The following is a 243,793-nucleotide window of genomic DNA, read 5'->3' as shown; positions in this document are numbered from 1 at the left end:
GCAGCTCTCCTCCTCCCTGCACCATGCTCCGCTCCAGGCAGCGCCTGCCCGCTGCTCCCTGACGGGAGAGAGCCCGCCGCCGCCCCGCGCCCAGTTAAGCGGGCGACTGGCACCCGGCTGCCCCCCGGTTACCCGAGTTAGCTCCGTCCCGGGGACTTCGGGCTGCCGCCCCTTCGCAGCGCCTCCCCCCGCTCCCGCTGTGGCAGCCCTTGGGCAGCGGGGGAGTGAGCCAGGAGCAGCCGGAGGGACTGCAGCCGCCGCCGGGGGAGAGAAGCTCCAGCCCCCGCCTCTGGAGCTCTTCATGGCGTCTCACCAGCAGACCAGGATCCAAGCCTACCTGGAGAAGAATAAGATCGGTCCCCTCTTCGAGGTAAGGTGCGCTCTTGCCGGCCGGCTCCTCCGCGGTGGGGGCGGGGGTTGCCCCCACGATGGCCGCGGCTCCCCGCGCAGCACAGGTGAGCGCAGGGGCGAGGACGAGTTTGAGGCGCCGCTTCGGCGCCTGCCCGGCCGGAGAGGAGAGGAGAGGGCAGCGCCGGCACCTCCTGCCCTGCCGTACCGCACCACACGTGCGCCCTCCTGTCCCTCCTCCGAGTGCCGGAGCTCCGCGCAGCCCTCCCTTCCCGGCCATCCCGCGGATGTGCCCCGCTCCTTCGCCACGCCACGGACGCGCCGCCCTCTGCTTCGCCCGCGCGGGCCGTGAGACAGGTGCCCCTTCGCCGTCCCACCCGCGGCCCCAGACCCTGGAGGCGCCCCCGCGGAGCTGCCCGCGTTGCCTCGGCGGCCGCGGAGCCGCGCGGTGGTGGGACGGCGGCCCGGCCCCGGCCGTCCGGCCGCGGGTCCCGCGTAGCGGCTCACCTTCCGTGCGCCGTGAGGGGGAGGTGGGGCTCCCAGGCCCCCTTCGTCTCTAGGGCGGCAGCGCGGAGCAGCGAGCCGCGGGCGGTGGGCGCCGCACGGCCCGCGGGCGAGACCCCAGGCGCTGGGGCAGGCACCTCCGTGACCGGCCAGCGAAGAGGGAGAGGTGGATGCCTCCCCACCGGGAAACCCGCCCTCTCGACCGGGCACTCGGATGAAATCTGTCCTGCAAAAAGTCCGTGTCGATGGTGTTTTCTGAAATTTTTATCTGCAGTCATACACTTGGGAACCGTATTTTTGCTGTAGATTTTCCTTGGTCTTAGAAAGATGCACTTGCTTGGATTTGTAGATGCACAGATGTGCATATTTTACTATTTCTGTGTATAAGCTATGAATACTGAGAATTTAAGAGAGTACTAGAGCAATCGCGATTATTAGCATTTTAACATCTTGTTTCTCGTACGGTTTTTACATCTAAATGCACATATATTATACTTCAGCTGTATTATCCCAAGACGCAAGTTTCCCTTTTTCAGTATTTAACTTGTTCTCAATCAAGCTTACTACGTATGAGATCTCTTTTATTCTGATGTAGTGCATGTTTTGGGTAGCATTTGCCAACCCTCAAAAGTAAGGTTCAAATTTTGTTACAAAACTGTTCACTAAGGGTCAGTTTTTATTTTTTTCCATGGGCTGAGACTGTTGTGACAGATTACGTTGGCTCAGTGTCAGAGGTGTTATGTTCATTTTGCAATAAATAAAACCCCATTTGATGGAACTGTAACTGGGTACTAGGGAACAGCAGGTGATTTTTCTAGTTCTAGAATTCATAGAAACGGAAGCATTTGTGCAGTTCAATTTCTGAATAAAGGACTGTTCAGTCAACACAGTTGCTAGGGCTATATACGTAACTGACTCCTGTATATTTCAATGGAAATTAAGGGTTGTTGAGGAGTTAGGCCCTTGACAGCTGTCATTTTCTTCTAAATTTTCTTAACCCATTGCTTCATGCATTAAAATTCAAACGAACTACTTGACATCACTGTTGTGAGTCACTGTGTTTTAACCTAGTTTCTCAGTAGTGTAAGATGCTCATCTTTATTGCTTAAATAGCAGGATGCTTTAGTTATCAATAGTAGAGGAGAAAATGAAGAAGTTGTATTTGTTACAGCATTTCATATATCACTAAATATTTCACTGATCACTGTAATGTAGGAATTTCATCGTGGTAGAGTCTGTGGAAGGCTCTTTGCATAACCTTGCAGGCTGTCTACAGGTTGTTAGTGCACTCCTGTATACCAGGAAGAGATTTTTGTGTGAAATCCACTTAGACATGAATACTAGGGGGTGGATTTAAGATATAGGGCTGTAGCATTCATGTAGCTGTTTAAAGTCATTTTAATCCATAACACTGGGAGGAGGAGGATTGTAATTCTTATCTCCTCCACTTCCTGATTAGCCATTTAAAATCTACTTATGTATTTCATTTCGGTGATGTATTTTTTGTTCTCAACAGTTTTTTGAAGAACTACAACCTGTGCTTGATCTTATAGTCTTTAATAAGGGGAAGACATGTATTTGAAGTTGATGGGAATTGATCAAAGAATATGCATAGGGTGAAGCTTACGCTCTGTACTAGTATTCCTATTATATATGCATTGTGGTGTATCAAGAATACCATGTGTTCACAGTCAGCTATATTCACTAACACATCAGTTTTTCATGTCTCTAGAAGTTCCGACACATTGAGAAGAGAGACCTGTGCTTCGTCTTTCATTCAGGAACAGCTAGCATTTTCTTACACCACTTTTGTTTTTAATGCTAATTAATCACTTGTCATGGATGACAGCCATCTTTTTTTGCAGCGAGTACTAATTTTCTAATACCAAGTCAGAACAGAGTCGATTTGGATTCAATTTTCTGCGGTGTTATTTGCTGAGCAGGTTGTGAGTATAATTGCTCAATATATGCTTCAAGCCAACGTTTTGGAGAGTGCATAAAATAATATTGGATAATTGAGGGCAGTCGCAGGAAAGAAGAAAGTGGAGAGAGGACATGAAGGCAGTGATGGTGATGCATAAGCAGATCATATTGCATACTTGCATAATGAATGATCAGTGATCAGGAGGACTTTACACCATAGATCTTAGACAATTACGCAGGCACAGTTAGCTGATGGCTGGAACACTCGGTGGTTTCCTGATGATGAAGTGTGATTCCCCTGCATTACAGTCAAGAGCAGTAGATGCTATTAGTTGCTAGCTGGTCATTCTGTTTCAGTTGCTTGCAGTTATTCTGGTAGTGTCTCTTTTCTCTGTTCTGTCCTGTATTTGTGGCCTTCTGTTACCGTGGTTAGGGCTTTTTGTACTTCATTAACCAGCAGTATCTACCTAAGAACATCTGTTCTTTTGGACTTCATCTTTTTTTTTTTTTACCTTCAGCGCATGCTGCATATGCAGACCAGTTCAGTTTTATTTTGCTGAAGTTTTGTATGGTGTGACACTTGAATTATCTTTCTAATTGGTGTAAAAGAGAAGTGTTCAAGAGAAGTGCTGACATGTGAGATGCAGGAAGACTGTAGGCCCTCCCTTGGTTAAAAAGTTATTTCTATCTCTATAAAGAAAGGTAGGAGTAACCTTCTGGAGAAAGAAATAATGAGCTTAGGCTGACTCAGCAGGCATCAGCCTCCTACTGACTACCAGTACCTGTTAACGGATAGTAGGAAGTCCTATCCGCTCAACTATGAATGGTAATACACAGATTCACTTGATTCCAAACATTTTTACGAGTTAAATTCTTATTTATGGCTTAAAGGTGTGAAGGAAGGTGGGTGGGAATTAGTGTGTACATCTGAGCCTGTGTCAATTTTGAGACTTAAGACAGATTGCAAAACGACTTTGATGCTTCAGCCTCATTTCCCCTGTTGAACGTAGGTCCAAAAATCATGATTTTTTCAAAATTGTTACTTTGCTGCCATTTCATCTTACAGTTGCCTAAGGTTTTTGCAGGTAAAATTCCTGTGAACCTATAGGTCAACTTCTAAATGCTCCAGGCCATGCAGGTGTTTGTTAGTGCTGACAGTAAGGTCTTAAGTTAACCCCTTAAATTCTGTCAGGTTTCATGAGCTGGTTTATCCTGTTCTGTGTTGGTTTTGTGGTTTTGGATTTTTTTCCCTTTCACTTTTGAAAGCTTAGGTATCTTCCTGTAAGAGATTATTGGCATCTGAGAATACTGTGGTAAGACACCGAGTTAAGATTTGAGGAATGCCCTTTAGAAACGCCTCTCTTCTGGGATTTTTGTGGTAACGTGTAGCATAGCACTACCTGATATTTTTTTTAGGTTTGGGTGGTTTTTTTTACATCTAACTTGGAATGTAACAAGAATTCTAAATATGAATTATTTCTGCGAAGAAGCTTCACTGTTGTTTTTTTCCATCTTTCTAAAATGTGAACAGGAGGTGTGTGCCTAAAATTGGCTGGGACAGAGTATTCAGAATCAGCACCCACTCATTTCTGTCTGAGTGAAGTATTGACCCACTTTGCATTTTAAGCACCCAATCCAACAAATTCTTTTTGTGTGCTAATAATCTCAATGAATAATCCTGCTGCCTCTGAGCATCCATACATCTAGACTTCTGTATGACTCTATCTCTTCAGCATCCAGTTGTGTTCTCATCTGGGCAACCTGACAGTTTCTGTGAATTTGAAAGCTAGATCAGCACTCTTAAGAACAGACTGCAATAAATCCTCAAGAGCTCTGAGATAAATCTAGTGTTTTGGAATTTTCTTATTTATAGAACTGCAGCTAAAAAGCATCAGGCAGGTACATTGTTGTTATGCAAACCAGAAGACTGTAATTTCTTTGAGTTATAAAAAGCCAGAATAACTCTTCTCAAAAGAAACATACCAAATCCCTGGTTACCTAAGAATTTTTCTCGAAGTAATGTGGGTTTAGAACTATGATTTTTATTTTGAACAACATAAAAGCTGTGTCCATATTACCACACTTACCTTTTTTTCCTTTAGCAGACAAAATTCCTGAAGCAAATATCATAGCAAACTTCTTTTTTTCAATTTATAGTGGGTTTTTTTTCCTAAACGAGATGGCATCATCGGTGTATATTATGAACTGGCTTCCATTATTTAATTTAAATAAAATAACTATGCTTCTGACTTAAATGTTAACACATTCTAATGCACCTGTTTGGTGACTAACAGTATTTATAGTGCACCTTGTGACTGAGTTAGTCAAAGTTTGGGAATGAATTTTGGAGTTGGGACCGTCTTCTGAAGCAACGTTTGCCCTCAATTCTTAAATACACAATGTAGACACAGTCAGCTTGAGTGTCTCATTTACCAGTTTAAGATTCCTCACACTGTCAAATTATGTTTTAAGCTGCAATATCTGCAATATGAATGATAGGGATGCTCTCAAAGAATTGTCTTCTTTTGAGCTTGCTCAAATCATCTTTTATTTTGGTATTACACTTAATTGGTTAGATTCTGTTGTTAGCATGAAAGGGTCTGTATTCTGGATGGTGTGAATTTACACAGAGAAGCATTTAATTTCAGGTAGCTAGATGGAGCCTTTAGAAGACCAAGTTTTTCAGTACTTGGACATTGTAAGCATCATTTTAGGTACTAACCGATTACCCAGTGAGATTATTTCAGCCTGGCAGTCCCTTTTTCAGAGGAGCCAATATTAGCTGTTTTTCAAAGGATATATGGAAATCAGCAGTGATCTGGAAATGCCACAGTGTTACACAGAGGGGGGTAGGGAATCATATATAAGTTCTAATTTTTTTTGTTGCCTGCTACAGTAGGACTTTGTGGTAGCCTTTATGTGCACTGAAGTAAAAGACCTACTTACGGGGAATGAAAGCCAAATGGAAAAAAATGGTGCAGAGATGTCCTTTGCTTTTCGGAGAATTCACTGTGCGTTCTGATAGTTGCCTTGGTAAAGTTGTCTTTAAGGGAAAACAAGTGAAAAACCCCAATTAAAACTGTAGACAGACCCTTTTCCATTAACAAACAGTTCCATGAGCAATGGCTTTATGCTTTATGCTTAGGTGTTGTGGTGACCAAAAAGATGCAAAAGTTGTCTGAAATTTCCCTGTAAATGAGGCATTCATAATTCTCTCTTGTGGAATCTGGATTTAAGACAAGAAGTTGTTCCTGAATGAGGAAAATCACACGTTTTGGTCTCATTACCTGACTAGTTAATCTCTCAACATTTGAAAGAACTTGCATTTTTATGATATCTGCTCCTCTGGGAATTTGTCTGAAAGTAGTCAAAGGTTTAAAAAAACATTGGAAAGAGACAGTGAAAGAGATCACAGATACAGGTATGCATTTGTGTGGTCACAAACACAAATGGCAATTGCATGAACCTTGTTTCCACAGTGACTAAAACATTACTTTCCTGAAATGGAAATGTGGGCTTACTTAATTGCTTTAAAAAAAAAAAAATCCTTCTGGGCACAAGACACACAAATAAATAAAAATCAAAGTTATATTCTTTGTCTGATAGTAATAATTAAATTTGAAGAATTGTATCTAAAGTACGGAATGATTAATGTTACATTAACTTTTAATGTTTTTAAACTCTCAAAATGACAATTACTTTGTTTCTTGAGAGGGGGTCAGAAGGCATAACTAGCTTGCCATAAAAAAATAGCTGGGAAAATGAGAGGTAGTTCTCAATTGAGTTGCTGTCACCATCATGTACCAACAGAGCCTGGCTGCTCAGTGCTAACTAAGGTCTAGAGCTAGCAGATGTTCCTGTATAAAATAAAATGCCATGAGTCTAATGTCTTTGCTCTAGGACATGGGACAATGATGATTTTGAATTTCTGTCTGGCAACCCCTGTAGTAATAAATCAGTCTGGATCAAAATAAGCCCATCACTACTGCTCTTTTTTCTTTGTGTTTTTTCACATTATGAAGTCTCTTCCAAGTTTTGGATGATATTTGATGCATGGTGTTAATTAAACCTGAAGTAAGCACTTCAACTGTTTTGTTTCTTTTGATTAATCCAATCTTTTGGTACAAAGGACAAATGTAAATGTCAAATATTAAATAAAAAACTTTTAATGGCTTTAACTCAGTCTTTAATTTTCTCTGATGTGTTCTTTGCTGTTACTGATATATGCTTTTCCGAGTGGGCTAGATGCTGTCTGTACCCCAGAGTCAGCACAGTCTCAGCCTTCTGGTTGTTTTGGAGCTTCTGGGAGGGAAGGGGGCAGCTAGTACCTTAACCGGCATTTCTGCCACGTGTGATGCACTTCTTTACTCTTCTGGAGCAAGTGGGTTTCTTGGTTAGCTTCTTTAATCTTGGCATTGACTAAAAAGACACACCTGGAAAGACACCTGTTATTAGTGCTTGCTTCTTTTAAAAGTGTTACTTTGTAAATGGAAGTGTTAAAAAATTGAGTTAGAAACATAATATTTAAGAGCATTTTAACATCATATTCTTCTACAGTTTGCCTTTAATTTTGAAGGTCTAATCAATACTCTTTCTCTGTTTTCAATGTCTTTTCTTCCCACTTGTTACTTCTCTTGTTTATGTAACTGAAGAGGTGGGGACCGATAATTTCTCATTTTCATTTGTCTAGTGATTATTTGTTTTTTTTCTGTATGGTGATCTTTTTGTTTTTTTTTTTTCTTGTGTTTTTTTTTTGGGGGGAAGCATATGTGCTTTTGTATAAGTAAGTGGTAATGGAGATACTTTGTTACCTCTGGACTTGATAGGTGGCTTCAGGCATTTTTATGTTCACCAACTTTTGGAACAAAGACTACCCAAACCCCTTAATGTCTGTAATATGCAGATAAAAATGAGGTCTTATTGACTGTATTCTGTATTATCCTCCTTGCAGAGATGGACACTTTCTTATTCTCCTAGCTGTGAAGTATGAGAGGGATATCTTCTGTGTTAGGAGAAGATGCTTCTCTACCTGAAACCGTAAGAAACACTTAAAACCCAGCTGAAAGCAAAATAATTTTCAAATAGAATTGTTAGGAAACTGTTGGCCTCCTGACTAAGGCAGTGTGCTGTTTCAGACATTATTGAAGCTGATGAAAAGCAGCACTCATTTGATAGGAGGAACAAGAATTCATGAGTTTAATTCTAGGATGTAGGAAAAGAGCATGATCACTTGAAATGCACACCTATGTCTTTGCCAAGACAACCCAACATCCATATCTGCTCTTATTATAGAGAGTAATATCCTTTTAAAAAGCTTGCCACAGTCACAGTTTCGATGGCCTTAACTTTTATGTCAGGTACCATATGCTATGCTATGTTAATTTCTCCTTTGGCTACTCAGTTTCATTGAATACCTATTTTTAGTTTCATACAAAAGTGTTCAGACAGTGTCTTTAGGCTGAAGTCTTGATGCCCCTCTGGTTTTGCTCTTCTGTTGTTTTGCGCAGTTTTCTTTCCCTATTCAGATAAAATTCAAGTATTATCTTTGCATTAACCATGGAGTTTCCAGTGAAACCCCTCAGTTTTGAATGTAGCTTTACATAGCACTGTGAGGAAATGTGTTACAATTATGGGAATTGCCCATATAAAATGAAGAATGTGTGTGAACTTGCTTACCCACGTGTGATAAGTAGAAGGCTATTTTACATTAGCCACCTCTTACAAAATTTCTGTCCATATGGAGAGTGGAAATTGTTACCTTCATGTCTATTTACATGAAGCATTCTTTCTCTGTCCTCATGTTGCCAGCTCCCTGCAATATTCAATAAGTAAAATCACTCTATTCACGCACCAGATTTCTCTATAGTAGCTGGAACAATATGCTTATCAAGCTCTTTTGTTGGCTCCTGGAAGAGCTGTTTTCTGGGGCAGGAATCATGAGAGTTTGGGTCTTTCAGCTGTGTTGGAGCCTTTTTAATTGAATCATTCCTCTTCTCATAGCTTGTTTTACTCCAGACACTCTGATGGTTTAGTACTCAGAACTGCAGGTTGTGAGGCTGATCTAATAGCCAGTTGCTGTAGGTCCTATTCGTCTTCATTGCTGGCTGCCTATTCCTGATGTTCTTGTTCCAGAACTGGCGGTTGTCTCATACTACAGTTACCTAGTTTGGGAAGATGAAACAGAAGAAAAGGAAGTGTGCAAAGCAGTGGGAAATGTTCAGCTGGTTTAGCTCAGTGGGTCACCATGTGGTCTGATGAGGAGCGTGGCGTTGACTCAGGAGAGAAAACATAGGTGGCCAGAGGGCGAGGGGAAGGAGAGGAGCACAGCTGCCTTTTTCTTCAGTAGCAAACTGCTAGATGGGCATAAGTAATCTCCAAATCACTCCATGAGTTCTAACTAACTGCTCAGCCCTGTATATGAGGAGCTTGTGTGCTTAAGCTAGCTTCATATGGATCTTGCCTTTTAAAGGTGCAGTTCCCCACAGGTCAGGAGAATGTCACTGAGCCCAGCCCAGTCCCTTCTGTGAAGGAGCAGAAGAGGGAATTGAATAATTAGGGAGGATGGCCTAACGAATTAGGAGGAAATGGACCATATGAATACACTGAGCGTGAAAGTGAGAATGGATAGGAAATGGAAGGGGATGGGATGACAAAGATTAATGCTACATTGCCAGTGCATTCTTTTTTCCTTCTATTTTTTTTTTTCTTATAATCTCAGTCCCTACAGTCAAATGGTTACCTGGGATCTTTCTTTCTTTAAAGAAAGGTTCTAGTGCTTGTGGTTGCTGAGAGTATGACTGAAGGGTAAGAAACACAAAGCAAATAGAAGAAAATATAACTTCTTATCATCTAAACATTAAACTTATGTACCTTAAACTTATGAGTAAGGAAAATAACGACCCAGGGTGATGCCAGGGTCCACACTGCAAATGTGAGAGGAATTTTTGAGTGGGTACAGGTTGTCCCTGGGTGACCCGCTTACTTCGCGGGATGCCAAAAAAAAAAAAGAAAAAAAAAAAAAGAAAAAATCCACCCAAGGGTACTGAGGGAGCTGGTGGAGGAGCTTGCCAAGCCACTCTCCATCATTTGTCAACAGTCCTGGTTAACAGGGGAGGTCCTGGACGACTGAAGGCTTGCCAATATGACGCCCATCTACAAGAACGGCCGGAAGGAGGATCCAAGGATCTACAGGCCTGTCAGCCTGACCTCGGTGCCCGGGGAGATTATGGAGAGGTTCATCCTGAGAGCGCTCACAGGGCACGTGCAGGACAACCAAGGGATCAGGCCCAGCCAGCACGGGTTCATGAAAGGCAGGTCCTGCTTGACCAACCTGATCTCCTTCTATGACCAGGTGACCCGCCTAGCGGATGAGGGAAAGGCTGTGGATGTTGTCTACCTGGACTTTAGTAAAGCCTTCGACACTGTCTCCCACAGTATCCTCCTGGAGAAGCTGGCGAATCATGGCTTAGAGAGGTGCACTCTTCGCTGGGGAAAAAACTGGCTGGACGGCCAAGCCCAGAGAGTCATGGTGAATGGAGTGAAATCCAGTTGGCAGCCGGTCACAAGTGGAGTCCCCCAGGGCTCAGTTTTGGGACCAGACTTGTTTAGTATCTTTATCGATGATCTGGATGAGGGGATTGAGTGCTCCCTCAGCAAGTTTGCAGATGACACCACGTTGGGTGGGAGTGTTGATCTGCTTGAGGGTAGGAAGGCTCTACAGAGGGATCTGGACAGGCTGGATCGATGGGCCCAGGCCAGTTGTATGAGGTTCAACAAGGCCAAGTGCCGGGTCCTGCACTTGGGTCACAACAACTCCATGCAACGCTACAGGCTTGGGGACAAGTGGCTGGAAAGCTCCCCCGCAGAAAAGGACCTGGGGGTGTTGATTGACAGCCGGCTGAATATGAGCCAGCAGTGTGCCCAGGTGGCCAAGAAGGCCAACGGCATCCTGGCCTGTATCAGAAACAGTGTGGCCAGCAGGAGCAGGGAGGTGACCGTGCCCCTGTACTCAGCACTGGTGAGACTGCACCTCAACTACTTTGTTCAGTTTTGGGTCCCTTGCTACAAGAAGGACATTGAGGTGCTGGAGCGTGTCCAGAGAAGGGCAACGAAGCTGGTGAGGGGTCTGGAGCACAAGTCTTATGAGGAGCAGCTGAGGGAACTGGGGTTGTTCAGCCTGGAGAAGAGGAGGCTGAGGGGAGACCTTCTCGCTCTCTACAATTACCTGAAAGGGGGTTGCAGAGAGGTGGGTTCTGGTCTCTTCTCCCAAGTGACTAGTGACAGGACAGAGGAAATGGCCTCAAGTTGTGCCAGGGGAGGTTCAGGCTTGATGTTAGGAAAAATTTCTTTACTGAGAGAGTGGTGAAACACTGGAATAAGCTGCCCAGGGAAGTGGTGGAGTCACCATCACTGGAGGCGTTCAAGGAACGTGTGGATGTGGCATTGTGGGACATGGTTTAATGGGCATGGTGGTGTTGGGTTGATGGTTGGACTTGATGATCTTACAGGTCTTTTCCAACCTTAGTGATTCTGTGTGATTCTGTAAAGAAATGTGCATGTTTTGCACTGTCTCAGTTATACTTCTAGTACTTGATCTTGGCAATAGTGCTTGGATATAGGTTTGCCAGAGTGTTAAACGTGTCTTTAGCACTACTATTAACACTGGCTGCTCTGCCACGAACTCCTTCATCAAGATTGCATTACACTCCAATTTGATAGGCATAGAGTCTCTGCTGACATTTGTATAAGTGGAGAGGTAAACTGATGATTGTGAAGGATTCCTCTGGTCAGGTATCCATCTCAAAGAAAGGAATTCTGAATGATAAGTTCCGTGTTTCTTTTAGTGCACTGAAGCAGAAAAGCTGTTCTGTATTGTTGATAGCAGAATTTGTCCTAGAAGCCTAAATAAGTGGAAGCTGTCTCTTCTGGAGACTTGGCAGATGGTTCATAGAACTGAAAAGGAAGGGTAGTTTCACCTGTAGATGACTTTAGGAGAGAACCTATGGATAGGGCAGTTAGGAAAAAAAATTATGGGCAGATTCTGTGATAGTTTTGTAGAGATGGAATTGAGGGGCACGAGTATGAGTAAGGCTATAGTTTCATTTGAAGAAGAAAAGAGAGAGACAGGATAAGATTACTGGATTTCTGTGACTGGCTTTACTGGGATTTCTCAGGCTGAAGTGTGTGTGCATGTGCACATTCTATGCAATGCATATAGATGCTCTGAAGCATTGGGACACACCTGAGAATCCCATGTGCACTGGGCAAAGATCCTGCATAAATGTGGTAGGTGCTGTATGTTCCTGTTCAGACACATTGTATTAACTCCATGTGTCCAGGCTAGTTGGGCATGGCACGCTCAATACACCCAATGTGACCTGGGTATTCATCTTCGTAAGCATTCTGAAGAATCTTGTCCTTCCTGCCTAATCAGGACAAAGCAGAGATGTCCAGGAAACACAAGCTGAGGACAAAACCAAGGTTTACAGATGCAGAAATTCCTCTGGGTGTGCCATCATGAAACATCACCCCCAATTTTGCTGAGAACAAACTCTGCACAGGATTAACCTTGGAGAGATGGCAGGCTGCAGCTCACTCACTGAGTATCTAAGACCCATCCTTTTGTATGATATAGAGGTCTCAGAAAAAACAAAAGGTGTTTCAGAGCTCCTCCTAAGTGTTCCCTGGTTCAGAATAATGCCAGTAGATAATAATGCCTGTAGTCTAATACAAAGTGTAAGATAGTGAAGCTATTTGGGGACTAGGGCTGAATGGAGACTTACCAATATGGAGCAAAGAAGGGATACACAAAGAGAAGACTAAACTGCTAGAGTAACAGATTTAATCTTGATTTCTTATCCTGTGAAGGAGGAATACCTGAAAGAAAAAGATAGCAGGGGAGAAAAAGGAACAAAGGTAAATAAGAAATGCAAGAGAATTTATTTTATTCTGTGTTTCCCTATGATAATAGAAAAAAGATTACAAGAAATAAGTTGGCCAAAATGAAGATCCACTTAACATTTAGTTGAACACTGAAGAAAAAGTTAAGAAGTCAGGAGAGGAAATAAAATATACAGTAGTTAGGGTACTGAAGTGGTAGCCATTTATCTGGCTGCTGTTCCTACTTCTGCTACTGCTGTCCCGCTGCCTTATTATGTATTGTTCTGTGCTTGTGTTTCCCCTTCCTTTGTCTGTCTTGTTTATCTGCACAGAGACTGCAAGCCCCTCTGGCTCTTACAGTCTTCACATGGTTTAGGAGTTTTCACAGCAAGGCCTTGAGCTTGTTAGGGCCCTTCTGCTGCTTCTTCTTTCTTTGTGCTGCCTCAGTGTCTGGTAGTGCTATTAATCCCATTAATTGGTGCCACACATTCAAAAAAATTGATTTCTCCTCCCTTCTCCCCTACTTAGTGTGGCAGTTCAGAGCACTGACAAGTCTCGAGGCTGCAGTGCAGTCCATGTGAGCACGTTGTGTTCCCACAGGGAGCCCTGCTGCAGCTGGTGAGGCCCCAATTTACAAGAGGAAGGCCTTCACTTGTAACCAGGCAGATTTAGTCTAACATGAAATTAATAGCAATCAGATCATCAGGAAGGTTTAATTGGGCAATCACTGTCAGGGTTGGGAAGTTACTTTGCTGTGTCAGAAACAAACAAAAACATACACCAGTGATTTGCAGGCATTGTTTTCTAAATAAAAAGCTTAGAAAATAAGCTTAATAGTGCTTTGGCTGTTATTAAAAATAGCTCTACAACCCAAAACCCAATCACATCTTCTAAAATTGCCCAGATCTCAGCTTCTAGAAATGAAGTGATTCTTAGTTGCCTAAGCCATTTGCAGTCTTAATGTTAGAAGTGTCTGATGAGAAATGATGGACCTAACTACAGTTCTAGCTGTAATTCAATTATCTGTCCTTAAAAACTACCATTACGACCCATTTAAGTTCTCAATCATTAGTGAAGTAGTACTTACTTGTTTAAATATCCACCTAAGGCTCTAGCTTTCTTGTAAAATATACCTCTTTAGTCCTTTGTTTGAAAACCTAAGCCAGAGGACAGCCTTTGGATGTAGCAGGTCGTGTCCTGGGTAGGTTAGTGAGGGCATGGTGACTAGATCCGTGGTGACAGTTTACATGGAGGAGATAGTCAAAGCACAAATGACAGTTTTTAGAAATATACCAGTTTTGTGTATGTGTTGAAGTTATCTTGTTTGGGCTAGAGAAGTGATTTTAATAAATTGACCCATGTGATGTAATTATTAGAACTCATGTTTTTTGATGACTGCTTTTAAAGCTGTTTTTCCTGCCGTTTTTTCTCTTGGAAAAAATACTTATTCATTAGCTTACATTTTTGTTACACAGAGACCAATATTAATATTTTTTTCTTACTTCATACTTATGCTTTGCATAACGTAAAAATGATGGTAATATTGCAATCATATATGTAACTTAGCTAATCTATCATTTATAGAGTGAAAAGTGTATCCTACTTATGTAAGCTGATATTTATTTAGCTGTCCCCATTATCTCAGACCTACTTTATTTGTGGGCATGATATGATAAGTGTCAGCCTTAAGCCTTGTGTAACCAATGCACTTGTCCTCCCAGAGGCCAAACAGAAGTGTACAACATCCTCTCATTTCAAAGACTTTTTTTCAGCTTGGTATTGACATAGTTCTCAGTTTTGAACTGCTTTTTAAAGCTAGTGTGAGGGAGGTTTTTCACATTGCTTACTTAGGTGAGGAGTCCATAAGGACTTGGGGATGCAAGTAACTTTGTAATGGAACAAATAATGAGTAATCCATGTGACAAATCATTAAGGTAAAACTATATGCATGCTTCAGCTTTTTTACAGTAGCATTACATACGTATCTGCATTCGAATGTATCTTGTTTTCACCCATAACTGCTGGTGTTATACTGAGAGGTACAAAAGAAGAAGATCAAAAAATATGATTAACAGTAGTTGGGTCACTTATACTTTAGCTTAAGTCTCCATCTATCATATTTTGTGTGTGTTCTTAGGATGCAAGGTATGCTACCTTAAATTCCTCCATAATGACACATTGATGAGCAGATACGAGTAGGTCTGAGAATGTAAAATTTATAGATATCATTTTTGGGACACAGGGATTGACAGCAATGTACAACTTAGGGCTGGGTAGAAATATTTTATTCTTTTTTATTCTTGTTGAAAACCACATCTTCTTTAAACTTTTAAGTTCAATAAATTGAAATGTTTTGTTAAAGCAACCTGTAGTCTTTTTGTGATGAGTTGACTTTCAACTGAACGTCTTCATTTGGCTGAATTGCTTGATGGAAATTATAGTTTGGATATCTCTTAAGCTCCTACAAGCTCTATCTCTGTGGCTTGACTATGCTGAGAACAAACTGATAAATCCTGTGTGGAAAACATCTGCCTTAAATATCAATGACATTAATTCTGTCCTCCCTCTTCATGGTTCTCTTTCACATTGACCAATAGTGATCACAAATATAGGCCATCTATATAAAATAAAATCACTACAGAGGGATGCAAGAGTAGGATATGTAGGGGGTGGTTTTTTTTTTTCCAGAAGTAATGTCAAAAAAGTCCATTGCTCATGGATAAAAAAGCGAGCATTAGTATTTGGGTAAAGCTAGATTATTGCTTTAGATTTGAAAAAGAAGCCCATGAGAACAGACTGTTACGCCTGTGGTGGTGTTTCTTTCCAGAGATGGACTATTAAGTCAAATGGCTATTCTCAGAACATTCACAAGAGTGTTTGGCCAAATTTTTGGACTGGGAATAGATGGACGTTTATTCACTGGAAAAATATTCCTGTATCTTATTTATGTCACATTACCATTTGTGTTCAGCTGTAATTAAACTATGGGTATTCTGAGACTTTTTCCAATTCTAAAAAAAATAAAATAATTGGAAGCATTTGAATGTTGTGAATAATAGCTGTTCTCCTGCAAAAGTGCTTGAATGTTTTTTTCTGTGACTACTTATACAGTGTTTTTGTCTAATTTTTGAGCATATGAAAATTTACCATAGTATTACACAAAATGGGATCTCACCATTCTCATAAGTCCTTATAATAATAGGTACCATTACAGTAATCAAGAAGTCCTTGTCATGGCATCTTTTTGCCCTACATTCAGTGGAATGTTGAGTTTATTTTTTCTAGTTTTCTATGATATCAAAAGATTTTGTGATCCTTATAGGTATTGATAATATAATATAGATGTATAGATATTTGTGGGGAAATGAATGCTTTATATGCCTCCCACCAGCTGGATGTTTTTTGCATTTGATGCAGTACTTGAGCATTATTTCTATATTTTTTACAAAAACTGTTCAAATACTGACATTCAAGTTCAAAGTCAAGCTGTATGAGTGTTACGAATGTGTTTTTGAAGGTTTGTGTGATTACTGTGATATATATGTGAACCACAGTAAATTTGCATAAGCAACTATAAACATAACTTTCAAGCATTTGTGGTTTGTTTTTTTGTGTTTTTTTTTTTCTTTGCAGCATACTTTTGTTTCAATGTAGGAAATGAGATTTCAAAAGCAAACACAAAATTTATCCAAAGCAAAAATTGAGAGGAGAAAACCCGGTTACGGGCTGTTATAGTCCAGGGACAGTTACAGCCCCAGCCTGAAGCAGAGTCTGCAGCATTGGTGCAGTTGTATAGTGCTAAGTGTTTAGAAATACGCATTTGGCATTGGACCATCTCTTCTGTTAAACGCGTGCCTGGCTGTAATCCATTGTATCTAGTATCAGTTGTATATTGTCAACAAAGCTTGGTATTTTCCTTTGTAGAGTATGAGAAACACACTGTTCTCTCACTTCTGCTAATCAGTTGTCTTTTGTTCAAGAGTAATTTTCTGGGGCACCCTTTTTTCATAGGGCATCCAGCCTCTGAGGAGGGAGCGTCTTGTCTGAGGTGAGTCTTCCAGTGACTCTTTCTCTGCAGAAGTTGTATGGAGATCTGTTCTTCCTCTTGGTGCTCCAGAGGAAGGAACAAGCTTTACAATACACCGAGTCTGGAAGGGATGGGGGTAGGGTGAGAGGCTTTGTTTCTTCAGATGGTGATCAGATCTCTCTCTGATTTGTAATATCACTTGTGTAAATGCAGTTGTGCATTGGTTAAAGGTATATTTTGTCTTTGATATTCCAGTAGCCAAACCTGGGTGAAAAAAATCATTCAAGTTACAGTTCCACACAAGATGATGCAGCTGTATTTTGGCACAGGGAATTGATGTATGGATGTGGAAATAACTTGATTAGTGCAGGACTGTCCTGATACAAGTGTTTAGATTGAATCTTTGACATTACATCCTCCAGGATTACAAGAAAATACAGTATTTCTTAAATGAACAAAGCTAAATGTTACTTAGATATCAGTGCTGTTCTTAATACAACTACTGAATTATGCCTGCCATTTTCTGCCTTTCCATGCCTTTCAGGGAATATGGTGGTGTCTTTTTTTCTGGGTATATTTCAAGATGTGCAAAAGGAATGTAATAGGTTATCTTCCTATATGTAGTTAAATCAACTATCTGCTGAAAAACTCCACTATCTTTATACAGTATTTTCATTTATCGGCTGCAACAAGGAAAAGGTACCGTATTGTGCTAGAAATTGTCCTGACATATCGTAAACGAAAACTTCTGCCCAGCGAGTTTTGAGTCTTATTTCAAGGCAGCACAAAGCCAGTAGATGAGGTAAGCAAGTAAATGTGTGGAGGGGATCTTGGAGGAACGATAGTATGAGCATGCATTTTTGAAAGGTAAGCTTGGTGCCTGCTTTGCAAGTATAGATTTTGCTTTGTAGGAGCAGTCAGTTGGGCAGCTTGTTGTTCATCTTCAGTAGTCTCTGTATTCTGCTGGGTTCAGTCCTCAGGCTGGCTAGGTCTGTGTGTATTCAAACCTCGATGCTGAAGGGCCTGCTTTTCAGGAGAATCCCTGATGGCAGCTTGGGGATTGTTCCACAAGCCTGGGCCATTTTTAGATGGAGACAGAGGCAGTGACTGTATCTTCTCGGGGCTCAGGCAGACCAATGAACCTGGTAGTGCCAGCAGGAAGCAGTTTTGGAACCCCGGAAGGTGGCTAGAGACATGTAGACCATGGGTAGCTCTGCACTCAGTGTTAACATTTCCTTCCCTTAGCAATTTTGCTACTGCGTCTCTCATACCTCATTCTTCATGGTTCATGTTGCACTCTAAACCTGAGTACTTCAAGCCTGCACTATTTAGGTCAAAATGGACACCTGCGTGTCTTTTTCCCTATGTGTGCCTAACCTTCAGTTTGTTTTTCAGTTTGACTACGATGGGATAGTCATTCTCAGAAGTATCTCTGCTTTGAGCAGCAGAAGTATCTATTTTAATTTGACTTGAAATAAAGAGATTATCCATGAAGGCAGAGCATATTAGAATCTGTCAGAACTTTGAAAATAATATTAAGAAAAAAAAGATACCATTAAAGCAGTTTCTCTGTCATCTTGCTCACTGATGGGCAAAATCATACAAGTAATTTCAGCTTAAATTCTGGATGATAAAAATGCATATGGAAGCAATCACAGGTGGATTTTACTTCCAACTGAACTGGAATTATTAATGTGTCTTCCCAGTTGGGGCTGAAGATAAATTCAGGTACACTGATATCCAACAGAAATATAATGGTTGCCAGTATCACATGGTAGCATGTAATAGATGGTAGTACACAAAATGCTGGAAGATTCCCTAGAGTATGGGGGAAAAAATGGTCAATATTGTTTTTTATTAGTTAACATAGTTATTTAGCTACTTATTATAATATTATGAATTCATGTATTTATAATAAAATTTTATTGTTATATCCATGGGATGATGGCTTCTGCATGGCGAAAGATTCCTGTATTCTTGCATTTAAAATGACCAATTCTTTTCATTCTGATTTCATTGTGGGTTTTGCCTTTTTTTTTTTAATGGCAAAGCTCAAGTGTGTATATAATTAAGCAAAAACATCATCTACCCCTAAAGGAACGCAGGTTAAAATGACTGTTAATATGAAAGTGTAACTTATAAAAATCTCCTTGTTTACTATTATAATTTCCACTTGCAGTTAGAAAAGCACAGAGTAAGCTGTGTAGAACCTAACTGAACGTGACTGTGTGATCTCAAAGGCATTTGAGAGCTATCAGGTATCTGCTTGCAGATAGTCTGCAGTGGCTTTGGTGATTATTCTGACAAGATACTGTGCATCTTGTATTACCTGTAAAAGGCAAATCAGTGTGACCTTTCCGGGGCGGGGGGGAAGGACACAAGTAGCTTTAAAACAATCAAGTATCTACTAATACGTGAAATAACTTTTTGTCTTCTTAAAATGCTGTATAAAAACTACTTGTTAGTCTTATTTGCAGTATATAAATTCTGCACATGCAAAAGAACCCTTTGTATTTTGCTGTGGTGAAAATGAATTTCCAGATTTTTCTATGGCAACAAATTCTGACCTTTCCAGTTCAGAAATCTTTGTTGTATTGGTGCATATTAAACATTTAATTCTATTTAAAAAGTTGATTACAGCATTGGTATGAAGTCTTACGAGACCAAGTCAATCTCTCACAGGTAAATAATAGGAAATTAAGATGCATATCTGAATAGATATTCATCTATTCAAAGTCTATGAATATAACTTGCAATTAGACTATTACCGACAATTGTTTAGCTGCTGTACTAAAGGAACATCTCCGAATGACATGATTTAAGTAAATTCTAACAATCAGGGAGCATCTATTAACTTCATTGGAATTTGTTTAGTGATCATTACTTGAGCAAATTTCGGGTTAATTTTTGTGGGCAGCTAAAGTCAAGATAATTAAATCTGTGTTAGAACTTCCCTACCCTGGACTGTGGTAACTTGCATACTACATTTCATGTCACTGGAATTGCTGGTTATTATTTGAACTTTCATGTGAATAGTTTAAAAATTCTTGGTCAAGATAAGAAGATTTTGAAAACAAGTTTTTTATGATTATTTTAATGCATAGAATTTATACAGAATATTTAATAACTTTGGCTACACACACTGGACTGCAGAACTTTTTAAAACATCATCTCCTATTTATCCTTCTGTACAACTTGAGTAAATGTAATGTTGTAGTAATGCAATGTTACTTGTATCCTTTTTTCACAGGAGAAGTAATATTGATTTGCCTTTTACAGATAATGCAAGAGCTACAGTGCCTTGTTCCAAAAGCTGTCAGAGCAGAGTGTCTGCTAATGGACACCTGATAGCTCTGAGTTTTAATTTTCCTGCCAACATGGGCTTGACTGTCTGCAGCTTCATCATATCTATTATCCTGTGGTTTGTATGTTACATGTTAGTTGCATGCGCTGGTGAAACCCATGGAAGACATCTGAGTGGTGGTTTCCAGAGGCAAACTTCATATTGTGGAATGAGCATCAGGCCAAGTTTCCATTGAAAATAAAGTTTTAATGTCTGAATGGGATTTTGTTACGTAAAAGTGATACTAATTTAAAGAGGTACTCTAATGCTCATACTTCTGTAATTGCCGTTCTGTGATTTCTTAAGAACTTCTTTTTTAAAGGCAGCAAACAAAGCAAAAATCATTGAGGGTGTGATCCAAGGAATGATGTGCATTTAATTACAAGCCAAATTGCTGAAATTTCAGTGAAGTCCAGGATTTGTTAGTTGCATTGTTAGGTCTGAACACTGCATGGCTAGTGGTATGTGTCTCAGAATGGTGATCCAAAACCCCCACATACTGAGCAAAAACTCACCTATAGTACTAAATGCCAAAGCACAAAGAAATGTCTGAAATATTAGCCAGCTCTAGAGTGTGAAGCTGGAGTTGAAAGCAGGTGTGCTGTACATATAGACACAATGATCTGAATACTTCCCTGAGGGATGATGCTAGCAGTGCTTCAGAGAGAAAATATGTGAAGCAGCTCCCCACAGTGTCCAAGGGCTGTGTCTATATTTTATCTAAATGCTGTGTAATACTAGCCACTGGATTGTCAAATTGTGGTCCCTCTTATGTCACTGCCTGAATTATCTGTCTGTCTATCTATCTATAGCTTACTGTGCAGTAGCACAGGTTTAGCAGGCAGCTTAGAAAGTTTCTTTCCACTAATACAGCATAACCTTGAGTTTAAGACAGTACCCTGTGTGGCGAGGGATGTGGGTTTGAATTTCCTCAGGCTGATGGTAGCCTTACATTGTATCTAGGTTCCAGTATCCTGAATGAGAACCAGAGCTCATATGCAGCTGGCAAATATTGGCTTTACTATGTTTGTGAGGGGTCTAATATTGGGCACAGTTAAGCACGGTCAGAGAACACCAACTCCATCAGACCTCTCGGGAATCTTAGGTGCCAGTCTGTCTAGTCTTTATCAGGTTTTGCAGGATCTGAAGGTCTTGTTGCTGGGAAAGTTCTGTGATTTCCTTAGAAATCCCTTGTAGATCCTGTTAACTTCTCTAGCACCTGAGTTACTAATCTCCACAACTGTTTACATCCAAAGACTCTATTACATGGACAGATGATCCCATAGTGGCCTTATAAAACCCATATTCATTAAATCTTTAATTTTCAATGTGAGATTTAAACATGGTAAATGTGTTTTTTAAGTCTTTAGAAATTACGATCTTTTATACTTAACAGATCTCTAACTTTGAGAAGCTCAAACTAATCTATATGAATTCAATCCTATTCAGAAACCTGAAATCTAATATCATTATCACACCTTTTCCTATAACCGAGGCTGCTTGCCACAACTTTGTATGCAACAGAGGTGTGGACTTTGTTCATGTTAACCTATTGTTCATAGGTACTTCCCATTTGCAATCTCATGCAATCCAACATTGCCTAGTCACAGTTGTTACTTTCATTATACTTCATAGCATTTTGCCCCAGGTATTGCATTATATTTGCATGTGAAAGCACCACTCAAAGCCTTAACTAAGAAGGCAAAAACCTATTTACTCAGGGTTTTTTTGGGTTTTTTAGAGCATTCAGGCCACTCTAGAAGATCGGGATCTGTTGTCTATTTAAAAAGCACTGATCAAAGCTTGCTTTTTGAATTTAAAATGTGGTCAGAAGAGATGGTCACAGAATCCCTTTTCTAGTCACTTGCTCAGGGACTGTGCCATCCTGTATTCAGCGTCCTGTTCAGCCTACTGGGATTAGACTCACACCTCCCACCTCCTTGCAGGCATGTCAGCAGGCTGTAGCATAGTTATTCAGGCAGTTACGTTGGAAAAGTAATTTTGCATGCTGGTCACTTCCCTGTGGTTCACTTTGTTTGATCCTGAAGTGTTTGGATAAAATAGGCTTATTCCTGAGGTATATTGGATCACAAATGTTCACTTACCGTTTATGTACCTGGAGTATTTTCAAATCAAGCTGATGGTATCAATACTACACAGCTTGTCAAGATGCAGTTTCAGTTTTGGGTAACTAAATTTTCCAAAACTCTCAGTTTAGATACTGAAATCTTTTATTGACCTATAGTGTTCCTAGTACAATCATACATAACCCCACAGTCCTTGAAATAATTATTTGAACTCTGGCAGTAAAAACTTTAAAGTTAATTTTAAATGATCGAACTGAAAATTAAACAGATTCACTATCTCTCTTTTGTAATAAACCATACTTAAAAATAAATCCATTAGATTAAAATTGTCCATTAGATTGTGCTCATACTTCAGAAGTAAATTTATTATAAGGGACTTCATTAAAGAAAGTGGATGATGTGTAAGTGAACAAAACCATTATTTCTAATTCTAAATTTATGGCCAGTGTATGATTGTAGTATCTTAGTTCAAAGGATGATTTCAAAACTGTTTGTATAGTAAAGCCACTACCTAAGTAGCACTGTGCAAGTGGTACGATTTGAACTTCAGTCCAAAGCCTGAACTGGGTGACCGCCTCAAAATGGCCCAGAAGGTCTGAAGTGGTATGCTGAAATTTGTACTGTGGACATTCCAATAAAACTAGAATTTCTTTTTCTAGAACTGCAGATTACTTAAATTTCTGTACATAGATATATACACCCCCCCCCCCCCCCCAAGAGATTTCTGGTAAGATTCAAGAATTTAAAGCCTTAGGTCTGTGACCCTGGAGCTCAGTTTTTTTACTTGCACTTCCAAATATTTGTCTTTATGCTAGGTACGTTATTACTGATTTGGTTTTCTCTTGTTTTGTTGTCTCCTTCATTCATGTGAGATCAGCCTCAGAAGACTTCCTTAATGCCTGCTGGTAAATTATCCTTTGGATAAATGAGCATTTGGTGACTGATAGCATACCCACTATGCTGAAACTAATGAGTAGACAAAGCTGCGTGACTGAGTTGAGTGAAGGATCAAGGATTCAGAAATGCATGTCCACAGCTCACTCAAGAGTCCTGAGTGTGCTCTTTTGCTGTGTGGTTGACTGCCAAACGGTTCCCAGTGGGAAACGTCTGTAGTGGTATGCACTGTTAAATGACTTACAGTGTCTTCTTCAGGAAGTCACTGTTTGGGAGAGTTCTGCTCCTGCTGGTGTTCTGCCTCAGGTGCCACGGTCTGGCATACAGTTAGTAGCTTTTAAAATAGAAATGTGAAAAAATAAAAGAACTTGTAGGAAAACTGATTTTAAACAAATTTTTTAAATGTTAACTGTTGACATGTAAATGTCATATTGTAATTTTTTCTTCACTTCAGTACTGCTATCCAGAGGGGAAGTTATCTAAGTAAAATATCAGGCCTTCTAATGTGACTGCTCACCACCAGTTTTTGTTATATAGCTAGCAAAGTTGTGACAGGCTTTTAAAAGGATGAAATATGAAGTAGAGAAAATTTAGACTGTTCATTTTGAATGTCAGTATTTCATGGGTATGGAGAGCCATTTTGTTACATGTAAATGATATAAACTTGACTGACTTACTGGGAAAATTCATGGACTACATGCATTTCTAAATTCTAAGATAAATCACAGCCTGTGATATCAAGATTTATGTTAATGTAATTTTACAGCAAATAAATGTCTTTTTAAAAGAGAAGGAATTAATGCTTTTATGTTTTACGTAGAGTTTGGACTGTATATTATGAATACATTAATGAGTATATGAATTATCATTTACCTCAGTTGTCCAGTCACTACAATGATAATGAATGTATTCTCTTGAATATATGCAAAATACTGGAAAATCTTTTTCACTCTTTTGCATTGATACCCATAAGAATAATAAAAAATACTGAATATATTCAGTATTTCCAGCTATGCACATTTTGCCCCCATGTGTATGTATTTTTTCTGCATGAGAACAGAAATCCTATTCCTATAAGGAATTTAAATTACTGTATTTAAGCTCTGTTTTTAAGTTATCTGATTCGGATTGCTTTGAAATGTTTCACAGACCATTTTCTGAGTTAGCCTGATACTTTCAGTATTGGTAGAATTCAATACTGTGAAATTCAGCGGTGATGAAACTCTTGTGTTAGAAAATAGTCTTTACTTAGGCTATGAATTTATTTGGGGTGTGGCTGAGCCCTAAGCTTTTTGGAAGTTGACTTTTCTCTTCCAATTGCTTGTGCTCTCAGCAGCGCTTTGGCACCTGACCTAAACTAGAAGTTCATGGGAGCAATCAAAGGCAGTGACTCTCTGGCACAAGCATGTTAGATTCATGCTGCCGCTAGGTTATCTACAAAAACGTAATCTTATTAGTCACTTGTATATGCTTTATGTGTAGAATAGACAGAACAATAGTAGCAAGCCATATGAAATGGGGGAGAGAGGAGCACAGCACCGGCTATCAAACTTGTGGCTCTGAAGAGTTTGATGAAAAAACGGATTTGACAGTGCTTTCTTTGAGGCCATGCCACTGTTGGTAGACGAAACCCCAGTGCTCACCTTGTAGCTACCAGTGTGGTGAAGCAAGCAGGGGAATTAGGGGATGTTGCTTCCGCCCTATAGCCAGGACTGTTCTTCGGTGGTTGTAACATTGTTCCAGGCAACGGGTGGGATGAGTATACACCTTGCCTGTGAGTTTAGGTAGGCTTAGGACTTTCACCAGCCTTACACTAAATCATCACTTGTTGCCCAGCTCCAGACTTAGGTCCTTCTGTCTTCTGACAGAAAAATTAAGAGTAACTGTGTTGAATTCTGGGATTTTAAGTAGTAAAACTTTGGGACTCTTAATTCCTAGACCAGATTTATCAATGTCATACTTCTGGTATTGTGCTTTTAGATACTATCGTGTGACTGTAATTGGAAGAAAAAAAAAAGTATGAAATCGTGTCTTGCATAGTAATTTTCTTTAAGCATTGACAAATCAATCAGTTTAATTCCCCTAAACTGTGACTAGGAACTAGAAAAAAGCATGAGAATTGATGAATATGCAACATGTATTTTTGATAAGTTTTTCTTCTGGTAATGTATCAGTACTGTATCTAATGAGCAATATAATCAGGAAACATGTATTTACATTTTTTAGGTTTACTGGGATAAGTGATCCAGGGTGGGGAAAAATGAAATAAAAGCACCTGACAGGTGTGATTGGTTGCTGCACACATTTGGAAAATGTGCATTGTCCAAGTTTCCATGGGATGCAATTGAAAGGATTTCCATCAATCTTCAAAATATATTTGCATAGTTAGATTCTAAAAAAGTCCTAATTTTTCTTGGGTAGGCTCCTGGAAGAATGGAAGTGCTTGCAATTCTTCAGTCACAGAGCAGTGATCTAATTCATCAAGGCATTTTAAGCATGCACCTGACTTTATAATAATTTACTTCTCATGCATAAAGAATACCTAAGCTTAAGTCCTTTGCTGAGTTAATCCCTTAATACACCAATTGTTTTCTTCATGTACAGCCTTCTTTTTCTGATCACCAATCATAAACACTTAATAACCATTACTATAGTGGTGCTGTACTGGATCTGGGTGGAATGGAGTTGGTTTTCTTCATAGCAGCCCATATGGTGCTGTGTTTCAGATTTGTGACTCAAACAGTGTTGATAACACACCAGTCTTTCAGCTATTGCTGAGCAGTGCTTGCACAGGGTCAAGGTCGCCTCTGTTCCTCACTCTGCTCACCAGTGAGCAGGCTGGGGGTGGGCAAGAGGCTGCGAGGGGGCACAGCTGGGACAGCTGACCCCACTGTGCAAAGAGATATTCCTTGCCATATAATGTCATGCTCAGCAATAAAAGCTGATGGGTAAATTTTCTGAAGTAGGCATTGCTCAGGGACTGGCTGGGCAGTGGGAGGTGGTCAGTGATTGCCTTGGTATCACTTGTTTTTTTTTTTTCTCTTCCCTTTGCTTATTAAACTGTCTTTATCTTGACCCATGAGTTTTTCTTGGTTTTTCTCTTCCCATTCTTCCCCTATCCTGCTGGGGGTGGGAGTGAATGTGCGGCTGGTGGGTGCTTAGCTGCTGGCTGGGGTCAACCCACCAGAGATAGCCACAAAAATACCTACTGCTTTAGTTCTTAGCATCACCCTCCCTCAGAAAAAAAGTTTGTTCCAGGTAGGTAGTAGCTAAGTCAGTGAAGTTTAAAGTGGAAATATGATGCCATTTTTTAACAGTTACAGTAATGAATCATTGAACACAGAAGCACAAGTGGCTTCACCTTAAACCTTGAAATTGGAGTAAGATTACTTCAGCTGATCAGAGAAAGATCAGCTCTAGCCTGTTGAGTTAGGTTTTAGGAAAGGCAAGGATGTGCAGTCAGTGTTGTTTTATGGCTATAATTTAAGGAAATCAGTCCGGATTGTAATATCTTTCTTAGCCTTTATCTAGGAGTATTCCTTTCAACGAAAATCCTACAGACCTTTCAGAAAACCAGTAGTTTTCATTTTCTCTTGGTTGAACTGTGAAGTGCCTCGCCTTCAGGGTAGAATTTCCACTGGTTGATAGAGTGGGTGGAAACTGAGGAAGATTTCTGAATTATGCTTTAGGGAAACCTTACAGTGTTTCTGCCATAACACGAACTGCCCTCGTTTGATAAATTCTTGCTGAGTTCAGATAATGATGTGGCAGGCATAATTCCACAAGCGCGAGATTGTTATGCAGAGATACAGGACTGCTGAAAGAAGTGTAAGGTATCATAGAAAATCTTTGTGATTTGAAAACCATGGGAGAAAATGTGATAACTGTTGACGTGCTTGGCATATCTGAGAGCATGTCTTTAACCTTTTGTTCTTTTACTGAGAAGTAGTTAATGTTTTAGAGTAACCTAGTACCAGTGACCTCCCCTTTGACAGCATTCTTATCTGAAATGATTGAATGGGAGAAAGGAAATCTTTCAATAATAAAGCCAAAGAGCAAAGGTGTTTGAAGCTATTTTGTGAACTCAGAAGTGGTATAATACATTTGGGACAAAGATATTTGAAATATCAAGAATAAGATAAGAGGAAAAAAACCCTCAAAGGATACATAAGTGAAAAAATGCAGCAAGAAGTTCAGGGAGTTATTGCACGTTACAATGTGCATGGTGGAGTTTGATAAACTGTCATGAGCTTACTCAGTGAAACTTCAGAATTGTCCTCCAGACCTCATCTATGCAAAAGTTTTTTGTTTCTGGATCACTAGGTAAATCAATGATGCATATTTTTGCAACTATTACATACATGAGTTAGATTTATATCAGGGAGGGCTAGTTCATCCAACTCAGGGAACTGACTATATGATTTGCAAAGGGTTTATAGTGGAAAGAATGTGTTGTTTCCATTCCACTCTCCAGAGTCTCCCTAAACATATGGTTAGAACATAGCTCCAAAAATTGGTCTTCTGTTATTGAATTGGTACAGATATTTAGTAGATGAACATTTAAGGAGGACTGTTAGCTATTCAGTGATGTTTGTTTTCAGACTCCCTTTTATTATTTTCATTGTATGATCCAAAAGTGCACCGATTTTGTATATCAGAGAGTTATCAACCTGATCTAAGATGCAAAAAAAAAAAAGGAGTTTGAGACTTAGCATGGTAGTAGTCTGAGTCTGAAAATGTTACCCACGCGACTAGTCCCATATTGTAGATTTCCCTACTGGTGCCACCTTTAGCGGAATTTTGTTTACACCATAATATCAGGGCCACCATATCAGCTTTATACTTTCTCTTTAGTTATACATCCAAAGTAATTTCTTTGTGGGGTGTGTGCCAAGCTGTCTGTGTCAAGCTGTCTGTGTACTGCAGTTTTGTGGTACTAAATTTGACTGCATGGCTAGCTGAAACGGCAGGAATTTGTAGTGTTGAGGCTTTGAACAAAGAGAGAGTTGGTTGAAAATTTTTTAGTCAATTCCAGGTAAAAGTCTGAATATTTTTGCAAACAAGCTGAATAGGACTATTAATGCTATAGAGGTTTGCTCTCAATGTTTTTCTACCTTGGTTAGTTTGAAACAACTAGTATGGCGCAGGCTTGTGAATTGTGTTTATGTGGAGATTTGCTTTGTGTTGAATAATTTATTTCATAGGGAGATGTGGTCATAATTTCATGAACGCTTAAAATATGTTGAAGTCCATTTTGATTATAGTCTATAATGTGATTTTCTTTTAATTCTGAATTGCTCAAGAAGATTTAAAGCCTAGCTATTTTCTGAAAGAAGGATGCTGGTATTTTTCATTAATTTTCATAGAAAATAATATTTTGTGGTAGAAGCAGTTATGTTTACCTTTCTGCTGTCATTTAAGAATTGCAGACTTTTATTTTGGCTAGTAATAATAATATTGAAATATACTTTTTAGATTTTTTTTTTTTATTTCCTTGCTTTATTACTGCAGAAATCAGAAAGGAATTCTAAAGAAAAAATGTGTCAATCACTAAAAGTTTATTAAACTTACTTCCCTTTCACAGGTTTTCACTCAATTTTATATCTTCTTTGTTCACTTACAGCCTATATGAAGTGATTAGAAAATGTAAATTTAGATGTCTGCCTGCCTTCTAAGTGTCTAAGCTCCATTGTAGTCAATGGGTATATAGCCAGTACAGTTAGTAGAGCCTGGAGAGCAGTTCTTATCCTAAGTGGACATACACTGGCTAGTCAACTGGGAGCTCTCTAGGCTCTGTTGACTTCTTCATTGACAAAATCACCATTGATGTCGGTATGAAGGCTGCTGTATTTAATTGTCTTAATTTGGAACTGAATCCCATCAAAACCTTGTCATTTAAAGCTAAGCCACCTCATCTCTTGGTTTGGTCAGGAGAGAGAGACAGACATCTTCTGAGGGCAATTCACTCAACCTACTTTAAACATCTAATTTAAACCACGAAACGAGAGCATAATACAGCCAAAATCTGTGCACGCTCTGCAATAGTCTGTAGAAGTCTATATAGTTAAAAACAAAACCTGTGATTGTTGTGTAGTTACTGTTATCAATTACAGGGCAAGATAGAATGTCTCTTAATTAACTTAATAACCTGATAGGTACGTTTAGACATAGCTAATTAGACCTTTCTTGTAATTTGGCCTATGATTAATAGACTGTGAAGACTGTTTCATTTGTATTAAATGCACGGACAGTCACAAGGAAATTAAAATTTGAGCCTGCGTTGAATAACTAATGGATGACCTCAGGATAGCACAATAGTGAGAGACTATTCTCTTTATAAGGAATTAATACATTAAGTTGCTAGTTTAAACCTGTTTTTTTTCAAGATCTTTTGTAGCCTTATCAATATGTACATGAATCTTTCTCTTGGAAATACCCACAGATCAACTTTTGCAAATTGCTTTTAAAACAGTCTGTCTTACATAGTTTAATAAAACTAGTGAATATAAAAACATATGAAGATACCATTATAGAAGAAAGTAAAAAGAACTGGTTTCATTTTTGGTTTGCACAGTCCAAGGTAAAATCCTTGGAGAAGTTAACTGCCAGTTTTTCTGGAGCTTGTATCACCTTTCTGCCCATTCTTTCTCATTCTGGTCAGGGCAGAACTTAATTTGGGGCAATGCAGTGGGGAAGCAGCAGGAATGAATGTATTCACCCTAGTGCTCCAGTCTGTAGTAATCATGGAAGTTCCCTTTCAACCCTTTGCTGTGCTGCAGTGTCTCTCATGGGTGCATAGGGAATTAATAGCTACTGACATCTGAACAGGCTTCTTCACTTGTTACGCAGCTGGAAGGGAGAGACTGAAGTGAGTTCCACTGATAGAAAAGACAAAAGTACATAGAGTAAAAGGAAGACGTAGCAGTGGAAAGAAGATAGGAGGAGAGAGATTATGAGTGAACAGCTCATCTGGCAGCATGGAGACCGAATCTGCCATGACTTTTTATGTGTTGTTATAAGGCATTCTGTGCATGGGAAAATGTGTTATAAAGGTAGACAAAACTTTTTATTTTTCTTATTTGAATTAGGTGAAATTTGGAACAAGTAGAAAACTTAGAAATTTGGGCTAGAAAGGCAAAAAGTATAGTTAATATTTTTAAGAGACATATGACTGTCTTACATTTCTGTTTTCACACATAGTTGAAACTTCTCTGTTGAATTTTTCATCAGGAAATGAATTTCAGTTTCAGTGATCTTATGCCATTTTTATTCTGCTGTTAATGCAGAGGCGGCTTCATTGAGACTAGTTGGTCTTTTTTTCTTTTTTCTTGTGAAACCTTGCCTACTTAGCACATTGTGAGTCAGATCAGACTGCTGCTAACCAAAAAGGAATTTTATTTTTGTAACTTGTTGTACACTTTAGTTTTTCTTATTTAATACCTTCACTTCTGTCATCTTTTTTTGAAACATTTCAAAATTGTAAGAGTATAATTGTAAGAGTATATTTAGAGTACCATGTAGTATGTTATTCCTGCCGTCTATTAAGATGTCATCTGAGCAACAGATGAGAGCATCAAATAAACTTCGAATAATTTCATCAGAAGTTTAATATAGTTTGTCTTTTACCAGGGAATGGTGCTAAGATGAGACTGCCTCTAATAGGCTTTCCTAATCTCTAATGTCTTTTCACCTTCAGTGAAGTATATGCTTTTACTTAAAAAACAAGGTTTTTTCTTTTTTTCTTGGGTGTGCGGGTTTTTTTTTGTTTCTGTTGCCCCTCCCACCCCTCCACCCCATGGCATAGCCAAGCAACCGAACACAGGCAGATAACATATTTCCTTGTAATTGCCAATGTGCTGGGGGTGACAAGAGTTTCCAAGGAAGCGTGAGCTTGAGGAGCATGGGATGGGGGCTGAGCGGATGGATTTAGGTCCCTTGTTGGACTGGGTGGCAGAATTTGGTAGGAGGGCAAAGGCAGTGGGGATCATGGAGTTGTGATCCTACTTCTGGGATCTCTGAGAGTGTGTGTGGCAGGAGAATATGGAAGGAGATAACACCTCCTGCGTGTGAATGTGGATTTACACAGAGCATGTCTGAAGCTATTATCACTGCTATTGTTGTTGCTGGTTGGGGTGGAGGTTTTCTTTGCAAATTCTGCAGAGTTCAGGAACCCAGCTGTGGTAAGTTGGAGACCACTTTCACACCTTGCTTGGAGCAGCTTCAGAAGCAAATCCCTAAAAGCTTCTTCACTCGCCTTTTGCAATGGAATACTCATAGTAAAAAGCTATGTCTTCCTTAAATGGCAGGCTTCATAATCTGAGTCACCTTAGTCTTGACTTGAAGTTGTACTTATTTTTAATGATATCTCTGAAAGTGCTTGAGGCAAATCAGTTTGAGGCTTATTACACAAATAGGTAGGTTTTTTTTGAACTGCGTACTATTTTCAGTTTATGAGGATTCCAACAATGTTATTTCTTTTTTGCTTTAGTTGTACAGGATTGGTACAACTCATTTGTTACTCCAGATAGATAGAAGTAACCTGTATCTATAGTTCTTTTTAGTTTTCTAATTGCTGTCACAGAATAGAACTGGTTATGCTCTGGGACAGCACAGATCTCTGTATCACTCAGGCCTAATTATCAATATGTTAACAGTAGATAAAAAAGTTGTCCTTTTGCATAGGAGCTAACTTCACATCACATCATCGGAATAGCACTTATTTTTTTCTACTTTGTGCAGTACGTTCTTTAGTTTTATTGCTATGTCTCAGAATAAGGTACAGAATCATATAATCAGTTTTAATTTATTACATCTGTTTCTGTTAATTAAAGACCATTTCTTCCTGTGATAAGCAAGTCAGTGATGGCAACAATCAACTAGTATTTGTCTTACATTGACACATAGACATTTTAAAATTTTTCATGTCTGTATTATCTTTTTAAATGCTACATTAATTTTGTAATGTATTATTAATAGATTGTCACCCATGCATGTCTTACATGTGTTGACACTATTAATTTTTTTATCTCAGTTCTCATCATCTTGTTTTTGTTAATCTAAGACAGAAAAATAATTTTCAAACCATGATTCAGAGAAATTATTTAAATTACAAGTCAGCTGTTACAGATTGACACTTGTCCTTTGGTAATAGAATCCTCTGCACTGGAATTCTGACTGCTGTTGTCGTCCATTACAAGCACAAGATTACCTCTTTCCACTTGTCACTAACTCTGCATTTTAGCAGGGAAAAAAAGAAAGGTTTGCTGTTAGAGTGTTGCCAAGCAACCAAAATATGAATTACTCCAATTTCTGGATTTTTCTTGTATGATATATATCAGAGGGTTTCTCTTACCTTGGTGAGAGACAGTTTAGATAAAGTTACACTCCATAGCTTTACCATTTCTAAAATTAGCAAGTAGCTTTATTTCTCCCTGTGGAGTTCCATTTCAAAACAAAAGACACCTTTTTTTTTTGATTCCCTGGAGATAATTATCAAAAATCACATCACAGATGATCATGTCTTCACAAGACATGAGACTGGGCATGTTTTCTCCTTTTTGTTTCTGAAACTAAATTTCTCTTTCTGAGATGAAGACCTTGTTTCTGTCTCATTTTCACTTGTACCTCATTGTTTATACCACTACTTGAATAAAAAGAATGGAAAGTCTTGGAGTGGACAAAGATAACTTGCTGCATCTTAAAAATCCTGCATGCTGTTGCTCATGTTTACTCATGTTATTTGGTATCCTCCCTCTTAAGTATCTTCTTCCAATACGACTGATGGTACTACCAAGTAACTACTGGTATTTAAAAAAATATTCATTAAATGAATGTGTGTGGAAAAGATGAAGCAGAGATAGACTTAAGTGTGTAGAAGTTATGGTGAGATGTATGCTTGGGGGTAAATGAAGAGAGAGTACATGCTCTTAACTTAGCCAGTTTTTTGTCCTAATTTTGTTGTACATTCCTGTAATTTTTTACTTTCATGGAGCTTCTTTTTTTGCAGTGGAAGCCACAGATTTCCTGTGGAACCATGTGGATTTGAGGGTCACCTCGCCCATTAGTCATTGATTTCCTCTCAGGGCACATGCCCAGCACAGAGCCACAGCTTCTTTCTGGATTCCTAATCTGTGTTTTATGTGTAGAGAGCTAGGAAGAACCTCAGCAGCAGTATGGAGAGTGCTTCTCTTTCTGCAGCCCTACAAGGCCAGGGTGTATAACAGCAATTAGGTAGTATCAATGCGTGGCATAGGACATGGTTTCCTGTTGACATTGGGTTTGTATCCATGTCTGCAACAATGTAATAAAGTATTTGCTCATGCCTGTACAATAGTATTTTGGAGGACTTGCTTTAAAAAATCTCTGCCCGTTTGATCAGACCTTGGAGATCCCAGATATGACTGCATATTCTAACCAGATCATTGTTCCATGTCTGGGTGAGATCAAAAATACACCAACCTTCCTGATACACAAATTTCCAATGAGAAGAAACTTGGATGTATGGGTCAGAGAAGAGCTACTCACTGCTCTGAATGGTTAAATGAACAGTATGCAGATTGTTTTGGGTAAATTTGAGCAGGGAGCAGGGGTTGGGTTGTTTAACGTAAATTCCAGTGAATGAGTGACTGTATAGGCTAAGAGCACTTCAGATGTGAACACTTCATAGGGTGAAGCTGGCAGTAGTTTGAGGACATGGGTGTTTCCAGCTGTTTTCTTCAAAGTTGAAAACAGGCTTTTCCTTTACTCCTTTACTTTTGGTAAATACAAGATTAGTTTAGGTGCAATATCCCACTAATTTTTTGTTTTGTTTTAATTTTCTAAAGGAGTTGATGACCAAGCTGATAACAGAGACACCTGACCAGCCAATCCCATTTCTAATTGATCATCTTCAGTCCAAACAGGGGAACTGCAGTCAGCTTCAGAGAACGTTGTCTGGCTCTGCTGCCCTTTGGGCAGAGAGTGAAACATCAGGTATGTTCTGTATGCTGGAAAGGGCCAGTCTCCAGTATAATCTTCTCACACTTTCGTCCATGATTTCCTGGATGCACGTGTACCTCCTGAACAGGTACTACTCTGTGGCTTTGAGCATGCACAATAAATCCTGTTTGTCCAGTAGATACTGAGTTTAATATATATTGTTGGCTATTAGCTCAGCCTATGTACCTACCATGTGAGTATGGGTCAGAGTTACAGGGTGGAAACAATCCCAGTCCCAATGAGAAAGAAGGTTCATATAAAGGTCCCTTGATTCTCCTGCTGTCCTCTTTGCTTTCCCTTTCTCTTCACTTCGTTTTCCTTTTCCCTCCCGTGGTGTATTTGTGCCTGAGATTAGCCTCTATTGAGGTATTTTCTTTAATAATACACATTTTTAACAACCCATCATTCGAACACTTAATGAGAAGATGCTTTTACTACTTTATGAACTCCAGTGTGAATAATTTATGATTGTAGATCTTCAGAAGCATAAAAAATTTTCTGAAATAATACCTGCTCTGATTCTAAAGTAGAAATTTTAGCTTTGATATTTTGGTACAAGCTACTATTGGTACAGAAAGCTACAAGAATGTTGGTCTTGTATTTAAAAATTGACTGATGATCTGTTTCAGACTATAATAGATCTCAAATAGTTGCTGATAGTCAAAATGTCAGTTGCCTGACAAATCAGCTTTTTATTTATATCAAATGTAAAGTTTTAAGCATAGGCAGTCAAACATGTAAGAGAATAGATGGAGGTTAAGGACTTTTTCATAACAAAAAATAAGATGTTTTTAATGAAAAACATGTTAATGAATTTCTAAATTTTGATGTTTAGGAAACAGAAGAAATATATGAAATTTAGCATAAATCAGAAATAGGAGAACAAAAAGAGCTGACTTTGGTTGGGACTGATAGGTCTTGTTTTTTCTGGATTAATTGTTCATTAAGTCTTTGAAAAATGACCCTACAAATGTTGTAATTGCCTGATTCAATTCTTTTAACAGAAAATAAAGGAACAAGGAGAGATTTTAGAAGTTATGATAAACCTTGGCAGGTAAATGCAAAAAAGCCTAAAAAGTCAAAGAGCGACCTTGCCGTGTCCAACATTTCTCCACCGTCACCGGAGTCCAAGTCATGTAAGAAGGCTTCACTACATTATTCATTCGTGCATACTTCCAAACCCATAGTATGTTTTTCTGTTGAATTAGGATTAAAATGGAAAGCAAACTATGAGCAGTTGAAATGGCTAGATATATATGTCAGAAGAGTTTGATTCTTGCTTGACTTTCACTTGAATTATGAATATTTAATAAAACCCTATGTTGTCTTCTGTAGATAGATAAAAACCCAGAAGAATATCTGGGTGTCATGCAGAATTTTATGTTCAGATATCTATTATGATTTGACGTTTTAATTTGCATTGCCATTTTGCATGTGTAAAATCTGTTCTGTTTATATTGGTCCTAATAACAGATTTTTTTTCAGTGGGTCAGCCAATGCAAAACTATGAATTATGAACAGATACTGTTCAAGATATGGGGGCAGTGTCAGCAGAACAGGTGTACTGCTCTCAGAGTTGCTGAAGGAATCTAAATGTACACTGAAACAAATGGCAGAATAGAAGTAGAGTGACTGGAGAGAATATTGTCAATGGCCTGTAAAATAGAAGTAGTAAAAATAGAGGCAGCAAGCCTTAATGAAATATAGTGCTTCCTGCATACCGGCTAGTCAAGAAATTTAATTTTTAAGCTTGATTTTAATGGTTTTTTTACACAAATAAATATATCTACAATATACATACATATATATATATAGGTACACACACACAAAAGTGCGTATACAAGATTTGTTCGCCAAAATAAATTGCTAAATTATATTTTCTTCTGTTGACTATTGTAGCTTTTTGAAATTTTTATAATAGCCAAATCTTGTTAATAACTCGGAATGTGATTAGGTGGACCAGATGAGAACAGAATTACATAGTATGCTGCAGTAGAAGGCTTGCTGTCTTTCCTCTAAAAGCAAGATGGGGAAGTCTAGACTTCAGTGGAGTCGAAGAAAAATCTCCCAGTGGACTCAGTAAGTCAAAATATAGCACAGCAATGGGTAAAGTAAATCATGATAGATTTATGCAATAGAGACACTGTGCTTTTGGGTAATTAACAGTCTTGTATGGTTATGGAACATTTTTGATTGAGAATAGATAACTGTAACAAGTAAAAAATAGCTGTACAGGTAGCTGTGCCCTGTAGCACAGCTTTTCTCAGGACTGTATTGTCCTAGCAAGATTTATGGATTATTTTTTCTGGAAACGGAGCATGTGTCTCTGTTTCTTCTTCATGAAGCACATTCCCTGCTTCAAAAAGACTCAAATTTGATCATCAGTTCCACTGTACCTTTCTATGGGCACATGAATTTTTAAGTTAGTCCAAAAGTAGCATGTGGATTTTAATTCACTTTCAAGAGTAAATAGAGGTATTCAGAGAAGTGGTCATAGTCACTCATAATCTGAGGCTAATCTAACAGTCTTTGCTGGATAACAGCAATTTATGGAGATATGCTGTTAGAAATAGTGGCCAAGGGTGTTGTGAGCTGTTCCTGTCATCACACTGTGTTCTTCTCCTCCCTCCCAGTGCTTGCACTTCAGATACGCATCAAATAACTTCCATGCCATCTCCTAAAGATCTCAAGTTCTCAGTCTTTATCCCAGATAGGGGTGTGACATCATGTCACTCCCTTTATTTGTGTGCCTACTACAAGTTTCATGCTTGTTGGTCCTTAGGTTGTCCCAGGAGAGGGATGAAGAGGAGGCTGCGCACTCTAAACTACCAGGTCACACGTCAAGCAAGGAAATAATTTATACATCCGTAATAAGACTGGACTCAAAGATCTGTCCTTGTGGACTGAAGGGCATCTAGTAACGCTCTTCAGTTGGTAATGCTTGCTCTCAAACTATTGAAGTCCCTAAGTCTAGCAGCAGAGTTTGTGGGAGTGCAGCTTTACCCACAACAGAGGAAGACAGAATTAGGGTGCACTTAAGGCAATTGGACATACATAAATACATGTCACTATATGGGATTCATTCTGAGCATGCTGAGAGAGGAGACTAATGTCATTGCAAGGCCATTCTATCATCACTGAAAGGTCGTGATGATGGTGGGAGGTTCCTGGTGACTAGAAAAAGGCAAACATCACATTGATTTTGAGGAAGGGCAAGAAGGAGACTTTGGGGACTACAGGCTGATCAGCTTAACCTCACTCTCTGGGAAGGTTATTGAGCAAATTTTCTTGGAAGGTGTTCCCAGCCACAAGAAGGAAGAAAATGTGATTGGGAACAGCAAGCATGGATTTATGAGATCATACATGCCTGATCAGATCAACCTGATTGCCCCCTTAGATGAAATAACTGGCCCTGTAATCAAAGAAAGAGCAGTGGATGTTTAATACCATGACTTTGGCAAAACTTTTTTCAGTGTCCCATCATATCCTTATAATTCAGTTGGTGAGATATGGACTGGATAAGTGGACAACAAGATGTGTGGAAAGTTGGCTCAACTGTTGGGTTCTAGGGCTTGTGACTGGCAATGCAAAGTCCAGTTGGAAAGCCTATCACTAGTGTCATGCTTAAGGGACTGATACTGAGACCAATACCATTTAAAGGTCTGTCTTAATGTCCTGGATAATGAGGTAGAATGTTCTCTTAGCAGGTTTGCAGGTGAGACCAAATTGTGGGAAGTGGTTGGTATTCTGGGTAGCAGGGCTGCTATTCAGAGGGACCTCAGCAGGACTGAGGAGTGGGCTGAGAGGAACCTCATGAAGTTCAACACAGGCAAATGCATATAAGATGGAATAACCCTGAGCAATAGTAAAAACTGGGGTCTGAATGGCTAGAAAGTAGCTTTGCAGAAAAAGACCTGGGGTGCTGATGGACAAAAACTTGAATATGAACCAACTGTGGCTGTGTGCTCTTGCAACGCTGAAGGTGAGCTGCATACTAGGCTGCATTAGCAAGACTATAGCCAGCAGTGTTTATTTGGCACTATTGAGATGGCATCTGGAGTATGTCATGATAGACAATGATGTACTGGACCAGGTCCAGTGGAGGTCCACCAAGATGATGAGGGGGCTAGAGCACGTGATGGACAAGGAAAAGCTGAAGGGAATTGGTTTGTTCATCCTGAAGAAATGAAAGCTAAGGGGAGATTTCATTGTCATCATCAACTATTACACTGGAGGGTGGTAGAGAAGACAGCCGGATTCCTCTTGAAGGTGTGTAGTGAAAGGACAAGAGGCAACAAAAATTATACTGCAAGGGTGGTCAAACACTAGAACAGGTTGTCCAGAGAGGCTGTGGGATCTCCATCCTGGGAGATACTCAAAACTCAACTGTGTAGTCTTGAGCAACCTGCCCCAGTTTTGAGCAGCAGGTTGGACTGGACTTCCAGAGGTCCTTTCCAGCCTTATTATCCTCTGATTCCATGCTTTTCTGTTTATGCCCTTTCCTATTTTTTTGTCCATGCCACTGTTTTAAACCTTGATTCCTCCTATTAATTTTGTGACTTACTCACCCCTGCAAATATTTATCTCTGCAACTTTTTGAAAATACCTGTGTATTTGAACTACATTTTTTTTAATTGCTATCACAGAGGCTGGTTTCAGCCATGTGCCTTTTTGGCATATCTTGCTTCTCTTTTTTTCTTCCAACAACCAAAATAATATTGACCTTTTTTTGACATTTTTTTGCTAGGTTTATGCCAAAATCACTGGGTACTGTATGCCCCTTCAACCACTCAGATCAGCAGAAAGCAAGCGCATTCAGAAGCCATTTATTTCTCTGTCCAGATGTTCACAGCTTATTCCATTTTTTTTGTGCATTCAGCTTGTACCTCAAAACATGTTTGGGTGTCATTGTACATTTTTTTTCCAAAGCCTCTCCAAAGAGGTAGTAAGGACTCATCTGAGAAACAGAATGTTTTGGACCTGATGAGATCTAAAGATTTACTCTCAAATTTGTGTTTAAAACAAACAAATAAATGCCCATACCCAAAAACCTAAAAAGCCCTCCAAAACTACCAAAACAACAACAAAATTTAATGGAGTCCATCAGTTGTAATACATCCTGTTGCAGAGCTTTTGTCGTACGACTATCTTGTTCAAATGATCCTGATCTTGTAAGTTTATTCAGAACTGAGAATTGTCATTTTATAGGAATCTTTGGAAAGATCAGGAGAATTGATTTATTTAATTAGGAAGTATTTTTTTCCTTCAGCAGAGCTCATGTTGAGTGCAGTGTGCATGTTATTCCTGCACACATACCTCTTCCTTATGCATTCAACTTTTTTTAATGGAAGGATTTCTCCAGTCCCTCCTCCTGCCTGTTACGATCTCAGTCGCACATGAAACAAACACACAAGCAAGAAACCCTGGTATCTAAGGGATCTGACCACTTGTTTGGTGTGTGCAACAACATAATTAAGCAGAAACTGCTGCTGTTGTCTGGCAAGGAAGAGGCTTGAAGCTAGGGCTCCTAGTGTGTGTGTGTTTTGGTGTATATATAATATATTTAATGAAATGTTCAGATGATCACATTCTGTATTTGAAGAAGAACAAATTTGGAAGTTTCTAAATAGTTTGTGAAACAGACTTCTTGATTCCTAGCTAGCTACTTTTAGGCAAAGTAGGTTGATCTCTTCACCACCTCCATATTAAATCAGATCACAGATCATCCTTTCACTCTGCTTCAGTTCACCATTCTCACCATATCCCATTTAGAGTTACAAAGTTGTGTACTTCTAATTGCCCTTGGTCAGTCTAGGACTGTAGGCCATTGTTCTCTTAGCCTTTTAATATCCAGGTACCATGTAAACCAGTTTGGCTGTATTATCAAAGAACTCTAATCTGAATGCTATTGTGAGATTTAAATACATGAGTAATTTTATGCTCAGAAATAACACATATTTTTGTTCTTTGAGTTGTAAGATGGTCATACGATGTATTAACGAAATGTGGGATTTAATGAGCAACTGGTCTGATTCTGTCTGCAAATCATGTCTTGAAAAGACATGTATATGTAGATAAAAACAGTACTGATCTTGTACCATCATCCAGTAGAAAATAAAGGTCTGCTGATTTGTGACAGAATTCATAACACATCTGCAAATTAATCTGATGTGCATTTGTTGGCGGGGTGTACCACCAGAAAATCAGAAATACAGGAAAGCATGTCTTTGCAGCCTTCTAAGATGAGATGGGGAAATCTCAGCTCCATAAAGAGAAAACCTAAATATTTCTATACAAACGCTATGATGTAGATATAATAAATCTTCTGAATTGTAGGCAAATAATTTCAAGAGAAAGTATTATACAAATCTCTCAAATAAGAGAGATGAGGTTGAGGCAGGTAGTGTGATGAGAGATTTAAAATTACTGATATGATGATTTTGAGGAATGAGTGAGTATAATAAAGAAAGAGGAAGGTCAGAATACTATGAAAGGATTTTACTAAGTGCGTAGTGACATATGCATGGAAATGTTATATGTTGGACTTCATACATACAGAAGAAGATCATGTATTTCAAAAGATCTCAAGGAAGGGGTGTATGATTTTTATACAGTTCTGCATGCTTCACACAAAGCCATCCATTTGAAAATGACCAGTGCTTGTTAATCCTGTAGTTGGGAGGATACAAGTTTATATTTTAAAAACATTTGTAAGCAAGCAGAAAATGAACCTTGAAAGGAGAGACACTTGCTACATGATGTAATGAAGTAGATTTTAGTTTTAGTATCCATTCATTAGTTGGAAGAGTAGGTAAGTAAGAAGAACTGTGTCTTCTCCAGAAGTAATAAAAATTTCAGTCAGTTCTAATTCTGCTTAACTTCCCCCTCAGTTTTGGTTCAGTAGAATGAGCCAAACTCATTGAACAAATTCTATTGAAACTCAGAAATGTTCCATGACAGCATATCTGTTTTGATACATTTTCACTGAAGTACAAAATGGTTCACTGAAACACAGACTGTATTACACCAGTGTGCAGAACACCATGTTTTTGTCTGGTTTCCCACCATCCATCTAGTGAGACGCAGTCCAAGCTTCCTGTGTTTGTGGAACATTTCTCTGAAACTAGGGACCAGACCATTGTCTCTTGAGCAAGTTTCCCTACTTTCCAAGGATGGAGTCTTGATACTCTCATTTTCCTGATGCAGGTTGGTTCATATACTTGGCAGTTGCTGATCCTGGAAACTCCACAGCTGTTGAGTAGAACTTATGTTTGTTTCATTCAGCTTCTGTCCCATGACACATTTTATTTCAAAATTGTTTCTCAAAAATTCTGTCCTTTGGTATTTTGAAAAATGTGGTTTGTTTCAAATTGATGTGATATCAAATTCCAGCTTGTTGAAATTTTCTGCAACCTGGAAGCCCTAAGATTTGGTCATCTTTGTACATGGTTTTACTATATTAAATAATTGCCTGTTTGTATTTTGGTGGTACTGTGAGATTTCTGTGGTGTGGTGAGTTCAGTATAAACATGGAAAGAAAAGTCTGTCAAACTGCTGGTAGGCTAGAGTGAGTGATGCTGTAGAGTATACTGTTGGTACACTGAAGGGAGAAGATGGCTGAAAAAGCAGGCAGTAAAGGAGCGTGTGATCTCAATATAAAACAAAGGTGAGCGAAAATAGAGAGACCTCATTATAGAATTTCTTTTCTAGTTTACTAAATATTTATATTTACAGTTAGTAAAAGTTTAGAAAAAATACTAGATGGAAGATTTTGTTTTCTGTAAATAAGAAAAAGGATAAGAAATACTGAAGTTGTGCTATTTAATTTAATTATGCTAGGGTCTATGAATGGAGGCAATTTTTGGTCACACAAAAATTTAGATAACTTTTAATGAACATCGTGGTTCCTAAACCAGGGAATTATAAATTAAATGATTGGCATTTAGAAGTCTCAACAAAAATTATAAGCTGTCCATCTGAGTAGAGGCTAGTCATACCCTAATACCTTAAGGCCTGTATCTATTCACTAGGAACCACCATAGCTCATTATTTCCATTGTCCTCAAAAGGAAATACATGACTTGTCATTTTGAACACAAAGCAGAACCGGACTCTGACAATTTAACTTGCCCCTCTCTTCCCTTCTCTTTACTGAGGCTTCCAGTGTCCCTTTCCTCCTACCTTTATCTCTGTAGGTCCTTTTTAATGTCTCCTTTTTTAATGTCTTCTGTCTTTGAGAATGTCTGTAATTGCAGTCTAATATACTAACTTCCCTAATACTTACCCAGGTTCCTGAGTGGGTGTTACAGATCAGAATATACTCTGGGTTGTCAGACTCTGTATAGATGTCCGGTTTGAAGATGGCTTGGTTTATGTCTACAGGAGATGGAATCACATTCTTTGTGACAAAAGGACTTAAACATACCATTGTGCCATTTCATTACCTGGAAAAGACGGCTATTGACTTCATTTCAACTCTCCCTTGTGAAGTTGATCCGAAGCGGAGCAGATTCTATATTCACACAGAGGGCAGTCAGCAATAAGGCAAATTTCAAAAGCAGTTATTTAACACATTTGTAACAGCCACCAGAGCTCGAAGTCTGAGCATAATTTCCCCATACCATCATAAAAGCACTCTGAAATTCCAAGTGATCATATGATACCACTTTTTTTGATCTGTAGAACACTGCAAGTTTCCTTCTTAGCATGTAATGAAAATGAAGTTTATAAGCATAAATTAGTTGACAGCTGTCAAAATAGTAAATAAAAATTTCAAAGCTGGTCAGGATATATTGGACATTATAGGCTTTGTTTTTGAAGGTTTTTTAAGTGAGTAGTTAGCAACCATTGATAAATGCAACTGGTTCTTTCTGTTGGGGATGTGGACTAGGCATCATCATCTTCACACCAGCATGTGCAGTTCTCAGCACGGTAATGCTGTGTTTGGAGACAACCCAACAATTGCATTTGGTGGCAAAGGCAGCAGATCGCTTAGCTCAGAACACTGGCAAAAAGAACTTGTTAAACTGCAGTTCCAGAGACACCATCATTTTTGTTTTCATTTCTATGAATTGTTCAAAATGTTCACATTGGTCAATTGAGCTCTGTTCATTGCGGGTCCTACATAACTCAGAAACTCTTCTCTTCTTCCCTGCCATTGTAGGTGAAGTTAGCTCAGCAGTTCAGAAACTGTTATTTTAAAATTAAATCAAAGTTTTTGGTAATAGATAATGAGTAGGAGACTGTAAGCTCAGGACTGTGCTTCCCAAAGATCGAGTTTGTTTAAGTATCGGAATAAAGATTATAAGCTGTACAGCATGAACAACAGGGACATATTTTGTTTCACTGTTTTTATGAATTGTGTTATCTACACTTCATGATTTTTTAAAAAAAAATTTATATATATGTTGTTTTAAAAGCTCTGTTTAAAATATTTCTTTTTGCTTTTTGATAAAATGACTAGCACAGCCAAAAGTACCAGTTACTCATTTTCCTTTTGACATTTTTCCTTACTGGCCCCTAGGACACACAATTCTATTTTGATGTAAATGAAGTACCTTTATATGCAATATTTTTATTACATTTTTCTGTTATTGCATTATTTTTATTATTTTTAATTGTTAATATTAATTATTCTTGTTTACCAATTAATTCCATCACAAGAATCATCCCAAGTGTACATTTGTTCATAGAAGTTTTCATTTTTACTTCACACTGACCAAAGAAAATATTTCCAGCTGTTAAAATAAGAGGATAGTTAAGTAATTTCCACTCAAGGTACTTCAGCTTGTAAACTCATTGTGCAGCTTTTTTTCTACTGTAGGAGTCTGAACTACCAAATCTAAACTTCATCTATATATCTGTGTATATTTAGTGCCAAGGTCAATAGAGCATCCTAAATGGGATTGGAGGACAAAACCGGAGAACCATGATTTTGATGAACTAAATCATATTCTTCAAGAAAGCAAAAAACTTGGAAAAGCCCTTGAGAATCTGTCTCGCAGTAAGTTGATTGATTTTAGTTTTTTAATGTAACCATGCAGCCTGAATTGTAATTTGGAAGTGTATATCAAGAAGGTGGTCTTCTATTCAATGAAGACCAAGTTCATTGACATCAGCAGTTACATTCCTGTTGATGAGGTTTAAAGAATGTCTGAGATAATTTAGCAGCTCACCTGCTGACTGAAACTACTTCCCCTGCACTTCCTTTTTTGTTACATTAGTTTTCTGCCAGTTTAGTGAGCTGAATTAGCTCATAAAGAGATCAACACAAGAGGCTTGTTTAAGGAAAATGGTGGGAACGTGCAGCAGTGAGACTGCTCCTTTGGGTGGTAGCAGTTAGATTGGATTAACCTTTGTGAAACCTTAACCTCATTGATGCAAATCAGACCTGTCATTGAAAAACAATTAGATATTTTGTATCCTTGACCCCAATTAATTCCTTCCAGTTTCCAAAAGCAATTCAAATAAATATTTTAAAGCATCTCAAATAAATACTCAAAAACATGGTAGCCAATTATTTCATAACAAAACCCAAGTATTGTCCCTTAAAAGACATAGTTAAGCAGGAGCAGTGTTTAAAAACAGCATGCTTATATATGGAGTATCTCTGAGAATTACTGGATATGATGAAGAATAGCTTCCCCCCCCCCCCCCCCCCCCCGTAGAATAGGATTCTAAAGTACATTGGTGGGAGCAAACACTACTAACAATTATCAAAGTATGAAAAGTACTCTCTGCCATGGTACATGAAAACTATGGATGGTGTGGTCTGGGAAACATTTGAATGAGAAATATTTTATTTCCCCTCTCATTAAATTTTATCCATGGCACTTCGTGATTCACTGGAGAAATTGCAGATGGTAAGGTCAGAAACAGAGCTGGATGAAGAATGGAAGATCTGTTTTGTGGAGAATTTTGAGATTCAGCATTTTTCCAAATTGTGTCAAATACCCAAAACTAGTTTGCCCAAATTCCCTCTCTCCCAAATGTTTTAGGTTAATCACAACAGTTACATTCTGAGCAATTTTCATATTTATATTAACTATAGTAGGTTAGTTACAGGGGACTCTTAAAATACATTTCTAGTTAATTGTTCTATCTGCCTCTAAGGAGCTAAACCACCTCCTATGAGAGTCTTGGATTTGCAGCCCCACCATTGCTTGACCGTGCTACTGTGATGGGTACGAGTGTCATTTTCAAGCCTTTCTCCTTTAGAGACTTGTAACCAAGCTTAACACAGATACAGAAACAATTTTTTGCCATTTCAAAAAGAGTTAATTTATTCACCATCTGGAGATACAAACCAACCAGATGTGAGAGTTCAATAATAAAGGACTAAATCCACTCTTCAATCCTGTATCTTTGTCTTTCCTTGTGAATATTGCGTAGGTTCCACTGAGCTCTGGCTTCCTTATACCTAAAATACAGTTCGCAGCATTCTGTACCTCTCTTTGCCACAGAATTTTCTAACTGGAGTGCAAAACATTGCAGCTCTTTTGGGTTCTACACTTGGACTGGAGGTGAATGTAGCTGGTCAGTGTTGTTGGAGTCGGGTTTTCATAGAGTTATTTCACAAATGAAACATTCTTCACTGTTTCTAGCTAGTACTTGATGTTTTCTGATGATTTATCAAGATAATATGGAATTTTAATCCTATCCCCCAGCGTGCTTTAAATCACTTGCAGCCTGATACTAAGTTCACTTTCATGAATGTGCTCTCTATTTCTTCATCCAGATCATTAACGGAAATATTGTCAGACCTCTTCATGATTCCATTTCAGATCTGACAACCAGCCCTTGAAAGCTACTCAGTAAGTGTGTTTTTTCCCACCAGATGTTTATCTACCTTGCAGTGATTTCACCTAGAATGTAATTCTCTAATTTGTTTACTGGAGTATCATCTAGGACAGTAAACAAAGTCTTATTATAGCTGAAGTATTTGACATGTACTTCCTCTTCTTATCCACTAGGCAAGTTTCCCAGTTGAGAAAGGCATTAGACTGATTTGATGAGATTCGTTCTTGATAAATTCACGTCGGCTGGTTCTTACCACCTTTCCTATCCATTAGATGTTGATAAAATGTTTATTTAACAATTTTGTCAAATATTCTTGCTGCTCTCAGATTTAGGCTTGCTGGTTAGTAGTTCCCCATGTCTTCCTTTCTTCTTTACTGAAGAAAAGTATGTTATTTTCCCTTTCCTGTCTTCTCCATTCCTGAAAGACAGTTGCTAATGGATTAGAGGTTTCTTCAGCTAGTTAGTTAAGTGCTCTAGAGTGAATTTCACAAGATTCTGCCAACTTGAACTTATCTAAGTCATCAGAATATCTTTCAGGTTTCCATCATCTGGCTTGCAGTTTTTCTTCTTAAAATCACTAGCATTGATCATCTGGCCACAGTTAATTTTTTTGTAAAGACTGAAGCAGTGAAAGTATTGAACACTGGGATTTCTTTGTATCGTCTGCTATTTGCTTTCCTTCTCTTTGATGTAATAGTTCTGTTCTTTCCTGGTGTATTTATAGTATCTTTCTTGTGGCTTTTTTGTTCTTTGATAGTTGTTACTCATTTTGCACTGTAGCCTTTTTGGTTGTATCATTTAAACACCTACAGCTTACAATTAATCTGATGCATGTCCTTGTTTCCAGTTTTTGTACTCCTGATTTTTCAGATCATTTCGGGAAATAAATCTGTTATATGCTGTGATTTCTTATGTGTTAGGATGATAGAAAAATTACAGAATTGCAGAATCAAGTCCAACCATCAACTCAACACCACCATGCCCACTAAACCATGTCCAACAATGCCATGTCCACACGTTCCCTGAACAGCTCCAGTGAGGGTGACTCCACCACTTCCCTGGGCAGCCTGTTCCAGTGTTTCACCACTCTCTCAGTAAAGAAATTTTTCCTAATATCCAGCCTGAACCTCCCCTGGCACAACTTGAGGCCATTTCCTCTTGTCCTGTCCCTCGTCACTTGGGAGAAGAGACCAACACCCATCTCTCTGCAACCTCCTTTCAGGTAATTGTAGAGAGCGAGAAGCCTCCTCTTCTGCAGACCGAACAACCCCAGTTCCCTCAGCCGCTCCTCATAAGACTTGTGCTCCAGACCCCTCACCAGCTTTGTCACCCTTCTCTGGACACGCTCCAGCACCTCAGTGTCCTTCTTGTAGTGAGGGGCTCAAAACTGAACACAGTCTTCGAGGTGCGGCCTCACCAGCGCCGAGTACAGGGGCACGGTCACCTCCCTACTCCTGCTGGCCACACTGTTTCTGATAGAGGCCAGGATGCCGTTGGCCTTCTTGGCCACCTGGGCACACTGCTGGCTCATATTCAGCCGGCTGTCAATCAACACCCCCAGGTCCTTTTCTGCAGGACAGCTTTCCAGGTACTTGTCCCCAAGCCTGTAGCGTTGCATGGGGTTGTTGTGACCCAAGTGCAGGACCCGGCACTTGGCCTTGTTGAACCTCATACAACTGGCCTGGGCCCATCGATCCAGCCTGTCCAGATCCCTCTGCAGAGCCTTCCTACCCTCGAGCAGATCAATACACCTGCCCAACTTGGTGTCATCTGCAAACTTGCTGAGGGAGCACTCAATCCCCTCATCCAGATCATCGATAAAGATATTAAACAAGTCTGGTCCCAAAACTGAGCTCTAGGGGACAGCACTTGCGACCGGCCGCCAACTGGATTTCTCTCCATTCACCATGACTCTCTGGGCTTTGCCGTCCAGCCAGTTTTTTACCCAGCGAAGAGTGTACCTGTCTAAGCCACGAGTCGCCAGCTTCTCCAGGAGAATACTGTGGGAGACAGTGTCGAAGGCTTTACTAAAGTCCAGGTAGACAACATCCACAGCCTTTCCTTCACCCACTAGGCGGGTCACCAGGTCATAGAAGGAGATCAGGTTGGTCAAGCAGGACCTGCCTTTCATGAACCCGTGCTGGCTGGGCCTGATGCCTTGGTTGTCCTGCACGTGCCCTGTGAGCGCCCTCAAGATGAACCTCTCCATAATCTCCCCGGGCACCGAGGTCAGGCTGACAGGCCTGTAGTTCCCCGGATCCTCCTTATGGCCCTTCTTGTAGATGGGCGTCACATTGGCAAGCCTTCAGTCATCCAGGATCTCCCCTGTTAACCAGGACTGTTGATAAATGATGGAGAGTGGCTTGGCAAGCTCCTCCACCAGCTCCCTCAGTACCCTTGGGTGGATGCCATCAGGCCTCATAGACTTTTCATTCAAAATGAAACATGTGAAAAGTTTGGAAAAAAAGAAAAGGTATAATTTTGAAAATAAATGTGGTTTTATTGTTCTCCCAAAGGTAGAAATCAGATTGCACATAGGAAATATCTTAGAGGGTTTCAATGTATGGAGCCATCTAGAACTTTAAAAGTATAAGAGATGTGAAACTCATTCTGTGCTGTACCCAAACAAACATCCCATGTGGTCAATTTTACAAAAGCCATGACAAGGTCCCATAGCAACCTTCTCCAGTGTTAATGCTTGTTTTGGGCAGGCTAGTGCTTTTGATTCTGCAAGCATGTCTGTAAAGTCTATGAGTCTAATGCTACATTTAATCCTAATCTTGTTTCAAAGCAGTATGGGACAGGCACCAGGCTCAACAAATAGTTGAATACACAAGTAATCACAACGTACTATCAATGGCTTTTTACAGCACCCTGTCATTTCACTCTTCAGTATTTTCACAGGGAGGAGTGCCACATAAAACCAGGTATTTGAAGTTAAATGAATTTTCCATCAAGTGCTGGAATGAATTTCCATTTTTAAAGCTAAGCTTTGGATCTTGTAGCGAGTTTCCAGGACTTCATTGCCTGCTTTGCAGCTGACACAGCCTGTGAATTAAACTCTAGTTTCTGTTGCTTCATTCACTGTGCAGTCTAGATATCTGCTTTGAGACAAACCTGTGCACTTCATACAAAATTAGAACTGTCTGAAAACTTTGGAAGGTGAGACTCAGGCACTTGGATGTCCGGCCTCCCCTATGTTCAGTCCTCATAGTGATTAAAACTATTTCTAATATTTGGAGCCCTCCTCCCAAGACCCATCAAGACAGTATGTGAGTAATTCTGTGCTACAGTGGATCTGAGAAACCAAAAGTGACTTCACACTCAATGTTAAAAGTTTACCGTATGAGTTTTGAGAGACTGAAGAGAATTGCCATAATGATGGTCTAAGTGTGTTGGAGCTTGGTGATTTAAGTATACTATTTTTCAGAGGCCTACTCATGTGGGGAACATGGGTTTCGTTTGCTTCTCTAATCAGCTGTGTGTCACTGAAGTAGATTTTGAACTATCAAGTCAGCTATTTAGGGGAGATTTTGGTCTATGAAGCAACATAGAGGAATATATTGCATTTCCCTTGTGCATGTTTCATTTTCTTTGATTGCAAGGTCTCTTGTCTTTATTGCTATCATCCATCTTCCTCAGCTGATCATAAGTAAGAAAAGTTCCATGCTGTTTCAAATGTATGCTTTTGTATTTCCCCTTCTGGCCTGCTTGCCTTTTAAAGAGAGTTAAAATCTCCTGTATAGCTAAGGATCTTGCTCATGAATATATCTGTCTTCACCTGTCATCCTCTGAGAATGGAAAAATAGATAATAAGAGATGGAAAACAGTGAATTATGAGTGTTTTGAGGGGGAAAAATGAGGACTAAATCATGAAGAGCTTGCTGCACAGTAGATAGGAAGTCTGCCTGCTTTGTGAACAACTTTACATCTTTTATACGAACAGTTAAGTATTAGAGTGCATATTGAAAATGTGTGCGTGTTGGATGTTTCAATTTACACATGGTAACAGCATTTGATGACACTTAATGTGTTCTCTCTACTGTGAGATAGGTACTTTTTCATAATTACACATAGCCTTTCAACAGAGATAACCAACATTTTGTTAGTAATGTTTGAATCCTTGTTAAGGCCAGGTGTATGCTACAAATCAGAGGGGAAGAAACAAATTTATCATGCTTCGAATTCAATAGACGTTCTAATGTCAGAGCATGGTGGTAAGGTAACATTAACCAAAGCTATTTGGAAACCAGTCCAAGTCAGTTAATTGGAGGGAATCCCAGAAATAATGGTATCTAGCTATAACCAATAGGAAAAAAGTACTTTTTTGTTTCTTAATTTGGAAGGAGAGTAATCAAGAAATAAATAATCAGTAAATAAGAAAGCCATCTGCAATTTAGTAGGAAATATTGCTGGAAACCATAAAGAATCATAGAACCACAGAGTGTTTGAGGTTGGAAGGGACCTCTGGAGGTCATTGGTCCAACCCGCCTGTTCAAGCAGGGCCACCTAGAACTGGTTGTCCAGGACCATGTCCATGGCTCTTGAATATCTCAAAGAATGAAAGAACTCTGAGTCCCTCCAGAGTATCTCAAACAGTTATTTCTCATAATGTTAGAATCAGTTCATGTTGTTTATGCATATCTTAGAGAAAGACAAGCATGATCTTACCCTTGTAAGAAAAAGATAAAATAGTGAAATGTAAAAGCCTGTGTTCTGTTTATCGATTACAGGGAAGAAGATAACCAGCAAGAGTAAAACTCTCGTAACAATAAGGGTGGTACTAGTTTAAAAAAAAATCAGAATATTTTAACAAACCACTGAAATCATGTCCTTGGTTTTGTGGATGAACCTGCGAGTATGTGGGATGTGAGAAGTCTAATATATACATCATGAACTACTTCAATGCATTTAGCAGTCTCTGAAACACAGTAGAATAAGGTTTCATTTAGAAGCATCTGCACTAAAGGAAACTATTGATGATTTACATTCCAGTTGTGGAAGATGTACTTGAAGGGAATGCCACTAATGCTTATCAGAGACCTCTGAATTTTCCCATTGAAACCAGGTGTTTCTGATGATGATGATATAACTGCGAATGCACACCTGCATGACATGTAACTAGACTTTCATCAATCACCTCATGAGGGGCATTGTTTTAAGACATAATATTTTAGTATTTTTTTTCAGTCATACACAGTTGTTGATCTGAAATGGACTTTAGTCTGTAAGAATGACTTACCCATGATCACTTGAGCATCTAGCCCTACATGTTTTCTGCTAATTGAACCACAAAACTAGTCATCGGTATTCTGTAGAGGATTTTTCCTTTCTTCTGTTCAGGCTGAACTTTAAAATCATGTTATTCTTGTGTGAGATCAATGTTTGTGATTTATTTTGAGATCAACATTTTTAGATAAGCTCAATCAAATCTTTAAGGAAGATAATTTTATCTCAGTACTGCAGCTGTTATTCAATACTGCTTTTGCTCATGAAATCCATTTGCTTTTAGTGTGATGTATGAGTAATAATATAAAATAATGATATTTTCTGAGATTGAAACAGGAAGAATGTGAACATAATTATTGCTGTTGAATGACAAAGTGGGGCTTATATGGCCGGGAGATCACTGTTGCTTCAGTTGTAAGTATCTTTTTCCTACAGATGTTAAATTTTTAATTACCTTTGTGGAGGTATTTGCCATTCTGGTCTAGCCTACTCTAAGTTAGAGGACTAGAGTCTCTTCTTGAGTTACAGTGTCCTTTTCTGGAACAGTATTTGGCTTGCTAAAAGTTTCCCTAATGCTATTGCAGAACTGGGGTTTGTGTGACTGTCATCTCAGATAGGGTACTTTCTAGTTCTTAGAAGAAGGTGGTTGGCATTCAGTGGGTAGTAGAAGGGTGAGCTATGACTCTATACTTGGCTACTGGCTGCTGTGGGCTACCCACCTTAACCAACCTACTGGAGTGTACACCTTCCCTAAAATCAAGAGTTCTGAAAGATTCTGCAGTGTTGATTATTCTCTTCTGAGCTGACCTTGGCCTAGTGGAGTTTCTGGGACATAATATTTGGTGGTTCCTTTGCATTTTGTTTCTCTCTGTTTGCCTAATTCATTGCTCACCAAACCTAATCCTGAAACCTGTATTCTTCTTTGGAGCCACTTAGAAACTTGGATATAGAAATGCTGCAAGTTTAAAGCACAGATCCTTTTGCTGGGGATTAATTCTTTTTATTTTTTTAAAGCCACCATGGGGAGGAGAGATTAAATCCATGTTTCCTAGATGGTGACTATACTGATGTATAGTGTGCTGATACGTTAATGTGTGGTGCCTTGTAGATGATGCTGTTTGCCTTGTTCTTATATGGCTAGATGTTGGGAGGAATATTATCCTAATGCAAGATGGATACCACCACAGAAACTTGATACATAATTGTTTAATAATATAAGGACATATGTCCCTCCTTGGCAAGAACTCTGAGGTTTCAAGTCAATATGACTTCACAGAAAATCTATGAGTTACTACTGGAGGAAATATGTCTCATTTTGAAACTTGTAGAATGACTCAATGTAAGTAAAAGAAATAATATAAGAATGTCTATTATGACAGTCAATGACAAATCTATTATAAAGTTCCTATACAGAAATGACTGAGCTGGTTTGGTTTTTGTGTACGTATTTTCTTGGGGAAATGCTTTGTTTGGTGCAATCAGAGCAACCATTGTATGTCCTTTATAATCCAAAGATGTTGTGAAATAAATAATTTCAATTTACCTTGTGTTTAATACATGGTGCAAACAGGCACAGGGGCTAGAATTTTCTATGCTGCCAGCTGCAGCATGGCGCAAGGTTTTGCCATGGGAAATGCAAGTACATCTGAGATGGCCTGTTCCACCAGTGAGGGAACATATGCTTCCCCTGATTTACAATGAATAGGAGAATGCATTGGGGCAGTTAACTGCTGGGCACTTGATAGGTGATTCCTGTGTTCATGCTCAAAGCTGCAGTATTAATAATGGTAGAATAATAATGCTGTTTCTGTCCTGGAGTTTGTTACAGAACCTGTGATGCACTATGAGGTTGATAGTCCAGCCATCCACAAGTTCCTTGTCCTAGACCAATCCTGAGAATGAATTTTGTCAAGTTAATTAGAGTTGTATTGGGGTTGTCTTAGTATTTCTAAACTCTATGTCAAAACCTGGATATCAAATCCGGAAGGCTTTGTTTGGCAAGTAGGAAAACTGGCTTTTGGGAGCTCTGTGGCCATCTTCTGGATGTTTAGGAAAATGCATGAACTATTTACTCCTATTGAGCTGAATAATGGTAGTCTGGCATACATTAAAGTGGTAGCATTTTATTTTCTTATGACTAGGTACACATTAGACTTGTCAGGTGTACGTTGTGCATTTAGAAAAATGTAAGTCTTAAAAAAATTTCAACTAATTTTTATATTGTGTTATTTCTTCCTATAATTATTTAAGGATGACAAATAAAAGCAAAAATGGTAGATGTTGCTGAAGTTTCAGTCTTACCAGAACACCTATTCTATAATTTCAGGTGTGTATAGCATATGAAGATATTGCAAGTTTTTAAGCTACTGTAAAGCTCATCAGGAATAATGCAGCAAGCAGGGATTTTTTGACTTGCCATTTCAAAAAAACCTGAACTCATATAGTGCCTACTGTTTTGAAAATTAATTTTATGCTGTTGGATTGAGAGCATCGAAGTCTAAAAATCACTCTTCAAAGAGGAGTAATACCACTGAGTGGAGAGGCATTAGATACTGGATTAATTGTATTTGTTGCAGGAGAGCATCAACAAATAAAACTCTCCTGCTAAGAACTGCATATGAAAGAGCTAGGCATTTTTAAGACTCATGGAATTGTAATTAACAATGTTCCTTTTTCTTTTGAAAGAAAGTTCATTTCCTGGTAAGTAGAAATTAAGCAGAATGTCCTAAGCAGAATGTCCTACGCAGAAAGTCTTGTCTTTACTGTGGACGATGCTCATTCTAAACTCAAAAGGGATTTTATTTCATTAAAACATGGTGCAGATACATTGTGGGAGGTGGCTTTTTCATCAGAGAAGATGCTATAATGCTGTAATGATCATCACCTTTATTTCTTCGTTCTTACCATTGTGCTGTTGCAGAATGCCAAAGGGATAGAAGATTGGGAACAGAAACCAAAGATAACTGTGTAAAGAATGGTTTTGTATATGTATAGGCAGTTTAATAATCCATGCTAATTTTAAAAAAAGGCATGACAAACAACTGATTTAATACTTTAGATATAAAAAAGCCGTAAGGTACATGGCTAATACAGTGAGGTGTGCTTTTGGGCAATCTGCTTAATGTAGGCATGATAATAGTAATTAAAGGTAATAAGTATTAATAAGTTGCATTGTTATTACATTGTCTGGTAGTCATGTTTCATTTAATCCTGGTGTGCCAGACCTTTCTTGCAATCAGAGAGATTACCTTGTACTTCCAGTTCTCTTCAAAAACCAAGCTATTGACAGGCTGAAAGTGTTGCAGTTGAGAGAGCCTGTGATAGCATGAACAGCCCTGCTCCAGATTTGTTGCTGATCAGAGATGGCAGTAGTTGTGGCTGTGGAGCATTTCTGAAGGACTGTGAAAGCATGTTCAGACCAATTACTTTATTGTTCCAGCACCCTTACAGCACAGGGGGTCATAACACTCGAAAGTAGAAAGAAGTGCCCTGAATCTGTCTGTGTAATTCACCAGACAGCTGAGTGGGCTGGGTACTTGTGATGCCTGATCAAAATTCAGCACCCTTAATTACTTGTAAAAGGGAGGATTTTTAAAGACATAAAATTGGCAGTTAGGTGCCTAACTAATTCCCACTGTAAACCTTGTCTGTGAGCCTTAGCTGATGGTGGCAAGCAAACTTCTCACCCCATTAGTCGGAACACTGCACTTTCTCCTTGCAAAAAGTAAGAATGGTAGGACTATTGTATAGTTGTCAATCATAGTATGATACAGAACTGTAACAAATGTTGTCTGTGAGAAACAGCTGCTGTGAGACAAAGGGACTCCTTTATTTCTGAAGGATTTGCCTTTGACATCAGAAGCCCTTCCCCAGCAAAGGGAGGAGAAATTTTTCAACAGTCCGCTTCTTATCTGCTGCTCAGTGACTTGAGACAGAGCAATGATGAAGCAGCCCTAAAACTTCCATTCTCTACATTCACCATCATCCAGAGTCAGGCTTTAAATGCTTTAAGCTGAGGGAAGTCAGAAACAGCTGTTCCTAATAACTTATATTCTAACAAAGCTGTTGGATTGAAGCTTGAACAAACTAGGTGTGTCAGTTTTTCTGGTATTAGAGCTTTTTGGTGGGTAGGATTAAGTTGTGATGAAACAAGGCTACAGTTTGAGGAAGTGACTAAATTGTTAGGTAAAAGGTTTTTAGTGGCTACAGTTTGAGGAAGTGACTAAATTGTTAGGTAAAAGGTTTTTAGTGTATGGACATTTTGGCTACGCTTATGGATGTTTTGCCTAAACCTGAAACATAGCTGTTTCCATTTAAAGTAGTTTCATGGAACAGGCTGTCCCTTTGTCTCTTGTCTCTGTGATTTTTACAATAACATTTTCCTATTTAAAATATATAAAAAATAAAATTAATTTTTTCTTCTTTTACGTTGTATGAAAGCCATGGAGGAAAAAATGAAAATAACTATACAAGGTACAGAAAGCACAACCAATTATTTGTTCTCAAATATACAAAGTAAGTGAAAAGCAGGGTTTCTTTTTGAAAAACACTGATCTCTGGATATTAGCAATTACACGAACCAGAGATAGCAACCATTGCTACCATTGCGTTGTAGAAATCAAAGTTTTAAAATTTTCCATGTATTACTTGAAAATAAAGTAACTGACAGTAACCCATTTGACTACTAAAAAGTCAGGAGTGTGCTAAGGGTTAAGAGAGTAACAGAAATCCTAAATACTCCTGTATGATAATTATGACTATCTCTAGTTGCATTCTTAGGATTCTAGATTAAGGTGTTTTGATTTTTTTAATGTTCTGGTAATATATGCAATAGGTTTAATTTTTTGAGGAATGACTTTTTGAAAATTGGAGTCCATACTATTTGACCTGAGATCTGCACCCAAAAAATCACTCACTGTTGTGATTTTCTGTCAACTGCACACAGGGTGCAAGTCCCCCCTCCTCTCAACTTCAGCCGTGATATTTTGTCAGTTTGGAAATTGCAAAAGAAAATTAGTAATAGTGGGCACACACTAAGTGTATGGTGCAGTATTGTCTTGGAAGAAGATGAGAAGCTTTTTTACACCCATCTTTTTATGGGTTAATTTATCCCGGTCTCTGGTAATGGAGTTGTATTATGAGCCACTAAAGGAGTATGGAGTATGGAGTTGAGGTGCTGGAGCGTGTCCATAGAAGGGCAACGAAGCTGGTGAGGGGTTTAGAGCACAAGTCTTATGAGGAGCAGCTGAGGGAACTGGGGTTGTTTAGCCTGGAGAAGAGGAGGCTGAGGGGAGACCTTCTCGCTCTCTACAACTACCTGAAAGGAGGTTGCAGAGAGGTGGGTGTTGGTCTCTTCTCCCAAGTGACTAGCGACAGGACAAGAGGAAATGGCCTCAAGTTGCACCAGGGGAGGTTCAGGCTGGATATTAGGAAAAAGTTCTTTACTGAGAGAGTGGTGAAACATTGGAATAGGCTGCCCAGGGAGGTGGTAGAGTCACCCTCCCTGGAGGTATTCAAGGAGCGTGTGGATGTGGCATTGTGGGATGTGGCTTGATGGGCATGGAGCTGTGTGGTGTTGGGTGGGTTGGTTTTTGGTGTGTTGTGGTTTGTTTTTTGTGGGTTTTTTTTTTTTTTTGCAGGTTGGACTTGATGATCTTACAGGTCTTTTCCAACCTTAGTGATTCTGTGATTCTGAGTTTTGTTAATGTTAATGGAGCTGAAGCTGTAACATAAAGATCTGTATGACTGACAGTATGGTAAATCCTGCCTCCAGAAGAATCACCATGCCAAGATTACCGTAACAAGCTCCTTAAGAAATTTCTTCACAAGAATCCTTTTTCTTTTCTCATGATACGACATCAGTGAGAGAGAGATAAAAAGAGTTTGCAGGTTTAATTCTGTGATTGTAAAGATAAAAGTTTTCTAAACTTTTAAAATTTTATTTTTGTAAGATGTCCTCAGAAGCTGCTATCTCTCCACACACTTATCTAAGAAATAGAGTTATTTTTGGTGACTTGCTACTGTTCGAAGTTTAGTAAAGAAGAAATTTGAGGCATTCTGGTCAATTCAGTTACTCAGTTTAGTCTTCTCTAAATTCAGAGTAAATTTTGGGGAACCGGTGGGACTTATACAAAGAAGCATTTTACTAAAAGCACTCCTTTAGATTATGGATGTTTTTCAATTTTATGTGCTTATATGTAACTTAATAAAAGAAGTTAGTAGAGCTTTTTGTGTGAGGCATATAGTTCTATGTACAGTTTTTCCTGTTTGCTATTAGGTACTTTCAGTACTGATCTTTGATTAGTAACATAGGCAGTTGAATAGTAAAAGCATTCGGCATTTTTGGAATGCAGTCTTGGAAGTGGCAAGGTTACCTTTTGTAGTTTCTTTTGCTATACTTGAAAATAAATATTTTTAACAAGTGAGTCAGCACAGGGAAAAATTGCTTTTGCATCCGCTCCCAGGTTTCAAAGACCCATTCACAGAGCATCTATGAAAGCAGAAGAAAAGGGTACCAACCTCCAATCTGAGGAAATAAACCCTTATCAAAATAAAATGAACTGTCTTAACATTATGGAAAACTACTGGGAAAAGGTAGTTTGTCTGTTTAGAGAGAGCATTTGTGGTTGTAAAATGGATTGACCTTGATTATACAAAATACATCCAATGTGGTGGAGAGCTGGGTTATGGAAAATTGACTGAAAATATTCTGTTGACTCCTGGTATATTTCTTCTGTGTTGATCAGGTCTTAAAATTATAATTGCAGTTTGCCTAGTACTTCTCTGTTTTTAAAATAAAAATTGATACAAGAAAGTCATCTAAACTGAGAATTAGCCATATAGCATTAGTGATTGAAAGCACAGTCAAAAATCCAAGGTATTAATGTAGTTATGGTATACCACATAGTAGGAAATAAAAATGTCATGGAAATAAGCTTATACTGCTGCAATCTTTAGTGTGATTTTAGAAAGAATAACTCTCCGCTCAGCTGATACTACATGTTTTGCAATATCATCTCTTGCATTTCTTGGATGCAAGGATATCCTTTGATAACGTGATATGAATTAGAGAAAGAACTTTCAAGTGTGTGTTCTTCCTGTGCATGGGTACTTCTCCACTGTATTTTCACCACCAGCAGATGCTTTTCTTTAGTTTTTGAATTAAAGTTCTAACCTGGAAAGGTTTCTTACCAAACCTCAGAGGAACCTGGGAAATGCTTTGCTTTCAATACATCAGAATTTTCAACATGATAGCATTAAATGTATGATTACTTGATCTCTCCATGTGATATGACTGAGGCGTGTAGATGTGCTGAAATTCTGAGACTGCGTATTTAATGTGCTACAGGATAGTCATAATTAAAAAAGTTACATGACATAATGGAAGCAGGTATAGGAAAGCCTCAGGCAGGCATCAGCAGAAGGGACAAGAGCAAATAAACAAGTTCTTGTTCAGAGGGTTTAGAAAAACTGTTTTGCATTTTATTGTGAAATTTACTTTGAGATTTTCCTCTCTTGAAATTCCATCTGTTTTCATAGAATTGTTTCTACATTGAACCACGGAGAAAAAAGAGTCATGTCCATGTTGCCCTGTAATTGCAGCATGATGTTATGCATGCTGGTCAGGGCGAGATTTGCATAATAATGTGTCCGTATCTAAATACTATGTTGCTGGTTTAATTTTAGAAAGCAGGTAGAAGTATACTTAAGTTCATTGTCACTTTACTGGAACATTTGCTGTTTCCATTTCCGTAGTTTTTTGAAAACTCATTTTGATAATATTGCAGCTGAGGAAAGTTGAGAGTATATTGTTTCCAGGCAATTTCACTAATGGAACAAAGTGTGATACATTATATGGTACAGCAGTGTGCAGAGAACAATATGTAAACTTTTCAGATTAAGCCTTACTTTTACTTACTGTAGTAAAAGACTTTTATAGAAAGAATGTTTCTAAATCTTTTTTTTTTTAATCTGTTTTGTTTTCAGGCATTGCTATTTCTGATGAACTTGATAAGGTAAGATTCCCTGTATGCCTAATGAACAGTACAAAAAGACAGATGATTGTGATAATTTTAGGCAATGAGACCTGCATCTCCCTGTCCTGGGATACACACTTAGTTCTGTTGGGTTCAGAGGAAGTTTGGGTATGGAAAGCTATATGGGTAAGTACAGTATATGTTGATACATTAAGAGCTTGATCCAGGATGGGCTGTCAACTATGAAAAAAAATCTCACTGAGTTTAAGAGACTCTTAATGAGACCATGGATCTTGATACCATCTTTGCTTAACACAGTCCGTTGGGTTACTTTGTGTACTTTTGGAAACATGTATCTTTAAATACCATTTATTCATCAAGTAATGAGTTCTGCATTCTCAGATATGATTTGTGAGAATATTTAGGAATAATTTTTGCTCCCTAGATTTGATCAGGAATACACAGGGCATAAAGATCAGTCTTTACTTCCTTGCTGAATGCAACAAACAATTATGTCTTCTGTTTTGGCCCTTTTGATACATTACACAGTTCACATGAATTTTAGTTTTAGCTGTAATGAATTCTATGCTGAAAGAGTAATCAAGCTAATTTTTCAAAGTTCCAAAGGAAACAGAACACCTTTCTCTTCCCTAGTCTCACTGGTGAACAGCAATATGTTTATAGTGCCAAGAATCTTGGGTTGTGTTCTTGGCGTGAGAAACCATTACTATCAGGGAAATAGGATCAAAAGGTATATAAGACACAGGAATAATGCATAACATAGGAGACAATTTTTTAAATATCTTTCCTTTCTCCTGGTAAAATGAGGGCATGAACCTTTCTGACACACGTGCATATAAAATATCTCCACTGGGACAGGTGCATATAAAATATCTCCACTGGGTTCTCTAGGAAAGGCCAGTTAGACAAGATTGATCACTGTTACCATGCAGTCATGTGCATATGGGGTTGCCATTTCAACACCATGGCCTTTCCTTGTCATTTTGCCCTTGATCTTGCTTATCTCGTTTGTATTAAGAGTATAACAGTATCTAAGTCTTCCTTCCTACTATTTCCTTAACTGTTCTCAGAAGTGATGAGAAATACAATTAGAAAGTCCTTCCATTAGAACCCTTACCTTTAAGAATATTTATGAAGAACTCCTCTTCATTTGGTTCTGTTTGTTGAAAAAAACCTGTGAAATACTGTTTGTGGGAGGAAAAAGACATTTTGGGCTAGAGCCTGTTATCACGTATTTTTTACATACATTTTTTAGGAGATAATTCTGTGTTAATTTTTTTAAAAACAGTGATAGATTATTGTTCAAAAACATTGATGTTTTTTAGATTTTATTATTCAGTGTGAAAACTGAGATGGGGAACATCATTGGTGAATTTCCTCAGCATCCAGTCTGACCAAAGAGTTAGTTTTATTTTTGTTACCATATACTTTATTGTTTATGATTTAAAATTGGAAGGTGGTGGGTTTTTTAAAATAAAACTTGACATTGTGTTATGTACATTCAATAGCATACATTACCTGACATCTTTACAATGCTCTGTCTGCTTTAACATCTGTGTCTGATGAGGACAGGTAAATTGAATGTTCTTGAAAACAAAATCTATCCGGAAACTAAATAAAAATACAAACAATAAAGCTCTTAACATGCTTTCTTTGTGCAGCATTGCTCAACAGGCTTCCAGGATAGATTTACAGAAGCAGTGCAATTTTTCGTCTCTGTGGGCTTTCATGAACTTCACTTCTATTTCTTGTTTTGCCCCTTAAGGATTTTTAATGTACATAAAGACTAGTTCTATGTTAAGAAATTAAGCATAGCCAGGACCATTCTGTGGAATCTTGCCTCTTAGGAATGATCCCTTGCAGGATCTTATTCCCGAAATGTTCCTGTGACTTGTTTTTAAGTGGATTATTTGGCTTGGGCCAAAAGCAACCAAAGACTACCTGATAACCATTTAACATTAGGCAGAATTTGGTTCCATTTCACCTGAGCATGTTCCCAGGCAATATTTAGTTTTTGGGTATAAATGTAGTAAAGTTCATTGTAATTCCTTTGCCAGAAATACATGCTGATACTAAAGCTTCCTTATCTAGCCTGTGGCAGCACTGAATAATTTTTCAGACTGCATTCATCTGTGGTTTGGGTTAACCATTTAACCCTTCAGGTACATGTCATGGGTCTAGAACAGCATGCCCAAACTTTGTATCGGATTCTGTTATAATATTGACATTACGTAGATGTCATGAGAGACATAAAACTAAAGACAATAATAAATTCTTCTATATGTTCTTCCTTGCTTTATTTTCCTGATGATCAGGAAGGTTCTTGGGGATTAGGACAGAGCCCATAATCCTGCTGTTTTATCTGTGTTTTAGATTATGAACTTGGAGAAAATAGAGAATGCATGTGTATGTTTCTTTATTTTTTTTTCTCATTATGTAAGTATTTTTTTAAAAATTATTTCTTTCTTAGCTGCCTTTGTCAGGGGAGTACTTGATTGGTATTGTTGGTTGATGTAACTCCTCCTCCAAGTAATCCAGTTAATTAGTTAGTTGCTTAGATACTTGAGCATTTGGATTTGGAAAACCAGTTTGCTCTGAATTACAATCACTTTTGTGGAAGGGTGTTTCTTTTAAACATATTCTTGTCAAATACCTGCTATTATTAGCTTTGTGCCAGTACTTAGGGCTTCAGTCCAAGATAGATGGAGAGAAAATACAGGCAGACAAGGTCAGTCAAAATAGAAGCTTTCAGTTTGACACAGTCTAATAAAATTTCAGAGTTCATTCATACAATTGCAAAAAAAATTCCTAAGATTACTGCAGTGAAAACAGTTTTATAGATGCCCTCCTTTTTCATCTCATTTACTTCAGACTTGCAGAGTTTGGTGTTCAGTCTCTCTTGATTCAGACTGCATCTCTAGGCCATGGAAGCTATGTAAAATCAGCAACTGGTACTGCTTGTGTAAGGAAAGAAATTGAGAAGGGATGCCTTGTGACTTACAGGTTTTAAGGCAAAAGTGCAGAGTTAATATAATACAAATTTCTGAATTGACTCACCCTCCTTACCACTGCGCGGAAACTATGCATCAAAGTGTGCAGTTTCTAAAGCTTCTCAATAATGTAAAGAATTTTATGTACACAGACAAAGAAGTTGAGCTGGGATGTTAGCCTTTCAGTGAAATTCACAGAATTCTAGTTTGGTTAAAAAACTACAGAGGAAAAAACACTGAATTCACTGTGAGTTTAAGGGTTTTTCCTAAGTCTGTTAGGACACTTCCCTGGGAAGTGGAAGTTCAAATTCACACAGAAGTATAGAGTAGCCATACTACTGAAGCGCCGGTGTCCTGTGTGAATGCTCTGACCACGGGGCTACTGATGATGCATCTCCTCTAGAATTTGCTGCTGCTGGAAGACCCTACTAGTGTTTATATCACAAAATAAACTGTAATATATGTTGCACTGTAGCATGTCTGCATTGTAAGATACATTGAGGCAGAACGTAGCCAGGATGCTACAATGCAGAAATAGGTTTAAAATGAGTTTATATGATTGTACCCATTTCAGCAATATTTCTGAACCAGACCATGCAAAATAAGGAGTCACACCCTTTACCTCTTGCCACAATTGAAGACTAACTAAAATAATGTCATTCTAAAGCAATTTGAAAGGAGGCAGGGGAAAGTTTATTCATCTTTTGGCTTCTGATTCTCTATAAAGAACACTTAGTGAACATTTTCCAAGCTTTCTTTTTTTTTTTAGTGCAAATACTAAAACTAGAAATATTTTCTTTTTATAAATAGATGAGATTTTCACATAATCCCAGTGTTCCATGGATTGGTGCTTTACTTAAGCTTCATGTAGTGGAGCTGCCACAGATAGTGTGAGACCTGTCATAACATTGTGAAATTTGTCCAGAATTCCAAACAATGTCTTTCAGTCACTTTAAACATTAATAATGGGAGACAGCTAAGTATTAGAGATCCAGAATCAGACTCGAGTGAAGATGATATAATAACTCATAACAGATTTTGACCTTCAAGGTTAATATTAAAACATTTTTTCTATGCTTTGTCTAGGGTTTACTTTCTTACATGTAGTATTACTACAATGAACACAGGTTATAATTAATAAAATAGAGGAAATAACTACTCTAAGTCATAAAAATAAACAAATTTCTGCTCACCCAAAACTCTTTCTCACTATGGGGGTTCCCTCAAAATCCACATCAGAAATTAGAAATACTGAGCTTTTAAAACTATGCCTAAATCAATGCATACACAAATGTTGTTCTATCTGGTAGGGGCTGTATACTGCAACCACATCTCAGCCCAACGTGAAGATGAGAATCAGCTGTCCTCCAGTCTTTCCCTTCTTCTCCTGGTCTCCACATAAAGGAAGCTCAAGTGTGTCAAGTTGGTAGCCTCTGATGTGTATAAAAAGTGAATAACACCCAGACCACACCATAAAATAATCCTCTAGGTTGATTTAGTGCACCTAATACCCACCTGTCCTGAAATTATTTCTGTGTACACTAATGTCGCTGTCAATCTCTTCTGTTCTTTATGAGGGAATATAAATTGGAAATTAGTTAAGATTCTAAGGTTTATATAAAAAAGAAGTATAAAAACTTGTTTGAGAACAGAATACTTCATCAGAATTTATTGAAACTTTTGAAATAAAGTGCCAACTAAACATCCTGGTGTTCTCAATAGAGCTGTCTCTGAGTCTCCATTTACTGTTTTCACTGTGGTTGCTTATATAGTTGAAAGGAGGAAAATAAATTAGGTCACTGAAACTGTGGTGTACTAATCTAACAAGATTCAAAAAGCAAAGCAAGGTGATAAAGTGAGGCAAAGCATGACTATGTAATGTAAATCACATTTCTATTAAGTAGAGTATGAAAGTGCTACTTTAATCCCTAAAATGTCTAGAAGAGAAATCAGTATAACAAAGATAGACACAGCATTCATGGTTTGCTTATTCATATGCTGGTGGTGCAGTGTCCAGTGTCAGGAAAAACTTGTGGTGCTGAAAAAAGGGCAAATTTTTCGGTGCTTTTCATTTTCACTTAAGGGACTGGAAGCTTTTAGCAAGATTGACACTACAAGTTGTTGCAAGTTTAACTAGCTCCAGCAACCTTTTTTTATTAATTATTAGAAATTATCCTAGGGAGAAAGGGAAGGGAGAAAATGGCTAGAGTAGCAGGAATAAAGCTCAGAAGGGGCCAAATGGTTCTTACTTAAACTACTGTAGGCACCTTGTGTAATGAAGGCATCCTGGGCAGAGGAATAATCTTTTTTCCTAGCTCACAGGCTTATGATGGTAGTCATAGCTATGACAGGTTACACCTGTCAAGTGACCAGAGGCCACTGTCATCTAGTCTACATTACCTGACTGTGACACAGCACCAGATAAATGCACAAAACGTGTATTTGTAAGTACATAAAAGACACCAGTGGTTAGGTATTCTAAAACCTCTGAAGCCATGGTGTTTTCTTCAGATTTCTCTCTTCTGTATTGGCTGCATTCCATTTTCAGTGGTCCTACTGGGTCACGTCAACCTTGCAGAAAACAGACATTGTGTAAAAAGTGAATTAGTTAAGCGATGGAGAAGTCTGGACAGACGTATGGAGAGTGGAGTGCAGTAATGCACTCACAGGCACATTGCAGAAAGCAGAATGAAAGAACAAGGGGGAATGAGTCTAATCCAAGGCCTGGCTCATATTTGGCTCTGTCAGAATGGAAGCTTTTGGGAGTTCTGCTGAGCAAAATCACAGCATCTAGTGGGAGCAGGGTAAATATATTCATATGAAAGGAGTTTGCAGACTTTTTGTTTGTTTGTTTCATTTCAGTAGAGGCCACTACTTCAAACTGTGCTTTTACGATATCTGTGTCAATTAGGAAGAGACTTTAAAAACTATTTGTTTTTAGGAAGATGAGAAAATATGGTGGCTAGGCTAAGTAATCGCTGTGCTGTACTTTTTCCAGATTCTCTTTGTTTGGAAAGCATTGTTTTATGGCAGGAATATTTATTGAGACGCTGAGCTAGGTAACAGCCAAGGATTTGTTTTCCTAAAATTTTCTCTTGTTAAAGGATAGGAATAGAATATATCTCTCCTAATCAAGAACACTGTATTTGAAGTGTCTTTGCTAGCCTAGAAAAGAGTTTAATTAAAGCAAAATAAATATTCCTATCCCATCATTTCATGTCTATTTTTTTGCATATGTGCTTTTTTTTTAGTTCAACTATACTGTTGTACATGACCCTTTATCTACAACTATTCTAGTAACATTGAGAACAGAGATACTCACCACTTCAGAACAGCTTTTTCATACAATTTTTAAGGACAATTTGTTTCCTTAATCTAAATTCCTAGTATAATGATGCAAATCATTGTTACTGTTTTGAATATTCCAATTGGATTTTGCTTGCCTCTGGTAATCCTCTCCAGCTATCTTCTGGATAAGTAAGTGGTTAAAAATATGACTACTAGTTTCAGAAATGCATTTTATTAAAATGTTAATACCATTTTCAGAATTGGAAGATACATTATGTAAATCCCAGCAGGGTTATTTTTAAAATGCCAAATGCAGATGTATTTATTAGTTTTGCATTCATTCATAATGCAAATAAGAGTGATGCTATTAATCTACAACAGTCTTTTGGTTGGGTTGTTTATTATACAAGTGACCTCATCTGTTGCTTAGCAGAACTCACACAGTGCTGGTTTTCAGTTGTGCGTTTATTATAAAAATATGTAATTTTTCAAGATGATAACCCAGATTTCTACAGTTGCTATTGAAAAGTAAGAAACAGGAGAGATTTGAGACATCGAGGTGGACAAATCTCTCTTGGAATTTTGTTAATGGGAATCTTTTCCTTAGTCCATGATTGTTTCTGGGTATTTTGTAGCCCTCTGAAATTATAATGTACTGTAGTGGTTTTGTTCTTTTTTAACGAATAGCTTTATTTTCTATTTCTTCTTTTCTTTTCCTATTTACATGTGTGGTTGAGAACAAGCAGTGCAGTGTTTCTGTTTTTTAATTTCTCTTCAGGACACAACAGGTTTTAACACCCCCCTTCTTAGACCTCGTGTGATTGGAGAATGGATTGGTCGTGAAGAGAATGATGCTGACCCACTGGCTGCTGAGATGTTGCAGCCACCAATACCAAGAAATAAAAATGAGCAGTGGGACAGCGAGGATAGCAGCAGTCCTGGAGGAAGGTGAGATTTTGGTTCTGCCTAGAAATTTTATAATTTGTGAAGTGAATCTGTCTTTGTAACACCCCATTTCTGAGAGCAGAGTGCAGGGCTTTTAAATTCCCATGCCATAGTGTGGCAGCATGCAAAATAAATGGAAGATATTAATATGTGACTGGTTTCTTCTCATTCCTTTATATATGATTAACTTTATACTCATTTGCAATACCATGGTTTTATTTCCATGTATAAAGCTAAGTGTATGTTGACAAGATGGGGGCCCATTGTGTAATAATTTTGTGATGTATAGCTTCATTCAGATACTTCAAACCCTTCTGTCTTTCAGCGGTTAAACCCTTCTGTCTTTCAGCGGTTGATAGTGGCTGTTTGTTAATCTTCTTGACAATTTAGTGATAAATCTGATTTTCTCATTTGAAGGAAAGATAGACAAGGGAAACAGTACCTATGTTATTTTTAACAGGATTTCCTAAATTCATCTGCAGTTCTTATACTTAGCATCTTGGTGTTAATAGCAATTCTTTCTCAAAGAGAAAATTGTATTCTCTGCAGTAAATAACTTCTGATGTTTTATTGTGCTTGACTGAGGGTGGGGGAGTATGTTTGTTTGTTAATGTCCTTCAGCTACATGGAAGAGATTGTAATTTTTTCCAAGGAGTCCATTTTCCATTATTGAAAGGTACCTGTGTATCACAGAAAGTGAACTATTCACAGCCTTTCTTTAAAAGGGCTTAATGCTTTTTTTCTTTTTAAGTGTAAAGCTTGTGCACTGCCTCTGTTAATTGCCTTAAACACCTACCGTTCTCCCTCAGCCCTGTAACCTTTCTCCTTGGTTATAACTAGTACTCTGACTGCATCAGACACATTTTTCTTTCTCTTTTAAGAAGGCAGAAACTCTCTGCTTTCCCTTTGAAAAGGTCTAAGGTATTATCACAGAATCATAGACTATCTCAAGCTGGAAGGGACCCATAAGGATCATCGAGTCCAACTCCCTGCTCCTTGCAGGACTACCTAAAACTAAACCATATGACTAAGAGTGTCGTCTGGATGCTCCCTGAACTCTGACTGGCTTGGTGCCATGACCACTTCACTGGGGAGCCTGTTCCAGTGACCAACAACCCTCTCAGTGAAGAACCTTCTCCTAATGTCCAATCTGAACTTCCCCTGACGCAGCTTCACTCCATTTCCTCATGTCCTGTTGCTGGTAACCAGAGAGAGGGGATCAGCACCTCCCCCTCTGCTGCCCCCCTTGAGGAAGTTGTAGGCTGTGATGAGGTCACCCCTCAGCCTTCTCTTCTCCAAGCTGAACAAGCCAAGTGACCTCAGCCGCTCCTCATAAGTCTTGCTCTCAAGGCCTTTCACCATCTTGGTTGCCCTCCTCTGGACACAATCTAATAGTTTGATGTCTTTCTTATATTGAGGTGCCCAAACCTGCACACAATACTCAAGGTGGGGCCGCATCAGTGGGACAGTCACCTCCCTTGAGTGGCTATCTATGCTGTGCTTGATGCACCCCAGGACACGGTTGGCGCTTTTGGCTGCCAGGGCACACTGTTAACTCATATTCAACCTGCCATCAACCCAGCCCCCCAGATGTCTTTCCGTGGGACTGTTCTCCAGCCTCTCATCCCCCAATTAGAATTGTGAGTATTTGTTTGCTATGTCTTCCGTGAGCCTTCTACGTTGGAATTAACCTCCCTGACACAGGGAAATTAGTCTGTCACTTGCTGTGCTCTTAGAAGCTGTATTCATTAACTTTCCTCACATGTTGGGAATGTTTGTTATCCATAAGCACTTCTTTCTTCTTTTAATTAGATTATTGTGGGGAAGCTGCAAGTACTACTATTTCAAAGAAGTAGCAGTATGTAGTAATGATCCCTCAGCCAGACGTTGGATGGGAACCAACAGAACTCAGACACTGGGTCTCTCCAGTGCAGTCCCTGGGAAAGTAATGGAGTCAGCAACTGGCACTGCAGCTTGATTGTGAAGGCCTGGGTTTCTTTTTCCTTATTCAGCTGTCCAATAAAGACGCTGAATAAAGATCTGTTCCACGTTGCAGAGCAATTGAGGGTATTGTATCCCTTCTCTCAATAGGAAGGAGCAGAAATAAGCATCTCTGATCTCTAGACAGGAGCAAAGAGGTTTAGTTCTGAGTAACAACGATGATTCAAAGCAGCGTATTTTTCTCTTTGTAGAGGGTCGTACAAGCTGTGAGAAACCTCACAGCTAATGCTATAATTAAAAAATGTGTTTAATGGCTTTGAGAATAGTATTTGAGAAGTCTTGTTGAGTATCATGACAAAATCACATTGCGTGGCATATGAAATAAGGAGAATATAGGGTGCTTGATGCCAGGAAAGACTTATGGGACACTGATATCTCTAGCTTTTAGGTGCAGTAAGTGCTGAAGACCTGTTGAAAAACATGTATTGTTAAGTGGGAATACTGATTTTCAGTGGAAATGAATAGCTACTAAATTACATGCAGCATATGGATTTACATTTGGATGACTGCTTTTATGTCTGGGATAATTCTTTGCTTTGTTCACATTTTGTCAGCTTTTGTAAGGCATTTATAAAAAGCATGTTTGCAGGCTTGCAAAATTATCATAAAATCGTAGAACTTCAAGCTAGTGGTGATGATACCAAAATTGATGCCACCTATATATGGAAGTTTAAGAGCTGTATGGATCAACGTTAATCTGAATGTTTCATATAGTTCACTAATAACAGGCAGTTTCTTCAAGGTCTGATTCAGTGTTACTGGGAATTAAAGTACTATTAGCAGGATTTGGAATTGACTATACACAAAGTGCATGAGACAAGTAATAGGTAATAATAATTTAGTTTTTATGTAGCATATACCTTGTACATCCAAAAGTAGTGGGAATAGTATGGGTTTTATGAGATTAAATTAAACTCTCCAAAGAGTGAATTTGTTATCAAGTTGTAAAGAATTTTTGGCTACCTCATCTGTATTTTATTCATATACTTCATAGTTAATGTAGCCTAAAATAATTCAGTTACATTTTTACCTGGCAACTGAAAGAGGGAGCAATTTGAAATTCATATCAAATGTTTCCAATTATGTCTTGTTAAATTTGATTTAGCAACACTTTTAATAAAAAGTGATAGCTTATTGATCACTAATTACCAGAATTTATGTGATAAGCCAGCAAACTCTCAAAATTAATCCTAATCTTCAGTTACAGCAGAAGAACAGGAAAGTGAAAACTGTAATTGTCCCATTATTTCCAGGTAATATGTTTTCTTTTACTGATCACTAAACATAAGGAAATGCTACATAAATGAGATACTGTATAAATACCCAGAGGATTAGGCATCGAGCGATCACTGGTAGAGTAATTGCCATCAGCATCATGCAACTCCCTCTCTCTGTGTTGTTTTCACATGCCATAGCGTACAAGTTTTTTTCTGTTTGGTAGAAGGGGAAGCCCTGGGTCCTTACACATTCGTAGCATTCTATAGGAGACTGAATAGGCTACAGAGAATGGCATATTCCTGTGGACCACTGGTCTGTTGATAACATGCCCGTTGTCAATATTGGTCCAGCATAAAGTAGACCATAGTCAGTATACATAGTACATGGTATTTGGGAATCTATGAGTTGCCTGTTTTTTCTGTCTTTGCAACCACAAACCTCACTTTTTGCTCCATTCAGTAGCGGACAGTGGGAAAAAAACACTATTTTCTCCTTAAAAACACACATTCCTGTGATGATGAGCAACGGAAGCACACATATTGTATATCTGAAAGCCAGCCCAGTTACTTGGAAAAAGAAGGGGAATTAATTTTAAGCAACTGAAAGGACAAGTTTCACTACTACTTTGACTAGGAAAGATAGTGTAGCCAGTCTGAGGTAGCTGTATTAGTGATGTCTTGTCGAACTGATGAAGGGTCACCTTTTTTCCATTAATGTTCTGGATTGCTACAGAGGAAAGACTCTGTTTGTCACTGTTTTGTACTGCTATCTGTTGCTGCTGTAAGGGAGCAAGGTAAGGTATTAATATGTGATAAGGGACCATATAAAAGTGCTGATGGCAATCCTGCTGGTAACAAGCTCATCTTTCAGAAATTTGAACACCGTGAAAAAAGGATTAAACTCATTTCCAAGTCATTGTTAGTAGTTTTCTATATGAAAAATTTCCTGGAGAAATTCTGAGAAAAAGCAAGGCTCTTGGGAAACTTCCTCAAGGGATAATTTATGTACACAGTGGGGAATCTGTGTGATTTTTAATACGATGCTCTTGTTTCTTAGAGCCCGAAATGAACTAGAGCTTGCAGACGCCCCACCCATAACCTGATGTCCTAAACTCAAAGCCTGTTCTTCATCTCCAAGGTCTACTTTGTCTTATTAGTGTTCATCTTTGCAGTGGGAAATGAACTATCATTGATTATACTAAATTTCATACATTTGCAACAGATCTGCCTTCCTGCAACAGGCTGTAAGGCAGTCTGAGATGTTGCTGATGTGGGGCACCAAACTTGTGTCCTGTTGTTTTTATCTTGATATTGTAAGGAATCAGAAATTGCTAACTGTAGCAAGTCCTGCCTTAGACCCTTCTGCTAACTTCTGCGCAGGTCCAGTTGTCCGTTACTTAGGTTAGGGACACAAGTCAACAAACCATGAGAATTGTTATAATTATATACTCCTTAATCTTGTGGGGTTGTGATAACATAACCACTCAAGGGAGCAGTTCTTCATTCTCAGCTTTGTTGCTGTGCAATCAATGCCTTAGCAATAATGATTAGTAATTGACATCCTGTTGTTCTGTATATGTAGCTTATTTAGACTTGATTAATGCCCATAAAGGCAATGGGAAATTTCCCATCATCATTCAATCAAAACTTTAGATAGGAACTGAAAACACAAACTGACTTATAACATCCAGTGATCAAGGAATGAGTGATAACCAGCTGGTTTATGTGTGATCTGATGGCATTAACCTTCAGATCTGGAGGACATCATGGGCTACAGTAATTTGACAGAGGTGTGACATATTTTGTAGAGAGCACCAGTAAGAGAAATTTGTGCTTTCCTCCCTCACAGCTTAAAAATGGAGCCAAAGACCAAAGGACTAAAACAACAACAGCAGCAACATAAGAAACTGCTGGCTGCCATGCTTTCTCAGGACTCGTTTGATTCTGCTCAAAGCACAGCTCCATCTGTAACTGAAGAAGACATTGACAATGAAGACGATGCAATGGAACTGCTGGGTAACTGCAAAAAATGTGTATTTTCTGATACTTTTCTATTATAGATTAATCTAAAAAGTGTAATACCTGATCAAACATAGATTAGTTTGAATCTGCCCACTGTGTTTGAAGCTAAAGTACCCAGTAGCTGTGTGAAGGTTCATGGGGTTTAACTTGCAGCTTTCAGGAGTGAATGTAATGAAGGCCATAAATGTGTGTGAATAAACTGCTAGCTGCATCAAAATCCCATGAAATATCAAACGCTTCAGGTGCTTAAAGTAATTAATTTGATTTCCTACATAAATCACTTGCAGGTTCTACTTGAAGAATGTGTTTATGTGCAAGGAGCAGAATTAGCTTCACTGACTTTTATCTGGTTCTTTTTTTTCTTAGCTGCATCACAGTTCTAACTTCAGTGGGTTTTATTTGAGACTTACTAGCTACAAATAGCTTATGCAATGTGAACTTGTAACTTCTCCAGAGGATTTGATTGCAATTTTCCAGGAGACTGTTTTGTGTGTTAAATTGCACTGTAGAAGGCTCTGTGCTCACTGCTTTCTCCCTTTCCTAGAATTACTAGTTGTGAAAGGAGGGAAATTGTCGAAGAAAGTTAACTAGTAGTCTCTTTTCTGCCATTTTTAAAAGCTTCAGTGTAAGATGCTTAAAAGGTAGTCATGGATTTCAATACTTCTTTTTTTTCCCCAGTTTTTGCTATATAGAACTTTATGTGAGATCAAAGCACAGGAAATACACAATCTCAGGATATCTCAGCATTCTTACATTTATGAATTCTATCACAAACTATTAGTTTCATGTTGGACCTTAATCTAAAAATCAGAAAAACACATAGTGCTCTACTCTGTTTCTGTTATATTTCTGTTGCTTCCTTACTACAGTCTTCATAGAATCACAGAATAGTTGAGGTTGGAGGGGACAGCTGGAGATTTCTAGTCCAACTCCTTGCTCAAAACAATCAGCTAGAGCAAGTTGCTCTGAACATTGTTCAGTTGGGTTTTTACTCTCTCCAAAGATGGAGACTCTACGATGTCTCTGGGCAACCTGTTCCAGTGCTTGACCATGCTCATGGTAAAAAAAGTTTTTTGTTATGCTTAAATAATTGTGAATTAATACCTACTCTCTTTTTTTCAGTATTTTTAAGTTTGATGCATGCATTTGTTTTTACAGAAGAGAAGAGGTAAGTGAGTGACTGGGTCACTCAGGTGTCACAGTAGGTTAATTAGTTCTTTGTGTTTGAAGGAAGACACACTGTTTGTGACTGTGGGCTTGCAGTCTTCATGGAATCAGTTGGTATTTACAGAACTAATCCATGGATTCCAGTGAAGGCCATAATTAGCCTGTAGCTGCGTTATCTCCTTATTTCCTCCTGCAATTTACAGATCTTTCCAACTTTATCAGCGTGACATAAAAAGCAAGCTGAATGGGTGTCTTGTACTGGCATAAACCACAGGACTCCTAAAGTAGTATTTTGTGGCATCTGGAAGGTACAGTAGGTAGGGGTGTGTGTGATGTTATTGGCCTCATTATGTATCACATACAGAATAGAATCTTTTATCAACTTCTGTGGAGATAGCGAGGAAAAGGTATCCAACAGATGTGTAGGTCTCTCCTTCTAGACATTTGAATTCCTCAAGGTATCTGGAACCAGAAAGGCAGTATAAAAGAAATTAATTTTCTAGCGTCTTGACATTTGGGTAGAATATTATCTGTGTGCAAACAAGTGTTCGTTTTTTTTAATAAGGTCTCGATTCTAAGAAGCAATTCCGGTTTTGTGCCATGCAAAACCTGGAACATCTTTCTGTCATGCATTTCATCGAACCTGGCAAAGTTTATACAAAATCAACTTAAAACTAGGAAAGGTCACAAACAGGACCTCTGGTTCAGGTAGAGTGTTATATAAGTGATTCTGAGATTCTGTAGGAAAATCATGGCGTATTTGATGAATAGCCATGGTTATAGTGATTCTAATATAGCCATGTTATAGTAAGTACCACTGATAGAAATTTCAATATGCACATCTTGGTGTTGAAAGTGCTGTGCTTCTGAAAGACTGGCTTTTATTTTAATTCTCATTTTGCAATTTCCTGACAGTATGTGGTTTATATTCGATATAACGGTTAGGTTACATCCTGCAGAACGGCTCAAAACTTGAGCATATGACAAAGTGTTACGCAGGATGGGTGTTCTATTTTCTTTTGAAGGTGACATAAAGAACTTAAGTTTCTGTCGGCGAACGGTATTTTTCATTGCTGTATTTTCCAGATCAGTAACTGTATGATACTGGGATTGAATTTTTTTATTATGTACTGCATTAATCCATTAACTGCTTTGATGCTTTTTACACTGCTTATCTGCGGTATAGCTAATTTCAAATCGTGGCTTTCTGCCATCACTGAATTGCAGGGCATTATTGCATATAGCTACTTGACTTGTTCCCTTTAGAGTTCAATATTCGTTGCTTATTCAGCCCTTTCTTAAAAAATTACAAAACCTCACACTCCTAAGGCTGGATTCTGGGAAAACAAGTTCTACTATTTATAGCAGATGATTTTACTGCATACCCTACTTATAATGCAGGTTTTTGCAGAACACAAAATTCCATCTTTATGTGTGTTCAAGAGAATATCTTTCAGAGTTTGGTTGATTTATTTAGGTATTAAAAGCATGAAACTGACTGTTGGTATATTTTCTTTTAAAAAAAATCTCCTAGTACTCATATCAGAATTGTCAATGAAGGTTTAGCTAGAATGAAACATTCCAAATAGAAGAAACAATTAAGCTGTTATACTTCTGAAGAATCCATTTCAAAAGAAATATATATACAAAGATGAAAAAGAATATTATGGGGCTACATTCTGATTTCAGTTATCACTCTTTGTGTATAACATAAGATGCATAGGAGGGCTGTTAACACACTAGTAACTTTCTAAGTGTGTTCCGTTATGCAGGTGGCTGAAATAGATTACTGGCAGATAATATCATAGTGGAAAGGCTCTTCCTGATTTTAAAAAGCTGAGAACTGTAACTGTAAAATCACATGTATTTGTAAATGTAAAAGGGTAATGCAGTTGAGGTCTGTGACTGAAAATGGTATCAAGCAGCTCATTTTGTACACATCATAATGCCAAGTATTGTGTTTTGTAAATCTAATAGAGAGCTGAAGTAGTTCTTTGTGAAACTCTGCAGTCCTTTTGGAATTCCATGACATTTGGGCTTAAGCTGTTCTTTGCATTTGGCTGAAGTCCACTGAGACTTTGAAATGATGTTATTCCCTCAGTATCTCACTGATGTCCATTGGAGAGAACTGAACTGTATTTTCCCTGAAATTGCAGGGAATATTGATTGAACAGTCACCAAAGCATGACTCATTTGGTTTTTAAAAAAATCAATTGTTTGATTAAGTGAAGAATATAATTGTTTAAATGTATTGCTATGCATAAACATACACATGGTAAAAGCATAAGGTTTTTTGAAGCACTCTTGGACTTAAATATACATTTTTCTTTTTACAAGTAAGGAAGATGAAAAAGAAATTCTGTATTGTTTTACACAATATTGATATTTAGTTATAATGCTCAATCACCTCTTTTCTTGTTGTTGTCCAATCTTTATGCATGCTTACAATATTAAAAATGTTACCATATGTTAATACATGCTATGCAGTAGTTAACTATGAAGCACCACTCCAAACATAAGTGTACCCAGGAAGCTCACACAGGTGTGGTTGAAGTGAAAGGTGGTGATAATTGAAAGCCATTTCCTGCAGGTACATCATTGCATATGCCAGTCTGTATGATACTGAAAAGCCTCCATGATTTAAACGCAAATAATCATATATCTGAACTAAACTTAAGTGTTTGCAGCATCAGGACTTGTAAAACCATCTCTTCTTTTCTTCAGAGCTGGTTTCACAGTAATAGTGGGTTTTCTGCTCTATGTTGAAATCTTAAGTGAAAGTTCAATGAGTGTCTGCCTCATGTTTGTTATGTGTTATTCTTGCTATGCAGTAACAAACCAGAATCTTTAAAGATAGAAATGCACTTTAAGTAGTAATATATTTTTTTAACTATTGCTATCAGGAGATACCTGGTGTCTTCTGTTTGCTTTAATAACTCTTCTTCTAATCTTTAGAATTTCTTTTTTCCTCAAGAGCTTTCCAAATGCTAATTACTTAGTCATTGTAACACCCCTGAAAGATTGGCTGGTGATTATATTTACATTTTATAACAAGAGGAGATAAGCAGAATTTAGTGGAGATTGCCTTTGCCTGTAGGATGAGACAATAACTCAGTGTTTGGTAGTCTACCCCTTATATAGTCTATACTGCTTTTCTGATAAGTCTCCGAGTGCTTTAATGAAAGGGTGTCCAATCTGCAGTGCTTTCAGTACATTTCCTCTGGTTCAACAGACATTCCTGATTTCCCTGTCTCCTAGAGGTCTTTGGCAACATGCAGGAAACAGACTCGAGACCTGATAAATTATTCTAGTATTAGCAGCAGGTTGTTCCTCTTTGTTGTCTCTCCCAGCTGGACAAAAACTTCTCCACTGCTATGTGACTAGAATACATCATTTGCTAGAGGAGAGGCCACAAGGCCCTGGGAAAGATGGTATGTGAGTCGTACTACATGTTCAGAACAGTTTTCTGGCCCGCAGCCTGTTTTGTTGGGGTTTAAGTAGAATGATTGTGTGGGAGAAAGCTGTGTGATTTGCTCATCGTGTTTCCTTTTGCTGACTCTTCTTCTTTGGAAGCCATTGGGAAATCGGCAACATTACCAGTGAGCATCTGCTGTGTAGTGCATGCACAGAAGCTGACGCTTCTGGGAGACAGTAGGCCTCTTCTGCAGGCAAAAACTGGCTGTGTTATACATTGCAAAATTTTCAGTGGCAGATGTAATGCACTGGTGCAAGTGTGTGTTACAGATCTCCATTAGAAGGGTACTCAGACTTAATATACCTAATAATAATAATATACCTAATATACTCAGACTTTAAATACCTTTTTGAGGTGGAAAAAGGGGATAGCATAGATAATCTTGTATCCCTTCAGATGCTGGGAACCGTAAGTTGCACAACACTGGACAGACCTCTAGTCATGGCACGGTACGCTGCACAGATCCTGCTGTGCTAAGGTTCACCAGCATTACAGTCCTTAGAGCTCTTAGAAGTAAATAATTTAGTTTAGCTTCGCTTATACGTAAAGAATTGCATTCAGCATTTCTACTGTCAAATAAAAAGATGTTCACATGACAACATGGTGGTTCATTTTTAAGATAAGACCATGCAGGTGGTGTAATTGCCAAATGCCAAGTGGGAATCTGCCTACAGTCTTCTCCCTTATGATCAGCAGGCTAACTTTATCCTGCGGCCAAGTGATATATGCAGCACAGCATAGCACAGCACAGTCCTGCACCTGCTCAGGTCAATTGTTGTATGGATCACAAACTCCTCATTGTACAACAGTCCTCAGGTTCGAATCACCAGCAAGCAGGAAAGTCAGTGTAGCACAGTATTTTCATGCCACTGGAAGAAGATAAGTTTTCTGTCTAGTCAGAGGTAGTGATCACTGCTTTAGCCCAAGTCATGGGAAAGTAATAATGGCAACGTTATTTGTCTCATGTTCTTATCACTGAATGCTGATTCTTTACACTCAATGCAATGATAAACATTGATGTTCTCAGATTCCAAGAAAATATTTAGCAAGGTATGATCCAACATTATTTTTCTCTTAAAAAAAATAAATGCGAAGTTGTTCATCTTATAGTATATCTTCAAAAGTCAAGTGAAATGTCTTTGTATACATGACTTGACTATCTGCATCACTACTGCCCTCCTAGTGAAATTTCTAAAAGAAGTTACTGTGTAGATAAATACTTAGATGCAGCTTTTTTGGAAATTGCCATAGACCTACAGGCTTCCATTTCTAATGTCTTACGAAGTGGTGGTCATAGCTTTTATGAAGCTATTTGTATGAAGTTTTCTGTTTTCTGTTTTCAACATCTGGAGAGAGGAGGCATGCTCTGTATCTAGAAGAGAAAGTAAAAAAAAACACTGGTTTATGGTGGTTTTTTTCCTTGCATTGTCTCGCAAAGCATGTAAAGCATTTACATATTTTTGTGGTCCTTGATGCTTATCACTAGAGTAAAAGAAGGAGTGTATTATATGGACCAGGCTTAGCATATGAACAGTCATGATGTTACTGCTCTGTGAATGATATGGCTAGTATGAATGAAATATCTTAAGCTTTGCTTTTGTGAGATGTAATTGACTTTCTAAGTGATAGGTATTTGACATTCAGTGGCTTTTTCTTTAGAGTCCGATATGGAAGATACAGTTCATCCTAATTTGGATAGAACTATATGATTCTAGGAAAAATATCAATAAGTGTAATTTACTGTTATCACAATTTCTAAAAGGTCTGATCTTCAGTCTTCCATTTATCTTCAATCTTTTTCTATCTGTATGGTAGGCAATTTCTGATAATCTTGATTACCAGGTACTTTGAAACTCCTGAAAGATTTAGAATTTGGATAGACAATGAACAGTTGAAGGCAAAAGTTCCAAAAGATGTTTTTTCCCTCTTTGTGTGTTGACCCCAGCAAGCAGCTAAGGACCACAGAGCCCCTCACTCATTCACTGCCCCTCAGTGGTAGGGAGGAGAGAATAGGAAGAGCAAAAGCAAGAAAACTCATGGGTTGAGATAAAGATAGTTTAACAATTGAAAGGAAGAGGAAGAAGAAAGAAAGGAAGAAAAAAAGAAGGAAAGAAAGCCCCCAAACCTAAAACAAGTGATGCCAAAGCAATCACACATCACCTCCCACAGGCAGACTGATGCCTAACCAGTCCCCAGGCAACAGCTACTTTGGAAAAAACCACACCCCAGTTTTTATTGCTGACCATGGCATTATATGGCCTGGAATATCCCTTTGGTCAATTCAGGTCAGCTGTCCCAGCTGCCTCCCCCACCAGCCTCTTGCCCACCCGCTGTGGTGCAGAGTGAGTGTGCTGGTTTTGGCTGGAGTACAGTTCATTTTCTTCATAGTAGCTAGTATGGGGCTGTGTTTTGGATTTGTGCTGGAAACAGTGTTGATAAAGCAGGGATGTTTTAGTCACTGCTGAGCAGTGCTTACACAGAGTCAAGACCTTTTCTGCTTCACACACCGTCCCACCAGTGAGTAGGCTGGGGGTGCACAAGAAGTTGGGAGGCAACACAGCTGGCACAGCTGACCCCAGCTGACCAAAGGGACCATATGACATCATGCTCAGCATATAAAGCTGTGGGAAGAGGAAGGAAAGGGGGGACATTCGGAGTAATGGCATTTGTCTTCCCAAGTAACCGTTAAGTGTGATGGAACCCTGCTTTTCTGGAGATGGCTGAACACCTGCTTGCCGATGGGAAGTGGTGAATGAACCCCTTAATTTGTTTTGCTGGCATGCATGGCTTTTGCTTTACCTATTAAATTGTCTTTATCTCAATCCACGAGTTTTCTCACTTTTACTCTTTCGATTCTCTCCCCCACCCCACCCTGGGGGGAGTGAGCGAGCGGCTGTGTGGTGCTTGGTTGCCCACTGGGGTTAAACCATGACAGTGAGAAACAGAGAAAACCTTGACTCTGCAAGTGTTGTTCAGCAATAGCTGAAAGATTGGTGTGTTATCAACACTGTTGTAGTCACAAATCTAAAACACAGCACCATGTGGGCTGCTATGAATAAAATTAACTCCATCCCAGTCAGACCCAGGACATCACTTAAAGATACTTTTTTTTCAAGTCACTACTGTCTTTTTGAGTACTGAGAGGTTGTATGGACATGGTGGAGGGTTTCTTCTACTCCTTCTGACATCTCCAGGGACATAGTTCTCATTTATTTTGGATAAAGGCTCCTCTTCTCCTCCTGAGATAGGTTGATCAGTGTACAGTTAGATCTCTTGCAACTGTTCCCCAATTTTCTATTGCCTTTCACTTACAGCTGATTCTGTTCTCCCCATGGGTGTTTTGGACCATAATTGTGGACTCCAGAATGTCTTTCACACTTGCCCCGTGTCTCTTTTGTTCTTTGCTTCTTAATTTGTCTTTGTTGTGCACAAAGGCCTTAGCATAGCACTGAGAAGTGACCATAGCTGTCACAGAGGATACAGTTTGTAAATTATGGTATCTGGCTGGGATTCTTATGCTATTGCATAAGTGTACCGTAAGTGGTAAAGACTGTAAAACCTGTAGAGCTCAATAAGAGCATTATGGTTACTGTTCAGACAACTGTTGATCTTCTGTGGACTTACATAAAGAAACATTCTTTCGTTCAGGAGGTTGTATTTGCAGTAACTTCTCCTTTCTCTCACTCTTGCCTTTTAACATATATATTCTGTTATTTCTTTACTATAGTTGGTTATGTGGAGTTTACCTGGAGGGATCTGTGTGCAGGATCTAATCTTGAGAATGTGTAGTAAATACTGAAGTCTAGTGGAAAGGGTAGGGGAAAAACAGCAGCAAAGAAACCACCAAGGTTGTGAAAAGGAATTTTGTTTTTAAAAATGGGCAATTATGGATAACTTGTATTTTTATCTTCAGGCTACAGTGATTAGCTTGCTCTAACTCTAGTAAGTCTCATTAAATCTTTATCTTTTTTGCTTTTAGTGCAATATATGAATTGTTATGCTGTGCCTCAAACAATTAATAAAATAAATGCTGATCATTTTTATGCAAATGTAGTATACAAATAATGCCAGGGTTGGTAAATCAGTTGGAGTCATTATTTTTACAGACCAGCTAAGGTGAGAAATAACCTCAAAAAGTTTTTTTTTTTAATGGTATTTCACTGAAATTTTAATTACAACTTTATTGCAGATAATGTCAACAGTATTTTTTACCAGATTCCTTGATCTGTGGGACTATTGTCTAGAGAGAAGCCATAAACTTGAAATCTACTACTAATTTTAAAGGAATGTTTTCATGCATTATCCTTGTCACTGAATACCCATGTAAAAGTTTAACAAATACTATATTCAGTATTTTTTTCTTTCTGCCAATATATGAAGTCACTGAAGCAAGAGAGACACGCAGGTCTGTTTTATGTCATTCATGGAGTTGATTGATTTCAGTTCATCTTGTGGTCCTATGCTAAAAGACAGCAACATCAGTGAGAATCTTTCAGTTGTTCTGAGTTTAAGCAAAGCTCTAAATGTTTATTCAAAGAACAGGGATTTGGTGTTTAAAGTCTTAAAATAATGGAATCCTGCTCTTGAATTTTACTGTCAGTAATACTACAGGTGTTTGATGTTGACATTAATTTCTAGTAAGCTTAATAAGTTCATAGTTCGGTTAAGAGGATGTTTGTAAGGTTAGAATAAATTATGAATTGAATTAGTCACTTACTGCAACACTTGTGTGGTTATTTCTGGTTTGATAAGCACAAAATGTGTTGAAACTGAAGTTGATTGTGCTTCATATTGCTAAAGGGAAAATGGGGAGAGAAAATCAATTATAGTTAGAAATACTAGATTGTCTTGAGTTGAAATGAGTTACATGAGCTACTAAAAAGCTTCAAAAGAATGATTCATTTTCAAGAAATAGATGTGTACTGAATATCCTGATGTGCAGGAACCTAAAATGTCATTTGTTTACAGTTCACGCAAGGAACCAAAGCTTATTTTAAGCCTATACCTAAAGAACAGAGCAGGGACACTGTGTAATCCTAGTCCCCTGACTGTCCAGATCAGACACCTAAATGTCTGTACTAACATAGCCTTTTTATGGCCTATATGCCTGGGATTTCTTCTAAAGGAAGGCAAGGTGACACAGCGTCATGGTATATATCACTCATTATGATCATGGGATCAGACTGATTCTCTTCTACACTTGTAAATATTTGCAGTTCTGATGTCTAATGGCTGTGGAGACACAGCAGAGCTCCCTTTAGAGAAGCTCCAGGAAGAAGCTTCCTCCCACCCCAACACCATGTATAAGACAGACAAGAAGGTGATTCTCACAGCCGAATCTGTTCCCCAATCTTATTTCTCTGCCCACCTCCAGATGTGCCAGGCACATCAGGTGTCAGGCAAATTGTAAAGAGCTGTGGTTGAGTAAGGTGGCATATTTTAGATAACGTTTTAAGCTATGAAGTTTAAGCAAGTATCTTTTCATGAGTTCAGCATAGTGGTTTTGTGGAATACATTGTCACAGAAAATTGTGGAGACTACAAGTGTAAATATACAAAACTAGATAAATTCATGGAAGATTGATCAGCACCACTTTAGTAAACATGTTGGTTCTGGTACATTCTCTATCTATCTCAGTCCCGAATGTGGAAATTGCAGGTAACTGAGAGGATCTTCACTTACTGTCTATATGCTTCTGGCTAATTTGGGTCAGGACTCAAAGGCTAGCTGCTCCTCAGGTCTGATCCAACATGAATACTTCATGTACCTTGGTGTCTCCCATCGTTTGATGAGGTATAATCTGAACCTGTATATTTAAGGACTGCATGCTGTGTAATTCTGATCCTTTCTTGAAATTTTAGTGGCTGAAAATGGCCAAAGATTTTCAATAAATATTTGTTATTTTTACAGAATAGAAGAGCTGGGATAGGAAAAATGATAGGTCTAATAGATGTTTATTTGCATATGTGAGAAGGGCAAGGTAAGGACTTCAACCTCCCTCGTCTTCTACATTCCTAGTGACTGTCTTTAACATGACATATCCTGCTTTGTGGTTCTTTCAGTAAGGCCAGACATTCCATAGTGTGTTCTGTTATTTTTTTCTGAATAAAAGCATAGTTTATTGGGAAAATATCAGATCAGCTGTACTAGTGAACTACCTCAATCAGACAACACATTCGGTAGTAGGTAGAAAGCTCCCATGTTCCTTATATGTAGAAGGTAAACATTTGCTTTACGGTGTTGAATCAGGGCTTAAATGAACAGCATGGCTATGGTAGGTTACTGGAGTTAGAACAACAGGTTACTAGAGCTAAGGTGAATGGTACAACTGATTACTGATTTTTCCTTTATAAGAATCGTGGGGCTTCAGTTGAAACTGTCTGTAGACAAGTTCAAAACAAATAAAAGGACATATATTTTCATGTACTGCACAATTAATCTATGGACTTATTTGCTAATGGTGTTGTGGATGCCAAAAATTTACATGTGCTGAAAATGAGCTGGACAGGTTAATGGAAGAAAAATACATCAAGGGCTGCAAGATATAGATACTACCTCTGCTTCGGAAGGTCCCTGGCCATGAATCAGCTGGAGCTGAGGGATTATGCTATAAAGTATTGTTATGTACTTGCCCTGTTCTTGTACTCATCCCTAGGAATGGGATATCCCTAGGATGCTGGATAAATGGATGTCCAAACTACTTACTACTTCCTAAGGACACTTAGGTTAGTTTAGACATACTGCTGGGAAGTCCTTCAGTGGCAATATATAAGGAAATCCAGCAGTGGATATAATTTCTTTCATGCCTGGACCTATTTTAGTGAGACCACTGACTTGCCAGTATTAGTAATCTGCAATAACCTCTGCATATACTTACTCTTTAGTTTACATTGAAGCTCAAAATATGAATGTCAGAGTTCAGAAGCTGGTTGGGGAGCTCTGCACCGCTTGATTGACTAGTCTGTGTGCTAAACTGTTGCCAGTTCCCAAGCAATCTCATTCTCTTTTTGGAGCGTGCAGGGAACTAGATTTGAAGGGGGAAGGGGATGAAACCATGCTGCCTAGAGATGAGCTTAGGGGTAGCGTGCTGATGTTGGGGGCCAAATCTATAGCCCAGCTCAAGTGCATCTACTCCAATGCACGCAGCATGGGCAGCAAACAGGAGGAGCTGGAAGCCATTGTGCAGCAGGACAGCTATGATGTAGTCGCCGTCACAGAAACATGGTGGGACAACTCGCATGACTGGAGTGCTGCGACGGATGGCTATAAGCTCTTCAGGAGAGATAGGCAAGGAAGGAGAGGTGGTGGGGTGGCTCTGTATGTTACGGAGTGTTTTGATTGTATAGAGCTCAACGATTATGACGACAAGGTTGAGTGCTTATGGGTAAGGATGAGGGATGAGCCTAACAAGGCAGATATCCTGCTGGGTGTCTGTTATAGACCACCCAACCAGGACGAAGAGGTGGACGAAGCATTCTACAAGCGACTGGTAGAAGTCTCGCCCATCACAAGCCCTTGTTCTTGTGGGGGCTTCAACTTACCGGACATCTGCTGGAAGTATAGCACAGCCGAGAGGAAACAGTCCTGGAGGTTCCTGGAGTGTGTGGAAGATAACTTCGTGACACAGCTGGTAAGTGAGCCTATGAGGGGAGATGCCCTGCTTGACCTGCTGTTTACAAACAGAGAGGGTTTGGTGGGAGAAGTGAAGGTTGGAGACGGTCTTGGGCTTAGCAAGCATGAAATGATAGAATTCTCAGTTCTTGGTGAAGTAAGGAGGGGGGTCAGCAATACCACTGCCATGGAATTCTGGAGGGCAGACTTCAGCCTGTTCAGGACACTGGTCAAAAGAGTCCCTTGGGAGACAGTCCAGGAGGGCTGGATGTTCTTCAAGCAGGAAATCTTAAAAGTGCAGGATCAGGCAGTCCCCATGTGCCGTAAGAAGAGCTGGCAGGGAAGACGGCCGGCTTGGCTGAACGGGGAGCTTTTGCTGGGACTCAGGAAAAAAAGGAGAGTTTCTCACCTTTGGAAGAAGGGGCAGGCAACTGAAGAAGAGTACAAGGATCTCGTTAGGTCATGCAGAGAGGGAATGAGAAAGGCAAAAGCCCAGCTAGAGCTCAATCTGGCCACGGTCGTAAGGGACAACAAAAAATGTTTTTACAAATATATTAGCAACAGAAAGAGAGCCAAGGAGAATCTCCATCCTTTACTGGATGCGGGGGGAAACATTGTCACTAAGGATGAGGAAAAGGCTGAGGGCACTTAATGACTTCTTTGCCTCAGTCTTTAATAGCCAGACCAGGTATCCTCAGGGTATTTGGTACCCTGAGCTGGAAGACAGGGATGGAGAGGAAAATAAACTCCCCATGATGCAGGAGGAGGCAGTTAAAGACCTGCTAAGCCACCTGGTCTATGGGGCCTGATGGCATCCACCCAAGGGTACTGAGGAGTTTGCCAAGCCACTCTCCATCATTTGTCAACAGTCCTGGTTAACAGGGGAGGTCCCGGATGACTGGAGGCTTGCCAACGTGATGCCCATCTACAAGAAGGGCCAGAAGGAGGATCCAAGGAACTACAGGCCTGTCAGCCTGACCTCGGTGCCGGGGAAGATTATGGAGAGGTTCATCTTGAGGGTGCTCACAGGGCACATGCAGGACAACCAAGGGATCAGGCCCAGCCAGCACGGGTTCACGAAGGGCAGGTCCTGCTTGACCAACCTGATCTCCTTCTATGACCAGGTGACCCGCCTAGTGGGTGAGGGAAAGGCTGTGGATGTTGTCTACCTGGACTTTAGTAAAGCCTTCGACACTGTCTCAAACAGTATTCTCCTGGAGAAGATGGCGACTCGTGGCTTAGACAGGTACACTCTTCACTGGGTAAAAATCTGGACGGCCAAGCCCTGAGAGTCGTGGTGAATGGAGTGAAATCCAGTTGGCAGCCGGTCACAAGTGGAGTCCCCCAGGGCTCAGTTTTGGGGCCGGTCTTGTTTAATATCTTTATTGATGATCTGGATGAGGGGATTCAGTGCTCCCTCAGCAAGTTTGCAGATGACACCAAGTTGGGCGGGTGTGTTGATCTGCTCGAGGGTAGGAAGGCTCTGCAGAGGGATCTGGACAGGCTGGATCGATGGGCCCAGGCCAGTTGTATGAGGTTCAACAAGGCCAAGTGCCGGGTCCTGCACTTGGGTCACAACAACTCCATGCAACGCTACAGGCTTGGGGACAAGTACCTGGAAAGCTGTCCTGCAGAAAAGGACCTGGGGGTGTTGATTGACAGCCGGCTGAATATGAGCCAGCAGTGTGCCCAGGTGGCCAAGAAGGCCAATGGCATCCTGGCCTCTATCAGAAACAGTGTGGCCAGCAGGAGTAGGGAGGTGATCGTGCCCCTGTACGCGGCACTGGTGAGGCCTCACCTCGAATACTGTATTCACTTTTGGGCCCCTCACTACAAGAAGGACATTGAGGTGCTGGAGCGTGTCCAGAGAAGGGCGACGAAGCTGTTGAGGGGTCTGGAGCACAAGTCTTATGAGGAGTGGCTGAGGGAACTGGGGTTGTTTACCATCTTTTTGGTGGGATTTTCCATTGTTAAAAGGCAATTCTTTGTGTCATTCAAATTAACTTGGACTCTGTTTGCAGGGTAGTTGTTTGTCATGTGGTGTGATAACACATCACCTGATGCTACGTTTTCCACGGGCAGCAAATCGTATGACTTAGTAATATAACTACTATCAAAACCAGTACCAAAAATCAGTGCACAATAAATATTAGTGGATGGCCAGGGAAAAAAACCAAACCCAAACAGTATCTATACAACCAGTTACTAAAAGCCAACTCTTAATTTTGGCTTGTAAGACTAGCATGTGCTAGGACTTGCCATCCGGTTTAGCAATTGGTATAATTTAATTCACAATTGTTGGTAGAGTTTATTGATGCAGAACTGAAGAAGGAACATTCAAAACTTATAGATAAACTCTGGCAAGTTTCTGAAAGGCTGAAGATGAGTAGGCAATGCTGAACGTCAGTTCATTACTGGGAAATCAGGTTGAAATCTATATGTCACAATGGACACTACCATGTTATTAACTCCAGAAGACTGATCACTTAGTTGTTAATATGTAATTGATTATTTGGGTTTAGAGTCACAGATTTGCAATGTGGATTTGTAAGTATGAGAAAGAGACTGAGAATTATGTGGATAATTTTACTGAGAGGAAGTAACTGGATCATAAGGTCTTGGCTCAGACTGTAAAACTCTGCCATTTTTTAGTATGAGTCCTAGCACAATGAAACTGGAGTTGACAAGTACTGTAACAGCACAAGAGAATAATATTAGCGCTAACACATTTTTCTGCAGAAGCATGGCTATTTCAGAATAACTAGTATTCCCAGTAAAAACTGCAATGAACTGGTACTTAAAACATTTGATATCTCATGTAAACGTAATATTGTCTGAGGCTAAAATAATGAAATTAGAGGAAGTATCCATGATTTAGAGAAGAAGTGATACTATAGTTAGGAGAACAAACAGAAAAACAGAGCCTTACCTTGCTTTTTCCTCTAGGCTATTAAAAAAAAAAAACATGGCAAAACCTCATGAACAGAAATGTGGGTCAAATGGGAAGTTCAGATTTCCTGAGGCTCCACCTGCTGCAGCAGATCTATCTACTTTGATGTGATGGGATATAGAATTTTTGAGATAGGATGATAGTAAAGAAGCAGAGATGTTGCTTTTTTCATGGGGAGATTCAGCTGGTTCTTATAGCTTGTGTTTCCTTGTAGCCGTTGTGAAAAAAAAAAAAAGTTGAATGCATAGAGTACTGTACGGGATATAAGTTGTGGTAGTAAAGAGATTGTGGAAGTTATGCTGCAGGAAGTCTAGTAGCTAAGAGCACATGACATCCCTTTTAAGGCTGTCCAGCATTCATAACGTAGGGGTCCTATGTATGGGGTGAAGCTGAGGGAACTCAGTTTGTTTAGCATAGAAAAGAGAAGTCCTTAGAGGGACCTAAGAGCAGCCTCCCAGTGCCTCAGTGGAGGCTCCTGAGAAGAAGGAGCCACACTCTTTACTGAGGCGCTCAGCAGGATGCTGAGCGACACTGGGTAGAAATTGAAAGAGGCAAGGTTCTCATTAGATATAAAGGGGAGAAAAAATTAGTATGTGGATATTTAACTGCTGGAACAGGTTGCCCAGGGAAGTTGTGGAGTCACTGACCTTCACATTTTCAAGACTCAGTTGGATAAAACCCTAAGCAACTTGGCTCACTTTACTGCTCAAAGTAGGATCAGTCAGAGACCTCCTGAGGTCCCTCTGAGCCTGAATGATTCTATGAATTGCTAGCCTAGGGAGGGCCACAGTCCCCTGGAATGTAATTTTGTTGTGCTCTGCTTGTAAAATACTGAAAATGAAACCATTAGAAAGTAAATGTTGGTCTATATCTGAGTAAACTACTGTGCAAATAAATGTTTTACCAACATAAAACATGCAGACTGAGACAAAGAGATTAGATCTGGACTTAGAAGGAAAGTGAAATAGGTAATGCAATAGGATACTTTGTGTGATTAGAAAACATGCAGGGGTTTGAAATATTAGATGGTTTGGATAACCTGTATAGTAAGTACATCTGTCATACAAACAGGCATGAATGATTGCTCTATTCCCTTATTCTTCTTATAACATATCTATATTACCTAACGTAAAAAGCCAGTTTCAAACCTGGTAACACATATTACAGGTGCAAGCTTGAGGTTTTAACTAACCAGTAGCTAACTACAAGTTCAGTCATCTAGAAGGGAGATTCGTTTACTGATGAGAATTGTATTAGCTCTTTAGTACTGCCAAAATGCTGCAAACCTCAGGGTTACCTCCAGAACGTGGGGAAAAAAAGAAGCTGCAAGCTGATTCAAAAACAAAATGTTGATTTGTGCTTAGAAAGAAAAATAGATGAAAGAAAGAGAGGAGAAAAATTTGAAGAGTCATGTCAAGATAAACACTCAGAAGAAAAATTATTTTTATGCCACATTTTAGAAGTTGATACACCGAAGTAATTAATATTAAAACTATACAGATAGAAAGTTAATATAAAACTATCTGGACAAGTAATTATGGCCCATTACAGTTGTTGCCCTCTTCTGAGCCCTTAAATGTGGACTGAAATGGTGAAATTGTCTAAGTAAGTGGTAGTGAATGGCTTTTTGCTTTCTCTTCAGAACAAGTAACTTAAAAAAAAAAAAGGTAGCAGGTTTTAAAGGTTAATAGGTAGCTTAGTAGTTGTGAGGGCAATAACAGGAAGTGAAAATGAGTAAAAGTTAGTAGAACTAATAAGTTTGACCCATTTAGCTCTGAAAACACAACTAACAGTTTTTGGGGGGAATAGGAGAATGACAAGATAGATGGAAAAGTCAGTCCTCTGAGCATCCCAGACTGTGTGATAGAAACATATATTTAGCTAGAAGCAGCAAACACTTCTTACAGGTTAGGTGAAAGTGTAGTATAGAACAATCCTAATGGAGAATTAAAAAAAACCAGTGAATAGCCCATAGAAAGCATATGGATTTATTTAGGCACAACTGGAAACTTTGCCTGGTAGAATACGAGGTGATAAAATATGGGTGTATTCGGTGCAAGGAAGCATCATAAAATTACACATGCAGGCAGATAGAATTTCTACAGACAATCAGCAACAACCTCATGTCTCCAAAATCCCTGAGGTAGGCTATAGATAGTGCACTTAACCATGATACAGGTAACAAGGCAATGTTATTTAAAATGTAATGAATACAACCATTTTAAAAAGAGGTGTTGTGACCCATACAAAGCAGTCCTGGTTATTGAGCAAGTAAGAGATGATGTCTTACACTAGTATCTTACAGACAGATAGATGTCTTACAGACAGACGCGCAGTCTTGCTGCAATCTGCAGAGTAAGTACAGCATTGACATCTTGGGAAGTGAGGAGAGGAAAGTACAGAACTAGAAAAGACTAGTGCTAGGAAAGGCCTAGACTAGTGCGAGGAAAGGGAGCCTGAGAGCCAGAAACACCTTGTCCCTTTTGACTGCTGCACAGCCTAGTCAGGATGCTTTGGAGCCTCTACCTCCATTTAAATTTTCTGTTTCATATTCTTCAAAATTTGTTAACATTGTTGTAATACTGCTGGGGCTTATAATTATTTATTTTGATTAAAAAGAAATGGAAACAGCATGTTTGGATCAGGGTTTTGAAAACATGTAAATTTTTGTTCATATTTGGTAAGATCAATACTGTTTAAGAAAAGAAATAATCCAAAGGCAAAAGAAACTTCTGATGGAGAAGTAACATTTTCCTTTAAATCAATGATGAACAACCTACATGAGCAGGGAACAATAATGAAATCTTCTGTTTCTGTATTGACCGAACCTAAAGATTTTTGCTTGTTTTGTACTGATCTCTTACAAAAACAGGTTCCCATTAATTTTGTACAGTACAATGAATTCAGTGGAAGCTTGTCTAAAGGTTTGTCTTTGGATGTAAAGTTATAACTTGTGTATCACCCTAGCACAAGTATTTGGACATACACAAAATTCATTGCTCAAAAAGTCATGGTTTTCTCTGAAAATGATTGGTATAGGCGTAATCTTCTGCAGTACTCTTCAGTACTGTCTCAAGCTAATGCCATTGCCGCCTGTGACACCCTTGAGTAGTTTATTTCCAGTTCCAGGAGGGAGTTTCCTGTAATACAATGGAAATAATAGGTAGAATGACTTGGCTTATGCATCACTGAGAGCCCTGGGATGTGACCTCAGATACTTTCTTGCACACAGAGATGAACACAATTCCAGAGTGGACTGATCGGTTCCTGAGTTAGGGGTAACTGCTTTTGGCATACTGGTTCCAGGTGCTACTGTACATTTGCAACTCACTCTGTATCTCACTGGTGCTGCAAAAATATCTTTATCCTGCACCAAACATTTTATACTCTGGAGACATTATAACTGGGATATTGTGATTGCTGTTTACCCTGAAATTCCAACATCAGTGGCAATTATGTTCAGGTGAGACTTCTGTCTGATAACCTTACATTTTATATGAATTTGCAATGTTAAAAGCCATGCAAAACTATTTACTGTGAATAGTGCTGTGAACAAACCTGCAAACCTTTGACCCTCCAAACAGCCTTACTAAAACAAAGAGGCTGTTTTTTACTGCATTAATGCTCCTATACATTGGACTATGATGGCCATTTGTAATAGGATTGGACCCTACAGATTCAGCCTGTCCTTGTATTCTCTGTTTCATTTTGAGTTTGCAACAGTTTTCAGCTTATTTTAGAATAACTAGCCAACATAATAAATGTGAATTGCTAGTTCTAATTAATTTACTAAGAGATTTTCTTTTAAATACACAGCTAAAATAAAGAGCTAAGTTAGTTACAGACTATTTTTCATAAACATGTCTCATGTATTTTATAGTAAAAATGGACACAAATGTGAACGTTTGGGGTAAAGAAGAAAATTCTTCTCCAGTTTACAGATCTAGTTCCACAGACTACTGGATGACTGGAAAATACGAATGTCTGGGAAGGGAATTAAATATGGTGACTGATGATGATGGCTACTACGAAATAAACCCTGGACAGTGAAGGCTGTGTTGTCACAAGGAAGCTGTGCCCACCAGGGGGCGCTGACGTTTTTTTAATAGGCTGATTACTCTAAATGTAGATTAGATTTAATCTATTTAAAAGGCGAACAGTGTGCTTAACATAGCAGGAAAAAAATAGCGTACAAGAAAACGGGAAAAATCGGTATACAGTAAACCTGTGGTATTTTTCTTCTCAAAGTTTATAAAAATTCACACTGAAGACTGCAGGTGACTGCAAGAACTGATAAGCAGTTTTTAACTAGTGTTCTGTAGCTCACTGTTGTAAGCTTTGACAAAATCTTTTTTGTTACTTTTTGCAATGAACATGAATTTTAAACCTGTGATTATAGATACATGTACATCATTTAAAAGAAACATGCAGAAGAAATGAGAAACAGATTTATTTTTTTCTCCTTGAAATTAAAAAGTAACATTTTCATATGAGGAAGTAAACATCTTATTCTTCTGTATAATCAACAAATGCTGTAATGTGCAGCAAAAAATTAGGCTTTACAAACCTCCGTTATAGCCTGCATTATAGTGGCTATCTTTGAAACTGCCCAGATTTGTCCATTTTAACAAAATGTGTTTCTTTTTGCCAGATTTTCCAGGTCTAGGTCAGTGATTCTGTAAGCCTGTCCCATGACTCATCTAATCATACAAATTGTGAATATTTGGCTTATGTCATATTGATTCATGTAGAAACAAATGAACTCAGAGAGCAACACTTGTCAAAATGTGGCAGAATCATATCAACAATTGTTGCTCATAAAGACTGCTGCTGCCCACTTATATTCGTAATTTATCCCAAATTTTGTAAACCTGCTGGCAAAGCAGTTATTTAAGCATAGGCAAGGGAATAAATATGTAGGAAGAGAAGAAGTGCTGATACTCAGCTAAGGATGATGAGTTGAAATTTTTGCAAGAATGAAGTTTGTTGCGATGCATTTGAACTTAATTTAATTTTATAGCATTTGTAATTAACTTAGCATGTAGTTAATGATAGACTTGCCAATTGTGACATTTAGATAGTGCTGGAAAATGATTTACAGACCAAAATCCTGACATAGTATATGATGTAGCATGTGCTTAATCAAACATGTATTTATATGTAGTGCAAAACTACAGTTAATTGTATCAAAACGGTCATCTTTGATTAATCCTTCTACTGCAAAATTTATTGTATTCATCCCTGTCTAGCTACAGTGATTATGGTATCCTTTTTCCGGGTATGAAATTGATATTATTTCTATAATAAAATGTTTATCACAGGCTAAGGTTTAAAAATAGTTTCTGTGTAAAGACCAGAAAAATAAACTTTTTGAAAGAAAAAGTAAATGTATAGAAATTTAAAAATCGGTTCAGTGTCTCCAACTTCAGCTGTTTAGAATTTTAACCAATTTGATACTCTCTCATGAAATAAAATGTTTTTTGTTGGTAACAGAATTTCTGCTCAATTAGTGTGTTCAAAAGACATACCGCATTGGAGTAATGGGGCAGCTAGAATTTAAAAAAAAAAAAAATTGATAAAAAATAGTGATGTACGTGCAATTTTTGCGATTAACTTATGAAGCGTGTGTTGATCACTGTGAAAACTAAGAAGTTAGTGACACAGCTGCTGTCAAACCTCTCCTACTAAATCAATTATGTAATTTGTTTTTTTCTAAGATGTAGATCGAATGAGTTTAAATGGCTTTCTTCTCTTTGGCAAAGCAAATTTTTCATTGTATTGCTTTCTCTTTTCAGACTGTACTTTATACTTTTAATTTGTAGCACACCTGGTCTTTTGTTAGAATCATTTAGAAAAATTGAATTTTAAATGGTTCTAATCCTGTCACTATTTTTCTGTTGAGTTGCTTGAGGTGTGACTATTTTAGCTTATGGATTTTTTTGTTGTTTGATTTGTCTATACAAAACCCTGCCTTAAATAATTGGCTGAGTTAGTTAAGTCTGTTGAAACAAGGTGGTGTTCACAGAACTCATGGTTTAAATGAAAAAAATCTAATGCTTCTTTTTATCTTATAAGGGAAAAAATAGTTTGTTTCGCAAATTATTTTGTAAAAGGAAATGTAGCATTGAGATATAATAACCTATTTTTTTAAGGGGATCTTTCTACAAAATATCAGTAGAAGCTTTTGACCTGTGAATATGAAAGGCTCAACAGTCTGTGACATAAAAGCCACTGCTGGTAGATTTTATTTTTGTGTGTGTGATCACTTCCTCATAGAAGATTAGAGGAAAGAACAAGCTAAGACTATTCAAAAGAAGATGCTTTTAAATATCATCTATTTATAGAGCACAGGCATTGCCCATCTTCCCTTTGGTGAGATCATAGGTAGTAAACTAAGGTGATCATTATAAACAGGTGCAAGCTTGCATAGAAAATCACAGAATGGTTTAAGTTGGAAGGGACCTTAAAGATCATCTAGTCCAACCCCCCTGCCATGGGCAGGGACACCTTCCACTAGACCAATTGCTCAAAGCCCCATCCAGCCTGACCTTGAACACTTCCAGGGTTGGGGCATCCACAACTTCTCTGGGCAACTTGTTCCAGTGCCTACTGAAAATGCTACTGAAAACCATCAGTACCTCGACTTAAACTTTGCTATAGAGAATAAAGTATTTATCTGAATCTCTGATGCAATTCAACTGTAATTCCTTGGAGAGAAGAGTGCAGAATGGAGAATCGTGTGAATTACTTTGTCAGGGCGTGCCATATATTAACTGAAGTGAGTTGGAATGAGCAAGAAAAGAATGCAAGTGAAAAGAAAGGCCTAATTATAGTTTAACAGGCAAAAAGTAAAGTGCATTTATAGGGAATTTCATTAGTGACAAAACTACACCTGCAGGAGTACTTCAGGAAGCAGTAACATTATGAGCTCTACCATTAGTAAGTGGGTTATTAAAGTGGGTTTAAAAAGTATGTATATATGTAAAACAGCAGGACATTTAATCAGAAATTCAGAAATATTAGACTTAGGGTTCTCTTGCATATGTCATTTGAACTCCTTGTGCATATGTGTTACAAGATCATTTTTTGATATATTATTATATTTTTTTTCTTGTTCTCTGTGCCTGTTTCCAGCCAAGCCCATCCTTCACTTTTCTCTCAATTTGCATTGCATTCCATTTTTTCTTCTTTCTGTGCTGACTGGCAGGCATGATCTCAGTTCTGGTGCTTGTTAGAACAATGCTGACAAGCATCCAGCAGAAAAAAAATGGTTAATTGTCCAATACTGGAGCCTTTGAGAAGAATGTATTATGCAGAGATGGAATATTCACTGGATAGGATACGCCTGTCCATGTTCCCATATTGTAGACAGAATAAGCTGCTAACCTGAAGAGCTGTTACTAACTGTGGATGAATTTGAAGTTTTGAGACACTAATAAGGAGCCTACGTTGGCTGGGTTTTCCGTAGAAGTATCAATAAGATGTCTGATAGCAGTGAAGTTCTCATGACTTGCCACAAAATTTTGGATTCCTGCTTCAGTGTCTAAAGTCAAAGAACTCCTTAGTGAAATAGATACTTCATTTTCTTAACCTGGGCAAAGACACTTTTATGTTCCTAACCCTTAGAAAAATGGATGAAACCATTTAACTCAACAAATTTAAAAAAAAAAAAAATCTTTTTGAGAGGTACAAGAAGTAAGGAAAAAATAAGCTGAAATTGCAAATATTTATTAATATTATAAGGAACTGAAAAATAGTCAGACTGTGGAAATTGTTCAACAGTTGAAGCTGTACTTGTCACAAATGTTTCTGTCTTCACTTTTTGGGAGATGACTGAAGTGAATTTGCAGAATCAGGTTAAGTAATCTGCAGAATCATGGTCTCTATTGTTGAGAAAATATACATCACTTTTTCCGCCTGAAGTTCAGTATATTTATATGAATGACCTCAAGTACTCTCCAGCAGAATAGTCTATAATGCACATATATATGTATGTGTATATATATTATATTTACGCATATATCATCTTTTCTGAGACTACAGGATTTTGCTGTTCTTTATTACTGATGATAGGGTATTATTCCTGAGACATTGTTGTGCAGGGGAGGATTCCTGAAAGATTATAAATTTGAAGTCAGGAATTACAGTTTAAGAATGCATGTTGTAGCATTCTCATAGTTTCTTGTTAATAAAGGATAGGCCATTTCCTGTGACAAGTAGTTACATCTTTCTTTTGTGTTTCCCTGTACCCTGGGGGTCACTGAAAGTGGCAGATTTTTTTTTTAATGCAATTTAGTTTTGAAATTGTAGTAGTTATAATTCACAAGGCTATTTAGACATGCCTCAAAGAAAAAGTGTGAATATTAAAGTGGACTGAATAGCAGACATTTTTGTAATTTTCTTTAAATGTTTTGTTCCAATTAAGATTGAACCAGAAATTTTTAAATTTGCCCTTTGAGAATGCCCAATTCCCCTGCTGCAGGCTGGTGAAATTGACACGCTTGTCAGTTTCCCTGCTAATAGTAGCTGTGAAATTGACAAGAATGTCGATTTCACAGAGCGCCACCTGGGACTGGTAAGATCTGTGGCTCAGGGGCAGCGCCTGTGTGGATTGTGCAATTACAAACCTGAGCCACCTATCTCAGAACTGACAAGCATGGAGTGTGTCCAAACTCTGCAGTTAGGAAAGAGAGTTATACGGCATTTTGACTTAAGTGTGCAGCATGTAAACCTCATCTTTGGTTAGAGCTAGAGCTTCTTCAAACTGTAGGTTTCCAGCTCCTTGGAAACTCCAAGGGCCTGTGCTCTGAGAGGCAGATGCTGACTGGTGCCCAGGTAGGCTTTCTCAGGCTTGTGTGATAGCAACAAGCAGGTTCCAACATCACTGTCTCTGAGACAGGACTACCAAAATGATTGCTGCTGGGTAGGAAAGCTGGAGTAAATCTCTTCTGGATTGGATAGAACTATAGGGAACCTGGTATTTCTGGAATGAAATATGTTTAAGCTTAATGACACAATACTTTTGAATATAGCTGAAAGGACATCTGAACATCAGTTAGTGTGAAGACATTTATCACTGAAATACTTTTGGTGACGTTCAACTAGAAAAGATACTAGCATGAAATGTGTGAAATACAGAACAGGTAACACTAAAGTTATCTTTTCATTATCAACTCAGAACTGCTTTTCCTAGAAGAAGGGGTGAAAATCTGGAATATTGTTGGAGATCATCAAACTACATTTCTGTTTTCAGGGGTCCAGAACAGTTGCTCAATTCTAAGAAGCTTAACTAACAGTCTAGTAAATACTTCTGTCTGTGGTTTTACATATTTTAACAGAGTGGGCTCTCAGCTATTGTCCCTTTGCATGTTCAGTTAACAAAATGAGCTGAAATTTAGATAGAGAATAAATAGTGCATGTACCCCCTAGGCATTGCATTGTTCCTTAAAGGCAGTCTGACCAATACAAAATGAATAGATCTTGGGTGTGAAATAAGTAATGTTTCCTTGGTGTAATCAGGCTGCATCAAAGGGGAAGCTGCCAGGATTTACAAAACCATTTAATACAAGGAAGGGTTCTGCTGACAGAATTGTGAATGCAAGGCAAAACCACGTTTCTTTATTTGTATCTTTGCCACAGAATTAAATTTCAGAAAGTTTGTAACTGTAAGTTAGACTTTGACTCTTAGTGGTGTAACATCACATTTACGCAATATTTCAAGTCACCTGTATGTGAAGATTAGTTAGGACTGTGATATAGCAGTATTCAGGAGCTTATAAGCAGGTTCAGTGTCTCATTGGGAATAAATTGTCAGCTAAGTTCTGTTTTGTTTGCTTGTTAACCTCCCCTGACCCACACATTTTATCAGTGTCCATCAGAACACTTCTATTTCACCCTGCCATTCCAAGAATTGTCAAGAGTTATAAATATGGAAGTGTTTTCTTGTATGTTACTAGTATCAGCTTTGGGACATGGAAAATTACAGGTTTGTTTGTCAGCTGGTATGTAATGTCCCAGTGTCAATAGCTCCCACTGAATATCTTTCTACAAATATCTTGAAATATTACAGAGTGCAGCGCTTATTTATTAACCAACACCTTGTGTAATAAAAATAGAAAATACCCTTTTTTAAAGTAAATGCTTATTTTAAATTAAAACTAAAAGAATTTGAATTGATTAGAAAATTTGTTTCAAGTTGTATGACTCACTTAAAAAATTGGTATTTAAATTTTTCTATGAGTTTACCTATGCAGTTTGATTAATTTTTAGTTAGCTATTTATTAGGTCCAGTTTTGAGAAAGAAGACATCAGAGAGGTTGCTGTACAAATATTTCACAGCTTCTGATAAGAAATGGATGGTTAGGATCTCAGCTCTAACATTGCTTCTGAGGTTAATATTGGACTCAAACACCAAATACTTAATCATTGCTTTCTCTTTTCTCTCAATATTTAGTAAACCAACCATTTTAGCAAGGGGGATTTTTACCCCTTTTTTGAAGGTGGATGTGCATAGTGATGTCAAGTTTATTTTTCTCCCTAGGAAGCTATAAAAAGGGGACTAGTTCTAGTGACTAGGCTTGAGTGCAGCTGTCTCTTACTTTTTTGTGTATGTAATTACTATTCTATGAAGGTGTTGGCAAAATATTGGCTAAGAAGTGCCAGTAGGTATTACTTACTTGGACTTTCATAAAAAACCCTTTGTCAAAGCCTGTCACAAGTGGATACTAAGGAAATAAAGTATTCACAAGGTGACAAATAAAGTGCTGTCATGGATTAGAAGCTGCCCATGTGGCAAAATAATAATAATAATGAGTAAATACTTGATACTTTTTAATATTTATTATTTTAGCAATCCAGTAGTAGTGGAGTACCTCTATTAGAATGCTACAGTTTAATGTATTATTATTCTCCACTGGGAGGTAGGTGATAAGTAAAATGATATTTACAACATCACACAAAAATATCCAAGTTGGTCAAGACCAGAAACAAATGAAGAATTTTCTAAAAATAAACAACATGACAGTAGGTGAATTTTGTGGTTGAGAAATCTCAGGGAACATAGTAGAAAGAATGATTTGAACTACAGCTACAATTTTCAGACTACTAAATTAACGTGAACAGTTGTGATGAGGTGTTTGCACGCTTATAACTGCTGTGGACATAAAAGGACCCAGGTATGTTTGGCCTATGCTATTAGGTCAAAATGTAACATTGTCTGCACTGCATATCCTGCTTGACTTCTTGCAAGTCTCCTTCAATTGTCTCTGGGTGTATCCAGTGAGCTATCTCGGTTTGGTATAAAAGCTTTCTGTTCTAGTCACTCTGATCTCAGAGTGGATACAGCAGAAGGGAAGGAGATTGGAAAATGTGAGAGGGAAATTATTCAAGACAGACAGAAGTTGAAGAGTTTTATACATATCAGTTTAGAGAAGGAATGAAAAAGGGCATGCAAAATCATTAGTGAGTATAAATTGGTTCTTGTTCGGCTTCTGACAGACTTGCAGCAGGAGATTGTTGGCTGAAGTTATTGCCACCCTCAGCCATCTGCCTTGCCCTGCACCTTTAATAGATATGGAAGCCCTCAGGGCAGAGACATCTGATCTGCTTGTAAATCAGCTTGTGACACTGTTGTTTTCAGCCCAGTGCATTAAGGAAGGCTGTTTCTGCCTAGGAGAGTAGCAATGTCTGTCAGAGGAGGGGAAGATGGCTTCAGTTGATAGCAACATCAGGCAGGGTGACTCTGCCAGAGACCTCATACATTCGATATTTCAAGGGCAAAAGCTTATAAAAGTGCGACTACTGAAATCTGATAAAAAAGATGCTTGTTTTATCCAGTGTGTATTTAACTGATGGAAGTGTTCACAGTAACATGGTTGCAAAGCCATGAGCTTAGCGTGATGTAAACCATTAGTGATATTTCCTGTATACTGTTTTTCCCCCTCTTAAGTTTTCAGCCCCTGGTTTCCTGTGAGGCTGGTTTTTATGCGCTTATACGATTTTGTAATCGTAATGTGCCCATCTGTCTTTGAATTCTAGTCACTTTTAAATCTACTGACAAATTTCAACAGAATTTGACAGGTCTCTAATATATGAAATTTATTCCAATTTCTTGAAATTTGGAACAATTGACAATCTCATTAGTACCACAAGCTTCAGTACAAACTAAAGAGGTACTATTGCAGATTGATCAGTATTATGGCTCTGAATCAAAGCATCTGCTGACTTGCTCAAGAAATTTGGGACAAGCTGTTTGAGTTAATGAAGGAGAGAAAAAGAAGGAGGATGGGCGGAATTACTAGGGAGAGGATACTATAAGAAATATGGAGGGAAACAGCTGAAATTAACTTGAAGGAATTATTGGGATGTAATACAAATCCATAAGAATTCATGAGTCGTTAGATTTGCTGCTTACAGAATAACTACTGCTACTTTTTTTTTGTTTGTGTTTCTTTCCCTGACCAGGCAGTACTTTAATTTTATTTTTTGTTGCAAGGTATGTGCTCTTACAGTTGAACATGGTATCAAGTGCAACACTGAATTTAAAAATCATAAGATAAACGTAATTTTAAATGCTGCAAGCAGTAAATAATATGACAAACAGTAAATAACATGGCAAAATCCAAACTTTGTTACCTGTTCTTACTTAAAAACAGTTGAGTCAACATATATTAAAAGGCTGTTGCTTTGCCAGCCATTCTTTCTAATAGTGTTTTGCATGTGAAGAGATTCTGAGAGTGTTCTCTTTTGTAAAATTAAATTGAAGTAGAATAAATTCTTTCTAATAGTTGTAATTGCTGAAAGCAAAAAAGAGGATGGAGGAAGAATAAACATGGAGAAGAAAGAACAGAGTGAAGTAAAAGATCATTTATAGCAAAGTAGAAAGGGAACAAATCCTTTTTCAGAAAGGTAACTCTTCTGATACTTGCAGTACTCAAAATTAGATTTGGAAAAATCCTTGGTAAAAAAAAAACCTTGATAAAAATGAGAGCAGAGAGAGATTGAAAACAAAAAATAAATAAAAGCACCTCTAAACAGCCATTCAGCCCACCTACAACTTCATGTATCCCATTTGTCTACTTTGATAGCTGTCTTAACAAATTACATGACAGAACTTTCATCAGGTAAAATTACGAATACTGCAGTGAATGCTGTGACTGCCCTGCAAATAAAGGGTAGCTTCAAGCAGTCCAAGACAGATACTGCTAGCAATGCTAGCTTTGGTAATGTGTATGTAGCAATTTTGAGCAGACCAAGGAGCTCATTAGCCATTACTGTGATTCATAGGGTTACTGTGGCACACAATACCTTGAGTTTGCAAGTTCAGGGATAGCTTAGACACATCGCTGTAGTAACTACAGTGTACCTGCTGACATCAAAAGTAGTGCTACCAGCTTCTCTTCGTGCATTTTCTTTAATGACTCAGCATCCATGAAGACATAGTTCTTTGTATGAGAATATACTGGCAATAAGTGTTATTATATGTAGGACATTTTGACTATTAATGTAGCAAAGGTGAGAAAGAGGCAAAACGTAGCAAAGGCTATGCTGCAAGAGAAGTGGTGGAGTGGGAGTCTATGGAGACTGAAAAGAAATTCAAAACCAGGAGAATTAATAAGAAGAGAAATTGGGTAATCATCAGCTTCTACCATCACATAGTAAGAATGCTGGAGAATAAATAAAAAAGAACCTAAAGGAGCATTTCAGCTGAAGGATGTCTGTCCATTGTCATAAATAGGTACTAGATTCTTTGCATAATTAGTGAGGACTGGAAGGGTGAGGGAGAGCCAAGTACAGTAGGAATACATCCAAATACCAAATCCAGAAAAAGTCTGTCCATGGACAAAGATGAGGCAAGAGAGAGGAGAGATGCTAGATTTAAATATAAGGATCTGGGTTATCTTTGATATTAAATCATTTGAAGTCTATGGAGTTACAGTAAGTATGAGTTGACATTGGAAGCTGTTGTAGGTAATTCTGTATTCTGAGTCCTTATTACACTTATTGTTGGTTGGTTGGGTTTTTTCTGTAGTTAGGAGGAGTGTTTGTTTAAGCTTAATATCTATTTTTGGAGCAAATCTATCTTCTAACCATTTGCTTTGTAGCTATGAAAGTTTTGGCAATTTCTGCATGTGTCTCTGGACTTACCTACTACTGCAGTGATCTCAAGATAATACATACAATATTTCTTGCATGAACTATGAAGGTATATTGTTATTTTCTACGAAGGTCCTTCCTGGTGGTATCCTCTATTTTAACTTCATTAACCAGCCATGAACCTGGTTTAATTTAACTGTTTTTATATCACCAGACACTGAATTGAAAAAATATTAAGCTGTATTTTAAAATCAGCTCTTCTGATTGCCTGTTTAAAGGAGTCCATGTCTAGGCAAGAAACCTCAAAGATGATATTGAAGAGTGAGTCTGAGCTGGGCCAAAGATCAACCCAGCAAAAAAGAGATAACGTTCAGACAGATGAGCTCCCTGGCCCAGCTCATTGTGGGCCACACAAGCACTGCAGCTAGCGTAGTGTAGCGTAAGGATGGAAAGTGTTAGTCAGCTGAAGTGGGAGACAGGCAGGTCTGACTCTTTCAGTGGCAGCGCAGACGTAGTTTAGCTTAAACTGATTGTGCAACTGCTTCTTAAATCATCACTATCTTGGAACAATAAGCTGCACAGGAGGCACACTTAAAAGAGTTAAATCCTGGCTTCACTGCAGTGAAATACGAGTTTTTTGACGAGATGGTGAGTCACCTTTAGAAGAATATATAGAAAGGAAGATGGAAATGGTTAGCAAAATATTGAGATATTGAGCAGCTGAAAAAGAAATGAAATTTTAATAGGATATGTATGTATGTGATGTTAAATGCATAAAGTTTATACATTCCTGGGATGAACAGTTGTTACAATGTGCTTTTTTGACAGAAGGAGGAGTTTTGAACACAAAACCATCACATTTATTGGCTTACTGGTTTTTGGGTAACATTGATGTAGCCCAAGTTTCTTCTCTGTAAAGAAATGGTGTATCTTTGAAGTGTCCAATAATGAAGGAATAAAATAGAAATTAAAAGAATTATAGTCATTCCATTTTTTTTAATTCTCTTCAGAGAAAGTTTACAGTCCTGGGAATAATTAAATATAAATAAATATGTAAATAATAGGTTTTTTCACTTTTGATTTTTAACCAGATGCAAAAAGAGACAAATCCAATTGTGGCTTCATAAAGGTTTCTCCCCTTATTTTATTAAAACCAGAAAGTTTATAAAGAGATTGTTTTCTTTTCAATATGATGAGAATAAAAACTTGAAAAGATGTTGTAAATGAAACAATGAGAATACAAAATTGTTCTTAAAGGCATAGTTCATAATAAAAAAGTGATAGTCATATATTTGTCCTTTCCAATAAAGGTAAAGAACACACTTTCTTTTTTCTCCAAAACATTCCTACATTATTGCGGAACTTTTAAATGTTATTGACTTTTAAATTTTCCTATTTTTGATACTATAAATGCTGACATTGAAGTACGAAACTAATGCTGCATATAATCCTTTCTTAGTCTTCCTTCAAGTCTCTTCTGATGTGAAATCTCAGCTTCAAAATTGTTCAGAGAATTAAAATATTGTCTAGTAGGCTAGAAAAAGTAACATTTGTATTTTATAAAATTTGCATTTATTTTATTGTTTATAAGGCATTATTATAAATCATTATTTATGGTTTATGTGAAATGCAAGTGAATGGTAACTAATTTTCTTCCCATATATAATCTTTTGCCTAACTAAACTCAACTGAAAACATAAAGCTTCAAGATTGTGAAGAAAAGCCATACTTGCCATGTGCAGGTTTTACAGTTTTTATGTAGAAACATTCCTCTCATTGCTTGTAGATTTCCGAGAACCTGAAGGCAAATCAGCTGGTCTAATCCGCAAAACACTATAGAGATGGGTGCATGTCGTGCATATTCCTTACAGAGACGGTTGCCATTCGCTGTGGTAGTTCCCTGTTACAGCATAAAAAAGTAACATCTATTTCCTCCTTCAAACATTGAAATGTGGACCAGAGTCCTCATTTCTCTCCCACACATAGAGAACACAGTCATTTCTAGTTCTTACTTGTGGAATTGTTTCTTCATGCTCACCTGCCACATCTTTAAAAGATTACTCCAGCACACCGAAGTCAAATGCTTTTTCTTGATGTATGGATTGCTCTGTATTTTATTTAGGACACTCAGAAGCTGACTGGATAGTTGTCATTTTTACATATACAAAGGAACTTTATGTATCGTTTAATTTCTATTTCTGACTCTCAGTTAGTTAGTTAGTGTATATATGACCATAGGCAAATGTGAATTTATGACTGTGGAGAGACAATTCCTCAGAATGCCACAGATTTAATTATTCAATCACTATCACCTAAATGCAGAAATACTCTAAGTAGTGGTTGGGATAGAAGAGACTTGGCAAGGTGTCTGACAATAGTTTGCAGACCTATTTCTCCATTTGGCTGTATGGGGAAATGTATCTTTGCAGGGGATTTTATCAAATGTTTTTCATGCTTATTTGTGTGCCCTTAGAGGGAGAGAACATATTTGACATATTTGAGTATTTCTGAGAGGAACTAATTTTCCTGCCATTTTTCAGGAAATGGATAGCAACTGGGTTATGTCAGTCACAAATAGTTAGGCTGAATTTATCGTTGCATTTTTTTTATGAATATTCACATCATGATCTGATAAAAATAATACTTGTTTTGTGAACTTTGCTCTAAATGTATGTCTAGTCACCAGAGACAAAATATTGTTAATGTCTAGCTGCAGAGCAGTAGTTATTTTTTCATCTTTGAATATTGATTGTCTATTGATGTGTTCAAAAGCGTTGGTGAAAAGGCCTGAATAATGTATTTGCTTAAGGTATCAGAACTCTTCTGTTAAAACTTCCAAATTCTATAAACATCATAATTACACCACCAGTGCCTTGGGAATTCTGTTTCTGATAACCTGTTCTTTAGAATTTGTTTGGATTATATTGGTTTGGTTTGTTTATATTGGACATAATTTCTAACTTGTAAATGAGCAATAATTTGGCAATATGTCACATTATATTGAATCTTCACATAGATAAATGTTTCATAAGTGGGTGATACCTTAACCAGAACATTAAACAGATGGGACACTTCCACTGGTGTGATGGGAAGTTATGTTAGCTGCTATGGGTATTTACTCAAGAGTGTTTACTGAAAGCATTATGAGAAGGTCTACAAACTAAGCTGCTCAGGTGATAGGGAATAGTAAGAGTTTTTGACAGCTGAGAGAGCTTCTTGCTCAGGACCGTTTTGGGGTGCTCATCTGAAAAGAAACTTTGAGTGTACATAGATAATTGAAAATGTCATTTGGGAGCTGAAGAAAGTATTTCTGTGGATCTGCCAAAACATTATCAGATGTTACAAATTGTTTCTTGTATTTTGGGAAACTGAAGGTGTGTTGTGTTTGCAGGAATGCAGTTGAATTGGTATGATGTCATTTTATGGATGAGCAAATGTATCTCTACATTAGTTTCAGAATAGTATTCTTATCCATTATAATGAAACTGATAAATTACTAAGTTTTGAAGATCTCTTTGAGCACATTGATGACCTCTCTCATTTGTGATAACTTTCAAAGGAGCTGCAAGTTCAATTTTTCTTTCAACTATTGGTAGAGCAAGACTCATCCATTAAACCTGCATTCACTTTAAAAAATCTTTATACAGTCATATCATAATATCAGAATTCATTTAATTAATGTACATTACCATATTTCAGGAATTCTAAAACAGATGAAGAAAAGGTGATGAGAAAGTAAGACATTGTGCTTATAGCAAGAGATCTTAACCTGCTTCCCATGTTCAAGTTTATATTTCAGTCATATTAGATTATATCATCTTGGCATTACTCAGTTAATGAGTAAAAAACAGAAAGGCAGTGATTACTTAGCAAATGTAATAACAAAAAAAAAAAATCATATCTTTAATGTGCTAACACATACTAGTAAGAACCATACTTTGATAATATATTAGGAATGCTTTTCTGAATGCATACTTGAATATTCTGATATAATAAAAAAAACTTTGATTCTTGTGTCTTGAGAGAAGCAAAATTACACTAAGTTTTAAGGTCCTTAAAAGGAGCAGTAGTGTGGTGCAGATGGGGTATCCTTCCATCAGTGTAAAAATGATGTCTTGCTTGCTTTTATTTCTGATACTTTGATAAACGTATTTTTTTTTCTTCTTGTGCTTTAGTCCTGTAGAAACATGTTCATATTCTGAACTGTTAACTGTTAGTGTTGTTTAAATACCTAATGCTTTTACCCCTTTAGGGTACAGCTCTGGGAGATGGGCTGAGCCTAACTGAGTATGATAAATTTCTTTCATTAAAGAAGGTGGTCCTACTTCCTCCTCTGTTCCTTCATGCAGGGCTGTATGCTCCTGTTGTTTCCTTTAAACTGATTTCAATGCTTGTGTGACCCCTCAGTGTGCCAAGACAGCTCACTAAGCCAGATGCAGAAGATTCCAGCAATAACATATTTTTCCCCTGAATGAGCTCACACCAGGGTCAGATAAGAATAAAGCACCAATATCACTGGGAACGGTAGAAAGGGGCAAGAGCATGGAAATAAGTGGGACTTTCTTTATCACTGGGAACAAGCTACTGGATTACAGAACTGCACCCTTATTGACTGCTGGTTAGCACCTTGGACTTTGACCTCATTCATCCACCAGCTGAGCTAATAGTACTTCGGGGCCAGTGAGCTTTGCTAGTGTGCCTGAAGACTGAAAACCATGAATCACTTGGCTTTTTGTGTTGACCTAACTTTCCTCTTAGTGCAATGCTGCCTGTTTTCTTTTTGCTTGAAATAGATCTCCTCTGCCGTATATTGTTGAAGATGCTTTCAGTTTAGACTTCTTATTTTTTTTTATTTTCTCTGTTCCTCTTGTTGATATGGTTTGTACTGCAAGTTTGACCTCATTTCATTTTTAGGTTATCTATCAGTCAAACTGCCTACACTGTAGGAATTTAGTACAGATGATTCTTTTTGAGAAGGAGAATATACTGAATTCGTAATTTATCTTCTGTGATACAATGTACTCTTTTCTGCTGCCTCCTTCCAGCCTATGACAATTGTGCTTCCTAATGTTTTGTGTTTCCTTCATCCTTGGTTGTTTGTTTTTTTTACAACTCTCTGAGGAGCATTTGCTATCTGATCTTGAACTGGCTTTCCATTCTGCCTCGCTCTCAATTGATAGAATTTCTTTGAATGGTTAGCCTGCAGTTTTTGTACTCCTCAGAGGGTGGCATACAGTGACCACCAGGGGATGTGGTTCACATTCGGTTCCACTGCTGTGGACTCCAAAGTTAAACACGTCTCAAGATCTACGGGAGTTTCACAGCTCTCATATTAAGGTGCTAAAACCCAAAAGAGAAACTGGCAGTATTTTAGATAAATTTTCAGTCTGTGGAGTCAATAGCAAATTCCACTTGAGTTCAATGGAGTCATGATTAACCTTAGTATGTCTTGAGAAAGCAGAATTGTCAGGTAACATTCTCTGACTTGTTTACAAGATGGTTTTATAGTTCTGAAATGAGATCTTCTGGAGAAATGTGTGGTTCTGATTCATACCCAGAAGATACAGTAGTGCTGAATAAAAGCAAATGTGTCTCTATGATGTATAAGATAGTAGGCATGAGCTAACTTTACGTGAACTAACAGGCTGCAATGCCTGATTTCTTATTTAGGCAGGAATCTTGTCCTGCAATATTCAGAGAAAGTGTAGCAACCACATGTATTGTATGTACCACTAGATTATTTTTCATTTCAGCCAGCTCTCTGTCTTGTATTGCAGTACGCTTGCACAAGCATGGTGGCAAAACCAAAAACCTTCTAATTTTTTCACATCCAACCCAAAAGCATAAGCAAACATAACCCGATAGTGCACTGAACTTGTAGGTTACACAAAACATTCTAACAGAATAAGTGGCACCTATACAACACCCCCAACTATGCAGGTTTTTCAGTAACCAAAAGTTTCTTTAAAAAGCATTTACTTCTCTTCAGTAAAAAAATTATTGGAAAACTGTGTGGTTTATTTGGAACTTTATTATCTGGCTAATCTATTGGATGTGTGGGATGGTTTTGATATACCTGCTAGTTTATCTGCTTGACCCAGCTGGAGAGATAAAATTATATTCAAAAATTTTGTTCTACCCTCTCTCAAAAGACAACAGTGGTATGAATTTAATCAATGAGTGAGGAAGAGCATGTACTGTCAGCTGTGATGCCATTGGTATGCTGATGGTATCCAGCTCAGTGTCTGCTTCTCTGAGTGTAGACAGTGCAGTCTTCCAGATGTCCCAGTGTCTGGCCAAAATAGAGATAGTGATACAAAACAGATGGTCTTGTCTCAGGACAAAGCAAAGTTGATTCAAGCTGATAGAGGGATGGAACTGGAAGAAACGGCAGAGATTCAGTTGTTGGATGCCATCTTATACTCATTCTTATCTTTGATTCACAGTTAGCAGTGGTAACAAGGAAGGCAGTTGTCCCTTTGCACCTAGGCAGAAGTTTGAAGAGCAATAACAAAGGTCCACGGTTTGTTTGTTCTAGCTTATTACGTAAGAGTTTTGTGATTGTCATAGAATTACTGGTATGTTACTGTCTCAGTCAGGACTTTAATGCACCTAGAGCTTACTGTGAACTTTCACATGCAACATACCAAGTATCCTTTGCTAAATGTACCTGCGCACACATAGAGTTTAGAGATTTCTTTGCTTTCTCTCTGCCTGCCCAAACTGTCCAGTCTGAGACCATTCTCATACGAGTCCCTAAATTAACTGGCCCTTTGCTAACACAACAGCTTGGTCTGCAGCCGGGTGCATTTGGGTTTAGTGCTTGATTGAAAAGCACTTTTTTAAAAATGGGAGATGCGCTACTTTCTCAGTAAAAAATTTAAGCTGTACAAGCATCTTGCTTCTTTCTTAGTGTATTTCTCTTTTCACAGAGAAGATTCTCCAAAGGACACGTACGGTGTTTGACTACATTTGGAATTTGATCATTTTAATTTAAAAAAAAAAAAAAAGAAAAAAGAAGTTGGGGAAAGAGATATTTCCTCTGTAGGAATCCTTGATCTAGATAAGTTTATGGAAGAGAGCATACAGATGCTCTAGTAACTGGCACTCTAGAAATGCTTATACTAATAATTTTTCAAAAGAAAGCTGTTGGAAGGTTCAGTGTTACTGAAAATGTTTGGCATAAGATTATTTGTAATTTTTATGCTTTGCCTCAACTTTCATTTCAATAAAAGTGTATGAATTTCCACTGGCCTCTTGACAAGCCAGCTAAGCTTAATCCTGCCAAGGGGCTGGCAGAGTAAATTAGGTGGATGCAAAGAAAAACGAATGTGGCCCTCAGTGCAAAAATTGATTCACACAAAGTTAAACAGTTTAGTATCTTCTCTGACTGGCTGAAAATTCATTGTAGTTGCTTTATGTATAGTGAGGTGTACTACTGAGTTCATGAATTATTATTAATCTTTGCTCATTTTTATAAAACTTCATATAAACAGCATGCAAATTATCAGTTTAATTAAAAATAGATTTAATAAAGAAAAAACATAAGTGATAATGTAATATGAAATTCAGTATTTTGGATATATATTGTAAGGAACATCTGTACTACATTAACCAAATACACTTGAAAAATATTATGTCTGGCTCCTCTTTGTTAGAAAATAAAAAACCAAACGTAAATTAAAAACAAAATGAAACCTTTTAAATATACATTCCTTTCTAATGCTTTGATATTTTCGATATGATTGAAAAAAAGCTTACTGATTTAAACATGGCTTATTCTATTATTATGACAAAGCGTTTTTTGGTGGTTTTCTTTATGAATGCAGAGTTAGACTCATGTCTGAATTGCGTATTCAAATAAATATAATGGTTGCATAAATAAACGACATCGTAATTGGAGCTGATTAGAAATACTAATCGAAATTTGCTTTTAATTTTAAAAGTTGTTTTACTTTAAGCTAAAGTGCAAAAAAGGAAAATTTGCCAAGGAAAAACATTAAAAGACATTCCTTTGGATGCCTTCTGAAGTCCAGAATTTCTGGTTGTTTTGTGGATTTTCTCATTATGATCTTTTTGCGGTTCTATATTATTATTATAACGCAAGTACTCTTGTACAATTATGGCAGTTGCAGTAATACATTATAGAATGTGAGGTAAGAAGTGAAATATTCTAAATTTTATTTTATTGGAAATGTAGACGTAATTAATGTGCTCCAATCAATAGGCAATTCCCATTATTGTAAAATTAAAGTGTTTGAAATAATTCTTTAGCACTGAATGAAACTATCTAGTTGATAGTTTAGACCAATGTGTTTGAAATCACTATTGGTGTGGAGCAACAGTGGTTATATACTCAGTGATTGTTGTTGAACTAGTGGGTGAGCAGTGGTTGTTTGGTGATTTTAGATCATGTGTCCTAGGATTACAAGTAGGGAATGATAAGAGGGAATGATGTCAGTTCTTTTCAGCTGTGATTATGGACTTTCTCATTTAAATAAAATGAGACTATAATGTTGCATTCAGTCAGTGGTTTGGGCAGTTGGGATATCCAAGACCTGTTTTATAAACTTCGTCTGCCTGATTTGGAGCAAGGTTGTGAAGCCCAGACACTGCATCTTAGACACACCCTCATCCCCTAAGTCAGTGCTCCATCAGTCTTGCCTGCAAGTAATTTGTTTTCTGTAGTAAACAAATATTCCACCTAGTGGAAAAAGGAAGAATAAGCAGGAGCCCTGTGGGCCAGTGCTTAGTGTATTTGACTAAGATACTGGAGTGTGCTCTAATGAAACTAGAACATCTTCTCCTATGTTAATTCCAGTCCCAGCTTAAAACAGGAAGATGGAGAAACTGAAGACAGATTCCTCTCACTCTTGCTGATTAAAAGTGAGAACTCTAATCAATGAGTCATTATATGTTTCGGTATCTGCAAACAATGTTGCTTTTTGTAGTCCCACCTTGGTTTTGTGTTTTTGACTGTGGTATGGGATTCTGCTAGATTGGCTGTGACAAATGATACAGGTAGAGGTGGACATGCAAACTCAAGGCGTTAGCAGCATCATGTTTCAATTGGTTTTGCGTGTGTCCATCAGTGGAAGCACAAACACATAGGGAATTTATTGTCAACTTGAGATGCTTATAAAGTAAGATGTCTTCAGAACATTGGATTCAGGAATCTAAAATGGCTCTAAGGAGTGAAAGTCTCTTGATGGGTTTACTTAGGATGATATTTGCATTAACAGTCTATGGCATGGGTCTGAACTGGGCCAAGTTCCAATATTTGAAGATGTTAATAGGAAGTCATATTAGAACATATGTACCAGACTAACACCATTGTCTACTCCATGACATCAAAGTCATAGATGAATAAGAAGAAACAAAGTGAGGAGTCCTGTAGCTAGTGTATTGCAGAAGACAACTCCAGTTTTGCTTCTGTTGAAGTAAATGATTAAACATTATTTTCAGGAGTGGAACATCAGGTGTTCTAGATTAATGGTTCTTCTTTGTCTAGAAGCTTAATTCCTGCTTGTCCCAACAGTTCTTTTGGAATTAAGGTGGGATTTTTATTGGGCGCTCTTGATATTGGTAAGAAAATTTATCTAAACCAGAGAGGATTGGTTAACATAATAAGAAACATACAAGTATGACATATAAAGCAACATAAATTCCTGGAATGCAAGCAGAACTGCTATCGGCAGTAGGGTTTTGTTGGTTTGTTTTTTTGCTTTTTTTGTTTTGTTTTTTAAGGGTTTGGTTGGTTGGGTTTTTTCTTTAATGAGAGTAGTAGAACATATTAAGAGTCTGTGCTTCAATCAACAATCCTTGACAAATCAGTGCTATGTACATGCAATACATCACAGAATCACAGAATGATAAGGGTTGGAAGGGACCTCTGGAGATCATCTAGTCCAAGCCCCCCGCCAGAGCAGGTTCACCTAGAGCAGATTGCACAGGAATGCGTCCAGGCGAGTTTTGAATATCTCCAGAGAAGGAGACTCCACAAGCTCTCTGGGCAGCTTGTTCCAGTGCTCTGCCACCCTCAAAGTAAAGAAGTTCCTCCTCATGTTTAGATGGAACTTCCTATGACCAAGTTTGTGCCCATTACCTCTTCTTGTGTCACTGGGCACCACTGAAAAAAGACTGGCCCCATCCTCCTGGCACCCACCCCTTAAGTATTTATAAGCATTAATAAGATCCCCCCTCAGTCTTCTCCAGACTAAAAAGACCCAAGTGCCTCAGCCTTTCCTCATAAGAAAGATGTTCCAGTCCCTTAATCATCTTTGTAGCCCTTTGCTGTACTCTCTCCAGCAGTTCCCTGTCCTTCTTGAACCAGGAAGCCCAGAACTGGACACAGTACTCCAGATGGGGCTTCACCCAGGGGAAAGTAGAGGGGGAGGATAACCTCCCTCAGCCTGCTTGCCACACTCTTTTTGATGTAGCCCAGGATGCCATTGGCCTTCTTGGCTGCAAGGGCACATTGCTGGCTCATGATCATCCTGTTGTCCACCAGGACTCCCAGTTCCCTTTCCACAGAGCTGCTTTCCAGCAGGTCAGCCCCTAACCTGTATTGATGCATGGGGTTATTCCGCCCTGGGTGCAGTACCCTACCCTTGCCTTTGTTGAATTTCATAAGGTTCCTCTCTGCCGAACTCTCCAGCTTGTCCAGGTCACGCTGAATGGCAGCGCAGCCTTCTGGTGTGTCAGCCACTCCTCCCAGTTTTGTGTCATCAGCAAACTTGCTGAGGGCACACTCTATCCCTTCATCCAGGTCATTGATGAATATGTTGAACCGGACTGGACCCAGTACTGACCCGTGGGGAACACCACTTGTTACACACCTCCAACTAGACTCTGTGCCACTAATCACAACCCTCTGAGCATTATCTATCAGCCAGTTTTCAATCCTCCCCACTGTCCGTTCATCTAACCCACACTTCCTAAGCTTGTCTATGAGGATGATGTGGGAGACAGTGTTGAAAGCCTTGCTGAAGTCAAGGTAGACAACATCTACTGCCCTCCCCTCACCTATCCATCCAGTCATGCCTTTGTAGAAGGCTATCAGATTGGTCAGACATGACTTCCCCATGGTGAATCTATGTTGACTACTTCTGATAACTTTCTTTTCCTCCAGGTGCTTTGAGCTGACACCCAGAATGAGTTGTTCCATCATCTTTCCAGGGATGGAGGTGAGGCTGACTGGCCTGTAGTTTCCTGGGTCTTCCTTCTTGCCCTTTTTGAAGACTGGAGTGACATTGGCTTTCCTCCAGTCTTCAGGCACCTCGCCTGTTCTCCAGGAACTTTCAAAGATGATGGAGAGTGGCCCAGCAATGACTTCTGCCAGCTCCCTCAGCACTTGCAGGTGCATCCCATCAGGACCCAAGGACTTGTGCATGTCCAGTTTACTGAATTGGTCTCTAACTTGATCCTCCTCAACCAAGGGTAAGTCTTCCTTCCTCCAGACTTTCTCTGTTACCTCCAAAGTCTGGGACTTCAGAGGGCTGGCTGGAGCAGTAAAGGCTGAAGCAAAGAAGGCATTCAGTAACTCGGCCTTCGCTGCATCATCTCTTATCATGGCACCTGTCTCATTCAACAGCGGGCCCACATTTTCTCTATTTTTCCGTTTGCCTCCAATGTACTTGAAGAAACGCTTCCTGTTGACCTTGACATCCCTTGCCAGTTTTAATTCTAAGGAGGCCTTGGCTTTCCTTGTTTCATGCCTGCATACTCTGACAGCATTCTTGTAATATTCCCAAGCGGTCAGTCCCTTCTTCCACGTACTGTAAACTTCCTTACATCAATGTCTATCATGATGTAAGAACACTGCCTTGAGAAATCTATTGCTTCAAAGAAAGAGCCATTATTTTACTGGTGCATCAGAATTGACTGGTGGCCTGCAGGAACAGAAATCAGAATTAATTACCTGAATTTTTTACTCTCACATGAAAACATTTAGTGCATTAGACTGAACAAACTCTGAGCTGTCATAACCTCTCCAAAGATGAACCAGGACTTTTTCCAGCTTGGCACTTTATACTTCTTGAATTACTCCTGGGAAATTACTACATGTTTTATAACAGAGGAAGGAGACAAAAGCGACTGCATCATCTCAAACAATGTAGCACATACCTTGATTACATAAGCCTTCTGTGCAACTGAACTTTCACTGCATTTAATAGAAGTTTTGCATAAGAAGAGCTCTGTCCTTAAAGTAAATGGTGTGTGAGTCTTGTAGGAAATGTTTGTCAGATGATTCCACACCCTCTCATCCCAAGACATTAAGCAATCTCGCACAGTTTCTAGAATACTTGGCATTAGTGCCCCTTTCCCTCTCCCCAGCTGTTCCTCCCCAAAAAGAAAGGAAGTAAATAATTACAAACACCATCCTATTTAAAAACATTACCTTGTTACTGGGCTATGTTCTTGTTAGCTGAAATAAATACCATTTTTCCCCTTCCCTTTTTGATGAAACTTGTCTATAAAAAAATCACAAAGAATTTAGCTTAGTGCAGCATTATTATTAATACAGAAAACATCTGGTTCCGTGCTATGCTATATTACACTTGTGATCTTTATCTCACTTTTAAGTATTTTCATGTATTGTTGTTATGGCAATGCATGAAGATTGAAGCTGTGTGGATTTATTTTGGTGAACTGCTGATTTGAGAAAAATGTAAGGGGTTTTTGTTTGTTTTGTAGGTAGGTTTTTTTACTGCCCGGAACATGCTTAATGGAAATTGTTGTAGGACCAAAGTAGGGTCTTCACGTACGCTATTCATGTAGAGAATAGCAGAGAATTAACATTAAATCAAAGAAATACAGTGCACAGTCATGCATTAAAGTAACAAACTTTTATTAGCACAAGTGAGATTGTTTCATTTATGTGAACTTCCAGCCTATCACTGTACAAAGATAGGTAACAATTTTCTAAGGATTTGAGAAGTTTCACAGTATTCTTGTCTTCCATCACATAAGCAGTCATCAACCTGGCTTTTCTTTCTCTCTTTTCTCAGTGAATTACCTCATTGCTGCTCAATAAAATCATTGAACCGCTCAGCTGTATCATCACTAGTTGGTCTAGCAAAGAATACAAAGGAAGAGAAAGATGCAGTGTTCCAGACCCCGTAGCTGAATTGACTTCTCAATGAAATCCTTTTTTGCTAAGTCTGATTCTTTCCGATGTTACATAGAAACATCTGAACCTTTGGAAACCTTTTTTTTTTCCTTAAAATGCATTATTGTGCTCATTGTTTGTATTTATTTTCATAACATCCTTATTTATGAATAAATACTCTTCTGCACAACACACATCAATTGTTGAACAAGATATACACACACATACAGAATTTAGTACTAAAATTACTGTATGATTTATTGTTGGGTTTTTTTAATTAAGGACCTTCAATAATGAATGTGGTCAATTAGGAAGATTGCCAAATGGCACATAAACTTGCTCACAACTCAAAAATTCTAATCCACAGTTATGGGTATTGGGAACCAGGCAACTTCTCAAAGCCCAGTTGCTTTAGTGAGAAGAAAGTGCAATATCTGCACTGTAAATTTGAGGCATCCAGAAGAAACTGAAATCATTTAATACTGAGGCAGAAGTGCCTCAAAGTTAAGTCAAATGCTGCAGTTATTCTTCAGATTTGGTAGATGGGGTTATACTTCTCCGTCTAGTTGGAATATTAACAGCTTTTGGTAGCTTGCCATGGACCAATTCCATTCAATGCTGAATTAGATCAATGAAAATTCCTTGAGAAAAATTAACAACTGTGTATGATTTTTTTTTTTTTTTAAAATCTGCGCCTTAGCATGAACATTACTGCTATTGGTCTAACAGCATGTGACAATAAATCAACACTGGATAATATTCTGCCTACTTGTCTGTTAGCTACAACTATAGGCACCTCTGAAATCCACGTTTCCTGCACAAAGTTTCACTTAATTTTCTCTTGTGAGAAAAATGTTGGTAGGTGACTAAAAATGAAAAAAAGGATATTTTTGATATACAGATTCAAATATAAAAGGTATGATAGAGGGCAGCCTCTGTCCACTCTCTGTTGAAACAGTCTTAGTCATTGGAGAGCCAAAAATTAATCAAGCAGAGAACAGTTGAAAACCTCATTTAAAGAAATCACATCTGTTTAGGGGGAAAAAACCCTAAGGCATATGCTTCAATTTCATTTAAACTGTAGTCCATCCAGTGGTTTTCATCTGTTAAAAAATATGGAACTTTTCACACCTCTTTAAAGCACAATTAAGCTGTATTTATTTTAATACATAATGTGTTCCGAATATGTAATACCTTTTCTGAAATGACTCATAGATGATTGATTTTATAATTCTTTATCATATAGCCTTCCAAGTCCTTTGAATTGGTTTGTATATAAACCATAGATAAAATTTAAAGAAAAAGGTGTGGAAATGGTGTAAATCAATGCCAGGAACTTCAGCAGAACTGTCAATTTATACCAACAAGCCAATGAATTCTGGGAGGGAGGAGAGTTTTCTTAAGCAGTAAAATAAAACATTACAGATAAGAAAATCTAGTTCAAGGACTTCAGTCACAAAAATTTCATTTAAGTTTAGCCTTGCTGTTCTTGGATGTTGCTTATTAAAATGGGTGTCTCCCAAAAAGTGTTGTTAACATGCCATAATCCTAACAATCTGACCAAACTGCCCGGAGTTTGAAGCACAATGGTAAGAGTAGTGTCTATGAACTATAGAGAACAACCAGAAATATTTCAGGTAATTATTCGGGGGGTTGTATGTCACTCTTTTGTGTATGAAGAGGAGCCTGGTACTCAACTATGTATCTATAATGACTACTTGTGTATTTTAAATTCTAATTGAACATTGCTTCTTCTGATTTTAAAGTTCTCTGTGACTTTTCCCCATCTGATGGCGGGATTTAAAGTCTGCCTTTATACACTTTCTGCTCCACTCAGATCCTTTAACATCAGGTTTATTTTGTAAACATAAAGATATGAAAATACATGTGTATGCATTATCTGAAAGACTTTTTAATTAGATGATCACATACTGTATACCATAAGCCACATGCATCAGTCGGTACATGGAATCGTTGGTGCTCATTTAATAGCAGCTAGTCAGTGTTTTACTTGTTTACCTTTCAGCTAGAACCTAACCAAATTATAAACAACTGAAAATTGGGCTTTATGGATACAGTAGGCATACAGAACTTGCCTATTTTATGTTAGCAAAAAATACGCAGATTATCCCTAAAGAATGTCCTGACTGTAAACCAAGAGAATTCATTCACAGTCTAACTGAGCTCCACTATTCCAGTGTGATCTTGGGCAAAAAATTCTCTGAGAGCTTCAGATGTCTTCCTGCAAAATGGGAATGATTGTACAGTAGTAGAAAATCCAGTTATTATTATTATTATTATGAGTTGCCCAAATATTACAGCAATATGGTGGGTATAAGTATGCACATTAAGGTCTCTTTCAATGTGATGTATGTATCCATTTCATATTTTCTGGGTTTAGCAGAGCACTTTTATTTTAGCAATACTTTTTCATTGCTAAGTGAATAGATGATGAAAATACCAGAGGAGGAGCATATGTTAAAAAAAATGAATTTTTTCTTCAATATGCCCTATGTCAAATGGAGCTATTGGACAGCATCTCTTGATGACATGTTTTTTATAAATGAATCAGAGAAATAAAGATTGAAAAAATATGCAGCACTGTTTGAAGTGGAAATGATACTGAATATTTTTCAAGGAACCCCTTGTAACAGGGTGATAATACATATAAATAAAAATCCTCTCAAATGTCTTTTCCTACTATTATGCAAGTAACTGTGTGTGTTTTCTTTCTGATTTTTGAGTTGTTCCATTCTTTAGTGATTCTACAGGTGAAGCATCTTTATTCCTACAAAATTTAATCATGTGTTCATCCAGTCATTCTGTCTTGTTGCAGAGGATCTTGATGATCTAAGAATGGAAGGAGTAACAAGCGTGATGTCTTCTGGGAGCAAATTCAATCAAACTCGAAGTGCTCATACGGCTGAGCCTCAAGCAAAGGTCACATTGAATATCTGTGCAAGATGTGCCAGGTAAAAAGCAAAACAAAACCAGATCATGCTAACCAATACGTTCTCTTCCCCAGGTTTTCAGCTATTTATTGTGCTTGTGGGCCAGGTGATGACCTCTCTTGTGCTAAAGAAAAAATAATTACTTAGCTACTGCTTACCCTATGACCTCTGGCATTTGGGTTGTGCAACTTATGTTTATGCTTGATATGTCGCATCAACAATGAATCAAAGAACAGAGTCTTAGGCCTTACTTCACAGCTTGAAACTATTTTAAACCTTTCTGTCTCTGAATTTCATTAGTTATTTGAGCTTCTGTGGTTTTTCAGGGGATGAATCATGGAATTTAAAGATTCAAATCCAATTTGAAAAGCACCTGTATAAATGGAGATTTAGTTGCACAGGTGCAGTTCAGAATTTCAAATAGTTGCTTCTAAGCACTTTATAATCTCATCCTGTTTCACCTCTGAGAAATAATTTAATCAGGTTGAACCCCTTTTGGTTTTGACAGCTGGAAATAATTCTTGCATTTACAGTATGAGGGCCAAATAAACAGGTTGGTATTCCTGTAGCCAAGTCAACTTGAGAATGCAACACTAACGGGAACCCGTTAAATTTCCTAGATGCATTCATCTATGTAGACAAAAGCTCATTTGGAGAAAGGATTTAAGCCTGTTTAAATGACAAAACTAGCCTTCTCACCCTTCTGTTAATGGTTCAGATTAGCAAGAACAATACAGAGGCATGCCAATTTTATCTGCCTGCCTTTGCCAATGGCTGCTCTATTGTGTAGTTTGAGAGGGGATTAGCCGCTTGTAAATAAAAAGCAACCTGTGGTGAAATTAAGTCAAAAGTTTGGCCATATGCCACCCTAAGTTTCTACTTTTTTCCCATTTTGCTTGTAAATTACTACTTTTAAAAGGCACTTATGTAGGAAGAGGGGCTTCAAAACATTTTCTGATGCTCTGGGAGCATAACTACAAGCATACTGAATCACCCATGCAATAGCATCTCTTTAGCAGGGTTGTGGAGCCTCAGGGGACTTCAGCTCACAGTACTGTCAGAGCAGCAGTGACTGGATGGCCTTGTAATTCCAGAGAGTTTTGCTGTCAGCGATGTGGCCTTATGCTTTAAAAGCAAACATGTTAGTCATGGGATTCTTCCCAATTCACTAGAAACAAATTACGTATGTTGTAAAATGTTTCTAAACAACTAGCTACATGAAAGTGTGGCACCTTTTTTCAACTGGCATTGGTTGTCCATGGGTGAACAAGTAGAAAGGTAAGGAAAATAGAAATGTTTTCTACATGGTCTTTTTGAACTTACATAAACTCTAGTATGGAATACTATAAAGGTTAATTAAATTTTAAATTCCGTTAAGTAGCCGCTAACAGCAGGTGCCAGGATAGTATATATTCTCTCTGTCCTGCACACCAGGGAACAAACGGCTGAGATCTTGAGCCAAACCTAGCAACCTTGGCTATTGCTATTGTCCTTTAACTGGCTGTACTATATGACTGCAGTCTAAAATATGAGTTGTGAGAGAAAGACCTCATAAAATCCCCTTTTCCCACTTCACTTACCAGAGAATGGAAAGCAGTGCTTTATTTTGCCTGTACACCTTAATTTCATTCCCTGCCCTGTTTAATGAAGTCGATGAGGAACTGGATGATACCTACTTCACTATGGTTCTTTTCACTCCCGTTGCAGTTCAGCAGTTTCTTTAAACTTTGGAGGAATTAAAAAATACACCATCTCATCAGTAGCAAGGGAAGTCAAAAGAGAGAACTGGGTATTGCTGTTGTATTCAGTTGTGAGGAAAATAATAGCATTTATTCTTCAAGATGAGGAAGTCCATTCTTTTGGAGCATTCCTTTCTTCTTACTGAGTCTGAGGACACCTTTCCTCTCTTACTTCAAGACAGAGTTATTAGTGCAGTCAGTGCTCTCTTTCAATACCTCCACAGTGGATTTGTCCAGTGCCTTCTCACAGCAGCTGAATTAGTTGGTAGAGAGAGTTGCATGAAGCAAGAGGACACGAAGGACACGAAGATAGGGGTTTTTTCCTGTTTGGTTCCAAGAGCAATTAAATTTGCTGTTACTCAGTGGTTAGCCATTGAAAACACCACGCTATAAAATCACAGCCTGAGCATTTGGGTCATCTCTACGATAGTTTATCAGTGTTGACTTTTATCTCCATTGTTATGACAAAGCCTCATATTTATTTTAAGGTCATAATACAGAACCTATTAGTACTTTTATTTTTTTAGAAATGATATTTTTATTTTTTCATATTCTCTTCTCTAAGTAGTCTTCTGTGCTGTACTGTTTCCATATAAATACTATGGGATATGATTGTAGGCACATTTGAATACAATTGAAAAAGAAGTCAATATAAGTTGTTGTTATGCATACTTTTGGCTACGATTAAACAGGTGTCTTTCCTCCCATTTTTTGGTTGTATAAAGTAATTTGAAATTAATAGCAGTGGGTGTTCTGTAGATAACAGGACTTGTCAAATCAGATTACCAAATCAGGTTTGCTGAAGGTATTTTGGCTGTCTGTAGGTGGAATATGACTTCTTACTTGAAATTTGATTGGCGGAGTTCCAAATGTTAAGAAACATGCTTCTTGGCTCAGACAAAAAGTTTAATTTTACTCTTGCATTTGCATAATCTAGTTTTTTCACCTTGTGGTATTTTTTTAAAAAATGCTCTGCTCTGATTACTGTCCAGTCAATTTACCTTCTATGATACCTCCTCCAGAAGGTTCCTCACTTCCTTGGACATGTTGGGGCTCTTCTGAGAGGCATTTATTTAAACAATTGAAGGAGTTCCTCAGTACTAGCTTTAATTTAATTTGGCTTAATTTTTTGGGTCTCACTTGGAAAGGACAAATAGTCTTAATCGAAGTTCCACCCTACTTCTTCATTAAAATCATGTGTAAGTTTTAGACTCTCCTGCTACTATGATTACATTTTCTTGCCCTAGATCATTAGAGCTCCCTCATTATTTGAGAATTAGAGAGAACAGGTGTATGGCTATGTGTAGGTTACTTTAGCCTGAGAGGAGTGCTGGTTTAATTCTGTATACCCACTGAGAGCACCTGCAGTAGAGTACAGTGCAACAATATGTCTTATCTCTTCTGTGGCTTCCATAGCTTCTTGCAAATAGGCTAAACACGGGAGTACAGTGACTTAAGAGAATAATGGACTGAACCAACCATTTCCCCCATGCTGAGATATTTGTCATTGGACTTCATTTAGCTCCAGTTTAGATCTGTCCCTTTACACCACTCAAATACATGAGAAAATCAGGACTCAGATTCTAGAATGTAATAATAGGAGGACAATACTAGCAGCTTCTGGTTCCCTCTTTCTCTGTCAGTATGGCCTTATTCCTTTGCTAGTAACTGGCATTTAGTTCAAGCTAGTATTAAATGTCCTGTGTAGCTGATGATTGTCTCTGTCACTAGGCTGTTACTTTGCACAGTAATAGTTCTTCCCTTTGAACTCCCCTGTTCTATTTCTGATGCAGTGTTTACCATGGTGTCAGAGGAAGATCTTAAAAAGAATGCCAGATAGGAGTGACTATAGTTAGAGATAAAATTCTACTTTATTACAAAGCAAATTAAATCCAGTTTATATTGGGGGGGAAATCTGCAATGCTGTTGAGGCACTGGGTTTGGCAAAACATTCTCCCCTGCCTTAAGTCTCTTAGACAAAAGTAAGAACATTTTCATGAACCGTCGGAAATGAGACTGAGAATGGACATAATTTGAACTAGAATAAAACCCCCAAACTTTTAAGATTTTTTTAGAAACTGGTATCTAACCTTCAATGCTGATAATTTCACCCATCATTTTCAAATAATAGATAGAAAGAGTTATCACAGCCCAGGTCAATAATTTTAATAAAAGGTAAAGTTCTCCACCCAGACATCTAGGAGATAAAGATGGGGGATTCTTTCAAACTATCATACCAAGTTATTTTTTACAGCTTATGATTAAAAAAAAACAAAAAAAATCCCCTGAAAACCAAACAAACCAAAAAACCCCAAACCCTGCAAAAAACAGAGAGAGAGAAAGAGAAATAAAAGGAGGGGTTAATTCTCCTGGAGTATAAATTGGTTTGTAGACTGGAATATAGCTGTAAGAAACAGAGAGCTTACTGTTTTCTGTATAGATGTTTCACACACGATGAGCGAAATGCAGATGGATAACAGCTTTAAGAGGTTTTTCAAATGGGAAAGTAGCTACAGAACAATGTTATTCCCATAGCTGCTCTTGGACTACAGTGCAAGTTAAGCAGCATATTAAGTCATCTAAATAAAGGGGTGACATCATTCACAAGGTGGAACAAAACAAGGTTTATAGAAACAGAAAAAAAGGCTACAAACTCCCCTGTATTTGGAAGGTTTGCTTTTTGCTGTTTAGTCCGGAAAATTAGCAAAGACACTTTTAGTACAACTGATCTGGATTTAGATCATTTCAGCAAAATTGTTGTAATAAAAATTCCATCTTCATCTAAGGGCATAACTAGTCTGAATGTCTTGGAGAATAGACTGACTCGTTCTATAACATGATTTTGTGAATCCTTTCTCACACACAGGCAAAACAAATGAATTTCAGGTTTGGCCGATGAATCATAAGACTCCCTCACACATAAGCAAAACTCATATGGGTTAAATAAAGATCTAAATGACAATTTGTAAAAACCAAACAACACTTCCATATTTTCTCATGTATTGTGACTTGCACAATGAGCAGCATTTTGCAAGAATTTAATCAGGCATAAGGTATAAGATAGTATTAATATACTATTGAATGAATTTTAGGGGGGGTTCTTTTTTCTTTTTTTTTTTTTTTTTTGGAAGGACCACCCATTAGCCTTGTATGCCCACTGCCACGCTCAGAAGTTAAATCTTGTTCTTGTGGAGTCTTGCCAATGCATTCCTGGAAGTAAGAAGCTTTTTGTTTTTAATAGCGCTAGGGCTGCATTCATTCTTCTTAACATCAATAGAATACAAAAAAGGGGTTGCATGTGATTAAAAAAGAAATGGGATTATAGAAAACATACTGTGCCACAAGCTTGAAGGCTTCTGAACAAGAATGTTGGGAAAGAGCAGTAGTTGCATACAAATGTAGGTTTGAGATGCAATATTTTAGTTAATATTTTGTTTTAAGATTAGCTAGAGCAAAAGCGTAATGTCCTAAGGCCTTTTAACATGTTAGAAGAATCAAATATATAGGTATAAACAAACGAAGTACATCCGTCCATTAAAAAAGTAAATATGGCTTTTCTAACTGTCACCATTGGGATGTGGAGTACAGTTCAAGTGTAGTAACTTGTGTGCTTGAGCTGCTAATGTAAAATAAATCAGATGCTCTGTGCATGCTACCATTTACAGATGCTCTCTGAAAACTTAGTTTGGAAAAAATGCTCAAAAAGTCTTATGTCAGTTTGCCTTGCCTGTGAAATCTTCATTGTTGCCCTGCTCATTGTCTGTATCTCTGATTTCTTTAAGGTGTCTTGTCTTCCAAACAATCTTCAAGTTATCTTGCTTATTTACAAAGGCCAGTTAACTTTTCTTTAACCATCTGGATTTTTGCAATATTTTAGTAAGTTTGGTTTTCTACAGTGTGGTCTCCGCCACTTCCATGTGTACATGGGACATAGTCATATAAACTACATGGTACTATGTGAAATTTAAGGATCACATGTAGGTTCTCTGAAATACACCACTGGACTTTAAGCAGATCTTCATGACAGAGTCATGAGGACCATGAACATGTGGGAGAGGAGACAAGAGAATTGAAGGAACCAGCTATAATGTGTCATAAATTGCAGGATAATGGTGGAAAGAATAGAACTGTTGTCTGAATTGGTCATGACGTATCTCTCTAGAAAAGAACAGGAATTAATTGTCTGGTAATGGAATTCTCTGGTGTTAATCTAGCTTCGACCATTTTAGATTCTTACAGAGTAAGATTTTGTATGGAGATGCTTTATCTGAGTATCACAAAGCTATAACAATACTAATGAGACTTGAGGTCATTAAGAAGCATTTGGTGGAAAATTTGATAATGAGCTGTGCAGAAAATAGTGTCTGAAGCTTGACAAGTGAATCTCATTTAACTATCAAAAGCAGAAAAGCTGATGACTGTAAATAGAGAAAAAACTGCTGTTAAACCAGCCATGTTACTGTATGTACTGTCCACAGACAACACTACTGAAACTTCAGACAACAAAGAGAGAAACTAATGAAAGCACTTACCCCTGTGAGGAAGATCATAAATACTAACAAAACACTACATTTAAAAAGCAGTTAAAAATGATGGGCTCCTGGAAGATTTCCTCAAGGGAAGGAAGGAAGCCTACTGCATCCCTTCCTTATTGTTTATGGCTAGTCTGCTCTCATTGTCATTGTATTCTCTGCATAGAAACCATTGGAATGGCTGACTTGTCTTTTGATATGGGATGGGTTTTCCTGTCTTGTCCAGGCATGTAAGCCCAGACTAATTCCACAGCTGGGGACAGGAACTTGTCAGGGAATGGGTGCTGCACCATGCAACATTGGGATAGTCTGATCAGATGGGGTGAAGAAGAGGGGCAACCTCTGACATCCCATATAGATCTCATAGATCCTGGAAGAAGGGAGGATGCAGAATTTGCTGCTGCTGTGGTTTTTAACAGGTGGTCTAGGTTTATGTTCTGCCAAATTAGACCAAGCCATGCCTGTAGATGCTTCTGCTCTGTTTTCAGCAGACTGTTGTTCATGTCTGAACGTGAAGTTATCTTCCCCAGGCTGAGCCATTTTGGTGTGAGTCACTCTAAAGGGAGTAGTAGCTTGAAAATGCATGCAGGACTAAAAGACATTAAAACTAACTCCATGGACTGTTTTCCCCTTATTCTGAGCATATGTAACAGTACGTGGTGTCTGGGGGAGATGAGAAAAGGCTATACCTACATTGAAATCTGTCAAGGAGATTTCTGCTTGTGCAAAAATTCCTTAGCTGCTACATGAATTGTCAAAACTATTCAGTGATAGCATCTGCAGATGCTAATTTAAAGGTGGCTCAGGTGTTTAAAGGCGGTTCAGGTATGTTTACATGAACTATAATCATCCCTTTAACTGCAGTGTTAATATAAACCAAGAGGTGATGGAATTGGATAGAAGAGAACCTGATCACTGGGAATAATCCATTCCTAACAGAGTTAGGAGTAGAGCACTGTGTATGTGACTTTAAAGGATGTCTTTAAATTCCTACTTTTCTTTATAGACTGTATCTTCCTTCCTAATTCAATGTTTTGTGGGGAGTAACCTACAAATGGTGGATCCTGGAACGCATATGACTAGAAATTGGTATTTGAGGAGAATAAATTCTACTTCTGATATCAAAATCATGATATAATATGATGGAAAACCTAACATTACATTTCCTCTTTAGACCTGACCCATAGTTTTGATTCCTCTTTTTCCTAGCTTTCTTTGCTACTCCCCAAAGTTTTGTGTAAATAAATGCATAGTGAGTATTCTGTCAGAGCAGAAGGGGCAGACCATCCAGATGAATTGCATCTGAATCTTTTATTATGCCCCACTAAGTTCCATTTTTTCTGGTTTTTATTGACCTCTTGATTTTTGAATCATTATGACCCCTTTTTCCCTGCTGGCTTTTGTTTCCATGGTGAATTTTAGGTAAATTTGTCCTTTTGTACATTTAAATGGGTTTTGATTTGTCTGGAGTGCAGCCTTTTACACAGAAATGTAACAAAGAACCCCCTAGAATTTGTATTTTGCTTATTTTGTGGGTTTTATAAAATTTTTTAGTCTTTTTCCATGTGCAAATACCTTTGAAACATGTAACCTTTTAAAGGAAACAGCTAATTTCTGTCTAATCATGCAGCAGAAAGATAGGAAACATGATGATATCCTGTCACACAATTTATATTTCTAATTAATCAATAACATACAGATGTGTCAGAACAATCTCTCAAATCCTCCATATAACCCCTGGTTTGGCTCTGTACACTGTGATGTAATACTGGGGAATGGATACAGGTATATGTGTGGTTTGGTACATGCATTTGCATACAGAATGGATTTTGTATGTCTGCCCAGTAGTGGTAAGGCCAACTTAGTGACTCAGTTTCTGGCAGAAATTTCTGGTTTGTTAATATTCCTAAAATTTGGGAAAAAATTACTTCCAAGTACCAAGGGAAAGAAATGTTTCCAAACTAAAGTGGTTGGTACAGAAATAATTTCAGGGGAAAAATTCTCTGATTGGAGTTCATGCAGAGAATGTTAGGAAGTTGTGGAGGGTTGACCCTGGCTGGATGCTAGGTGCCCACCAAAGCCGCTCTATCACTCCCCTTCCTCAGCTGGACAGGGGAGAGAGAATATGACAAAAGACTCATGGGTCAAGATACGGACAGGGAGATCACTCACCATTACTGTCACGGGCAAAACAGCTGAACTTGGGGAAATTAGTTTAATTTATTACCAGTCAAAATCAGAGTAGGATAATGAGAAAGAAAACCAAATCTTATAAACACCTTCCCCCCACCCCTCCCTTCTTCCTGAGCTCAAATTCACTCCCGATTTTCTCTACCTCCTCCCCCCGAGCGGCACAGGGGGACGGGAAATGGGGGTTGCGGTCAGTTCATCACAAGTTGTTTCTGCCGTTCCTTCCTCCTCACACTCTTCCCCTGCTCCAGTGTGGGGTCCCTCCCATGGGAGACAGTTCACAAACTTCTCCAATGTGGGTCCTTCCCATGGGCTACAGTTCTTCATGAACTGCTCCAGCATGGGTCCTTTCCGTGGGGTGCAGTCCTTCAGGAACAGACTGCTCCAGCGTGGGTCCCCCACGGGGTCACAAGTCCTGCCAGCAAACCCGCTCCAGCGTGGGCTCCTCTCTCCACGGCTCCACAGGTCCTGCCAGGAGCCTGCTCCAGCGTGGGCTTCCCACAGGGTCACAGCCTCCTTCGGGCATCCACCTGCTTCAGCGTGGGGTCCTCCACAGGCTGCAGGTGGATATCTGCTCCACCGTGGACCTCCATGGGCTGCAGGGGACAGCCTGCCTCACCATGGTCTGCACCACGGGCTGCAGGGGAATCTCTGCTCCGGCGCCTGGAGCACCTTCTCCCCCTCCTTCTTCACTGACCTTGCTGTCTGCAGGGTTTCTCTCACATATTCTCACTCCTCTCTTCTACAGCTGCCGTTGCACAGTTGTTTTTTTCCCCCTTCTTAAGTAAGTCTGTTACCACAGAGGCGCTACCACCATCACTGATGGGCTCGGCCTTGGCCAGCAGCAGGTCCATCTTGGAGCCGGCTGGCATTGGCCTTATTGGACATAGGGGAAGCTTCTAGCAGCTTCTCACAGAAGCCACCCCTGTAGCCCCCTTGCTGGCAAAACCTTGCCATGCAGACCCAATACAGGAATTTATGTCTTCAAATGTTACCAAACCTTTTGATTATATATACGTATTTTTTTATTTCCCGTCTTGCATTTCATAGTAGCTTTTTGTCTGTGTAGTATTTCTAAGAGGCTATTCTTACAAAGGAGAAAGTACTAATCATTCCAGATGACTTGTGTCACTATTTTTCATTCTTTTTTTTCCTTTATTTTCTTTTTTGTAACCTTAGTTTTATTGCACCTCTTGTTTCAAAGAGCTGAGTTTTCCTCATGTTTGTTTGTGCTAGCTTCACAGACTTTGTCCTAAATGAAGTGTTTTATTTGCATCTTTTTCCTTTTAAGAGTGGCAAACAAGCAAATGTATAGTAGTGCTTTATAACTTCTAAAAATCTCCTTCACTTTGGAAAATTGTGGACAAAACCTATATTTTTCCTTTTGCTACTTAGATCTTCTTATAAGGCAGAAAAATGAAAAGAATTACAAGAAAATAAAAAGTTGTGGCAAAAAAATTTAGTCAAAAATTTTTCATTTAGCTTTTTGGCTGAGTTGAATCTGGGCACTGATTAATTTGCCCTGCTTTGATGCATAAATAACCACAATAGTGTCTTCATTGTCTTCTCTTGATTTTGTAGATGTTAAATACAGCTAAAATAAACTACTTTATCCTTCCTTTTCTGGAGTGGTGTTCTACTTTAGTATCTTACTTGTTCCTTCAAAAAAAATAGGAAAACACTAAAGAAAAAAATATGTCAGAAAATGTTTTTACTGGTCCTAGTGGTTATCGGAGACAGAGAACATAAATTAATTTTTAAGAGCTCTTAGGCTGATTTGCTAAGTTGTCAGAGTAACACACTGGTTTGCCTTTTCTTTCACTGACTCGTGTTTCTTTTGAACATCTTACTATATGCAAAATAGAGAATATCTGTATGATTTCAAATGTTTTTTTTGAGTTCATGGATCTAAGTTTGGCCTCCAAAATGCACAAGATATTATCATTTTTAATCCCAAACCTTAATTAGTTTTATGGCAAACTCCCAATGAATATGTGTTTTAAAAGAATGGCCAAGGTCTCTCTGTTTTCAAAATCTTAACTGTGTTTTGGGAAGGGAACAATGTAAGACAGGAGATTTATATCAAGTGCTCAGACAGAAATCCCAGGAGGATCAGACTTCTTTCCTCCCTCTTTTTTACCAGAATTTCCCACTGGATAAATCTACCAAGCAATAGTTTCAGACTTATCAGAAGTTCCACAAAATACTGTGATAATAAAAACCTCGTCTGTTATCAAGAATTATGTAAGCTGTGAAGAAACCAGTATTTTCAGACGAAGCTTATGTCTCTTTAAAAGGAACAGTGTGTGTCTGTATCCTTGCATTACGCAGTGTTTTTGGAGATGAAGCATTTCCCTCTGCATTTGATTTAACAGCTATTTTATTTCCTTAAAGGCTGCACATGTGGGGTAGACTTGTTGTTTTTGACATAAATAATTGTCAATTAGCATAAGAGAAATGGAACAACTCTGGTTTGAAGAAAGATAAGTGTTTGCATGTTAGTGAAAGTAGACTTATACTTGAAACGTGTACACGAGGTACATAAAATTTGCATGTGAATTGTATCTTATACATACTAACGTATTGTTCTCATGATAGGACTGTTTTTGGCAATGTGGCACTTAGTGTGCCCAGTTCATCTGGAGATAGCCCTGTAACTGTACTGACAGGGAATTAGTGTCTGGTTTTGGTTATGAAGGAAGAATACAGTATAAGATGTTGTGAATTAATGATGTGTCACTAGAACATCTTTTTTAAGAACTGTTGTTCAATGCTAGCTACATTTTTTTTTTATCTCAGGCTGGTTGTAAAAAGATAGCATTGGTATGAGGCGGTTGGTAAACTTGTAAACATGTAAAAATGCTGTTGAGAAATTCTAAGAAGAGTAGACTTAAAGGACTTTTTAGTTCTTTTGAATGTACCAGTCTTGATTTGTAATAATGAAAGCAGTAGGAGCATATTTGAAAATGCTGTGATGTATATCAGCAGTAGCAGTCGCTTCTGGATGTGAACGATATAGGGAGGAAGCCAGGAGATCATGAGCTTGGAGAAACTTGTTGGTCATAATTTGAGGCTCTGGATAACAGTTTAATATAGTTCTTAAAAACACACATGCGCGCGCACACACACACACACACACGAAACTCTTTCACAAGTCCTAGAAAAAAATGGTTCACAGGGGAAGAAAGAACGTTAAGCCTGAGAAGACTGACAAAGACTGTAATTTTTCTCCTGTGAGATAATGGTTTGAAGCCAGCAGCAGATAAAAGATTGCCATAAGAATGACTTAATTCCCCATCTTGTAAAAGGATTAGATAATTCAGTCTCTTTATGGATTCCTTACTCTGGGAAATATATTTCCACTTTTGGTTCTCCTCAGAAATAGCTGGAGAGTGTACTTATTTAAATGCACAAAGACCTGCATTCAGACATTTTGAAAAGGCAAACAGCACACAGAAAAGATTATTTTGCAGACTGTGTCAATGTGTAAGTTTTGCTCAGCAAGTGGATATTCTAGTTTTACCAGCTGAAAACATTAAGGCTGTGAATTACATATTGGCGACATGGAAACTTTCTACAAAAATCTTCAACAGTGACTGGAAAATAAGACTTTTAATTTGCGGAAAGGGAACGGACTTCAACCAAAATCCATTTTTAACTATCGTTTTTATGAATTTTCAAATCATGTGCTGTGTTTCAGAGTGCAAGCACTGAGAAATAGTGTCCTTAAGAAAGTGAGTGCAAAAGTAAGAAACAGGCTGTGATCTGAATAGTATCAGTGAAAATGGAGTATTTTATAGATTAATGTAGATCAGAGTGAAACTCAAAGAATACAAATGCTATATATCTCACGTAAATAGAATTGATGGTAGTAACAACACACTCCTGCCTGAAAGCCTTGCACCGCTTCTTTAAAATGGATTGAAAGGAATTATAAATCTCTGTAGGGAAGCATACTGAATGTGTTACTAAGTTTATATTCCTACATTTTATTCAGAAATTTTGTTAAATATCTGTATTTATTCATGTAGTCTTATAGTTTAATTTTGGAAATATCTGCCTTTTGGATAATGTTCTGCAGGATAATCAGGACTATAATAATAGTACTCACGCTTCTTTTCTGTTTGATGCAGATGCTTCCGATATTTTAGTCTATGGTGAAAACAGAAGCTATGACACTGATTTTTTTAATATAACAAGGTGACATGCTGCAGAGCTTTCCCATTATTACTTCAGGCTTGAGAAGTGCCAGCCACTTTCATTACTGACTGAATTCACAATCCTCTGTTGTTTGCCCCCATAGATCTAAGATATTTTTCTTCTATAGTTTATTGATCTGGAATTTGTATAAACTTCTTTTAAAATCTAATCTTCAATAGGAAGCTAGAGTATTTAGCTAAAGCAGATGGAGAGTTTTACCAGCAAAAGAGTATGTTTGCCTGTATATTTTTAAATAATATTTAATATCGTTTTACCATTATAATAACTGGCATAGTCTGTGCTGGAAAACCGTCATCTTTTTGTCTCTGTACCTATGAATACACTAAGAATTTTGCTGGCACAGTTTTAACATTTTTATAGAAGACATTAGTAGAACCAATGGAATAGGTCAGAAATTCCTGGCTTTATATTTAGGTGCTGGAGAAGCTTTGGATTTTACACCAGTATAACGGAGTGGAGAACTTGTGGAGACAGTAAGTCAAGGTACATGAGATCAGAATTTGGATCGGTATGTTTGGGAACAAAGAATGAAATAAACTCACCAAATTATAGGCAATTCAGGACAAATTATTATAAAGCTTGGAGTACTTTTGCTGGTGTGCTGTTGAGGTTGCTAGGGAAAGGTGCAAGAAAACATTCAATGTAACCTAAAAGCACATGGGGGCTTTCAAGACTTTTGTTGTCTGATCTCCGTTGCTATAACTTCCCTGGAGTGATGTATGTATTTGTTCTAGGGAAATTATAATTCAGTATTACAGTGATATCAGAGAGAGATGTTAAATGAAGATGTAATGTTTTAAATTACAGAAATGAAGCAGATGATTTGAAAGGAGGAAAAAAAGAAGGAAGTCAAATAAATCCAATTTATCCTTCTCCTCATCTCTGACTGAAATTCCCTTTGGTTGCCAAAGAAATATCATCATGTTATGTTTTTAATAAGTTTCTTTTGTTAATAAGTTCATGATATTCATTATCTTACAAAATGGATATTACAGGTTTTGAACCAAATTAGTAACTACTTCATAAAGAAACTGAAGTATATGTTAGGATTTTTTCAAGAGCATAGTGAACCTACTTTGAAATAATTTAAGCAAAATCAGTGATTCAACAAGCCAAGATCTCCTTAATTAAGATTCTAGTATGAACATGACACTACCTCTGTTTTTCAGAGTTGAGACCTTTTCTTTGCGGTAGTAGCCTTAAAAATGTACACTGATCTTGGGTGAACATGAAAACAGCTTTACTGCTTTTTTTGCTGAAAGATTTAAGGATTCTTTGCTGAACTTTCCCCTACTTCTCACTATGTTTGTCTAAAAGAAGTCAGCTGAGTCTTCAGCAAAGCAGATCAGGAATTTTCCAATAAAATGTGTGTTCTTTAGGAAATAATGATTCACAGAAACCAAAATGTTTTACAGAAATTATGCAGATTCAACAAAATTTAGCTGACACAGGGCAGAGCAGAGAGAATGGCTGGAGCTGCAATTCTCAGACATGTAATTTCCCACTTCCTCCTCGGGGGGTGCCCTTTACTTTTTTGGAGTCCCTGGAGGAATTTTTCTTTATTACTTAAAAAGCCAGCAGAAGCATTTGTATTCTTTTGAAATAACAGGTTTTCAGGATTTCCTCTCAAGTGGAATTTCAAAGTTTCTGTTGTTGTTCACCTCTGGGGAACACCAGAATTTGAGCAAATTTATCCAGCTCTAGTTTCCTATGTTTAAAAAGAAAAAGAAGTCCCGTAGTCATGTACCAGAATTTGAAGGCCAGCCACATAAACAGTAATTATGTAACTCTTGTAGTTGTTTATTAATTATGTAGTTGTTTAGTAATTATGTAACTCTATGTAGTTGTTTATTTGGGGATTAAAGGAGAGTTTGCCCAAAAATTATAACCCTTCTTCTCTTTGGGTTTTTCTGGTTCATTTTTGGGGGGAATAGAATGGGAATTTGGTTATTTGAGTTAAGTGATGTATTTCTGGAAGACTATATCAGAGTAGTATTAATCTAAATATAATCCCAGTTCCTCTGTCTGTGAGTGAACAATCACCCTCCTCTGAAGGTTAATCTCCTCTCCTGTTTAGTATTTGATTTGACACAAAAATTTCCTAAAGCACAACCTCTACTATACACTAGCACAAGGCAATTTATAATGCACATACTTTGAATTAGTAGTATACAAAAAGAACAAATTCTAAAGAGCATATATCTCAATATTAGGTATCAGAAACATTTCCATGTCTTTATTTTGAGGATACTTTATTCCTTCTCATTAGGTCCTGATGTTAGAAAAGTACCTATGCTTCTGGTTAAGTGTTTTTTATTATTTTTATGAATCTGACATCATCCTTTGAAGTAATTTTTTTTTCTTCTAATCCATTAATATTGCAAGAATGGTGTTCACCAGTGAACCTTTTTTTTTCATTGTAGTATTCTGCTATAACATGGATTTTTCTTTAATTTCATTTACTGCTACTTTTAAGAATATCATAGGAAAACAGTGTTGACATAGAGGACAATCATAGTGAATGTCTACGTTTAGGGCACTGGAGGAGTTCTTAGGTAGGAATTTGTCCTGCATCTGTACTTGCAGTCATGTACACACTTGAGTATAGACATTCCCATAGCTGCCATCAAAGCAGGACTTTGGTTTACCTCTTCAAAATCCATTTTGCTCAATTGTAAATGTTTCCATAAATTTCAAATCTGAAAATGCATGCCCACTTTAAATTGTGGAGAAAAAAACAATTGTAATTCAGCTTCCTCAACTATTCCCTGGTATTTTTTCCCCAAGATATAGTTTAATTCCAGTGTCCTATTGTCTAGAAACTCTGCAGCTGTATGAGGGCTACTGCATTGTTTTAGGGGTGGTACAAGTGGAGAAATCACAACTCCTCTAGCATTACTCTCTCCTTCCATCCCCACTATACCCACCCTTTATTAGGTACACATTATAATTAGTTATTTTAGGATGCTGTTAGATGGGTTTTGGATTCATATAAGGAATTGTTTTGTAGGATCATCTTGTCTCTTTCTTTTCAGCTTCTAAGTGAAGTCATCAATCTAACATGTTTCTAAAGCAGCAGTTGCCATAATGTCAAGAAGCTGTCCTCTTCATAGCTCATGTAAATTGGATATTGATGGGTATTGGAGAGATTTGAAAACAAGACAATTATTTCTGTCACACAAAAAGAATGGGGAAGTACAATGGCATGCGATGTAGCTGATTACAATAAAGAAGAGCAATAAACTCAACTGGACTTTGGACACTGTCAACATTGATTTTCTTGTCAAATAGGTCAAGTTTTGGGAAGGACTAACTTTCAGATAGTAGTGACAAATTTCACCACACAGTCTGTTTAAGTAATATAAATTTGATTAGAAGAGAAGAACATTAAGAAATATGTTCTAGTGAACTATTTTAGAAAAAGAAGATGTCATTTCAAAGATTTGCATATTGCAGAGAACAGACCTTCCTTATGTAGGATCCTTCCTTGTGTCTACTTCTGTATAACTGTAATTAGATAAAATTATGTAGATAGCTCCAACTGTAATATTTTTGGCATAATTAAGTAGCATGTGTTATAGTATCAAAAGGACTTAGTGGTAAATTTCAGAAACTAAAAGGGAAACGCTCTTAGTTTTTCAAAGTCATCTAATGGGGAATATGTTGCTGCTATGCAAATGTCATTGTTGACTTTAAAAAAGCCTTACAGCATGTATTCAGTCATACTACTTATTCATTCCTTCTTCTGTACTAACAGAATACTCTTTGCTTCATGCAAATACATGGAAGAATCTGACTCTATAATCTGATTCAGACAGACAGTACAATCTAGAAACAAATGATATGCTGGATGACTGTTCAAGCTCAAAGCAAAGCTGATCTTGCAGAATGACTGCTCATACTGTGCCAATTTATTTCCAATTGCTAAGTTCTGCTGGAAGAAAGATCAAGATGCACTCAGTGTTTTCTCCTGATAGTAACAATTGGATTGCCACAGGGATGTTGTTGTGGCTTTGAAAACAGGGTGGGAGGATGAGGAGGTTGCTATGAAGGGAAATAAAGATAGTCCATGAGGCATTTCCTCATTAAGCTGTGCCATCAGAAAAGCTCAAGAGTCTTTCTTTGAGTGCTAGAATGGGTCTTTCTGAAAGGTCAGGCACAAGAGAAGCCTGAGACTTTGTAGCACTTGATCAGCCTCTTCCAGCTGGACTCCACCAAACAGCCACTCACCAGAGCTCATCTACCAGGCAGGAAAAGCAGATCTGCACTGAATCGTTAGCCCACCTGCATGGTGTACAATGTCCCTGTCACTAAATTCCTGTTACAGATACTTACATGCTGCATATTTAATCCCTGTAAAATTCCCCTGGAACATTCTATCATCTTGAAAATGGAAATAAGTTGAAACATTTATGGCCATTAGTCTGCTCTATTTCACTTCTTTTTGCAACAAATGGAACTAGAGTAGGAACTGGTATCTGATACTTCTCTAGGGTATTGTTTCTTGCACAGCCCACAGGATGAAATCAATGAGTCAGTGAGTTGTTTTCCACCTCTGTCATCATAGGGATTTACAAGTGTTTCATTAAGACTGTAGGTAATTGTGATACCACAGAACAATGTGTTCTGAAGTGTTGTCGGGCACTCAAAATTGCCAGGGAAATACTGAAGATGTTCAAAAAGAGGTTGTTATATTAGTCAGAATGGGGGTTTATGTAGGTTATTTCACACAGCCTCATTGGCGAGAGGTTATGCAATATAAATCACGGAATTAACCTAATTTTCCTTTCAGTTTAGCAACTGGGATTCACATAATAGTTTCATCTTAGTATTTTTTCATCTTAGTATTTTTTCGTCTGGTAAAATGGGTGACTTATATTGAAATATCAAATCGTAATATCCTCATCTTGATGACATGCCCTGTTCTCCAACAATCTATGTTTTAAGAAAGAAAAACATGCTAAGTGCTCGAGTTCAGCAATGCACTTAACATGGGCATGATTTTAAACCAAGGAGTAATCTATTTAGAGAAATGTGTTACTGAATCAGAACTGCAACATTTGTTTCATATCACCTTTGTGCATGCTGAAGTAATTTTTCATTTTTCTAGTGAAAATTTAAGATGGCTGAACTTCTAGACAAAAGAAACCCGTTTTTTTTTACGTAGGTTACTCCTACTTCCAAATACTGCACCATCACTAACAGAATAATTAACATAGTAGATAAAGGCAACTTGCATGGAAATAATATAAAATCTTTGATAAGGTGATAAATCTTAAACATTTGTAGAAAACATTGCTTTTTCAGATATCAAGTCAAGAGGAAATATTTTTCTAATCTGAATCCTAAAGGAATCAACATGTTTTCTTTTTGCTGACTTTAGTCACTGCCATTTCTTAGATAATACTGTGTGTGCTTATAGATTGTTCAGGAGTGTGAAAAGACCTTTTCAAACTAGTGGATGAAAAAAAAGATCTATAATTTCAGTCTTCACTCTATTTTTCCTATTTGCTGTTTCCTTCCTCTGATGAGGCAATATAGAATTTTTTTATGCTGTAACTCATTCAAGGAATGTAGATGAAATTGTTTTGTCTTCTTTTTGCGTACTCTGATAGTATCATATTTTCTAAATCATACTGGCAGTATGACTGTGTTTCACACACCCACAAGCTTGTTTGTAGTGATAGACCTGTTATAATGCTGCTGCACCCATCCTGTAGAACTTATTCAGAATGTCTTTGGTCCTGAAGTCCTTGGCAGTTTTCTTGGAACAAGTCCTACAGAATGCATTTTTGGGTCAAAGGAAATCAAAATATTTGCCTGGAGGCTGTTTGCCTTTGTAGCTCTTGAAGCTCTGACATGCAGCTGGCTGAATGTAACTGAAACAATGGCCTCTAAGCAAGAGATCACACTATAAACAGAATGTATATAGAAAAAAATGTTGGCTATCAGGCATCAAGTTTAAACTCCCATTAAAATAATTAATAGCTGAAATAATGTTTTGGTTAATAACTGAAACAGTCAATAAAGTATTAGTAAGATAGCATTTTTTAAGTAACTTGGTTTTTTCATTTTTTTTTTTTTTTTTAAGAGTATACATTTAAAATAAGAGCCAAGATTTTCAAAGCTAGCCACCAGCTTGGAAAAGCTCAACTCTTTTTAGATTGCTTTGCAAACAAGGATGTGACTCTCATATACATTGCTCTTTTTATAATCACCTTTCCAAAACAGTGGATAAAAAGTTCCAACACAACATTTTCTCATCATTTTAACTTTTTTTGCTAAAGGAATTTCTATCTGGTATCTGGCAATAAAGAATCAAGTCTAGCTTAGAGTTTACACTTCTGCGTACAACTAGTCTGCAAGAAAACGAGTTGGACATGAAAATGTTTTTGTAGTACCAGGGACCAGACGAGTGGATCTCATAGCTTAGGCCTTCCAACGTTAATGATGCTTGCAGTGCAACACACTTTTCTTGGAAGACATACAGCAAGAATGAACCAGGGAAAAAAGTAGCATAAACAAGGACAGATTAGAAAATACATCTCTGATTGTATAATGAGCTTCTGAAGCATTCAGAAGCTCTTCTAGACGTATGCTTCTTTCTAATCTATTGCTTAAGAATTTTTAAGTGTATTCCTTTTACTGTGGAGGTGTCTTATGAATAGTATTACTATTGAAGAAGAAATCAGAATAGTCCAAGTAACAGAATTATTTTGGTGAGCAATAGTGTTTGTGATTTTTTTTTTGTTGCCTGAGTCACATGAGAATCTATTCCAATATGAATTGACATGTAAGAAATACATAAATAAGTTGAAAATTGGATGTGAAAATGAGCCTCAGATATGTCAGACATCTTATCCACCCATCCACCCACCAAGTTCACCCAAACATTTCCTCCTAGAAAGGGGAATCATATGAAATGGCTTTTCTGACTAGATACATTGAAAAGATTTTTTTTTAATTGTTTTTCATGAGGCAATGGGCCACTTAAATATATGTAATTTCTAGAATAAGATGAGAATAATTTCAGTTGTTCATGTCTGTTTTGGATTTATGAAAGCTGAGAATGGGAATGTATTATAAAATCTTAACAATTCTGGTGGGATAAAAGAAGCAGCTCCTACTTCTAGAGATAATTTTTTTATGACTGCAATATCAGCAGAGAAGGTTGGAGTAATTTTCCTTTTAATTAAACACAAATAAACTATCACTTCTGTTTTTCTGCAATTCCATGCATACTTACCCATTTACATCCTTATAAGCTTAAATACATGCTTGCAGTAAACATGCGTATATATGTAAAGAAGGAGGACAGGTCAATTTTAATGCAAAGGAAAACGATGTGATTTTTGAAATCTTCCTTTTTCACTTGGTTATTTCATTTGCAATTTGTTTTCTCCCTATTTGAATATCTTTCTGATAATGGTACAAAGTTGCTTGCTTCTGTCTGACTGGCATCTTTAGAAGAGCCTGTTTGACAAGCTAGGCCTTTAAAAAATTGGTAACTAGAGCATTACAAACCAGGTATAGAGCTACAAAGGATTCATAGAAGTAATTTCCAAAATTAGGTTTACAGCTTTTAAGTTTTACAGTTTTCTTGCCTTGAGGAGTTTTGTGTTTTGTGGAACTGCCTCCTCAGGTAAGAGTCATTATGAATTTACATTGAGCTTTCTGTCATAAATAAACCATCCCAGGGGCAATAAAAGGAGATAAATTGGAGGGGAGGGTAGGGAATGGTTTTGAGAAAGTACAAACAAATACATGTCTTAAGATCCAGATATATTAGATAACTGTGAGTGTCATAAAATGTGAAATTCAGATAGGGCAGATATGGGGGTTCTGCCTGTTTTCAAAGGTTAATTCAAAATTTAGTGTAAAGCAGCAGCAGAGAGTTAGAATACAGAGTGAAAGGATCTTTTTTTAAGAGATAAGTTATTTCTTTCCCCAAGGTTTTACTTCAATGTATTTTTATGGTTCCTGGGCTTTGCAGAATTAAATTGCATTTTTCTTATTCTTTTCATGTCTGAATAAATTCAAGGTAAGATAACCTTTATGTAAATGGCAGTTATATTGTATTAAGAGCTACAAAGCATTTCTTCAGAGCCGAATCTGCACTCAGGATTCATAAGAGCCTGAAGAGGGATGGTGGGACTCTTGGGATGCTCATTTATAAGAACAGATACAAGGATTATTTTTGTAAATTGCAGTCAAGGCATTGCAGTCAGCTGATGCAGGGGGAAAGGCTGAAGATGAAGCCTGCTGTAATTACTGTATTTTTCTTTTACAAAGTAATAAAGGAGGAGGAAATATTTTTGCATCCATTTCCCTGTGGTGGGTTAACCTTGGCTAAGGGCCAACCTCCCACCCAGCCGCTCGCTCACTCACTGCCCTCAGCAGGACGAGAAGAGAAAATAGGATGAAAAAGCTTGTGGGTCGAGATAAAGACAGGGAAATTGCTTACCAGTTACTGTCATGAGCAAAACAGACTTGACTTTTTTAATTTGGACAGACAGACTAGTTTAATTTATTGCCAATTAAAGTAGATTTAGGTAATGAGAAACAAAAAGAAAAACATTAAAACCACACCTTCCCTCCGCCCTTTCCCAGGGCCAACTTCAGTCCTTCACTCCAGACTCCTCTTTCAACCTCCTGAGCGGCACAGGGGGGATGGGGAATGGGGGGTTGTGGTCAGTTCACAGTGGCTCGTCTCTGCCCCTCCTTCTTCCTCACACTTTTCACCTGCTCTGGCATGGGCTCTCCCCACAGGCTGCAGTCCTTCAGGAAAAAAATCTGCTCCATTGTGGGTTCTCCACAGTCCCTCCAGGACATATCCACCTGCTCTGGTGTGGGTCCTCCATGGGCTGCAGTGGATATCGACTCTGGCGTGCTCCTCGCCATGGGCTGCAGGGGAGCGTCTGCTCCTTAGTGTGGAACACCTCCTCCCCTGACCTTGGTGTTCCCTCTGCTGTTTTCCACTCTTTCTGTTCCCCACTCTTCTGCTTGTGTGGCATTGTTTGCTCTTCCTTATCTATGTTTTCCCCAAGGTGCCACCATTTTGGCTGAGGGGCTCAGCTGTGTCCTGCCGTGGGTCTTCTGGAGCAGGATGGAACTGCTTGTGTCCAGCACAGAGCAGTCCTGGCCTCTCCTCACCAAGGCCACCCCTGCAGGCCCCCACTGCCAACATCTTGACACAGACACTCAGTACAGTCCGGTTCCATTAAAATATTTTTGAATGTAGTGAAGAAACCTTGCAGTTTTATATGTACGTGATACCACCAAAACCCCACCATTGTTAAAATAAGTCTTACAAAAATATGTAAGCGAGGATTCAGTTGACTGTTTCTTAGAGGCTAGCTTGGGTTACTAGACAATCTGGGATGATATGGTTGAACTATGGATGTTGGCTTTTCAGCAAAAGTTCCCTTTTAATTAGGACAATGTTGTGAGTAGAGTATGTAGTCAGAGATAACACTCTTCTCTGTCTTATCCATGGAATATGATTGCAAATGTTTTCATTCCGTTTTTCCACAATTTAGATTGCAAGGAGATAATTTGGCAGAAAGGCCAGAAGATGTCTCCATGGTATCTCAAACGTCTGAGCCAGCAGTGTCAGACTCTGATGGTAAGTTATATAAATATTTCCTGCTCATAAAAAAAACGCCAAACACCAACAACTTGAATTTAAGAGTAGAGGTTATATCTGTAAAAGAAGATTAAACACTTCCAGAGAGTGTTCCTGGGCATTTGAACTCAATCATTTACACTTCAAATCTGTTAGAAGAGCTTCTAACATGGTTCATGTCATAGCCAGTTAGCACTCCAGAATAATTCCTAGGCATATTTTGGGAGCTGCCTTCAGCCAGGATTCATTCTTAGTGGACAGTTTGTATGTTAGCACACTAGTTTGGATATAAAATACCTTAATAGCGTAGACATGGGCTGTTCATTGCCAGTTGGCCTCTATGCCAAAGAATGGTCTTTGAAATATTTAATTTAATACTACAAATGCATCCACAGGATTCAAGTAATATACAATAAAAATAAAAAGTTACATGATTTCTTCCTTGTTTTTAAACTATCAGAAATGCTTCTCTGATCTTTCCAAGCACCACTGACTAAAATTAAAATACAATAAAAAGGTGTTTATACAATAGATCTGAAGAACATTTTTTCTTCTCATACAAACACAATGATACATTGCACTAATCTGCAGTCAGGACACTCAGCCTTATTTCAATTTCTGCTCAGGTTTTTGAACAGAATCTAGTGGAAAAGGCACTTCCTAAGGGATATCTTGCCAGATAATGCCCTCCTTTCCTATGAAAGATTAAGTTGATGAATGTTAACTTTATCTTAGCTGTCACTGGAATGGAGACAGAAAGGAATAGAAATTTGGACAGAAAATCTGCAAAGATAAATCTTTCAGTCCATTCCCTTACTGTTGGGCAGAACCGGCCGAATCTATTAATTGGAGGATTTGATTTGCAGTTTAGTCTTCAGCAGCCACAGACAAGTTAGCTGTGTTGATTAATTAATGCAAAACGTACCAGAACTAACTTATGTTGGTTTTAATTATCCTACTAACTGTCTACTATTTAGTGCTGTTAGGGGTGCTATTAGGTATGATGGCAATCTGAGCTTTTGCTCATCTCTCTTGCCTCATTTGTAAATGAATGTATGTCAGCATTAGTAAGTAGTATGTCTTTAAAGATAAATTTTTCAAACTGGTTTTGTGAAAATGCATGGCTTCATGCAGTCATGCCATTTGTTTTTTCCTGTCATCTGCCATTGATTACTTTATTAAAAAAATGAATAGGAGACTCAGAATCTCAAAATATGATGTTCTTACAAGCTTGACGACGATTGTCAGCAGAGGAGACCCAGACTGGTGACCGCACTCAAGCCCTGTGAAAGGAAGGCAAAATTCTTCTGTTGTGAGAGTAACCCCCAGCAAGGGAGGTGGTGGTAGCTTGTTTGGGATAGGTAAGGGGATATGCAAGCATGAGATTATTGCAGCAGAAACAAGTAGAGGGGTAAGATATACATGTAGGAATAAGTTCTATGGTTTCTGAAACAATTTGTTTTGAACAGATCTCTGCCTTCCTTTTTCCTTCCTGTGTACCCTTGTTCTTGAAGTGGAAATATGCCCACTTTGCCATGCCATCTTCTGAAACTGTAGGCTTCAATAAAATAGTAGACTGTTGCTTGGGGGCAGAGGCACCAGCATTAAAGAAGGTGAAACTGTCAGAAGGTACTGGATGCTGTGTAATAATGAAACTGGGTCTTTCATGGTCACAGAGTATGAAGCACAAGAGTGCTATAGCCATTGTAACTTGGACCATTTTGTATGCTTCTGGATAATCTGTAGTCAGTATTGATATAGAGAAGATGGAGAATGTTTTCCCGAAAATAACACCTCCAATAAAAATATAGGGAGTAAAATTTAGATGGCTAGGTGGGTCAGTGACATTCATGTTGTTATAAACACATCTATCTCATGTCTATGTATATACATAAATCCGTTAGTCATATAGCTAGAAAATAGCAAAGCCCCTAGGGCAAAAGGACTGAGGTCAACAGTGAGGTACTGCCAAACTTCTGTCAAGAGGCGCTCTCAGAAACGTTCAGCCTTTCAAAATATTTTTTTTTTCCTAAAATGTTGGCTAGTAATACATTTTGATTTGAAAAAAAGCACAGCTGGATTTTACAAGTAGGCATAGACTAGAAACAGGCACAGAACTCGGGCAGCTGCCCATTCTATCAATATTTCCTATAAAGGCAGCACATTACTTGTTTTCTGTGCATCTGATATTTATTTTCAATTAATACTATGTATGTGAAGATGATAAAAGAGACTCCTAAAGATATTGTTAGAAAACCCTAAGTAACCAAGGCATCATGTTGCACTGAATTTTTAGTTATGTCCTCTTAAGTATGTATTATATCATGAAAAAGTGACTAACAGGTTTCACGTACCCGGTTTATTTGAATTTATTTTCTGCTCTTACTTATCAGTACCAATGACCTTACTGAGAGAAAACTATGCATTGGGAAGTGCTGATGTAAACCATTCGTTCAAGAATATGCAAGCAAGGTGCTGATGCACAGCAAAGTTGAGAGTAGCTTTCTTTAGATAATGATCTGTTTCTGGGTTAGTGGGAAATTGTTAAGTTGTTAAATCTGGAGCATCTCTCCTGTGGATTTTAGATGAACTAGGTTCAGAAGTAATTGGCAGCACATCTAATCTAACAGCCCTTATAAACGAACTTTACTAAAGCAATTCCACCTAATAAAGTCAATGTAATAGCTTTTGTAAAAAAGATCATCTGCAGCATCAGGCACTATACTGACTCCACTGGCAATCTGGATCTGGTTCTAATTAACCACTACACTGATTTCCCTCTAGTGTAATCCTGCTGAATTGGACAGAGTTGTGTTTGATCTAAGTAGTAAAAATGAGAGATGGGCATCAGGTCTCAAGATCGGAGAATACAAGATGCTATAACGCTGCAGATTCTTTTTACTGTCCTAAACTATACCTTTCAAAATTGTTTCTCTTTCCCATTGGACCACTTCACAGGAAAGAACTCAGGCAAGAATTTAATAGTTAGGCTCTTGTTTTTGATTAGAAGAAGCAGCTTCAGTGACCATACAGCAAATTTCCCCTGTAGATGCCAAGCCTGTCCAGTTTGTCTCTTGGATCAATCATCCATTAAGCTTCACTCTTGTTCTGTGCAGATAGATGGGGAGAACAGCTGAGGCTTCAAAAGATAGACACTGCAACAGGATTGATCCAGTAAAATTCTGCATCTGTCAACCCCCAGCCTGTTTTTCAGGTTGGGAGGATTGTAGATGTCATCTACTACTGTGTATTTTTTTTTTTTAATTTGGATATTAAGAAATAGTATCACTAAAGGATAATTGTTCATTTAATCCCAGTTGCCTGTAAGTACCATAGGACCTTTTTTCACTTGTTTCAGTCTCTTTTGCTGAAAAGCACCTTACCCTTTGAGTGAAAGCCAGGATATAAGGCAGGAAAAGAAGACATTATTGCAAATAAGATCTTTGCAGTCAATGCATTCTTGTAGAAGGAAGCTTAAAATACAATAACTTATTAGGGAATAAACTCTTAATATTGGTTAAATGAGAACAGTAGCACTTCTAAACTTCTAAACCACTCGTCGATTTTTCTGAGAAAAGCTGTTTGTAAAGTGACTTACTTTGCAGTGTAGTATGCAACTCCACGTATTTCTGAGGTGTGGGCAAAGACTTGTTTCTTTTGTGACTCTAGCTGGAATAATATAATTGGACTGAACATGATAGATTATATGGTACAGTGCCACAGTGTGTACATATGGTATTTCCTATTCCATTGTGTTATTAGAGCTACAGATTATGCTGCGATACATAATATTTAATTTGCTAAATAAATTTTACTAAGCAAATTTCACATCAGTAATTCATTCCCTATCAAACAGGAGTCACTGATTTTTATTATTTGCAGCTAGCCAGCTCCTGTTTCTATCCTATAGAAACTAGAAAGTTTCTACTTGAAGAAACTTGAAAAGACTAGGATGTGTAGCTTCTGTATTTTTTTTTTCCTTTAAAGTGCCAATATAGTAGAAAGTTCAAAACAGGCATTTGGATGTAGAGGAAGAGTTTGAAATTAGGGATGTTCAACAGAAATAGCAATGTATGAAACACATATAGGGCTGTTCCAGATGGAACTGCATGACCAGGCTAAAAAATTAATAAGGATGCAAATGCATGGGAATTAGGGTTGAGAACTAGATGGCAGTGGTAAAAATGTGGCATCATCTCCTAATTCCTGAACAGTTCTCTGACCTCAACTTTGCATCATCATTACCTCTTCTTCCTCTGCTTTTATTTGGGTTTGCAATGAAAGTGGTAACCATAGTTCCTGTACTTCAGTATAGTTGTGTCTTTATAGTAAATATAGTCTGAGATGTTGAACACATCAGGGCACTCTGGAAATATAAGGAGCTCCCTGCTAAGTGTCTGAATAACAGCAGAACCTAGGGAAGATCAGGGCATCTTGTTTTCTTAGGCTGCTTACAAACAGTATCTAAGTGCCTAGCAGACTGTCAGGCAAAGAGTGAAACTGCATAGCATGTTACTTGGAAATTGCTTTCTCTGACATAGGTACATAAGTTCTAAGTTGTTACATATGTGTCAGAGGCATTCTAGACTTCTCACCAAGTCATGTTGTTTTACAAATGTGGCAGTATGGGCAAAAATTATAGCTTGCATGGCTTTTAAACATTGCCGGAAGTGACCAGCACTTCTTACTTCAAGGGTTTTAACTATCATCTAATTATTTTGCAGAATTAATTAAATTTAATTTTATTGACTTTATTAAAGCTGAAGATCCACTACTCACTTGTGCGAAGGACAAACAGTATTTAGTTTTAATAGTAAAAATAATAAATAACCTACAAGACACCTTGGCAGCTGAAGGAAGCTTGCTTATCACTCTAATCGTGTTAGAGACACTGTTCCATGTTGCATTAAGCTTATAAATTAAAATCAGACATAAATTAAAATCCATTAAAGTCTAACTGAAAAGCAGTGCATTTACAGAAGCCACATTTACTTTCCCAGCAGTTAGTTTATAGGCATTTTATTTTCAAAGTGACTAATACTTAATTAGAGTGATTTACTTCTCTTCTACCTCTTTGGAACAGCTCAAGTACCCGGGGCTGAAACACTTACGGAAGATATTGATGAATTTCAGAGTGCCTCTCAAGTGACAGGATCTGTAAGTATTTTCCCTTATGGATAATTCTGTAATTTTTAAAAATAGTTTGATAAAAATTAGTTTTTGCATAAAGATAAAAGTTGTGCTTGCCAGCACTGTCATCCTAGGGAGAAAAAAACTTAATTTACCTAACCCTTCTGGATTCTTAGTTCTCTGGCTGTTTTAATTTTTTCATTCTAGAAAGGGTGATATTTTGAAATAAATTATTATAATCTCATACAAAACCATATGTTGTTGGACTTACATGTATAGCTCTCACTGAAAGTGCAGTCACTTTATGCTATGTCTGTATGTTCTTAAATGTTAGTCAACTATCCATTTTATCAGATAATATTCAATTTTACAAAATTAACAGAAGGAAGTAATTCAAACTCTAAATTTCATTGTGAAATATGACATTATAATATCTCAACTATAATTTTTTTTTTGTAACATTTGCTTGGAAACTAATAAACAAGAGGTGTCTATTTAAAATGTATAGCTAATTTACGTATTTTTTTAAAGAATGCAATATTATGCTTGGTAATATTTTCATCAGTTCTTTTATTTTGAAATTTAAGAAAATCTTTGCAGATTTGCAGTTTGCAGAAAATATAACCAGCAAGAAAATAATGTTTGAAAAATTATATAATCAGAATTTTGGCGCTAGTGGTATTGCATCAGAAATTTGAATATAGATTAAAGAAAGGATTGCTTTTTTTCTAAGGCAAATAACTTGGCAATAGTTGTTTGCTTTTGCAAAAGTTTAGACAGCTGTAAGAGGACACATTAATTCCTGTTCAACCACAGCAATACTGGCTTACAGCACACTTTAGTGTTGATAAATAAGTGAAAAGAAGGGCTCAGTATTTGTTAGCTAAGGAAAAAAGGGCAGTATTAAAGAAAAAAGAAAAAAGAAAAAAGACAATGCAGACTGATCCTGCGGTCCTTCAGGCAGCTGATTAAGTACTACTAATAAAGCTAAATAATACTGAACATACAGTATTTCAAAGAGAGTTATCAAAGCAGTTGGCAGATACGGAGTTCCAGATCAATTCCTAAAGCTCTTTGAGAATTTGGAATGCGAGAACCTCACACAGCATTTGCGGATATTGGGCGAAAGGAGTAAGGAGCAGAACTTTAGCTGCCATTGCTTTGAGCTTCTTTCTCAAGCCTCCTTTCTGCTTCACACCAGTGAACAGAGAGGTATAATGAATTTCGCAGCAGTTTCTGAACCCACGTTTTTCTTATTGATTTGGACCCACAGCTACCAGCTTTGATTTATCACTTCTGCAGATCTGTAGCACAGGGAATGAGCAACAAATAAATTTAATTACACAGAAAAATAAAGATACAAGGAAAACAAAAGGTCATTATGTTTATAAGCAAAATCTTGCGTCAGCCTTCAACTCAGTATTTTTAGATATATGCTCTGTGTGTGCAAGCTTACGAATGGGCACATGATATGTACATTTATCATTTAATGCTTTGCTAGTTCTAGGCATAGGAAAGGTTTCCTGGAGCAGCAGACTGCCAGAGGCAGCAAAGTTGCCTGGGCTGAATCCCTGAAAGCCACACTGGCTATTGTTATTGCCAGTGCTGCAAAGAGAAGGCAAGAAGAGCAGTTGCAGCTATGGCTGTGCCCATCCAACCTCTCCCGAGGACAAAGGCAGCTAGCTTCACTTTCCTGAGCTCTGAGAAAATTGCTTTGCCTAAGTTACTAAGGAGCCATAAACCAGTAACTGTTAATTCATCTGCTTTTGGGGTTTTTTGTGGTTTTTATCTTAAAGCTCTTGCTTAAATAGTGTGTAGCTAGCTGACTGTGTACTTTTATCTCTTTAAAATGGCTTGTTATTCAGAAAAAGATTCAGCTATCCAACATTGTATGTTTGTCTGCAACTGTATCTCCTGAAAAAGAAAAAAATCATCCAACAGTTGTTGCCTTTTAGGGCTCTGAAAGAACAGAGATCTGTTCCATGGTCCCCTAATAATTTCCAGTGAGACTTATTCTTTGACAATCTTGGCATATAAAATATAAAGGTAAAACTGAGGTTCCTCATAGGGAGGCTGTGAAGATAAATGCATTTTTGCAATGGATTCCCACAAATCCTTCAAAACAGTAAGAAATATGCCTGTAAAATTACTTCAGAATTGATACCAAAATACATTCTCGTGACTTGAAATGATTTTCAGATATTATATGAGATATGTGATACTATATGAGATACAAGATGAGGGAAAAATAGAATAAATATGATGTTGATCAGACATTTCTCATAAATTGGACAAATTGGTTCATGGTATTCACTCAAATGTGCATATTACATGTAAAAATTCTTGATATGGTTCAAGGTGTGCCATGTTTAATACTGGTACTGCATTCCAATAGGGTAATTTGAGTCTGTTACTAGTTAAATGGCTCATTATCGTAAATTTCTCTCTACTCATGTATATTTGACAAATTTTATTTAAAACTGCCTCAGCCTTCAGAGAAGTGTTTTGAGAAAAATTGTGGGATAAAGCAGCAAAAATTATGCATAAGGATCTTTAGGAAAGAGCTGTGTGGGTTCTTTTTTCATGTCCCGTGTGTAAGTCCAGATGTAAGATCTGTGATGTGGAGACTAAAGCAATCTGGATACCAGTACTTAGAAGAGATAGGCAACATCTATATCTATAACATGGTTCATGTAATTTATACTATGGTTACCTTATGATTTTCTTGTAACATTCTATGTGTTTACTATTCTATTTCTGAAGAATCTGGAAGTTTATATCATTAAACCTTTTTCCTTTAAACCTTTTTTAATAGAATCTTTTGCTATGCTTTATTTTTCATGAATAAACTCGTTGATATTTGAAAAATCGAGAACTTACTTTTTCAGTGCTACACAATTCCAAACAAGGCATATTGAATGAATAAACGAGTAAAGCTAGGAAAAAGCAGTATGAAGTATTTACAGGAATCAGCACTCTTCCCAAGTGTTTTGCAAGGATTCAAAGCGGAAGTAAGCATTCAAAATATCTTTAGAGATTAGGATTTCTAATCCGGCAGGGCTCATTTTCTGACAAATATTTAATGTAACAAAAAGTGCTAGGCAAAATGCAAAGCTTTTTCTTGAGACTTTTGCAGTGTGGTGAACTCAGAGTCCTATTTTACTTTATGTTTCTGTAAATGAGTTTTATAAATATCTGGCTAGCAAGCTTTAAGAAAACACTGAAGTGATACTAGGAAAAAATTAGGTGGGCTGGAATTCTGACAGAAATGGAAAAGTAAGGTATCAGGGGAAGTTACTAAACTTACGGTGACTAACAGAAAGAAAGAGGGCACATGCACCGGGCAATTCACATTGAGTAGCCTTTGCCTTCCCCCTGAATTGCTTCTTTTACCACCTGGATCTAACAGGACTCATGCTTATTGGTTTTTTTATGTGAATCTTTGCATTCACTCATCTTGCCTTGCATGTGCACATAAAAAGGTATATTTTTCTTCACAAATTATCCATGTTTTCCCTAGTGCTTCGAAACTTTTCAGTTGCTTTCCTAGAAGGAACACATGCATGGATTTTCTGTGATAAATACAGAAATTCCTTAATGGTAATTCAATTTGTGAAATGAGTTGAGGCTTCATGCACAAGGAAAAATTAAGCTTTTAATTCTTGCTATCATTGTATGTTGAATACAGCTGTATTCCAGTGATACATGACTTAAATTGTAATTGTTAGAAATTTTCTTAACTTCTCCCGCTATTTTCCCTGGGAACAATACTGAGAAGTAACTTAATTACTTTTACAAGTTTGAGTACAATCAACAGCTCTAAATTACCTGAACTTCAGTATTTAACTAAATCTAAAAATTATTTGCTGGATTTGGGTCACTGTTTAGCATATAGCAGGTTAGTCATTAAAGTAAGTATTTTAAGGTTCCACTGCAACATCAGGAACAACAGCAGTGTGCCTGTGAGGAAGTATGAATAATAAAGGTCATATATATATATATTATATACACAAAATTACTCTGTTCTCATACAAAAGTTTTCAAATCCATGTTGATTTTTGTAAGTAAATTTTGGAAATTCAGGCCCATAAAGTTAAAATTTTAGATTTTAACTTTAAATTTTAAATCTTCTGTAAAAACAATAATAACAGGCAATATTAGATTAGTGCAACTCTTCCACAGCTACTCAAAAACACCCTGCAAAGTGTAAGTTTAATTACTATTAGCTAAATTAACAACACAAGACAGTAGAAGATCATAGTATCAAGGTCCTTGGGAAATAAGTGATATTTCTGGCAAGTAGTTAAGCAAATAGTTTGAATTACATACCTTGAACCTCTTTGGTTGACACCTCCCCTATGTAAAACAAATTCCATAAAATAGACATAGCATTTTGTACATACAGCTGCAGAATAATTATTTCTTTTAAAATTCTTTTTTACTTTGGAGAGCACCTGAAGTACTTAAAATTTTATTTCACTTCTTACCTGTTGGTATTCTTTTTGCTGATATCATGTTGCATATTGCAAAACTTGAGCCCCCTGGCTGCCTGCCTGACCCCTCTGATGCGTGGTGGGGCTGCCCCATCTCCCTCCCTGGACCCCCAGGGGTAAGGACTGCTTCCAGAAAGGCCCCCACTCCTCACAGGTTCAGTTCATCAGCCCCACTGGCAGGCATTGCATGCGGCGCGTGGTTAGTGCTTCCAAGGAGACCTTTCATGGAGCAGAGAGAAGGGCAGATGTCTTCTGGAGTGAAAATATTCTTATTTGAAAATATTTAATCCTCTAAAATGTAATTTTAAATTGAAAGAGTTTTGTGAACTTTTAAAAAAATATGTAAAAAAAAATCAATGTGTGCCTTGGTTTTACCTGTCTAAAATTCTGGTTTCTTGGGCATGACAAATTAAAAAATATTAGTCCAAATAACAGTAAATAAAACAGGACTGAAGCTTAGAAAAAAATTATTCTGGTTACATTTCAGAAACTGAAACAAATGTGATTCCCAGGTGCCCACATATTTCCTTCTTCCCTCTTGTCTGTAAACAGAAAAACTATGTGTAGGTTAACTCAAACTACCATTTTTTTAGTGTAAGGTTTAGCGTAAAATGTGCTGGCTGACTGCCATGAGAAGCAAAAAGCTTGTAATTTCACTTACATGGCATTTCAAGTATAACAGGCCCTAATGTGGAAGGTGGGGAGTAGAGGTGGCTGCCAATATTGCAACAGACCTCTGAGAAGGTTTATTATTTTCACAATACCAAAAAAACATGTTGACTAGCTCACCTTGTGTCCTTGAACAGACTACAGAAGCTGAAAAATTAAACATTTGGTGGCCTCTTACAGAAAACGCATGTTGTGTCAAGACTATTCAAACAAAATATTGCACAGAAAGATCCGCTGCAAGAATAACAGCTGTCCTTGCCAGCTGCTTGGTCAGAATGGAAGGGACACTTGCAGACAAATAGTTCAATAAGGGGTATTTTTTATGTATTTGGAGGGATCTCTGTCAAATGTGTCTATTTAAGATTTAAGTCTATTTAAGATATTTAAGCTATTCAGCAAAGAAATGGTAGGTTATATATAGAAAGCTAAGCATGGTTGTCTTTCTTACAGTAATATCTCTGGAAGTTACCAATAAAATTTGCACTTGATTTAGCTAAACTAGGTAGAAGAAAAAGTTCACTCAAAATGCATTGCATATATTTACAGCTTGCCAGGAACTAACTAATTAATTGGGTTTCACCTCCTTTTCCTCGTTTCATTGTGATCATGCAATTCAGCTAGTCTTTAAAAATGAAGAAGCGCTTCCTCTTGTGAGGTGGGTACTGTTCCCACACCTGAAAAGAGATTGTGTGTGTGCATGGATGTGCATGTGAATGCTGTTTTACTCTGAAGCAGGCCAAAATAACATAGAAATGTAATGCTACATTGTTTATTAACACTTTCTTGCTCAGCAAGAAAGAGTGATTTATTTTCTAACAAGCACTTATTTCCAGATGATGTTGTAGGTAATTTGGAGGTCTTCCTCTTGGCCTTAGCTATTCTGAAATGTTGCATCTCTGTAGAACTCCCCAGGTGCCAGTGGGTATTACACAGCCCATGTCAAGTCAGCTCAATGGTGAGATCAAGACACTCACATCGTCACTGGGGTTTTTTAGGGATAAAAGCTATACTGATGTATGCTGTCAGCCTAACATCGTGCTGCAGATTGAAGCACATATAGCAATCTTGGAAAAACTTTCTTATTCTTATTCCTGAACTCCTTAATTGTATTTCTGTTCCACTGTGGCATTCCCAGTAAGTTATGGTATTTTCCAGAAGTTCAGGGAACCAGTGAGAGAGATTACCTTTAGCTTTATTGTTTGTAATTTTTTATTTTAGCAGTAATTTGGCTAAGTGATCTAAATAAAAAAGCATTCATGAATGTACTGTGTGTGAAGAAATTATGATGATATGTAAAGAAAGCCACTTAAGAAATGGACACATAGTTAACCTTAAAAGTTGACAAATGTATCCTGAGGGCTTTGTTTAAACATATTTCTGGCACAAAGAGACATTGCCTCACCTTCAAAGTTTGAAGGTGATGAACCGGGTCCAGGGCTGTTTCTACAAGTTAGAAAGATAAGGATGTCTTTCAGGAACATCCTCATATTTAGATCACGTTAATCTTGTTAATGTAAATAAGCCATTTGTAAATTTTGTGCTACTATTTATAAAGCTTAATGAACGATCAAGGACAACTGTAGTTTGGAAGATACTAAAGGAGTTGGAAGGACTTCTATGCACATATTTCATACATATATGCTATATTTTTCAACTACTTTCAGTCTACTGTCATTATCATTAAAGCCCAAGTTAACTGACATTAGTGTTTTACCTCTGCAATTCCTGGCCAGCAGACAAAGGATAGGTTTTGGTGAAGTGGAATAAGAAGGTTTAAATAAATGGCTTGCAAGCCTGAGTCTCTTTCTTAAGTGACATATCTGAACTGCTGCCATTCATCCAGTGGAGAGAAGGGGCACCACTGAATTCTGCTAGAGTTGTACAAATTCATTTATCCTTGCATTTGAACTGACATGCTTTGCAAAGCCTCCTTGATAACATCCCCTACTTTCAGCTTGTGTTTATCTTTTAGGAATAAAGCTGTTTCATAAATTGTGTGCTGGAGACACTGAGGACCTCTGTCTGTGTTTATGCATTATTCACTTAGATGAACTCACAGTCTCAAAATGTAAAAAAATGTTTTTTTATGTTAAGTATTATTTAGATATATAGAAAAAACAGTACCTGAGCCTGCCTCCAAAAATGTTGTTGGTTATAGCCCTGAAATATCTAGCTTCAGAGAAGGAACAATAAATGGTTACAGTACAGTTTTAATGTCTTAGTAAACTCTTGTATCTTTTTTTTTTTTCCATACCATTATTATTATTTTCTACCAAGTGAGCGTTTAATTGGAAGGGACTATTTTAAGCACATAGTTTATCATGAAATTAAATTGCTAATATTAAGTATCTCATCTTCCATAACTAGTATTGAAATACTGATCTGGTCTTTTGTGAAGCTATTGCCTGACAAAATGCCATAAGCTTATGTTATTACATAGAACAGAAAAATGCACTGGAAGGGTTACAAAATTTGGAGAAAAAATTCATTCAAATTTACCTCGTTATTTCACAGGCTGTTGGAACCGTGTATCTCAAAGGGAGTTTGAACATATAACAATATGTAATGGTAGAGACGGAATATATGTAAATGTATTTGTTTTAAATCATATGCAAGGTTAATATTTATTCTAAGAAAGTACATAAACATCTGCGCTACATCCAGAACTGAACACAAACTCTGTATGTCTTTGTAGCTGTGTGTTAACAGGATGAAGGCAGACACAAATATTCATTAAATGCATGTGTGTACCTGCTTTTGTGTGCCTGTATGTGCTTATACACGGGCATATCTATATTCCTTATGTGAACTTACATACCATTTTAAAACCTGTATTGAAACATACAAAGGTATTGCTAATGTTTGATAATCTTTGTGATTTGGAGTCTCCTAATTGCAAGTGATTTAATTTAAGCATTACTCATGTTTTTATAAATGTCTAAAGCACTATCATGATGACTACCATTAAAGTAGTTAAAATTCTCTATTTATCTTAGATTCTACTACAGGCAGTAGAGAGCTGCCTTTACTTAGACAGTCACCTTAGTTGTATGTGTCTTATGTGACTGCTGTGCATAAAGGAAAGAAGTACAGTAGAGGAAAAGGCAGAATGTAAGAAGAAAGAGGAGAGATTTGCAGAAGAGAAAGATAACTCCATTTCATTTCTAGAAAATAGGAAATGGAGAATGAAACCCTCTCACCAGGCTAATGTTTGGAGGTCTGTGTTTTTAGGAGGTCAGGGAGTTATTGAAAACCCATAATAATTTGCTCATAATAAATTTGAATAGTCAGAGTTAATAATATTAGAAGAGCTGTTTGGTCTTCAAGTATTACCATAGACCACTGACTAGTTTTTATTCCGTATTTCGTCAGAGTTGTATTTGTGCATGAAATTGTATATTCAAGAAGGATTCATCCTGATAAACTTGGCGATTTTTTTCACCCATAGTCATTACCGAAGTCCTGCTGTTTTTTCCCCTTGTGAAAATATGCACTATAAAATGTATATAAAGATGGCCTTTTTCTGCCATAAAAATCTGGGGACAAGTGTATATCTAGAAACAGATTGAAAATTAAAATATTAGAGTTTTGTTACAGGCTCTATTCCCCCTTCCCATCTCTCTTATTTAGTTTTTTAATTTCATAGGAATTGTTCACAGAATAAAATATTCTTTCATCTAGAGATAGATATTGGGTAACTAATATCTATTAGAAATAAACATTTAGAGATGTGAGTAATGTAATACAGGTTAATATTCTATAGTGACCTCAACAAGCCAGATTGTGACTTGGATGGAGAATTCACAATGAGGATTGAAGTGACAAATACTCAAAATCTCTTAGGGGAACAGGTGAATCAGGTCTAGTGATACGTCTGAAATAAATGTGTTTGCAGGATCAGTTCCACTTCTGAGTAACTTACTGTTTTATTCAGCTGTTCCTGTGTATTTACCCGGGATTAAATACAGGTAACTTTAACCAGAGCAGAACTAGTGTAAAAAACAATAGGCAAATCAAAAAATGTCGTTATTTGCAACAGATTAAAAATGCTGTAAAATATATCCCATATAACATTTTACTTCTGTAGAATTATGCTTACTTTTCTAAAAGGGAAGGCAGCTACAGTGTTTTATTTAGTGTTTATGGTTAAAGCAAATTTTTTGTGAATAGAGATGATATCAAACCTGTATTTTCATGTTCATCCTTTGAACTGTGGTACGCCTTTCCCTATGACATGAGAGTCCAGCAAGAACAGTACCATCACGTGCTGCAGCTATCTGCAGGAACCCACATCTCTGCTGGTGATACAGTTCCAGACTGTCAGACTGCATAGCAGCCGAGCCCTGTACGTCTTCTGTGAACGGTGTCACCAGTTTGGGTCTCCCTCTTCTGCTCAATCATTCTTCTCCCTGAAATTACATCAGCTTAATGTCTTTGAAAATGTGGCGCCTCTCTCAATGTTTGACATTTACCGAAGGATTAAAAAATTAGTAGGAGGTGAATGACAATGAGACCACTGCATAAGCCTTGTTTCTTTAGGAAACCTGGGAAATCAACAAAACCTCCTAGACTACAGATGAAATGTTTTGGTGAGGTAATAATGTACAAATTTATTTCAGATAGGCTGTTAAGAATGCTTTAATTAATATTTTTGTTGGGTTTGTGACCAAGTCTTGCACACTTGGTAATATATTTTTTATGTATTTCAAATAAATGTTAAAAAAAACTTATCAAGTTTTCTCATAGTATGTTTTAAAATCATTTCTTGAAACTGTGTTGAGTGAGTTCCAGAAAATGCAGATAATTTTGAACAACACAGTGACTGGGGAGGTGTTCTGTTTGCTGGCATTCCTTCCAAACTGCTATGTTGCCCTGATGATTTAGTTGCTGTTCCTGAAAGGAATACTTCTTGCAGTGATAAAACAGCACTGGCAATTTTGATTAGGAAATTCTGTGATATTCCCAGAAGTGCTGCTTTGCAGAGATACGGTGCCAAATGTTATGGTAATTTAAAGTAAGTGCAACCCCCACTAAGTAGCTGGAACTGCACAGAGTGTAAATCATTGAAGAATTTGTCCTGTTATGATGTCTCAGCGTGGAACAAGAGCTTGTGTGAAGGTATATATTTGAATTACTTTAGAACTGTCGATTTTAAGTAATGCCTACTATTTATGTTATTTAAGGTAAGACATGATATTTTGCATAAAATGTTACATAGTCTACATAAAAAGCACCAGAGTCAGAGTCACTATTCTAAATGAGGACACCTCTTTTTTTATTGTTTTCACCACTTTTTTATTGTTTTATGTGTAAATGTGAAACTAGATTAAAAGTACCCCGTTTTCCTTTTATCTGTGTAAGTCTCAGACAGTTTGGACCCTGGATGCCGTGGGTGTCAGACCTGGAGGTTCCCCAAGGCAGAAACTCTTAAAGGACTCCTTAGCAGCAAAAGAACTTCAGACCATGGAAAAACACCTAGCTGGTATGTATGATAGCAAGGGGTCATAAAACGCCTAGCAGTACTCACCCATCTAGCTCTGCCAATATTTTAGATGAAGGAAAAAATGATCTATCTCACACGCTGATGAAAACAGATAAAAACTTTAAACCCTTTTTCTTCACTGAAGAGAAACAACACAATTATTGTTGTGTTTGTAGATGTAATGAACTTTGCTGTAATTATGGTAAATACAGTAATTAAACAGTAATTAAACTGTGTTAAATACACTGCAGTCTGACAGCTTAATAACGCACCTTTTCTTTTTTCTGTTTTCACATTTCACCAAGACTTATGCAATAAGGAGGTAATGATGCTTCACCTACAGTTAAGTAATCTTTAGAAAAGGCTGCAGTGGACCTTTACCTTGAGAACAGATTGCTTTGCAGCAACAGCCCACCTTGTTCATGAGACTTCTGGCTAAGTGAAGTCTGTTAACTTGCGTGCAGTGGAACATCTGCAACATCTTTGATGGCGTAACTATTTCTAAAAGGTCAAACAAAAACCCCTTTTTTTCAGTGAAACTATGTTTCAGAGCTCTATAAAAATTAATGAGGGATATCCTAGGATATAGTTTGCAATTTGTTGTTCTTTGTAATCAATACTTCCTATCTTCAGCTTTAGTTATAAGGTATTACACAGACCTATAGCATGATAGTCCTATATTATGCATGCTATTTGTCATATGGTGAAAGCTGAGCTTCATGGGCCAACTGTGAAAAGTAATGCAGAACTGGAACATAAAAACTGTATATGTAAGGTGGAGCAAGAAATAAAATTTATCTGACCCTTCTTTCAAGTTATTCAGAGAGCGAGGCAGAGAACTTACCACTTTCAGTGGGATTTTCTAAAAGACTTTGGACATTTATGCTACCAATAGTACTCATGTGAAAGGCTTGGGAGCTGTATCCTCTTTTAGAGAGAGGTACAGCTGTTATACTTCTGTCTAGGGGCTGTTGCAGCTGAAGTTAAGGCAGAAGACAAAGCTATGAGCACAATGAGGGAAGCTCTTTAGAAAAAGTTTTTGCTCGTGATGAAGCAAGAACTAGAAATTATGGTATCTACAAATGAAGACATTTTAGACGGGTTTTGTTTCTGACAACAGACATACTGTCATTCAATTTTTTTTGACAAGTTCAAGTCACTGTAGCTGTTAGAGATGTAGCCACTGTCAAACTAGTCTGAAAATGCATGAGCCCTCTCTCCAAGCTGGAACTGCCAGGAACATCTAGTGGGAACCAGGAGACCAGCAGGCCAAGCTGTGGTCATCAGGTTTCTGTGGCATAGCAGGGACCTGAGTCCTCCAGAGGCCTCTGCCACTGAGGTAGCACTTGCCTTCCCTTGTGTTGCTGCAGTTGTCACTCAGGAGGGGTCTGGTGAAGATCTCCCTGCTTTGATTTATGTCTTAACTTGTCGCACTTCCATGATTTTACAAGCTGTTCTTGTAAGCAGTATGCTCTGAAACATGCAGTTCCTTTAGATCTCCCTTGACAAAGCTGACAGTAATAACTACCATGTTCAACAGAATATGGAATTTTAAATACTTAATTGACCGTAAGCTAACTAGCTACATTCACTTAGTCTCCGAGATTCAGTCTGCTGTTGTGTGACCTACAAGGTCTTCTCTCTCACATCAATGCTGCGGTTGTCATTTGGCTTTGGGCCCGTTGTTTTAGTAATGCTGTAACATGGGGTTCAGTCGTTCTACCAATCAGTAATTTTTGTCTTCCTGAGAAATTCACAAGAAAACAGCGCAATTATTAGACATCAGACTCTTGTATTCATGTCCTGTTATAACACCAGTGCTGCTTGAGACAATTATTCCCATCACAGACAAGCGTAACATAATTTCCATGAAGAATCAGCTCAGAGGACCTCAGATAATAATGCTGTGTTTTTGCATAGCCTTATTTGTCTCATACATTTGCAAAAGTTCAAGTGTCTCTGATATCAGCAAGTCTCCTTGTTTCAGTTCTCTTACCAAGTGCACTGGAACCTATTAATTCTACCCAATACTAGGCAGTCATTTAGATGCCTGAATTATGACTTGGATTACCTGTGTAATGATGAAATGTGGTCCCCTGTCTCAGATATACCTTCTTAAGGAGCCTGGCTTTCTCTTATTGACTACGTGCTGGATAAAACTCACTCCTAAGACATGGCACAATTTGGTGCCTGTGCCTAAATTAGGGACTAGCACCAACTGCCTCAGTACCTTGATATTTGAAAGCAGCATTTTTACAAAATCAGATATTGAAGCAGTTTTCTTTTCCTTCTCTACATATGGCTTGTAATACTTCTGTCTAAGATCCAGTCTCTTACATTTCTGTGGCTGCTTTATATCCCATTCAAGCGGAGAATATATTTGTTTTGGTAGTTAATTCCAGTATCTTGCCAGTTTGGTTTGTTACACTGATTCTGTGGTCTTTGGATACTTCTGGAATATATTTTATCACAAGAAGAACTGTTAAATGCATACACAGATTGTAAGCGCATTATGAATTGTATCCTTAGTCTGGTATTTCTGATAGGAAAGTAAAATGCCTTTGTGCTGCTCTGTTGCCTGTGTTTTCTTTTCCTTTAAATGACATTGACAAGGGATTTTAAATATCCTAAGTCATAATTCAACTCTGGTATTTACTATGGATCAGATAATACTGTAAAGCTGGAGATGTGTGATTTTTTTTTTTTTTTCCTTTTCTTTCTGGTTGAAAAGCTGATATTGAAGCAAAATAGAAAAGAGGATATGTGCTAAATAAAACTTAATAATTATGCTATGGCAACATGTTAATTTTATGTGGAGAAATGATTAGAATAATTGGTTTATCTGCAGGCTTGCTTACTATATGGAATTAAGGAAACATGAGCCAGAATAAAATGTTTATTTAACTCTTATTAAATCATTCAATATTCAGGTAATTTCTTAGCATACTGAATCATCACGGGGAAGTTAGAGGACTGTAAGTTTGCAAAGACATAGGCTAAGCTGAATCTTTAAAAGCACATATTCCTGATTTCGTTTAAATCAGGTAGCCCACAATGTCACTTATTGGCCCCTGAATTTTTGCCAGGCATCTTACAAGTTCCAAAGTGATTTGTATTGATTTTTTTAAAAGCATAATGGAAGAGTACTTCAAGACATAATTATTTCCAAATGGAAATAAATAATTTTAAGAGGTCGGCAAGGTAGCAATTACAAATATTCTTTACTGTGTGCTAGAAACAATAACTATGTTTTGAAATTTACTAACAGCAAAACATTTCATCTTTAAAGAGTTGAGACACTTTTATCTGAGGCTTTCACAACTATTTCAGTTTTACCAGCTTTTCTAGTAATAGCATTTGAAATGTGTGGAATATCTTGTATTAGACTAGTAACATGAAGTGGACATAGCTTATTTTCCTGTTTGCCAGGTGTTATTATAAAATAAGTTAATGTTAAAGGCAGCACATCTTTAATTATTTTCCATACAGCATTCCTTTCATACCTACTAGAAACACAAGTGAAAGAAAATCTGATTTTCCAATATGCAGTTTAGAATCTGTTTCTTTTAGGACTTTTAGAACCTGAAATTATTGTTATCAAAATAAAAATGAAATGCTTATTTTATATAAGTTCACTTAATAGGTGTTTAAATCAGTAGAGCCTTGCTGATTTACAGCTTCTGGGACTGTGACTTGTACAGTTTAATGGGAAATGGCTTTGCTTTTCTACAGAAAACCAACTGTTCCTATCAAAACCAAGTTACAGTAGAGTACGTGCCCATGAGAATGAAAATTCATAACAATTGTGTAAGACAAAGTAAACTTGAGTAAACTGTTCCTTAAGCTTGACATTAATTAAAGGACTTTCAGTATGTTAGCACCGCTAACCTAAATTCCAGCTGCCCCTCACGTAACTTTGTTGGATGTATCTGATTTAATTCATTAGAAGCATTAATATGATTTAAATGAATTCAGAAGACACTTTTCATCTGTTCTGTTTTTAAATGGGACCTTATTCTTTATGGCTGTGTGAGGGGTAGGGACTGGACCACAAAATGGTGGCCACCTTTTCTCCTTGGATTCTAGATGTTGGTGACCCCGTCACCTGCTGTGGCACTGACAGCAGGCCAGAGCACAAAATTCAGATTCAAACAGGGTCACAGATTCAGAGTGCCAGAGTTCAAGGATTATTTCCCCCAGAGTTTTGGTTGGGCTATAGACAGCGAGGCCAGAAGCAAATATCTTGCCTTGAACCAGTTTTGGGTTGCCCTTCACTGCAGCTGAGGGTGGCAAGTTTAGCTCACTGGTCCATCTTGGTTTGATACTATTGAGAAACTGTGCACAGGCCACAGAGAGATAACTTTGAAGAAATCAGAGGGATTTTTATAGGTTGTATTAACATTCGATGAAGTAGTAGTATTTTGTTTCTGTGGGATAGCTGTGTTTGCAGTAAATCAACTGTAAATAAACTTTGAGGAAATGCTTGTCAAACATTTGAACTGTTAATTCTGATGCCTTATATTTTAAGGGTGAATAGATTTTCTCTGCACAGCTTCAGATTGTCACTTACAATGGAGAAAATCAGTAAGAGTTTTAAACCAGAGAGAAACAGAAAGTGAGTTTCTTTCTTTCTTTTCTTTTTTTGTTTGTGTGTGTGTGCACAGATATTGAGAAGGACCTAGCACTATGGGAAGAAGCAAGACTCTCAAGAAGCCCTAGTATCCAGCATCATAGTTTAGTTACATCTGACCATCAAGGCAATCTTCAAGCTACACAGGGCCAAAATCCGAGGCCTCAGGTGCCAACTCAAATAGGGAAAAACATTCAGCTCCAAGGAAACAAATCACCACCGCTGCCCACTAACAGCAGAATACAGGTCTCCAGTGTTGCAACCAGTAGGCCTCCAACGCCTGGTACACAAACCAACAGGCCACCAACTCCATCGACTCCGGGGAGCAGACCTGTGACCCCGAATAGCTTGCTGTCACGGCCTCTTACCCCTAGCAACCAAGGAAATAGGGAAGGCATCATTAGTATGCAAAGAAGCAGATCTTTGACATCTAAGAGCCAAATGGGGAGGACCCTCAGCGCTGCTTCAGGGCTCTCTGTGCAAATGAGTGGAGACATTGTTGGAACTGTCACTACTCAGAGAAGCAGTTTATCAGAAGTAAGATTTTCAATTTAATGTTTTTGCTATGTTTAAGAGCTGCTCTAACATGAAGACTAGATTGTGTTTTATGTTGAAGTAACATCAGTATACCTAATATAACTTACTACCCTGAAAAGAACTTGAAATATAATGATGAGAAAATTAGCAAGGAAATACTACTCAGCTTTGAGAGGTACGGATTGGAGAATGTCACGATTATTACAGAAATCATACTGAAACACTCATGCCCCCCAAATTTTCCATGAGCTCTGTAGGGTTTTGCCAGCATGATGCATAGCACTTTTACTAGCCTTACAGTTTCTAAAGGTGCATGCCTCTGGAACATTAAACATAACTTTATCTTACCTTTATGATTCCAGGGTATATTTTCCTGCCGCACTGGCAGTGCATAATATTTCCTTGGTCTGCTTTTTATTTCATTTTTTGGACACATTGGAATGATTAGTTAGGCACCACTGAATGGACAAATTTTCCGAAACACAAAACTGAACTGCAATGAGAAATGTTCAGCACCCTTGAATCACTGTCTAGTACTATGTGCATGTTAACTAGGCTGATTCAGAGCATAAAAACTTCCTGTCCCATATTAATGGCCTCTATAGGATTAGCCTTTGTTTAAAACAAAAAAAAAAGTTAAAGTACCTTGTAAATTTTGAGTGGGATTCTCCTCTGCTAACCTTAGCTGCCTTAAAGATAACTTCAGTGTGTAGGCAGTGGAAATAAAAGCACCTGTGAACGAATAGCCCTGCTGTCTATCTCAGATACATGCCTTACAAAGGTGAGTTTTTTCTCAGGAAATGCCAGTCCTTCTATACTGACTCGAGAAGGACCTATATGTCTAGATTGATAATTTTTTAATGGTGGGGTAAGTTGGTTTCCACTATTTATTACCAATCTCTTTGTCATCCATTTGTCAAAGCCTGGAGAGCTTTTTTCCAAGACTGAAGAAAATATCATACCATTAGATAATTGTTTCTGAGAAGTACCATTTGTTTTAAAAATCTGTTGGGTATGACACTTGACACAATGTGTTTTCAGTCTAATGACTTCTTAAAAAAATTTTAAAATGTTGTTTACAATAATATTGCTTAGAGATGCTTGCAGGAAAATTAGAGATTTGATACTTAGTATAGTCTTGCAATTTAGTAATTGGCCTCCATTATTTATTATGAAAGAAAGGAAATGGGGCACAGATAACTCTAAAACTAAAGAATTTGGGGAGGAAATCTTACTTAAATTTGGTGGTGAAAAAAATCCTTATTTTGGTGTTTGAATGGCAGTGCACTAATCCCATCACTCGAGCTACTTCTTCACCTAGAATTGGATATCCAACTTAAAGACATGAGGACTGAAGGTGACTACAGTTCTGTTGAAAGTATCTTCACTGGCAGTTGATATATTTTCAAACCAGAAGTTTTCCATGGGAAAAAATATGAATTGTAACAAATTTCTTTTTTGACAAAAAAACCCCTTTGTCTCCTGTTTTGAGGGGTAGGTGTGTTTGTGTGCTGGAATTTTGTCACCAGAAAATGAGAATTTAAATTCATTTTTAACTAAAAATGTTCAGAAAAAATGAAGGGTTTCATTGTTTCCCACTAAACGCTTTACTCCTCTTTTTCTTTCTTTCTTTTTAAGCAGTCCCGTTCTTAACTGATACATAGTTATGTGATGCCAACTGTAATTGTTGTATAGACTCCTGAAAGTGCCAGTTTGTCCATCACTTCTGATCTTTCCTGTAACAAGGCAGGCAATTAAAATGCTTTCTTCCACAGGCTTTCTGTAGTTATAGTAATAACAACCATGAGTCCCATTTCATTTGCTGTGACTTGTTACTTCTGTTTGCCAAATCCCAAGCTTTGCTGATATCTCTTACAATAAGTGTCCTGTTATACTCCTGATATATGTCTCAAGAACTTTAAGAACTGTTTTACAGTTAGAATAGCATGTCCAGTTTCATCCAGCAAGCCCACTGTAAAGCTGGTATTAAATCTCAGCATTTCTATGTAGGATCTTATCCTCTGTTATAATCCCTTCTAGAAGTGACAAATTCTTTTCCTTCTCTTTGCTCACTGGGTACAATAGTACGTTGGCTGCTAGTGACCCAGCTCAAACCCTATTTATCCTTTCCTGACATGCACAAGTGACCTTTGACTTAATGGAAACTCATCTTGGCTCTGCTTCCGAGGGGAAAACTGCTAATATGACACGTTCATACTAAAGACCTTCCTCTGCCAAGCTGTAAAGGCCCTCAGGTGTCAGAAAGTATCTGATGGAGGTCTGGCCAATCTGCTGCTCCCAGACCCATCTTTGGAGTGTTACTCTAGAGGCTTTGGGAGCTCTTTTAAGCTATCTTTGCCCACTGAAGTGTCTGGTCACTTAGAGAAGTCGGTTTAGACAGAACATACCCAGGAAGTATCTCTGTTCACTGACATTTTTTGCCTTCTTGGAGGTGTCCCCCTATTTGTGGCCATGTGATTTCATTCTCTTGCATCACAGCTTTTCTCTGACCATGGAGACAAATTTTAAAAAGTGAAAGGTGGCCTGGGGTAGGAGAAGAACAACAAAGTTCTATCTTTCTTTGTACTTTTACAGACCACAAACATATAAAACTTTAGGCTGATACTGTAAATTATTTTGCAACTTTCATTGTAGGTTTTGTATTCTCTTCCTTGTGCTGGTTTTGGTGGTTAAAACACAACATCCTGTATAAAAACAGTAAAATAAAAGAAGGGAAATTGCCTTTATTCTTCTTAGCCTTATGGTGTGAACTGAGAATTTCCACTAGGTGTAAATACGCTGTGGTTATATTGCCAATACTATAGAAGATACTATGATAAGATTTTACAAATAATTCTGCTTCCTTACTCTTAAGTGGTGTTACTGGAATTAACCAGTACAAAGTTGATACATATTTGATAAGAATAAGTCAGTTGAAAAGGACATGATTACTGGCTACCAGGAGCATGTTTTACCATAAGGAGCTTGAATTAAAGAATTCAGAAACTGCATGGGTTTACACTGTGTGCTGTCACTTGTTTATTTATTAGGAATTTTAACATCTCTCTCAATGCCTTATGTATGCTTCCTAGTTTGTAATGTGTTTCAGAGTAACATAAAAATTCTAAAATACAAAAATTACTGATAAACACAATTCAGAGTTGTTCTTAAGTTTTAGTAAAGTTCATGGTCTAGCTCAGGGTGGTTTGATCTTGTTATAGCGCAAATCTTAAATAATTTGGCACGTACTTAACATATCAGCTGTTAAGAATGTTTGGGGTTTTTTTAATGCTCAAGACTTATAATGATCTGAGATTTTGTGGACGAGTTTCTGCCTCTTGGCACACATAATATTACAAAGTTCTAACAGGTGTGTTTTATTATCAGCTCTGTTCAAGGCTGAATTGAATTATAGCAAACAAATGCTACCTAGAGAAATGGTTTTATTATCTCTATAAAACTAATAAATCAGGGTTCCAAATCCTTTGGCAGAGATACTTTTATGCATTTACCTTATCCTTTGGTGTTTTGTATAAATTGACAAAGGAATGTTGAATCCTGCTTATCTCTTTAGGATGGATTCCATTAAAGTGACACAATTCTGTGATAGTTATCAATAGCTGTTGAGATGAAAATACTACTGACTCCCTTGTTTGCCATTTCATTTTCTGAACACTTGAAATTTTACAATCACTTTATTTATCCAGATAGTTTAAAGTGTTATTCAGTAATCTTTATTGGTCTGTCATTGTTAACAGTGGGAAATTTCCGTTTAATTGAATATACCATTGATTAACATAAGTTTTCCTTCTACTTACTGGAGTATAGAGCATAACTTGATGTGATGAGGACTCTCTTTTTGGTCAGATACTTCCCTTCTGTTCTGCTGCCTGGCTCAGTTCTTTGCTCTATGTTTTCAGAAGATTAAAAAGTATGCTGATCAATGTGAGAGCCACTCGCTCCTACTGCAAGAATCCTGTTCCATGAACCAAAACACTTTGCTCAGTTTAGTGCTGTAGTCAGCAACCTTCTTGAACACTGAGCGCATTTGAAATGGCAATACATGCGTGAGGCCTGGAGCTCCTGCCTGAGCTTAGTGTTGGGCCATTGCAGCAGTCTTTGTGGATTTTTTAACAGATTACTAACAGAATTAATAATTTACTCCCAGTGAGTTAGATCCTGATTGAACAGCCTTTGTTCTCCAAGAATTGATTTAAATAAGCCTGGTTTCTGTTTTTAAACCAGATAGCCTAACAATAAAAATCATGCTGTAGCGCTGTGCAATACAATTTAACTTTGAATATGTAGATTCTGGTTTTCAGCTGGAGTAAAAGAAGACAGTGCTATTACCCCCCTTCTTTTTCATGTACTTACAAGAATCTGGCCAGTAATTTTATGATATCTGGCCAATGTTTAAGTTCTCTTTTAGAGACTAGACCTGCATGTTTGAACTGCTTTTGAAAATAAAACTATGCATTCCAGTCTCATCTCTCACCTTGAATATTGCAAAGGAACCTGTCAAAGTATTTTATATGTCTGTGTGTGTACGTGCTCACATACATATGTGTGCGTGTGTGTATGGAAAAATATTTTTATATGCACACATATATACATTATATAAAAAGGAGGCAATTGTAAAACATTTTAAAAAGCATATATTCAGCTGTGTATGGATTTTTAACTGTGTAAAATATTTATATTTTGATGCTTAGAGTTTTATGGTATCTTGGAGACAAAAGTTTCCATAGCATTTTTCCTTCCTAGGCTTTCTCCTTTTTCCAATAAAACCATAGGTTCTAAATCAAGTTTCAGGTCCCGGTTCTTACTAGATTGGAGACAGTGAAAGTTCTGACAAATCAAAGCCTTACTTAAGCAAATCATGTATGACATGTCTAGGAGTAGTCCAAAAACTGCAGGGACAGTGTCTGTGTCTCTGCATTTCTAAGATGAGTATGTATATATCTGTGGCTATAGCAGATAGATAGCTAAAGAGACTTTTTTTTTTTTTTTGCAGAATAGATAAATAAATAAGAATTAAATAAAAAATTTTCTAGGGAGCCTGCATATCCTCTACATTCTGTTTTTATTTAACAGCAAGATTTTTTTTTTTATTAAAGGCTTTCTCCTCTCTATTAATTGAGGCTAGAGTGTTTCCTGCAGTCTGCATTTATATAGAACCATTCTCTGTCATTTTATCTAAAATAGATCTGTTTGTGGCAGGATGAATTCTTACAACAGCTTCAGCTTGCTCATCAACCTTGGATATTGCCGAGTGACACAGAAAGTGAAGGAGTGGAAGCTGACCAAGACAAATGTAAGTATATTTGTTAGGACCAGATAACATGTCAAAAGCCTTCAAACTTTTAACTTCTCTGTTTCATATCTTCAAATCCTGTGAAGACATCATGCCTGCTCATAGGAGCTTTTCTCATAAGTACCAATTACTCATTTGTTTGAGGGCTGAACTTTACAGGGTTGATTTACATAAGCTTTCTTACAGTCACTGAACAATGACAAAATGATCACAGACCACAGTTTACTTAGCTAAGTGAAATAATTTGTCCTGCCTGATGTGTTTCAGTAGATGTTCCAGAGAAGTTGCATGAAGTTGAAATAGATACTCTGTTTAGTAAATCCATATTGACTAGCAAAAAAACCTACAAAAACCCCCAGTAGCTCTGAAAAGTAGAGGCTTCCTCCTCAGGCCTGTGATTCCATTATCTCTATTTTGCCTGCATTCTTTTGAATTCCTCTGTATGAAAAAAAAGTTCTTAATCACACAAGTAATCCTAAATATCCTACACTCTTTGAAGCATTGTCTAATCATGAAAGCAAGGGTCAGCAGGATCATAACCTAAATGACAGAACAAGTAACAACAAGTAAAATGCTATAAATTGCAATACATTCAATCTGTAGCAAGTTCTATCTGCCTACAAGCTACCTGTAAATAATCTTGCTGAAAATATTAAACGTTTTGCATTTTCAATTCACAGTAGTTTTGTGATCTGCAAGGGTGAATGTGCAAACTATTTCCTAGCATACTTTAGGTGATATACTTGAAAAGAACAGATGATTTAATCAGCATGTTTAGAAAACTTAATACATGCTACTAAAACTGCTTTGAACATGCAGAGTTAAAATAAGAAAAAGCCAATTTCTTCACAGAATGGAGCAGTTGTTTGAGGGATTAATGATTAGTAATAATCACGCCAGATAAACAGAATATACTTTTAAATTATGCCACTTAAAAAAAATTAGAGTTTTCTATTCATATACCAGTTTCACAAATCCATACATAGCTTGGGGATTGACTATGAAATGTCAGTTTACATACTGAGATACTGAAGAGCACCTGCCAGGTTTTTTTAACACTAGTACAGTGTTAAAATGAAGTTCTGTGTGTCCAGCTGATTTTAGTCCAAAGCCAGTAAGTCCAGTTTGACTTGCACGTCAAACTTTCACTTATTTTTGGGCTCAAGCTCACCTTAGTGGCCAAAGGGAGAGCCTGGTGCCTGCCTTTTCTGTGCACGTGAATTTCCTCTTTATTTTCTGTAATTAATTCACAATCCCACAAACATCGGTAGGACTGGCTGCGCACAGATAGAATGGTACTAATTATGTGATCAGGGAGACTGATGCTTCAGGACAGATCAGATGCACAGCATGGTTCTTTTATAGCTGCTGTACCTGAATTGCATGGGTGTGGGGACTTCTGAGCATCCAAGATCCTGTGCTATAAAATTCCAAGAATCCTGGTATATCATTGTCACTGCCCAGTGTGACAGAGTGGTAAATTATAGATAAAAGTTTTGGTCCTACAACCAGATCAGTAGAGATGATATTTGCCTAACCAATAACAATAACCCTCTCTGTAAAGAAACGCTTCCTAATGTCCAGTCTAAACCTCCCCTGGCCCAACTTTGAACCATTCCCACATGTCCTATCACTGGATCCCAGGGAGAAGAGATCAGCACCTCCCTCTCCGCTTCCCCTCCTCAGGAAGCTGTAGAGAGCAATGAGGTCGCCCCTCCGCTTCCTTTTCTCCAAACTAGACAAGCCCAAAGTCCTTAGCCGCTCCTCACAGGACATGCCTTCCAGCCCTTTCACCAGCTTTGTTTCCCTCCTCTGGACACATTTGAGGACCTTCACATCCTTCTTAAACTGTGGGGCCCAGAACTGCACACAGTACTCAAGGTGAGGCCCCACCAACGCTGAATACAGCGGGATAATCACCTCTTTTGACCATCTGGTTATGCTGTGTGTGATGCACCCCAGGACACGGTTTGCCCGCTTGGCTGCCAGGGCACACTGCTGACTCACGGTGAGCCGGCTGTCGGCCAGCACCCCCAGATCCCTTTCTGCAGGGCTGCTCTCCAGCCGCTCCTCTCCCAGTTTATACTTCTGCCTGGCATTACTCCATCCTAGGTGCAGAATCTGGCATTTGGACTTGTTAAATTTCATCGATTAATCATAGCCCAATGCTCTAATCTGTCTAGATCCCTCTGCAAGGCCTCTTGTCCCTCAATAGTCAACAGCACCTCCCAGTTTGGTATCATCAGCAAACTTGCTAATGGTGCATTCAACTCCTGCGTCCAGATCATTGATAAATACATTGAACAGAACTGGCCCTAGAATTGAACCTGAAGGAACACCACTGGTGACCAGTCGCCAGCCAGATGTAGCCCCATTCACTACAACCCTTTGAGCTCTGCCCTTCAGCCAGTTCTTCATCCAGCACACTGTGAACCTCCTCATCCCATACTTGGACCACTTGTCCAGGAGGATGCTGTGAGGAACAGTGTCAAAAGCCTTAGTAAAATCCAGAAAAACTACATCCACCGCCTTCCCTTCATCCAGTAGGCAGGTGACCTTATCATAGAAGGATATAAAATTAGTTAAACAGGACTTTCCCTTCATGAACCCATGTTGATTGTGTAGTTAACTGCTGCACCCTTTATAGTAGGTCAGTGTTTCTACTAATATAACTAAAGGAGTGGAACAAAAATGTTTGATCAAAGCAATACTTTCTGTATCTGAAATCTAATAATGATAAATGTTATTAAAAATAACAATAATAATGTTATCATTCCCATCTGAGGTTATATGCTAGTGTCATTGGCAAGCAGAAAGTGCAGAACTGCCGCTGCTGACAATGAGAAGCTGCCAATTTCCAGCTGTAAAGTGGAGAGTCAGTGAGGGACTTGGCATACTTGCTGATGCCAGTGCTCGTAGGCAGAACAGCTGGCAAGATTACACATAATTTTTCACCGTAAAGTTAATAAATCTGTGTGGATGTTGTGTGTGTGATTTAGTGTTAAGGGGACCCAGGAGTTCATAATTTATGAGTTCGAGCAGAAGAGCTGCAAAATTAATCTTTACAATAGCAACACCTGTTCTTTGACTCAGCTTTTAATAAATTACATGTGGATAATATTTACCACATTCTTTGACTACTTTGAGATAATAGCAGCCAGGTGTAAAGCTAGTTTTTGGTAGTGGGAAAACTAACCATGCAAAAAGAGAAGCTATGTGAGTCACCTTGAGTTCTTTTAAATTAATACCTTCTGGTTAGTGTTCTACAAGAAAAAGAATGAAAAAATTTTGGGGTAACAGTTTCAAATGTAGTCAGATGTAAGAGTTTAAAGAGGCTATTTGCAAAGCTGAACAGAATTGGGTCAATTTGGCATCTTAACATCTCCCAACAAACATCATTTGCAGAACAGATACGACAGCCCACATCTTGTCTTATGGAAATGAGATCTAGGTTCTCAGTTCTTGTAGATCAGACTTTACTTTCTAAATCTTTCTGGCTCTCTGACAGCATTTTAAAAATTTACGCTTATCAGCAAGATCCCAAGATAACTAACTGGAAGTCAATCATTTTTAAAGCTTCATACCAATTATGACAAAATTTGAAATCAAATAGGTACTTATATAAAAGAGTATAAATACTTAAAGCTTGAAAGATTTGTTATGTTAAAGAAGGAAAGAAAAACATTTTTAAGAAGCATTGTTGATTTTTTTAGCATACCGTTTCCTTCTTCCTCTTTATGTGCTTAATTAAGTTTGTGGCCATATGTCAGAGAAAGAGATAGGTGTATTATTATTTGCTCTTGTAATGTAAATTTTGTTATTAAGAAATAGGAACAAACACATGCTTCTTTAAGAACTACTATAATTTAGTAACTAAATCTCTTCTTGCTAAATGTGTTCTCCTTTGATACTCTGTACACACTGAGCAAAGAGAAGTGAAAATGGCCAAGGCAATATGATCCAAAATCAAGGGTTTGTGGTTCTTTTTTGAATTTAGCGTCACTAAAAAGCCTGTAGACAGGGCCTGATGTGTCTTCCTCCTCAGCTGTCATTCTGAAGACAGTTCCCTATTATTACCTGTAGTAGTTTGCTTGTGTGCTGATTCTCTGCAAAGAGTTTTCAGAGGATGCATAGAGATCATTCTCAGAAAGAGGAGGGATCTGGAGAAAATATTTATCACTTCCACAATACTTAAGTTTGGTGGGAGTCCTTTTATCTGGCAAAAATAATTTTCTTCTTTATGGGGTACTGATGCAAGGAAATAGAAGCGCTGCATCTTCAACCACCAGAGCATTTCTTAGCCAGCTTTTATGAGAAGAAACTTGGCCTTTCAGGGGACTGGCAAGAGTCAGCTTGAATTTTCCCTTAAGAACAGGTCCTACAAAGACTGCTGGTTGGAAATTTCTAATGCATCACTAGCTTCCAAGAACCTTAAAAAGACAGTCTTTTGGTGTAATTTGACCTACTATCTGTAGTCCTGGCATGGATTTACTCCCCAAAAGCCCGATTCTGCTTTCTTGGGTGCCTCACTCAAGAAGTAACCCAAACAGCAGATTTCCCTGGGTCTCACAGTCTTGGACATACAGGATCCCTACCTGCAGTCAGTCCATTTTGCAGATGTACATGATAGGTGAATAACATAGATTGTTAGTGAACTTGCTACTTGGTAATCCATATTACAGAATCACAGAGGTCACTAAGGTTGGAAAAGACCTGTAAGATCATCAAGTCCAACCATCAACCCAACACCACCATGCCCGCTAAACCCTGTCCCACAATGCCATGTCCACATGTTCCTTGAACACCTCCAGTGACGGTGACTCCACCACTTCCCTGGGCAGCCTGTTCCAGTCTTTCACCACTCTCTCAGTAAAGAAATTTTTCCTAATATCCAGCCTGAACCTCCCCTGGTGCAACTTGAGGCCATTTCCTCTTCTCCTGTCACTAGTCACTTGGGAGAAGAGACCAACACCCACCTCTCTGCCACCCCCTTTCAGGTAATTGTAGAGAACGAGAAGGTCTCCCCTCAGCCTCCTCTTCTGCAGACTGAACAACCCCAGTTCCCTCAGCCGTTCCTCATAAGACTTGTGCTCCAGACCCCTCACCAGCTTCGTCGCCCTTCTCTGGACACGCTCCAGCACCTCAGTGTCCTTCTTGTAGTGAGGGGCCCAAAACTGAACACAGTATTCGAGGTGCGGCCTCACATGTGCCGAGTACAGGGGCACGATCACCTCCCTACTCCTGCTGGCCACACTATTTCTGATACAGGCCAGGATGCCGTTGGCCTTCTTGGCCACCTGGGCACACTGCTGGCTCATCCTCAGCCGGCTGTCAATCAACACCCCCAGGTCCTTTTCTGCGGGGGAGCTTTCCAGCCACTCGTCCCCAAGCCTGTAGCGTTGCATGGGGTTGTTGTGACCCAAGTGCAGCACCTGGCACTTGGCCTTGTTGAACCGCATACAATTGGCCTGGGCCCATCGATCCAGCCTGTCCAGATCCCTCTGTAGAGACTTCTGACCCTCGAGCAGATCAACACTCCCACCCAACTTGGTGTCATCTGCAAACTTGCTGAGGGAGCACTGAATCCCCTCATCCAGATCATCGATAAAGATATTAAACAAGACTGGTCCCAAAACTGAGCCCTGGGGGACTCTGCTTGTGATTGGCCGCCAACTGGATTTCACTCCATTTACCACGACTCTCAGGGCTCGGCCGTCCAGCCATTTTTTACCCAGTGAAGAGTGCACCTGTCTAAGCCACGATTTGCCAGCTTCTCCAGGAGAATACTGTGGGAGACAGTGTCGAAGGCTTTACTAAAGTCCAGGTAGACAACATCCACAGCCTTTCCCTCATCCACTAGGCGGGTCACCTGGTCATAGAAGGAGATCAGGTTGGTCAAGCAGGACCTGCCTTTCATGAACCCGTGCTGGCTGGGCCTGATCCCTTGGTTGTCCTGCACATGCCCTGTGAGCGCCCTCAAGATGAACCTCTCCATAATCTCCCCGGGCACCGAGGTCAGGCTGACAGGCCTGTAGTTCCCCAGATCCTCCTTATGGCCCTTCCTGTAGATGGGCATCACATTGGCAAGCCTACAGTCATCCGGGACCTCCCCCGTTAACCAGGACTGTTGATAAATGATGGAGAGTGGCTTGGCAAGCTCCTCTGCCAGCTCCCTCAGTACTCTTGGGTGGATGCCATCAGGCCCCATAGACCCCATAGTGTCCGGGTGGCTTAGCAGGTCTTTAACTGCTTCCTCCTGCATCATGGGGAGTTTATTTTCCTCTCCATCCCTGTCTTCCAGCTCAGGGTACCGAATACCCTGAGGATACCTGGTCTGGCTATTAAAGACTGAGGCAAAGAAGTCATTAAGTACCTCAGCCTTTTCCTCATCCTTGGTGACGATGTTCTCCCCCACATCCAATAAAGGATGGAGATTCTCCTTGGCTCTCTTTTTGTTGCTAATATATTTGTAAAAACATTTTTTGTTATTCCTTACGACCGTGGCCAGATTGAGCTCTAGCTGGGCTTTTGCCTTTCTAATTCCCTCTCTGCATGACCTAACGAGATCCTTGTACTCTTCTTCAGTTGCCTGCCCCTTCTTCCAAAGGTGAGAAGCTCTCCTTTTTTTCCTGAGTCCCAGCAAAAGCTCCCTGTTCAGCCAGGTCTGTCGTCTTCCCCGCCGGCTCTTCTTATGGCACGTGGGGACTGCCTGATCCTGTGCCTTTAAGATTTCCTTCTTGAAGAATGTCCAGCCTTCCTGGACCCCTTTGCCCTTCAGGACTGTCTCCCAAGGGACTCTTTTGACCAGTGTCCTGAACAGGTTGAAGTCTGCCCTCCGGAATTCCACGGCAGTGGTATTGCTGACCCCCCTCCTTACTTTGCCAAGAATTGAGAATTCTATCATTCCATGGTCGCTAAGCCCAAGACGGCCTCCGACCTTCACTTCTCCCACCAGTCTTTCTCTGTAAAGAGCAGGTCAAGCAGGGCATCTCCCCTGGTAGGCTCACTTACCAGCTGTGTCACGAAGTTACTGTCTTCCACACACTCCAGGAACCTCCAGGACTGTTTCTTCTCTGCTGCGTTATATTTCCAGCAGATGTCCGGTAAGTTGAAGCCCCCACAAGAACAAGGGCTTGTGATGGGCGAGACTTCTGCCAGTCGCTTGTAGAATGCTTCGTCCGCCTCTTCGTCCTGGTTGGGTGGTCTATAACAGACACCCAGCAGGATATCTGCCTTGTTTGCCTTCTCCATCATCCTTACCCATAAGCACTCGCAATCATTGAGGTCTATACAAACAAAACATTCCCTAACATACAGAGCCACCCCACCACCTCTCCTTCCTTGCCTATCCCTTCTGAAGAGCTTATAGCCATATTAAATGTATATCTATGTGTATATACATTCCTTTGCCCTAATCCGCTTAAGGCATGTCAGTTTCTGTAGTCAATGGCACAGTAAGTGGTACGGCTACTATCACTTCACTCTAACTTCAACTTGCCAACAGGAGCACTAGATGCTCATTTTTAGCTCAGCTGATCTGGGACAAGGCTTGAACTTTCACCTGCTGACCTGTGGCAAGAAACTTAAATGTTTTGCCACTATACACCTGAAAACTCTTTTCTAAGGTTTGCAGTGGAAGGTCTACTGCTGATAAATCAAAGCTGATTGTTGGGAAAAAGTGGGATTTCCATTCCATTCATTCTTGCACTGGTCTTGAAACTCTGCTGATGACTTCAACAGGTATTGAAGAAAACCTTCATTTTCCCATTCTGCACAAATGTCCACCTAGGTAAAAAACCCAAAGAATGAAATCTTTTTGTAGAATCAAGAAATTCAGACTGTGTTCCAGCAGAATTCCAAACCGTACAATATTTGTCCATGGGTTAAATTCCTTACACTGAGCAAATTCACGTGGCTAAACAGTTAGTTTTTCATAATTGTGAAGATAAGCATTTCTAAGATTTGGAAAATTGCTTGATCAGAGCTGATAATAAGGAGTTTGCTGCTGGAATATTTTTGCTGTGAAAGTTTCCTTTTGCTAGAGCCAGGTGCTACTCAGTATGAGTAAGAATGACAGAATCAGGCTTAGTGCAGCAACTGTTGATTGCAACCTTTATGACGTTAGCACAAACACATTCCATTTCTGTCAGTCAAATTCAACTGTTTGTATTTCTGTCCTGCTCTGGTGGAGTATAGCAGTACTGGAAACATCTCTTCCAGTGGGTATGAGTTTAGGGCAAGGCTAGATTTGGTTTCTCTAGGGAGTAAGGTAGTTATGAGGCATTGCTCAAACATATTCGTCAATTATATGTCTGGTTAATAAGAAGAAACTATTTGTAGTTGGAAATTTTTCCCAGGGAATAGTAAATTCACTATAAATATGCCCTTTTTTGTCCCAAAAGTGAATCTGGATTGAACTTCTGGGAGACTTTAATTCCAGATTCATGAATCTTCTGGAGAAAGTTATTGGTATCTTTCTTTCATTTAATATTTCAAGAGCGGTAATATAAACTGGAGTAAAAAAGTCATCTCTCCCCATCCCACATAACCTTTCTAAGGAGTGTCATAAAGCTTTTGTCTTCTTGGTGTATGAGTAATTTTCCAAATTTCTCCAGTGTGCACTTATGTATGTTAAACAAGGTAACGTCTCTCATTCTCTCTACCAGTGGCAGTGGCTTAGCTAGGTATTTAGCTTGAGACAATTCTATGTCCACTTCAGAAATTGGATACCAGTAAGGATTGTGTTCCTGTAAACAGAATTTTTCCAGGCCTGTTGGATGGTCTTGGCTGAATGTCTTGTGACACCCATAGCTGAAGCTGCACCATTTCATGTAACTGCTTTTTCAGTCTGAAAATGAGAGCAATTTTCTAGCGTGGAAACTTACCCACTTGGATTTAATTATTTATAGAGAGTGAAACAGAAGTAGAGATTGACATTATTTCTACCAGAAGTTAGATGACTGTTGGATAGTGAGGGGAGAGTTCAAATACTCAGGGAAAGTTGGAACTAGACTCAAGATTCCTGTTTTTTGAGTGGATGTGCTTAAATACAAAGCTGCCATTATCTCCTTATACTAGTAAGGCTTTAGCTCATGCCACTTTATCTCTACTGACTAGTATTTGGTTTCATCTTGGAAAACTTTGCATTGAACTAAATATTTGTGAGAAGGAGGGAATTTTCCATTGCAGTGAGGAAAAAAATTCTCAAAATTTGTTTCAGTGCAGAAAGCTGTTTTCAGCTTCCCAGCCTAAGGATATCTTTTTCTGCAACTTGCATTATTGTGGTGAACTTGGATTCCCAAAGACATTTAATGTAATAAAAAATGACACTGTAATTTAAAAAATGGCATAGAGAATTATCAGGGCACACATTAGGTAAATTAAAAGCTGGCTCACAGAGGAATCAAAAACTAGGGTTTATAATGGGAAGATGTAGATGAATGGGGCTCATTAGGGTCTGATAGGTTTGGATAATTGGTGGGAAGGACAAGTTGAAGTTATTAAATGATATGAATCCCCTGGTATAATGGCCACATTCCAGTAAAATGCACTTTATTATAACCAGATGAAAAATATATTTGAACCAAATGAAATATATCTGGCACCAGAGAAGCATATCTGTCTGCTGCAGAATAATGAAGCTTTGTCCTGGAAAGCAGTGACCTAATGGATTTAGGATGATCATTGAAGATCATCTCAGTGTGAGCTCTCAGCATAATTCTGTCAAAAAGAAGAGTAGACCATTCCTTGAATGCCTAAAAAGTTAAGTAGCGAAATAATTATTCCACATCGTATCAGTAAAAAACTGTTGTTTTGGTGTCTTGCCATCAAGAAAGATTGGAATTACTTGAGAGATTTCAGAAGATGATTAAAAATGGCCCAGGGTTTGGGAAACCCTGTTAGGAGTTTGTCTCACCTAAAGGCATTCAACTAGGAACCTCGGAGATGACTTGGTATCTGTAGGTAGACGTTTAAATAAAAAAGATTCAACTCATCAAACTGTGACAAAGGAAATTAAATGCTATGTCATAGCAACCAGGAGCCTTAAGCATTGTAAGCAAAAGTTAAAGGAGGCAATGAACTTGGAGTCGTTAACACGAGGTGATAGGGCTTTCTAAATGACGTGTGAGAGATAATCCAGCAGGAGATTCTGTGGGCTCTATACAGGTATACAGAGGTCAAACTAGATGATCACAGCAGGATTTTTTGTCTTGGTGTCTATGAATATACTTACTCATTGCCATAAAGAGCAGTCTGGATGTGCAATTTCAGTTGTTTTCCTGGACACTACATGTTAGGCATTGATAAATAGGTGCATGATATAATGATCATGATTCTGCATTTATGCTACCTGTTTTCTTGTAAACCCTTGAAAATGTGCATAACTGTATGTACATGTAAACACATTTTTGTGATTTTTATTCTAAGGTTTATTCTAGTGATTTTAAACTGCAAAGCTCCCCCCCAGTTGCTTTTATTATAGTAATTTAGTCCTTGGAATATAAAAATCATTTACTTGAGAAGGCAGGGTGCTCTGGATAAAGCAATGGCTGTCCTTAGTGATCCAAAAATATACACCTGGGAAATATATGATATGACAGTTTGGATTAATATTGACCATAACAAAGTTATTAATAAAATACTGTTAAACTTTACTGTGCTCTAGATAGTCATTGAAGTCTGTAGATGTCAAAGCACAAAATATGTTCATGCTAATTTTATCTATGTGAATGTCTGATATTAAATGGCAGTGTATATAATAGCAGTGATATAAGTATTTTGCTTTTCAAATATTTTTTTTAATTCAAAAAACATTTGCAAATGGAGTTCTAAGCTTTCAGGGAAAAAATATTGGCTGTCCTTAATTTTTGAATTCCACAGAGTTCTGTGCCTTGTATAAACCACTCTGGATAGATATACAGGTAAGTGCAACAGATAATCATCTATGCTCATCACTAAAGAATTGTACTAAGCTTTATTAGAATTTTGTTCCAAAATAAGAATATAAACATATATTGATTAACATATGTCACAATAAAAATACTCCACTAGTTGTATATTGATATAGTAGGCTATATATATTGATACAAGAACTTTGATTTGAATCACAAAGTATATTGTATGTGTTGAAACACAGGTTGTTTAATACTGTGCAGTTAAAAGATCAGTTTAAAAGAACATAATAAAAAATAATAAACTTCTAGGAAAGTAAAGCTCTTCTCTAATATTAAAGAATTTCAAAGAATAAAATAAACTAAAGCTTTTACTGACTCATCACGGACAGCTAGCCATTATAGCAAAGAAATGTAACTTTTTAATGGGAATGCAGCCTAATTTGCTGCATGTTGATGAATTAACTTTAATTAAATCACTTGATTCAGTTTTGATTATATCAGATTGATCCATCCCCTTTTAGACTTTGCTCTTCCAAAACACTTGTTGAGTAAAGGTAACTTAAATGTAGCTCTTTGTGAAGGCATGCAGTGAACTGAGAACTGATCTCTTTGAAAAATCTCTGAGTAAAAAGAGTATTTTTACTCAGATAATTCAGTCTTGTGTTGTTGCTCAGCTCTGTGGCTACCCAGTGTTTGTGCTGTGTGAATCCGGAGGAGCTATGAAGAATATTTGAATCTGACAGTGGTGAGCTGAAACTGCTTCAGCTGGCCTTTCAACCAAAAAATGCTCATGAAGCAATACCCCTAGGGTTTTAGTAAAGACAAGTGACTATAACCCTATGAAGATTGTCAGGTGCAAAGTCATCCTATGGAACTGTGTTTGGCCTTAGAGGGGCATATTGATGAGCTGTTTGAATGCAGGACTGCTGTCCAGACTTTCCAGTTGGAAGGAACTGGCCATTTCATGTGTCCTTCATAGTACAGAGCATTGGAAGGAGCTAGGGACCAAATTATGCTGATGGGCTCATTCTTTTATGCCTTTCTTGATTCCTTCGTTTGCTGTGCTGGCTGAGTGCTTTCACTACAGGCCCAGAAGATCTTGCTGCAAACCTACGCGTGCTTTTTATTCCATTTAATTGGCCCAACTTTCTTCAAGAGCTATAAAACCCATTCACCTTTCACCAGTGCCTTGTGTAGTCATTTACAGCAGTGAAGAAAGAACACGAAGTAGCCCTGAAGTACTACCAAAGCACATTGGTCATGTTCTACACCTACTTTTCACTCAATTTGTTTGAATGCAAATGACCCCATGAAGTGCAAGACCCAGGGAGCAGCAAGCAGGGAGTCCATCCTTTTACATTAAAGAAGGCCTTGAAAGGCTTTTGGCTCCACAACTGACTGATTCAGCAGAGGGGCCAGATTGCTGCAGAAACCAGGAAAAATATAGAATGCTTGACTGTAATCCCAGGGTGCAAAAATGACCAGGAGGTGAAGGATCTATGAAAGAAATCTGTTTTCTTTCTATGGCCCAGTATTCTCCAAGCTCTAAAAAAAATTAACGCTCCTTATTATCCTATTGATGTAAATGTGTTTTACAAGGCTGAGATTTATTCTAAGACAAAACTGTAGAAATTCCTCTTCTGTCATGAAGAGGAAGGATTTAAAATTCAAGGAGGAAAAGCTCCGTAATGGAAAAGGTTAAGATTTTGTGACATAATTACGGTGACTGTTCTTGACCCTGTCAGGGAGAAAATCCGTGAATGTGGAGACTGGGGGAGAGGGAGAAGAGAGGAGGGTTGATCCTTGGTATGTGACTTCATTTTGGTTAAATCTTGTTTGGCAGTGCGTAGTGCCAGTGTGAGTGTTATGGCAGGATCTGGGCAATGCTTATTTTCTCCGTGTCTTATTTCCCTGACCTGTGAAGTGGGATGATAAAATGTGATAACTGACAGCAAAGCTATGAGAAATCACCAGTTAATGTTTCTAAAATGTGTCATGAGTCTGGGCCCCAATTGTAATGTCTATCTGTATTTCTTTCTGGTGTGCTTTCACTAAATTTAAAATGGCTGTAGTTTTTCAGTTATTTTCCCCAACTAATTCAGTAGTGACATCCTGCTTGTATTAACTACTTTTAAATTATTGTAATTAGCTTTTATATTGGAGAAATCAGCCTGTCAGAGTATGACTCGTCTCACCTACTGTCAGCTATATAGAAGTGAGAGAGTCTAGTCCAAGCTATTTGTTCTCTGAAATAAGGAGAGAAACAAAGGGACCTCAGAGGACAGCTAGAGATCTGTCTTACTGGGGGACTGAGACAGGTACACAGAATCCCATCACCCCTTCAGGGTGTTCTTCATCTCTTGCATCTCCACCTTGATGCTTCTCTATCTCATGCCAGCTGAAAGTTGATTTGATCTTGCTAATATGGTTTCTCATCAGTCAAGAATTCCATGAGGGATATGGGGTAGCATGGAATACATTTCTGGCTGGCATCCCATTTCCTTCTGCAGCTCCACAGTCCCTGGAGTTTTTGTGGGTAACAGTCACAAGAAGAATCTGCAAATGAAACAGGCTTACATATATTTGCTTTTCTTCCCCCCCCCTTAAGACAAATTAGTTACTTAAAGATCAAACTGTGACAATGCTTGAATATCTGCTAAATGAAGTGCCTCCAAGGAAAACAGTTGTTAAACATCAGGTATAAACGACCAAAAAATGCATACAAGGTTAATAAAGGATAAAAACTGTTGCTAAGATTTCCTACGCTTTATTTCTTTTTTTTTGATGCAGAGGTTTTCATGGTATGGACCTTGCTTTACCGAGTATCAGTACAGTATCAGATATAAAGTCCAGGCTTATCACCTGGCAAAATGAAACTTAAAGATCTTGTTCCAATTGTATTTAATTGATTAGCTGGAGATAATGGGAAAAGTTCATTCCTGCCAAGTTTCTTTAATCTCCCAAAGAGGGCTGACATATTTATATGTCCAAAAGGAGTGAATAAATGTGGAGCTGCTGTGCCTGATTTCCTTCAGTGTTTAAAAATGGCAAGGTGAAGGCTTCTAAGGTAACATACAGACCTTTATGCATTCAGCTGTGTAATTAAATGTAGTTTTGGTGTTTATTTCCAGTTTATAACTTAGATTCTCTAACTGGATCCATGTAACGGATTATATCCTTTACAAACATTTGGGGAGGGGCAGGTTGTGTTACAGTCAGCAACATTTGCGAAACAATCTATTTCAATATGCATGTGTAAATATTTGTAAAAGCTAAATTTCCATTTTGCTTTGGGGAAGGTTTTCAACCTGAACACAATCAGAAATTAAAACATTGCTATCTCAGCTTATCGGATTCATTACAGCTGCCCATTATGTTTGATGCTTTTTGCAACACTGGTCGTTTTTTGCAATCTATTACTACTATTGAAAAAGAAGCAGCAGAAAACCCCTCCAAAACACTGAATAATTGGAAGAAATAATATAACTAAAGAAGCTGTGATTTGCTTCAGAATATTTTAGAAATAAAAACGAATTGGGATTCATCAAAATACTGATGAATGTTGCTTATTTAACTGTGAGCTTAGCATTATGGAAAACTTTTACAAAATGCAAACACAATGAAGGATTAATTTTCCCTTTTATCCTATTTTTGTGTACATTAAATATTAGCCCTAATTTCTGTGTTTTTCTGTTTGATTTCACAGGTTTGTGAAATCATTGGGATTGTTGAAGAACAATTTAATAAAAACAAAATTACGGTGATCAAAACTACACCTGAAAATTTGCTTTAGTTTATACATAATAATTTTAAATAAAGTTATTTTTCTAGTATCAGCAGTACATAAGTGGAACCGCTCTGATATGTGGATGCTTTAATGCACTGAATCAGAGTATTTACTGTGGTACAGTGGCCTTAGGAAAGAAGGGTAACTGTCACCTTTTAGTATGAAGTTAGTGTAATGTTTTTGTTTAGTTTATACCCCTGTTATTTTGGATTGACATTTGATAAACTAAACTCTGCCTGACCAAAATAAACTTTACCTAGGGATTTTACGTATTTTAACTTGTCTAGGGTTTTCTACTCCTTATATTTTTGTAATTTTACTCTTTTTTAGATTAATAAACATTAAAGTATTCGCCCACATCTGCCAATGTGTATGTCCCATTCAGGTCTCACAGAGAACTGGCTGTTCACTCATAGTCACCTGCAGAGAGAGGTCAGGAGGGGGAGTGAGTGAAAGAGTATGTGTGTGGGTAGCAGAAACAGGTGTTGCCCGTGCCGCATAGCTTTGTATTGAGTTTATCTACTTTGATCTTTAAAATAAATAAAGACTCTGTTAAAAAGGGAACATATCAATAAGGAATGGAGCATGCATGCAGAAATAAAGCACCTAAAGGAATTTCATATATATGATAAAGCATTAGTTACCCATATGGATTACCGAAACAAATCTGCTGTTTAAAATAAGCTAACTGGTGTGTGCTGTGTGCTTGGAACTTCAGAAGATGCTTTTGCACAGACATCAAATGAAGGGATGTGGCATTTACTGATTTCATTTACCTGTTAATTCTGTCAAGTGTGTTCTCAGTTTCCTTTGTCTTCAACTATGTACGCTTGGTTCCTGTATATTAGACATAATAATATAATGAAATTGCTTGCAACTATTAAAAATACAGTATAACAAACCATCTATTTGTTTAAGAAATAAAAATGAATTGTCTGTCATGAATGTTTCATAGTGTGAACTTTTTTTGCTGTCTCACAAACATACAGTGCTAAATACACAGGGAGTGTGTGGTCTGTCTTAGTCACGAGCAAGTAAAATGGACGGTAATATTGTGATGAACAAGTACTTGCTGTATGTATCGTCATAGTGTAGACTCCCCGTATGTAAAATGTTTAGTGTACTGGAAGCCCATGGGGATAGATAGTCCCATGAAGTTCATTTCAGGAAGGGGCTTCATTAATTTGTCATCAATAAAGATAATCTGTTGTGCAGTGTGTATTTGCAAGATACTTGAACACTCATTTGCGTATAGCAGAGCATATTATCACTGATATGCTGTATTTAGTCACTTGTGCTCAGTAAAGCATTCTTGTGAAACTAGTATCTCCTTTTCATGGGTTTTATTCTTTGTTAGTGGCCTGCATTTCACATTGTGCCCTGACACTACTGAAAAATGTAAAGTAGGTTTGCCTTTTTTTCTTCTTCCAGTTGCTTCACTGATCATCTGTTAAGCTCCATTCTTTCTGCTTCATGCCATTACTGGGTGAAATTATGACCATATTTAATCCCTGGGAAAAATCTCATTGACTTCAGTGGAATCTCATTGACTTCAGACTTCAGATTGCCCACAACAAGTTGAGAAATAAATTAGAATTTGGCAGCGTCTTAATTCTAGAAGTTCTTGAACGTCTAAGAACTTGAAGACAGTTTTGGCTGGGTAATACAGAGAGAGTTGGTCAGGGACATGTCTGGGTTTATATTTCAATTACATGTGAAGAAACACAAGACAAGCTTTATACAGGAAGGCAGGATATCAATCCTGCTTCTGGTCGCCAGAGGGCAAAAAACTTTTCAGTTGCAGATATAGTGGGTACCATCAACACTCATTAGCATGATTAAAAAATTCGCAAGTGTGAATTGTATGCAAGTGTCTTGAAGTGTGATAGGATGGCTTGACTCTTGAGTGGTCCCAGTTGTAAAAGCTGTGAAGTCTTGGGCTCCTGAGATCTGCCTGTTCTTGGGACTGGCCGGAACAATGGCGTTTTTCTGGGACACTTTCTAAGCTGAAGGGTGGGTGATAAAACCATGAAAAATATTACTTTATTTTCACACTAAAACAGAAAATCCCATGTCATTTTTGTTTTAGTTCTCATGATTTTTAACACTTGTGGTTGGCACTACTCCCTCTAAAGCGTACGGCAAGCAGTCTTGGCTGATGCTAGCACTCAGCCCAGCAACCACTGCTGGCGTTGTAGAGGAGAAGCAGCCACCCAGTACCCTGACTGCAAACAAGCTGGCAACGAAGCGTAACAAGTCAGGAGAACTCCAAGGAAGAGCTGAGATGTGCTTAATAGGCAACAAGCAGCTGGGCTTAGGGGACTGGGGAGTATAAACAGCAGCTGGGAAGGCCAGGCAGAAGGCATGTGTGATAAACGTGTTTTCACCTTTGAGCTGCGGGAAGTCGTACTCATTTTCTATTTGACCTTTTTGGCTTCAGGAAGCAGTTTCCATTTGTCAGTTTCTCATGGAATAAATTCTGCCTCCATGGTGCCTAATTGAATTGAGAGTCAGCTGTGGAAGTTCTTGTTGATGCTGCTCTAGTTAGCTTGGCAAGAGTATCAAGGTGGGGTTTTTTGTTTTGTTTTTGACTCTGCACTAGGCACTTCAAAGTCATCACAAAAAGTTCAGTGTAAGCTACGTAGAAATGCTTTTCTCTAGTTGCATGGAACAGAGTAGATTTAGTGCTTTTCAGAAAGATTCTTCATGGGTCATTGCTGATGCTATTCAATTACTGCTTTTTGATGGAAAAAGAGCCATGATAAACAGATACATTTTTCCTAGCCATATGTTTACATCTTAGTTTTTAAAAGCATTAACTAATGCAATAATGTAGGGACATAGTATTCTCAAAAGTACTTGTTAATGAAAAAAATACAAATGTATCTCAGTATATAGAGATGTGTGTAGCTTGCCTAATAAGCAGCTGTCTGTCTTTCAAAGGCCAATTTATAATAAAATGTTTTTTATTGCCATATGAGTTTCTGCTGCTTCCTTTTAAGACCTTCACACCCTTGATACTTTATCTGGATAATCTTGAAAGCAACCTTAATGTATCTCTATTCATTTCAATAACACAGTAATTTTATAGGTTCCCTTCTATACTGCTCATATCAAGTAACTTCATCATTTGGCAGATTTGAAAGAGTGACTTCTTGCTACCCCAGTGTCTAGCTCTAGGATTTGTAGGTGTGGCTGAGGGAGAAATGGGGAAGAAATTTTATCTGCAGAAGTTATTAAAATGAAGCAATTTCTTTTGAAATATTATCCAGTGGAAGATTTCTCTGACCAAATCCTTATCTTGAAAACTTAAGCAGTAATTTAAAAACACGTAACAAACAGCTGTACTGTGCACATATAGTATTAACAAAAGCTTCTGGCCCTGTGGGAATATGCTTCCTAAAAATACGGCTTTATTCATGGTTTAGGTCTCTTTCTCCTGAGTCAGGAGTTACAAAAGAAGGAGGGAAACTTGTTTCCTGCTTCCTGGAGTATTGCTTCAGGTATGTCTACATTTCACTTACAGAGGTAACTAGCTAAGTGCAGGGGAAATGCTATATTGCAACAACTAAACTCATAGAGATATATGAACTAGATGAAAGCCAACTCACATGCATGTATGTGACACTATTGTTTCATTGCTCTGGCTATATGTGGACATGCTTTACATTTAGTCCAATTAACTATTAATGTAAAATACAGAAAAGCTCCCCTGGGATAGATTACAGCAACCTGGACTTCCCTGCATCAAGTACACTAACCACGAAGTTACCATGCTTTTAGTAGCTTTATATGTCTAGTTCCAGGCAGCTTCCCAACAAACAAAGATGTGTTTAGAGTCAAGTAACTCTTCCTATGCTTATGGAAGTTTGGTGCCCATTCACTGTTGGCCCTGGTTTCTACTTTGTTCGTATTAGGCAGCGGCCAGTTAGGCAATGCAAGTACCTAGTTTTGTAGATATTTTTGCCCTTTACAGTTTTAGCTGGAAGTGCAAAAGCTTGGGGTTAACCCAGTAAAGTTTAAACAGACCACTGGTTTGACAGCATTAGCTTACGTAATAGTATATTGCTGAAATATTACTCAAATTAGTTTTAATTACTTTTAATTGCCAAGTTGCTGATTAAAAGAAGACACATCTTTATAAGTTAGAATTCTGACACAACTGTTCCTTATGACTTTGGTTGCTGTTTTCTTTCCTGACATGTTATATAAAACTAAAGCATAGCCAAATAGAATCTAGTTTGATGGCTTTTTTTTTTTAACTTTGCGTAGTACAGTCAGATAGTCTTTTCTGTGGCTTGTCTGTTTAAGAGAACATGCAGCAAATTTAATATGTACTGTCCATAGAAGTTTCCTCTACGACAGCTTTAAACCTATCAAGGTGCACTGTCAAGTGAAAACACTGTACTGGACCTTAAGTTCAGTTCAATCTGCAAAGCAGTCTAGCGGTGTTTTCACTTACAGAAACACATTACAAATGTATAAATTTCACTTTATCGAGAACTGGAATTTAATCTATGAAGCTCCATACATATCTCTGTTTTTGGAAGATGGCAGTGCTTTAGTGATTAATATTACGCCAGCTATTCCAGAAGAAGTTCTACTGTAGAATTTGACGCACTCTTAAACTAGTGTATCTTTTTTTGTATGAATAGTATCTGTATTATATTTGAGCTTCACATTATTTTCTTTAATTATTTATCAGCCAATTCTGGAGAATGCTTCTGGTTCTGAAACAATTAAGTAGAATCACTGAACCAATGTCTTCTGTAGATTCATGGACCTTCTTTTGAGAGCTTAGTGATGGAATATTGTTCTGAATTGTGAGCGATGTAGAAGGAACCTTCTTTTTGCCCACCAAAACCAGCTATAGCACAGCTCTGAAGAGACACCACAGGAGAGCAAACATAAATAGTTCCTCTTGTGACTTACTTGAATGCTGAGCTGCTGATTCTCACCAGGGACCTCCTCTCCCAGAAATGTACACATGTGTTTGCCTGCAGAGGGAATGTAATAGGAAATGGGGCTGGGAAGGGCCTCCAGATATCATTTAGTTGCTAACCCTGAGGCAGCATAACTGCAGCTAAACCATTTCTGACAGATGTTTGTCTAATCTGTTCTGAGAATGTCTGGAGATGGAGAATCCCTCTCCTTATCTTTAGAAAAATCATGTACCAAAGTGCTTGTACTTTTGCTTGACAGTGGTTTCTCAGAACAAGATCTTTTCCCCTTGAATACGTTCTTCACATCTTAGTTGTTTGCATCTTGTTTCAGCTCAGATAACATTGAATTCAGATGCTACCCAAAGCAACGGAATGAAATACTAGTCCTGTAAAACCTTTTGAATTCTTGCAGTGATGTTAATGTGGCCAGGATTTCACCCCAGAGTTACAGACAGTTACTGAAGAAGCATCGTTACAGGCCATGAGACGTGTTAGCCACTGTCAGCCAGGACTTGTGCTCTACAGGGTGCATATGTTGCTGCTCTGAGAAGCTGTGCTGTTGCACTGCAAATCCCATATGATGAAACAGCAAAGGGTCATTTGAGCCTCCATGATTCAGCCATTGTAGCTATCTCCAAAAAGCGCATGAGGAATTCATGAATACGTTTCAAAAACTTGCCAAAATGCTCCCTGGGGCCTGATAAGTACCGTAATTGAAAATCTCTCCATAAGTGCCTCCAGAAATCATTCTCTTCCTATTGATGTGTGTAATCCAACACCTACACACTCACAACTCCAGGTTTAATAAAGTGTGGGGCCCTTTAGCTTAGATTCCAAAGTAACTTACACTTCCTATCCCCCCAGGTGATGCTACATTTCTGTGTCCAGAACACATTATCTGTTATTGACTTTTCATCTGGACACAGATCTTACAGAATTTAAAATATTTTCCTATGAGGATGTGTTGAAAACATCTGATGGGCTTGCCTGGGGTACTGTGATGCATAGGCCTTCTGGGAGAGACTGTAGCATCAATCTCATCTATAATTCTGTGTCTGCTCTATGCAAAGACAGTAAGCTATTTAAAAGACATAGCTAAAGCTCTTCAGGTAAAAACATAGCCAAAACTCCAGATAGAGATGTACGCTCACTATTTCCCTTTAAAAGCAATTAATTCACAGTATGACAAATTAAATGTTATCTTCTGTTACTTGTTCTATATGCTAAATGTTTGCAGAGAATAATACCATGTTCAAATGCTGGAACACTGATTTTTCAGCTTTCAGACATGTCAGAAGAAGGTTAACTCATTTAAGAAGAGTAAATGTTGTATCCTGTAGATTTTAAAAGCATAAGAGAATGAATTCAGGAATGTGGAAATTTTTATTCTTGCATCCGGATGAAGTATCTGTGGTCAGAATGTTTTATTTGGGGCATGATCTAACTCAATGTAAAAATTACACAGTATCTCCTTCTCTGCTCCGTTCCACTGGAACGACATTCAAGTAGATAAGATACACTTCAAAGTTTTATAATACTTTTAATATAAATTCTGTCTTCACTAGTGATTCAGAAATCTGAAAACCTTGGCAAGTGTTATGCAAAGTGGTCCTTATCTCTTCAGAGAGATACGAGACATTACCAATACCAAGAAATAAGCTCTACAGAGAATGTGGGATATTGACATGGATTTTTGCTTGACTTCAACCTCTCATGGTCATGTGGTATCATGCTTTCGGCTAAACTGCTTACCTGACGCATGATACTTTTCAGCTCTATGATTAGTCTAGTTATAACATGCTATACATTGGTCTATTATAATAGAGACACTGAGATAAAGCTTTATCCTGTACTTACTGATACAGAGGAAATATTACTATTAACCTTTGTGTATATGGTATTCTCTTCCATGACACAGTTTTTGCTACATCCATTAGAATGGTCTTCCATTATTTACAGCATTAATAAATTCTGCGTTCAAAAAGTCAACTCCTTTCTGAACTGTGAAAAGCATCATATTCAAATTACCCTGTTGTCTTTTTAATCTGGGGTATTCTCTTCTTTGGAGGGCAAAGTTGTCCTAGCAGAGAGCAGCCTCCCAGCAGCTGCATCCTCTTGCACACTGAAGGATCATTTGCATCCTTGCTGCTTTTTCCAGGAGATTCTGCACTGTGTAGTGAAGTTCCAGCTCTTGCAGTCCTTACGTTTTATGAGCTTGGAAGTAATCCAGTTTAATTATTGGACATCTAATAAATATCATCTGAAAGTTTTAATCATTCTTTCTAAACTATTTCTTTTGGGGATAGGAGAACTTTGACATAGATTAATTACAGGGCTTCAATTTTTCCATTAGGAATATCTGTTCTCCTCCTTCCCACTGCCTCCATACTAAATACTATTTGAAGTACTTAACTGAGGTGGCTACTCTAATCCAAATATTGTATTTTTCAGTGTTTCTGGGAAGCAATGCTAGTTTTTCCTCCTAGTAATTGTAATTTACCACTACCATGGGATTTTGGGGAGAGTTAGGGTGATAACTGAGATAACTCAATTTACTAAAGGAGTTTGGGGGCAAGGGACATCTTTAGGTCGTCCCTCTGCCCACCCCCACCCCACCAACTCTTAATATGTTGCTTACTGAAGTGGAACACAGCTGTTTGTTTCTTTCAGCACAAGGGACAAGCCTGCATGGATTTATGTTTCATTGCTACCTTGGAAAGGGAGGAAATACTCCCCCTCCACCCCCCAAGGTATTTCTTTCCAAGAGGAAGCTGAGATCCTTCTTTCCAATTTTACTTTTTGGTCTGAAGGCAGCTATGACAGACTGTTTATAAGAACATTTAAGATACTTCATTTGTTGTTAAGATTTGAACTATCATACCACTAATGCAGTGCAAAAAAGAGTAATATGTTATTATTTTCCCTATTTGTTCATACTGAAGGATTTTTTTGGAAAATACAGATCAAACCCACCAGATGTCGAAATAATTATCTGTATCAGACAGTACTGATATGGCACTGTGAGTGCAGGTTGTTGCTCAAGCTTGATGGATCACCACACCTTCTAGCCTGGAGAGTGCCCCAGGCAGGTGACTGATCTTGTCATAGGTCAGTGATTGCCTAAACAAAATTAGCATGGGAGAGTCCTAATGTTTCTCCTTTCATACCTTTCCTGTCCTGGAGAGTCTAATTGCTGATTTTAATATGTTCATTGCAAAAACAAGGAGTCACTTCTCTTTTGAACAACAAGGAGATGCCAGGCAAGGCCACTACATAAGTTCTGAAGTGTGGATACTGGACTGGAGCCATGTGAATAATGTGTGTGCAGTGGCACAGTCTGAATTGGGTTTATTTTTTTAATAAATGTTGGTGAAGCAGAACAGAGCTTTGCTTTTGTGTCAGAGAAGACTGATTTCCATGAAAATATTTGGGGATTTCAAAAATAAAATTGTGGAGGTTTTAGGAACAAGCTACTATTTAAATATAAATGGCTTGACCTTTTCAAATTTATTTTTTGACACAATTTGATAAAGTTATGAATTTGCTGAATTTTATTCATGGTGTTTTATTGCTTCGATTTTACCAAAAGCATTTCAAGGAAATGTGGGTTTTTTTAGGAAAAAAATTGCCTGCTTGGTAGAATTCATCTCATGCTTGTAACTGTAAGTTTTATCTTGACCTGTCTGTCTGTCTGTCTATCTATCTATCTATGTCTTTAACCTAGGATTGAAGGAATGAGCCACATGAGAAACAAATTTCGTCTTTTAGCATGTTGGGCTCCATAGCATCTTTGAATTTTAATACTTTGTTGATGTATTCTTTGTAAAAGCTGAATTTTTCTATTGAGACACATTCATAAGATCTGCCAATAAAAAATCCCTCATTTCTCCATTTAGTGTGCCAACAATTGGCCTACATTTTAATTTCATACCCTATGATGTCATATGAATACTGTGGTGTTTTGTTTTATGGTCTTCATGCATTTTCATTATTGGAGAAGTTTGATCATAGTTCACTTAACTGTCAAATTCAGTTTTCTCCATAGCAAACTAACATTTAACACTCTCATAGGCTGGTGTGAATTTTTACAGACTGTTCTTCTCCATTCTTCGCTGAAAAATGAGTAGTTTTTGCTTATATTTTAGTTTGTATTAGTTCATATTTCTTAGTAGGAAATCACATGCTACCAGATAAGAGTAATTTTCTGGGCTTTTCTTGTTTGTATCATTTGTTTGTTTTTTTAATTAGTTGGGTGAATGGCATGGCATTTAGCCACATGTAATATGTAGTTGAATGTCAGCTAATATTATGACAACCTATAAGTGTTAATAGTTTTTCACAGGTCCGGAGTACCTTTAGGTAGAGGCCACTGTGGGCATTTGCCAAGTGTGCAAGACTGAAGGGCAGTGAAATTTGTCCTGAGCTCCACAAGGTTGTGTGTTTTCCTTCCTTCCAATGCTCCAAGCTCTTCAAGTTCCTCTGCTTTAAAGCTTCTGTAATGTCATTTATGCTGCACCTTTCTTGTCCTCTTCCTGGACTGTCTTCAGTATGTGGCTTGCCACATGGAGCTCTTCCTTTTGGGTGTAGGCTGGGTTGCTCTGTTGCCATTGTAGTGCTCCTTGGTGGAGTATGGGAACAGCCTCAGTGGTGTCTTCACAGGTAGAGAAAGGTTTATGTGCCTTGGGAAGTGAAAGGAGTTTGTACATGGGCGTTTCTGTACCGCTGTACGGGCTGTGTTTGTATATGGATATTTCTGTACATCTCTCTATTGCCATCTTTTTGAACAAGTGGAACTGGGTGGGCATCTCTATGTACCTTGATGGGAGGTGTCCATGTTGCTCACAATCAACATCCAGACTTTCTCCAGTGCTTGATGATATCTTTCTGAAGGGCCCATGCCACCACTGCTAGGCTACTTCATCACTGTGAACAGAAGCCCCCCGAGTAAGCAGACTACTAGATCAGTTTGGGAAACAAAAAGATCCTTGTTGACATCCTTTGATGCACCCCAAATCCTCTGTCTTCCCATAGTTACCTTGCCCTGTTGACAGCACTTTGAGTCTTCCATGGTCATCTGACACTGGTGTCCCAGGAGGGTGCCCTGCTACTGTCCCAGGATGAATGGTCCTGTCTCAGGTTTGAGAACAGGCTTAAATCCACAAGTGAAGGGTGTTGGTTTTACCCTTAAAATGTTGCAATTTAGTGTTACTTATGCTGCTGCCAAGCGACTTTCTAGCTCTGGACAGGGCTGCGAGAGGGCATTTAAAAATGCTTTCTGAAAACCATCTATTTGATGCTGATGCGCTGAAACACTGCAGAAAGTGCTTCCGCCAGTCCCACAACTTGACTTACAGACAATATTTACTGTAATCCAGTTTTGACCTGCAGAGCTTTCAAATATGCCCTTTGTTTTGTGTATTCTGTACAAAGAGGTAGCAATTTTCTCTTTCGTGAGGGAGGGAACAGTTATTCACATGGTGAGAGACCCTGTAACTTCACGGAATGGGGAAATAATTTCATTGATGGCAGTGGAAAGGAATATTTACGTCATAGACAGGAGGAACACTCGCCAATATGTTATACAGGATTCTAAATTTATTGCACACTTTCAATTTTTGCATTATAAAAACTCCTTTTTGATAAGATTTAAGGTTCTTATGGTGAAATATGTGGAAATTGAGATTTTTCTTATTGATTATATTGCCTTGAAGTTGAAATTGTTGATTTAATAAAATATTCCCTTTGTTTACATGTTGTTATGAAGTTTTCTGCGCTATAGAATAACTTTCAGTGATTGGCATACTGGCATATTTCAGAGGAATTAGATTTAGTTAGAGCTAATATACAGGACTGTGGAAACAGGTAGAATAAGTAGATAGATAGAGTGCTTAATCTACCTCTGTACAATTTAATATATTTTTTGTGTGAGGGTTGGGAAATTAGTTTTTGAGCTGTAGCCCAGTGCAAAAACAAAACAAGTAGCGGCCTTTGGCCCTTTTGGAAAGTGATTGTGTATTTCCAGTGATGACAGCCAGCACCATTCTTTGATTTACAGCAGCACAACTTTCATTTAATATTGACCATATGGCAATTTTCACCACCTACATTGTTCAGGTCCTATGTCAGTAGCACACAAAGCGGTGAACCTTATTCCCAGGCAATTCGAGTAAGACAGAGGATGCTGCATTGTGGCATATTGATAGCACAAAGCAGTGATAATTAGATCTCGCTGAATCCTTTATAAGTGGTCTGTGGGCTTTTGAACCTTATTGCAATATTTTGACACTATGGAATTATCAAATGTTCCAGCTTGTTTTCAAACTGTGTGTTTGAAATACATGATGACAAAAAGGTGTCATGGAACAAGTTTACATAACATAACCCACAGTCTTATTTTAATTTATATTAATAGATAGTTTTAAGTTATGCAAGAAATAGTGGGTAATGTTATTGGGAATCCTTGACGCTATAGTTCACATCTTCAGATGAGAACATCCCAGATCTTTAACAATGAAAATTTCCTCCTAGCAATTTCTCTTTATTTTTACAGTTCTAATTAGTGTGCCGCATATTGGAACAAAACCGAAGGTAGGAACATTTGACCTAGAATTTTGAGAGGGAACTTTTTTTTTATTATTTGTGGAAATACCTGTTATTGGAATTCATTGACATCAGTGACTTTGCTGACATGCAGGACTGCAGGAGGGTGTTGTGGTAGAAGTGAAGGGAGCTCAGTTTGGTACCTCAGTGTACCCACATTATTTATACACTGGTTCTGTGTGGCTAGTTCAAAAGGGAAGTTCTTTGGTCCACCTGATGGCAGTGCCACCAGACATGCCAAACACCTTTACATAGGGGCATGCTGCTCAACATATTTGTTCTCATCAGGCAGCTCTTTTTGCCGAAGGTGTGTGTAGAGCTCTGTCCTTCAGTTGACTGACTCAGGATGATTTATTGAATACGTAAGGCTTTGTGAGACATGACAGTTTCACTGAAGCTGGATAGCATCCGGCTCTGCAGTTTGACTACCTAATGGCCAGTACATGCATCCCCAGATCATCAGGGCCTGTTCTGTTGATACTGGGTCTACACCAGCTACTGCTGTGAAATTACCCCTTCCCTTGTGCGAGGGCCAGTGTATCGCTGGCTGTGTGATGACCTGAAAATGAACCACTGGCTTTTGTTCGTCGCCTTCAGCCAGATTAGTTCCCGGATCTACTGCTATTTGCCTTTGAACTACCTACACGTTTCCATAAACCTCAGTCCCATCTTGAATCTATGATACAGATTTCATGATTGCACTATAGGCACATGGAGGTGAGGTGGGAGGGTGGGGTGTGAGGGATGGCAGGGAGAAATGCTTATCCAGTATAAGCAGACAGTGCGTAGAAATAAACAGTAAAATCACATGTGGACAAAATGGTCAGTATGCATTCTCTAAGACTGCAACATCTCATCTGGTCCCAGCTCCTTTTGCAATCAGTTATGAACTATCGACTTTACTCGGAGTTCTGTCAGGTGCTTTCTGATCCCACAATTGCTTCTATAATGGGAAATGGAATTAAGTGATAAGCGAGAGTGAGAGAGAGAGCACTCAAAACACATTTACTGTCTCTGTGGTGAGAACGAATTGCTGTGATGATAGACTTGGAGAAAAAAATAAGTTCTGGGAAGAACAAGAGTGATAATTTTTATAGTCAAGGAGAAGGAAAATAAACTAACCTGATAGAAGAAAATTATTATGTCCATCTCCTTCTGCTTCAAGAATGCTAATAAAGATTGGCTGGACACCACTTAGGTCTTGGTGAGACTCATTCTAGCCTTTTCAGACATTCAGTTTTTTGCAGGTCCTGCACACCAAGCTACCTATTAATGTATGCACAAGGGGCTGGCATTTGGGTTTGAGTAAGTATCCTTTATGATGGCTCTTATCAAAACTTACTGAATTACCCTACAGGATGTCACAGAGGGAATACACTAGTATACTTACTTGCTTAACAGTGAGTCATGTGAGGAGCACCTCCATGGACTACTGCTCCTTATCTCTTCAGAACATTTATGTGTCTAACTTCCATGAATTAATCTGTTTGGTGGTGTTTCTTCTTCTTCTTTTTTTTTATTTAACACAGTGAAGTATTTCTTTAGACACACCCCATTGCTTGTGTATTCATTTCAGCCACATCAAATCACAATGATTTGCTCTAATACTATCTGTAATTGTAAAAATTTAGTAAATTTATAAGGATGGAGTGCTTTCATTAAAAGTACCTCAGTCCTGTCATGGTCTTGTCAGTATCCTTAGACTCCTAAATAAATTAATTGTAAATGTGTAGTGTTTAAAGTGTTATTCATGTTTTCATATTAATGTATGTGATACAGATTTTTAAGGAGTTCTGCACACATTTTGGGAGGTTGGATTTGAGATGCGTTTCGTGTGTCTTTACATATAAAGAAAAGAGCCATATTTGGTAGAAGTCAATGTAGCTACAACAGTTTTGTCACTGGAAAGCCCTTAATTTGTATAGGTTTCCCAATCTAGTTTGTAATGAAGGTAAAAAATGCTGCTGCTGCTGATAATGATCATAATACTGAATATGATGTTTCCTTAGCAGAATTCTGATAGGAATTCATTGTCCTTGCCTGACATGTACTTTTTCAGACAAGCAATAATTTATTTTTGGAAAAAGAATCTTAACTTCTACCCAAGTATGCCAAATATGCCTATATATATGTAACATATACTGACTTCCTCTATGTTGAACACCAGTGTTTACTGGCTGCAGAAACAGACAATACTGTGACGAAAATGAACAAATAAAGGAACTTGGTTTTTATTTCTAGTTCTTTGCAATCATGTATCCTTTACAATCAGGTGGGGCCACTTTTTATTGCCTTTGATGAAAGTAGAGTAAAAAGGGAACTTCACTGATTAGAGGAATACAGTTCTGAGACCAAAGTGATGAGAAACTTCAAACTATGGGCTGTAGAGCAATGCCAACTTTAGGAGCTTTGATATTGATTTTCCAGCAATGGGATTTCACACCTTTTGCTTTCAGATTTCGTTAGTGGTCTGGGACTAATGAAAAAGGGAGAGGCTTCTCTTACATGCCAAGAGACTTGATAACAATACCACCTAAGAGAAGGGAGAAGAAACTACTAGTACCATTATTGCCAATTTGTTTATTGCGTATAATCCCTTAAATTTAATAATGGTGTTGTGGCAATTAAAATGATAGCAATGGCATGCAGATTAAGAAGTCTGGATCTTCTTTACTTAAAAAAAGCTTTAACTTGAACACCTGAAGTCAGATATAATGCGTGTTTCACTGAACATTTATAGACTTCCCACAGTTGTCTCTTTATGCGGAAAGGGAGAAAGAAGTTATTTTACCTAGTTGCCAATTAGCTGAATAACTTAGCTGAAAAACCACTCAGTGCGTTGAAAGATTAGCTAGGAGATACTTTCCTTGCTCATGCCTATAGTCAGACTGAAGTCAAAGAGAATTCAGAAGTTGGCGTGATAAACAGGCTCTGCCTTACTGCCAACAGATACACTCAGAACATACTTTTCTTGCATGTAAAAGCACTAAGTCACTAAGTGCGCTGTGTCCCTTGTGGGAAATGTTTTGAAGTAGTGCTTCAGGAGTTGTAAACTCATTTCCCAGAATGAGTCTTTAAAATAGTCAGATGCACTGCATGTCAAAGGGGTGTCTTGCCTTATGTAAAATCCCCAGATTAACCATTTTGCTCATTCTCCACTCATATTGACATTCCTGCCTTTCAAATGTGCTGCTTCACAACTCTGCCAGATGGATGTGCTGAGCACTTCTTATTTACAGGACTTCCACTGGTGCCTGTGGGACCTCAGCCTGAGGTTCAAGGACCTTATGTCTAAGTGGCACTGTTGACCGTGTGCTTGGGAAGAAGAGAGCTGGAAATTAGGGAGAAGATTACAGTCTGGTTAGTCTGTTCCTGGAACTGACTGCAGTTAGTGTAGCTTCCCTGCACATGGAACAAGGACCCCTGTAATATAAACAAAATGTGGGCCAGACACAGTTTCGGCCACAAGCTTTCTGTAGCACTCTCCTGCTATTACGAGAATCAAATGTGACTTTTCTTGATAGTCACTTTGGTTTGAGATTAAAAAGTTCTTACAGCAATACGGGTTGAAGTAATGCTGCCCCTCGTCCCCTCATGATAGGTTTGCCATTGCTGATATGTGCTGCCCTCCCAGTTTTGTTGGCAAAGCAGTTTGTGGTGGTTGCAATGTGAGCTGGATTGGAACTGAAGAACATTTTTTCCAAGATGGAGGAAAAAGCAGCAAACAAAAGATGGTGAGTATTTTCACAGTGATCTGATTCATGGTGCAATTTCAGAAATAGCCGTGGTAGTGCGTTTGGGTATTGAAGGATACATATCCAAGCTCCACACCAGGCTGCTCAGATACTGGGCTTGATGGTAATGCTTCTTCCACAGCAAAGGAACAAACTGAAGGATAACAAATTGTGACATGAAGAGAAGTATAATTACTCATCTTGGGAACCTCCCCAGGCTGGTTTGACTTTGGTTAACAGTAGCGCTTGTACATGAACATGCTGTTAAACAGGCACAATGTGATACTGTAATGAGTTATGTTGTATAAAGCTGGATATTAATAAAGAACATCCAGAGAAAATAGGTCATGATCTGATAAGATTACTTTTTATCAGGGATCCAGTATTAACCTTATTTACCCTTGATGGATGTGTTCCTTTGTTTTCATGTGTATATGCTGATTGATTTTAAATACTGTAAATGAGTAGAACTTAACACCACAAAAAGGTTATCTTAGATACACAAAAGGAATAGTATTTTCTTGTCATAGGCATGTTTGAAGAATGCCTCTTGATCAAATTTCACTTATGCTTTTTCTCAGTATTTCATGACATGGCCTTTTTGTTCCTCATGAGTACAGCACCCAGATAATCTGCTCTGATTTTAACTAGTGTACAATGCTAGAAAGTCAGGTCCTGATGAAATCTGGTTTTGGTAGATCTGATAGGTATCCTTCATAGTATCTCCCATCTATTTATACTTATATTAGAAAATCTTTGGCTTTGAATGGCTGATAATAAAAGCAGAATCAAATGAAATATGGGATATGGTATGGCTTCAATAATAATTAAGGTTGAAGCCCAGCTGGATGTACTGTTGCAATTAATAGTAGCTTCACCCACTGGCATCTTTCTGTATCAATTGAAAAAATCTCTTTTGGATTTGTGCATTGCTAAAAAGCATATACAAATGAATGGTTGAATGCAAATTTTTATAAACATTTAAAACATTTAAATTTAAATTAACATTCAAAAACATTTCCATGCTAAGAGTAATAATACTTCAAAAAGCTTTATCTTAGTATCTTACTCCAGTTAAATATGAATGTTAAAATGCTGAATTAAATTCCATTAGGGCTAACTATTAGATTTTAATCTTTTTTTTTAATACATTTTGAAATTTTTGACAGGTCAAATCAGCTGATTCCATATGTGCTGTTGGCTCAGCTGATGCTCTTTTATTCCAGGAGGATAACCACTAGATGAATGCCATGAGATTTAAAGAATGCAGAATAGTTCCTGGTTTTAGCCTGTCTCATTTTAAGGGCTCCCTCCATTTGATTACCAAGGTCCTTGGGGTATAAAACAGGATAACTCCAAAGTAAACTAAACTGTATTTTTGTAACCTAACCAAAGGATGAGCCTTGCAATCAGTTTGCTGTATACTTCTGATTACATTAAATCAGCATTGTAGCAGTGACAAATCAGTCTATTCAAATGTTAAAATTTGAAAGTGTTTGTGACCTAAATGAGATCTGTTTTCAAATATATTTTCCTATTCACAGACTAAACATAAAATATACTGACAGCGGCAACCAGCTTCACAGCAAGGCATTTGGGCATTCCTGTTTGATTTTAAAGAGAATGTATAGACTATATAGACTATACCATGATGCACATTGTTCGTATTAAACTATTTAGTGATTTAACCTTTTATTAATTAACAATGTCTGAATAGTGAATAACAAAGTAGATAAAAAGGTTATTCTTAGGCTGACCCAACATAGTTGTTAAGAGTTTGTGGCCTCTCTGCTACTGTTCATCTAGAAGCTATGGAAAATAGCTATATTATGAATCACTGTATGAAATATTTTTGAATACCATGTTACTGAATTCCCCATGGAACCTGGCTGGATTATAGCACTACTTCTTTTCCTACACATTATCAATAAAATCCCACAGAGATCATGGTAGACTTTTAATGACCTTTGCTTATAAAAACATCAAAACTCTATCTATCCTAACTTGACAGCTAATTAAAAAAGGTTTGTCTCAAGTCTGATGTGGACATTGGTTAAATAACCTCTTCAAGCACCTTCATTCATACTTACACTGTATTATGAAATAACAGTTTAACAGTTCAGACACTTTTCCTGTACAGAACACAGGCATTTTATCAAAACTAGAACATTAGAAACACAAACCAGCATTGAAACTGCTATTTCTCAATTTTGACATGAATACTAGCATTTGCCAAGCAAAATTGTAGTGATCACAGCAAAATTATTTCCCTTATTTCAGGTATGCTAAAATTAAGTTTTATCTTTTATCTTTTAAATCTCTACAGTAAGGATTCCTACTTCCACTGAGAACAATGAGAGATCTGGATGTGGGATCAAACCTTTTGCAAGAATATTTTTTGTGTAGTTTTTCCCACAGCCCCACAGTTTAGGGAAACCTACTCATTCTTATCTTCTGGAATTTTTTTGGTTTTTTTCATTCCTGTCTTTTCAGGCAAAACGGAATAAAAACTGCTAGGTGAGTTTCTGACTAGACATGGACACTGAAGCAATGTAATGCACAGAATGCATGATTCTGTTAATGGAATGTCACTAAATGCATATGTAGATCATCTCAGCTCTAATAGAATCTCATTTTCGTATCCAAAACATACTGAGCTAATCACACAGACCCCACTTTATTGAGTTTGCACGTAAATCTCAGATTTCAACAGCTCTAAGTTAACAACTAACACTAAATGTCCTAAATCTTTTCAGACAGAAAACCAATGGATAGATTTTAGCACAGGTAGATGCTAAATCCAGGAAGGTCCTCAGCAGAAAAAACAACTATGCTATCTTTTGAAAGGCTGCAAATTCAGGAAGTGTCCTTGTCCTCACTGAGCTCAAATCAAGGTCTTTCAAAAAGTGAGAGAAATGGTTACTTTCACTCTCTAGCTCACTCTGGTGTTTAAGATACTTCTCACAGAAAGACAGCTGCATGGTTTTGCTCTTATTGATTCAGAACAAGGTTTTGAATATGATTTTCCAACATCGTGAGTGCTTCAGGCATCAGGATACAAAAACATTTTTTTTAATTGGTTTTACTCTAGCCTTGTGAATACTGAAATTTTATGAAATGTGGAACTGCCCTACCAGGCAAAAGAATGTCAGAATATTAGTGCTCTAGTTGTGAGGACACATGCTTGAATGATTTCATGGTGACTCACTTTTGCATCCCAACTCTTTGAAAAGGCTGTGTATGTTCCTACAGGAATATTCTGTAATTAATATTTTCCAATGATGAAATATTTCAAAAGAAGTTCTTGGCCCATCTCTACTTCTGAGTGCCTCCAAGGACATTGAGGTGCTGGAGCGTGTCCAGAGAAGGGCAACGAAGCTGGTGAGGGGTCTGGAGCACAAGTCTTATGAGGAGTGGCTGAGGGAACTGGGGTTGTTCAGTCTGGAGAAAAGGAGGCTGAGGGGAGACCTTCTCACTCTCTACAACTACCTGAAAGGAGGTTGCAGAGAGGTGGGTGGGTGTTGGTCTCTTCTCCCAAGTGACAAGTGACGGGACAAGAGGAAATGGCCTCAAGTTGTGCCAGGGGAGATTTAGACTGGGTATTAGGAAAAATTTCTTCACTGAGAGAGTGGTGAAGCATTGAAACAGGCTGTCCAGGGAAGTGGTGGAGTGACCATCACTGGAGGTGTTCAAGGAATGTGTGGACGTGGCATTGTGGGACATGGTTTAATGGGCATGGTGATGTTAGTTGATGGTTGATGATCTTACAGGTCTTTTCCAACCATAGTAATTCTGCGATTCTGTGAAAGTCTCTAAAATTTGTTTTGAAGAGTTGAAAAATCAGTAACCAACCCTGGTACACAAAATAGGTGCATGAATGGTTATTTATTATCTATTCTGTTCCACTGACCTCCTGCTGTGTGTTTTCACTGAGCAAGAAAAACAGCTCTGCTAATGCCAAAACAATGCAAACTTTAGAAATTATTAGTGTAGACATTTCTAAAGGACATTTGTAGATCACGCTATTGCCCTGATCAGTCGAGACTACTGGTAGTCATTTGGTGACATATTCAACCATTTAGATTTCTAGATCTTACATTAATTCAGGGAAGTGTCACACTGACTCATTTAATCCACTGTAAAAACCAGTCACTATAATAAGGCTATGAATATTTGTGAGGTGTTCTTTGGAAAGGCGATTTAGCTCTTCTGATAAATTCTACAGAGCTATTATTTAGTCCTCTGCAATACTGCACATCCTGTGCCTTGCATCACGTGGCATTGCTCTGTACCTGTGCATGCACAATCTTACTTGGGAACAGATCCAACACTGATTTGAAGACCCTTGTAATTAGTGGATGAAATGCTAGCTTTTGGAATCCTGCTTCTGGAATGGTATCCAGCATATGGAGTGAGCTTCCTGCAGTCTCCAGAGAGGGCACAAGGACAGTTAGATGCCACATGGTAAGATCCAGCATATCTAGAAAATAAGGCAGAAAACTACCAAAGTGGTTAGATAACTAGGAAAAATGCAATGCAGGTGTAGGTTTTAAGCCTGGCTCTGCACTCACTGATTGGCATTGCAAGGAGCTATCTCCAACCATCAGGATATTAAGATTGCAAGTAGCTTCAAGAGGGACTCATTAATCTTCTCTCAAAGAGCTGAACAGGCCTCTTTTCTTTCTTTCTTTTTTTTAAATTAAATGACCCATTTTGTGCCTGGTGGTCCTGCTTGCATTTGCTCCATATGATATAGTGTGTATTATATAATCAGTAAGTTACACAATTGTCTCTTAAGTCAGCCACAAAAACCTAGGGCAGAGCTTCAGACACAGCACAGGTTAAAAGTATCTTTTCATATTATTATTTAGTCACAGGCTACTGGCCTTATAGACATGCAAAGTTTTGTTTAGTGAGCAGGCTCAGTAGTTGCCAGTTGTGCTGTGGAGGTTGAATTATGCTGAAAACATTCTTCTGGTTATTGCACATGGGTAGGTTACCTGTCCAGTTGCCTGGATGGAGCTTTGCCTGAGTTCAATGCCCTGATCTCCCCATTAAATCAGTTTCAGGGGCAGGTCTTCATTTTGCTATGAAATGTGATTGTTATCGCAAAAGAAATAAAAAAATATTACATTGGGTTGTTGAATAACAATCAATTTCTTTATATAGCCAGGTCACCTACCTGTGAACATATGGTTGCTGCAAGCCTGGTATTCTAGTCCCAATAGCTGCAGAAGAAATTTTCCTTCTTTCCACCCACTCCCTGACAAAGAAATACCAAAGAAATATCCCACCATGTCTTCTGTTTAAAATTCATTGCTAAGACTGGGTACTCCAAAAAGGGAAAAGCAGTGGAGCTATTTTAACTTAGCCTCCTACGTGAAAAATAGACAGCACTTTCATAAACAGGAAGAAATAAGCATCATTAGGAAACATATTTGGACTAAGTGCATTTTCTGGAAATATTTATGCTCTCCTTCTTGGATTTGTGATAGTACCAATATTCAGCCTACGTAGCTGGGAGGAAAGTGGGCTTGTGTCATTTGCTTCATTATGGGGTGCAGGCTGGTCTGTTCCAAATGCAAAAATATTTGTTCCTCAGAACTATTTTATGATTTCTGGGATATAAGTAATCTCCATTTGTATTATGGTTGATTCCCTTTTTTGTTATGTACATCTAAGATATCTATTCAATCTCAGGGAGGTTCCATACTATGCAACAAATTAAATAACTTTTATTAAGTACTTATTGTATATAACACTGTCTGTATGGGGAACCCATCACAAATCACATCAGTCAGAAACCGCATGTTAATGGAGCTAATTCCTTTGATGTAACTGTATTACATATCAGGTATAACTGAGCTAATAAATTTACCCTTTTATAATAATTAGACATTTCAATTCTCATTTGATACTTCTAGAGCAATATCCTTTGATTTAATAATGTTCTGGAAAGGACTGTAATTATTGTAGCTTTGTGAAAAAACTGTTATAGCTGGTAGTGACACTACGAGTATAAACTTCTCAAAGATGTGTTTACTTTGATATTGAAGACATACATATTTAAAAGCAGTTTTACTAAAAAACTGAGCTATGTTTGGGAAGAAATTACATTCAGCTGTTGTATTTAAACTTCTTTCTGCTTGATATCCTCAGAAATATGTGCTGGTTATGATGGACTGCTGTATTAGTTGCAAGATTTAATGTGTGCTGGACATTGTATTTTCCCAAAGTAAAGTAATGCTGGAACCAGGCTCCTTTCTGCTTGGGTCTTGAAGCTGTTCCCATCACAGTGGTATGATCCCCTTCAAACATTGCATTTATGGCAATGACTTAGATCTATGACTTTGTAAACTGTTCTTTTTATATAGTTTTGTAAGAAGTAGCGAGAAGTATACTTCTGCTGGGTTTATTCTGAGTTTTGTTTGTTCCCCTCTCTGTCCTATACCCTGCCTTCTTTGCCATGCTTTCTAAATGTTTTCTTACAGTTTCTCTGCAGGTTCTTGAAAATCTCTTATGACTTAGTCTGTGGTTGGCAACAGGAAGAATTTTGTAAGTGATAAAGGCTCACTCACAAAGAAATTAAACCAAAACGGGACCTGGGTTGAGCAAAATGTCAGGGCCTTGCAAAATACCTGCGCTGGCCATCAAGGCAAATACCTGGTTGGCTGCAAAGCCCAAACCTCAGGAATTCCTTTTTTCTTCCTCATTCCCCTTCTTTCCGCTCCTTCCTCCTCACTTTTTAGTACGTCTTATTATGGAAACAACTCCTCTTTTTCCAAAAACATGAAGACTTCAAGTCTTGCTCTCCTTTCCCCTGCTGTGGCCGTCTGGGAGAGCACCCCTCTTCCAGATTCAGGAGCCAGGACAGGGAGCAGATCAGAAAGCAGTTGTGAAGTTTGCTTATGCCTCACAACAATGCCTGAACTGGGAAGCGTGCATTTGAAGGAGAAGAGTAAATAACAGTAAACCGGTGCTCTGACAACGGTTATTTAGGATTCTGTTACTATGGAGCATTTGCAGCTACTAAATGGGACTTGGCCTTAATCTGTCACTATATAAAACTGTCATTAGTTACATCCACAAGTACTCGAACATCTCCAAGCAAAAGGAGTTAAACAACATCTCATAGCTTTTTAATGGTTTATTTTAGTTTTAAGAGGGTAGTGGCTATTGCATACTTTTTGGAGTCTGCTGGACATGATAATGTTGATCTCAGAGGAATGTTTTCTTGGGCTGGGGGAGGCTTTTGGAGATCTTTTTTCTTTTTCCAAGTCCCTGTCCTTTGAATTGGTTAATGGAAACTAACACAGAAGTAGGAGATATTGGTTAAACCTTTGTCAACTCTTTCAGTTCCCACCTAATTTAGGATCTGAATGCTAGCCCCAACTCCATTAACACTGAAATTGTCAAAGGTGTGTTATTTTGGACCACCTTAATGTACATGAATTTTGTAATCTAGCCCTCATGTTCTCCTTGAAGAACCTGACCATTAAATTCAGACATGTAAAGGTTAATGTAATAATGTTTACATAGTTTATGTCTTACTAAAATTGATTATGTATATTGGACAATCACTACTGTACCACCAGTCCTAGGACAGCACTATAATTCAGCAGTCCCTCTGAATGCCCTACGGACAAAGACAACATGCCCACCTGCACTCTGCATCTGTACACTGCCGACATGCCAGCTCCGAAGCAAAGGAAATTTGCTGCAGCTTCTCTGCAGTTTTGTAGCCTCTTATTTTTTTGGACTCTGAGAGGAACAGTCTGAAGACTGGATTTGTTTGGTATTTTCTGATTTTTGTCAGAATATATTTTAAATCAATCACCTCTTTCTTTTTTTAATATAATTTGATTCCAAACCCCTATTTTTCCATTATGTTACTGAGCTAGAGTTTCACTTTCACTAACCAGGATTGGAATAACATCATATTGTCTCTCTGAACATGACAGTTGACATCCTGACTTTATACATTTATATATTTTAAACCACAATTAAAATACACTATGTTGCACTTTAAAAGCTGATCTCATCATCTTCAGTTTAGCTCATTTTTCCCTCCCTTCACCCATGTCCCCATTCCAGTGGTGGATTGAAACCAGGCTTTCTGGCTGCAGCCTTTTGAGATCTGAATTTGATCAGTGATAGAGCACAGGAATGTCTGATTTGAAGTAGAAAAGATTTATTGCAATCAATGTTAGTGCATGCAAAGTCACGCCATCCTGTTTTGCAAGTTACCTACTGCCTCTCCCTTCTCTCCAACCACTCTATCCCACTTACACCTTACTGTAGAACAGTCTACTTGCAATCCCATCTCAAACGAGGGTGGTTTTTTTTAATGATTCATTCAAATATGTAATAATTATGATCAAAGCATATTTCACAAATTGCAATTAATCACATTTTTAGTGTTGGCCCATGAACAATAAACTTCTTCTTGTAGGGAGCCCTATTAGAGTAGTGAAAGTTCAGAACTTAATTTCTTTTCAGTGCATTTTTGGGGGGTAGTAAATGATTTCATACAGACTTTCTGGCTCTATGTGAGCTTTCCTTTTGGCACGAGTTTACCTAAAAATAAAAATGTAGAAGGCAGTAGCTGCGTTTCATAAACCATTCTATTATTTCAAGTTGATTTTTAATATTATATCTAAACTGACAGAAAGAAAAAGCTTGGCAAGTGTGTTAGATAAATTATCTGTGATGCTTTTAATTTATAACGGAGATTGTGATTCGCTTTTAAGCAAAAATCATATTAGCAATTGGCAACTTAAAACCACATTTTCATTCCTGTTGACTTTCCTATAAAATGTACATGGAGTAAATAAAAGGTGTACCCATCAGTCAATAAGAGCTTGTGGGTTTTTTCTTTTCTTTCTATAACATTATATATGTACATGTAAAATTTAGCCCAGTGGGAGCAGTTTGTTTATGACAGAAATCTGTTTCAAAGGGCTTTTAAACATACTGTTTATCTCACATAGCATGAGTCTATCTGGTTTTGCTGTCACAGAGATTCTTATGACATGCTCATGGTATAAAGATGAAATGAAGCTCCTTTCCTGAAATATGGGAAAGATTCCACAAAGTGTCTGTTGCTCAAAATCGATAGTGGAAGAAAATCAATTTACTGAGTAATAGATCACTTCAGAAAGTGCCAAAAAACTGTGAATTATTGGAGCGATATGACCTTGCTGTCCTCTTATTGTCCCAGAGGATGACAAAAGTAGAGAGAGTTAATTTCATGTATATCCTTCATGCTGATATTTATCATCAGCACTGATATAATCTTAAATTTTTTTAAAAAACCTTTACAGTACACCACATCCTGCAAGATGAGTTTCTAGTGTTGGCCAAACATTCCAGATTAGTTGCAACAAAAGGGGAAAAAGTTTGAGAAAGAACAGACATGACAGCCTTGGGGGAACATGCTAGCTGCTTCATGATGGAGCATGATGGAGCAAAATATAAGGATGCTGGAGCACAAAGTAAAACAAAACTTTTTTCAATGGTCTTTCAGATGTCTCTTTAGAAATGGTCTTTGAATAGGAAAATCAATGAGAAGGATTCAGCACAACTCTTGGTGTGGCTGGATTTACTGTTTAGTGAGGCTGTTGGTACAGAGAAGTCCCAGAAATTCCGGATGTTTTCACAATATGCTCACAAGCCAACTAGAAATGTGGTTATAGGCCATGTGGGTATCCCAGGATCCTCAGGGTTATTATTATTAAGCTTTGCCAAAACTTTTCACAGAGTATCCAGAAAGCTAGCTTAAAGACAGGAACTGCATGCTGGTTTCTACTACCACCAGTGGTATGGACCCACCTTTACAGGAACATCTGTTATGAACAGGCCTTTGCCAGTGAATTTTTCTGTCTAAAAACAAGAAAGATAAAATTTCCTTTATCTTAGCAGAAGTCCTGTTTTCTGGAGAAGTCATGAGACCCTCTTTCCCTTTCCCTGTGCAGAGGTGGCAATCCTGTCACTTCATGTCCCAGAGACACTGTAAAATGAAAGAGTGGAGCCTCAGGTTTGTACTGGGAGACTTTGGAAGTAGGGGAATGCATAGACTGATGTTTCTCTACAGAACGTTGAGCCATGAAAGTTAGGAGCCGATTCTTTAATTGACAATTTGATACTTTGAATACATGCAGAGCTGAAACCAAGCTAAGCTGGAGGGCTAAGAGGCTAATCAGCTGCTATCAGTTTGCAAATCATACGTTTAATTTACATCTAATACAGTTTTCCCACTGCTGACACTGGAGGAAGTTTGCATGTGCTGACAGCCTTAAGCTATTGAGATTGTATTTGATTCTAGGATTTACGACTGAACTTTCCAGACCCTTTTCTGAATGTTTTGCTCTTCAGTGTGTGTGTGATCTGCCATGGCAAGATCTACAGAATTAAAGGGAAGGAGACTTTTGAGAAGTTTTTTAATTGCACTCAGAAATTAAGTGTTCATTAGAAGATGATTACTCTTGTGGAATAAAATTGTGTCCCTTTTGTGAAGACTCTACTGTAATTGTTTTGCTAATTTTGACTTAATGATGGTAGTGAAATACTCAAGGGTGGACTATTTGTTACTAAGCTTTAATTATTTTACCTGAATGTTAACTGCGTATTAGCAGAGCCAGGGTGCACTTGCTGTAAGAGCTAATGCCACTGCTAGTTCACAAAATGAAGTTACTTCTGTTTATTTTCCTTCTAATTTATTTGAATGATGTAATCTATACTGTTGCCTCTTGGTCTGTGCTTACTAACCTCAGTGCAGCTCCTTCTGATGTTTTAAATCACAGTGACTTTAGTAGCACATGTAATTAAAATCCATGTCTGGAAGGATCTTAGTTGTTTTACCTGCTGTAGGTGTAAATTATACCTGCTTAGGTCACCGAAGAAAGTCTGTTTAATCTGTCTCAGGTGGTTAATTGGTACAGAAAATCATAAACTCAGCTACCATAATCTGAAAAACGCCACCTCTAGGATCCTCTTTCTAGTTGGCCAATCTCCTCTCCTCCCACTTTTGGTTGATAAGTCCACTGACTCCTGTGGTGGACACACCTGCCTACCTGCTCCACTTATCCTCTGCTAGGTTACCCCGTGCCTGACCTCTGTCTTGGGTAAGCCAGCCTTGCCAGCCTCAGTAGCCATCATCTGCTGTCTTCTACATGCATTTATGCATAGGAAGACTACAGTCAGGCATCCATCTATTCTGTTTAAATCCCTGCTGCTCTGCTGCAGTGCTCTTTACTAAGCAAGACATCAGTCAAAAAATCGACTGTTCTTCTAAACTCATCAGCTAAACAGACCTTCAAGTCATGTTTATGGTCCATCTAAGTTTATTCTGGCTAAGGAGCTGTCTTACCTTATTTCACTAGCTGAAGTTGCCCATTGTTCCCCTAACTTTATTGATATTTATTTGCACAGCAGAAGGGAAGATGACTGGGTGGTGCTTGCATAGCCTGAGTCACTGGAAGGTACTAGTGAGTAACTGGGACAAAAGGAAGGCCTAGAAGTCTCTCCAGGGGAAAGTATGGGACTATGTGCAGAGCTTACTACAATAAAGCCCTTATCCTTGTTTGAAGCTTGTATGTGCTTCTCTAATAGAGAAATAAATACAAGTAATAACACCTTCATCTTAGATCTCACACTCTTCTGAGCTTTTTGTTTGCAAGATATTAACATAAGCGGGCTTTGGCAAGCTCTTTTTTTTCTGTGTTTTCCACTGCGAAAAGTAATCTGCAAAGGTTAATAAATGGATATTACATATTTCTGAAGTACTATATAGTTAAGTAAAAGACATTCTTAATTATTTATGCAGGGACTAACTAGCAAAGTGAAGGCAAAGACTGTGACTGAGGTTTTTGTGCATATCAGATACAAAGCGTGCTTGGATCAATTTCATGTGGACAAAGACATATGCACAGCTCAGCTCACCTACCTCTGACACACAAGCCCAGGTGGATTTATTCCCCCAGTATGTATGCCTCTTATTAATGCTATTAAAAATTATTGCTCCAAACTAGATGAAAATATGCCCTTAAGCTAGCAGTTTAACATTTATTTCCAATCTTATTTTTGTTTTTTTGGAAACACAGAAGAGAAATATCCCTCGTCTCCCAGGTGGACTAAAGGGGAACAATATAAACTTTGTATTTTAGTGTTAAAAATGTAAACACAGATGAAATGTACTTCAGAGCTCATTTTGCCAAAGCTTTTCTTGGATGATTTCCATCAACATACTTACTGTAATTATTTTCCAAATGTTACCCATGTGATTCTCATTTGCTACATGTTTAATTCCCTACCTTGAATTGGGGCAATCAGATATTACTAAAGATGGCAGACACCTAAAGATTTGTAGGTTCAACCTGCATAATGGCCCCACAGTAGTCGCATAGTGCTCATGTACTCTTATATGAACTACAACAAGAACTGGTTGAAATTCTATGTGTGGATTCAGTCTTGTGCCTTTTGAAGCTGAAAAGCAGATGTTATCCATGGCATGATACTTCATGTATAAAATTAATATTTAAAATTTACTCTTTTTAATTTATTTCTGGTATTCCACATGCAAAAGCCTAAGGGTTCCCATCAAAAGTAGCTAAAACAAGTCGTTAAAGATCAAAGCAATTGCAGTATAATTAGGGTTACCACTGAATTATGTTATCCTCATCATCTACTTCTCTTATTCCTCCCACCGTAGACACCAGCCACAAATAAACATTGTCTCTCAAATACAGGTTAAAAGCCAAAACTTGTCAGCTTAAACACTGGTTTATCAATCATAAAGGTGTAGCTTACACCAACAATAAAAATTTTTGAGATAATGCTCCTTTCACTTAACTTTGTTCTATGGCGAAATCACTTCATCAAATTTAATACTAACTGCCAGCGATAAAATGCAGATTCCAGCCACTGAAATGTCTTCATCCTACACCAACATGGCCTTTTTCCTCCTCTTTCACTTCCTCTCCTACTTTAGAAATGTCTAGTTGGATCACAATGGCGTTGACAGGTTATCTGGCAGCTGGGGACTCTGTAATGCTGACATCAAGGTGACTTTCATGCAATCCCAAAAGAACATTAAAACAATTCTAGAAAAGGGTCAGCCCCACCCAAGACATTAAATGCAAATCAGCTCTATCAACCCTAGACTAGATCCCAAGACAGAGCATGATCTCCTCTTGCTACATTTGAATGTCTTTGCATACCTGTGGAGATCTTGTAATTCCCTGAAAAATGTTCTGCACAGTGCTTTTTTGTTTAATCAATCTTCAATTTGTGTCAGAATATCTTTTTAATTTTATGCAATGCAATATACTGCCTCATTTACTGAGGCAGAGGGTAGAAAACAGAAAAAGCGATGGATCACATCCGTCAAAAAGCAACCAGTTCCATCCTTATCCCCTACATCCCTTCCAGTATAAGAGGCAGAGGGCAGCCTTGCGTTTCTTTATTTTCTATCCTCCTTGGCTTTACTTTATGTTTTAATTCCAAATGTTATGAGACACAAGGTGGGTTATTCAAAACTATTTATTAGCTTGTTAAACTGAAATGCCTTTGCTCGTTGGCCAAGTTTTATAGGAACCCGCAAAACATTGAAGTACCTCACAGGCAGTGCCCCACCTTTGTGGATGACATCAGTGCAACAGGACTTGATTTTTCAATATATCTTTAAACATATTTTTCTAACAAGTACACATTCTTACATGTATTTTCTTTCACTTAAATCAGCCAAGTTATATGCAGTCATGATTTATGTCTCCCAAAGGATCTTAAGAATTTAGAATCTATAAGCCTGATCCTAAAGTCTTTACTCAGGCAAAATGCCTGAAATAAACCAGAGGATATATAAGGCTTCATATAACTTTTGTCCATGAAGAAAAAACACCATTAACAAAAGCAATTACAGGTATCAAAGCTGAACTTTGCCTCGTATCTAAAAGCAAAGGAGTAACAATGAAGATACACTATAACTTCCTCCACACATACAAGTTTCACCAGTTTCCTTGATGGACACTATCTTTTCAGAAAGGGTCATCTGCTCCATCACAGTGGGCATTCGTACACCTGTATGGGCGTATCTTTATGAGCACTTTAGCCTGGACCAGGTGAGCGCTCCTGAGGAGACTCATCCCCACTCACCATCAGCCTGCATTGCAAAGCGCTCTGCCAGCACACAGACCGGCTGCCTTTTGGGCTAAGCCAAGCCCGAAAATGTGCTCCACGAGCTGAACTAACGCACCCCCACCGCTCACTGGCATTTGTTCCACACAGCCAGAACACAGCTCATCTGAACCAGCACCTCGTCCCGCCAAACACGGATAGCTTGGAAGCCAGGTCCTCGGCACCCACCGTTGCGCTCTCCAGATCCACTCACGTTGGGCCGCACAACTCGCCAGGGCAGATAGAGCCACATATCCTGTTCCTCATGATCCTACTACAAAGCAGACTGTAACTGCAGTCTCAGCAACTAACCACATGTCTGCTGCACATCTGTGCAGTGAAGAAGTCTGTGATACGTTTTTTTGGGGGTTGTGGGTTTTTTTAAAATTTCTAACAGGGAATCACGAAGCTGGAGTTACGGTTTTCTGTTATCGAATGTAATTTTAGTGAAAATATCTGTTGCATCTCTCTGCCCTGCTCAGTCACTGTCTCAAGGTACAGTGGTCTCAGTGTTTTATAGACAAATTGTACGTTATTTGAAAATCTCTTACCTGGAAAACCGCCCCATTCTTATCGTGGCAAGGTTCATTTCCCTAAAACCAGCACAATTTAGGCTTGTCAGCTGATAAGTTTCAGTGACATATGTCAAAGGCACAGCCCCACAGTGGCTTGAGCTGATTGAAATCCAGGCTCCCCCTGCGCTGCTGGTTATTCCCTCTGCCTTAGGCCACACTGACCTGCCCAAGTGCTTGCACAAAGGAGTAGTTTAGGGAGTTCCCCCGGTCAAATGCTTGCGGTGGAGTTGTTTTCAGCAAGTCACCTGTGGCAGCTCGCTCTGCTGTTTCTCAGCCACACTGCTATGGCAAGGATGCCAGCGGGACAGTGACAGGAGTGGGGGTGAAGTCTGGACCAAGGTAATTCAGACTTAAATTGGTTTATACTGCAGTGGAACTGCAGGCTTGTGCAAACGGAGTGACACTGGTTTATAGCCATTGAGAACATGGCCTGTAAATTTTAAGTAAAAAATCTTATCTGGTACCTATTTCAGAAATCATTCACTCAGTGTGAAGTGCTACAGAATTGGGATTGTCCAAGTTAATGGAATGAATTGTGACATGGTTCCTAAAAATCACCTCTTTTAATGCAGTCTTTTCCCTGGTTCATCTCTCTGTTTCCCCTTTTTCCTCTGAGTGGAAAGTTTACATTATACCACGAGAAGAGAGCACTAGCAAAAGGCAAGGGAGAGCCCACTTCATGTACTGTTTTGGAAGTTCCCTAAAGTGAAAAACAATATTCTTGAGGAAGAAGATTCCACAATGCCTTAAGGTACAGTACATTCTCTAACAATGATGCCTAAGCATCTTTTTTTATGATCTATAATATTTTCAGCATAGTAAGATTACAGACACACTAGTAAGGATTTGCTGGGAGCTATAACAGTCAAATCTTTCCATAAATTATCAGCACAAAAAAGCAGCCTTTTACTAGAAATTGATTTAACACTAACAAAATTGTGCTTAATGAGTTAATTTGGTGTTCAAGTGCATATCACATATATTTCCTTGGGGCTTTAAATAGAATCTAAAAGTACTTGTAATGGATATTTAAGTAAATTGTCTCTCTCCCATAGTACGGTAACATTAGGTCTATGTCTGAATTAATGCAATGGATATTTAGGCAGATGAAATGGAAATTTCGATGGAAATACGGAATGGACTTTTCAATACGGGAGCATGTTAATTACATTCCAGGACTTGATTTATGGGTTCTTTTATTAATGTATTTCAAATAAAAGGCTATAAAATTGGAAGGTCATGAAGAATTGCTGACATCACTTATTATGATTATTTGCTGTCTTGGACACTTTTATTGATGCCTTAATGCTCAGTAGCTTTAAGCTACTTACCATACTGAAAACAAAAGATGATTGCTCCAGTTATTTTCAATGGCTCTATATTCCTTAACTGTAGAGTCCTGGCGGCATTTTTTTTTTACAGCAGAAATGGATCTTCCTTAAAGCTATTCAATATTTGTGATGACTTCAGATTTTAAAAGTAATTGAATACTTAATTAAGAATTAATCTCCAAGTCTTAAAATTAATTAAAAAGTCAGCTTGGAGAAGGTCAAACAGACTGGTTTTTTTATTGGGAGTGACCTCAAGTGTGAAGTCTGCTCAGGTGATGATGGCAATACCTGAGTTATCAAAGTCAACAATAAACCAGCCCTTCAGTCATGAAGAAGGAAAAGTATGTTTCTTGAAGGTGTAACATTCAGGTAAATACTAAAACTGTCACATGACTCAGTGTAAATCTGATGCACACTTAGCAATAATATTTTCCTTGCTACTCCAAACAAATGCTGTTTACATATTACATTTACAATCTGATTACAAATTATATTTAATTCTTACTATTCTTCTCATCACAACTGTCCACAGTTCCTCTAGATAGGTTAACTTTACTGTAACCAAATCTATCAACCAGAGACTGTACTGTTGTGAGCAAATGCACACTGGTGTCAATAAACTCTCAATATTGCAGAGAATTCACAAAAAAATTGTAGTACATTAGAGGAGCTTTTCTCCTAAAAATAAAGAGATGCTCTACAAGTGAACATCTCTAGCATACATAGGGAATGTAGATGATGGCCACTGCTGAAGAACAGTGCTGGAGTCTTTTTAATTCACTGTTCTGGAGAAAAAGTAAAATCATCTGACTTCTTAACATTTTAATCTGTCCTTAGCTAAATGCTTTATTAAGCACAGCCAAATCTTGTTAATCCGTATTACCTATATTTCTAGGAACACCCAAACTACCTTGTAGTTTGCACTGCTATTTTATTCTGTAACATAGTACATCATTAATACAAAACTGTAAAGTCAATTAAACAGAATCCTGCTCAAAGCAAAATGGGGCCAAACCTAAAATAACATTTAAATTGAAACACAAAGGAATATATAAAAAAATTTTCACCCTATGCTGTCAAAATGAAAATGGAGTAGAAACCTCTAGTTCCCCCATATATAATGCTTTACCTACATATTTCTATTCTCCCTTGCAGTCATTTGAACAGTATGTTTTAGTATATTGCAATACTGGTTAGATGTTTATTTTAAAAATTAAGAAATGTTTAGGAAATGACACAGTTTAGCCAGTGGCAAATAAGTGAAATTAAAAGTTGGCCTTTTGCCACTGAAAACAGAGACATGCTCCTAATGTGTTGACTCAAAGCTCATAACATTTCTGGCAAATGAAGCACGAAACATATTGTCAGCTATGTAGAGACTGTTACATCCAGAAAAATACAGTACAGGAATGCTAAGGTTGCAAGTCAAGCACTCAGAAGTTAAAAATTGCTGGGGTTAAAGCTGCCTAAGTAATATTAATTCAACCTACTTGTACTTGTTATGGTGGTGTTTAATTGCATGATAATTGCAATACCTATTAAGTGCACAGAACCGAGTGTACTTACGAGGGCAAGATCCAACTGTTAGTCCAGCTCTGGCTGGACTATTTCCATCCAGTCAATTGCTGTTCTTCCATATGGCCAGATGCCTGGACCTTGTGGGATCACCTCGATGACATCCTTCTGGGAGGGGGAGGTGGGAGGCACACGTCTCTCTGCATGGCCGGGCTCAGAGCCAGAAGTCATGGTGCCAACATAACCTGCAAAAAGAAATCCCAAGAGCAGAAGCTAGCCCTGCATCTACAGATCTTTGGCCACCTGATTTATTTCATGAGTCTGCTTGTGGGAACAAGTGTTATATTTTTACAGAAGCTGAAAGGTGTCAGTGAATAAAACAGAGGCTTTCAAGAAGAGAAAGGACAATATTAGTACTACAAGAAGCTGAAAAACACTCCAATATTGAACTGGCCCTTATCTCTGTTTCTGCCACAGAGTTCTTCATACAATGATGATCAAATGCTTTTAATTAACTTTCTCACAGCTGCCTACTGCCAATCCCAGAATCAACTGTAAGAAATGGAAAGAGAACTTCTTCAGGAAAATTGTACTTATTTGTGAAGCATTGTGATAGTACTAACTTTAGGACTGATCTCAAAGACCAGGAATAAATACTTACCTTGTATTTAATGTATTAATCTGAGAAAAAGTATAGAATAGCCATCCATGAGGTGCCGTTGTCTGTTCCATTATCACACAAAGGTGGCTGCGGAAGAAATGGGCAATATTGTCATTAGAGACTGCCATAATGAACATGTACAAAAAGTTGATTTGTAACAACCTTAATTCTGACATTTTTCACTTTTGAAGGGGATTCTTTATTTTTCTCGGTTCTATTTTGTATGATTTTTTAACACGACAAACTGAGGGAAGGCACAGGGGAAGGAATGCCTGTCCACAACTGCAGGGCCAACAAGAAGATTGGAAACTTCAGAACTCAGCAAAGATCTCAGCCACCCGAGTTGTCCATGGTTGCAGTGGTAGGCTATTACCTAGCATGCAGCCACATATTTTAGCAGTGGTTTTCACAGCAGAGAGTTTCATTGCACTACAGAGGGACTCAGGACTGCTGCTTTTCTTCCCAAATTTCCGAAGGGACCAATTTCACCACTGGCTATAGACATATGCATTTCTGCTTCCCAGTCGTCTCCCGCTCCCTTCTGCTTCGGTCCAGCCCTCCAGCTTCTGGTTCTGACCTCTATCAACACATACATTTTGGTTCCTTGTCTCTCTTTCCCCTTGGATCAGGTTGTTTCTTCCCTTACTGCCAGGACACCGGTGCAAATGGCATACTTGCTGGACAGACACTGGTTTTCTCTCTTGAGTTCTGGACTAACTGCATGAAAAGACTATCCCAGCCCTTGCAGTGCTTCTCCCAGGGAAACACATGCCTTTTTCCAGTATTCTCAGCCGCAAGCATTTAAAAAATTAGGAGGCAGACCACAACAAATCATGAAACTGCCTTCACAGTCATAAGACTGTGTTAAAAAAAAAAGACTTCCGTTGTTCTTTTTATTAGAATTTTTGGTTGTTGAGTTTATTTTCAAATCTTTTTTTGAGACTTCAGCATGTACTCACACCATGTTTTCAGGCTTTTCATTGTAATAGTGAGTGCTGGAAACCTTTAAAAAAATATTGGCAGCTGAGATTCTCTTAAGCTCAGCAGGACTTCAGAAGTTGGCATCTCAAGAAAAACATAATATGGTGCAAGAGATGGGCTAGAACCAGGAGCATTGTCAGCTCTGCCCCTTGGCCAGCACACAGGAGCTGTGGGGACAAGACACGCTCAAGTCCCAGAGGATCCTTGGACAATTTAGCTGCCAGGCTCCAGCTGACTGTGCTGAGCATGTAGCAATGTGTTTTCCAGAGCTGTCTCCATCAACTTTTTAATTGCCACAGATTTTTGTAGGAAGAAACCTACCAAGCAGATTCATGCCCTTTCTCCAAGACGCAAGGATATTAGATGTCCTTCATGAGGCAGCTGGAAGCGTTTTCACATGGAGAGCACCATTTTAGTCTTATCGCTATTCCTGGAAATGGGTGAACCATTTAAGATGACACTCTCTAGAAGAACTCAGCCTGAAGCGAGCAAACAGCAGGACGTACTTCAGCATGAATAACTGAAATATGTCAAAGCTCTGAGCAACTCAAAATAGAATTTTACTGGCGAAAATATCTGGGCAATTAGGCATTGTTACCACTCATTTAATATGCAGTGATCTTGGGGGTATTTACTTTAATATTTGTTTCAACATTTAACTATGCATTGATACTATGTGACAATGTTTATCTGCTACACTTATATTACTGGATTTAAAAATCTAATTTTAATTAAATTATGTATCTAAAAGGTTTTTTTCTTTCATATTAATGGATGATTCCTTTATTTTAAACCCCATCTTTAAATGTCATTTCAGGACATTTAAAATTCTGGATTATACAAAGATGCCTTTCTGAATAAAGGTTCTATTCAAAATTTCATTTTAACATAGAACATTTAGAGGTAAAGAAATTTGGTATCAAGACTAGTGATTATTTTGTCATTGTGGCAGTTTTAGAGACAAATTTTGCCCTGTCACTTTGGAAACTCTGCTTTACTTAACATGAGTTGGCAGCTTCTAGAATTGAGAAAAAGAGGCAAGATATATTTGATAAGCTTCAAATTTACACTTCTTGACTGTCTTCTACTTATTTGTATAGAGATCTGAATTCAGTTGGTAAATATATTTCTTCATAAATTATGGATAACACAGATTCACTTACAACCCAATGTTTGAAAATGCTGGAATCTTTGAAATGACGACAGGCCAAACCCTACCCTATTACACTGGACTAAATCCAAGATAATTCTGTGAAGAAAATGAACATTTGAAGAAAAAGACCTGGAACTCCGAGTTACCCTAATAAACTCACTCCAGATTCACATTAAAGAAAGGCTGACAGCTCAGTAGAGTATCTAGCTGTGAATGCAATTTAATGAATACAACCGTGATTCAAATTAGTTAGGAGGAGAACTTAACAGATGACTGTTGTGGTACTTGTGTCACACTTGTATTATATTCCAAACATTACTTTTTTTTTTGCTTCATCTCTGAATCTGCCCCAGATATAGAATACTTAAACCTTTGTATCCTATAAACCTACAGTTAGAGCTCTCATAAACTGCAAAAAATTACATCAGTCTTCTACATACAACTCTTAAAGCTATTAAATGCCTACAGCATGCTGCACACAAGTGATAAAAGTATGTATGTGTGACACTATGTCTGCTTGGTAGTGGAAAAGGAGAGAGAGAGGTTGAAATACCCAATTCTACTATTAAATAATGACTTGCTTATGAGACTCACTGACCTATTAAATACAAACATCTGGTTTAGGTGTTCAGGATCCAAATTAATTACCCACCAAAGACTAACCAGGCATATCAGACCTTAGCCCACTCCCAATAACCAAATCACCCAATATTTCACTTGTGGAGAAAGTTAATGTTTTGTTAAAGGTGGGGCTAGTCACATAAAAGTTGATTTTTCCAGTACTGACAATAAGCCTTTATGATTTGTGTTACTGTATTCTTCAGCTGTGTTCCATTGCTATTCTACTAAATCTACCAAACAACTTCAGTCATGCTGTGATCCCATCCTCTCTGATAATTTATGATAAGGTCTTATTGGAACCAGGAAACAACGAACCTCAGAACTGCGGAGAAGGGTTTGTGTTATCGCTTGAATATAAGATACACTTTTGTGTGAATCAGTATTAAACAAGAACTTGTGCATGGTGTTGAAGGAGCTGTGATAAGTGGTAGTGCCATAGATTTTAGTGATACTAATCTGGGACCTGATTACTTGTAATTATTCTATCTTTATGGCCCTAATGTGCATGAGTCAGGCTTGGTTCACCACTTATATGACTTGTTGTGGCCATGCCATACAAGCTTCAGTGTTGTTCTGGGAGAGAAATGCTCAAATCTCCATGCCTGCTGATGGCTGCAGAGGAAGAAACATCAGTGTGCCTCCCTTTGCTCTTTCCTTGTCTGATATCTATTCTCAACACACTGTTTTGTTGCTGCTCTATGGATTCACTGAGAGACAATTGGCACTGCCTCTGGAAAGGCAGAAGTCAGACCACTGGCTTTGTATTGCAGAGAACAAAGAAGGAAGTGTGCCACCGCTGGGTGTTTGGCACTTCATGAAATGAGTTTTTCTTAGAAGCCTGCATCGAGCCTGCCTCCCTGGCAGGAGAAAAGCTGCATCTGTGTGCAAACCAGGTGGCTGCAATTCCTGTCTAGCCATGCTCAGGTCTCAATTACCCAGTCAGGCATCTGTGTCTCCTGCGGTCCTGGGTCCTTTAACCTGGGGGGGGAGATTGAATTGTTCTAGTTCTAGTAAATGAGCTGGCTGCAGAGGTAGTCATAGCAAAGCTCCTGTCTCTAGCAGGTGAGCTGAATGGCTTTTTCTAACAGAAGCAGCAGTTGGCACTACCTGCAGAATAACATCTGCTAGGAGGCTGGCAGAGACCGATGGGAAGAGTTGGCTCTATGGGCTCTAAACCTTGGATGCCTTCTTACCCAAATTTTGTCACATTCTCCCATTTGTGAGCCAAGTGTTGCTGAAAGAGAAAGGAATATTTTGTCTCACAGAAAAAAGAACACTGGAGGGAAATTCCCAACCCTGATGCTAACCCAGCTAAGCTCTCCTTTGCCCTGCTGAAAGAAGGCAGAGCTATGTGCGAGGATGTGAGGATGGGGAATAGAGAACAGGTGGAAATACACTTTAGCAAATGCATGACATCTGCCTTCTTACATATTCTCTAAGTGAGAGATGCTTTGCTAATGGCTGTACATAATTTTCTTACCTCTTCCCCCCGCCCCCCCCCCCCATTCTACTCCTTATTTTTCGTCTGCTGGCAATGCTTTGTAAAGGCGGTCTACGTAGTAACTAGGCGATAGACGAGGTACTTGCAGAAAAGTGCATGCAAAAGAACAGTGTGTAAAAAAGTCGTTAATTCTTCATACCTCAATGTTAACTAGTCCCATCTTCTGTATGCGTGTTTTATCCAGTATATTTCTGATATTTTAGATTGTTGGCATGCTGGAGGGGGAACTGCATTTTACTATGGCTTTTCAAAAGTACATTGAAATTGCAAAGAAAACGGTTTACATGGAGCAGGAGCCATGAAAAGAAATGATTTCACAGAGACATCTTACTGTACTTCTTTTGGGACCTTAAGTAACTTTTCTGGTACTAAACCAACCAAATCTAGGCTGTACTGCAAAATTTAGCATAAACATGCGATCACTTGTGTTAAGTGGAGCCATAGTTACGAAAGATTTAAACTCATCACAGTCAATCGTCATCAGTGGCAATGCAAAAATAACTGTATTTACAGACAGGAAAACTTCTCAGATAAACACATTAATAACTGTTTAACGCTTCCTGTTGATGCTGTTCCTGTTTATCAGTTACTCTTCAAGCAGGTTAATTTGAAAATGCTTATAGGTGGCTTAGCATTGTGCCATCAAATGCTATGCAGAGTCCCCAAACATAGATTCATAAGTCTAAGCTAGCTTAGTAAACTAACTTAATAACTTATATTTAAAAACACTTAAGGACAATGCAATAAACCTAAACAATTCACATACTAAAGCTGTCCATGAATCTGTTTTCAATAGCTGACTGTTGTTTAACCAACATAAACAACTCTCTTATTAAATCATGTATAATTTTGGAACTTGGGTTAAAGCATTCCCACAATATTTGGTGCAGATGTTATAAAGTTGTAAAAATCTGCAAAATACCCTGTTTTAAAGCTGAGTATTTTAGGATTAGGAACAAGATGGGTAAACTGAATGAATGTCAAACACACTATAAATTGTGAAAACAATGTGAAAACTGCTTTTTGCCTTTTTTGCCTTTGTGGTGAGGATAACAAGTACTGAGAAACTGGGAATCTGCTTGATCGCAGAACATAACCTGCCATAGAATTTTGAAATATTATGGATTAAGGCCCAGCACTGAATTGGGTCCGACATACAAATTCATTCTACAAAATTGTTGTTCTACAGGTGCCACCATTTGTTCGGTATCATCAGCATTTCCTCTTGTGTGATACAGGTTCTTCAGTGTTCACGTGCCCAGAGCTACCCAGTCCCTGCACCTTCTTCTTCCCTTTCTTGAGTGGGATTCAGGACGTAGGAGGACTGGAGGCTTAAAAAGCCAGCCAGTACCTGGTGTTCTCTGGCTGTGGCTCCACAGACAAAGCTGGCATAAACAGTCTTTGCTCTCCCTTTCTTCAACCCATTGTTCTCACCCTGCACTGCTCTCCCAGCTCCCTTTCCTTCTCCCAATTTTGCTGTGTGGCAAAGGGAAGGCTGTTCATTACTGCACGGAAATTTTCAGAAGGAATCTATTGTCCCTCACAAGTAAGGTCAACCGCCCTTACAGTAGTGAGGGCAGAGATGTCTCTTCCTTAATTTCAGCCTGACTGACCCTTGTCCACTTGCTTACCTGAGATACCAGCTAGACGATTTAATCCTTTGGGCAACGTTCACACTCTGAGCAAGCCTCAATAAGACAAGAAGAAGGTCCCAATGCCACCAAGTAAGTTTTGAGGATTGTGATGTGATAATAAATTGTACAGAGCAGCCTCACATTTCATATCGTGTTCCTGTAGCTGGGCACTCTGGAGGTGCCATGCAGTTCATCACTGATGCTGGGACACATCCTAGAACTGTAGGGTGCTTCAGTTATGTTTGGAATATGATTGCTTGTAAAACTACCTTTGAGAATATTGACTGAGAGAGAACAATGAAATAGTGTTTATGAACTGTGGGTGTCAGGGAGCACTAGCTCCGAGGGGCATGAATCCTGGTCCCCTTGATGTCCTGCCAGCTTTGAAACCTGGTGATTGCCTGTAAGATGCCATTTGGGGGTACAGAAACATTTCAGTGCCAACCCAAAATTTCCTTAGAAGCTGCTGAGGGGTGTTACAATCTCATAGCCTATGTACCAAGGGAGGAACTTACAGAACTTCAGTGGAAGTGGTGGTCTGAGCAGGGGACTTGGTGAATGAAAAAAGATGTAAAGTACTGCAACAGCATCTCAAAATAAGTGATTTTGGTTTTCAGCTTAAACACTTCACTATTTTGATAAATCATTACGAAAAAAACAAAACCTTAATCAGAATGTGTCTTTTTTTTTTTTTCCCTGAGCATGCATGGGTGTGCCACATGTGGATTAAAGAAAAAAGAAGAAACCCTGTGAGCCATTTACTTTACAAATGCTAAGATACAGAAAGACAAAATTAGAACATCCAATTCACCCTAATTTTGTCCCGCACGTGCCATAAAGTAACAGTTGGATTATGACTGTGGAATTTCAGTGTCTGTGGGACAGCCTGGCATGTCTGTGTAAACTGCTGGTAAGGGCACATCTGTGTGAGGGCGCTGCCTCTGAGTTTGAGAGCTGGAGCACGGGTGCACCCTCCTGCAACATGACCAGGGCTTGGATTTCTCTCTGATGACTAAAATGTCTGAAACTGCCCTAACATTTTGGTTAGACACAAATTTTGCTAACGCTTGCCTTTGGCAGCCACCAGTTCTGCCTACATGTTATACTAGTATCTACCCGAGATAAAATGAGTGGGAGTAGCTGCTCATGGTTAAACATCACCCATACTTCCTCCCCCTCTCATCTGCCAGCCTTAGCCCGGTCTTTCTCAACTTCCCATCCCCTGACATGCATTCCTAAATTTTCCCTTCTGTCACTCATGCGTGCACTTAAAACAAGTTTCTTCCTCTTTCCTGCTTACTCTATTAAGTGGATCTAGCATGCGTGAGGACTTCTCAGAAGTATTTTATATACGTGGTCACATTTACTCCTGCTCGCTGTAACTGAAAGTTATGAAATAACACCACCACTCTTCCCTCAAATCTTGTGCTTCAGAGAAACTCGTTTGAGAATTGCTTATAGGGTGGCTGTTTCCCATTGTGCTCCATGACAGTAAAGCCAAATGCCCTCAGGGAGAAGGATGACCTCCTAACTTGTTAGGAGATGGAGACAAGAGAATCCCACTAAGAGCAAAGGGTTAGAAATACCATTTGCAAAATCACAGCCCACTGAGGTCAACTGGGAAAGAATAAGGGGAGATGGCAGCCATGTTGAAAGGCGACTTCATGAGGCTTTGTGAAATTTCTCTGCTGATGAACTTCGTTATGCAGCTTGTTCAGTGAGGAAAAGTAACACAAAGATGTCAGGAAATAACTAAATTTTCCTTTTTTCAAAAACTGTCAGTAATCCAATTTTTTTTTTTTTTTAAACAAATGTGGTGGCTCTGATGAGTCCCTGCCTGTGAGTGAAATTACGCAGGGGTCCCCAAACTGCTTTGAGAGTGTTTCTTGCAAATAGTACACACTGTACATCGAAACCTAAAAAGCATGTTTGATTCCAAGTAATGCATCTGTCTCAAATAAAACAAAGCAAAACAAAAGACTGCATCCTGAGACCCTGAGAGACAGTGAATAAATTAATTTGTGGGGAAAAAAAAAAGAAAAATATGCAAAGGCATGGACGTATGCTTTCATTCTTTATGTTATAAATGTAAAGAACTGATCAGAAAATAAAAATCAACAATTTTATTTGTTGGAGGTTTTTTCCTTTTATTGTGGAACTGATGCTTTATTTATAGGCCTGCCACTAACTGTTACTAGAACCTAGTGTTCCTTCTCAAAATTAATACCTATAAATAACTGACATGGGAGAGAATAAAATCCAGACTCTTGCACACATACTGTATTTGTACATCTTCTTTACTTATTTATCTTTGTGTTTTGACCTATGTAATTTTTCTTTAGATGTCTAGACAAATTTAACTTTAGAAAATTAAAACTTGAAATGACATTTATTTCTGTTAAACAAATATGTAGCTTTGAGAACATAACTAAATATGTTATGAATTATAACTGCAGTGCACAAAGTCACATACTTACTTGACAGAAATAAATGTTGGCTAGAATAAAAATTTAGAACTCAAAGTGCATTGCTTTAAAAATAACTAATTAAAAACCTAGAATATTTCTTTGGGATGTACCAAACCAGGATAAAAGGAAGTGCATCTTTGGTGTAATTGTATTAGCTTTCACACACTCGATTACAATTTTCAGACAGCAGGGAAGAAACCAGGAATACTGTTAAAAAGCACTGCTAAACAGACACTTGTGAAAGACTATGAATCATTACTGTATACAGTACATAGCTTTAAAGGAAGATTTTTGATGCATTAAATGTTGATCCATGTAATCCTAGTTATCCTTCCTTGTCTCAACTGTTTATTTCTCGTTACAAGGTCATTCAGCTCTTCTGTGTATCTCATGTTGAATTTTACATTAGAGCCATGAAACATTCATTTCCTTATATTTCAGCTGCACAATTTAAAAAAAAAAAGCCTAAAAAATACAGATGCAAAGTGTTTTGAACCTTAAGAAAAATCTTAGCAATTTCGCAAAAAAAATCTTTATAATTTTCCTGCCTGAGATCATGCTTCCCATGATACAGATTATGACTTGGCTTTCAGGACGTTCTCATTTAATCGTGTTGGTTTAAGTTGAATATTGAGATTAATTTGGAGCTTTTCCCACTTACTTCGCTGAGACATAATTAGTTCCTTGTTGAAATAGTTTTGTGTCCTGAACATTCTAACTTTCTCATGTGATAATTTCAAAATAAATTCTTAATGCTAAGCTAGATGATCAAATTGATAACAAATCTGTGGTCTTACCCAAGCAGTGAGCTAATACAGCACTCAAAATTTTCATTTGTCCCTGAAAACAAAGGTAATACCGATATTGAAGGAGGCGTGTTTTTTTCCTATTACATTTTGTCCAGAGATTTAAACTGTAATCCTGAAAGCTGCATGTGCTCTACATCTGCATGATGCAATTACCTTCACTGGGACCACTCACTTCTTTATCTAAACAGCTCCCTAAGTGTGTTTGCAAGATTGGAGTCTTAGAATATTTTGATTTTAAACAATACGATACCATCAGTACGTAATGGTGACTTGGTGCTGTCATTCATTCAGAAAAATGGAATCTAAATTGTTTCAGCCAGGACTAATCTCTCTCTTCAATGAAAACCATGGTTTTGGCTTTTTGTTGTGCACAGTGTTGTTTTAGAAGAGCGCTCGGTCGCTTTTTGAGAAGGATTATATGTCATATTGCCTGTGATAGTAGTGGACTCAGTTTGATGACTTGGGAGATCCCTTCCAGTCTTGTGATTCTATATGAACCCAGTCAGTATTACTGTTGCTGTTTGGATGGGGATTTTTTTGTTTTTATGTCTGAAATTGTAGTTGAAATACTGCCCTGCACAGCAGCATGTGTGTTACACTTAAAATGTAGGCTGACGGGAATTCTACAAAAGTAACCCACTAAAAAAGATATTCTGTGATTACAAATTTACTGGTATATTCCCGCAGCGGGGAATAGAGAACACGACTGTATCCACTGCTTTTTTTTCCTTCTAGGTTATCCTCCTTTAAAAGTGTACCCTGTAGGTGTTCATGTTAGCTGGTATTTCCTTTCAGTGTCTCCAGTAAGTTATCCTTTCATTGTGGGTAAGTAAGAGTTTGCAAAACTTTGCACCCTTATTCTTAAATTAAATACTGACAAGGAATGGAAGTGTAAAGCATGCTAATAAGCAAGACCTCCCTGTGGGAACCTGTGATAGAAGACTGTTTCACATTGAGAGGCAGACAGCGCTGTTGACACAGGCTGTCAAAAAGGCTTCATGTCTTTGAAAGAAAATCTTAATCTTCTTTATTCATGTGTGAACAGGTCCAGGCCTTCATCCCGTAGCTCATACGCATTGACTGTTTAAACTGTGGGTTGCTAGGCTTTGGGTAGGGTTTGTTTGCTTGTGTCTACATTGTACGAATGGATGAGGACTGAAAATTAAAATCTGTCTGACACAGAGCACTGCTTTTCTGTCTCTGTTTGAAGAGACATGGCAACCCAGGGTGAAATGAAAAGGAATTTTATTGAGCGCAAAAAACGCTCAGTGTTTAAATGTTGGACGCAGGAACTGAATGGTCAATTTGGGAGGCTTGTAGGTTGTTTATAGACATTGGGATGGCTGTCAATCACAGTACAATGGTGAAATTTGTGTCGGGAAAAAAGTGCTTTTTAGTGGCTGAACTCCTGTTTCCTGTTAAAATGCTCACATCAACAAACAAAAAGAGGTTTTGTCTGAAGTTTACAAGCAAGAAAATTTCAGAATAACAGAGATGCTGCTACTGTTGTGGCATCTTTTGATCATTGCGGCACTGACTATTTAACATTTAAAACCAAATTTTACAGAGAAAGATCCTATTGCTCTGGGGATCAGATTCTGCTCTACTTCTGTGGCTTATAAATCAGGAACAGGTCAATTAAATGAATGGAATTGTGCTACTGAAAAGCAGTATGACAGTGGACTCTGAGACTTTACTCTGCGTATGTCTGTGCTATTAAACACTTTACTTAGATATGTTTTATATGTTATTTATATGTTTATAAATCAATAGCAAGGAGAAGCATAAGATAAATAGCACCTATAAAAAAGTAATCTCTTTCAGCACTTGTTAATAACAAGTACAGGAAAGGGGCTTATTTCAGAAGCAATATTCCCCTTTCCAGTTATTGTTAAAACTAATTGGCAGCATTTTGCTACTTCATTTTACAGAAGTTTATATTATCTCATCTATAAAATTTCTAACTGAAACTTGGCCAAATGTCAAACTTGCCACTATAGGCTTTGGAACAATTAAAAAAAAAAAAGAGGGAACTTAGGGGAAAATAGAAATAAGCCTGTTTTAGCAGAATAGAATTTAAAATGTTAAAGCTGTTGGCTTTCTCTGGTTTTATAAGATGAAAAAGCATGTTTTACAGAACACTGGCTGAGAACTCAGCCCTCAAAATCTGATATAAAATGTGGTTTCTGGGCCCCTGTGGGATTTGTAGGGGGGAAGAAAAAGAAAACAATTTTTCCCATTGTTTTCCTTTCACCTCAGACCATTGCATCCCCTCAGCCCTAGATCTTTCTGCTCCAATGGTGGAGGAAGCAAAGAGGTTCAAATGGAGCAAGGCATGGCAGACCTATCATCCAAGTGATAGGTCATACTAAGTTCTTCCCAACCTTATGAGCATTCAGCCCTTATATTTTCCATAAGCACTGGGGGCTTGCAGAGTGTGGTAGGAGGTGTTGCGCAGTTTTCAGGTTCTGAGCAGCAGGGCTCTTCCTTTGTGTTCACCTTTGTATTTTCACTAGCTTCCTCAATATACATATATGTGTTTACACTACATTTCATGTCTTTCTGAGCAGGTTTTTCATTGGCATGGACAGTAATAAACTACTTCCCATTTTATATGGCAGAGGGGTATGTATGCTTAATCCTGGAATAGCTACCACCTTCAGTGCTATCAAATGTGGTAGCTATTGCCCAGATCACTTGTTTCTTCCTCCTGCCCCTTAAATATATAGCCTTAAAAATCTACAATATAGATAATGACTGAAGTGTTCATGATGAGAAACTCTCCTGTGTGATTTTTAAATAAGAGGGCACATGTGAGGGCAGACTCTCAAAAATACAAGTCCCTATCACTCTGCAGATGTCTGAAATTTGTTGGCTATTTATCTTTTGGAAACTTTGCTTAATTCCTTTAGCGGCTTAAGTTATAGAGCTCATAGAAAACACAGAGAGGTAATCACATCGCTGCTTTCCAAACTGAAGTTGCTCTTTTTTGAGATCCATCTTTCCTTCTTTCAATTTAAATTTAGCATAGTAAACCAGGTACAGCCCTAAATAGTGATTTAGTAATTGGTTATTTACTGCAATTCCCTGTCTCTTCAGTTTTTTTGTCTTCACAGACCTAAGATACACCAACGGAAGTAACTGAATAGCTAAAGAATACTTTAATTTACATTTGGAGGGAGAATGGATTTTTTTTTAGTCCCTGTATATAGCATTCGACTTGCTTAATGGAGAGGAGTAGAGGAAGGTCTCACCTGGAGGTTCATTTTCTCTCCTCATTCATGCCACATTGCTCATTGCAAAAGAGTTTGCCCTCCGTGTTCCTTTTAGCCACGGCTGCATTTGGCTTCAGCAGGAATGCAGCTTCATGGGTGAAATGTTGTGGGGTTTTCTAAGCACCGTGCTTCAGTTGTTGCCCCTGTACTGCCACCCTCAGCAGCTTTGGGTGATCTGTTTCACTTCGCTACACATAATTTTTCCTTCTTCTGTAAAATGGGAGCAGTGATAAGGGTTCTTCATAAAAACAATGATGAAAACTGATTTTATGAAAAGCATAGTTGCTGTTGTTTATTACTACTTAAAAGTCTCAGCTGAGTAAAGTCTTCCAATTTCTTTATAGTTCCCTTCACCAATACACCCACACAGCTTGCGTTGCTTCCTCCCTGCACGACTAAGAGGTAAATATGTCTTCTCTTGCAGAAAACTAGAACACTTCTATTTGTGCTTTCACTCATCATCTTCCATGTTAACTCTTGTAATGTCCTACTACTTATTATTCTTCTTTTTCTAATCTCTTTGAAGGGTAGCAAGGTGGCAATATATGCTGTTCTTGCATGATCAGTACTTTATTCTTGTTTCTTATCAAGCCACTTCCCCGTAGCATGCTTGACAGATACAGCTGCCCCTGGAGACAGCTTCCTGTAGCCTCTCCCAGCTTTATCTTCTGTCCAAGGCTTGCCCCCTTTGCCATCAGTAACGCCAGATGCAGAGCTTTCTTAATATGCTTACCCTATTCCCATCCTACTGATTTCTTCCTCTCTGCCATGAGCTACTTTTGAAGTCTTGATTTGCCAAGGTCTTCCCATCTTAAAATGCCTCTTAAAGACTGACTTACTCTGTAAGTATTGTAAAAGGAAACAATTTTGTTTGCTTTTCCTTCCCTGTATGCTTTAGTCTTTCCTCTGCAATGTAGAGACCTCAGAGGCAGGGACTGTGTTGGATTCTCTGGATATGGACAAGTACTTTATTTTTTAGGAGATTAGAGCTGGCATAGAGGGGCTGCTGGAAGCTCGGCAGATAGCTGGGAACTGTATGCTGCATAAGGTGGTTGAACAACAAACTACATCTTTCAGGCAGCAAGTGTTCCTCCCCCTCTCCCCTTCCTCCAGGCTTTATTCTGGAGGTCTAAGTTTATAACAAAAGAAACAAAAAGGTTTTTATATAAATGGAAAAGCAAATGGAGCCCAGCTCATGTTACAACTCAGCCTTCTGACAGCCAGGAATGGAGATCTGCCCTACTTAGAGGCCTCTCTTTGCTCTGAACTGCAAGGGAGCTTTTAATATTCCCTCACTTGCTCTGAGTGTTCTCTGATTAGACCTTCAGCTCCAGCTCGGTATTAGCCTAAACTGTACATTTGGCAAAGATTGCTGCAAAAGTTTTGTCTGTACAGTAACTGCAACAGTGGAGCTATTATCCACTGCCTCGGCGCTATCAGGATATAAATAAGAAGTGGGGTGTGTATGCACAGTGTTGTGATTGCTCAGAAAGCTTCACTGTGTTGCAAATCCTTTAAAATAATACACCAAGAAAGTATTTTGACTTTCCATTAGTCATAAAGGCCAACATTTTTAATATGCATGATTAAATTTAGTCAGGGAGATAAATGTTGTTTTTTCTTTTTCTTCAGAGATTGATGGAAACTACCCAACACTTCTGGTATTGGTGCTTAAATATGTTTAAATTTAAAAGGGTGCTTTAAGTTAATAAAGCAGGTGCCAGAATGCTTTAGCTAGGTGAAGGCTAAATCCAAACTTCTTACTCAGATGCCTAATTTTAGGCAAGGCAGTATCTGTAGGATTAAATATCTTTTATTAGACTAACTATTTAGAAAAAAACAGACAGGGGAACACAAACCATTGTCTTGTTATGCACTTAAAATTTTGGAGAAATCATTCACGCTTTAAGAGATGTTCTGTGCTGAAAATAAACCACACTTTATACTTGATTTCTTGGTATGCAGACTTTCTGCAAGCCATGTAACAAAGGTGGAACACAATTTTAAAAGGCAAATGCCTGGAGAAGCTGCAAAATGTAGTGAAGCCTGTATTGAAAGCCACAGACTGCTGCCAGGCTTTGAGGTTGAATCATTATAGTTTCACGGTAAGCTGATTTGTATGTGACAAAATGTTTTCCTATTTTTTAATTCTTTTCTTCCTTTAAAATGAGAGTTTCTCCAAGTTTATGGTCTGTAAAATAATAAAAATTTTGGAGGGTGAGGGAAAAGAACAAGGATATGCTATGGCCCCAGAACAAAATGGAAAGTGTGGTCACTGGCAGGAACAATTTGAATCGGATACATTTTATGGAATAAATCACTATCTGGCTTTCTGTAGGATTATCTCAGTACATAAAAATGACTAAAGGGAACGAGAAACTTGGGCAGGACTATTCAAAGTAAGGCAAACATGGCATACAGAGCATCCCACAACTCCTTTCCATGCAAGGTTCATCCAACGTCATAATCTCTTCTCTTAACTTTCTTTGCCCTTTGTTATGCTTTCCGCCTTTGCAGAAGAGAGATGCATGAGGAGTTTTCAGGGATATTATTTTCTCTAGTTTTATAAAGGGACCAGATAACAAAACAGAACCCAGATGACCTTTAGAGCTGCGCGTGACCCTGTTTGATGAATGCTGGGCACTTGTATTGTGATAGGTCCTTTCCACTTAGACCCCATAAAATCTAAATTCCCAAAGTGCGTAACTACAACCCTGTGCTGGTGAAGAAATAGATGGATGTAAATCATTGATATTTGGAGCCAACCATTTTCACGATGCCAACTTTCATGAATTGTAAAAATGGCTAATCGCTTTTCTTTCCTAACTGCCTTTCACTCGCTGAGATGCCATTAGCCTTTAGCTCTTTGTTTTTATATACCCAGCTATTTTGTTAGTGCTCTGCACTCTATACTCCTGCTTCTGTTTCTCAGGATGTTAGACAGTGAATTATCTATTCACTTCAGAGACATCCCTCCCAATTTCGAGAATGAATGCAAAAGGGAAGTTGGATAAGCACTTTGTTTCTCTTCTAATTTAAAATCTACTTAAAAAAACCCTATGTGTGTATTGGTGTGTGTGGGGGGGAAGATCCTTCAGTTTTTGCTAAGAGTAGAAAGATTTATGGGGAGAAAGACTTCTTTAGATGACTCTTGCTCTCTCATGAGAAATACTATATGCGGATTTACAGATCTATCTAATTTTTATGCCTGTACACTCCTCCTTAAAAGGATTGCCAGCTTTGTCAAACAGTGAGGTTCGTGTACAGTTAGCTTTTCCTTCTCCTGGAAAGAATACATTGATTTTGACTGGTTTGCCCTTTGTCAGCCTGGTCTTTAGGACTCTGAATCTCATCCTAAAGCCTGCTCTCTAGACGTCAAAACAGAAAATGAGTGTTCATTGCCTGAGCACTGCATTGCTTTAACTAAAACTGAGAAGACTTCATTCTATATTGTAATAGGTCTGGCAAAAGGAAGCCAAAAGCCTCACAGGGGGCCAGCAGGTTTTTGGATCTCAGTCTGAGTTTGCTTCTGAGCTTTTTCTTAATATCACAATGGGCTCTTGCTGTGTACTTCTAATGCTTCAGCAATGAAGTCAGGGTATATTATGCCATCTGTCCAGGAGTCAACACTGCAGGTCAAGCTAATTTAAACTGGCACTTTTCATCTCCCTATGCCTGTATGCATTACATTTAATAGTTTAAGTGAGTGATTGTATCTCCTGACCCTGCAACAAAGGACAAAGCTCATGTTTGTATTTTTTCATTATCTATAGTTGTCAGGGATAGGGACATTTGATCCTTTAATGCAAAATATAGTTAAATCAATGACTGATACTCAACTTTTGTTGTAGGAACATTTGGGTTTTTTAAAATTATTTTTCATCCCCCCTTCTATCTTTTTTTTTGAAAGGTAAGTAAGAAGGCAATTTTATATATGATGGAATTTTGTAAATTTAATCTTGGATTGAAAAGTTTAAATGTAAAAATCAAAACTATTATTTCTTCTTTACAGTTAAAACTTTATGGGGGGAACTGTGGTAAACAGAAGGTTAAGTGATGATCCTGGAGCAAAATTATGCTCATAAATACTTTGGATGCGATGGAAAGAGAAACCTCTACATCATTATTTCTCATTTGAGCTCTGCAATGAACTTTGAGGAGTTAAATGTATAGAGATTATAGGTGAATCATCAGAATGATTATTTGATAAACAAAAAATGTGCATAATAGTATAATGGATGTTGTAAAATCCAGGGAAACTTGGCTGAAGATTAGTACTCAGTTTGATTAGTCTGTCACATTTTTCCTCCTTCTTTCCGCTGTTTCTTTGACTTGCTATTTCTCCAGCATTTTCCTTTTTCTATCCCCGAAGAAATAGAATTGTTGCCGAGAAGGGATGGGGAAGGAAGACCACACACAAGTATTTATTTCTTAAACACAGCTGAAGTTTGGAACAGGAATACTGTTCACATGATTAGGTTGTCAATAAGATATTTTCCCGCATTTACAAAAATGTTATACAACTACAATAACATAAATCTATCTCCTGCAGCCGTACTAGCCCAGGGCACCAAAGTTATGACTGTTGATCTGAAGTTAATTTCAGAACCAATTGAGGTATACCTATGCAAATTAACTGTGTAGACAGATATATGGATTGTTAGGTTTTGTTGCAATAAAGAATCATCTTCTTAGAGAAAACCTAGTCCTATCTAATGGCCATGGCCAGCTATTGATCTACTACCTTTTCTTGATGTTAACCTTTTGTCACTAATCAAAGCCATGGCACCATTCAACACACACACACACACACACAAGTCTAAATGTTAAGAAAAGAGAATAAATACTTCGAGCCTCAAACATGACACTGAGGCAGAAAGAAGAGGCATATGACCCTCCTTGTCACCCAAGAGATCCTGAAACTGAGAGAAACCAAAGGAGAAAACGTGACTGAGCCGAGAGCAAGCATGCAGACGTAAAGGTACAGCCTGGCCAATGTACAACTTATAGCTGAAAATGTTTGAACTGCCAAAATTAATGTTTTTACAGAAAGTTATTAATTTCACACCTACTCTCTATACTAGTGATGTTAGACTTTGTACAAGGAGCACAAACATATTGAATCACTCATTAACAAGGGTAGAAGGAACAGAAAACGCAATATGCAATAGGTATTTTCCATATAATACTGAGTGTAATTTCACATGCATGTCCTTATACAAGGAAATTGCTGTGCTACAAATAGGTACAAACAGGACATATAACAGGATTTTTAACTAGGATTAAATAATTGGAAAGAACTATAGTTCTTTCAGAAACACTGGCAGCATTTTCAATACTAATCCTTATATTTTAATACTGTTTCTCATATCTACTGCATCTGAAATATACTGAAATTTCGTAATACTGATTTATGGCTTATTAATCAAAATGTCACTGTAAAGTAATTCTTACCATTATTGTGAGTTAAATATTGTATTCTAGGTAAAGGTTACCTGTCCAGAAGCTAGATTCATAATTGAGAAGTAGGACTAATGGCATATTAGACCATTGGTGAAAGAAGAAAATTATGAGAAGCTATAACGGTGACTTCATTGGCTGTTATAAATCTGGCAGTGTAATGATATCACATAGAGCTGTGTCTTTAAAAAGACATTAAATTAATCTAGTAAGGCAAGACAAAAGTGGCTTAGAATTGCACGTTAATATTATTCCGGAGGACACTATAATATAAACTCTAAAGTAATTCCTAAAGAAGGGCCTTGGCAAATGTAATGAATAAGTACAGAAACTCCCGTTATCAGTAATAAAACTATTTAAAAAATTTAAGAATGAACATCTATTAGTTTAAATGTGTTGTACTTACACAGCATGATAGAAAAGTGAGGTACTTATCCACGCTTGCAATTCTAATGTATCTAAATCACAGGAAGGACCATTGCAAAAGAGCATTTAGAGAGAAAAGGGAAGGGACTGGTAGTCATTAGCAGCAAAATAAGTCAAAAGTTTTTGTGGGAGAGGGAGTGCTGGAAAGTGATTTGGCCTCCTTTGCTTCCAGCAGACTAAATGATGTTATTCTACATTATAAAAATGGACTTAACAACTGGGCATTTTCCTTTAATTCAGCTTAATTCCTGCCTGTTGTTGTGTTCAGCCCTTGCTGCCATGGCAGCACATTTTCACCTATGAAGAACCAGAGACATTGATAACAAACACCGTTGACGGTGCATATTGCAACTGTCCCCTATGCTTCCTAGAGTACTGTTCCCCACAGAAAAATCATAGAGTCATAGAATGGTTTGGATTGGAAGGGACCTTAAAGATCATCTAGTTCCAACCACCCTGCCATGGGCAGGGACACCTTCCACTAGACCACGTCGCTCAAAGCCCCATCCAGCCTGACCTTGAACAGTTCCAGGGTTGGGGCATCCACAACTTCTCTGGGCAACTTGTTCCAGTGCCTCACCACCCTCATGGGGAAGAATTTCTTCCTAATATCTAATATAAATCTACCCTCTTTCAGCTTAAAGCCATTACCCCTTGTCCTATCACTACATGCCCTTGTAAAATGTCCCTCTCCAGCTTTCTTGTAGGCCCCCTACAGGTACTGGAAAGCTGCTAGAAGGTCTCCCCAGAGCCTTCTCTTCTCCAGGCTGAACAAGGCCAACTCTCTCAGCCTGTCTTCATGGGAGAGGTGCTCCAGATCATCTCCATGGCCCTCCTCTGGACTTGCTCCAACAGGTCCATGTCCTTCTTATGTTGGGGGCCCCCAAGCTGAATGCAATACTCCAGGTGGGGTCTCACGAGAGTGGAGTAGAGGGGGAGAATCACCTCCCTCGACCTGTTGGTCACACTTCTTTTGATGCAGTCCAGGATATAGTTGGCTTTCTGGGCTGTAAGTGCTCACTGCCGGCTCATGTTGAGTTTCTCATCAAGCAAGAACCCCAAGTCCTTCTCCTCAGAGCTACTCTCAATCCATTCTCTGCCCAGCCTGTATTTGTGCTTGGGATTGTCCTAACCCACGTGAAGGACCTTGCACTTAGTCTTGTTGAACTTTGCTAGGTTCACACGGGCCCGCCTTTCAAGCCTGTCATGGCCTCTCTGAATGACATCCCTTCCCTTCAGCATGTCGACCGCACCACACAGCTTGGTGTCATTGGCAAACTTGCTGAGGGTGCACTCAATCCCACTGTCCATGTCGCTGACAAAGATGTTAAACAGTGCCTGTCCCAATACTGATCCCTGAGGAACACCACTCATCATTGGTCACCACTTGGACATTGAACTGTTGACCGTAACTCTGCGTGCGACCATCGGGCCAATTCCTTATCCACTAAGTGGTCCATCCATCAAATCCATGTCTCTCCAATTTAGAGACAAGAATGTCATGCAGGACACCATCAAATGCTTTGCACAAGTCCAGGTAGATGACGTTAGTAGCTCTTCCCATATCCACCAACACTGTAACCCCATCGTAGAAGGCCACCAAATTTGTCAGGCATGATTTGCCCTTGGTAAAGCCATGTTGGCTGTCACCAATTACCTCCTTGTTTTTCACGTGCCTTAGCATAGTTTCTAGGAGGATCTGCTCCATGATCTTGCTGGGCACAGAGGTGAGACTGACTGGCCTGTAGTTCCCTGGGTCTTCCTTTTCTCCCTTTTTAAAAATGGGGATTATGTTTCCCCTTTTCCAGTCAGTGGGAACTTCACCAGACTGCCATGACTTCTCAAATATGATGGATAATGGCTTAGCAACTTCATCCCCTAGTTCCCTCAGGACCTGCAGATATATCTGGTCAGGTCCCATGGATTTGTGCACCTTCAGGTTTCTTAGGTGGTCTTGAACCTGATCTTCTCCTACAGTGGGCGGTTCTTCATTCTCCCAGTCCCCGCCTTTGCCTTCCACAACTTGGGCAGTGTGGCTTGAGCACTTGCAGGTGAAGACTGAGGCAAAAAAGTCATTGAGTACCTCAGCCTTCTCCATATCCTGGGTAATCAGGTCTCCTGTTTCCTTCCAGAGAGGGCCCACATTTTCCCTAGTCTTCCTTTTATCACCAATGTACCTATAGAAGCTTTCCTTGTTGCCCTTGATGTACCTGGCTAGATTCAATTCTATCAGGGCTTTAGCTTTCCTAACCTGATCCCTGACTGCATGGACTCCTCCCAGGCTACCTGTCCTTGCTTCCACCCTCTGCAGGCTTCCTTTTTGTGTTTGAGTTTGTCCAGGAGCATCTCGTTCATCCATTCAGGCCCCATGGCATTTTCGCCCGACTTCCTCTTTGGAGGAGGAGATCCTTGAATATTAACCAGTTTTGTTGCTCCCCTCTTCCCTCCAGGGCTTTATCCCATGGTACTCTACCAAGCAGATCCCTGAAGAGGCCAAAGGCTGCGCTCCTGAAGTCTAGGGTAGTGAGCTTGCTGTGCGCCCTCCTCACTGCCTTAAGGATCTTGAATTCCACCATTTCATGGTCACGGCAGCCAAGGCTGCCCTTGAGCTTGACATTCCCCACCAGCCCCTCTTTGTTGGTGAGAACAGCACCTCTGCTCATTGGCTCCTCTAACACTTGAAGAAGGAAGTTATCACCAACACATTCCAGGAACCTCCTGGATTGCTTATGCCCTGTTGTGTTGTCCCTCTAATAGATATCAGGGTGGTTGAAGTCCCCCATGAGGACCAGGGCTTGTGAACATGAGGCTGCTCCTATCTGTCTGTAGAGGGCCTCATCCGCTTGGTCTTCCTGATCAGGTGGCCTGTAGCACTATAATGTCACCTGTCCCTGCCCTCCCTTTAATCCTGACCCCTAAGCTCTTAGTTGGCTCCTCATCCATCCTGAAGCAGAGCTCCATGCACTCCCGCTGGTTGTTGACATAGAGGGCGTCTTCCCTGCCTCTCCTTCGTAAAGAGCCCATATCCTTCTATTCCAACACTCCAGTCATAGGAGATGTCCCACCATGTCTCCATGAAGCCAATAAGATCATAGCCCTGCAGGCCTGCGCACATCTCTAACTCCTCTTGTTTATTCCTCACACTTAAGTGCGTTTGCATAGGGGCATTTAAGTTGGGCCCCCGAGGAAGCTGACTTGCTGGCTAGAGTGGCTGGAATTCCTTTGTGCTGGTCTTCAGACACTGTCCTGTTGACCCATGATCCTTCTCCAGGTTCTGGGCATCTATTGCTGGCACTGGCATCAAACTGGTAGGAGTGGGATGGATTGAGGTTCCCCTCCCCCAGCAACTTTAGTTTAAAAACCTCTTCACCAGGTTGGTGGTGAAATCCATACTCTGGATTTTGCCTTGATTGGCATTGCATAACGGGTCCTGCACAGGAATCAGGAATTCCTACACAAGTTCCTGAGATCCTTTCTAGCTCTGTTTTTCTATGGATAGGCTTTCTGTTTCATAGTCCCAGCTGAACTTAGGGGTGAGCTTGCTCTTTTGCATTTCCTGAGAGAGGAAGTCTGTTGAGGGAGATGCTGTCCAGGACTCCAAGGTTCAGGGACCTTGGTCTTCAGAAGACCATTTTAGAACACAAAACAGCAGCCAAGCCCATGGCTCTCACTCTGCTTGTCTTTGTGGTAATTCACCTGCCTGTTTTGTCTCAGACAGTCTTGGATTTATGAAGTTTTACACTGTGTGTATATATCAACCATAGAATTTTGAGTGGGTGAAGACAAAGCTGTTTATGTATCATTTACATTATTCATTTTCCTCCCTGAAATACTCATTTGAAACACGGCAAACAACAGAATGGTGCCTTATTGCATCACACTCTGAAGAAATGCTGTGAACTACCAGTTGGAAATATAGCCCTGCATTCATTTTTGCTATCAGATAAAAATGCAGCTGAACAAAAAATTCATGGGATGCGGAGTCTGCAAATGCTTTTTGTTTGCATAAGCTTTTGGGAACAGAAGATTTTGTTATCCCTGTACATCTGACTTTACATGAATTTTGCTTTTTAGGAAGAAAGGACATTCTGTGGTTTGGTCTGCAGATGGCTAAATGGATGATTGTCCCTGTGGGCTTTATAAACCAGGCTTTTGGCTTGGTTGGGAATACCTTCTTATGAGATTGATGCCAGGTTGCTTTTTTTTCCCTCTGCTGTGCGTGGTGCTTTGCTGATCTATCTTTGGAACAAGTCACATGCCAGTTGCTTGAGAAAAGAGATCTGTTGGTAACTGACATTACAAAGAGTACACAGAAGATTAAAAGAATATTGTTCTTTCTTCTGCTCTTCTTTTCCTCTCTTCTCTCAGAGCTTTTGTAAGTTTATTTAGTAGGCAGAGATATGGTATGTAATAAATAAGGATATTTTATAACAATCTTCTGGCCAAAAATCTACTGGACTTACTGATACTTGATGAAATATGGAAGAAATAAAGAGACAAATGTACAGTAATATTTGGCTAGGTGTGGGCATTAATAGACATTATTTGTTGAAATTGCTTCTCAAAATCAGGAAATGATTGGACATGATTAGAAATCATTAGGATTGATGCTGTTGCAATATTAATATATTTCCTATGTGTTAAAATTTTATTAAACCTTTCTCCCTATTATGTAGAAACAATAGAAATGTAAATCTTATTTACTGTGCATGACCAATAAACAAATTAGCCAAAACCAACCTTCAGTCTTATCCCTTCTCCCTGAAGAAATTTAAATTATTAGGATGCTTTTAATATGATGTTAAAGGGGAAAAACAAAAGGAAAAAAAACCCTATTATACAGCTTCGGGACAGAATAGCTTAAGCATTTTTTTCTAGTAAGGACATACTGCCATGTAGTGGCACCTTATCTCAATAATTACTTCTTATTTTGTTTAACAAATGTGTGTTATTTTCCTTCAGTCAATCACACCTGGTAAGCAGATGTTGCTTTAAATAGTACAACCAAAAATGAATTGGGTGCTAGGGGCTCAGAAGACTGTTCTGCTTTCAGAAACTGGAAAGCCCGTTTCTGATTTGGGAGCGTGCACAGTCAATCCGAGTTCAGAGTTGGAGACAAGTTGTCTTCTGTGGCATTACTCTCTTCCTGTCATATACTGCTTCGTGCTGGTGTTGTAGGGCTCATTCTGCACTTCACGCTTCTGTCTGCTGCAGTACAAGTGCTCAGGATGATGAGTTGAAGTTGTGGTTTACTGCAAGAAGGTTATAGGGGTGTCGAAGCCCACAGTTGTCTTTGAGGCATTCGTAATGAGGCAGTTGCTGCTGTAGCATGTTGATATACAGCCATTTTACACAGGAACACCTTCTGAGAAGTTTTGCAGCCTTCCTTCCTAAAATGACTTTGCCTGCTTAGCTGGAAGTTTTTTCACATGCACAGTCACTTTGAATTTTTTTCCTATGTTTATTTTCCTACAAAGGTACAGCTGACCTCACATATTTACAGGCAATAGATAAAAATACTTGGACAATAATTAAGGATGTAATTTCTGTTCTATAAACTGGCTCGGTTTGATTTTAATAAATGCTGAACTCGATCCATCTGGAAATAAGGGCCTAGTTCCTTCAAACAGATAAACACACTAGAGACTTTCTACAGCTAAGATGTCTGCAATTTTTTATTAGCTAGCAGAGAGGCTGGGTTTTTTTAACATACTTAACATTGAAAATACGATTTGATTCTAAGCTTAAAGGAATAGTGCAAATTCTAAACCACAGGCTTTGTTAAGGCTTTCTAATTCCATTCCAAGTATTGTGGAAGTCTGATGTTTGAATAAGGCCAAGTCATCTTTTAATTCCTAAACTGGCTCCAATAAAAGGTTAGAAAGTCTTTGATCTGTGTAAAAGAGAAGATCACCAGGGAGAAGCCTCTGCTTCTGTTTGTCCAAATGTTGCAAGCAGAGTCTCTAGGCTATAGCTAACAACTCAAATTATATTTGTTTGTGTCTTAGACAGACTTGTTGATTTGCATATAAAAGGGATTTCAACAGCAATATCAGTTCTTTCATGGGATTTACAATGGAGCAAAAAGGCTAGTTAAATTTTGATCTAATAGACTGGCCTGCAATGATGTCATGTAATTAGTGTCTAGTGCTGTAGATATTGCCTGATGTCATATTTCTAAAATTATCTGGTATGTACATACCAAGGCCCATAAAGGCCATACAAAACTGGGGGATAGAAACTTTTCCAAAATGAGACTAAAAGCATGGAAATTATAGAATAGAATAGAATAGAATAGAATAGAATAGAATAGAATAGATGTTTTCCTGAAAGAAAATCTCTGGAAAGCTTATTCTAGGAGAAATAAGGGAAATTCAACCTCAATAGATGCGTAAAGTTTGTAGAATACAGTTTCTAGCAAGATGTCCTGAAGTTTTTTATTGGTCATTGTAGAGGTAAATAGAAAATACAGAAGTAGGCTGAAGAGCAGGTTGGCTATTTAATAGGCAACAGTGTGAAGGAAATACAAGATTTGTAAAGAAGGCTACATGCATCAGCTTGTCTTGATGTCATCTAGTTTTATTTTGAGTGAAGTGGGAGATATAATGCTGTGCAAGAGCACTGTTGTCTGTCTTCTGACTGAAGTGGTTATACTTCTTGTAAGCAGAAAGGTTATTTATAATCACCTGTAAAAATTGCTTACAAGTAATTTTTCTGCATAGCACACTTCTGTAATGACCTTCTTTTTCCAGAGAAGGCCAAAGATAATTTCATGAACAAACCTTCCCAGTCTTTGTTTTCTCCCTTCCATTGACAGCCTCAAGTGGGGGCTTGGATAGGAAGGAAGAATTGTTCTTGCAACCCTGCCCTTGTTGTTCTCTTCTAGAGGGATGCACAGGCAATGAGTAGTTGTCACAACCAAGTGCATGTACTAGAGGCTGTCCTACAGAAGGATGATCAGCAACCATGTGATCTGACTAGGCTGGTGCTTATCTCTTCATGTCGCTAGAGTCCTTGACCACATGCTAAGGTTGATACTTGAATTCTCACCATTATTTCCATTTGACCATTATCTTATTTCCCTTTTAAGGATAGGGGAAAAAAATCATAACTCAGCTCACATAAGAAAACTTTGTCCCTTGAAGCCTTACATCTTCCTTCTCAGTATGAAATATAGCAACTGTGGAAGTAAATGTACATTAATACCTGGAATGGTGAAGATGCTAACTAGACTAGAATTTCTTTCTAGTATTAAACACGATGCTTCAGCATGTTAACTTTTACTGTTTCCATAAGAATGATGTAACATCATAACATGATATTAAAAGTTAGTGCAAAGTACACCTGCTCTTCTCCAACTAGCAACTCAGTCCTTTTAAACAATGGGAATGTGTTGCTTTCCTGCCTGCTATTCCTGTCTGCTATTCTCAGAAATGCGTATGTGCCTCAGATACTATCTTTTTAGACTGATGTAGTTGGAAAAATAAAGGATGTCATGTCTTCCTGCAAACTTTGCCTTCGTTATCTATGTAATGAGTAATTGTTAGAATAAAGGGTCTGGATAATCTTAATGACATCTGAAGAGTTCAAAGGAAAGTCTATAACGTTTGTCATCACTGCTTAAATTGTTAAATCATAGAAAAAAGTCCTGGCAAAGACCTCAAGAGGTCATGAAGTCCCTAAACTAAGATAAGCTATACCCATCTTTTTTTGGGAAAGATGTTTGTCTAACCTTTTCCAGTGATGGAAATTCCGTGACCTTCCCAGAAAATCTATTCCAAAGCTCTTTCTTAATGTTTAACCTTTGATGCTGTCACTACTTGTTCTTTCCACCATGAGCAAGTAGAACAGATGATTTTCTTCTTCTTGACCAGAGCTTTTCATGTAATTGAAGGATGCTATGATCTTTCCCCTCTTTGCGAGCAAACGATTTTTCTGTGTTTGTGTTTTCTAATCTCTAACCATTTTCTTTGCTCTTTTCTGGAGAGGTGATGAAGCAAAAAGATTTGATATCCTCCTTCTAACCCTGTTACACTCCTTTCAATCTTCCTGCTAGTCTAGCAAGGAGAATAGAGATAAGGTTCTTTGGATCATTACATTCTCTCCCAGGCTACCTGAAGGATTTGCTCTGGTATTGTTGACTGTTTTTACTTTTGTTTAGTTAGCTCTTTGCTTTTGCTGCTTTATTTAAATGTTTCTATGTTGAATACAAAATCATTGATGTGACTTTAAAAAAATTATTCTTCAAAAAACTTTTGTCACTTCTTGTCTTGCTGAACACATTTCCATCTGCCTGAGCAGGACAGATTAGACCTGCCCCATAGCATGGAAAGCTTTGGTTACCTTGGTTTCCATATGGTCTACATCTGTAGTTAACTAATACAGTTAACTTTGGTTACAATATCATCACCAAGGCTCTGATTTAAACCAAGGCTCTGATTTAAACCATTACCATAAACATAAACATTATTTTCAGGGGATGTCATTAGGGACATCATATCCCTTTGGTTCCTGCAGCCAGTTTTTTTCTAAGACATTTTGCCTTGTTTAGAGCTTCAGAATCTCCTTTGTATTGAAACTTCACAGTTACTTAGTAGCAGGGTTTTCAGTTCATTTTGTGTCTGCACTTTGTCTATTGACTGAACTCCACCCATTTCCACTATGAAGTGTGGGTCACTGCTTTTTTCTTTTTCCCTAAGCAGCTGTCCTCCTGGCAGTCCTTGTGGTGAACTTCTTCCAGGTTTGTTTCAGTCCTTGAACTCTACAGGACTGAGCCAAAAAACTTAGTCATGTAAGTCCCATTAATAATCATCTGTTTCTCAGGCTCATGGGATCAGTCTTCTGTTATGTGCTCTGACTGGAAACTCCCAAAGCCACGCCTGATGGGTGATCTCCTTGTAACATCTGTTCTGGGACTGTGCTGGTAAGTCATTATCAATTGATGTGTTGTTGCCTTGCTAATGCAACCCGTGGACAAGAGATTAGCTGGAACTGGTAAACGTGGAACTGAACATTTAGTGTTTGGGCTTTGGAGAAATGTGGCACAATATTAAAAGTATGTGTCAGAAATGGAAGTCTAAATTAGACATTGAAATAAATACTCCCCTCCTCCTCCCAATAAAGTTAAGTAACACTTAGTACTTGCACAACTTTGTGACAGAGAGAAAAAATATTTCTTTTGAGCTTACTCTGTGGTTATATATATTCTGAGTGGTTCCAGCTTAAAAGTGAGGGCATATCCAAGCTATATTTACCTGGTCAGTCAGGCATCAGATTAACTGTGTGACTATGGACAGATTTGCTTACGTTCAACAAAGCAGTCACTGCCTAGCTATATAGGCTTGAACTGAGCTTGAATCAGTCCCCTGTGGAAAATCTTAAATCCAAGCATTGTGCTTCGGCATGAGCTGGAGACCATTTTCGGGCAGTGTGAATGAACTGGTTGTTGATAAGGACCAAGACAGCTGCTGCCTAGTCTAGAGTGGCACTTCTTAAGCACAGCACTCTCGTGACCTTGTTGCTAGCTGTGTGCATGGTGGTTGGGTCAGCATATAAAATATATTTTACATATATATCTGTATACATTTTTTTATATATAAACCAGTAGGTTTTGGACTTCTGAGTTAGGCAGAGCACTCGGGAGCATTTTGTTGCTCTGAATACCTCGCTTGTGGCACTTATTGAAACACATTAGTCCTGGGCAAGCGTGTTGGACTTCCTTCCATACATAAATGTGGCTCCATGACTCAAAATAGCTTTGTGCATAAAAGAATATAAAAATAAAATTTTAAACGACTTAAGTCAGGTAACAGGCTGGAGGTTTGAAATTGCTTTAGCCTGGAAGATCAGATCTTGAGACAACCTTTAATGCGGCTGTCAAAATTAGCTACTAGTCCTTAAGGATGTCTACGTGACCCTTGTGAGGACCCTTTCTGATTTGCCATGAGCCTTGTCTGGAAGTAAAGGCAATAAGTCCTTTCTCTTCCCCCTTCCCAATGCCTTTTGAGATGCAAGTGTTCATGCATGTGTCACCACAGTACTGAAGTCCAAGAAAGCAAAGCCTTGAGACGAGGGGCTTTGAGAAATGTTAGTAAAGCTATATATACATCTTGCTTTTATATGCGGGAAAAAATAATGGTGTCCTCTCATATTTGAATTTGAGGGGAAAAGAAAATTTTCAAAGGCATGAAAGAGTTCAGTCTTCTGAGCATGAATATCTAAGCAAGATGTGATCCTAAAATGACAAGGAGTCAACATCTGGGTATGTTTTCCCACATTAGCAACTGCTGTCCTAAACTGTGCGGTTGTATGTGATGTTAAACAGCTGCTCAGTTTCACCCCAGAGGTAAGAATATTCTGTATCTCACTTATATTTTGGTTTTTCCGAACTTTTGAGATGAAAAGCTCTCAGACAATGTGTAAAGTAGTAGCACTGAAACTGCACTGTACTTGGTACCTAAAAATCATGTTTTAATTCAGTAAAAAGCTGCTGACATATTATAATGCTTATCCTTGGCACTACCGTATTACATTATCCAACCACCATTTCTCATTATCTACATACCAAATTGTTCAAGTCAGTAATTTGAGCCTGTCCCCACCATGTACTAGTGAAATACCATACAAATAGCTGCCACAAATAATAACAGCTGGTCTATTTCAAGGTGCTGTTGCCTTTGTTTACAATTTACAGTAAGAATGAAATGTATCCTGCCAACAGCATCAACCCATCCTGCATGCTGAAATGCCTGGTGGCTTTTGAAGCTGTATGTGCAAGTACGGTTTCTTATCAATCTGCTTTTTGGAGAAGAAAAAGGGTTGTATAGGGTCAGGGAAAGAATTCTTTGGGAGTTGTTCATATTTAATAAAATTACAGTCAGGAATTTCAGAATGGATAAAAAAGATGAAGGTTTTGTAAACTATGCAGGCATTCTTCCTGTAGTGATTATACACAGGATACTGAAATGTAGCACACCAGTGCCTGTGGTTTTTGTCTTCATTTCTGTGTCTTAAATGGGATGAATCATGCTACTATAAAGAAAAGACATGACTGTAACACACCTGCACTGAGCAGGACTTTCACATCTGTAATTCCCGGAAACCTTTGTGTAAACATGTTCGTAACAAAGCAGAAATACAATTTTGTGTGCACTTGCACACAGAAATAAGATGCAATGGTGGTGTCTTACAGAATTGCTAAAGTGAGAATTACAGGTGTCACTTTTTTCAAAATTTTCATAGTCAAAGTTTCTTTTGAAGGTGACTTTGTTTTCTAAGTCCAGCTGGAAACAGTTAACTACTTTCCTGATTTCTAAGACCAAACTTAGCTCTAAGTGCACTTGCAAAATCAGTGGCTCTGGAGTTAACTTTTTGTTAACTAATGTAGTTCAAACCAATCCTTTGCACAATTATATATTTTTTTTTGCTTCAAAATGAGCTCATAACTTTATTCCATAAGGGGATTTTGTGAGCTTTCCAGTTTGTCTGAACTGAATTACTGCAAAGGATCTGGCTTGTGGTGTGAGAACCGCGAAGAATATTCCAAAAATTCTTTCAAGTATAGATCTGTAGGTATCTCTCTCCTAAAATCTATGGAAGAACGTAACTGAAAAAGGTATGGAGACATTTATGCTGCTTATTAACTATGTTGTGTCTGAATCATTGCTATAAAAGAAAAATTGAAAGCTGGATTCAAAGTGAGATTATTGTGGTAGCTGGAGCTATATTTTGAGCTGATGGAACACACTGAATATAGTAGGGTTGAAAAAGAGTCTTGTCCAGCCACTTTTGCCCTCTTTTTCCCTAGCCTTGTTTGAGGAAAAGCATGTGAGTGCTTTTTACAGTGAAAAAGACAGGGCAAAG

At 38.3% G+C, this 243,793-nt stretch overlaps 1 protein-coding gene and 1 non-coding gene across 2 annotated transcripts; both read left to right on the top strand.

The window, feature by feature from the left end:
- The first annotated feature begins 301 nt into the window (after nucleotides 1-301).
- Nucleotides 302-165,407, top strand: C3H8orf34 (chromosome 3 C8orf34 homolog). Its single transcript, XM_059815599.1, has 13 exons — nucleotides 302-370; nucleotides 33,829-33,976; nucleotides 34,987-35,118; nucleotides 43,856-43,984; nucleotides 58,996-59,024; nucleotides 66,063-66,232; nucleotides 71,297-71,463; nucleotides 116,714-116,849; nucleotides 139,050-139,135; nucleotides 144,219-144,292; nucleotides 154,789-154,909; nucleotides 159,574-160,076; nucleotides 165,297-165,407. Exons 1-13 carry the CDS (start codon nucleotides 302-304, stop codon nucleotides 165,405-165,407), a joined length of 1,875 nt encoding a protein of 624 aa, XP_059671582.1.
- Nucleotides 9,642-9,811, top strand: LOC132316811 (U12 minor spliceosomal RNA). Its single transcript, XR_009483941.1, has one exon. It is a non-coding gene; the product is annotated as a U12 minor spliceosomal RNA (small nuclear RNA).
- Nucleotides 165,408-243,793: the final 78,386 nt, after the last annotated feature.

Source organism: Gavia stellata, chromosome 3 (assembly GCF_030936135.1).
Source record: "Gavia stellata isolate bGavSte3 chromosome 3, bGavSte3.hap2, whole genome shotgun sequence".
In the NCBI taxonomy this organism is placed as follows: Eukaryota; Metazoa; Chordata; class Aves; order Gaviiformes; family Gaviidae; genus Gavia; species Gavia stellata.
This window is presented reverse-complemented; position numbering and strand designations above follow the sequence as displayed.

Bases quoted from the DNA above. Each gene is read 5' to 3' on its own strand.
- C3H8orf34 (XM_059815599.1), top strand. From the start codon at position 302: ATGGCGTCTCACCAGCAGACCAGGATCCAAGCCTACCTGGAGAAGAAT. The intron at 71,464-116,713 runs GTAACTGCAAAA...GTCTTGTTGCAG, and splicing joins CGATGCAATGGAACTGCTGG to AGGATCTTGATGATCTAAGA. The intron at 116,850-139,049 runs GTAAAAAGCAAA...TCCACAATTTAG, and splicing joins ATCTGTGCAAGATGTGCCAG to ATTGCAAGGAGATAATTTGG.